The 258,443-nt window shown below is 51.8% G+C and overlaps 1 protein-coding gene and 4 long non-coding RNA genes across 15 annotated transcripts; 3 read left to right on the top strand and 2 right to left on the bottom strand.

Moving 5' to 3' along the window:
* Positions 1-61,040: 61,040 nt before the first annotated feature.
* LOC106978041 (uncharacterized) lies at positions 61,041-157,116 on the bottom strand. Of its 7 annotated transcripts, none has more exons than XR_008290371.1 (6): positions 156,965-157,116; positions 155,602-155,688; positions 74,118-74,224; positions 70,605-70,897; positions 67,235-67,336; positions 61,041-66,034 (listed from the first exon to the last, which is right to left on the bottom strand). It is a non-coding gene; the product is annotated as an uncharacterized LOC106978041 (long non-coding RNA). The 7 variants fall into 7 exon arrangements; XR_003424944.2 differs by having other exon boundaries at positions 61,041-67,134; XR_008290369.1 differs by having other exon boundaries at positions 61,041-65,197; positions 65,792-67,336.
* On the top strand, positions 91,871-99,609 carry LOC106978042 (uncharacterized). 2 transcript variants are annotated; one of them, XR_001430735.3, is made up of 5 exons: positions 91,871-92,011; positions 94,096-94,196; positions 94,435-94,579; positions 96,533-96,687; positions 97,432-99,609. It is a non-coding gene; the product is annotated as an uncharacterized LOC106978042 (long non-coding RNA). The 2 variants fall into 2 exon arrangements; XR_008290372.1 differs by lacking the exon at positions 91,871-92,011 and having other exon boundaries at positions 93,916-94,196.
* LOC113603378 (uncharacterized) lies at positions 107,177-115,001 on the top strand. 3 transcript variants are annotated; one of them, XR_008290374.1, is made up of 3 exons: positions 107,177-110,255; positions 110,750-112,309; positions 113,760-115,001. It is a non-coding gene; the product is annotated as an uncharacterized LOC113603378 (long non-coding RNA). The 3 variants fall into 3 exon arrangements; XR_008290375.1 differs by having other exon boundaries at positions 110,829-112,309; XR_003424951.2 differs by lacking the exon at positions 107,177-110,255 and having other exon boundaries at positions 110,461-110,961; positions 112,187-112,309.
* Positions 157,117-173,919: 16,803 nt separating the features above from the next.
* Positions 173,920-175,570, bottom strand: LOC113603381 (uncharacterized). Of its 2 annotated transcripts, none has more exons than XR_003424954.2 (2): positions 174,869-175,570; positions 173,920-174,345 (listed from the first exon to the last, which is right to left on the bottom strand). It is a non-coding gene; the product is annotated as an uncharacterized LOC113603381 (long non-coding RNA). The 2 variants fall into 2 exon arrangements; XR_008290179.1 differs by having other exon boundaries at positions 173,920-174,485.
* A 38,511-nt stretch (positions 175,571-214,081) lies between these two features.
* SYT13 (synaptotagmin 13) lies at positions 214,082-255,529 on the top strand. Its single transcript, XM_027072830.2, has 6 exons — positions 214,082-214,379; positions 241,110-241,335; positions 243,544-243,678; positions 244,845-245,146; positions 250,075-250,204; positions 251,858-255,529. The coding sequence occupies exons 1-6, from the start codon at positions 214,200-214,202 to the stop codon at positions 252,160-252,162; spliced, it is 1,278 nt and encodes a 425-aa protein (XP_026928631.2). The 5' UTR covers positions 214,082-214,199; the 3' UTR covers positions 252,163-255,529.
* Positions 255,530-258,443: the final 2,914 nt, after the last annotated feature.

Raw genomic sequence — 258,443 nt, forward strand, 5'->3', positions numbered from 1 at the left:
TTTTCTTTCCTTTTTTTCTTTTCTTCTTTTCTCTTCTCTTCTCCTCTCCTCTCCTCTCCTCTCCTCTCCTCTCCTCTCCTCTCCTTCCTTTCCTTTCCTTTCCTTTCCTTTCCTTTCCTTTCCTTTCCTTTCCTTTCCTTGTAGGCTCTATGCCTGTGTGGAGCCCACTACAGGGCTTAAACTCACGACCCTGACATCAAGACCTAAGCTGAGATAAAGAGTCAGATTCTTAACAGACTGAACCTCCCAGGTAGCCCTTAAGGGGGTCCTTTCTGAGCTCGCCAGGGAGCCCCAGGAAGGTGAAAGGCCGTTTCTCGTTCATCTAGTCTTTGTTCTCCCCTGTGTATCAGGCCCTGTCCCAGACGCTGGAGATAGGACAGTAAGCCAACTCAGATGGGGGTCCTTCCCTCACGGAATTTATGGTCTAAGGGAAACAGATTCATTGATCACAAGGATAAATGTAAAATTGTATGGCCAGATGGTTTTCTTTCTGAAGAATTAATCTTGTTTCATAGGGCAGTGGGACTCAGGACATTCACTGCCGCAGGGAAGGAATGACCAGGCGGAAGTCAGGAGTCAGGGTCAAAATTGAAGCTTGGGTGTACGTGGGTGTGGGGGGTGCAGGGAGGACAGAGAGGACCAAAGATTTGGAAAGTGTGGGATGCTCCAAGGCCTCAGCTCAGAGGCTGTGGGCGGCAGAGTGGGGAGGAGGCCTGCTGGGTTTGATGTTGAAGATGGGCCACATGCTTGCTCTGACTCCTTCCTGTGCCCACCCAAACAGGGTTGGAGGGCCTGGGAATGGAGAGGACTTGTGTCGCCATCCCCAGGGTAAAGCTTGGGGAGGTGGAAAGACCTCAGACTGTTCTCTGATCCAGTGTAGCCCAGACTACGTGGTGATTCAGAGCACAGAGTCTCAAGGCAACCTTGACTCTCCTGGGGGCAGGGCCAGCTTTCCCACCCCCCCAGCTGAGGGTCACCCTAAGAGCAGGGGTAGCCAACCCTCCCACCTCCCCCTGCTGCTAGGCCCTTACCTGCTTTACCACATGAGTTGTGCTTCTTTTGTTTTGGGGTGAAAAAAGTTCCTCTGAGTGTGACGATTTTTTTTTTTCAGCACAAGTATATTTGTCACCCTGGCTCCTTGAGCTGGGCAGCACCTGGTATTGTTTGCTGACCTCCCTACCTACCCATGCTCGTTCTCTGAAAGAGGAGCCTCGGTGTGGGACCTGGGGGGGCAGAGGAACCATTGGCTTGATTCTCAGCCACAGCATCGCCCCAAGTCCTGGAGCCACTGCTGGCTGGGCCACCCACTGGGGCCTGCCTTGTGGGTGCAGGGAGAGCCCGGAAGCAGGGCGGGGATAAGACTGGCCACGCCCCTATATGATGGGCACAAGCTGAGCTGTCTTCCCCACGCCTGTTTCCTCATGGGAAAGACTGGAATGCGGGCAGGGTGGCTGGGTGAGGCAAACGCTGGAAGGCCAAGGCTTATCATCACAGTAAGGCAAAGAGATTGCAGAGCGGTTCCTGGGCTCTTAAGCCAGGCACTGTGGTCACAGCCAGCCTGGGTTATTGTATTCATCCCTCCCACGTCCCCTTGAGGTGGACACGGCTGTTATCCCCACCATTTAGATAAGGACACTGAGGCCAGAGAGCTCAAGGAAGCTGCCGAAGGTCACACAGTATTTGGCAAAGCTGGGATGCCCCTGGCCGCTGTCAGATTTCAGAGCGCGAGCTCCACGCCCTTTTCACCCTGTAGGGCATTTACAGAGCTTTGCTGGCAGGTGGGGGCCCAAAGCGCCTGTGAGACTATCTCCTCCACGGACACAAAAGGAGATTTGAAGCTCCGAGAGAGGAAGGGACTTGCTTGAGATCTCATGGCATCCTAGTCACCGCACTGACTTGCGTACAACGTCAAACGCTACGCGTAGCTTTTGGACAAAGGTGTTTGCATCTCCAAAAAGGGCTTTCTGAGGATGTCAGAACTTCTCCAAATGGAATATCCTAGCTCTGAAAAGTGCAGGTCCTGGGGAAGGCCTGTGGTGAGGACAGGGGAACACTTGGGGGCCTGTGAAGTCCCCTCCAAGCCGTCTGGAGCAAATGGAATAAAACAGAACCACCACGTCCTTCGCCTGCCTGGGCTCGACTAGAGAGGGAACAATCAGAGGGGTGGACCTCATATGCTCAGTGCGGCACAGCCTCCAAGAAAGAAACATCTGAAGCTACCTAAATGTCTGACCAAAGGGGGTTGGTGGATGGGGCATCGCAGGAAGGTATTTGGTCTTTGTCCCTGCTTCCTGCCACAGCTCTGAAGTCCCTTGTAATTTTTTGAGTGTAAGATCATAGGGGTGTCTTTTGTTCCACGAAGCAACTCTTGGCAGGTCCCTAGACAGCTTAAGGATGAGGGCTGGTTACCAGAAGGACCAAGCCTTGATTAGAAGCCTGGAACTTTTGGCCCCAACCCCAACGTCTGGGGAGGTTGATTGAGTCAATCACCAATGTCCAATGATTTAATCCATCATGCCTATGTAATGAGCCCTCCATGAAGACCTCTAAGTGATGGAGTCTGGAGAGCTTTCTGGTTGGTGAGCACATCCGGGGACTGGGAGGATGATGCTCCTAGAGGGGGCATAGAAAATCTGCACCCCCCCCCAACTGCCCTGCTCCCCTCAATACCTTGCCCCTGTGCGTTTATTCCATTTGGTTATTCCTGAGGGTGTTTATTACACCCTTTCTAATAAACCGGTAAACATAAGTGTTTTCCTGAGCCCCGTGAGCCACTCTAAAAATTACCAAACTTGAGAAGGGGGTCACGGGATGCCCGATTTATAGCTAGCTGGTCAGAAGTCCCGGTGGCTCAGGACTGGCCCTTGGTGTCTGAGGAGCAGGCAGTCTTGTGGAACTGAGCCCTGGCACTTATGGGATCTGCTGCTAACTCCGCATCGACAGCGTCGGAATCGAATTCCGTCGTCCGACACCCAGCGTGTCAGAGTCGAAGAAGCGGTGTCGGAAAAGGCACCACATATCTTCTCGGTGTCAGGGAGGCAAAAGGCGAACAGTTAAATATACTACTGTGGTTTTGTTTGATTCTGGAATATAAGACAATAAGAACTGTCTAAAATGGCATTCTAGAAAAAAAATGTCTCATGGCATGGGAATCTTTTCCAGTATAGAGTTAAGAATATAGTAGGTTATAGCATAGGATGCACCATCTGGTCTCCATTTGGGGGGGGAATAAAAAAAAAAGAAAGAAAGAAAGACAGAAAAAAAGAAAAGTAATATGTATATGTGGTGATAGCTTATTTTCACTTCTTTATGCTTTCTTGCGGTTCCCAAAATGTTTAAGGACATCTATGGCTCTTGTAAGCAGATCCCCATCACGTTCTACGCATTAATACTATTTCTGTAAAACAAGGAGGGGGCGCCTGCAGGGAGGGGTCTGTCCCTGCAGGGCTCAGAGAACCTGGCTGGCCGCCTGCCAGGGAGGCAGGGAGGCCACACAAGCAGCAGACGGAGGCAGGATGGTGTCCACAGCCCTCCCGGGGACCTCTGAGCCCTTAGCCAGTATCCGAAATGTTTTCCCAGATTGAGGACTGAGACTCCAGACCCCAGGCATCTGCTATGTGCCAGGGTGTAGCACCAGACTTGCTCCCTGGGGAGCTTGTCGGTGCCCGCTGCCACCAAATAAGCCACTGGCTCGTTCATTCACTCATTCATTCATTCAACAATTTACTGAGCACCTACGATGTACCTGGCAAGGCAAGCTCATGGGGCTTTGTGTTTCCTTCAGAAGGCACGCAGGGCCGCTGGCCCCAAGTTTGGGTTTGTTAGCAGCTGTGCACGTTCAGTATCCAGATGCCTTCATCCGTGAGGGGCTGCAGAACGGCGAGTGCTAACCCGATCATCCCTTCCGCCTTTATTAGCTGAGATACTTCTGAAAAGGGGGACGTCCCTCCTCTACAATTTTGGCACCCAGCGGCACGGTTTGTATGGGAAAGGGGATAGACGCGTGGTTCTTTCTTTTTATTTACCAACGAATTACCTTTTGATGGCGTGGCGCTAACGTTAACACTTGGAGAGCACTGACGGATCACCAAATGCTTTTATCAACACTATCTCATTTAATGATCACAAAGACCCTTTGAAGTAGGCACGACAGATGGTGTTATTTTCTTATCTTTTATTTGCTTATTTTTTTGCCGATGAGAGAACTGAGGCCCCGGAGTAGTTAAGTGACTTGCTCTAGCTCAGAGAGCTACTAGAAAAATCGTCGCCAGGGCACCTGGGTGGCTCAGTCCGTTAAGCGACTGACTTCAGGTCAGGTCGTCTCTGGTCCGTGATCGCACGGTTTCTGAGTTCAAGCCCCACCTCAAGCTCTCAGCTGTCAGCAGGATGCGGCTCTGATCCTCTGTCTCCCTCTCTCTGACCCCTCCCCCTCTTGCGCTCTCTCTCAAAGACATAAACATTAAATTTTTCTTTTTTTTTAAACTAGAAAAGTCACCAACAGACAGGGAACCCTAAGTCTGCGTCAGATGTTGTTCTCTAACTGTGAATTTCTGTGTTTGCTCCTATGAGATAGGAAGGGGCGGTGACCGTGCCCATTTTACAGATGGGGAAATCCAAGGCCCAGAGACTTAGCTGACTTGCCGGAGGTCCAATGATCACAACGGTGCTTATTATTTATTGGGTGCTTACTGGGTGCCAGGTGCTGAGCTGAGTGCTTACCAGAGAACACAGCATTCTGCCACCTGTTGGCTAATGACTTCTTGCCACATGTCAGGCATATTGACTTTTCATGGCAACCTTATGCTAAGCCTGAGTTACGATAAGCGGACTGAGGCTCAGCGTGGCTGGCCCTGCGTGATGCTGCCTCAAGCCAGTGCATCGCCAGGACTGGAGCCTAGATCTTTGTACCCGTGTCTGCGCTTCCTCTTCCCCTTTCCAGCCTCCACAGCATGTCTGGCAGGGAAGAGGGAGCTTTTCCCGTGGGCGAGTAGCTGCCTCCTGCCTTCTCCACCCTCCGATCACCCACCAGAAAGAAGCCAGGGACCGGCTGCCGCGCTTGGCGTTAACTGACAAGGAGAGAGCGCGCCCACAAGAAAGGGAGAAAACCTCATTACCTGGCAAAAGAATGAGCGATTTTAGTGCCTACACAATGCCTTCAGATGTAGCTGACTCGGGCCTCTAATTGTTGTTCTTCACTTTTCTTCCAGAACCAGGATATTAAACCCGTTCAGCCACACAGAGATTGAAAGGATGCGGAAGCCCCAGGGCCTGCCCGGAGGAGGAGGCCCCACCTCTGTCACCCGGCCAGCCTGGGTTCCCTTCAGACATCATCACAGGGCCCTAAGTCATGATGGCCCCAATAACAGTTGTGATCCCGGGGCGTGTTGCTGCCGCCGCAGGCTGGCACGAACGGTCGTGAACGTGAATCCTTAAAGCCACGCTCCATCCCTTAATGAGATGCTGCGGCCCGCTTCCCGCACAGAGAGGGGCCCTTTGGCAGGCAGAGGAGTTGGGGGAGAAGACGGGAGGAGGAGGAAAAACAGGAATCCAATTAAACCCTCAATTCGAGCAGAGTAAATGAATTTGACTTTAGGTGATCAAGAGGGAGAAAACTTCTAATTAGACGCACGGCAATCCTGGGGCTGAGCACGCTCATGACCCGCCCTCATGCCCGCCCCAGTCACTTTTTAGATAAATGTTAAGGATTAGAACGAGATGTAATTAAAATCCGTCAATGCCACACACTTGCTGCTGATGGGGTTTGATGACCGCTCACCCACCTGCTGGGCAGGAGCTCCCGCCCCGCGCCGAGTTTCTGTGTTCTGATTGGCTCTTGTGGCCAGCCAATCCCTTTGGAGCAGGAGGAAGGTCAGGGGCGGGACGGGGCGGGGCGGCGGGGGGGGGGGGGCAGGAGGGGCAGCCCCCTCTGGGTCCTGCTCTCGAGAGGGCGGGGCCTCTCTGGACACGGGGCAGATCGGCCAGAGGTTGCACCCCAGACGGTGGCCCGCCTACACATGATCTTCCAGAATATCACATGCATTTCGGACACTGCCAAATCTGAGCATGTCGCATAAATATTTAGGTTTTCCGGTTTCTTTTGAAACATCAAAGATCTGGCAGTACCGGGCCTGTGTTCTCACACTGCGGACAACTGGCTCAGGCTGAACCGCAGCCACCATTTGAACAGGATGTTTGTGCCCCAGTTCATGACATCTCCGGGGTGGTCTGATTCACCCATCAGTGTGGCCGTGGAGCCCCCTGAGGCATTGGAGTGTGCGGGGCTCTGACCTAGGCCTTATCTGTAGGGGTCAACTCTTATCCAAAGGTCAACTCTGAATCCCGCCCCCTCCAACACCCCTTTGCTCATGCTGAGCCCTCTGCCTGGAAAGCCTTTCCTTACATGGAATCCGGAAGCACCATTCAAGGCTCTGTTGAAATGCCACCTCACCCAGGAAGAATCTCCTGTCTCCCCAGTAGGGATTCATCTCTCCTTGTGCTGGCTTTTGGAGCTCTTGGTGCCTGCCCCCAGGAGGCACCTCTCCGGCGTGTCATGGTGAAAGTACTTGGCCCAGTGGGCTGTGACCTTCTGAGCAGAGTCAGGCCTGATTCACCCCGTCTCCCTCTCGGTGTCCAGCACAGGGCCTGGCCCAGGGGAGACCCCCAGTGAGTGTGAATGGAGGGAGCTGAGCCCATCCGGGGGTTAGCACCAGCCAGGGCCAACATGGCGGGACCAAGGCCATCTTGGCTTCTTTTCCAGGCCCTCTCTACACCTTTCTTGTCTCCCTTACCTCTTCCTTTTGCAGGCCCCAGACTCGCTGGCTGGAGACCCTTTACAGGAAGCTGTTGGGAATTAACACTTCGCCACGGCCAGAGAATTCACCTTGCAAATGAGAACGAAGAGAAGCGGCTCCCGACATGACAGAAAGACGGGCTGGTGGTGGAATGATAGGCACGTGACCATAAAGAGGTCCGTGGGAAAGTTCCTTTTGGAAAGCGAGGTCTACCAAGCGACACATACAGCCCATGATTTGTGTTACAGTCAATCTACTTCCCTTACTCCGCTATGACCCGGTGTCACGGGGCAATTCACTTGACCTCTCTGAACTCCAGTGCCCTCGCATGAAAAATGATGATAACAGTACTGCGGTAGAGTGCCCGGCCATTAGTTTTTCCTGATTGCAATGTAAGTGCCTGACATTAAGCTTTTGATTGCAGAGGCAATCATTTCAAAGACATCCATCTAGAATAAACACAACTAGATAAAGAACCAGCCCTGCTCCGCGCACCCCCCGTCCCCGCCTCGACACCATGAAGTCTCCCTTCTGGAAAGCCCTGGGTGACCTACAGAGCTGACTGCTGGAGGGGACTTGTGTTTTCCTCCTGATGCTTTCATTTACGCTTTTAGGTTTTATTTATTCATTAAAAAAGAATTTTTTTTTAACATTTACTTTTTTTTTTTTTTGAGAGACAGAGTGCGAGCAGGGGAGCGGCAGAGAGAGAGAGACACTTAGAATCCAAAGCAGGCTCCAGGCTCTGAGCCGTCAGCACAGAGCCGGATGTGGGGCTTGAACTCACAAGCTGTGAGATCATGACCTGAGCCGAAGTCGGAGGCTTAAGTGACTGAGCCACCCAGGTGCCCCTCTGCTCTTAGGTTTTAAGTTCACCAATAAAGAGTGAACCCACAAAGCCCTAGGCACCCCACCCTCAACCCCAATAAAGGCCAGGTCTACACGCTGGCACTGTCCCTCTTCCTATGACTCTGCTGTGTGGCTCTGGGCACACGATGTGCCCTCCAGGGCTTGTAAGTAATGAACCTTGTTTTCAGGGTTCCCTGGTGGTTGTTGCTGAGGGGAATCTTGCAATCGCAGAAAGAACCCCAAGGGCTGGTGCAGCTGTGACATTGGCTGCCTTCAGGGAAATGGCTCTGGTCACCACAAGTAGCCTGGGGCCCAGGGGTGGCCTCCGGGCATTCTTAGCTGGTCATAGCGCTATGGATAGGCTGACGCCCGCACAAAACATATGCCTTGTGCCCATTTCCTAAAGAGTGAAAGTCTCCCCGCCACCCAGCCATCCCACTTCTACCCATCTATCCGCGAGGCACTGAAAACCTGTGTCACTCAAGGACTCACACAGGAATGTCCACAGCCGGATTATTCGTGCTTCAGAACAGCCCCAAATCACAAACACAAATGTCCACCGTATATGCCCGCAGTGGAATACTGTTCAAGCCTTAAAAAGAAACAAACGACTGTATACACCAGTAGATGGATGAGCCTCAACACGTTATGCCGTGTGGAAGAGGCCAGAAACAAGAGGCCCCAGAGCGTAGGATTCCATTTACACAGACCATCTAGAGAAAGCAAATCCATAGAGGCGGAAGGAAGGTTAGCCCTTGTCGGGGGCAGGCAGCGGGTAGGTCGGGGATGAGCATCAAATGGGCCGGAGGGATCTTTCTGAGGTGATGAAAATGTTCTAAAACTGATGATGGGGGTCACACTCTTCTGGTAAGTTTACGAAAGACCATTGCGTTGTGGGTAGATTTTCTGATATGTAGGCTACTCCTCCATAGCGTCATAAAAACATCACGTTTGCACGGGACGGTGCTGGAACGTGCAGAAGACAGCACACTGGTGGTGCCCGTGACCGTCCCCGGCACACCCCAGGTGTTAACCGTTGTCCTTCTTCAGAGCTGTCTTTGACTCCGGATGGTTTCAATGACTGGGGCCAAACAGCTTGTGAGTTCTGGTTTTCATCTGGGGCGATGCCTTTTTTTTTTTTTTTTAATGTTTATTTATGATTGAGAGCCAGAGAGAGACAGAGCATGCGCAGGGGAGGGGGGAGAGAGAGAGAGAGGGAGACACAGAATCCGAAGCAGGCTCCAGGCTCCGAGCTGTCAGCACAGAGCCTGATGCGGGGCTCGAACCCACAAACCGCGAGATCGTGACCTGAGCCGAGGTCAGTGCTTAACCAGCTGAGCCACCCAGGCGCCCGCCCCAGGGCACTGCCTTCAGAACACTAAATATCTAGACCTCACCGGTGCAGGCTTCCCTGGCATCTGTGTATGGCCTTTGATGGCCTTACACCTGCTTCCTAGGTCACTGGGGTAGCCTCTGGCCAGGCCTCCATCTTGCCAGGGGTTCTGCGTGCTTCTCTTTCCCTGCACTTGCTGCCAGGCTGCTCTTCAAGAGGCCCTGCGCTCCCAAACCTTCACTGGCTCCCAAGTGCCTGAAGGACAAACTGGAAACCGCCAGCCCGCAGGCTCTGCTGTGGCTTTCCTCCCGCTCTGGGATGCCCCTTTCTGCTACTCCACCTTCAGATGACTTTCTCCCTGGCCCTGGGACCTGACTCCCTGGGTTCCAACCCCGCATTGCAGCTCAGGCTGTTCCTCCTGTCTTCCTGCTGTCCCAGTCCTGAGGCCGCACCCTCCTCTGAGCACCGGACGCAAGCCACACTCATTTGGGAGGAGGAAGGAAGTTGGGAACCAGGCAGACCCAGCTGGTTCTAGGCCCGGCTCTGCCACCTAGTGGCCCAAACACCTAAATACCCCAAGCCTCAGTTTCCTCGTATGTAAAATGGGTATGGTATTGATATGCAACATGCGGAGCTGGTTAATGTCTTTGTTATTCGCAAGATCGTGATGTCCAAGGGTGCAGGGATCAGGAACCACACGCCTCCCTGCCCCCTCCAGAGTATAAGCTCCTGGAGACCCTAGGACAGTGCCTGACTGCTACAGGGCTGTCTTCAACGTCTCATCTGTGAATGAGTGAATGGATATTTTGGTTGATTGTTTTCTAGGGCCTGGTATGTGTTCGGTAAACGCCCCTCCCTCCCTCTTCCCTGCCATTCTGCCCACAAGCATTTTTTGGGTGCCCACCATATGCTGGGTGCTGCGTGTGGGGTTCAGGCTGCAGGGTAAGAGCTGGGAGGGCTGTCACTCTCCTCTCCTCTGTCTGTCATTGCCTTGCCCTGACCGCCAAGCCTCCGAGCCTCCCCTCCAAGCTGCTTCTGGCCCTTGGGACTTGGTCTCCTTGGTGTTTGACTCCTTGGCTTTCAAGTGTGGAGGCAGACCGATATAGTCATTCACTCACTCATTCATTCACTCGATTCACAGTTCCTGGAGTCCCGCTTTGTGCCAGCCAGAGCAGGACCAGCATCCCTGCTTTCAAGAGCTATTTTCCAAGGTGGGGAGAAAGAGACACAGTAGTAATAATAACTAAATAGGCTATTTTTTGGAGTATCTGCTGACAATGAATGCTACAGAGAAAATCAAGCAGGGAAGTGGGTGGTGGTGACAATTTTGAAGAGTGTCAGGGCAGACCTCGCAGAGAAGACGACACAAGAGCAGGTGTTTGAAGGAGGAGCCAGGCTAATACGTGGGGGTACAGTGTTCCAGGCACAGGGAAGAGTAAAGGCAAAGGCCCTGAGGTAGGAGACTGCCATGTCAGGAGCAGGTGGAATGGGGGGAGGTGAGGATAGGGAGGTGACGGAGCCCAGATGGAGACCACGGCTGGGACTTGAGCCTTTGCTCTGAGTGGAGAGGAAGCCATTGGATTGTTTTAAACAGTGAGGTGAAGTGATCGGACTTAGTATCTTCAAAGGATTCCCCTGGCTGATGTGTCGACAAGGGCAGCTCATGTGATCGAGTCCTTTCCCCTTTTCAACTCATTTAATCTTCTGAATACCATAAGGTGGGTGTTATTATCCCCATTTTAAAGAGGGGGACAAGTGAGGCTCCAAACGACAATCTACGCAGGTTCACACAGCCCCGAAGTGATAGGGCTGGGTTGGAGTCCAGACGGCAGTCCGGCCCTGGCACTCGTGTGCTTTACCACGGCTCTGCTTTGCCCCTTGTGTGGGTAAGAGTGAAGCTGTGAGTTCAGTGATGGACTTGAATGCAAAGCCTTGTTCTCCTTCCTAGCCGCGTGGCCTGGGGCAAGTGACGTAGGCTCTCTATGTCTTAGTATCTTCGTCTGTGTGCTGGGCATCACAATACCAACCTTAGAGGTTGCCAGGGTAAGACCCGCTCCTGGGGGTGAAGTTCTTTGTGTGGCGGGGTAGGCTTTCCCTATGAGCTGAGAGCTGACGGGCCACTCGGCCCGACCCTCCCATCCCCACCCTTACTGCCCCTCCTGTCGCCAGCAAGGGATGAGCTGACCTTTGAAGATGGTTTCTCACTGTGAGGCCTTGGCCCGCTCTCTCCCTTTCCCGGGGCCTCTGTTAGCCCTTCTGGAGACGCGGCACTGGCCTATATCTCTCTCATCTCTGCAGCTTTAATGATTGCCCTCGGGAGCCTGGGCCTCCCCTATTCCCCCCATCCCCCGCCCCCGCCCTGCCCCTGCCTGCCCCCATCCCTGCAGCTCGGTGCCAGGGCTCCAAGAAAGCACGCAGACATGGAAATAGAGATGTGATCAAGTCCCTAGCCCCTCACCCTGGGCCCTGCTGCTGGGGACACAGCCTTCTCACAAGCTGGAGAACGTTTAAACCCTTTGCACGTAGGAACTTCACCGTGAGAGCTGCTGTGTGGTCGGGTCGGGAGCAGCTGCACTGCCTCGGCCTGCCCGAGACCCCTGGGGGCCTGAAGCAGATGGCTTCTCTCAGAGTCTAATTATCCACCCGCCCAGAGCCCCAGACAGGCCCTCGTGTGACAGTCGTCTGTCTTCCTTGCCCTGGAGAGGGAGCAGAGGAAGGAAGGAGGGCAGTGTGCAAGCTGGCCTGCGGAGGTGGCTCTGAGTGAGAGAGAGAGAGAGAGAGAGAGAGAGAGAGAGACAGGCCTGGGGAGCTGCTGATGGGAAGGATCATCTACCGCTCAAGCTCACCCTTCTATCACAGCACCAGTCATGCCGGCTTATGTCAACATTTCCATGTCTGTCTAGATGCCCGAGAGGCCCGGAGCTGTGTCCAGTTCATCTAGTGTCCCCAGTGCCCTGCACACAGCACAGTACATAGTTGGTACTCCGTAGCTGGTTGCTGAAATGAATATGTGATAGCAACATCTTGCCACTGAGTATTTTCTTTCCTCCCAGGTTGTTGTCAGGGCTTCTGCTTGGCAAAATTGAATGAAGTTCACCTTAGAGCCCTGCCCACTTTACTCTCCGTGTCCTTGTCGCTTTTTATTTGGTAACTTCTGTCTTCTATCATCAGTCAGTTGTCATGGAAAAAAAGGATCAGGGCATCTAATTTATACTAAAGTGAAAATGGCTGATAGGACTCTCCGTCATTCTTTCCATTTCTCTGACGGACAGTCTGTAATGCAAAGGGATGAAACTTAACGGCCAACCGAGGGCAGTTCAGTGCCCGCCTCTAGCCTGATGCCTTAGTACATACTCAGTTTTTAGCTCCTCCCAGTTTCCCCATCTTGTGCGTTTCTGGTTCTCCCATACCAGGTAGCTCAGTGGCTCATTGGAGCTTCAGAGATGATCCCAGCCATGCATAGTAGGATGGGTGGTCCTCTAGCTTCTGCTTGAAATCCCCCAAAACAGGAAGCACGAGTGAGGGGGAGCTCACGACCTTTAAGGCAGCCCATGCCATTATTCTGCCAAAGGCTAAAACTTCCCGCCACTCGTCCATTTTGCCCCTCATCTGGCTTCTGGAGCAAGAGTCAAATGGGGTAACTCTGTCCCCTTTCATATCATAGCCTTTCCCCCAAATAAAAACATCTGGACTTGCTGCTTCCCGAACATACCCTGAACGTACTTTCTTCCCTCTGAGCCTTTGCTGCCTCTCGTTCTGTGCCCTCTGTCTCCCGAGGTCACTTTCTAGTCTGAGGACATACCTCACTCTCAGGTTATTTGCAGAGCAGCTATGATGGACAGCACCCGGAGCCCAATGACCTTGTGATTCTTTCCCAGCTCGAGTTCTCCGAAATCCTTTGAGGAATGGGTTTGGGGAGTTCTGACTGTTGGCGTTGGTGAAAGAACGACACGACCGTTGACTGTTTTCCATATGCCAGACGCCGTTGGAAGGAGCCTGTCCTGTACCGTCTGAGAGAATCCTCTCAGCAATGCCTCGAAATGGGCACGATCACGATCCCAACTTACAGATGGGAAAACTGAGGCACGGGGATGCTTTATGATGTGTCCCAGGTCAAATAGCTAAAGGCAAGGGAGACAGGATTAGGCCTCGGGTGTCCGATTTCATAGACTATACTTTGCCCCCCGCGATCTGCCAAACATGTGATCTTGCCACCACGCGGTCTGCGCGTGTGTGTATGCACGTGACACCACACACACGCACACGCGTCACACGTATACACACGTGTGTGTGTTGGGAGGTCTTTCTCCAGCCCTGCTGCAGTGGCCGAGGCAATAGCAGTTAGGAGACCGGGCTCCAAACTGTCTATTGTACCCGTGGTGCCCATACAACTGGGACTCAGGCTTATCTTTCAGTTCCAAATGTTCTGCTCATTTTATTATTTTCTTTTAAGTTTTGAGTTTCTTTTTATTTATGTTTTTAAATGCTTATTTCTTTTTGAGAGAGAGAGAGAGAGAGAGAGAGAAAGCGCCCATGTGGGGGAGGGGCAGAGAGAGAGGGAGACACAGAATCCGAAGCGGGCTCCAGGCTCCGGGCGGTCAGCGCAGAGCCTCATGCGGGGCTCGAACCCACGAACCGCGAGCTCGTGACCTGAGCCGAAGTCGGACGTTCAACCGGCTGAGCCACCCAGGCGCCCCTTAATTTTTTAAATGGTTTTAAAGTGTTTATTCCCTTTTGAGACAGAGAGAGAGGGAAGGAGAGAAGGCACAGGGAAGGGGCAGGGAGAGAGGGAGAGAGGGAGAGAGGGAGAGAGGGAATCCCAAGCGGGCTCTGTGTTGTCGGTGCGGAGCCTGACGCAGGGCTCGAACTCGCAAACCATGAGATCATGACCTGAGCCAAAATCAAGAGTCCGATGCCCAACCAACTGAGCCACCCAGGCGCCCCTTTTCCCGTTTTTACTTATCTGGCCAATTCCTCCCCAGCCTTCAAGATTCAGCTCAGATGCCACCTCTCCCAGGAAGCCTTCCCAGAACCCCCTCTTCTGGGTGCTGCCCTAGAGTCCTCTGAATACCCATCCTCATGGCACCTCCCGCATGGTCCCCAAATTAGCTTCTCAAGGGCAGGGTGCCTTGTCTGATTCTCTTTCGTTGCCCAAGGCCTAGAACAGGGGCTGACACATCAGAGGTGCCTAATAAATGCTTGGCCAATTCAACTGAAGCCACTAGCCACGGACCGTGGGAAATACCTCCAATCCTCTAAGCCTTTGTTTTCCGGTCTGTACATGGGGAATGATGATAGCTGCCCTATTTTACCCTGTAGGGGTTTTGCGAGGCTCCTACATAAGTCTACATGTGAAGGTCCTCTGTAAACGGCAAAGCCTGAGCCTACGTAACGTGTCAGGGAGTTGACGGCGAGTCTTTACCCCAGGTCCTCTGACCCGGCACAAGCACCTCTAGCTCTCTGAGCCTCGGTTTCCTCATCTGCAGCACGGGCCAGGCTCTGCTAGAGGCACAAGCGTGCCGAGGGTCCGCTGGCACCCGCGTTCTCCTGTTGGGAGCTCCCAGCTGGAAGGCTGGATTGTCTCCCACTAGCGAAGGAGAGGAAGGTAACTTGCGTCAGCGTGGACGGGACAGCCGCCTGAGCAGAGGCATTTTGCTCCTTGTCTTTTGAGACGGAGGGAAACAAAGAAGAAAACAGAGAGCGGGACAGAGAGAGAGAATCTCTCGCTCTGAGGTCGCGGCATTCCCGAGCAGAGGCGCGCGTGCACGTGACAAGGGGCGCTGGGAGGTTCTGGGCGATCCAGGAGCTTGGTGCAGCCAGAGGAACCTCAGCGGGGAACTCACGCCACGCGGGAGGAGCCCTGAGGCCTTTGATGCCAAAGTCGCCTGAAGTCACAGAACCGGAGTCTGAGCTGGAAGGGACACGCTGCCCTCAAGCCCAAAGAGGTCAGGCGAGGTGTCCCCACTGCTACCCGACCCATCACCTCCTCCCTGACCCAGCACCGCCCTCCTCAGAGCCCTTCCTGGCATTTACTGGATATAACAGAATTTTGTTTCACCTAGAACCGAAGACGGAAGGCTCTTTCTTGTCCCAGTGCTTTGTGAATGCCAGCCGGCTCCTTTACTCACAATAATCCAGACAACTGCTGTCATTATCGTCTCCAATTTACAGAGGAGGAGACTGAGGCCCGGGGAGTTTGCACACCTGGGGGGCGACTGAGCTGGGATTTGAACGCAGGTTCCAGAAGGAGGGGTAGCACACTGTTGCGAACACTGGAAGAGTGGAAGGGGGTCAGACTGCCAGCCCCGGCAGCCAGAGCGGGGGAAACCGTGCCTCGGGGGCCGGCACAGGCCTGGGGGCCGTTCAGGGCTCAGGGTGGAGACTGCATAGACCTTGCTTCCAGGCTTAGAAGGGGGGAGCCCCCGAGAAGGCAGCGGGGGCTCAGTCATGTTACGAGCTCGGGCCCAGCCAGAGCGGTGAAGAGGCTGGAAGTCCCCGTGGGAAGCCACTGTTGCCCGGGACAACCGGACACCTGGCCCAGATCAGACGGAGGCTTGGGGCGCTGAGAACTGCGTCCTCTGACTTCCCCAGCTCCCCTCGCTGTGCTGTCCCCTTGTCGCCCACCCCTCCACCCCCCCTTCAGGGCCCTGACGCACCTGGCTTCCCCTGCCAAGATTGTTCGTCCCTCCCCCAGAGCCCGCCCCCCTGTGCCGGTTCCTTCCCAGTGTTTCCCATCCCAGCCTGAACCCCATCTTCCTCCTCCCTGCACCCCCCCCCCCGGGGGGTAGCTCTCAACCCCCAGACTGAGTCAGCTCCTTCTGCCGCACATGCTCAGTGCGTCCTGTAATGCCTCGCTTGGAGCTCTCTAGCCCACCTGCAATTAAATGATTCATCGTGCACTTGCAATCTCTTAAATAGCTTTCTTGGCCTGTGCACGTTTAAAGTGTAAAATTTGATACCTCTTGACGTAAATTTTCACTCGCGAAACCATCGCTGCAATCAAGATGGTAAGCACACCTGTCTTCCCCAAAAGGTTACCTCCTGGTCCCTGTATTCCCTCCCTTCCCTCCCCCCCGACCCTTGCCCCCATCTAGCCAGCCACTGATCTGCTTTCCGGTTCGTATTTTCTAGAATCATTGGGCAGCCCTGTAGTAGAAACGCGTGTTGTCCGGCTCCTTGCCCTCAACACGGTGTCGAGATTCGTCCACGCTCTTGCGGGGATCCGCGGTGCTTTCTTATGGCAGAAGAGTCTTTCCTGGCCTGGATGGCTCACCATTTGTATCCTCAGTCACCTGTTGACGGATACCTGCGTTGTTTCCAGGGTTTGGTTGTTACAAATAAAGCTGCAATTGAGATTCGCGTACAGGTCTTCGTCGGGACGCACCTCTTGGTCTCTCTTGAGTAGATACCTGGGCAATAAGTGTATGTTTCACTTTTGGAGAGATTGCCAAACTGTGCGTTGAAGGGGACGTGCCATTTAACACTTCTGCTGACAACGTAGGTGAGTTCCGGTCTAGCGACTTCCTGCTGACGCTCGGGGCGGGCGACCTTTCTCGTTGGAGCCGTGCAAATAGGTGTAGGGCAGTATCTCGCTGTGCTTTTAATTAATATTTCCCTAATGAGTGCCGATGGGGAGCGTCTTTTCGTTTGCTTGTGTGCCCTCCGTAGATCTGCTCTGGCGAAGGGTCTGTTCAGATGTTCGTTATCGTTATTGGTATTTTAACTTTTAAGATCTTAATTTATTTTTTACTATTTCTAAATTGGGTTGTGACAGTTGCGATCTCAAGCTCCTTCCCCCTTCTGAGGCTGGGGAGGTCTCTGAGGGTAGCACCACTGTCTGCTCTGCTCACAGTTATAGACGAGGATCCAGAGCCCAGCATAGCGACAGATATATAGTCAGCACTCAATAAATTCTGAATACATTTGAATCAATTAGTGAATGTGTGCGTGCGTGCGCGAATGAATAAATGAAGGGTGTTTCTGTCTGTGGCTGGACTTAACCAGAGATGCACGGAGCAAAGGTAGAAAAACCAGCGAAAGCCTTGGAGAGGGCTCAGGAGGGGTCAACAATGGAGGGGAGAAGTGGAAGACGAGAGAACAAGATGGAACCTACAGACGCTCAGCCTGGGTCCCTGCGAGGAGCCCTCCAGACCCCCAGGGTGGCCAGAAGCTTTTATGGTAAGCTAATTCTACCTAAAGTGTCAAGGACTTCTGGGACCCATTGCGGGTCCCAGCCTATATTTCTCTGTTATCAGCCCTCTTCCCTGAAACCGGGGGTCTTGTCCCAGAGGAATGACTGATCTGCTAATGGGGAGTGACAGGCAGAGTGAGAGGCCCGCGGGGAGATGGCAGCTTCACTCACAGCTGTGTGCCTGGCCCAGCTTGAACAGTCACAGACTTCGAACATAAAGTGGTGTCGCCTCGAGGGCTGAATTGACCCCGGAACATGAGACTGAAGCCACTGCGAGCTTCCTGTAAGACGAGGCTGGAGCCCACAGGGGAAACCTTCCCAGAAGTCTGAAAACCGAACTCCTTCTCCCTCCTCCTCCGAGGCAAGTGTCAGGCTCACGAAGGCCATCACGCTCCGCCTTTAGAGTTCGTTTCCAACAAGGTTTTACAGCGGTCACTGGACTGTGGGTAGGTGGCAAAGGCATTAATTGGTTAAAAGCAAACGTTAATTTCTGGTGTATGTTGTGCTTCAACGCGAGGATGCCTGGAAGTTTCGGACACAACCTCCCTGGGGATGAATGTTGGAGAATGAGGGCTTTACCACCTCGCAACCCCTGCCAGAGACCACCCCCCCCCCCGACCCTGCCCCCGCCTCTGCCCAAACCCCGGCAGCCCAGCCCTGCGCAGGACCCAGGAGCTTTATAAGAGCAGTTCAAGGTCCGGGACCCCGTGAGAGCTCCGCCCCCAGCAGCCTGCATGGACTGTGCTGACCCCACCTTCCAGTCAAGTACAGGACAGAAGCGATGAACCCCACCCATGTCGCCGTCCCATTTTGCTCCACGGAGATGGAGGCGAATGATGGCGGTGGTCGCCAGGGCTGGTCGCCAAGTATTTCTGGCTGGCTGCCTTCTGAGCACGTGGTAGGATTACACTTCTTGGACCCCCCCCTTCCGTTGGGTGGGGTCAGGTGGCTATTCTGACCAGTGCATTGGGGGCTGAGGTGACGTGGGTCACTTCTAGGCTCTACTATTTAGTTACGGGTTCGGGTCTTCCAGAACGTTCTCTCCCTCTGCCATTTCAGCCAGCAAGGGGTGAGAGGACGGCTGCTCCGCTAGCCTGGGTTCCTCGGGGAGAACGACACGGCCAGAGCTCTCGACGGACCTGTGTGCGTGTGAGAAATTAGCTCCTGTGGCGGTCAGTTCGTTGCTGCAGCGTCCTGACAGATGTGGAAAAAAGTGACCCCTTTGTGGGGCATCCTCCCTGCTTCCAGCCAATTACATCAACTATCTCATTTAATGCACACATTTCCATAAAGAAGGGGGTGCAGCCGTCCTTGTTGTTGTCACAACTGTCGTGTTCCAGACGAGGAGACTGACGCTGGAGGGGAAATAGGGCCACCTGAAGTCACCCAACTAAGACCGGATTTGAACACCTACCCCTGATTGAAAGGCTCATGCTTTTTCCAACAAACGACACTAAGTTGCCCCCAGACCAGTCCAGTGGCTTCTCCTTCCTGGGAATGCCTAGGCTCTGGCTGTCTGGAGTTAGGCTCTTTGGGCTGGAGCCAGGGAGTGGGGAGACCCTGAGACGCTAGACACAAGTCAGGTTGTCCCTGGGTGCCGTTCTTTCTGCCATCCACCCACGCATTCAGGCAGCAAACATACGCTGAGCATCTTCTTCGTCATGGCAGAAACACCTGACCAAGCCGGGGCAGGGGTGGGGAGAAGAACCACGGACCAGGGGAAGGTAGGACAGAGGCACAGGGGGCGGGGTTGTTAAGGATAACGGATAACGAGGGCACTGCCATGGGAGGGGGCCGATGTGGGGCGGGGTGGGCATGATAAGGCTTGGGGTGAACAATACCAATAGGCACCGTACGTTGAACACCTACCGCGTGCCCCGCAGTGTGCTAAGGATGCTTCCCGTACAACATCACTTCCCTCTCACAGCTGCGCTCTGAGCTGGCCACGCATCGCCCACACGTTCCAAAGACAGAGTTGAAGTCACTTGCCCAGCAAGTAGCAGGGACGGGATTCGAACCCACATCTGTCTGTTCCAAAGCCCGTGACCTTGCCCCACAACGTGCCCTGTTTCTCCTTTTGAACTGATGGGTGTCCGCTCAATGACTGTGCACGTTGGGGAAGCATTGCCCTTCCTCTAGGTGGGGACGAGCGAAAGCGTCCTGGTGTGGACTGGGAAAAGGGGGAAAAGGGACTGCTCAGCCAATATAGGGCAGGCTGACCTTTAAAAAGACACCTCACCTTAGCTGACGCCCTTGTAGAGGGAATCGCCTGCATACCTGTCCCGGGGGCAGGGTCTCCTCGGGTGCTGGGGATAGACTCTGGCTTGAGGTCAGCGGGGAGCCCAAGGCTGAGGCAGGTGGCGGGTGTAGCCAACTCTGGTTTCCGGGAGGATGGCCTCAGTGCAAGGGGAGGCTTGCAGACGTAGGAGGGGTGGAGGGAGCAGGCAGAGAGTCAAGATGATTTAGGAGGTGGAGTGGACGGGATGCGGTGGCTAAGAGGGGAATCGAGTCTATGCTCAGGTTTCTGGCTGGGGCAACTGGGTCGGGTCTGGGGACAGCGTGCGCGTGGAGAAGGGGCTGCACGGAAGGAGGGAGCCACGTCTCGGTGCTGGGTGGGAGATAGGGTCAGTTTTGTAGATGTGGATTTGGAAGTCGCCTTCAAATCTTCGAAAAGAGAAGCCCGCAGATTTGTGTCTGCCCTTCTCTTGGCAAACAGCCTTAGCTGCCTCGACCGCGTCTCATCGTGGGGCAGTTTGTGTGGGCACCCTCTGTCCTGTCTGCATAGGCCACCTGGAGTCCTGCACTCAGGACCGAGCACCCACTGGGACCGACTGCACAGTTTGTGTGACCACGTGGGGGTACGGTTACCGGGACTGGCAGATTTCTTCACTGGTGTTTCCCTACAAAGCATCCTCCTTCCAACCCCTGCCCTGCATCGGTCACCTCTTGGACATGACTTGAGTCCTCCTGACCTCACCTCTTACTCCAGCCACTGCTGCAGTGACCAGTTCCACACGGGCTTTGTGCAGATATGATCAGACAGCCCTGCCTTCAAGCCCTTCAAGAGGCACATGCCTCTCACTTCCTATCCTGTTGCTCCTTTGGGAGACGCCTACGGGAGCCTTCTGACGCCTGATCAACTCCAAATATGGGGGTTCATGCTGACGGGCACCCTGGATCAATGAAGGTTGGGGGCTGATGGGTCATGTTTCCCTGGACAGTTCTGACACGCATTCCTTAAGGCCCCTCGGAGGGTCAATTTCATGACACGCCCTTATCCTGAATTTCCCTCCCTCTCATTTCACTCTCCCTGTCCTGTTCTTTGCATCCCTGGGACCATTTCTCAAATAAACCTCTTGTACTTGCCTTTGTCTTGGGCTCCTCTTTGGAGAAAGCTGGGCTAAGACACAACCAGTCTTGGGGCACCTGGGTGGCTCAGTCGGTCGAGCCTCCGACTTTGGCTCAGGTCATGATCTCACAGTCTGTGAGTTCGAGCCCCGTGTTGGGCTCTGTGCTGACAGCTCAGAGCCTGGAGCCTGCTTCGGATTCTGTGTCTCCCTCTCTCTGCCCCTCCCCCACTCATGCTCTGTCTGTCTCTGTCTGTCAAAAATAAATAAACTTAAAAAAAATTAAAAAAATAAGACACACCAGTCTTTTCTAAACTTGGACAGTTGGCTCTTTGAACGGAAGGATGAGAATTTACATTTATCTAGGTTACATCAAATATAAATCCAGAATAGTCTGGTATCTGAACAAAGGCAGAGAGGTCGGGTCAGGAGGATCGGAGGGCTGACCTTGCCATGTGTTTTTATTTCCCAAATGGGGGAAAGGGGCTCTGTTTCCTTTGGTCGCTCAGAGAGTCTCTTAGAGGGCCTGACCATTTTTGCTTGCTTCTGGAAGCCTTTGGAACTTTCCTGATGCTTCCTTTTTAGGTTTGATCTGAGAATTAAAAAGAAAATATTTATCATTGGGCAACTTATTTCACTGTTCCTTCCTAGGTGTCTGAGCTTGGAGAAGTAACAGCCTAGAGACTTTGTTTTCTGGCAGAATTATAAAAAGGACAGTGGGGTGGCAACCCAGCAGGAGGCCGGGAGGGATTAGGGGAGAAGCTGCTGCCCACTGGGAAGGAAATAAAGAGAGCCAGCCCGTCAGAGTCTGGGGAGGAGCACAGGTCACCGGTGAAGGGGAGGGAGAGACCCTGTCTCTCTTTGCACCTGGGGGACTGTAGCCCAGAAGATGAGGCAGGCACTATGAGGAGCGTGTGGAAAGGCAGGTCTGGTGGCCGGAGGAAGAAAGAGGCTAGCTGGGCATGAAAACAAGTGGGCCAGGTTAGGGGGCCTGCAGGGGTGGGGGTGCTGGGTGGTGTAACCCTCCTCCCCTGAGTCGTGCTCCATGACAGGGGAAAGGGACGGGGCACATGACAGGGGAAAGGGACGGGGCACAGGGGTTTCTCCTGAAAACCCCAGGAGAAAGGTCTTCAGGTCTGACTAAGTACAGTCATAGACAGACATCGCAAATCCTTCTTGTTCCACTAACAGATCAGAACTGGGGAGAGGGGACCATAAAGATGCAGAAACAGCACTAGCCTGAGTCTCCGTTCTGTCTCTTATGAGCGCAGGACCCATCGCTTAACCTCTCTGGGCCTCGGTTCCCTCATCTACAAAATAGGAATGATAATGCACACCTCACAGGTGGCAGGGAGGCATGATGGTTAATTTTATGTATCAATTTGGCTGGGCCACGACTGACATCTGGCCCAGTACCCATCTAGATGTTGCTGTGAAGGTATTTTGTAGATGAGATTAATGTTTCAATCAGTGGACTTTGAACACAGCAGGTGACGCTCCATAATGGGGGTGGGCCTCATCTAATCAGTTGAAGGCCTTAATAGCCAAGGGTTGACCTCCCCCAGTGAGGAGGGAATACTCCCAGCAGACTGCCTTTGGACTTGAGCTACAACATCAACTCTTTCCTGGGTCTCTGGCCTAGGCTGCTAGCCCATCCTTCGGATTTTGATGTGGGGCTTGCCAGCCCCCCACAATCATGTGAGCCAATTCCTTAAAATCTCTTTCTCTGCACACACACACACATACACACACACACCCTGTTGCTTCTGTTTCTCTTGGAGAACCCTAACACAGAGGAATTAAATGATAAGACTATTGTGGCCGATGCCCGACACAAAAAGTACAGACTGTGGGATTCCATTTATAGAAGATTCTAGAAAAAGCAAACCTAATCTATAGTGACCGAAAGTAGATCTGTGGTAGCCCAGGCTGGAGCTGGGAGAAGGAACTGCAAATTTGGGGGATGATGGAATGAGACCGAGGAGAATGCATTTATTAAACTCATTGATTTGTACCCTTGAAAGGGGGTGCGTTTGGTGTCGGGACCCCTGGAATATGCACATACAAAAGAATGAAGTTGGATCTTTTCCTCGTATCGTAGACAAAAATTGACTCAAAATGAATCATAGACCTAAATGTGATAGCTCGAGTTACGAAACTCTTAGGAGAAAATACAGGAGTACTTCTTGGCTATGAACCCCTTATCAGACCTATAACTTGCAAGTATTTTCTCTCATTCTGTAGATTGCCTTTCTGCGGAAGGCTTGCTTTGCTGTGCAGAATTTTAGTTTCATAGAGTCCCACTGGTGTTTTTTGTTTTTGTTTTTTTGCGCTTGCTTTCCATGTCAAACCCAAAAACTCATTGCTGATGATTTCAAGGAGAGTACTCCTTATGTTTGTTTTCTGCAGGCTTCACAGCTTCAGATCTTACGTTTAAGTCTTCAACCTGTTTTGAGTTGATTTTTGTGTGTGGTGTAAGGCAGGGGTCCAGTTTTGTTCCTTTGTGTGTGGAGAGCCAGTCTCCCCCGCACCGTTTATCAAAGAGACAACGGTACCTCCTTTGCTCCTTTGTCTAAATCCATAACCATATACGCACGGGTTTATTTCTGGGCTCTCAGTTATGTCCCATTGACCTGTGTGTCTGTTTTTATGCCAATACCGTACTATTTTGGTTACTATAGCTTTGTAATGTAGTTTGAAATCAGGAAATGTAATGTCTCCGACGTTGTTCTTCTTTCTCAAAACTGCTTTGGTTATCCAGGGTCTTTCATGATCCCAAACAAATTTTAGGATTTTTTTTTTTTATTTCTGTGAAAAATGCCATCTTGCTAGGGATCACACTTCTGCAGATTGCTTCTATCAGTCATCAGGGAAATGCAAGTCAAAGTCACAATGGGATATCATCTCACATCTTTTAGAAAGGTTATCCTCGAAAAGATGAGAAGTAACACGTGTTGGAGAGATGAAGAGAAAAGAACCTTTGGGCACGGCTGGTGAGAGTGGAAATCGGGGCAACTACTTTAGAAAACAGTATGGGGGTTCCTCAAAAAATTTCAACTAGAACTTCCGTACGATGCGGCAATTTCTCTCCCGGATATTTACCCAAAGGAAACGAAAGCAGTCCATCAAAGAGATAGCTATACCCCCACGTTCGTTGCAGTATTATTCACAATAGCCATAATGTAGAAACAACCTAAATGCCCATCGACGGACGAACGGATAAAGAAGGTGTGGTATAGACATGCAATGGAATATTATTCAGCCAGGAGAAAGAAGGAAATCCTGTTTGCGGCAACACAGATGCATCTTGAAGGCATCGTGCTGAGTGAAATAAGCCAGACAGAGAAGGATAAATACCACATAGTATCACTTACGTGGAGAATCTAAAAAAAAAAAAAAAGTGAAACTCACCAAAGCGGCGAGTAGAAAAGTGGTTGCCAGGGCCTGGCATCGGGGTGGGTAACAGAAACAGAGAGAGGTTGATAAAAGGATACAAACTTTTAGCTAGAAAATGAGTAAGGTCTGAGGATCGAATGTAAAACATGGTGATTATTGTTGATTACCCTGTGGCGTATAATTGAAATTTGCTAAGAGAGTAGAAATTAATGTTCTCACACACACACACGCAACCACCCACAAACGTGGGAGGTGATGTGATAATTAACTAGGTGGGGAGAATCCTTTTCACAATGTATACCCAGATCCAATTAACTTTTAATTATCTTAGAATTTTGTCACTTATACCTCAATAAAGCGGAATAAAAGGAAAAAAAATGAGTTTTGTTGTATACAAATTATACTTCACTAAAGTTGAATGAAGATTCTAAAGCGTGTGGGTACGCCTGCTCCCCCATCTCATAGAGGAGGTAACAGGGGTTAGGTGCCTTGCCCAAGGTCAATGGCTATACCGCCAGCCCATCATGACCACTGCAGGGGCTGGGGGCCTAGAGGATCCTGGTACCCAGAGGTCCTCTCATCCCCTTCGGCTTTGATCTGCATCGGGCCCCATGTCTCAGATCCCGCGGGCCCTCTCCCAAGCCCCGGGGCAGTATTTCCACCCCCTCTGGCACATCCGCTTCGGTGAGGCTGTCCTCCCAGAGTCTCTGGGGCCCCAGGAGCTGGGACTCTCTTCTCCTCACAGGTTGGCGGGAGTCTGGGCCCGAGGCGCTGACTGCCCCACAGGCCGTGGGCCCCGGGCTGTGAGTCAGACCTGGGTTTGAGGCCTCGCCCCATTTCTGAGTTGCCGTGTGACTGCTTCTCTCTCGGCCTTGGTTTCCTGTTTATAAAACAAAGGATCAGACGGTGTGATCCAGGGTCCATGCGGCCTCCGAGCTGCGTGGGCCTGAGCAGGCCAGCGCCTGTGGTGTGTCTGAAGGGGAAAATCTGGGCCCGTGACAGCATGCACTGATGAATTCAGCCACAGCTGGCTTTGTCAGCCCACCCCGACCTTGGTGACGTGACGACACAGCGTTTAGCTTTACAAGCTCGAGTTCCCCGGTTGAAAGACCGCCTAGCTGTTTTCAAATAGCTTCTGTCTCCCCGAGGGCCTTCCAGCTTTCTGATGGCGACTGTCCATCCCTCCGCGATCTCCCGCTGTCTCGGCAAGCCGGGTGGGATTTCTGAATATTAAACAGGGAGGTGACCGTGTGACCCTTCAGGAATGCTTTCACCCCGCTGCGTTGGGCTCAGAGACCACGTTGGGATTCGTTCCTAGGTTTAACTCACGTTCCAGGGGTTTCGGCTAATAACAGATTTATCTGCAGAATGAGAGAAGAGACAGAATGAGCCAGAGCCAGAGCTGAGCAAGACATGAGGGGCAGATATGAGAAAGAGAGGCAGGGAGACCGATAGGTGGGAAGTCGTGTGTGGAGTTAGAGCCTGAGGTGATACGTACCTGGGTGTGAATCCCGGCTTCCCCTTTTACTACTTGTCTGAACTTGGATAGAACTAAATCACTGGGTTTGGGGGAGGATTAAAAGTTAAGGTATGTAATTCCTGTAACAGTGCCTGACATCTAATTGGCCCTTAATAGACGTTCCTTCCAGACACCCTCTACCATCGTCTCTCTCGCTCTCTCCAAAGGCTGCTTGCCCTTTGGGAGCAGGGACTGTGTCCTATTCATCTCTGGGTCCTGGCTCCTGGCCCAGGGACTGCCCTACAAATATCGGCGATCGAAGGAGCTCGATGGTGGGTGAAGTGCCCCGAGGGGCGCCAGCCTGTGGAGGCAGTGGGCAGTCGCCCCAGGGTGCAGACCGAGGGGCAGCTGTGGCTTGTGGAGAGACCCTTGTGTACTGATCCCACATCCCTTTTCTCCTGGGGCCCAGGTCTCTGCTAGTCCCCCGGATGTGCACTTCAGAACCTCTGTCCCTCTATCCGGCTCCCTGTGCTGGCCGTCCAGTTGCCGTGGAAACCGGTGGTTTCACACAGGACAAAGCACAGGGAGACTCGGCAAGGAACAGAAACTTGCAAACACATTACGCAGCATAAAAGAAAAAAAAAGAGGGTCTGGGAAACTGAGTGTAATAAAGGTTTTCACGGCCACTTGTGTGTGTGTGCGGGGGGGGGGGGGGGGGTGTAAAACCCAAACCTTCACAAGTCCCAGCTGGAAAAGGGTTTTGTCACTGTACTTATGTATTTTCTCTCTTATTCTTTTTTGTGGTTGTTGATGGCTTCCCCCTCCCCCCCCCCTTGGAGACAGACCCTAGCAACCCACAGCTCAAGAGTGCTGCTGAATCCATTGCCTGCAGTCCCTCCTCAAATGTCTCTTTATTCAAGCCTCTTCTTCTCGCTCAGAGTCCCTAAAACTTCCTGGGCGCCTCCACTGCACGCGTCTAAGCAATACTGCTTTTGCTTCCTAATGTTAGGGCAAAAGGTAGGGCCAGAAAGAAGCGGGAACGGTGTCCTCTCCACCTTTCCAAGAACTATAGCCCTTATGCTTCTGGAAGCCCCTCTCAGGCTAATTTTAAAGCCCTAGCATGGCGGGAGACTTCCATTTCTAGCCAAGAGAGAGCAAGAGAGTCCAGAGTTGCCCTCAGGCTGAAGACATAAAAAAAAAAAAAAAATTGGACAAAATATAGGAAACAACTGTTTTTCGAACTTTGGACAACAGGCAGTGTAGGACTGTGAACCCCGACAGAAAGGAAACAAACGAGGTGAGCCCTGTGATTGCCCCCAGTTAAATGCCTGAAGGCAGTTTCCAGGCTGCAGACAGGGAGAGGAAATCTGGACAGAACTCAGCAGTCTTACTGACTTGCAGAGACCAAGATTGAGGTTTGTAGAGGGTGAGGCAACTAGAGCTTGTTGAACATGATGGGGAGAGAGAGAGAGAGAGAGAGACAGACAGACAGACCTAGCTATATGCAGAGGTATGCTGTCACATATTTGGCTGAACACTCTATGGGCTGGAATAAGTTCACCTGGGAAACCAGTAGGCAGAGAAGTTCCCACAGCTCACAGAAGACTGGGAATAGTTTCTATTCTCAGGGTGGCTGGACCTCAAAATACGTGGGGCATCAGATAGAGTCCTAGAAATCCTTAATAACAGAGCTACATTAGCCTTAGACTAAATGCTACTTTGGATCTGTCCTAACAAATCTTGAAAAGCAAGACTCCGAAGGATCCAAATGATCTCAAATGATTTAATTACATGCCCCGATATCTTTAAAGAAATACAACAAAACCCAGGACCCCCAAACCTAAAGTTAACTTGTGTTCTGGGGCACCTGGGTGGCTCAAGTCAGTTAAGCATCTGCCTTCGGCTCAGGTCATGATCTCATGGTTTGTGAGTTTGAGCCCTGTGTCGGGCCCTGTGCTGACAGCTCAGGGCCTGGAGCCTGCTTTGGATTCTGTGTCTCCCTCTCTCTCTGTCCCTCCCCCACTCACACCTGTCTCCCTCTTCCTCTCAAAGATAAATAAACATTAAAGAAATGAACTTGTGTTCAACATTCGATATGATCCATAGCCCAAAAGAAAAATTAATCAATTGAAACAGATCTTGTTTTCAGATCTTGTTTTCAGATAATGGAATTAGCAGGTGATGGTGTTAAAACAGGTATTACAAATATGCTCCATATGTTCAGGAATGTAGATGAAAAATTGAATACGATAAGGAGAGACATGAAAAATACAAAAAGACCCAAATGAAACCTCCAAAGATAAAAAAAATACAGTGTATGAATTGAAAAATACAACGGATGTGATTAAGAACAGATTGGAAAGTGAAGAAGAAAAGATTGGTGAACTTGAAGACAAAGCAATACAAACTCTCCAAAATATAGCAAAGATTTTACAAGATTTAAGAGAGAGAGAGAGAGAGATCAGTGACCTGTGGGGCAGTATCAAGAGATCTAACGTTTTTTGTGTAGAGTCCCAGAAGAAGAGGGAAGAGGGGTGGAAATGGAAAACAAACACCAGGATGGCAGATTTAAATCCAAACACATTAGTAATTACATTAACTGTAAATGGCCTAATGCCCCAATTAAATGGAGAGATGATCGTGTTGGCTAGACAATCAAGACTCAAGTTATATGCTGCCTACAAGGAGTTCATTTTAAATATAGAGACTTGGATAGATTAAAAGTAAAAGAATGGGAAAAGATCTACTATATGAACACTTACCACGAGAAAGCCGGAACAGATCTATCAATATTAGACAAAGTAGACTTCAGAATGAGGAATGGTAACAGGCCAATTCATCAAGAAGACATGCTAATCCTGTATAGTCATGTAATAAGAAAGCCTCAAAATACCTGAAGCCAAAATTGATGGGATTGAAAGGGGAAACAAAAAAATCTACACTTACAGCTGAAGATTTCTATACTGCTCTCTAAGTAATTGATAGAGCAAGTAAACACGAAATCAGTAAGGATATAGAAGACCTGAACAACACTATTAAAAATGGACTTAGTTGACATTCATAGGATACACCACTCAAGAACAACACGATACAGATTCATTACAAGTGAACATAGAATGTTCACCAAGCTCAACCACATACCAGGCCATAAAACAAGTCCCAATAAAATTAAGAGGATTCATATCATATAAAGTATTCCCCCTGACCACAATTACAACAGATTTAAATTAGAAATCGGGGGGGGGGGCGCCTGGGTGGCTCAGTCGGTTGAGTGTCCGACTTCGGCTCAGGTCATGATCTCACGGTCCGTGAGTTCGAGCCCCGCGTCGGGCTCTGTGCTGACAGCTCAGAGCCTGGAGCCTGCTTCCGATTCTGTGTCTCCCTCTCTCTCTGCCCCTCCCCCATTCATGCTCTGTCTCTGTCTGTCTCAAAAATAAATAAACATTAAAAAAAAAATTAAAAAAAAAATTAGAAATCAGGGCACCTGCGTGGCTCAGTCAGTTAGGTGTCCGACTTCAGTTCAGGTCATATCTCATGGCTCATGGGTTCGAGTCCCATGTTGGGCTCTGTGCTGACAGCTGGGAGCCTGGAGCCTGCTTCAGATTCTGTGTCTCCCTCTCTCTCTGCCCCTCCCCCATTCACATTCTGTCTCTCTGTGTCTGAAAAATAAAGAAATGTTGAAAAAATTGAAAAAAATTAGAAATCAATAACAAATATTTAGAAAAATCTTCAACTATTAAGAAATTACAAAAATTTTCTAAATAATCCACAGATCAAAAAAGAAATCACAAGCAAAATTTAAAAATATTTAAAACTGAATGGAAATGAAAACACATAATGTCAATATTTGTGGAACGTAGCTAAAGCAAAACTTTGAGTGAAATTTAAGCAATAAATGTTTATGTTACAGAATGAGAAAGGTCTCAAATCAGGGATCTAAGCTTCCAGGTTAAGAAACTAGAAAAAAAAAAGAGCAAAAAAAGAACATAAAAGGCAAATGGTAGAAAATAATAAGGATAAGAGAAGAAATCAAAGAAATTGAAGAAGACAGCAGAGCAAATCATTGCAATGAACAAGTTAACAAAGTGACAAACTTTTAGCCAGACAGATAAGACAAAAAGAAAGTAAGAGACTCTTAAAAAATGAGAACAAACTGAGGGCTGATGGGGGGTGGGAGGGAAGGGAGGGTGGGTGATAGCTATTGAAGAGGGCATCTTTTGGGATGAGCACTGGGTGTTGTATGGAAACCAGTTTGACAATAAATTTCATATATTAAAAAAAAAAAAGAAAGCAGACAGGGGGCTCAATTTGCCAATATTAGAAATGAGAAAGGAGACATCATTACAGATCTTATATACATTAAAAGGATAATGAGGGGATTTTATGAACAATATTTGGCAACTTAAATGGACAAATTCTTTGAAAGACATAAATTATTGAAGTTCACTCAAAAATCTATAGCCAAGTAGCCCAAATATCCCTGTAGTGATTAAAAAATTGAATTTAGGGGCGCCTGGGTGGCTCAGTCGGTTAAGCGTCCGACTTCGGCTCAGGTTGTGATCTCGCGGTCCGTGAGTTCGAGCCCCGCGTCAGGCTCTGTGCTGACTGCTCAGAGCCTGGAGCCTGTTTCAGATTCTGTGTCTCCCTCTCTCTCTGACCCTCCCCCATTCATGCTCTGTCTCTCTCTGTCTCAAAAATAAATAAACGTTAAAAAAAATTTTTTTTTAAATTGAATTTACAGTTAGAGACTGACTTTCTTATAAAGAAATCTCCAGGCCTGGAGTTCACTGATGAATGCTACCAAACATTTAAGGAAGAAAGAATACTAACTCTGCACAAACTCTTCCAGAAAATTGAATAGGAGGGAAGACTTTCCATTCTTTTTGTGAAGCCAGCACGACCCTGGTACCAAAGCCAGATGAAGACATCACAAAAAAAATGAAAACGGCCGACTAGTATGTCTCATTAAGTCAGATGCAAAAATAACCCTATCATACGGAATCCAGCAACACATTAAAAAGATGATACATCCGGAAAAGTAGGATTTGTATCCCAGGGAACAACCTAAGTGTCCTTCAACAGGTGGCATCCCCTACATCATGGGATACTTCTCAACCACAAAAAGGAACAAACTATTGGTATGTGCAACAATCTGAGATGAATCTCTAGAGGATTATGCTGAGTGTGTGTGGGGGGGGGGAGGGGCGGGGAACCTAACAAACAATGCATATTCTATGATTCCATTTATATGGTGTTCTTGAAATAAGAAAATTATGGAATTGGGAAACAAGGGCTAAGGAAGGGATGGGTATGGGAGGGACGTAGGTGTGGCTGTAATAGGGCAACAGGAGGGATCCTGGTGTTCCGTATCTTGACTGTATCAATGCTGTTGTCCAGGTTGTGAAATTGCACTGTAGTTGTACAAGATGTTACCACTGGGAGAAACTGAGCAGAGGGTGCACAGGATCTCTGTATTATTTCTTCACACTGCATGTGAATGTACAATTGTCCCCAAATTAAAAGTTTAATTTAAAAAAGGGAAGGTGGGGCGCCTGGGTGGCTCAGTCGGTTGAGCATCCAACTTCGGCTCAGGTCATGATCTCGCAGTCCGTGAGTTCGAGCCCCGCGTCGGGCTCTGTGCTGACAGCTCAGAGCCTGGAGCCTGTTTCAGATTCTGTGTCTCCCTCTCTCTCTGACCCTCCCCTATTCATGCTCTCTCTCTGTCTCAAAAAAATAAATAAATGTTAAAAAAAATTTTTTTAAATAAAAAAAAGGAAGGGACGCCTGGGTAGCCCAGTTCGACGCTTGATCTCAGCTCAGGTCTTGATCTCATGGTTCATGAGTTCAAGCCCCGCACTGGGCTCTGCACTGACAGTGCAGAGCCTGCTTGGGATTCTCCTTCCTTCTCCCTCTCCCTCTCCCTCTCTCTCTCCCTCTCCCTCTCCCCACCCCGTCTCTCCCTCTGCCCCTCTTCATGGCTGGCATGCACTCTCTCTCAAATAAAAAAAATAAAAAAGTATTTAAAAAAAGAAAAGGAACTGATATATACAACAGCATAGATGAATGTTAAAATATGCTAAGAGAAAGGAGTCGGTCACGAAAGGGTATTGACTGTGTGCTTTCATTCATATGATATTCAGAAAAAGGCAAAACTGTAGGAATAGATCAGTGGTCACCATGGTTTGGACTCGGGGAGGAAATGACTGTAAAGGAGCAGGAGAAGACACGTGGAGGTAATGAAAACGATCTTGACTTCAGCAACAGTAGTTATAGGACTATATTTGTTAAATGCATCAAACTGGACGCTGGAAATTGGTGCACGTCATTGTTTGCTCACCATACCTCAACCACACTGATTGAAAAAATTCTATGATGGTGAATCTGGAAGACATCTTGGAGATTAGCTAGTCTAACCACCCCCACTTGAGAGGAAGTGAAAGTGACCAGGAATGTGGATGGGGCGGGGAGCTTCAGGAAAGTCCCAGGCGGGGCATGTAGGGAGGGGGACAAGGCACCTGTCTGGCTAGAGCACAGGGGAATAGGCCATGAGGGAGTGGGGTGGGGACAAGGCTGGTCACATGGGAGAGGAGACACTGCCCAACACTGGACGGTGTTGTTCGCTCGATGGCACCTTTGTGCCAGTTAGAAAAAAAAAAAAAAAAGTCATCCTTCTGAGTGAACCAATTAGAAAAAAGGCACTTCCTCTGGACTGACCCATTAGGAAAAGAGCCTATGGGCGGATTGATCAGTGAAAAGTGCCCGCTGGGGAGCAGATTTAACCCTCGCTCATAACCTCCCAGCCCAATGCCACGCCTTGCACAGCTGAGGCAGGCCTGCCTGGATGCCCAGCGGTATTATCCGGGCAGGTGTCCTTTCGTGGTGACAGCGGTTCTCTTAGAGGTGTGCCATCATCCCATTTGCAGGTACCCAACCGTTGTCCCTCCCCTGGGGTATGGATTACAGCTGAACCCTTGCCCTTGCCCTCTCGCTGTTGGTGTTTTGTGTGTTCCTCCCCAGAGCCGGTAGGTTAGAACGTTTTGGGCAAACGCCCAGCAGCGTGTGGACTCGGCAAGGTCCTCCCCTGCCCGTGTCCCTTACAGAGTCCTCCAGCATGGCCCTGGTCCCTCCGGAAACATCACAGCATTCCTGGTCCTGTACCCCGCCGTGGGCTCTACCCCCCGCCACACCAGAGCACTCCTCTGCCTGTACGCGGTGCAGTCCTCTCCGCCCTCTTCCCCATGCCATTCCTAGGCTGTGGTTTTCCCTACAAACTCCCTTCATGGCAGACATTGTCTTGTGAAAAGCCAGGGCGTAGAATCAATTAGTTTCCCATTTCAATCAGAAGCTATGTATTCCTTTGAAAAAGCAACCGGTGCCTTGGTTTACTTATCCCTGCTAACAAATGTCTGCGGGAGTCTCTTTCTCTCCCTTTCAACTCGTATCTGCCCACAGATGTCAGCCTCTGCTCCCGGAGCTGAGTCTTGGGGCCAAGGGAGGCCACAGGAGCCATCACTCTTGCCCTGGCCCCTGCTCCAGGGTCTCGGAGCTTGAGAGGGACGTGAGCCCGGTCTCCGGAGCCCCCGCCTGCTTAGCTGCAGTAGAGAGAGAAAGTGCAGGGCCGCGAGCCTGTGGGTAGATACCCATCAGAAACCATGTAAGCCAATTTTCCAGAATTTCCCCGGGTGGGCTTTCTAATGACTTGTAACAGGCTGGAAGGCTCTCCCACAGTCCCAGGCATCAAACAGCCCCTTGCCCGTTGGTGTCAGTTTCCTGGGGGAGTGGGAGGCCTTCTCAAGAGGAGCTGGGCTGGACTCTGTGGTCTGAAGGCCAGGTCAAGGGCGAATGGTCCCCAGGAGTTGCCGTATGCCCCGGGCAGTCTATGGGAACTCATTTATTAATGCAACAACTTACTGAGTAGTGGACACACACTGTGGTAGATTTTGCATGTCGACTTGAGTGAGCCATAGAATGCACAGAGAGCTGGTTACACATTATTTCTGGTTGTGTCGACATGTGCCAAGCAGTATTCAAGCTGCAAATATACAGCAGTGAACCGAACACACAACAAATTCCTGCATGCAAGCCACTTCTCCCGTAGCGAGGGAGAGGGGGAAGCATTGAGAAACAAATCAGCATCTGTTAGTTGTCACAAGGTCTATGGAAGAAAATAGACCAGGGTGGGTGGGGGAGGATACTGTGGTTCTTAACGGCGTGGCCGGGGATGGTCTCACTCAGGAGCTGACATCTGAGCGGGGCCTGAATTAATTGAAGAAATGGTCCAAGCCGGGACCTAAGGGAACAGTGTTTCAGGTAGAGGGACTAGCAATGGCAAAGACCCTGGAATCACAGCATGCCTGGAGTGTTTGTGAAGCAGCAAGAAGGTCAGCGTGGCTGGAATGAAGTGAGCGAGGAAGGTGTTGTCTGTCTAATCCATCATCAGCTCCAGCGGGCCGTGCCTATAACACACATCCTAGATCTTTCTGTTTTGCTCTGCCTCTAGCGCCATCACCTGAATTAAAGCCGCCATCCCCTCACCTGGACCAGTCTTTCCTCCACTCTCCCTCCCCTTCCATTCACCCTCCATACAACAGCCGGAGCGATCTTACTGGTCAGTTAGTGATAAATTGGATGATTGCTCCCAGCCTTGCATTTCCTCCCTGTAAGAATTGTACAGCCTTCACAATCGTACACCCTAGTGCCTCCTATCAGAGTAGACACAGTATATTTCCTGGTCCGGCTGCTGATGGGCTCAGCCATGTGCCTTAATTTGCCCAAGGGGATGTTACTGGACAGGATGCAAGCAGTGACTTTAAACGAGCTTGTGTCGTTTGCTTGGACTTTTACGTAGCTATCATCTTCCATGAGAAGAACATACCTCGGTAACCAGAACGAGAACCATAGAAAAGACCTAAAACCACCCATTAGTGGGAACCACCAGACACGCCAGCTGCCTTGCACACCGGTGAGAGAGAAAATAACTTGTCAAGATCCACTGAGATTTTGAGCGTTGCTTGCAATGGAGCCTTATGGCAACACGAGCTGATGAATGCATTTGCCGTTGTATTTGTACTAAGTCCAAACTCTACATGGCCTGGGTCCCTGCTGCCCACCTGCCAGTCCTGCTCCTTGCCACATGGTGTCTTGCCCATGGAACATTCTCTTTAGCTCTTGAGAACATTAATCAATGTTACTCCCACCTCAAGCCTTTGTACAGTCTGTTCTCTCGACCTAGAAATCTCTGTTCTCAGATTGTGCGTGGTTGACTCTTTCTAGTCTGCTCCAATGTCTCTGCCCAGATATCTCCACCTTAGAGTAAGCAATCAGTCACTCCGTTTTCTTCTTACTGCTTACTGCAACTTACCGAAACTTGCTGCTTGCTGAAATTATGTTTTGAAAAATTATGTTGGCTTGTTTATTGATTCGTTTCTCCCTCTCATATCTAAAAACCAAGGAGGCAGTGACACCGTTACGTCCAGCTTTGGTTCCTAGGGCCTACAACAATGACCGACGAAAGCTAGTTCTTTGAAAAGGTTATTAAAATCGATGGCCCCCTAACAACACTGAATAAGAGAGCACATATCACTACCATCTGAAATGAAAAAAGGACACCACTGATCACCTTACAGACTAACAATAAGAGGATATTATGGCCATGTAATTAATGCCAAAGAATGAAAACATTTTAAGCAGATGGACAATTCCATGAAAAGCACAACTTACCAAAAAGACCCCCCAAAATCTGAATGGTACCATATCTATTGAAGGTTGAATCCATAATTTAGAATGTTTTCATCAGGAAAACTAGAGGCTCCCATGGCTCCACCAGCAAATTCTTCCAAACCTTTAAGGACGAAATGACGAATTCTTCCAGGGAACAGAAGAAAGAGAGCGTTTTTCAGCTTGTTTTATGATGCCAACATAACTTGGATACCCAAATCCGATAAGGACGTTGCAAATCGAATCTAGTGATTCATAAAATGAATAATATAGCACCACCAAGTTAGGTTTATTCGAAGAATGCATCAACTGAGGTGATCGAGGAGTTTTCTTCTTTGTTCTGTTAATGCTGTCAATTGTAAAGGCTGAATATTAAACCAACCTTGCATTCCTGGAATAAACCCAAGCTCAGAGAAAAATCAATTCTACATGGCCCCAGGGGTTTTCTATTACCTCTTGGACCCAACCTCCTATTGTTCTCCCTCAGTTTGCTCTACTCCAGTCACGTGGCCTCCTGCTGTTCCACAAACACCCAGGCATGTTCCTGCCTCAGAGCCATCGTACATGCTGTTCCTTTGCCTGAACGACTTTTCTTCTGGGCAACCACATGTCTAGCTCCCTCATTTCCTTTTCTCAAAAGCTGCCTTCTCCATGAGGCTTTCCTGACTTCCCTATCTAAAACCTCTCTCTCTCTCTCTCTCTCTCCCACCCCTGATGATTTCTAGCCCCTTTTCCTACTTCACTGTTTATCTCCAGCATTTACTACCATCCAACATGCTGTACGTTTTATTTATTTTGTGCGATGGTGGATTTTACACGTCAACTTGACTGGGCCACGGAATGCACAGAGAGCCGTTAAACTTTATTTCTGGGAGTGTCTGTGAGGGTGTTTCCAGAAGACATTAGCATTTGAGTCAGTGGGTTGGGAAAAGCAGAGGCCCCCGGTGTGGGGGGGCACCATCCCAATCTTTGAGGGCTTGGATCGAGCAAAAAGGCAAAGGAAAGTTAAATTCTCTCTGTTTCTGACTGATGAGCTGGGACGTGGATCTTCTCCTGCCTTGGAGCTCCTGGCTCTCAGGCCTTCAGACCCAGACTGGCTTCTACACCATCAGCTCTCTGCCTCTCTGGCCCTTGAATTACACCACCAGGCTTCTGGGGGGTCCAGTTTGCAGACTGTAAATCGTGGGACTTCTCAATCTCTCTAACTGCATGAAGCCAACACTTTATATGTACATTCTTTTGGTTCTGTTTCTCTGGGGAACCCTGACATGCACTTCATTTGTTATGTGTCTTCCCTAAGTAGAGCAAAAGCTCCATGAAGGTAGGGACTTTTGTCTGTTTTTGTACTGCTGTATCTCCAACATCTAGAACAGTGCTTGGAACACAATTAGGCGCTCTTAATAAATATTAGAGGGTATGAATGAATGTCCTCGATGTCCTTCATAGCAGGACGTACACGGAGAAAACACCCACGGAGGACCTACTATACCTCTAGGGGTGCTGGGGATATAGAGTTGAGTCAGGTCCCATCTCTGCCATCCAGCATGTGATAGGTTGGGGGCGGAGCACGGGGAGACTCGGATACAGAAGCAGTTCAACTCAGTGGGTCAGATGCAGCTGATTTTCATTATTTAAAGGAGCTATTCTCTATAAAGCCATTGTGACACCGAATTAGGGAATACTGAACTGTTGCTCCTAGTGAAAATACAGTGTTAGTTTCCTGCAGGCTTCCAGTCACAATACTTTTGTCAACCAATCAGTACATGACCTTGTTTTATGCATGTTTCTGTTTAAAGACGCCTTCACAGGGATTGTTGGTTCACTACAATGGAACTCACGGCCAACAACGCTAGTATTCGTGTCTTAATGGAACTTCTCTCACACAGATATTTTCATAAGGTTCACCACTCCGTGCGTGTCTGTGAATGAGACGGTATTGATTTTGGGGGTGAGGTTCTAGCAAGTAGGCGAATTCACAAATATGGAACCTGCTAATAACGGTGACCGACGGCACTTCGCGGCTCAAGTGCAACCCGCTGGCACCGTCCCAGACCAGGACGGGGCTGAGAGAGAAGCAGGGGCCAAGGCGGGACGGGGCGGCTGTTGGAAACCCCTGTCTCCAAAGGAGAGGGAGCACCTTCCCAGAGCTCCTCCCTGAGACCGTTTCCCCCACGCCCTCCCTGCCACCCTCTTTTGACAAACACATTTTCAATCTGCTAACCATGGCTGGTTTGAATGACTTGAGTTGTCAGGTCTGATTTTGTTCTCGGAAAGTCAATTTTTATTCTTAATTCTCCCAATCTCTCCGCAGAGCTGACAGCTCCCCGCAGTGTGTGGGCCACAGCCAGGGGAGATCTGGAGGAAAAAGAAGACCCTCTTCAGGAACGAAGCTGCTTATGTGGATTTGCTGACAGCTTGGATGGCTTGTCTTTTCTTCTGCTCTCTGCACTGCGAGCATTTGCGGGGGGAACAGCCCAGGGGTTTGAGGTCTGCAAGTCCATGGCCAGGGCTGAGCGCTCACGTGAAGTCCTCATCCCCCATCAGTGATGCCACATGGGTTTCCAGAGCAACCACGGAGGGCGGCAGAGCATGGGGGGAGGGCTTCAGGTGGGAGGAACACAGCAGAAGCCCTCCTCAGCGTGGGCCCTTTCTCCAGCTACTCCCACAGCAGGAAGCAGGTGCGAGGGAGACAGGATATAACCCCACTTGCTCTCCCGTTTTCAGCGGTGGGATTGGGTGATTTGGCGATGTGGTCTGCCGGATGGCCAAGTGTTCATAATGCTCAGAGAAGATGGGTGTGGTTTCTGCATGATTTATCTTTTTCTTCGTTCTTCCCAAGATCTCATACTATTAAAGCATTTAAGCATCCCGGCCATCAGTGAGCGAACATTTACTGAACATCTCCTAGGTGCCTAGCCCTGTGCTGGGTATTGGGGACACAGAAGTGAACAGGTCAGGTGTGGCTCCTGCTCTCCTTAAGCTGACGGTCTAGAAGTGGAAATTAACACATGCTGTTTTCACTGCAAACGGGACAAGAGTTACAAGGAGAAATTTAGGGGGCAGGGGGAGGAGCTATTATAAGAGAAACTAGTTTAATTTGGGGATTCTGAGAAGGCTTTCTGGTGGAAATGGTATTTACACTGAGACTGGAAGTAGGAACAGGAAGTAGCCAGATACGAAGCTTCCTGGCTGAGGGGGGATAGCATGTGCAAAGGCCCTGTGGTAAGAAGGCAAACTCGTAGAAATGTTAAAGATCATCTTGACCTACTCCCTTCTCTATTTTATAGATGAAACATCCGAAGGGCAGTGACTTGCTCAAGGTCACACAGTGCATTGGAAGCAGGACTGGGACTGGGTCCCGAGAGCCTATTCTCAGTGCACAGCTCTTTCACTGGTTCCCATCAGGCCTGGAGGCCTCAAGCTTCTCCCAATTTCCCTCTTTCGACTCACAGGTCATCTACCTGACTTCTCTTCCTTCGTCCTCAGCCCTAGATGCAGTGACTTGAGGTGGGTCACTGAAGACTTGTGAAGTAAGAAGAAATCCATATATTGGTCTCTGGCCCTAGTTCCTGATGAAAGGGCTCCTGAAACCCTTGTAAATAGGGATGCTAAGATAATCTTTTGCTCTGATATTTAGTCTTTGGCCTCAGTTACTGGCACAGAGCTCCTAAAGCTTTTGTAATTTTCTAAGTGATAAAAATGGTAGGAACACTACTGTTCTGTTGTGACTCTGGTTCCTGACACAGGGCTCCTAAGTCCCTTGGAATTTCCTGGGTGACAGGAGTGTCTTTTCTTCGAAAGAGGTGACCCTGGCTGGCTCCTGAGTGGGGGCTGGTCCCCGGAAAGACCAAACCGTAATTAGAAATTTCAGATTTTCAGCGCTGCCCCCCCCACCCCCGCCCTGTTCTCCAGAGAGGGGAGAGGGCTGGAAATGAAGTTAAAAATTAATTATGCCTGTGTAATTAAGCCTCTCTAAAAATCCCATTGGTACGGGCTCAGAGAGCTCCCACATTGGGGAGCACATCTATGTACCAGGAGGGTGATGTGCCCCAACCCCCAGGGGACAGAAGCTTCTGCACTTGGGTCCCTTTCGGACCTTGCCCTCTGTAGGTCTTCGTCTGGCAATTCATTCGTACCCTTTACCATGTCCTTTATCACATAATCAACTGGTAAACACAAGTAAGTGTTTCCGTGAGTTCTCTGAGCAGTTCTAGCAAATAACCAAATCCAAGGAGGTCAGGGGAACGACAAGAAGTTGTGGGTAACTTGGGGACCTAGCACAGATCGGCATCTGAATTGGGGGTGGACAGCCTTGTGAGACTGAGCCCTTAACCTGTGGGATGTGAGCTTATCTCCGGGTAGAGAGTGTCAGAATTGAGTTAAATTGTAGGATACCCAGCGGGTGCCACAGAATCGCCTGGTGTGGTGACCGCCCCTCCCCGCCAACACCAAGCGATGCTGGAAGCGTTATATGATAGTAGTGTGAGAGTAAGGAGAAGCACCCAGGAAGAGTGGGGTTTTCCTTACGCAGAATATTCGTCAGGGGGTAGGCGAGAGAGGAGAACCCTTTGTCCTTGAACACGTGCTGCTGTGGCCGTGCACGTTCCCCAGGCTGACGATGGCGTGGGAAATGGGCCCAGGGGCGTGTGTGAGACCGCCTCCTCACCAACATCAGAGCCAGTGTCTCCCTGCCCATGGCCCTGCATGTGGCCCTGGGGTGGGCCGGGGGTCCCAGCATCGATGTCCTTCAGAGAGGAGTGTGGACCCTTTTGGTTGGAAGCCTCGCCGGAGCAGCCCCTGCAGGACTTGGGAATCCCAGGAGTTGAAGGGACTCCAGCAAAGGACAGACTCAGATCGGAGCCATGAACCCTCTCAGGACGTTCCAGTAGGTTTTAGACAGCCCCCAGTGCTTCCTTGTTGTTCTACTGAGGAGGTCCACAGAGGGGAAGGGATATATCCACGTCCACGCAGCGACTCAGAGGCAGGGCAGGGGTCCTGAGACTTGCTCCGGGGGTCTCAACACGTTTGAAGCAGAGGATTATGGGAACCTTGAAGACTCCATTGACCACGGAGCTGACAATGGCCTACCACCTTCCCTCAATATTTGCAGTAGCGGAAGACAGGCGATTCAACAGTTCGGTCAGATTCTGACGGCATTGGAAGAGCGGAAGAGGCATCCGTGGATGCAAATATTGCCCAGGGACAAGGAGGGGTGGCGTCACCGGCTGTGTGTCCCTGGGTAGGTCAGGTATCATAGCCTCAATCTCCTCATCTCTCAAATGCGAGTAGGGATCCTGATCCCGCAGTGTGGCTGTGAGGGTAAAATGAGATAGAAGTTTCCTTTCCTCTCCTGCCACCATTTGGTCTATAGCTCACGGTGTCTGTCTCCCTCCCCCCCTCTCCCTCTGTGATGGTTAATTTTGTGTCAGTTTGGGCCATGGGCTACCCAGACATTTGGCCAAACATATTGGCTCTGTGAGGATGTTTCTTGATGAGACTAACGTTTGAATGGGTAGACTGGGTAAAGCAGATTACCCTCCCTAATGTGCGTGGGCCCTAGCTAATCGGTTGAAGGCCTGAATAGAACAAAAAGGTTGAGGAAGAGGGAAACCGTCCTGCCTGACTGCCTTGAGCCGGGACGCTGGTCTTTTCTGGCCTTCAGACTCGAACTGGAACGTTGCCTCTTCTTGGGTCTCAAGCCTGCTGGTTTTCAGAGTAGAATTTACATCACTGGCTCTCCTGGGTTTCCATTCTGCTACCTGCAGACTTAGGACCCTGCAGCCTCCGTAACCTCATAAGCCAATTCCGTACAATGAATCTCTTTCTGCAGTCAGCCCCCCACACAGTTGAAGATCCACCTATAACTTTGGATTCTCCCCAACCTTAACTGCTGATAGGCTACTATTGACCAGAAGGCTTACTGATAACAAAAAGTCAATCACCTCGCATTTTGTATGTTGTATGTATTACATACTGTGTTCTTACCACAAAGTAAACTTGAGAAAAGAAAGAAAATCATGGGAAAAGTAAAATACATACAGTACTGTAAAAAATTTGCATATAAGTGGACCCACGCAGTTAAGACCCATATTATTCAAGGGGCAGCTGGGCATGTATATATCCATCCCACTGCTTCTGTTTCTCTGGAGAATCCTGACTAACACACCCTCCCTCTGCCCCCTCGGGTTCAGTGACTCAGAGGCCCCTGGGCCTCCAGGTCTGACACCTGCAAAGAGTCTGTCCCCAGGTGTCCTTCCAGAGTCCCCGGCCTGACCCGATCCCTTACCTGTCTCCATCTCTGCCGTGGCGCATATCCTTGCCCCTCACCCACAAGGGACAAAAGACACTGATGAGGCAGAACCAGTCCAGAACCCTGGGTCCAAGTCCCGACTCAGCCAGCAACTTGTCGAATTGAGAATGAGGACCGAGGCTTGCCGTCTGACGGGGCTGACGGTCCCTCACTGCCCACCCCACAGGATTATCCACGGGGATGAAAAGAGGATTGTGAGTTTTCTCCCTCCCCACCCCTTTCTTGAGGCTACAAGGTGTGTGTCTACAGGCTTCGTACCTTGTTATTCCTGCGCTAAGCCGCGGGCTTAGGATCTCACTCCTGTAATGTTCCCCACGAATGTTCGATGACCGGCTGAAGGAGCATATGAGGAGTCTCTGTGTAATTACAGGAGACACCTGTCAGAGGCTCCAAGACCCAGAGATGTCCAAAGACGTTCTATTAAATGAGATGGAAATTAAATGGCAAGCCAGGCCGGTGTGCTGGAGGCAGAGGAGGACAGCTCTCCGGGATCCAGGGGGCGTCAGCAAGCTCTATTCCAAATATGTTTCTGAGCAAACGGCGGAGCCCGGTGAACCTTGGACATGAAGCTCTTTCCAAATGAGTCTTTAATAAAATTTAGCCTAATACAAATTGAGCCTAATTAAATTGTACCCGTTGAAAATGCACTGCTGTACGTCTGAATGATGAAATCGGGATCAAAAAGCAATAGAGGAAAGATGCGAAGGTAATTTTCCACTTGTACTGAGCAAGCTGCGATCTCCGAATTGCGGTTGCGTTGAGCGCCCACCCGGGATCATTAAAGGGCCAGTCCTCCAGGTTTATGGGCTCTCAAGGTCAGCACCGCCTCTCCCCTCCCTCCCTTCGGCTGCCTGCCCCTTGTCCTCCAGAGAAGGCAGAGGAGGGCAGGAAGGGCTGGCAGACTTTTCTCTGTCCCTGAAAGCACGGCGCGTACTCCCTCCTGGAGGCCTCTGCTTCCGCCGTCCCCCGCTGCCTGGACCGGCTGCCCTGTAGGTCTTTACGTGGCTGACTCCTTCTCGCCATCCACGTGAGGGCTTATGGCCGAGCTCCCCCTGGCAGCTCCCCAGGCCCACCCGCATCACCCTCTCACCTGCTTTGTTTGCTTCAAAACACACCCGTCTCTAGGAAACATCCCTTGTCTTGGGTCCCTATCTTTCCACTTCTCCCCCCACCCCCCAGCCCCATCCCGGTGTCCAGATGTAAGCTCTCAGAGCTCAGGACTTCATCTGTCTGTCCTGTTCCCTGCTCTCTGACCAACGCCTTGACCCTGAACAGGTGCTGAGTACTCATCGAATAAATAGGCATCAGAGCTGGAGGGTCCCAGAGGTCAAGTAGCCAACCCCATTTGGAAGCCCAGAGAGGGGAAGGGGCTTTCCAAGACCACCCAGTGGCTGTTGGTCGAAACATCCTTCTCATTTCTGTCCCATCAGCCAGATAGCGTAGGAGGTCGTCTGGGTCATCCAGAGGGTGTGGGCCTGGAGCGGGGCCACCTGGATTCAAGGCCCCCCTCTGACTTCACTGGATGTGTCGACCCCCCCCCCCCCCCAGTTTCAGAACCCGAGTTCGCTCTCGTATGAAATTGAGATGCCAGTGGTGACCAACCCCACGGAGCCCTGCACCCAGCCCCGGCAAGGTGATGTTAGTATCCCTGCCGTCAGTGGAAGAAGCAAAGCCTCAGGGGGTTCGGTGACTTGCTCAAAGTGACACGGCCAGCTTCCCAGCTTCCGGACTCAGGTCTCTGCCCTTGCCGCCGCCCCAGGAGGGCCAATCCCGCCTCCCCCCACCCCCACCCTGGAGTCCTCCCGGCCCCTCCTCCCCCCAGTGCCTGATGATGGATAGGGGCTGCTGGCTTCCGCTCACCCGCCTCTCTCCTGACAAGGCTGCCTCCCGTCAGGTCTGAAAGGCAAGTTTACAAGATAGATTTAAAAGCCTCCCGGACAGGGGAGCTGGTTTACATGCCTCGGGGGCCAGTTCAGCTCTCCGCCTCTAATGAAAACAGACTCCGGTTCCCAGGGAGCTCTGAAGAGGCGCGGGGCTGAGAGCAGCGGGAGGGGACGCTTCCCTGCAAGGAGGCGCCGGGCTGTCCTCAATCTTGGGGGGCCCCCAAGAGCCTTTCAGTCAGTTCCCCCTCTTTATCTACTCTGTCTCCCCTTTCCAGAAACACTGCAACAAGGGTCTCAAATGCGGGGGGGGGGGGGGGACGTGGGTGGGTTCTGGCCTATAGACGAGATGGGATGACCCAAATAGTGATTTTTTTTTTTTTTAAAGAATTGAGCCAACATTTAAAAGTCAGATGATCTCTTATTTAAAAAAATGGATTTGTACCTTCCCTTTAAAAATATCAAAAGGCTCTCCAGCAACCCCACTATCGGCACACACGGCCCCCTTGCAACGGGGCGGGTCGGGGGGGGGGGGACGCTGGGGCAGAGAAGCAGCCCCCTCTCTGAACAGGGCGGGTGTTTTCTGCTTTCCTGCGGGTCCCACCTCTCCCATGCTCCTCTGCTCCTTCTCTCATTTGCATTTCCTGCTTGTTCCCTGTACAGCCCCCGTCGTGGCCTGGTAGGGACTCAAGCCAGTGCACCCGTTTTACACATGAGGACGCCGAGGCCCAGAGAGAGGAAGTGACTTGCCCAAGGTCACCCAGAAAACTGATGACGCAGCCGGGCCCGGGGCCCAGGGCGTCCTCTCCTGGGGAAGCGTTTGCCGTCCCGAGCAAGGCCTGCGCACCGGGTTTCTGGCAATTTCCTCCTTTGGCGTCTGGAGGCAGCCACAGCCTCCTTCACGTGGCTCCCGTCCCACAAAGTAGCTGCCAGGAGAGCTTTGAAAACTCAGATCTGATCTCATTATGTCACTCACTTCCCAGCTTTGGGAAGAAAGAACACTCTTCCTACTCTAAGGATACAGTCAGCCTCCTTGGGATGACATTCAGGGCTGAACTCTGCGGCCCGGCCTACTTTCCGCCTCACCCTGTCACCCTGCCCAGCCCTCCCCGGCAGCCACGACCCTGTTGGACCCTTCACTCCTCCCCCAAAACATCTCACTCTGCCCCTTCCTCAGGCCGCAGGCCGCTCCCCTTCTGCAGACGAGATTCTGCTCAGCCTTCAAGGACTCACCACGTCACTTCCTCCAGGAAGCCTTTCTTGACCCCCCGATCCCAATCCAGGGCCCCCAAGTCAGAGTTAACGACGTCCCCCCTCTCCTTCGCCACTCAGTTCGTTCCCTCATTACATAGCCCAGATGGCTCTGTGGTCCTGCCCTGAGGAGCCATATTTGCCTTATCCACCTGCTGGCCTATTGCTAATAACATTTGCTGAGTGCTTGGTGTGTGCCAGACGGAGCCTTTTACGTAGATGAGCTCATAAATCCAAGTCTTTTGAAGTAGCTTGATCTCCCTATTTGTTCAGTGGAGGAGGTAAAGAACAACAAGTTTCGGTAGCGTGACTAAGGTGGCTCAGCCAGGGAGTGGCCCTGGCAGGACCCAGCTTGGATCTGGAGTCCCAGGTCCCACCCTCCACGCTGTAGGTGAGGGGCTCAGAGCCGGAGTGCGTGTGCCTTTCGGATCCAGGGCCCTGCTCCCTTGCCAGATGAGCCCAGAGGGAATCCTCAGGGTCAGGGCCAGGGAGGCAGCTTCTGGAACAATTTCCCCAGCTCTCAGGAGCTCAGGCCTATTGCCCGATGCCCACCTCCTGCCCCTGCCCCAGCATTTTCCCCGTCTCCCTCTCCCTCTCCATCTGTACCCCTCATTGTCCTCAAAGCCCAGAAAGCAGCTTCCCTTGTGGGGCCACCATGGGCCAGAATGAACTGCTGGAATTTCCCCAATACGGCCCCCAGCCTCCAGGCTTTTACGCCTGCTGTTCCCTCTGCCTGTGCTTAAGACCTCCCATACACTTGTCCTTGTCCTTTCAGAGGCCAACACCACACTCCTCGCCTGGCCCCAGCCTGCCGACCTCACCGCCTGGGCAGCACAAGCCTCCCTCTGTTCCTCACACGGACCAAGTACTCTCCTGCCCCAGGTTCGTGCACTGGCTCCCTGTCTGCCTGGAATGCCTTTTCCCTGCTTTCCCATCTTCTGGTCATTTAAGTCATAGCTCAAATGTCACCACCTCAGGGTAACGTGTGCCCGGTTGGCACCTTCACAGCAACAAGGGCTGATTCACATGGCTGTCTTCTGTCCCCGCTGCGTTGGAGCCTTGGGAGGGCAGAGGTCACAACTGCCTTGCTCACGGAATCCCCAGCACCTGGCCCAAAGCCCAGCACACGGTATGTGCTCAATAAATGTTTGAGTGAACGCTAGGAAAAGAAAGGGGAAAAGAGAAAGCGAGAGGGAGGGAGGAAGGAAGGGAGAGGGGCAGGAAAGAAGGATACAAGGGAGGGAGGATGGAAGAAAGGGAAAATAAGAAAAAGAGTGCCCAGGTCCCGAAACTCTTGCCAAGTTGCCAGGTCGCGCTTTGAAACCAGCAAAGCATCTTGTCCCTGGCCCAGGGAAGGGGGGCAGTGGGAACAAGAACAGGTAGGGAACAGACATCTCTCTTTACCCTCCAAAGGCAGCATCTGGGTGCGGCCCATCATTGGCAATTGCTCTCCAGCTGAGACTCTCTCCCCTCCCCGACCCTGAGAACAAGGGTGACAAATGAGGACAGACGCCCTTGCACGTCATGTGCACTGGGGAGGGCCAGATAATGGTCAGGCTGGGCCTGACCAAAGGCCAAATTGAGGACAAGAAAGATTAGAGTCTGAAGAAGACAGACGTCCGGTGAGCGGGGGAAAGAGCGGCCCCCGGCAGGAAGGCGCCTGACGCAGAAGAGGACAGCTGCGGCCACCGAGGGCCTGTGTGAGCGGCCTCACTGCTGCCTGGTAACACACGACTGTGACCCGGATCACAAATCAGAGTCGGGGTCCCAGATTAGCCCTGGAATGAAGTCCCGTGAGAATTCAAGGGGAGAAAAATTCACACAAAATTTAATTTAAGGATTAAGCGGTCATGCTTTCCGGCGAAGTCATTCTTAAATCGCCCTGCATTTGGGCAAGCTCTCGTCTGCGGGTCCCCAAGCTGGCAGCGGGTGGGTGACACACGGTGCCGCCTGTCTCCGGGCCCCTTTTCTCAGGTTCCCCGGGGAAGAGCTGGCTCTGCCTGCTTGACCCCTGCCCATCAGTCAAGCCTCTGATCATCTTCTGCTATTGGGTCACGGAGGGAGGTGAGAGCAAGGAGGCGTGGAGGGTGCCCGGCAAGCCCATTCCCCTGCGGGATTCTAGAACCAAGGTTCTGCCCTGTGGCGCATCTGCCCGCTGCAGACACTATCATGCCACCAAGCAGCGCTCCGAGCAGGCGGGCCATATGCAGGATTGAAAGGGAAGACCTCCAAGAGGCCTTAGAGATTCTCAAGTCGGCTTCTTCCCAGAGGAGGAGAGAAAGACCCAGAGAGTAGAAGGGATCACCCTTCTACTTAGTTAAATATCGGGGCTGGAATTGGGCCCCAGGGCCTCTTGACATCTGGGCTTTATTCCTCAATGACAGCGCAGGACGTTCACGTAGGTAGTTAGAGCCAAGTAGCATCTGCCCCAGGACGCGGACTGGAATTAGGAGAAACAAGATACGTTTTGTTCCCCCTGAGGCTGCCCAGCTGGCAAGACGTAATGCGAGACCGGCTGGAGCTCACCTTTGTCATCAGCTGGGCAGAGTGACCTGAGAGTGAAGCCAGAGGAACCAGAGCAAATACATGGACAGAGACGACTCCGGAGGATATCATTTGAGCACCTGGATCCAGCCATGCCTGAATGCGGTGAACACCGGTGGCCTTGGTTGCATGAGTCAAAACTTTTCAAGTCCAAGACCATTTAAAGATTTTTTTTTTAATGCTTATTTATTTTTAAGAGAGAGAGGGAGGGCACGAGCAGGGGAGGGGCAGAGAGAGACGTGACAGAGGATCTTTGGCTAACAGTGGAGAGCCTGATGGGAAGCTCAAGCTCACAAACCGTGACATCATGACTTGGGTTTGTGACTTGAGCCGAAGCTGGATGCTTAACCGACTGAGCCACCCAGGCGCTCCGGTCTAAGGCCATTTAAATTGTGTTTCTATCCTTGGCGACTATACAACGAATACAATTTCTGTCTTCTGGGGGAGGGAAGCCAGGCTTCTAGGAATGGCCTGCAAAGCTCCGCATGACTCGGAAGAGTAGCTCCACATCACTCTTCTCCACCCCTACAGTCTAGGCTTCTTGCTTTAGCCACACCAAATGGCACGCTCATGCCACCCAATCCTTGTGCCTCCGTGGACGCCTCTATCTCCCCCAAAGTGGCCAGAGAAGGTGTTCGGAAAGATGAGCCTTTTGATAGATTTCCTGCAATCCCTGACTTGCCTTAAGAGCCTTGGTTCTAGAATCCCGTCACTCGGGTTCAAAGCCTGGCTCTGTCCCTCCCTCCTCATTGTGTCCGTAGGAAGGCTCCTTACCCTCTCTGGGCCCCAGGCTTCTTTTCGGTGTTTGGGTTGGATTTAGTGACGTGGCATCCGTAGAGAGCTTGGAACGGCGTCTTGGCACTTTGTAAGCACCCAATAAATGTTAGGTGTTATTATTCACCGCAGAGAAAACGAGGCGAAAATTAACAAGAACTCTGACGAGGACCTCTCGTACCTTTCACTACGACTCTGTTTCATATTAAACGGTGTTTTATATGAGTGCTTACGATGTCGCCCTGTTTAATTGATTTAGAAGCACTTCTGAAAGCTTGCCGTTGCCCAGAGCACAGGTACGCTGTTTAAACGTGATTAACAAAGATGTTTGTGGTCATTTTATAAAATGTTAAGCATCAGGTCTTTAGTGAGGAACATCATTACATCGTTTCCACGGGAGAATTGGATTAGATTTAGATCATTTCGACTAATAAATGCATTTTACAAGCCCGGGCTCTCCCAAGCTGGGTGCACAAAGTCGTTCAGAAATGGAGGCGCTCCCTAGGGACCTGAGCTCCCAGCCCTGCTCAGTTCCTGGCATTGGCCCCCAGAACCAGGCGGAGAAGTTTCACATCCCACCCTCGTGCAGCCAAGTAACATCCTCAGCTCCCAGGAGGACAGTGTGGTCCTGTAGGACTCTTTCTACTGATTTAAGGCTTACCTACAAAGGCTCCGGGCTCCCCCTCTCCCCAAGTGCTCAGGAGGGCTGGAGGGAGGCCCGGTGAAGCTCAGTCCCTGCAGGCCGCCTGGGTATCGAGCACCGTGCTTTAATGTATTACTTCCTTCAGCCTCATGGCATCCTGTGAGAAAGGCACTATGATCAGAGCCATTTTACAGATGAGAAAACAAAGCCCAGAGAGGTGAGCTGACTTGTCCGCAGTCACACAGCACTGGACCATGGAGTAGAGGCCAGATCAATCTCAGCCCAAGGCCTGTGCTCCTCCCAGCTGGATGCTGAGCCAGTCTCTGCTTCGGTCCCCACCCTGTGCCCTGCTGCTTCCAACTGCCAACCCTGGTGGAAAATTCCACCACAGGGTTATCTCTTGGGGAATACACAGAGGACCACTTCTTGCCGTTTTTAAGCTACCGAAATCAACTTTCAGCAGGATCTCTGCCATGAATACAAGTGGGGAAGAACAAACCACGATCCATATCCTACTGTGACTTACTCGCAGGCTACATGGATGGCAGGTGAGCTACAGGACCCTGGAAATGCTCCTCCGAGGGTGTTATTGGATGAACTTGGATTGTGGGTTCAGAGAGCTCAAGTGGGGCCTTGGCCTTCTCGGGAGTGGCTGCCTGTTTGGGGTTGTCTCACTTTATGCGGAACATCAGGATGTCAGCAGAGCCTCTGGGGACTCCCAAAGAGTGAGGTTGTAGGCTGGCTCTGGCCCCTTCTCCACCAGCCATCAGCAAGAAAGGAGGGCAGCCCTCTGGCCCGAATCCTTTAGCCTGGCATGCAGACCGCCTCATAAAAGAGGTGACTGCTGGGTTGGCCTCTAATGACAACATCAGTGTTCTTTCCTTCCCCGACTCCCCTCTGGAGGGCGAGGACTCCAAGTACCTCGAGGGGAGCAGAGCTACAATGTGGAGAGACCCTGGGTCCCTGAGTCTCGCATGGAACAGCACTTGCTCTCTTCTGCTGATCTGTTTTGGACTGAGGACATGACTGAATCCTCAGGAATTCAGTGACTGAGATTCGGAGATGTTTGTTACGGCAGCTACCCTACACTGACTGATACACTTTCCCTTCACAGACTCGCTCCTGAGTCTCTTTCTCAACCTCCTCCTCTCACCGAGCCTCAGGTTTTGCCATGTTTTTCCGGTTTCCAAGCCCACCTCATCCCGGGGATAAGTGTCCTGCTACCCTGACGACAATGCTAGTGGTCGGTGCTCCTCTCTGGTTCTTCCAGGCCTCCTGGGAAGTGACCGCTTAACCTCCAAGGATCACGAAAAAGCAGACTAAGATCTTCGGGCTGAGAGCTGAGTCTTGGGTGCCAATCTGGGATCGACTACCTACCTGCCGCATGACTGTGGCTAAGCCATTTCCCCTCTCTGGCTTTCGGTCGCTCCTTCTATAAAATATACAAGATAGACTTTTAACCTTTAATAGTGGCAGATAAGGGGCGCCTGGGGGGGCCCATTTGGTTGAGCGTCCGACTTCAGCTCAGGTCACGATCTCACGGTTCGTGGGTTTGAGCCCCATGCAGGGCTTTGCGCTGAAGGCACAGAGCCTGCTCAGGATTCCCTGTCTCCCTCTCTCTCTGCCCCTCCCCTGCTCGGTGCTCGCTCTCTCTCTCTCTCTCTCTCTCAAAAATAAACTTAAAAAAAATTAAAAACTAGAAAGATTTTAAATAGTGGGAGTTAAGTCGGATTCAATTGCTAAAGAAAACTCACAGGACCGCAAATGACACTGCTCCCAAGTCCACAGTTTGTTACAGAGAAAGGATATACGCAGTGACCGCACGGAGGCCAGGGTGAACTTCACAACGGGGGCTCTGGAGAAGACAGGTGCGGGCTCCTACCGTCCTCCTTCTCTAAGGGCATCCCGTGGAACACCTCCCCACTGGGGAGGAGTCTCAGTTTAGGTATTTTCCTATTTTTCTGGTCATGCAGGCATTTCCCTGCTACATAACCCGCCTGCACAGTGGCGCCCTGCAGGGGGGCTCCCCAAGACCAAGTGCCAATCGTCAGTTCTCACTGGGGCCCACAAACAATGCTGCCAGGCTGGATGGAGCTGCCCTGAACCCCCTCTGTCCCCTGGCTACCAAGGGCTGTGTGATGTGACAGATACTGGTTTCCAGGGAGAGGGATCCCCCAAGGGGACCCGCCTATCCCTCGGGATGCGGGTAGGAGAAGTCCTTTGATTCCCGTCCTGGGTTCTACAGTTCTTGGATACTTGGACCTGAAGAGCGGAAAAGATTCCGGGTTGGGGAGGTGCCCGGCGAGTCAAATCAGTAGATGGGGCACGCTGCTATTCAGACCTCAGAAGAGCAATTATTCCCTCCTCTTTTTGTGCAAGAAGCCTTGGATCATAAACACATTGATTTCCTATCAGGCAGACAAGCTGGGCTGTGGCATGAACAAGCCTCTCAGCATAAAGGGGAGGCCTGGCTAAGCCCCCTGGTTTTGCTGAATCATCTCGGAAAATGCTAATGCTGGCCCGGGGAAAGGCCTCATTTGGCCCAGAGCCTGGAACGCCCCCCCCCCGTTGCCTCCCTGCCGTGGGCTCTGCCACAATCCCCCCAGCTCCTCCTCGAGTGGGTAACAGGACACCTGGTACTCTTGTCCTTGGCGCTTTGTTGGCTTACATCCTGCCCTGAGCAGCGTTTTCGGAACACCTGCCGCGTGTCTAGACTTCCACCTGCACTACCTCACTCAATTCTCACATCTCACGGAGGTTCATCCTCCTTGAAAGATGCGTCTGGGACCCTGGGGCGAATAAGGGACTTACCCAAGGTACTGACCTTGCGGGAGCTGCGGCTGGGAGGCCAGCTCAGGTCTCGGACTCTACCTTAACCTCCCCATTCTTCCCGGCTTCCCCGGGGCGGACGGTCTGTGAGGCTCACGCCTGCCCCTGCACCAGTGCAACCTGAGTCGGACGGAACATACAGGGCCCGGGAGACCTCAGAGCTGGTGGAGACCACGAGTTCCTGGTGGAATTGCCGGGCCATTCTGACCCCTGATGTCTCTTTCGGATGCCCAACCTCGTTTGGCAACAGCCTTTCCCGAACAGTAACGTTCTGAGGCGGGATGGATGACCGTTTTCCGGATGAACAGACGGAGGCTGCAGGAGGGGACGACTTCACCATGAACTGAGATCAGGTTCAGGGCTCTTCCGGGTGACTTCCTCGATGCCTGACATAACACCTTCCCCAGTAGCGGGCCTCCGTTCTTGTTGTCAAAAGACTTTTTGAACCAAGTGTGGATTTCTCATTTCTTTACTCAAGTTTTGGGACTTTAACAATGGTGGCTCCAAAGACCGGAGCCCATTGGAACAAGATGAGGCTGTACAGACCATCCAAACCCCTTATCATACAGACGAAGAGACCAAGGCTTAGAGAGGGCCAGCGACTTGCTCACCATCACCCAGTCAGAGGCAAAACAGGCATGAGATTCCTTGCTCGGTGCTCAACGACCTGATTGATCTCAAAGGTTTCCCATATAGGGAATGGTAATGAGCCAGGAGGAACACGCTTTGCCAAGCGCCCCTTGGGGTGGTGACAGGCAGAGAGGGGACGCCTTCCTTCTCAGAGCTGCCTCTACTGAAAGGAGGGGCAGGAGCAGGGCCTGGGAACCAGCAAGCTTTTCTGCGGCTCAAGGGGAGCGAGAAGGCTTCGGGAAGGCCTCTCAGGGCCTTCATGGAGCTCCTCGAAGGGTCTCAGAACCAGCAAGAGCCTAGAGGCAGAAATCAGTCCGCCAAGTTCATGTCAGCCGGCACCAAAGGGGAAAAACCTAGGCTCTCGTCCTCATGCAGCTTCGGGTCTGCCCCCCAAATCCCCGCTCCCCATACACATAAAACTGTAGGATTGCAAGCCCCACCAAGGAAGGGTGCAGGCTTCTCCAGCTCCCAGCTCGTCTGTTTTCTGGTGTTTTCTCCCCGCCCCTCCTGTTCTGCCTGCCCCAGTCTGCTTAGCTTCCCTTTATCTCCTACCGTCTGCTCCCTGGCCCCCCCACGTCTCTCTATCCCGGACTCCAGCAGCTCTCTCCATTCTCCATCCCTCTCTCTGTCCGCCCCCCTCCCTTGTCTCCCCCTGACGGCCTGCCTCTGCTGGCTCTCTCCCCGCCCCCCCAAGTCTGTCCTGTGCCCAGCTCCTCCTCTGGAGGGTCCCTCCCCATGGCCAGCCAGCGGGCTGTGAAAACACCCGGGCCTCATAACCCGAAGGGCAGGATTGATGAGAAAATAAATTCCTGATTAGTGTTTTAATTTTAAGGATCTTTAGAGGGGACTAAACAGCAAGGGAGGCTGGTGGAGAAAGTCTGCATTATTAAAACCATAAATCCTCTGCGGGAGGGGTGGGGGGCGGGGGAAGGGGCCTGAAGGAAAGTGGAGGGGAACAGAGAGGGCTTCCCGGGGGACGGGGAGGGGGGGGGTTGAGGGGTTTTAGGGGGCGGAGGCCAAGGATGTGGGGTGTGCCCTCCCTCCACCCAAAGAGGCTTCCCTGGGGTGGGGGTGGGGGGCGACAGGTCCTTCTGGCTGCCAGCTCCCGCGTGGGGTGGGGGTGGGGAGATGCGAGCCCTGTTAGTTCAACGCTCTCTCCAACTGGCCTGTGCAGCCTGTGCCCCCTCAGCCATGACTAGCAGGAGAGGTGGGAGAGCACGGAGGGAAAGCACGTGGATGGGATTAGACTCCCCACCTTCAATCCTGGCTCTGCTCCGGGCCTCAGTTTCCCCATCTTTTAGGAGGAGAAAACCACGGCCCCGCCCGTAGATATGGGCGACAATGAAATGAAATAATGCACACAGACTGTGGCTCCCAGTGAACGTTAGCTTTGGTTCTTAACCTCTAGCAGAGACCGCTTTCCCCTCCATAAATATCAATTCGATTCTCACCCCCTTCTATAGATGGGACAAACTGAGGTCCAGGGGGCCAAGCCCCTCGTTCCGGGTCACAAGGACTTGAGCCCAGCTCTGAAGCCAAGCCCTCTTCGGGTGTCGCTGGGACTGCCTCCACAAGGGCTCACAAGTGACACAGGGACCTGGTCCAGACAGCAGCCCTGCCCAGGCCAGGGGTGGGGGTGGGGGTGGGGGTGGGGTGGGGGGCGGAAAGCATTACCAGGAAGTGAGACCTCTTGTTTTCAGGGACCACGCGGGCCATGTGGCATGCAGGAGGCAGGGGAGGCGGTCAACCCTCTGCCCTGCCCTTGCCCGAGAGAGTGAGGCCTTCAGCCCTGGGCCAGAAGCCAAGGGCTGAGGGCTGCGTAAGCGTGGCGAGCGGTGCCTGAACACCTGCCTGCCCCTGGGTGCCCTCTCCTCCTTTCAACCCCTCAGACTCTCCATCCTCTTTCAGATGATCTCTAACTCCCAGGGCAGTCGCCGGCCAAAGGATCATCGCCCAACAGCTCCCGGGGCAGTGTCCCCATGGAGCAGAAGGTAGTGCGGGGAGGGCTGGGTGCCCCTACCTAGTCGTGAGGAGGTGGCCCCTCCGTGGGATTTTCTCACCGAGGGTCTTCAGGCCCCACTTTAGAGAGAGGAAGGCTGTTCCTCCTGAGAAGGGAGCCTGGAGCGGGGCCCTCAGGAAGAGCCCTGGCGGCCATCTTGGGAGGAGGCATGGAAGTCTCTAGGGGTGAAGGCAGGGTGAACAGAGCTGGTGAGCCCAGCCATGGGGCGAGAGGGAGGCTTAGCCTGTCGTGCCAGGAAGAGGAAGGGAAAGAATCCAGCCAGCCAAGGAAGCGTCTGGGGTCTGGGGTGGCCTCTCTTCTCCCCTTTCGCAGTAGGACAGCTCTCACTGGCCAGAAAAGGTCACAGTGTCCAGGCTCACGGACCCAGGCAGGGCTCTGGGACCCCCCGCAGCACATTCTTGGCTGTTGCTGCCAACTTGGCCCCTTTACAGGCTGCCCAGGAACCACGGCTCCACGGTCTATTTTAATAAGGGAGCTTGAGCATGGGGGTGATTGGGGCCCAGTGCCAGTCTGCCCCCACAAGTTCCAGGGCCCAGGGCCCCTCCTGCTCTCATTTAATTGTTTCCTCTCTTTAGTTTTTAATTGTCAGAAATTGTCTTTGGAGCCTGTCCTCTTTCTGCTCGCCCCGGGATGGGTCGGAGGGAGGAAGAATTTGGCTGCCTGGGATGGAAGAGGCTGGCTGGCCCTCGGCCTGGTTTTCCCGCTCCCCTTGGGAATGTGTCTATATTCTGGCTCATTCGAGGTTCAGGAGAAGAGCAAACGATGGCACGGCATTCCTGCAGCTCAGACCCACAGTGGGTTGGCGCGGCGAGTGTTTGAGGAACGGACCGCTCGTGTTCTAATTCTGGATTTGCTGCTCTCCTGCTGGGCAATCTTGGGAAAGTTGCTTCCCCTTTCTGTGCCTTGCTGCCCACATCGGTAAAGGCGGGAGACAAATGCTCGGAGGCCCGTTGCCAGTCTTTCCCCCAAACCTCAGCCTGGTGATCGGGCCTGGCGTGGTGCCCGCTGCCCACCTGCCGGGTGCCCCAGGCTGGGCCCCATCCGCCCAGTGGCATGCGTGGCCACTTCCTCTGGGGCATCAACTGCTGCTCCCCGGGCAGAACGCCCTGCTATTCGGTCTCACTCAGACATGGTCTGGCCACCACTGGGAGTCCTCTCTCGGGAATCCAAGCCGTACGACCCATCCCGCCCTGGGCCTCGTGAGTAGCCACCCCCACCCCCCACCACCAATACCGCTCAGTGCAGCACTCGACTGCTTTACGTGCGATCCTCCAATATCCACCCCCCCAAAAGCTGTTATTATCACCCCATTTGTAAAGAAGGAACCGGAGGCTCAGGAAGCATCAGTGGCTTACTCAACATCACACAGCTCATACGAGGTGCGGAGGGATTTGAACTTCCTCTACCTGCACATAGGCAGGGTTCTGACAGGTGAGGATGAGGCAAGGAAGCATCTGGAGGGGTGGATGAGGAAGGACCAGTGTGACCCTAGTGTAAGAAGAACAGGGGAGGGGAGGGGGAGGCAGGGAGGAGACAGGGGCCAGGGAGGGCACCTTTCTCTCTGTTATCACTGGCAGCTTGACATGGTTGTGAACCCTTCTGGAAAAAAGATCGGGTCAGGGCTGGAGCACCAGAGAAGCAGCCCAGATTGATAAGCAGACCGTCCTACCCCCCCGTCCGACTTCGGCTCAGGTCACAATCTCACAGCTTGTGAGTTCGAGCCCCTCGTCGGGCTCCGTGCTGACGGCTCAGAGCCTGGAGCCTGCTTCGGATTCTGTGTCTGCCTCTCTCTCTGCCCCTAACCCACTCGCATTCTGTCTCTGTCTCTCTCAAAAATAAATATTAAAATTAAAAAAAAAAAATCCCTAGACCATCGCTTTCTGTGTGGTCTTAGGTAAACAGCTTAACCTCTCTGTGCCTCAGTTCCCTCTGGAAATGGCAACAATAGCACCCACCTTGCCGAGCGGGACTGAGCACTGGATGAAAAGATAAGCAACGAGTGCAGCTCTTTGCACGTCCTGAGACTCGAGCGGTGGCTGTTTTCAAGGTTGCGCTGACCCTGTTTTAAGCTCGGGTGTATTTGGACGGAGTCCTGCCCGCGTCTGCATTTCTCTCTCCTGCTCTGTGACAAGGGGGAGGTGGACCGGCTGATCCCAGCAGCCCTTCCGGCCCCGGAGAGATGACTTGGGCTGGGCCAGCCTCCCACTGGAGCCACAGGCCTAGACGGGGAGCCCCTTGGGGGCAAAAGGGTTTCGCGCAGCGGCATGTTCCTCGCTGCAGGCAGAGTGAAGGAGCGATTTGTCCTGGGCCCGAGGAGTCGCCAACCGGAGCAACAGGAACGCGAAGGAACTGGCTGAGGAGAGGTCACGTTCACCACCAAGCCAGGAGGAAGGCGGAGGCAGGAAGGCCTGGCCGCGCCGTGTGTGGACCGGGTCCTGGGAAGACTGGGCAGTGGGCCCGGGCAGGGAATCGTGTCGGCCTGTCTGGAACCCCAGGCCTGCGTTTCGCAAACAGCCAGGGACCTCTGAACTCAGGCCATGAAGTCAGGATGTAACCCATGTTTCCTTGGTTTTAAATCCAGGGAGCTGGAGACAAATCCCTAGAAGCAAAGCCATAGGCCAAGGGCTCTGTCACCCTGCTGGGCTGACAGCTGTCTTCTACCACTCAGGTGCCATGGGAGCTGACTCAGTTTCCCTGACCTGTCTGAGCCTCAGTTTCCGTCTCTGTAAAATGCGGATAACGACAGGGCCCACTACAGAGGAGAGTGTGACAGGCGTGCATGAGTGGCTAGCACGTGGCAAGGACCTCCTGAACCTGAGCTAAGTGGTCTCATCCCCCCCCCTCACCAAAGTGTGGTGGCTGCCCCCGGCACAGATGTGAAAACCGCGCCTGGAGACAGCAGGGATTGCCCAAGGACGCAGAGCTTGTAAGTGGGACCCGGGGCCAGCTGACTCCCAGGAGACCTGCCCCGTGACGAGTCCCCAGAGCTCTGAGCGGGGGTGGGAAGGGGGAAGGTGTTTTCCCCCCAAATTCTCACCGTGGAGCTGAGGGAGGCTGTCAGGGTCCTGGCTGCCCCGGAGCTGTTCTGGCGTTAGGACGTCTGCCCGGTCCCTTTTCCGGTTTTTATTTTATTGTTTACAGCTACAAATTTTTTAGATGTTGCTTTATTTTTGAGAGGGGAGTGGAGGGGCAGCGAGAGAGGGGGACGGAGGATCCGAGGCCGGCTCAGTGCTGACGGCAGCGAGCCCGATGTGGGGCTCCAACGTGGGGCTCGAACTCACGAACCCCTAAGACCCTGACCGGAGCCGAAGTCGGACGCTTAACAGACGAAGTCACCCAGGCGCCCCGCCTTTTCCCATTTTTAAATAACTTTCCCTACTTCCTGAGCCCTGTCATAGGTCAGCAGTCATGCTAGGCAGGCCACCCGCGTGATCTCGTTTAATCTTGACGACAACCCCGTGGGGTAGGTGGTCCTTGCCCCCAACCACAGAGCTGGTCAGAGCCACCAGACCTGGGGCCGGTGATCTCTGCACCTCTGCCTTCCACCCAGCTGGAGCTCCAGAGTGTGACCATTAGGAACCTGTTCTGTGCCTCAGTTTCTCCATCTGCGAAACGGGAGGGATAAGGATAGCGCCCACATCTCTTCCAAGACTTCGGTGAGGACTAACTTGGTTGATGCGCACGAAAAACATTTGGGACAGTGTCTGATTCAGAGTGAGTTCTCCCCAAGTCAAAATTAGCTGTGTTCAGCCGCGTCTTAGCAGGTTGAGGTGGGTGGAGCTACTTAGCGTCTATTTAACAAACATTCGTGGCGCATTTATTAGGTGAAGGGATTATACACTTAGTCCATTTAATGCAGGGACTGTAGTTCATTTAATCCTCACAAGCACCCTCTGAGCTAAGTAGGAACTGTTCTAGTCTTCCCCTGTTTACAGATGGGCAAACTGAGGCACAGAGAGGTTAAGAAAGTTGCCCAAGGGCAAGCAGGCTTTGAACCCAGCCTTATCTTCTCAGCAGCAGAAGCTTCTGGAGCAGTGGGAGACACTCCCGAAGCCTTGACGGCACGGCCCCCAGGGCAGGGGGGGCGGAGCTCTGCCTTCCCTCTTTCGCCTGTGGCTGGCCAGGCCAGTGGTTCTGGTCCTCATGGGGCTCACTGCTCAACTGGCTCAGGGTTGGGCTGACTGGTAGATTGGAAACTGGAGCCGGGAGACCTGGTTCTGGCCTCAGCTCTGCCATTTTCTAGCTCCGGGGCCTTGGGGAGATCTCCCTAGGAGCCTCAGTTTCCTCACAGAGATGTAGTAAGTACCAGCAGAGGCGCTGGGCCCTCCCTGCATGGGTATGCAACTCCTCGTTGAGTTGACCAGAGCATCCTCTCTATCCACCGCTCTCTCAGGGCTGTGGCAGGGGAGGGACGTGGAGAGCCCGGATCTTCCACGTCCCAGCCGTTGGCCTCTTCTCTGGCTCCAGCTTTGGGCCTGTGTATCGGTCAGCGATTACCGTAATAATGCTACGAAACAAACCATCCCCTGAATCAGTGAGTGACAGCAGTGAGCAGTAATTCTCACACGCGTGGGCCTGCAGGTTGACCACGGTTCTCCCGATCTAGGCTGGGCTCAGCCGGGCGCTCTCTTTCAGACTGCAAGGTGGGCTCGGGTCCCTCCACACACGTTCATTCTACGACTCCAGCTGACGGGCGACAGCTGCCCAGGGGAACCTCTTTGTACAGACAGCACCGGCACGCAAGGGAGCAGCTCAGTCCACATGAGCGCATGTCAACATGTCAAGCCTCTGCTCTGCCACATCTTCTGATACTTCTCGTCAAAGCCAGTGACACGGACAAGCCCAACTTCAGCGTGCAGGGGGGTATACACTGTGCTCGGCGGCCGAGGAGGGTGATAAGCACTTGCTGAGTCATAATCCAATCTGTCGTGGCTGGAAGACCCCCAACTAGAATGTTCAAGTAGGGAGAGGCCCATCTTGGCCACTGCTGGCTCGGGTCCTTTTGCCCTCCAGGGCTCGAGTGTGGAGTCAAGGGGTAAGCCCGGGCTGGGAAAGGAGGCTGTAGAGGAGGTGAGGTCTAAGTATGGGGTGTTGTTTTCGCTGCCTGCCCCTGGGCGAGCCCTCTGTTCTTAAAACCTCCATTCTCCACCCGCACATTGTCCCTGACCCCTTCCTACAGCCCTGCCCAGTGGCGGCCCGTCCTCCCTGTCCCTCCCTCCATGTGGCTGGCTTCTGCGGAGCACAGAACGAGGAGGCCCCGCCACACCCAACTGGCTGGCATTTCAGCTGCCAACCCTTCTCCCCAAGAAGCAGATCTAATTTCCACCCTGTGAAAACACGGTCGTCTCGCACCCAGGCAGCCCCCGCCGTGGGGGCAGCCAGCTGCTTCCACCGTGGAGGAGGGGCACAAAGGTGGGGTGGAAATCTGGATCAGGACCCTTTGCAGGCGCATGGATGCCGACGCATGGAAAAGTATTCTTGGTCCTGGGGTGTGGAGTCTGACAGGTGAGAGCCGCAGGGACGTGGGTGGTGGCTACGAGTGCCAGGCTGAGCCAGGCCAGTCTTCAAGGCTTTGAGCAGCGTCCCCTCTCTAGACCCCAGTGTCCTCGTCTGTGCAGCAAGGTGGGGTTCTGGAAGACCCTTCCTAGCTCTCACGCCTTGTGGCTCTAAATGGACCTACCTTTGTTCACAGGTGGATTTTTGTAACTATCTTTCTTCCCCCTCTGGCCTTAGACATATGTGATTGGTTCCATCCCTCCTCTTCCCCTGCCACTAGGCATGTTCCCCTCCCCACCCCCCCCACCCCCAGCTAGCTGGCTGCTGGGGACAGCAGTGCCTTTCTGGAGCTTGACACAGGCCAGAGGGCAGGCGGGTCGGTGGAGGGAGGGTGGGGGAAAGGGGACAGATGGGATCCTGATTCTTGGAAAGGCCCCCCTCACCGGGGCTGGCTCCAGAAGGCTCAGCCAACCAGGGCCCTGGGGATGAACAGGCTTTTCAAAAAAAGGTCACCCCGTTCCCAGACAGAGACTCCCCCGGTAACCCTGAAGGTAGCCCCACGTGCCCTCATAAGCCCTCTGAGAACCGCGAGCCAGCCGCCAAAAGCTGGGCTGAAAAGTCCCAGGGGGCAGGGGGCGGGGGGCAGGGCAGAACTGGTGGGCTTCCCCTCCAGAGGGGCCAAGGGCGGTCTCCCAGATGACAGACCTCCTGGCACAGCCCCTCTCCCTCTGCCAAAGGGAGTGGGGATCGCAGTAACAATTACCAGCAAGGGAGGCTCCAGCCCCACCCAGCCCCAGCTGTCTGATTGGCTCCCACCCTCTGGGGACTAAATGTCAGCGTCCCCCCCTCCTTCCCAGCTTGGTCCCTGAGCGTCATCCCCTGCACACTCCCTGGCAAGCTCAGCCACCCCCATGACGTCAGGGACCAGCATTAGAAGCTGCTGTCTGCTGCCCTCTCTCCTGAGGGCCAACGTCACAGACAGACCCATATGAAAAGCAGGAGTGACTGTCCCCACCCCCAGGCTTGAAAGGGCAGGAGAGAGAGGAGCTGCCCGATGGGGCAGCGCGCTGTGTGGAGAGGGCCACCTGGAGGAGCTGGGGCGTCAGTGGGGGGACAGAGCCCATCGGAGGGGGAAGCAGCAAGCCCACTCACTCTCCTCCTCCTTCCCTCGGCTCTCCTGCCCCGTTGATGGAACCCAGCCAGAAGCTAATGGGTGAGGACCAGGGAGCCTGTGGACGCCTCCCATGCCACCAGCCTCCCAGGACACGGAGTAGGGGGAGAAAGAGGGGCGTGGGTTGAGGGTCTGGAGGAGCCAGTGGAAGATGCCCAGCTCAGGGAGGCTGAGGAAGGAAGAAGCTGTCGGGATCTGCTAAGTTTCCACTGCGTGCATCTCTTCACCTTTGGGCCTTCTCTCCCCGTGGGCATCTGGGTCTGGGAAGTATCAGGGCTTTGGATTCAGATGGACCAGAATCAGAATCCCAGGGCTCCACGTCGCTGGCTGCGTGACCCTGAGCAAGTTACTTAACCTCCTTGTACCTCAGTGTTCTCATCTGTAAAATGGGAACGAGAGCACCCACCTCAAAGCACTGTTGAGAGGCGAGTGAACAAATGTACGGGGCGTGTCCGGAACATGGTAAGTGCTCGATAGATCGGTCTCCTTTTCATCCAGATCTGTCTGTTCTCCATCTCGCGGCTGGATTTGAAGGACCTCAGAGCTGCTCTCTGCCCCCGGTCTCAGCCCTGCTAAGTCATTCTCCACAAGGTCCCAGAAAATCTCTCCCTAAGACCCCGCCAGGGTATGTTATGGCCTTCCCCAGAGGGAAGCTCAAGTTCTGCCCAGAGGATGAAGTTCAAGTTCGTTACTGTCACAGTCAAAGCCGTTCAGCTTAATCCGACAACCACACCTTGCCAATCCCTCCCTTGGTCCCCTTGCCCAAGCGACATTGATCTACTCTGTCCCCACTGTCCCCGAACAGCCTTTAGGTCTCTCTCCAAGCCTTGCTGAGGCTATCCCCTCCACCTGGATGTACCCTCTCCTCTCCCTCTCATGAGACTCAGGTGCCATATGTTCCTTGAAAACTCCCCCTCACTGCACCCAAACGTAACCACCCGTAACACGTCCCTCACGCTTTTATGTGGCACCCACTCCAACCTTGCCTACTGGCATGAGCCGCTGTGACATGTCTGTCCCTCATTAGTCTCTGAGCATTAAAACATTTTTTTTTCATGTTTATTTCTTTACTTTGAGAGACAGAGGGCGTGTAAGCACGTGCGTGCATGGTGAGCACCCAAGAGGGGGAGGGGCAGAGAGAGAGGGCGACAGGAGAATCCTGAGCAGGCTGCACCGTCAGCCCGGAGCCCCACGCGGGGCTCGATCTCACGAACAGCGAGATGATGACCGGAGCCGAAATCAAGAGTTGGACGCCTCACTGACTGAGCCACGCAGGCGCCCCAGTCTTTGAGCATTTTGAAGGCCAGGCTTGTGGCGTCCTGTCCGGCTGTCCGCAATCCCTAAGCCAGTGCCGGACGTGAGTGAGGACCACCTGTGGGCCGGGATGACCCATAGGCATTCCTGCTGATGCTTCGGGGAGCCTCATCAGGCGCCGGTGCCATTATCCTTTGGTTTACTAATGAGGAAACTGAGGCAGACAAGTTTGCCTTAGGCCCCCTTCCTAGGCAGTGGAAGAAAAGGCTCTGGACCGGGGGTGTCTGGGCTCTGAAATCCGTGTTTTGCCCACCCCCTAGGGGATCCAAGAAATATTTGAAACCTGGACCAATGGATGAATGAATGAAACAGAGATGGCCAGACCTTGGGGAAGTCACTCCCTTTCCCCCGAGCAGAAAGTAGGCGCTCAGGGAAGGTTGCTTTCCTGCCTTTCCCGACCTCCTCTCACGCCCGATCTTTGGACACGATCCGCTTTCCTGGGCCGGTGGTGAATCCCCTCTGGAACCCAGCCTGGTGGCAGGGGCCTCCCCAGGGGGGAGCAGGGACCCACGTGGCTGGGACAGATGCGGTGTGGGGGGCCCCCAGCCTGCAGGGGGGTGCACACGGCTGCCGTGACAGCCTTGCGAGCCAGCGAGACGAGCGTCTCAAGGTGTCTGCTCCAGCCCCCAGAGCAGGAGAGACGCCCGTTACAACTGCTTACAGCCTGTCTGCCTGGAAGCAGGGGGTCAGAGAACGTGGATGGTTAAGAGGGTGTCTTGCCCCGAGGCCCCAAAGCGCCTGCTCACAGGGCCCAGGTCACCCTGTGGAATGTCTCCCTTCGTGACGGAGACCGTGATGGAAGCGATGTGAATATGTGAGATTCTGACCCGGATGTCATTCAGGCCTCAAAATACCCTGCCGCCAGCTGTAAGGAGGTGGGCAATCCAGACCGAGAAACGGATTTGGTCTTTCATTTATTCGTTCCTTCGCGTCTTCCCCCCGCTAAAATATTCTGCCCCCAAATCTTTGTGTGGCTCCTTGTCAAGATTCAGGTCTCAGCCCAACAGTCACCTCCTCCGAGAGGCTACGCTGACCGCCCTTCCCGATGGAGCCCCTCTCCTTCCATCCTCCATCCTGCCTGGAGGCCGTAACATCTTGGCGTTTTATTTCGCCATCACACTTCCCAGTAACCGAGGCCCCTCGTTTATCTGTTTGTTTACTGGTTCGGGGTCCACCATGCCTCCAGGGCATAAAATCCTTGAGAGGAGCGATCTTGCCTTCTTGTTCACTGTTCTGTCCCCCAGTGCCCGGCACCGTGTCTGGTCCATGGTGGTCCCTCATCCACCCACCTTTTGCCAAGAGCCCTCCCCCCCTCCCCCCAGTCGTCAGACTGGCGCTGGGGCTCAACCGTGGCCTGAGTGCCGCTCCCAGGGGAGTCTGGCGAACGGGGTAGGGGGTGTGTATTACCCATGCGTTTCTGATGCTCTGACATCTGGGGCCTTTGTGACCCTGGAGGGACGACCCCGCCCCGGGCTGGCCAGTTCCTTGAGAGCGCAAACCACTGGCCTGTGAGTGTGCCTGTTAGGGGCAACCCAAACAGAGACATATTACAACCACCTCATTTAACCCTCATATCTGGGCGGCTACCCACCTGCCCTAATCACCCCGGGGCCAGATACCAGACAACGAGCGACAGTTCCTGGGCCCCAGAGCCCAATGAAATTACTCAAACTCGCCTGCTTACCTGCCCACCCACTCTTCCCTGCGGAAACCACAATACAGGGTCTTGCCCCTACGCTTCCCTCCCACTCGCGCTGCGTCCTGACCCGCCTGCTCCTTCCCTGCGTGGCTCCCCATGATGTGACGGTCCCCTCCTCTTGGGATCTGCGGGCGGCAGACTATGCCCCGATCTGCTGGCCTCACCAATTCCGGATAACAGTGAAACCTACATGCGGCAACAGGCCACGGGGGTGAAGGCAGGCCCACGGGGCCAAGGTGATGCGGGGGCAGGACCCAAAAGTAGTGGCTACGGGCCTGCGTGCAGGGTGACCCGTGTCCCCCCCCCCCTTCCCTGACTCCTCTCACTCAGCTCCAGTCCCGGCCCGCCCCAGCCGTCAGCACCCCCACCCGCTCTTTGCTGAATCACAGAAACAGCTGCTGTTTGGGCTGCGGCCCCTCGACTGAGTCGCACCGGCCCATATTGCCCCCTGTCCCACTCTCCCCACCTCCTGCACCCGCGGGTGGGGCTCCATGGGCCTGATTTCGAGGCTGGCGGGATCATCGCTACATGTGGCGCCCACGAGTCCAAACCCCTGGGGATTCGGACTCCCCCGCCAGCTTCCTAACGGAGACTGAAGTGGTGATGGAGTGAGGAGCAGGGCCGTGCAGTAGGGGTGACAGGTGCAGACGTGGGCCCTTCTGGGTCCCCAGAGGCCTCATAGGCTTATCTGTCTTCCCCTCCTGTTGTCTCCTCATGGACCTGACCTGAGAGCTAGGAAGAAAGACAGGGTCCCCCTTGCGCCGGCCTGGAGGGAACACGGGTGCATGGAAGGAGGCCCTCCCATGCCCAGGGCCGAGTGCCTTCGGGTCAAGGTCAGGATGGCTAAGGAAATGGACCAGACCCTTGACCTTCTGCAGCCGTGGCCTGAAAGAAAATAACACAGGCTGTCTGGGGAGATGGCCCGTGGCCACGGACATCCACAGCGCATTTGTTCCATTTCTTCATCCACCCGTTCAACCAACATGTTTCCAGGACCTACTGGGAGTCCGGTCACGTTCTGGGCGCCAGACCTGCAGCCGCGCACAGAGCGCCCCGAATCTCCGTCATCGGGGTGTCCAACTTCTGTCAGGGGAGACGGCCGTAAGGGAACAAGGAAATAAACATAATGTCTGTCAGCGATGCATATTAGGGAGCAAAGTGAGCAGGTCTGAAAGCAGGAAGCACCGGGCAAACAGAAGGGAAGGCGAGGAGGGTGCATCAGATGTGACAGGGCATAGAAGGGACACAGCGGGTCCCACCTCGAGACAAGGGGGCCGGGGTCGCTCTACAACAGCCCGCCCTGTCGCACCGAGCCAAGCCCGCCATGGCCCAGCCGAGGGCAGCGGCCGTGTGGTCATCACTCAGATGGCTCGAGGAGGCGGGGGGCCCTGTGCGCCAAGATGGCCGGTAACTCGCGTTCCATAAGCCCCGTCTACGTGTGCCGGGCGCGGTGCTAAGGGCTTTGCTTGCACCGTCCGGTGTTCCACGAGAAAGATGCTCGATTACCCCCTTTCACAGGGGAAGACACTGAGGCTTCCTTGCTCCAGATGAAGCAGCTAATAGGAGAGACTGGAATTAGAGCTGCACCTGTCTGATGTCAGAGCCCGTCTTAACCTCGTCTTGCTGCTGGGTAGGGTCGTGGGTGACAAGGCTGCAGAGACCGAGGAGAGGTCCTGGGCTGGGCCAAAGCCCACATTTGGCGGAGGAGGCCACTCTGAGCTCGAAGGACCCCTGCCTTGGGTGTCTGGAGCGCCGGATCCTGGGCCCCGCTCTGCCTCAAACTCACTCCCCAGCCCAGGCCCAGCCCTGGGGCGGTAGGGTCCTTGTCTGCGGCCTTCGTTTCACGCGGTCATGAGGACCAGATGAGATCAGGTGGGAGAGGACCCTTGCACAGCTCGCGCGGCGGCTCAAATGTCCCTTCCTCAGAGAAGCCCTCCCTGACCACCCACCTACCTACAGCATCCCCAGCTCTGTCCCCACCTCTGCTTGACTTTTGCCTTTGCTCCTATTACCGTGTGGCATGTTACGGATACTTTTTGCTCGCTTGCTTGTTTCCTTTTTCTCTCTCTCCACTCCGTCACCTGCCACTTGCCCTGGCCTCACGGCATACCTCCAACAATCGGAAATGTCTGTATTGCTCCTAAACTCACCGCTCCCTTACGCCTCTGTGCGTTCGCTGCTGCCGTTCCCTCGCTACAGAGCAACCTTTCCATCCTTCTGAACCTTCTCCTGGCTTATCGGGTGTCCCTTCCTGTGGGTTCCCCGTCATCCCTTGGTGCACCTGGGGTACCCTGGACTGCCCCAGAAAGCGCACCCTACAGGCAGCATGAAAACCGGACATTTGCTGGTGATGGCCCACGGGCTTGTGCATTTCTTCATCGCTGAGCCGATGCCTGCACCAGAAGGTGAGCGGTCAGCGAGGGGCACAGAACGGCTCACGGCAGGATAAGCCGTCATATAAAACAACACGGGCCCCCAACCTGGGCCGTCTCAGTGGTAATGGATGGCCGCGGGGACTCCGGGCCCTCGATTCCAGCCATTGGGGAGAGATCTGGACCACAGGATGAGTGCATTCTTTCCCGATGTGGATCGCATCCCAAACAAAGCTGCTTCTCTTGGCCGTGGCTCCGTGTGGATCAGCCACTTGCTAAGATTCTGTCTGAGAAGGGTCTGGGGTCTTGTAAATCACCTGGTAGTCCGTGGGCGGTGGATGAAGAATGAGACGGTGAGAGATCGCCGGTCAAGAGAACGAGGTCCAAGAAGACAGTGAATAAATGGGCAAAGTCTCGGAAACCCTGGCTCAGGAGAGAGAGAGAGAGAGCAAAGGCCCGGGCAGGAGAGCCTGTTGCCCATCTTCCCCTAGTCACCAACCGGCCGTGTGACCTTGGAAGAGCGACTTCATTTCTCTGGGATTCAGAGTTGACTTTTAAAGCTTCAAAGAAAGCATCTGTAAACTAGACTTTGTCTCACAAAAAAACTGGATACCTGGAATGCTGGGTTGGGAAGGATTCTGAGGTAGACACTGAGCTTCATGGGACATTACCATGATGCATTGGTAACGTCTGTCTTGCGCATCATCAGGAAGGTGTGTGTCGTTTCGGGCCCAGAGCCTCTTTCATAGTCTGACATTTCATAATTCTATGACTCCAAAGAGCTAAAGGTTGAGAGTGTGTGTGTGTCGAGGAAGGAAGGTGTGTGTAGGAAAGATAAGAAAAGTAGGTTCCGAAGCTTGGGTCAGACCCATGGAGAGCTTCAAAATAAATGGAGAGGCTTAGCAGCTTCGGTGCCCACAGAAAGCACACCCCAGGATACTGGTTTGTTTCCTCAGACGGGGTCTAAGACCCACTCCCCCCAAAGTATGGCACCTTGGCATACTGAGTATTTTACACTGAAGGAGTTTGAGAGGACGGCAGGTCAGAAGGCTAAGTCGGAGCACCGGCCCCTCCACCCTTCTCTCGTGAAGCAGATCATGTGCGTGGCGCCCTCTTTAGACCTGGAGGAGAGGAACGTCCTTCTCTCTGAAGACCAGGGAATCACCCAGAAGAACGCTAACAAACAGCCTTCTCTGGATGCCCGCAGTTTACAACACGTACCTCACGGTATCACGTTCCTCCACAGCTGTCCGCTCCTCATCAAACGTCATGCAAACATACACGGGTCCGTTCCTCTGGGACTTCACTTCCTTGTGGAGGCTCCTGTGTCACAGAAAACTTACATTAAATAAGTTTGCATGGTCTTCTCCTGTTCATCTATCTTTGTCAATTTAATTTTCAGATCCAGGCAGGGACCCTAAGAGGGTCAAAGAGAACTGTTTCCTCCCCTACAAATGTAGATGGTAAGGTTAAATGCCGTTCCGTGAACTTTTGTTTCAGTTACATATGTATATGTGAAGAAGGTCATAATTGATTTAAAAAAAATTTTTTTTAATGTTTATTTATTTCTGAGACAGAGAGAGACAGAGCATGAGTGAGGGAGGGGCAGAGAGAGAGGGAGATGCAGAATCCGAAGCAGGCTCCAGGCTCCGAGCGGTCAGCACAGAGCCCGACGCGGGGCTCGAACTCATCAACTGTGAGATCACGACCTGAGCCAAAGCCGGACGTTCAACCGACTGAGTCACCCAGGCACCCCAGGTCATAATTGATTCTTAACTGTAGCTCATGGTCCAAAGATTTGAGAGACTGTGAAGGAGTCGGGTGACCAAATATGCTTTGTGCAGGACAGTCCTGGTTCAAACCCATCATTCTGGCATAATTATAAAACACCTCCCTTCACCCATGTGGTGATTTAAAAATATGTCAGCACGCCTTTTTTGGATACTCTTTCCTTCAAAATGCGAGGCCTAATTCTCCTCTCTTTGAGTGTGGGTAAGACTTAGCGACTGGTTTCTAATGAATAAAATATGGCGGAAGTGGCAAGATGTCACTTTTAGGACTATGTCATAAAGATATTGTGGCCTCTTCCTTGCACTTTCTTGGATCACTCATACTGGCGAAAGTCTGCTGCCACATCGTAAGGAGAGTCAAACACTCCTACAGAGGCCCACGTGGTAAGAAACTGAGGCTTCCTACCAACAGCCACGTCAGCCATCTTGGAAATGCATCCTCCAGCCCAGCCAAGCCTTCAGATGACAGCAGCCTGGCCAACATCTTGGATGCAACTTCCGGAGAGACCCTAACCCAGACCCTCCCGGCTAAGCCACTCCCCAACGTCTCACCTGCAGAAACTGTGAGATGCCAATTACCTGTGGTCTTACGTTTTAGGGTAATTTGTTACCCAGCGCTTGATAACTGATACACTCTCAAAGTTATCTCCTTTGGCTGAAAATCATGTGGTCACTCCATATAGCAAAGACTTCCAAGATCCTGTGGAGGGTCCAAGGATCAGGCAGAAGAGAAAAATCGCAAGGAGACTGCAGAGGGGACAAGCTCCTTGGTTTACCAAAAAGCAGGGAAGGTAGAAGGGTGGATTCTGATCACCACAAAAAAGGTTTAGACTGGTTGACTAGACAGAAAGTCCAGAGCATCTGGAAAAGAACATGGCGTGATCCAAGGGCCAGACGGGCCTCATCAAAGTCAGGTGTCCCCTAGTTAAACATTGCCCCCCTTTCACAGGATGACCGGATGGCAGACCGTAGGACACAGAGCACATTGCCCAGCTCAAACCTGTCTAGTAATTTTGCCAAAGACTTGGATGAAGACACAAAAGATGTGTTCATCCAAACCTCGAAAGCACAAGTTATTCTGATACAGCTGATTTATGATCCAAAGCTCTCTTCCCAGGCGGGATGCTGGGCCAAAATCAACAAGAAGAAATTTAACAGTAATCAATGTAAAATCTGGTACTTTCAGAGGAAAAAAAAAAAATCAATGGTCCCAAGGAACAAGCCCAGGGTGGGTGGATGGGGCCGGCTTGGCAAAATTCCAGTGGAAATGATCCGGCCATTTGTATCTGACCCCTCAAGTCAGTGTGAGCACAGACAATGTGATGTGGCTGCTAAAACCGTGGACCGTTCCTAGCTTAATGGGGGCCCTGGGAGTGGGGCAAGTTCCCTTCTGTGGCACTGTGGGTTCAAATCTGGACCCCGCACTTTATAGAAACAGTGTCCAGAGGGGAGGTCCAGGAGGGGGCAGCAGGACCTAATGTCCTTGTGTGGGGACTACAGGGGAACTATCGGGGAAGCAGCGTGGGACAGGACAGGAAGCCGGGCAGGGACAACGGGGCTGTCGTGGGCCATCTGGGGCCAGACCTGGGAGGAGGGAGGAGCCAAGTCCAGTGGGGAGAAGGGATGGGGTGGCGGGTTTGGGGTTGCTGAGGGGAGGGGAGTTCCTCTGTGGCTGCTTGGGCGGTGGCCACAGCTTAAGCTTCCATCACGGGGGAGCGAGTAGAAGCCAGGTGGCCTCAGTGTTGTCCAAGTGGGAGACTGGACCACAGGAGCCCAGAGTCCCTCCCCTCCTCTGTCCAGACTCAGCCTTGGTTTCCACGGGGGCCTTCCCCATGGTAAGAGATGCTCTTTGGTCAGGCAGTGGGGAGGACAGGCAGAAGGGACAAGGGCAGAGAGACAGGCAGAATCTGCCCGGGCCATGCTATGGGGCTTCGTGGACACCACACTCACAGAGCGGACGTCAACTCCTGCAGGCGTGCATCACACGGGCCAGCGAGTGAGAGGGAGGGAGAAGCTGGGGAACCAGGCGGGCCCACGTGTCATCCCCGCGCCCCCCCCCCCCCCCCCGGGCTCTGCAGGGCTGCAGGGAACACGACCTCCGCACGTGTGCGCACATAGGCGTGCACGCACACGCGATCCCGCTCACACGCGTTCACACGTCTGCCTTCACACGAAGGCTCACATACACAGTCACGTGTGTTCCCACTTCACTCATCTGCCTGCGCTCGGGTTCAACCCCCCGCAAGTGGGTGAGCGAAGCAGGACCAAGCAGAAGGAGGAATTGGGCCGGGGGGCGTCACGACCGCAGCCGTGCCATCCCCGGGGAGCTCTGGAGCTGGGGCGGCCCTTCAGAGAAGTCCAGAATTGAGGTGAAGGGGCTGGGCCTTCCTATCCCCGCGTGGACCGGTCTCTGGGCACCTGTGTGCCAGAGGTGGCCGTCTCCAGCCCAGGGTGGTCCCTAGAGATGGACTGGCTGGTCGCTGGATGAGTGGTGATCCCAGATTTGGGCAGCATCACGGCATCTACTCCCCTCCGGCGAACACGCACCTGCACCCACAAGCCTGGCTGGGTTTCTCAGCCTCTCCCGGGGCCTAGCCCTCCCAGGAGGGGAGGAGGCAGAGGGGCCCTGCCAGGAAGGCTGCCTCCCTGCCCAGGGATGGCACGAGTGGGCGCAGCTCTGGGCGGGACTAAGGAGAGGTCTGGAGCCCCCGGGATGAGTGCGAAAGGCCTGCTTCACCAGTTTCATACCCTCCCCGAAGAAATCTCCACGAACTGATCTCCCTCCGCCCCATTTTTTATACCTTTGATCTGGCCGTGGAGCCGGGGAATCGCGGAACCAGCTCTCGAAATTGTCTTTGGTAAACTCTTCCCATGACAACTGGCCTCCTTCTCTCTGCTAATATCTACAGTCTCGGTGTCTCCCAGGCCAACGCTCAGCCAAAAATCTCTATTTTCGTATCTGGTTGTCCAGGCGCGGCCTGAAGCACAGGGCCTAAATTTGACCACCCAGGATCCAACGCTCGCTCCGCCCTCACTGGAGGACCTTGGTCCGATTGGACGATCCGTTGTGCGTCACTTGCGTCACTTGCCCCACCTGCAAAAGGGAGTAACACGCACTGGAGTGCCCTGGTAAGACGCCGCGTAGACCCCCCTGGCAGGGTCAGGGCTTCCCAAGCTTCCTGCTGTAGGACTCCTCCAGCCCTTCCGTAACCACACAGCTCAGAGCTCACGCCCTCCCCTCCTCACTCCCAGGCTCTGCTCCGCTCCTGGAATAGATCTCGGCCGACGCTGGCCTTAATTGTGTGTGTTTGATAAATGGCTCTGCTAGATCTCCTCCGGGCGGCAGCTGCAGACCTGAGTCAGGATGGAAAAGCCCACGAGGAAGGTTAGGAGCACAGAGTCCAGGCTGGGCTAAGGATGCAGGGCCCCTGCCCCCTCCAACCCAGGGCGCTGGGGACGGGGCAGCCCGCTCATCACCCCTCTGCAGCCGCTCTTGGGGAGTTAGTAGGAGTGGCAATCTGAGAGAGCCTACAAGGATCCTTGGAGAGCTGCCCCCCCACCCCCGACTCTTATTTTCACAAATGAGGACGGTGAGGCCCAGAATGGTTAAGTGACTTGTCCGGGGACACACAGCTGATAAAAGGCAGGCTTGAAACTCAAATTTAGACCTTCTGCCTCCCTGCCGGCCCACTCTGCCTCATTCCGCAGCCCCCCAGCCAAGGTGCTTCCTCCTCTGTGCGAACTGGACTTGCCGACAAGGTTGAATTGCCCTCTGCCAAACTTCTCCCTTCTGAAACGCTTCTGGGAAGCATTTCCCGTGACGCCCAGTCACGGGAGCTCACCCCCTGGAGCTTTTATTTATTTTCCATGTGATTTGGGGTGATTTGCAACTTCTTCGAGCCTCGGCTTCCCCATCTATGAAATGGGGACGCTGCAAATTGTAACTGACCTCGCGAGATAGATGTGGGACATACGACAGCGCAGTGTATTGAGCAGAGAGGGGGCACAGGGTAAACTCAATGCCGGCCGTTACTGTTCCTGCTCTCAATGGACAAAACATCCAATGCTTGAATGTGAAGATCTAATTGGCTTTATTAGGCGATTCATGAATCAGGCAGCGTCCCACCTAGCAAGTAGAGGGGAGCTCCAAGGAGTTGTATAAAATGGATGCTTTTTAGAGGAAGGTCAGCGGGGCAAGAAGTTACTAGCAAAAGGAAAGAAGCCATTGTTTCAGGCAAGGTCGCTTTCTGTTAGGGGGAAAAGCAGAGAGGATCTTATCATGCAGATTACCTCATCTGGGCCGAAGGAGGTGGGGGAGATAGCGAGGGCCCTGTGACAGATTCCCTCATTGGCAATGCCCAGAAATTTCCCGACTGACTGGTTAAGAACTACATTTCGGGGGGAGGTTGAAACTACAGTTAGGTTAGGTATTAAGCCTGGGTTTGATGACCGGGCCTCCCATAAGTGACTCTATCTTATGCTGGTGGTTTTCTTTTTAACGCTAGTCAGGGTTTTTGGGGCTTCCTTATATGGCTGGGCGGTTTGCACACTGCACAAAGGTACTCAGCAGGAATAAGTGGGCCTGAAATGCAGCCTGTATTCACCCCCCGCCAAGCTGTGGACCCTTGGAACTCTTGTCTGTCCCCAGGAGTTGCCATTCTAATTCACCTACCCAGCAGCCCGGTATGCCCTGGCCGTAACTGGAAACGTACAGGGCAGGACTCCAAACTACTTTCATCTGGAGGCCGCAGTGCCTGAATTCCACCATTTAAGCTTCCCCTTGGGCCCCATGGTCATTCTTGATGCTCCAAAAATCCCACTTAAAGTGAAACATCCTCCGGAACACTAACACCCTAAAAATAATGATGCCTTATCATCATTTTCATTATCCTGGTCACCATTATTTCAAACCTTGAGTGGAGGGGCCTCCCTGCAGCCGGGGGCAGGAAAAGCCCTCCGGATGGGGCAGCGGAAGGAGCCAGAAGGAGCGGGGAGTGGGGAGCAGGGAGCCGAGGTGTGAGGCAGGCCACGGCAGAGGCCCAGACTTCTGCCTTCACCATTTTGTTTAAGCCCGACTCCAGCAGGAGGAACAGGCCGACCGGGGCCCCACCAACAGCCACGGCAGCAAAGGCTCTGATTTACAGGGAGCCCCACTCCAAGGAGCAGTATTAACGCCAGTGATGAAGCTGTAGTCCCAGAAGCAGCTCCACTTTAAGGGGAGTGAGGGACACATTCCACGGGACTGAATCTGCAATGGTGAGATTTCAGACAAGGGAGAGAGGCCTTGGGGAGGAGATTATGGGGCCCCGGGTCCTTCAAATCACACCCCAGAGGTGGCTGTCAGCATCATGGGTACAGAAGGTCTGTCTTGCAGGTGGGCTTCAAATGACACTGCAGAGGTGGGGCGTCTTAGGCCAGAGCCCCCAGGCGCCGACCTGACCCGAGGTTTCCCATGGGAGTGATTTATCAAGCAAGTGCTCCCCCGAGGAAGCCGCCGGGCAGTTGGGACAACAGGAAGGAAAGCTGAAGAAGGCCGGCAAGGATGTGACCTCAGGTCCCATCACAGTGGGGGCAGGGGCAGCTTCAGCTGGCAGGGACATCTGGGGGTGTAAGTGATGCCCCGAGGTAAGGCGGCTGGAACTTTCAGATGCCGAACCCATTAGTCACTAGCGAAGTGCAGCCCAGGGAGGGGCTGCAGGATGTAAATCCCAGGGATTTCAGGTTTCTGGCCTTGAAGCAAAGGGGCAGAGCTGGAGGGCAGGACAGTCCTCAAGAAAAGAGACACGGGCACTGGCTGCTGGAAGGGAGAGCACACACTGAAGCCCAGCACCCACTTCCGGGTCCCCTTGCCCCCATAAACGGGGTAAAAGGTAACAGGATCAGCGCTGGGTGCCTACAGTATCTGGTGTCTGATGGATGGGGCAAGGGGGGGGGGTGGAATCTTAAATGCCCCCCACCCCAGCCCCCGTGGAGGAGGAGTGTTCGCTCCAGGAATGAAAAGTTTTCTAATATTCCAGGTCCAATTTTCCACTCTCCCCGTGCTCTAGGAAACATGCTCTGTGTCCCACTCTCTCCTTGTTGAAATCCCAAGATCACGGGCAGATGGACAGGTGGGTTCACCCTGAGGGCCTCGATGCTGGGTGGCTCTACCTTAAGCATCCAGGTCCTAGGCTACTATGGCTCTCTAGCTGCTGCTGCTGCTGCTCTCTCTCTCTCTCTCTCTCTCTCTCTGTTTGGAATGACTATTGTTTGCAAATGTTATCGAGTAGAGTTGGATTACTAATGTAATTCAAAAAAAAAAAAATCTCACACACCTCAGAAAAGGGGAGCATCACAGACACGCGTGCTGCAACCGATTTTCCGGCTCCCTGGGCCCCCCTGCAGCGAGGGCTGCGGTCTTCACACCAGTTCCCAGGCCAGCCTGGAAACGAGCAGGATAAATGGAGCTGCTGAAGTTGGTTAAATAACAAAAACTCAACCGAGTACGTTTTAAAGATCTAATTGGCTTCATTAATCGATTCACGAATCCGGCAGCGGCCCATCTAGCAAGTAGAGGGAACAGAAGATGAAAGGTTTTCGGAGGTAGAGAAGGAGCGGAGGAAAGAAAATTGTTAGCAAAGAATCCATGGTTTGAGGCCAGGCAGGTTGCCCTCCTAGAGGGCACAGAACGGGTCTAAAATAAATTTCCTGGTGCTGGCCAGGAAATTCCCACGTTGACTGGTTAAAGGTTACATTCCTGGGGGGTTGAAACTGCAGTTAGTTTAGGTATGAAGTCTCGGTTTACCGACTTGGGGTCTTAACCTATGTGACGCCACTTTGGGCCTTCAGTTTTCTTTTTAACAGGGTGAAGGATTGCTCTCCGTTTGCCCTGGGACTAAACTGCCCCCAAACTCCCAACACAGGTGTATTGGGTTGAACGGATCCCCTCCCCTCCGAACCGATGTCAACCCAGCACCTCAGAACGTGACCTTTTTTGAAAACAGGCTCTTTGCCAACGCAGGTGGTTAGGAGGACGTCGTACTGGTGTAAGGTGGGCTCTACATCCAGTATCACTGGTGTCCTCGTAAAAAACGACAGAGGCACACGCAGGGAGAAGCCAAGCGAGGGCACAGGCAGACTGGGGTGATGTGTCTACAAGCCAGGGTGCGTCGTGGATCGCCAGCGCACCCCAGAAGCTGGGAGAGGGCGGTGGTGGGACACATTCTGCCCCAGGCTCCAGAAGGAACCCATCCCGACAGCACCTGCATTTTGGACTTCTAACCTCCAGGACCGTGAAAGAAAAAGTTCCTGTTGTTTGAGGCCATCCAGTCGATGTTATTTGTCTAGGCAGCTGGAGGAAAGGAAGGTAAGAGGAATAGGAGGGGCGGGGAGGGGTGTCATCACTCAGCCCCCCAGGAGACTCACGCCTCCAGGCTCCAGGAGGCCCGAGGAAAAGCTCACCCGGGCCCCTCTCCCTGACTGCGGTACCCCTTTGCCCGAGGCCGGAGAGAACTTTATACCCTTTAGATTCTGCCCCCCACCCCGCCCCAGACCCTGAGACACAGGGACCCGTTTGGATCTGCCAGTGCATGGAAGAGTCTAGTTTCTTTTTCTTTTCTTTTTTACATTTATTGATTTTTGAGAGACAGAGAGAGACAGCGTGAGCGGGGGAAGGGCAGAGAGAGAGGGAGACACAGAGTCCGAAGCAGGCTCCAGGCTCCGAGCTGCCAGCACAGAGCCCGATGCGGGGCTCGAACCCACAGATCGTGAGATCATGACCTGAGCCGAAGTCAGACGCTTAAACCGACTGAGCCACCCAGGCTCCCCGGAAGACTCTAGTTTCTAACTGGATCTCCTGAGACCCTGGGGGTAGGCTGGGCGTGTGAGTCAGGGTTTTCCAAGGAAGCAGAACCAGTAGAATGTGCTTGTATATACATATATATGTACATATGTATACCTATACTATATAGATATAGGGAGAGAGAGAGGAGATTTATTTTAAGGAATTGGCTCATTTGATTAGGGAGGCTGACAAGTTCAAAAGCTGCAGGATGGGCTGACAGACAGGAGACCCAGGAAAGAGCTGATATTGTGATTCAAGTCTGAAGATCACCCGCTAGGATTCCCTCTTGCTCAGGGGAGGTCAGTCCTCTGTTCTATTCAGACCTTCAACTGATTGGATGAGGCCCACCCATCTTATGGGGAGCATTCTGCTTTCATCGAAGTCCACCGATTTAAATGTTCATCTCACCCAAAAACACCCTCACAGAAACATCCAGAATGTTGTTTTACCGAATAGCTGGGCACTGTGGCCCAGCCAAGTGGGCACATAAAATTAGCCATCACAGTGGGCAAGTGTTATGATCTGCCTTCTAGAGAAAGGAAAACTAAGACCCAGAGAGGGCGAGTGATTTACCCAAGGTCACAAAGCAATTTAGCTGTGATTAGGAGTTATAAACAGGAGGTTGGGCTGACAGTGAAAAAAAATGGATTCAATTCACATCCCCTCTGGGCCACAGCTTTAAATCTTTGTGGCGTTCCTGCACAGATGCAATGAACAAGGATAAACATATCCCCTCGGGATCCGCATTCGTGTGGTACATTTTGCTTTTATGAAACCCCGCAAGGCAGGAAAAACAGAGGCCACCGTGGAATGAACACTGTTTTGTGCCAGCAACCATAGTGGTGACAGTAAATCATCTCAGTGACGCTCTGAAGTGACTATCATTGCCCCCATTCTCTCGACAAGGAGACTGAGGCTCCGAGCACTGAGGAAGCTGGCTGAAGCCTCATAGCTAATAGGTTGTCTGCCTGACTCCAGAGTCTGCCCCCTTATCTGTGACCCACTCTCATCCTCAACACGTCCTAAGCCTGTGCTTTGGGCAGTGAACCGTGTCTCCCAGAGCACGGCTGGGCATGTGGCTTCGTCTGGTTCTCAGAGCAGCCCTGTGGGGGAACAGGAACGGGTTCCATCTTTCAGAGCAGGACCCCAGGCGTGGGGAGGTTAACTGACTTGTCCGGCCTCCCATAGCTCACCAGTGTCTTGCCCAGAGCGGAACTTGGCAGCAGACCTGATGTTGGGGGTAAGAAATCACAGCTCCACCATGAGCTGGGTGTCTACTGTGTTTGAAATATACATGTCATCTTATTTTCTTAAATTTATTTTAAATATTTCTTTTTGAGACCGAGAGAGAGAGAGAGAGAGAGAGAGAGAGAGAGAGAGAGAGAGAGAGGTGGTGGGGGCGGGGGGGGGGGGGGAGCGACAGAGGATCCAAAGTGGGCTGACTGCAGAGAGCCTGATGTGGGGCTTGAACTCATGAACCTTGAGATGGCGACCTGGGCCAAAGTTGGTTGTTTAAGTGACTGAGATGTTCGGGCGCCCTGTGGCGTATGCAGCATCTTAGTTAACCCTTTCCATGACGTAAATGTAAGAGTTGACACGGATTCAGCATTTTTCTTTTCTAAAATAAAAAATTTTTTTCATGGTTATATATTTTTGAGAGAGAGACAGCATTGAGTGGGGGAGGGCCAGACGGACCGAGACGCAGAATCCGAAGCAGGCTCCAGGCTCTGAGCTGTCAGCACAGAGCCCGATGCGGGGCTCGAACCCACGAACCGTGGGATCAGGACCCGAGCCGAAGTCGGATACTTCACCGACTGAGCCACCCAGGCGCCCCGAGGATTCAAGGATTCAGCATTTTGCAGTGTCATTTCACTTAATCCTCCCTACAAGGCCATGAGGTAGGCAAGGGTATGACTCCCATTTTACAGACGAAGAAACTGAGGCCCTCAGAGGTCAAGTAACTTGCCCAAGGTCACACAGCTACCAAGTAAACGGCTGGGGTTTTAATGCAGGAAGCCTGACGCCAAAGCCCAGAGCCTCACCCAGTGTCCTGGGACGCGTTCATTCACTCATTCCTTCAATAATCTACGCGGTCTTGCTGCTGAGGTGATACGCTTTCTCCTTCTGTTTTCCTTTTCTTTCCCCACCATATGGAAGTAGATAAGGGGTAGACCTATACACTCAGCCTTGAACTCTCTCGATTTGAACCTGTTGGTCTCCCAGTGGGGGATGACGACCACCAGCGAGCAGACAAAAGCCTTCAGAGAGCGGAAGGGTGAGAACAAAGCAATTGAGGGAGGCCTGAGGACAAGGGAAAGTCCTGTTTGGGGTGGAACCTTTCTGGGCGAAGCTCTCTGAGTGACAAGGAAGACCCAAGAACAGGGGTAGCTGGGAAAAAGACTATTCCAGGTAAGAGCAAAAGCAAGGGCAAGGGCCCCGGGGTAGGAACGAGGTGTTGTGTTTGATGGGCAGAGTCGTGGCCTGGGTGGAGGAGCCTGGTGAGAAATGAGAAGGCTCCGAGACGGGGCGAGTGAGAAGTCCGGGAGGCCTGGTCGCACAGGGCTGTTGCTTCAGATGTTCTTGGTGCTGGCGGTCATTTCTCCCGCCCACCCCCCTTTATGTGACGGAAGCCTGTCCTCGTTTGGATGCTCCTCTGTCTTCATCCCCAACTCGGGCTGTTTAGTCTAAGACAGAGGTTGGCCAACTTTGAAGGGCCCAGATAGTAAAGATTTGGGGGGTGGAGAGCCATATGGTCCCCGGTGGCCACGCCTCCTCTAAGCTTGTGCCCACACTCTGGAGGCAGAATCCCGCCTTAAGAGAAAGACTCCCCTACAGGGCTCTCTGTCTGCTCTCCAAAGTACACAAGAACTTAAGAGGTAGGCGCCCAAACCCTGCGGACTGGCGTGAGGGTGGCCGTTAGGCAGCGCACCAACAAGTGGGCAAGCTGGGTTCTCAGCAAACTTTATTCACACGAGGCGAGACAAGGGTTGCTGGGGCTGATGGGCAAGGGGGTACCTGTAGGAGCAAACCCTTGAGAAGGTGACCACCTGTCCCTTCAGCCCATGCTGTCTCCTTCTGCGCTCCCCCTCTGGGCCAAGCTCTCTCCCGTCTAAGCATCCCCACCAGACACGAGGAACCACAGTGCCCTCCACTTTGGGACACAGGTGACTTCATGCCACACACACTCAACCCCTCTGGAAGCGGAGCTGCTGAGTGGGCCATGCCCACAGGAGCAGGAGGCAAGGGCCTGGGGTCGGCAGGGATTTCCTTCCTTCTTTTTTTTTTGTTTTTTATGTTTATATTTATTTCAGAGACAGAGCATGAGCGGGGGAGGGGCAGAAAGAGAGGGAGACACAGAATCCGAAGCGGGCTCCAGGCTCCAAGCTGTCAGCACAGAGCCCGATGCGGGGCTCGAACTCGTCAACCACGAGATCATGACCTGAGCTGTCAGATGCTCAACCGCCTGAGCCACCCAGGCACCCCTTGGAGTGGGGCCAGGGCATCCTCAAGACACGCCCCCCGCCTCTTCCTGCCCCACCCACTTTTGGCCTTTTTCCTCTCTGACAAAAGAGAGGCAATGGAGCACAGGCAGAGGGAAGGAAGGAGGAAGGGAGCCCCTCTCCCCGCTCTGGCAGCTCCCACAGCGAACCTTCCACACATGACAGATGCTTACGGCTTTAGACAATGAAACGGATCATCGCCTTCTATCTTAAGCTGGGGTCATTACCCCTCAATTCTGCAGAGGCGCATCTGAGGCGTAATTTTTTGCTGTTTGCATATGAGATCATTTCAATTAAAGAGAACTGGAAACATTTCCCTCCATTTCTTTAGCAAACAGAGCCTTATTGCCTTCCCACCCAAAAAAGCAAAGAAGCCAATATTATGATCTAAAAACAAAAACAAAAATAAAATAACGCTTAAGCAGAGATGGGCGGGCTGTGGGGGGAAAGGACATTTGTACGTATAGGGATTTTATCAGGAAAAACACATCTGTCACCTTCTGCTATAAGTCACTGAGCAGTGGAACTAATCGAAACCATCTAACACAGTGGGATCACCCTTCTTTGCTCCTTGGTGCTCCTCAGATCGTCTGCCAGTCTGATTTGGTGCCAGGAAGACTATTCCATTTGGTGGAAAGGAAGTGACTCAGGAACTGGCACCACCCCCCCCCCCGCCCCCCTGCAGTCGCCGGGTCACAAGAACCACTGGGGTTGATTGCTAAAATACGGAGTGTTACGCTCTGCCCTTGAGAATAGAATCTCCAGGGAAGGGCGCTGGAGAATCAGTATCTTTAACATTTACTCCCAGCAGGTGCGGGGGGGGGGGGGGTTCAGTGTATGATATAAATGATGCGTAGGCAAAGCGGGGAGGTTGCCTGGGTTCTGAGAGGTCAGGAGGAGCCAAAGTCATAAGGCAACAGAGCCCAGAAATCAGCAGATACCTCGAGGTAGGAAAAAGAGTTGAAGGTGAAGACGCCAGGTCATGAAGGGAGAAACAGACCCATAGAGAGAGTAGCTGACTCAGTCAAGTGGAGAGAAGCCTTGGAAGGAAAGCACGCGACGCTAGCCCATGCAAGAGGGAGCAAAAGCAAGTGTGCCAACCAGAAAGAAGGTGGCGTAATGGTTATCAGCAGGCAAAGTAAAATGCAAGATTAAAAGCACACATCCGTGCAAAGAGGCACGTCAGGCGACGCAGGGCATAGTTTGCAGAGAAGACGTTATGGTCACAGACAACACAGCAGCGAATACAAGGGCCACACGCACTTGAGACGGACGGAGAATTGCCCCTAAGATACAATTGAAGTGGGAGATCTTGAGCCCGCCCTTTTCAGCACTGGACAGATCCAGTCCATCAAAAGCAGTCGGTTTTGGTAGCCACTCACCGTTTGTGGCTTTTGAGCACTTGAAATGAGGCGAGTTGAGATGTGCCGAAAGAAGGAGATATAAATACCAGATCCCAAAGACTGGTTAAAACGAACGAAAGAAAGAAAGAAAGAAAGAAAGAAAGAAAGAAAGAGAGAGAGAAAGAGAGAGAGAGAGAGAGAGAGAGAGAGAGAGAGAGAGAAAGAAAGGGAAGGAAGGAAGGAAGGAAGGAAGGAAGGAAGGAAGGAAGGAAAGAAAGAAAGAAAGAAAGAAAGAAAGAAAGAAAGAAAGAAAGAAAGAAAGAGAAATATCTCATGAGCGCTTTTCATGTGGACCGTTTGCGGAAATGATCGCATTTTGGGTGTATCGGGTTAAATAAAATATCAGCAAATCGAGGTCATATGTGTCAGTTTGAACTTTTTTGGTATGGCCGATAGAAAATGCCAAATTACATATGGGGCCTGCACTGTTTTCCTCCCAGATGGCGCTGATGCAGAGGAACCAAATATCCGCTGCAAGTGGGTCTTCGATTTGTTATTTATAAGATTAAAAAAACCCAACAAATCCTACCGGCAGGGTTGTCGTGAGGACTAAGTGGGATAGCCTAGTGACCCGTTTTCTGAAAAGATAAAATTAAAACCCAAACAGAGGTGAAGGGGGCCCACTCATTTTGCCTCCTGTCCCTGCGCCCCGTGCACACGGAGTGATCAGTGAAAACTCTTGAGGCAGAGCTCCCCGGGGAGACAGAGTCCGGCTGGAGGGGGGTGTGCCGGAAGTGAAGATTTCCATCCCTGGGGATTCTGCTCTGTGGCTTTCAGCTGGACGCTACTCCAGAGGCCTCACACCGCCTCGACTTGGGACGGCTTCTCCTCTCTAGATGCCTTAGAAACAAGACGTTGAACTTCAGCCGCTCTCAGGGAAAATTGCAGACGATTGCCATGGCACAGTCCCAGCAAGTTCGAGCCAGAGGGCCCCTGGGTAGTCATCTTGTACAGTTGAGATAACCGAGTTGTCCCAGTGGATCTGGAGTATTCCTGGTTGTAGCACCGAGCGTCCCACGTTCCAGGAAACCTCTCAGTCCCGAGCCACCTAGGACGATCGGTACTCCAGGGGTGAAGGTCCTCACGTCCAGGTTTCACAGACCTTCCCTTGTGAGAAGAATCGCCACGGGACATTTGTTAAGATACAGATCCCTGGACCCGCCTCCTCCTTCAGAATCACTAGGGCCACAGCCCCAAATTGGGACACGCCCCCCAACTCCACAGGCGGCTCGACACCCAGTCAGTTTTGGGAACACAAATGGGAACAATTGTTGTGTTATGCGGATGGGGAAACTGAGGTCCAGAGAGGGGCACTTGGGTGAAATCGATACCTTTAAAGGGCCTCCTTCCTCATAATGATTCCAAATGACAGTACAAAATGGGCTGTAAAGCAGGTATAAGAAAGTTAAACAACATTCCGATGTTCCCTCGTGGAGTCTATTTTATTGACCTTTTTTTAATATGAAAAGCATTTTGTAGGTGTCCTCCTCCTTTGCTGGTGCTCATGGCCCAGACTTGGTCTCTCTCCTGGATGGTTCATTCTCAGGCAGTGCCCAGGTGGACGGCCTGGACCCCAGGACCTTGCCATGACAGGTGGTACCTGAAACCACAGCTGTTTAGAGAGCTCTGGGTTCCTCTCCCCAACCTGGGAAGCGGGGTTTCTGCACGGGCCTGCCCAGGGCATGGGATGTCCCTCTGGCACACTCCTTCTAGGTCCTTCCTGACACAGGGAGTGCCCAAGGATAATGCAGGGTGAGGAGCTCCTCCTGGAACACTTGTGTGGAAATAGGGGCTGGTAGGGAGAAAGTGGAGGGACCCGGACCCCATGAATCCTCTGTCACTGCAGGACACCATAGGGTAAACGTTGGGACCCTTTGGTTACCAGTTGAGTGAAACGAGAGTCATCTTTTTAAAAAAGTTTTTTTATTAATTTATTTCTTAATGTTTATTTATTTTTGAGAGGGAGAGAGACAGAGTGTGAGTCAGGGGAGGGGCAGCGAGAGAGGGAGACACAGAATCCGAAGCAGGCTCCAGGCTCCGAGCTGTCAGCACAGAGCCCGATGCGGGGCTCGAACTCGCAAACTGCGAGATCACGAAGCCGACTGAGCCGAAGTCAGACGCTTAACTGACTGAGCCACCCAGGTGCCCCGAAAAGAGAGTCATCTTTTGCAATACACAGACTGCTTACTCTGTGTCCTTTTCCTGCTCAGTCATGCTCAGTCAAGCCTGATATTCCCGTCGCTTGGTCTCTCGGTTGCCAGATTTTTCCTTTCTTGGAAAGGAAACGGCGTGTGGCATGGAATAGCTCTTGCTCTGGGGCTGGACGATGTGGGTCCAAAGTCCAGCTTTGCCACCTACCGGCAAATCACTTAGGCCCCCCTGGATTTCACAGCTCCCGAGTGAAACGAGGCAACAGCACCAGTCCTTCAGCATCACTACGAGGATTAAAGGTACAGTAGGTAAACGTCTCAGGCGCACGGTCGGAATCCATAAATAATAGTAGCTGCATCATCATCATGGTGTCCATCAAAGTGCCTGGTGTATATTAAGGGCTCGGCGCCTGTCTCTGAGACAGACTCCACTCCCCAGTGACCCCGAGTCCCCAAGGGGAGAGTCTACACGAATAAAAAGAAAGGTATGCAAACAGACAAGCAAAGACATCCAGGCAGTTGGTGTTTTCTGGCTGTGAGGCCTGCCCTAGTTTATTTTGGCAGCTGCCTCCGCCATCAGTATGGAGGCAGAAATGGCAGTAAAACAAACGATCAACCAAGGAGGGGAGGCCGTTTGGTTCCAGCTTCCAAAGGAGAACCCAGCTGTCCCTGCGGTTGAGATGTGATGGGTCCCTAGGTTCAGATCCGGCCTTCGCATGCTTGCCCTCCATGTAGCGGGATGTTTCCAAGATCGCTGGGCTGGGAGGAGTTCAGGTCGTTGTGCTGAATTCAGGGGTAGCCAGCCATATATTTGCTCGTGATCCTGCAGTCTGGGCTGGGCGCAGTGGCTCTACCAAAGGTCATCTGGAGTCATTCTTGCGTGGCTGCATTCATACGATGGTTTGGGACCAAGATCCAGGATGGGCTCTTGGACGTGTCCGGTGACTCAAGGTGCTTCGGTTGAGATGGCTGAGGTGGCAGGGGGAGGGCGTCTCTCTCCACGTGGCCTCTAGTCCTCAAGGAGCCCAACCCCGGCTTCCTCGAGCGGAGTCTGTGGGCAGCAGAGGCCGTAATGGGAAGCCGCGTACCTCTTGAAGGCTCTGGGACTCCCACAGATCACTGCCGCCATATTCTATTAGCCAAAGCAGTCACCGGTCAACCCGCATTCAAGGGGTGGGGAAATAGACTTCATCTCTTCGAAGAATCCACATCAAGGATATGGGTACGGGGAGAAGGGATTCATCAGCGACCATTCGTTACGACTGACCCCAGCAACACAGGACATTCTCTAGGATTCGACACTCAAGGCCCTGTCCTCTGGTTCCAATACCCTTTCACCATCCTGGTGAGCTTCTACGCTCTGGCTTCCTTCTCTGAGTGTCTCAGACCCTTTCCCTCCTTTGGGCCTTTGCCCGTGGGTCACCTTTGGCAGGGCTCAGTATGAACGACACAAGCCCTGGAGTCAGCCTGGAGTGGGGCACCCCGGCTCCACCCCTCACTCCCAGCGCCATGACCTTGGGCAAGTACCTCCACATCTCCGAGCCTCATTCCCTCCACGGTTGATGAGGACGCTGAGGCCTGCCCCCATCAGATGGCTGTGGCGATGAGGTGAGAGACAGCAGGTCAGGTGCCTGATGGAGAGCCCGCCCAGCACTGGGAAGTGACCGCTAAGTGGCGGTCCTGGTCCACTCCATCCTCGGCCGCCTCCACGTCTCTGCCTGGTGCACACCTACGTGGCTTTCTATGGCATATCCTTTGAAGGTTTTCCCTGGTTCCGTCCAAGCCTCACTCCAGGGAGAAGTAGCCACTCCCTTCTTTCGGCTCCCGTGGCCCTCTGCAACACCCCCACTTATGTTCCAGGGCCACGGTGACGCGTACACGTGTGTCTCCCCGAGTGGCAGCTCTTGTATCCAGGAACTGCTTATCATCCCTTTATCTGCAGGGCCCAGAACACGGCAGGTGCTCTGCACGTGCATTCAGGGAATGAACAGGTGGATGTCTGGGTTCCAGAACTCAGGGACGCTCTTGTGCGCCTAGCACCCATTTCTCTCACGCCCGACTGCCACGGAAGAGGAGTGGAAGAGAAACAGGCATCGGGTCTTTGTTCCAGCCATGGGGCCTGTGGACACGTGATCCAGGGTCACGATGGCTGCTCTGGGTACAATGCCTGGCAGCTGCTGAAGCTCCGTCCGCCATCCCTAACTCCTGAGGGCTGCACAGCTCGAGAAGAAGGGGAGCCGCGCTCTTCCCGCAGGGCCGTGATGCATTACAAATTCAGGCATCAAGCAGGAAGGCTACAGCTCAGTGCCCATGAGATAAACGCACACAGCTCGTTTGCACAGAGCAAACATGCTGGCTGCTGTCAGCTTTGTTGGACCCACAGGGACCACAGCGTGGGGATCAAGGAGGCTGGCTTCGGGCGGACGGGCCTCACCCTTCCGGCTCAGCAGGAAATAGTCCTTGCCGCTGAGACTTCCGGGGGGGTAGGACGGGACTGGGTTCCAATTCTAGCTCTGTCACTCAGCGATTCAAACCTGGGCTCATCTCCTCTCCTCTCTGAACCTCCAATTTGTTCATCGGTAACATGGGGATTATGGGAACTCTTCGGAGAGGCCCCGGTGAGGATCGAATATGGGAACGTAAGTGGTATATGATGGGCATAGTATACGTGGGTTTTTCACTGCTCCAAAAACCTTCTCAGGTTCTCTGATCTGTGACCGTGGCTCTGGCCGATAAATTATTCCATAGAAAAAGTAACTGAGCTTGTTAAGTGCCTTCCTAGACTTTTAACAAAGTTTATCGGATTTTAGGAAATAGCAAAGTATAGGTGCTAGGGGCTGCTAGGTTCACTCACTGGGCAATAAGTATCAATGCTAATAATGGGGCTAACAGATGAGCATCTAACATGAGCCTGCGATCATTCTAAGCATTTTATTTTTTATTTTTATTTTTTAAGTAAAAAAGCCCATTCTTTAATGCTTATTTATCTTGAGGGAGAAAGAGAGAGACAGAGCACGAGCAGGGGAGGGGCAGAGAGAGAAGGAGACACAGCATCCGAAGCAGGCTCCAGGCTCCGAGCTGTCAGCACAGAGCCCGACGCGGGGCTCGAACCCGCAAACCGCGAGATCATGACCTGAGCCGCAGTCGGACGCTTAACCCACGGAGCCAGCCAGGCGCCCCTCTAAGCCTTTTACATACATCATTCAGTCTTGGCACTGTGAAGTTGATGATATTATTTTTCTGGTTCTACGGAGGACAGACACTGAGGCCCAGAGAGGCTGAACACCGTTCACAGTTACACAGCCAGTTAGAGGCAGAGCCTGGTTTCAAGCAGGTGGTCTTGAGCCCCAGCCTGTGTCTGAACCTCGGGGCTATACCGTCTACGAGGGGCTCATTCTGGGTTCCCAACCTGATGGCATTTTACAGTGCTAACTGTGCTGTCGCAAATGACAAGGACAAGAGTACCTGATGCTCGCAGAGCACTTACCCCGTGAGTGCACCTGGCTGAGGCTTGGGTGCTCGAACCCACAAACCGTGAGATCGTGGCCTGAGCCGAAATCAGGAGTCGGAAGCTCAGCAGGCTGAGCCACGCAGGCGCCCCTGGCAGAGCCCGCCTTTAACCAGCACGTAGTTCTTACAAGCGGAGGATGACGCAGGTGCATGAGTTTCTGGAAACGCCCAAGCTTAGTCTTGGCACGTCATTACTCAACCGGCGCAACTCAATTCCAAGACACCGCATGGGGCAACCGCTTTGACCTCAGGGCTCCCCACCTACACAGCAGCTTCGCGAGGGCAGGTCTCCTTCCTGAGCCCACCGCGGCTGCTCCTGCCCAGCCCGTCAGCCTCATGCCCCGTCCTTCCCTTCACCAGAGGGTCTCCCTAGGGGCAGGACTTAGCCACCCGGGTCCACGGGCCTCCAGAGGATCATCTGGATAGAATTCAGGGGGTCAGAGAACTTGGAAGGGAATAAGAAAAAAATCACAGCTCTGCGTTCACTGATGTCGACTGAGTTGAGTATTTCCTTTAGTTGTGCGTCACCTCTAGAAATCACATATAAATTCCTCTCACGTTGTATAGGTGCAGGTGCCTTGAGATACCACTTACGCCTATCACTGCCTCGAAATTATGGTGCTTATTAGACCTGCCTCTGGATCTTATTATTGAATGCTTTAATAAAGAAGCACATATCGTGCTAAATTATAAATTTGTGGTTTTAATATTTTGATACTATTTTTAATGTAATTAGTACACCTTCTAATCCAATATATTTTTATTGGATGCATTGAAAAACAATATTCCCAGGAGTCTCTAGTCTTTATCAGACTTCCAAAGAGTCCCTGGCTCATGAAATATTTATAGCAATCCTTTGAGGTAGGACTCTGTTATCGCCTCTCATAATTCCCATTTTACAGAAGATAAAGCTCGGGCACAGGGAGGCCAAGGATACGGCCCAAGGGTACACAGTTAGTAAGTGAAGAACAAGGATGTGGATTCATGGCAATCTAGAGCAGAGCCTGCGTTCTTGGCCAGCACACTTGGTCTAGGCCCCCTCGGTGCCCTTGTAGGCTTCCAGATCATTCCTCCCTGGAATGTAATCACTGCTTTATCTCTTGGCAAACTCCAAGGACCCTTAAGATGCCCAACCCTCAAGATGCTTGGGCATCTTGGTTGGGCATCTACCCAACCCTCAAGGTGCTTGGGACTGGTTTTATTGGTCTCTGAAACCCTGGTGCCTGAGCCAATGTTGAACCCAGAAAGGGTTCTAAATAAAAGTTTTTGAATGAATAAACCCATAATGCCTCATACACTGTTGAGCAAAGACCCCTTTTTCCTGCCAGAATCTTTAGTGCATTAACAAAAAGGCCCCAAACCAAATAATTTGTCCACATTTTATAATGGCATCAGTATCGAGTTGTGCATTTTTACAGCACTTTTGACGTGGCCAAGAATTTTTATATCCCTTCGACTTGAACCTCGAGTGTAAATTGGGCTGGACGGGAATGAGGCACTTGCTTTCACAGAGTAGTAAATGGAGGCTCCAGGCGATTGGTTCCAGGCAGTAAAGCACAGGGATGAAGGGCAGAGGCTGGGATCCCAGCAGTGGCCCGGATTCAAGCGCAGCTCAGCCACGCCCTGGCTGACCACGCACGAGAGCTTCACCTCCCAGAGCCCAGTGACCTCACCCACAGGACGGGGACAGCTATAGCTGCCATGTGGAATTGCCGTCAGCCTTACAAGGGAGGGTGCGTGCTGTCCAGAACAAGTTTCTGGCATGCCGTCAGGATGCAGTAAATAGTATCGGCCCCCCAAGATCAGGGGAAGGATGTTACGGTGTTGGTGTTACTGCAGGGCAAATGCAATCGAGAGCGTGTGCCGCAGCCGGGTTAGAATTCAATTCTCATGCCAACTCAGCCACACGGCTGGAGTAAAAGCCCGTCCTTCCCTGGACCTTGGTTTCCTGATCCGCAAAACACGGTGGGTAAGACAGGTTCAGGATGCCTGGGCTCCAAGTGCCTTCTTCACATGAAAGTTCTGTGCAGAGTCAACCTGGAAAACAAAACCGGGGGCTGCCCAGTGTAGAGACAGGGTGGGACCCCCCCACCCCACCCCCAGGAGCTCTTGGGGGCACTGCTTGAAGTCAGCTGGAACAGCTGGTTTAGCTGGAGGTCAGCACGAGAGAGTAAGGGCCGGTGTAGCCCTGCAGACCCGTCTCCTTTGGTGTGAGGAGTTACAACGGAAGGTGTGTGTGTGTGGCTGGGGGGCTGTTGGTGGATTTCGGCGTCTCTAGACGGGCTACCTCGTAAGGTAAGGTAGCCCGTTCTCATCCATGTTCCAACTTTTCCAGCCCAACTCTTAGAGTGTGTACATCTTTAAGGAGAGTCGGGATCTCCCCACCCCAACCTGTTCCCTTCTTTCCTCTGATTCTCACTGTCATGATTGGGAGCCTTGAGGCTTCCTGGGAACATAACATTGATGCAAAAGGCTGACTACACAGGGCCTCTGCCAGGGGACGCTCTCGGGAGCTGAGCAGTGAGCTGAGCCGGTGGAACCCCCTCCTACGAGATGGGTCCATGGGCCCGCGGTGTAAACGGCCTTTGTTACTTCATATTGTTAAACCGCGGCGCAGGGAGACCGGAACCGTGTGGAAGAACGCAGCGGGGTCAGGCCAGGCTGTGGCGAGGCTCGGGGAAAGCCTATCGAGCGGATCTTCTTTCCCAAATGACTTTCCTCATGTAAAATTGTCTTCTATTATTGCTGGAAAAGGGGTTTTTAAAAGAGGTTAACACGCGACTTAATGAATATGGAGTAATAATGTTCCTTGTATCAAATTAAAATTCTAAGAGTGCCACACGAAACAAGTACATTAGGAGTATCCGACATTATGTATGATTATTACCGGACTGCTTGATTGCCCTACATACTTGGGAGTAAAAGAAACAGTTCCAAGTCTTGCATTTGAATTGGCGAGCGGCACCCTCACGGTGAGAATCTGGGCAGGCCAGAAGCATGCCCACCCTGCTCAGGAACGTCCTGCGATATTAAGATACATCCTCATGATAAACCAGAGGGATAACGGAACCGATAGACAAGAGCATTGTCTCCGTGGAAGCAGGGGGTAGAGAGGGGTACGGACGAGTTGGGATTCCAGGGGCTCTATCCTTATGCTGCGTGACCTTAGGCAACTCACTACACCTTTCTGAGCCTCCCGTTCCCGACACTGTTATGTAGTCTGGATAAAGGACCGCCATGAGGGTACACCGAGGTTCCAGATGTGACAGCACTTTGGAAAGGCTAGTGGGTGACTGAGTTCTGGGGATTGAGGATGATGGAAAGGTCTTTATGACAATTGCTTCCCTGTTCTCGCTGCTTTCCCACTCCTGAAGTCCGGCTGCCATCTATAACACTTAATAACAGTAACCCACACTTATTAAGTGCTCACTAAGGGCCAGGTATTATTTCACTCGGTTCTACTGTAACTTTATGTGCTAAGTATTGTTATTAACTCCATTTTATAGAGTAGGAAAGAGAGGTTCAGAGTGGCTGATAAGCCGCCCAAGGCCACGGGACCAGTAAGCAGCAGGGATTTAAACCCAAGTCAGAAGACGCTAAAACCTCTCAGTTCTTATGCTGTATTCGCCTCTAAAATACGCCTGACAAGCTGCTTCCAAACTGTGCTTGAACACCTCCAGGGACGAAGGGCTCATTACCACCCTCATCCGTATCCTCACAATGAGTGCTCTCCCCTGACACATAAAGCATTATTATGGTGAGATTATTATCTGTAAAATAGAGTGATTGGAGTAGATGCTCTCTTAAGGTCTATTCCAGAAACATCACTTGGAGAGCACAAGCATTTACCGACAAGTCCAGCCTGGCTGTGGAAGAAAGGATTAAACATCTCCGTATGAAAATGGAACGCAGCGAGTAAGAGGTGTGTGTGTGAATGGGGGCAATTAATCCTCTTTTGCCGATCACTATAAAAAAACATTTGCTGGAGAGGAGGCATTTATGCCCTGCAGACACACGGTGCGATTTTAAAATATCTCCACAGAAGGAAAGATGACGGAGGAAATACAAATCTATTAAATGTGCAGGGCAGAAGAAAAAGGGGCTTCCATAAAAGGATTTCTAAAGCATATCAAAGGCTTCTGGGGTCAGCGAGGGCTGTCGGAACACTACCAATTAGAGCTACATGGGAAACCGGCTTAAATCTCAAAATTAAAGATTAAGAGCGCCAATTAACTTGTCTTCTAACAGAAAACATAGCCCTTAATGCTCAGTGTAATTTAATATTTCAAAATTATGACCACAAGCATCTAAGGCTGCCGTTCGACAATATAAAATGGACAATAAAAATCTCCGCGGGGCCTTGGCTATCCCGGCCGAACGGGCGTTGAACTACGCGGGTACAGGGTGGCTCTGAAGTCACAATGGCTGGACTGGCCCCGGGCACAGTTAGGACTGGCCCCAGGACACCTCAGCTCCGTTTTCCAAAGACCCATTCTCTGGCCAGCAGGAACCTTTTGATTTGTGTTTCGCAGGCTTTAATAAGGTGGATTATGCTGATGTGAGCGGAGGAAGCCCCCAGCCGCGCTGAGAGGGGCCGCAGACTTTTCCAGCAGATTTCTCCAAAGCAGGGCTTTTCAACCTTGCGGAGCTTTGAAAATGCCTTCATATAGACCGCAAGCCCAGGGCATTGGAATTTTTTAAAGCTCTCGGTTAATCCTCACCGGCACCTGGGGTTGAAAACTGCTCCTCTGAAATATTGTGGACCCGCCGAAGGAGAGAGAGCAGACATCTGGAACACAGGGAAGCCTTGATTTATGCTGGAGTCACCAGGGTGATATCCGCCATGCTGACAGCGAGCTGTGCAGATGAGAACACGGAAAAATTTCCTCCTAGCAGGTAGGAACTGGGAGCTGAGTAGAACACAGAATTCAGCCTCTGACAAAGTCTTGGAGCATAAAACCAGAAATATAAAGAGCCCACGGCTGAGAATCTAGGTGTCTGGGGACACCCCTACACGTGTGAGGCCCCTGTGGGTGACCGGCCTTCCTAAGGAGGGTGAAGCTGAAACCCCCCTGTGGAGCTGTCCAGGACCTCCTCCTGGCCTTGAACCAGCTTCTCCCATTGCCTGGGTAACAGCGTGGGGCACTGGGCAAGTTCCCAACTGTGCAGACAGATGGATGTACTCAGGGTGCAGAGACACCATTTAACGAGTGATCTTGGGCAAAGAGCTCCCCACCTCGAGCTTCCTCAGTTTCCTCATCTATAAAACACAGATAATAACAGGACTCACGGGGTTAGTGTAAGGACCGCCTGAGATCAGCCCTGCGGGCCCTCGGCGAGGCGTCTGGCTTCACGGATGTCCCTTCACAGACCCGCTCTCGACATCCACGGTGTATCACCTCGTGCCTCCCTGCCGCCGTGCTTTCGCCCAGCCAGGACCCTCCACCTGGAGTGCCTTCCCTCATCGTCCATCGCTCCCTGTCCGATCCCACGTTATTTGCCCTGATGCCGGGTAAGATGCTACACTTACCCCTCACTTTTTTCTCTTTGCTGCTTCTTTGCTGCTTCTCCATTCCAGAATTTAGGTTTTAAACACTCCAACAGGACTGCTCTCTCCTCTTGACCGTTCACCTCACCTGCGTCCTGGACCCCTACTTTGCAGTGACCATCGTCTGCCTGAATCACACTGTCACTCCCCCCCCCCCCCCCCCTGCTTAGGATTCCCTGAGGATAACCGGTATGGCATTTCATCTCCTGGAGGCCAGTGTGGAGTCTCAGAAAAAGCATGTGCTTTGGCACGAATCCTCCCAGCGAGCCAAAGAGGTAAGCCCTATTCTTATCCCCACTTTACAGATGAGGAAATCGAGGCGGAGGTTAAGTCACTTGCCTCAAGGCAAACAGCCCTAGTTCAGAGCCGAGGCTCGAGCCCAGTAGGCTGGGCTCCAGAGTCCTGGCTCTTTACCGCTTTGGGATGCCTCCTTGCAGAGTGAGGTGAGAAGAGACAGGAAGGAGAAAGGAACGACCAAGGAGGCTGGGTTATGGAGACACCCTGAGCCCCAGCGGGAGCACGGAGGCTGTCATCAGCATCAGGGGGCCTCGGGGAGGTCACATGAGCCCCGAGTTTCCTTTCCCATCACTGTCTGTGTGAACCACCGAGGACGGGCTCAGAGGTCACTGACCAAGCATCTGGTCCGGAGTGATGCCCTTGTGCCCAGACACTGCCCAGCCCTTCTCCCACCTACCTGGATGGGTGGATAACTCCGAGTCCCAACCTTCCCCCAACCAGAAGGTGGGGGGCCCTAGGCGTCTAGAGTGATGGCGGCGGCATGAAGGAAAAGACCACACCGTGGCCGAGAGCAGACTGAAAGAAGAAAGAACCAGCTGGAAACCTCCCATCTAGCAGGGCCCGTGTGAAACGCAAGCAGTAACATACCATGTGGCCCATGATCCCGTGGGCTGGAGCTCTCACTCCTTCTCCCCTTCTTTCTCATGGCCGGGCTCCAGCGCCCTCCTCTGATCCCGCTGGTGACCGTCCTCCGGCCCACAGCCCTGCCCACGCACCCCTCTATAATGACAGTGGTCACTCTGCCTTACGCTTAAGCCCATGGCCTGCTTGGTCGTGCAGACCGTGCTGGGCTTGAAGATCAGGTCCAGTCTTACTCATCTCGGTCTTCGCCAAGCCATCCCCCCAGCATGTGCCCGGTAAGCCAGGGTCGGCTGGCTGGATGGTGCCCCCCGCTAGACAGATCAGCCAACTGGCGCACATCACCTTGACCCGGCGGGCCACATGAATTCTGAGGCCTGCACAGCTCCTGGGAAGTCTCCTTCCCTCTGCCCTCTCCCCACCAGCTCACTCTATGCTGCTGACCATCCTGCCTCCACCACGGTCGTTAACTGGGTGGGGGAAGGTCTTAGGTGGCTCACTTAACTCCTCTGAGCCTCAGCTGCCCCATCTGGAGAAGGGGGCCGTAGTGCCTGCCTTACAGAGTCATTCGAGGATACAGTGAGCTGCCATTGAAGGAGCCTCGCACAGGCCCTGGCAACAGGAGACTCCTACAGTCACTGGTTTCCTGTTGGGATCCTCCCTTCCAAATCGCAAAAACAAAGTGCTTCCGTCTGGCCCCGCTGGCGTCCTTCTGCTGGTTCCCAGGCAGTGCAGGGGCTCCAGGGTTACCCCGCAGGGCCCTTCTCCCAGCCTCCTTCACGGTGATGGCATGAGAACAAAGCCAGGCCTCATACGGGTCTCCCAGGACCCTTGCCAGGGGGACGTCAATCCCTCCCCCTCAGCACAATGAGGGCCCTTTGCCTCCCCACTGTCACCTCCCCTGGGAAGGCTGGTGTCACGGAAGGGCCTCCAGGGGAGGATGCCCTCGGGCAATACCGAAACCTGGTGCTGGTGGTAGTCATGTGCCCTCCCCCCATCCCGTCCCGACCCCCACCAAAGCTTCTGAGGGGCTTCAGCGCTGCAGACCCAGGGGCTGAAACCGCTCTTCTGCAGAATCAGCCTTCACAGACCAAACCAGAACAGGAACAGTTTGAAAACTCAGTGATTTTAGGCCCAGAGAACTAAATGTTCAGAGGAGAGTACAGAGCAAGGTCTGCTCCATGGAGGGGGGGCTGGGGGTGGGGGCGGACGCGGACACTAGTGCTTACCCCCCCCCCCCCGCTGCCAAGTAAAACGTAAGTCGTTTGGATTTTCCGGCTTGCCTTCCTTAACAGTTCATGGAGGGGCTGCTTCTGCTATTTGTAACCTTTAAAAAAAAAAAAAAAAGACACAAAACTCCTCGAGGTGTTTTTCCAATTCTTGGGACAGCCTTTCGGGGTTTGTTTTTATGTTCACAAATTCATCCTGTTCTCCTGGCAAAGCCGAGAGGCGGGCGGCTATGGTTCTCTTCCTTGTTTTCTAGATGACTAAGTGGAGGAGGCTCAGAGAGGTGAAGACAGTTGTCCCTGGTCACCCAGCTAGCGAGTGCTGGGCTGGGGTCTGAACCCCTCTCACCACCAACTGGTAAATTTCCCTTTGTGCCCTGGGGCTTCCGGAATTGGGGGGGGGGGGCGGGAAGGGAGGAGAGCGACCAGGTTTCGGGCTTTTTCTGCTTTTCTGTCTCTCTCTCTCACCAGCTACAGGGATGGCCGGCCCAGAGCAGAGCACCTGAAGGGCTGTCTAGAAGGCAAGGAGCGTGGGAGGGGAAGAGATCGGGGACATTCACTCGTGGGCTAACTTCTGTTTCTGTTCCCTGTTGCAGGTACTTGTTCCTCTGCCATATCACTTGGGCTTCCGCATAGTTTTCCTTTGAAGAAAGGGATAAACAGCTTAAAAATAAATGGAAACCAGCGCACCAGACCAAGCGAAGTCCGGGGCTCGTGCCTGGCGGATCGGCGTGTGATAAGGTGGGTTTCCGTGCAGGCCGTGGGGAAACACGAAACTCACAAACCTAGAAGAGACTGGAGAGCCTCGGAGCCGCCAGCGCGAGTGGTGGGGGGCGATGCCTCTTCGCTGAATTTGAATTTAAAATCCTTAGCCCTTAAAAAAAAACAAAAAAACAAAAAAACAAAAAAACAAAAAAAACGGGCAAGACCCACCGTGCTACCTCCCAGCGGCAAAACCCCGGGCAAGGTTTTGCAAGGGGAAGGTTTTGTAAGATGTGGGCCTGGCCTGGCCTGAGGGGCGTGGCCCGCTAGGAAGGTCAGCTCCTGATGCCCTGCCAGCGACTCTGACCTCCAGGCCGGTCTGGGAGGTTTTCCCTCATCCAAGCAAAACACGTCAGACCTGGGCACCTCGGGTCAGCCTCGGGCAGGGGCTGGCAGGGCCACTTAAGAGAGGCAGGAGTTTAAGGAAGTCTCTGAAGTCGCTCAGACATCTGCAGAGGCTAAAACAGCAATTTCCTCTTGGTGGCGGGACATGGTGTTCCCAGAGGAACACGTGGCCCCCAGGTGCTGATCGGCCGCGGCTGTTGTGTCCCTGACCCGCTTCCTGCGCCTCGGCCTGCTCAGAGCCAGAGTGAACCTGTTTGACAGTCCACACAGGAGCAAGGGCCAGGGCTGGGGTCACTGTGACCAGTAAGACATGGCCCATGCCCCTGACGAGCAAAGGACACGCCGGGAACTTCTGTCCCCCTAGCCAGTGGGGTTCTGGAAGTAATGGCTACAACAGACGCTACAATTTGTTGAGAACTTCCTATGTGCTAAGTGCTTCACGTGCATTAATTACCTCATTGATGTCGGAGAAGTCCTATTGCTCCATTTAACAGATAGAAAGACTGAGATTCAGAGAAGTTAAGTCAAACGGTAAGTGGCAGAGCAGAGATTTGAACCCAAGTTTAGTGCCTAAGACTTCACCCTTGATCACGGTTCATTATCCAGACCCAAAGTATCTGGAGTAGTGGGACCCCACCCCTACCAAGGGCTCCTGCCTTAGTTTCTCTGTACCATACATTTTCAGGGAGACAATGTCCCCCCCACTCAGGGCGCAACAATTGCTTCCGGGGGGGGGGTTACAAAAAAATCTTACTTTTTAATGTATAAAGCACTCATACAATATATAAACAGATGTATAGCATATCTGTAGTATTAAAAGTTGATGCGGGGTGGGGGGGCTCCGATTAGAAAAAAAGTGCCTGGAACATAGTAGTTGCTCAGCAAACAGTCGTTCCTTCCTTCACTGCCCACTGGAGCCAGATGTGAATCGGTCGTCCCATTGGGAGCTTTGCATATTAGTCCCAGGCTCGGCCCAGTCTCACCCAGGTCCACCCTCGCTCCGTGAGCCCTTGCTGTCCAGGCCCCAGCAGGCTCGACGTCAGAGTCTGCTCCCATTAGGACCTAGGTTCACCCCCGCCCAACATCCTTGTTTCCTCCTGGGAGGCCCCAGCTCCCCAGAGTTGGCTGTTGGGACTCGTTACAGGTTAAACAGGTACAGGCTCAGCTCAGCTCCAACGAAACTGAACACTTCAGGTCCCTGTGGTCAATTCTCCCAACACAGGGAAAAAGGTAATTGTCAATTAACGAGCCCATCAACTGAAGCGGGAGGAAAATCAATAGCACGGACCAATACGAGTGTTCTAATGCCAGTCAGGATTCCGGGAGCGGGAGCCTTTCAAATAGGTACACGGAGTAATTGGCTGCTCCCTTGTGACCCGTCCCGCGGACTCTACAACTCTCCAATTAACATGTACCGTTGACGGGCACACAATTATTTGGGTTCACTGTGCCCCAGCTAGTGTTTGTTCAATCAGAACTTGCAAATACACAGAAAGTGCGCAGAATAGCAAACGCGGGATGGCTCTGGGGGAAGCCAGACAGCAAGTGGGTCTTAAAGGAACCCTGGACTTGGGATTTCTCTTCCAGAGAGCTGCCCCGAGTCTCAGCTCGGATGTTGGCCCACAGCCCTACTGTGGCCGGCCCCTGACTAGACCTGTCCTCATCCCACTGACGAACTCAGAGGGGGCTGCCCAGGGCTGGGCAAGCACTGTCTCCTGCGATCTACTGGAACCATCTACCAGGTGACTATCGTCCTTTGCAAAGAAGGAGCCTTCTGCCTGGAAGGCCATTTCTCATCTCTCCCACCTGGATCATTGTGACCCATCCAAATCAGTCTCCAGATCCTCGGGGATTCTTCCTGGATTTTTCCAGGCAGGGCCCTTTTCCCTGTGCACCTTAGCTTCCTGGGCTTCCTTCTCCCTTAGCACGTATCCCATTGGGTCACCCCACTGTCTTATCTCAGTGTGCCTCCCCAAAGAGTAACTGAGCCCTTTGATGTCGGAGACTAAGCATCTCTAGACATCATCACTAGCAGAGAAGGGACTTAGTAAAGGGCTGTTGGGTGGACGGGCGGGTAGGTAGTGCAAAAAAAAAAAAAAAAAAAGACTTGGCGAGTGGACGGGTGGATTTGTGGGTATACGGCAGAGCAGATGAGGAAATGGAGAGACTGGTTGGGAATGAAGGTGGGTAAGAGCGGAGAGGATAGGTGGGGGCACATAAAGAGGTTGGGGCTGGGAGGTCAATGGGTGGAAGGATGGCTAAAAAGACAGATGGGAGGCTGGCTGGATGGTGTTGGGTGGTATCTGGAAGGCCATTTAGCACTGTGGTTAGCAGCGAGGGCTCTGGAGCCAGATGTCTTGGGTTCCACCTAAGCTCTAGTATCCCCTTGTCTTCTGGCTGTGTGACGGTGGGCAAACGAATCATTCTCTTCGGGCCTTAGTTTTATTACCTTTAAAATGGAAATAATACTAGAACTTCCCTTTTAGCTTGTTGCCAGGGCTAAGGTATACCTGGGAAACACTTAAAACCGTGGCTGACACGAAGGAGGCCTGAAGAAACATTAGCCACTGTAATTTGTATTATTAGCACCGTACCTATTGAGAGACAAGTCAACAGATGTGTGGAAGGATGGCTGGACGTGCAGACGGATGGATGGGCAGACGGATGGTGGCGTGACGAGGGAATGAGTGGGGGGACAACCTAATGCACACACAGATGAGTGGAGGGTGGGGGGAGGAGAGGAAGGGAGAGGACGGGGGGTTGGACACCAGAATGGATGCTCCGTGGGAAGGGCAGCAGGTGGAGCGATCGCAGGGAACCCTGCTCTGAACTCACCCCCAAGGCGTCAGAGTCTGCTACCTGCCGCACTCCCGATGGGAAATCCTATCGGAGTCGTCCCTCCCCAACACCTAGGTCTGCTCCTGCTCTGGCTCCTGACAGTTTACAAGCCAAGCTGTTCTCTGAGGCTCTCGTGGCACTCAGCAGCTGGTCACGCAGTCCCTGTCCTCCCTGTCACAGAGCCATGCCCAGGGCCAGGCGGGCTCTCCTCCCAGATGGCCCTGGTCTGAATCTGCTGGGACTTCAAGTCCGCACTGGGGAGCTCAGTGCTCCACCTGAGGCAGCAGGACACAGCTCTGCCCCTGTGACTCCTTTTACGCTGTGTAATTGCCCTCAGCCTCCCAGGAAACTGAGGGAATGGAGTTGAGCAGCGACTGCGTACCAGACCGACCCTCGGTGCTTTTTGTCATATTTAATCAGTATTACAATCCTAGAAGGTGGAGTGTAATCATCCGTGTCTCACACATGAGGTCGAGAACTCAGAGTCACGGAGAGCAAGTGGAATCAGGACTTGATCCCAGTCTCCCACTCCAGACACCAAGGCTCTTTCTACAACCTCAACATTCTTGGGGGCCTCAGAAGAGGATCCCATCCCATTTCCAGGGGGTACACAAACTGTTGCTTGGGGACAAAGCTGGGACTATGCCAGGATTCTGGACTCCCCCAAAACGCCTTCTAGGGATAAAATATTTCTTATTGATCTTATGTTAGAACAACTTGGCTAGAAGAAGACCTGTTGGTTCAAAGAGTTCAACCATTGCCCCCCCCCCCCGCCCCCAACCTTACTCCATATGCCGGTGAAGAACATAGACATGTACTCCTTTGGTCGCCAAGGATACCACAATCTAATGTGATATCTCCCCAGCAGGAATGGTCCCGGTACTGGTCAGACAGGTGGAACAGCCCTTCTCTGCCCGTCTCATGGGTTGGCAGCTAATCCTGAAATCAGCTTGTGATCCACTCTCAGGGCTCCTTGTGTCTTAAATGGGACTCTTGAGAACCAAGAGCCTTCAAAATCATGGATGAATCCTGAATCTCGCCCCCCAGGAGCCTCTCTTACTCTCCTGTGTGGGCAGGCCGACCCACTTGCACAGGTGTATCTCCTCCCTGAGCCAGACGGGAGGCCTTCTGTGCGGATTGTTAAATATCTAAAATTTTCCAGTGCTACCTGATGTTCAAAGTACCTTGTCATAGGATCCCCAAAATAGCCCCAGTACAAGAAAAAGAAATTATAGACCAATCTCACTTATGAAATGGGACAGGAAATTCTGAATAAAATATTAGCTAATGGAATTCAGCAATTCATATTTTAAAGTACATCATGATCAAGTAAAGTTTAACCCAGGAATGTAGGGTTAGCTCGATATTGGAAAATTTATTCTACGACACGGCACACGAACAGACGAACGGAGAAAGATCAGAGCGTCATCTCAAAACATGCAGAAAAGAGACTTAATATCATGGAACACATATTCGTGATTAAAACAGAAACTCTTGGTGAAATAAGGGGAAAGGGAACATCCCTAATCTGATGAAGTGTATCTATGAAGAAATTTAAGCAAATATTTCACTCAAGGATGAGGCGTTAGGCCTAGTTCCTTTAAGTCAGGAGTGAGGTCGGATACCCTCTATTATTGACACTGCTCCACATTGAACTGAAGACCTAATCAACACAATGAGGAAAGAAGAAATGAGTAAATCGTGTAAGAATTCAAAAGAAGTAAAACTGACTTCATTTGCATTGCTATATAGAAATTGCCCAAGAATCTACAGTCTTCTAGAATGAGTAAGAGCGTTCGCTGTAATACAAGCTCAGTATCTAGGTCTCAGTTGTGTTGCTATTCATTCTTAGTAATCAGTTCAAAACTCCTCTTAATGGGGTGGGGGACTTGGAGGCTGGAGGGCAGAGCCCCAGATAGAAAAGATGAGAAGACGGTTCGGCCAAAGACCAAGTCCAGCGTCGATGATGCAGTCGCCATTATTATTTTCCCCTGGTACCCTTCCTGGGGAATAGCTGCTCAGCTGTTGTGGAATGCTGAACCTCCCCTTGGGTGTTGGCCAGGAATCTCCATTCCCAGTGGAGGGCTCTACCCCCGCAGAAGGTGTGAGGGCACCTGAAGTCGGTCAGTCAGAGAAAAAGACGTGGTATATCTTTTTTTTTGGAAGTATATTTAACATCGTGTTGCATTAGTTTCAGATGCACAGTAGGAGTCAACAATTGTATACACTTCTCAGGGCTCATCAAGGTCATCTATTTCACCCATGTCCCCATCCACCTCTCCTTTGGCAACTACCAGTTTGTTCTCTGTTAAGAGTCTGTTGTTTTGTTTCTTTTTTTTTCTTTGTGTGTTCGTTTTGTTCCTTAAATTCCACATACGAGTGAAATCATATGGTATTTGTCTTTGTCTGTCTGACTTATTTCACTTGAGACTATGCCTTCTAGGGGCGTCTGGGTGGCTCAGTCGGTTGAGCGTCCGACTTCGGCTCAGGTCATGATCTCACAGTTCGTGAGTTCGAGCCCCACGTCGGGCTCTGTGCTGACAGCTCGGAGCTTGGAGCCTGCTTCGCATTCTGTGTCTCCCTCTCTCTCTGCCCCTCCCCCACTTACACGTTGTCTCTCTCTCCTTGAAAAATAAATAAACATTAAAAAAAAATTTTAAAAAATTATACCTTCTAGGTCTGTCCGTGTTGTTGCCAATGGCCAGAACTCATTCTTTTTTATGGCTGAGGAATATTCCATTATATAGATAGATGGATAGACAGACAGACAGGTTCCACGTGTTCTTTATCATGGCTTAGCTTTTTAACATAACTGCCAGCTGGCGACTTGGAAACCCTCTGTCAGTTTTTGCTTACATGTGGGAGCCTGCCTTGCGGAAAGCAACTTGCTTCTGACCCTTTCTCGCCCTCTCTTCATGGAACCAAAGGGTGTTAGCATTGTAAGGGCACCCAGAAGCCACGCCCTTTGTCACTGGAGAAGCTAAAGCACAAAACAGTGAAGTGATGAACCCAGATCCCTACAAGCAGGAGCAGCCGAGCCTGGATTACACACACACCTACCTACACCCCTGGGTGTGTGCCTGAGACTCATTCCACACCCTCCTGCACACCCACTGGGTGCCAGGCTCTACACTAAATCCTGGCATTGTACTTGGGATTGAGACAGACCCTGGGGTGCCTGGGTGGCTTAGTCGGTTAAGCATCTGACTTGTGATTTCGGCTCAGGTCATGATCTCACAGTTCATGAGATCGAGCCCCATGTTGAGCTCTGTGCTGACAGCACAGTGCAAAGCCTGCTTGGGATTCTCTCTCTCCCTTTGTCTCTCTGTCCCTCCCCCACTCATGTGGCTCTCTCTCTCTCTCAAAATAAATAAATAAACTTAAAAAAAAAAAAAAAAGACAGACCCTATCCCTCCTCTCTTAAACCTCACAGTCCTGGAGAGAAGACAGCCATGAATGGATAATTTGCATTAGCGAAACGCACACAAATAAAGAAATTAAGCAAAGAAAAATAAAAACCTGGGAGAGGCGTAAAGGGGAAGCTCAGGGTGCTGGGAAGGGGAGTCAGGGACTGCTCCAAGGAGGCGCCAACATAGAAGGTGTGTCCGGAACGAGGCGCCACTCAAACAAATAAAAACTGTACAGGAGAAAAAAGACTCCTTTCAAAACCTCAAGACAACCCTGAAAGGTACCTCATAATAAACCGAGCAAAAGAGGTGCTTGACTTTTATGGAGAAACTCACAAAGCATTACAAAAGGAAATACAAGAAAACTCCGGAAACTGAGGGCAGGATGGGAGATGAGAAGGAGGGGGTGAAGGCAGGCAAGAGGGGCCTCCCCGCTGCCCACGCTGGATGGGCTCTGAGCAACACCCAATGGGAACGCAAAGAACGATTTGGATTCTGGGCTCTGGGCACTTGAGTTAGAGTTTCCCTCTGGTCACGGGCGGTGCTTTCATGCCCACTTTTTGCAAGCAGAGCTAATGCACATGCAATTTTGTAACCAGCCTTTTCCCACTTAACGATACAGCACGGATACTTCCCATATCGTTAAGGGCTGTTGAATAAAAAACCATGAAGAGTGGCTCTCCGAGGCAGACAAGCATGGGGGCTTCCCGGAGTTCGGAGAGGAGGACAGTGTGCGGTGGGGGGGGCACGGACTCAGCGTACCATCTGATCCCCTCGACCAGGACCTCCACAGGATGCAGAACTTTTCCTTTCATTTTGCAAATGAGGGAGTGGGGCCGGGGGGTACACGTGCCAGCTGCTCAGGGTCCCCAGGGCTCTTGGCTCTGTGCTGCTCCCAGAGCTGAGGGTGGGGGCAGACCATGCCTGTCCCCCTTTGTTCCCTGACAGCACGGGCACCGTGTTGTGGGGAAGGATACTCGTCCGGTCGCGTGCTGCGTGACCACACTGCCTGGCGGCATGCTGGAGGTTGGGCTACAGGGGAAAACAGAACCAAGATCCTCCTGCCTTGGTTTCCTAGGACTGAGGCAACACCACCACCTTGGCAGCTTAGAGCAAGAGAAAGGCGTTATCTCCCAGATCGGAGGCCAGCAGTCCAAATTCAAGGTGTGGATAGGGCTTCGCTACCTCGGGAGGCTCTGGCGGAGACTCTTGCTTGCTCCTGGCAGCTCCTGGCGATCCTTGGTTCGTGTCCGCATCATCCGCTGTCTGTCCCCATCTTCACGTGCCATCTTCCCCGTGTCTCTGTGTCTCAAGCCTCTCCCTGTCTTCTCTTATAAGGCAACAGCCATTGGATTTGGGGGGTCCACCCTAAATCCAGGATGCTCTTATCTCCAGATCCCTGACTTAATTTTATCTGCAAAGACTAAGTCCAGGTAAGGCGAAAACACAGCCACCGCGGCTCAGGACTCAGACGTGTCTTTTTGGGGGGAAGCAATTCAACCCACTCCCCTGACCCACATTCTAGTGAAGGCAAATGAAGACGTTAGACGGTGACGAGTGCTGTGCCGAAGGCAGAAGAAGGGAGGGAAGAGGACAGAGCCTGCGGAGCGGGCAGGGAGGTTCTGAGCGGGATGCTCAGGGGAGGCGTCACTGGGAAGGTAACATCTGAGCACAGATGTGAAGGCGGTGACGGAAAAAGCCATGTAGGTATCAGCGCGAAAAGTGTCCCAGGGAGAAAGACCAGCAAGTTAAAGAGGCCGAAGAAGAAGCATGCCTGGAAAGAATCAAGCATGGGGAAGAGAGGGAGGAGGGGAGTCCGGGCAGGGGTGGGGCCCCCGTCCGCAAGGTTCCTGCAGGCTCTTGCTCTGAGCAAGATGGGAGCCATGGGAAGGTTTCCAGCAGAGGTGAATACAACAGGGGCACGTCACCTGCTGGGCGCAGACCAGCAAGGAGGAAGCTACCAGATCCAGATGGGGGATGCTGGCTTGGACCGCCATGGCGCCAGTGGAAATGGAGCATTGGTGGGAATTCTGGGTGCGCTTTGAAGGCAGGGTCAGCAAGATTTCTGATGGGTGTGAAATGTGAGCAAAAGGGAGGAACCCCGTACAACAGCTGGGTGTTTTGGCCTGAGGAACCCAAAGCGCGCACTTGCTTCTGACCACGTTGATGGAGGCTGCATGACGGACAGAATTATGGGAAACCTTAGGAATCACATTTTGGACAAGTTGGGCATGAGACGTCAATTAAGAAGAAATGCTGACTCGGGGCAGGGGGTGCCTGACTGGCTCAGTCGGTAGAGCCTGCAGCTCTTGGTCTCCAAGTTGTGAGTTCAGAGCCCCAGGCCGGGTATAGAGATTACCTAAAAATAAAATCTTAAGAGAAGAAGGAGGAGGAGGAGGAGGGGGGAGGAGGGGGAAGACGAGGAGGAAATGCTGGCTGGGCAGTTGGATATTTGAGTCCGGGGTTTGGGGCAAGGTCTGAGCTAGAGATACAAAGGTGGGGGTTGTGAGCCTAGAGACACCGTTTAAAATCCAAAGGGCAGGGGCGCCTGGGTGGCTCAGTCGGTTGAGCGTCCGACTTCAGCCAGGTCACGATCTTGCGGTCCGTGAGTCCGAGCCCCGCATCAGGCTCTGGGCTGATGGCTCGGAGCCTGGAGCCTGTTTCCGATTCTGTGTCTCCCTCTCTCTCTGCCCCTCCCCCGTTCATGCTCTGTCTCTCTCTGTCCCAAAAATAAATAAAAAACGTTGAAAAAAAAAATTAAAATCCAAAGGGCAGATGAGGTCCTGATGGGAGTAACTGCAAAGAAGAGGCCCCGAGAATGACTTTACCAAGGATACCCCAACATTACAAGATCGAAGAGGGAACCCACAGAGGAGGGGGACAGGAGTGACCGGTGAGGTGGCAAGAAAGCCAGCAGAAAGTGGCACCTGCAGAAACCAAAGAGTGATTTAAAAGGGAGGCGGTGGCCAGTTACGGGCCATGCCACAGCTGGGTCAGGTGGGATGCACGCAGAGCGACCCGTGGGGTCTTGGAGGTCTCGGCGTCTTAGATGAGGGAGGTTCAGTGGAGGCACGGGATGGAAGTGGCTGGCTTGCGATTAAACAAAGTGGGGGCAGGGAACCTGGGGACACCCGCAGAGACAACTTTTCCGGGTGTTTGGCGGTAAAGAGGAACGAATGAATGAGTTTGAGCTCCCTGGTGCTGGGGGACCTTTTCTTCTGGTCAGCCTTATGCTACGTGTCTATCCCCTGGCATGGAGCCTGGCACTTAGTACCCATTCTTTAATGTTTATTTATTGGTTTGTTTTTGAGAGAGAGAGAGAGAGAGAGAGAGAGTGCACGGGGAGGGGCAGAGAGAGGGAGAGAGAGAATCCCAAGCAGGCTCTGTGCTGTCAGCACAGAGCCCGACACGGGGGCTCGAACTCACGAACCGTGAGATCATGACCTGAGCCGAAGTCGGACTCTGAACCCACCGAGCCACCCAGGCGCCCCAGAAGTGGGTTTTTTTTACCGGGCTACAGACACGGTTGTGCGGAGGTCCGATAGATGGTACAGTCCACCCCCCCCCCCACCGGAAGGTTTGGGAAGGCTGGGGAAGGAGGGGAGGGGGTGCTTGCGCTGGGGGTTTGGATCCACTGAAGGCCTCGGAGGAGGAGGGATGTGGTCGGAGCAGGGGAGGGAGAAGGGGCGTCAGGGAGACCAGGCGGGAGGCTGCTGTAATAGCCCGTGCAGGGGTGGGGGGTGCGGGGGGGGGTGGGGAGAAACAGGCAGGAGCCGAGCTGCAGACCCGCTTGCGGGCATGCAGGGCAGGCCCCGGTGCCCAGCTGCTGACTGCTGGAGAGCCAAGCCCTTTTCACGAGGCAGTTAGAAGCGCTCTTGGGCAATCTCATCTCTAAAAGACTGAATTTCATTATAATTTAAGTCTTTCTTGGGCTTCATCAAAGGCTCTGAGTGTCTTGAAAAAGAGAAGCATCTCTTTCCTCGGGTGAGGGGAAACCACGCCAGAGCTTTCTCTTCTAATATAAACTAGACAAGGAGATGCGGCTGAACTGGGCAGAGCCTGCCGGAGAACGCTAATAGACTGGACGAGAAGAGAATTCTAGAAAGAGACAGCTCCAGAGGGTGGTGGGGCAGAGCAGAAAGAGGGTCCGGGCTGCCCGCCCCAGGTGGGCTCCCCGGGGACCCGGGATCAGCGTCTGCAGCCGGAGGGCCGCAGGGCCTGGAGGGGCTCCGCTTCTCATCTGGCGAGAAGCTTCTCCGCCCGGAGACCAAGGAGACAAAGACCCCCTCGCCCCCAGCATCCTTCCTGGTGCATTTCCAGTGATCCCATTAATTGTGGAGGTTCCGGGGCTGGAATGGAATTCATGGCGTTTCCTGCATAGGAGCGCGCAGTGGGGGTGGATGGAAGTGACCTAAAAACATTTAGCCAGAAAAAAATAATAATAATAAAACCCACGCAGGTTTGACGCTCCCACCAGAGGCCGGGAAGGGGTTGGGGGCTATTGTGCACGCATGCATGGTTTAAAATATCACAGGCGGTTAGATGTCTCACGGCCGCCTTGGCTTATAAGGAGGTGCTTTGCTTTTGTAAAATCAGATTATTTTCTTTCTGCCTTTAATAAAAACCAGCGCTGGTCTCTGACTCACAGGCTCCAAACAGCCTTCGCTGGTTACAGAGGCTGGGATTTCAGCAGGGGCACGGGCTGGAACTGTTCTCAAATAGGAAATCGAAGACCCAGAGACAAAGGAGGGGAGCGGGAAGGGGGGAAGGGGGGAAGGGGGGAAGGGAGAGGCAGAGCAGGAAATAAATGCAGAGTTAATGCTCAGCGAGGGCCTCAGCGGCCGGCTCCCTGGGCGCCTCTGCAAGGCCGCTCAGACCCAGGAGTTCGGGAGGCGGGGGGGGGTTCTGGGCTCCCCACCGGCAGCCGATTTGTCCCCTGCCAGCAGGCCCTCTGCACCCCGGGGGGCTCCTCATCCCATCTCCTGTCAGAGGCTCTTGAGTCTTAAGCAGATGCCCTGTCACGCAGAGCGAGAGGCTGTCACCTCCACGGGAGGGCGTGATCACTCAGAGTTGATATGGTGGCTTTGAGGCTGGGGCTGGGGCCGGGGAGGCAGGGTTGAGCAGGGGCGAGAACCCCAGGGGAGGCGAGAGGGGGGGTTCCAAGAGAAGGTCTTGCCTGTCTGTCTCTCCCTCTCTGCTCCGGCTTTGGCTTTGTCTTCCTCTACCTTCCTTTGAGTCTGGCTCATTGTATCTCATTGTCTCGCTCATTCTTTGTCTCCTTCCCTCTTTCTCTGTCTGAATCTCTTTTATTCTCTTAAGAAAGATGGCCGAACTTGTTAAGCCAGAGATCAAACACCCCAACGGGCTGAATGTGTAAGAAGGGAACACGACTTGAACATCTGGTACGTGCGTGCTCTCTCTCTCTCTCTCTCTCTCTCTCTCTCTCTCGCTCTCTCTGTGACACAGTGGGTTCCCCGTGGAGAGAAAGGGCAGGGAGGGCGTAGGGTGTGGGTGAGAAAATCAATGAAATCCTGTCCCTCCTGGGCCTGGTAACAGTGGCTAGAGCTGCGGGAAGGGCGAGACTATTCCCTAAGGGCCGGACAGTCTGCTACCAGGGCTGGACCACCAGTGAGGCCACCATCCCCGCAGGAGGAAGCAGGTCTGATGTCCCGGTGAGGTCTGGAGGCTCTGAAGTGGCTTTGCACGGAGAGGAAACATGTATGGGGGTGAAGAACAAGCATTTCGCTTCAACCTGTACCAGCCCTGCGAGGGGTATGATTCTCAGCTTAAAGATGAATGAGGTTCAGACAGGCCACGGAACGGGTCCGGCACACCCCGCTGGCAGAAGCGGGGCCGATTCGTCTGGGAGTATTTATTGTCGCAGGTGGAAGCTTGAACCTTGGTAGGTTCGGGGTAAAGGCGACCAGGTGAGGACACAGCTAGTCTGAGCCTAAAGGTGGGGAAGACGGAGGGATGGGGTGGGGGGGGGGGGGGAGGAGGCGGCTGATGGCACGCGAGAGCGGTGGCCTGCCGGAGACCCGTCCACCCGAGTGTGCCCTGTAGGCGCAGGTCAGCAACGGGGGCTCCTTGTGCCCTTGTCCCTTCTGAGAAACGGGAACATTCCATTGCCCTGGGGAGCAATGAGAGGGGGGAGGGAAAGACGGGGGGGTGACAGGGAGGAGACCCGGCTTCTCCACACTCCCCCCCACTCTCCCCTCCCTGGAGTGCTGACCTGTGGACCACTCCCTGCAAGGGCATCGGACCAGGAAGGGCAGGAGGGGGCACTCACGGGGCCTGCCCTACGCCCGCCTTGCTGCGCCCACAGATGTGAGTTCCTCTCCCCCTCCCAGGCCCCCCCCCTCATTTTGCAGAGAAGGCAACTGAGGCACAGAGATGTTGTACGCTTGGCTCGTGCTCACACAGCTAGTAAGTGGCCGGGCCGGGGCCCCTCTATTTTCCATGACCCCGGGCGCTGTCTCTGTGTCTGTCTGTCTCTCTCCCCTCTCTCTCCCTCTCTCTCTCCGAGCATGGAGGCGGGGGCAGGGTGGTCAGGGGGAGGGGACACGTCACCCAGTCCACTCAGTTCCAAGGTCGGTTGGGAGCCGTGCCTGCCACCAGGAGAGGAGGACACAAATGACAGAGGGGGACCACACAGCAGCCACGTCGCCTCCCTCCCGCACCCCACACCACCTGGTGAAGGGTCATGCGCGTAATAGCAGCAGGCCTCTCTCGGCCCCGCCTCTGCCCGCTGGAGAAGAAGACTGTGACAGGTGTCTTCTCCAGGGAGTGGGGCTGAGTGTGGGAGGGGGTCTTGGTGGGCAGGGACTCGGGCAGTGGGTGCCACGGCCCCTGACTTAGAGCCGCACACCTCTACGCCTGGGCTAGGACATACGTGCGTCCCCAACCCATTGGCTGCGGGCGGAAAGGCTTCCGTGGGGCCACCGGGCTCTGAGAGAAAGAACGCGACCCTTCCCTGCCAGGCAGGTGCAGCGTGCCAGGGGAGGGGCTGGAGCCGGGCAGGTCAGCAGGGCGGGCTGCTGACACCAACATGTGAGTGGACACAGGACCGAGATATTTGTGTCACATCACAGCACCCGCCGCGTGGCTCTCTGCTCAGAGCCCCTCGGGTAGAATATGTGGCTACTGGGCACGTCTGACATCCACTTCCAACGTGAGCCCCAACTCTGACGTGCTCGTTAGAACAAAACCCAGGTACGTGCTGCTGACATTCGGCACCGTTTGCTGAACCCAGGACTGATACGCGGCTTTCACCTATGTTAGCGTTTCTGAGCCAGTGTTTTAACTGTTTTAAATGTGTATTTATTTGTGAGCGGCGGGGGAGGGGCAGAGAGAGCGGGAGACACAGAACGGGAAGCGGGCTCCAGGCTCCGAGCCGTCAGCACAGAGCCCGACGCGGGGCTCAAACCCACAGACCACGAGATCATGACCTGAGCGGAAGTCGGACACTCTTACATAGTATATAATTATACTATGTTTATGTTTTTAAAAACATTTTTAATGTTTATTTATTTTTGAGAGAGAGAGAGAGAGAGAGAGAGTCAGAGCATGAGCAGGGGAGGGACAGAGAGAGGGGGAGACACAGAATCCGAAGCAGGCTCCAGGCTCTGAGCTGTCAGCACAGAGCCCGACGTGAAGCTTGAACTCACGAACCGCAAAATCATGACCTGAGCCAATGTTGGACGTCTAACCAACTGAGCCACCCAGGTGCCCCAAAGCAGTTTTTTTTTTTTAAATCAGGAGATCCACATACAAATCAGAAGGTCTGGCTTTCCCGGGTGCCTATTCTCTGTTGGTTCCACAGGCTGGCACTGAGCAGGGCGCCCCCTCCAGGCAGGGCCGGGCTCTCCCAGAGGAGCTCGAACTGCCCTGCCTACTTCTGTCATTCCCACTGCCCGCCTGGCCACGCGAGCCCCAGGGCTTGGGACCTGGTTCTGGCACATCCCCGTGGCCCCCAGAATATGTTCCTTTGGGTCCTGGCCCAAATCTGTGCAATTTCTGGACTCAGGAAAGGATGGATACAACCTGCTATAAGTGAGGCAGTCTTACCCTGGGTCCTTCCGTTGCTGCCAATCTGCAGATGACAGATGACACGTTTCTCCAAGGACACCCAGACTGGACACGTAGAGCCTGTCATGACGGCACTGGAGTCCTCGTCACCTGCTCCTGAGCTGCCAGGGAAGCCTCTCGGTCTGTCCGCCATGCCCAGAGTCAGGCCAGGTGACCCCGGGGCCTCAGAGCCTCCCTGGTGTCCCTCCCTGGTGGTTGCCGTGGGAACCAGAGCTGGGGCTGGGCAGGGTCTTTGCTCTTCACACCTTGCGTCTCCTTTCTCAGTTCTTGCTCAAGGAATGTTTGCAGAGCACCTGTAACGTGCCAGGCCCCATATGAGATACGAAAGGACGCTAAGCATCAGTCCCTTGCCTTAAAAAACTCATAGTTCAGGGAGGAGTCAAAGTCAGACCACAGGTGACCCTACATCCTGGCTGGCTTTACAATTCAAGGTCAGGGAGAGGCCCAGGCTAACGCTACAGGTTGAGGAACGCAAGTGGAGTGAAATCAGGAAGGTTCGTGGGGAATACGGCTTTTGAGTTGGACCTTGAAACGTTTCCCTGGGGGGAGGGGGGTCAGAGAGGGTGTTCTGGGCAGGGGTGTGGTGGGCGAAGGGAGCAGGGGCAAAGGTGTGGAGGCGGGCAAGTACAGGGCACGGAAGGGAGCCCATCCAGACGCAGGAGCAGACTCAAAGGAGCTGATGTGCAGGACATTCCTTCGGCCACGATCAAAGAAATCTGGGGAAGACCGGGCTGATTTCCAAGAATGCATAGAGAACACGGAATTTTCCAAGTTGATTTGTTCGCAGGCCCTTGCTCCACCCGCCCCCTTTTTATTTGCAGCCGGCGGAGCAGCCGTGGGTCTGGGGAGGGGGGTGACAGCGGAGGAGATGGGAACAGCCTGGAACGGAGGCAAAGCCAGGTCATGCAGAGTCTCCGGTGCCCAGCAGCGGCTTTACTGCGAGGGTACTGGGCACGTGAGAAGGTTCTAGGCAGAAGGTGACGTTACCTGGTTTGCTAACATTTCAGAAAGATGGGGGGCTGTTTGAAGAGGCTGGAGTGGGAGGGGCAAGGGGAGGGGTGGGAGGGAGAGGATGAGGAGGAAATCTTCAGCCCTTGGATCCACAAGAGGAGGCGGGAAGGACAAGGCAGGTGGTTGTGGACGTGGAGAGGAGCCGGAGGGGAGATTTGCTGGCCATCTCAGGGGGAGAGGAGCCAAGGTTTCCCTTCCCAGCAATGTGGAGCATCCCAAGGGTTGCCCATGTAGGAGGGTCACCCCCCTCCCAGCCCCCCACCAAGGGCACACATAACGTCTGTTCTCTGCAGGGGAGGGAGGCCAACAAGAGAACTCCCTAGCTGCGTGTACTTGACCTCCCGTATCTCCATCTCTTCAGCTGAAATGGGGAGAGAGACAGACCAGGGGCGCCACCAGGTTCAAGAAGCTGGGTAGCACCTTGTAGGTCTTCAGGGAAAGTTACTTCCGTGATCCTTAGGCTAGCAGCTTCTTAGGAGCCAAGGTTCTGGAGGTGAGCTGCAATCAAACCTTAGCTTTGCTCTGTGCCGATTACGCAGCCTTGGTCAGGTGACCACTCGAACTCCCCGCACCTTTGTCTGAAAACGGGGCTAATGACAGTGCTCCATTCAGGCGTGGTAATGAGTAAATGAGAGACGACGCTATACAAGGTGCTACAGAGCGCCAGATGCGGTAAGTGCTCAATAAATATTAGCTATTGCTAATTTTAATATCAATGAGGTTTTATACTATTGGCGATCAAAGTCCATTTGGACTTATATTACAGAACTTTCGAACGCAAGTTTATCACTTTGGGGTGCGTACAGTGACCCCTATTTGGCTACTACAATATTAGCAAGAAAGTCTTTGGGGGACTGGTCTTAGCCCACTCGGGCTGTTGTGACAGTATCCCGTAGCCTGAATGGCTTATAAATAACAGAAATATATTTCTCTCAGTTCTGGAGGTCCAAGCTCGAGGCACCAGCAGATTCAGTGTCTGGTGAGGGCCTGCCTGCCTCTGGTTCATGGACCGGTGCTTTCTAGCTTCAACCACCAGTGGGGGAAGGGCCAGGGATCTTTCCTGCCTCCTTTATAACAAGGGCACTAATCTCATTCACAAGGGCTCCCCTAACGACCGAATCATCTCCCAAAGGCCCCACCTCCTAATCCCACCATCGCGGGCCTTAAGATGCAGTTTATAAATTTGGTCGGGGGGACGCAAACATTCCAGTCCATAGCTGGGGCCCATGTTAATCACCGGATAATAATGATTTGTAATTAATGGCTTGTATTTCAGAATTTGCTTCTAAGTGTTTAAAAGTGTTTCTCCTGTCACATAGTCCCAACGAACCATTAGACTATGGACCCTGATGCTTAACTTGCCGAGCACGTCTCTTTACTGAGTAGCAAGGCCAAGGTCTAGGTCTGGCTCAGAGCCATTGCCAGCCAAGAATGAAAGATAGCAGAGGGGCTGAGGCCGGGTCAGACCACTGAGAGTACCGTGCAGAGAAATGGGCAGACACAGCCAGGGGAACCCCAAGGTCCTCTCCCCGGCAGGAGGCAGGGGCAAAGCTCATGGCTCTATGCCCTGAGTGACGAGAGCACAGGGACCTGGCGTCACCCACCAGCCAAGCCTCCAGCCACCTGCTCCTGGTGACCTGGGGTCTGCTATGGCAGGTTCCTCGGCTAATCGTCCACCAGACACATTGTCGTCTTCCTCCCGAGTAGTGGGATTGTAGGTGGGCACCCAGCCGCCCAGCTAGACTACACTTCCTGGCCTTTTTTGCAGTTGGCAGAGTTCTTGCCTTGCACTTTATGTCAGCAAAAGTGGTGCGTGCTCCATCTGAGACGGAGCCTCTGAGACAGCGGGCACGTTTCCTCCTCGATCTCTTGTCACCTCCCTTCCGTCTACAAACAGGACATGGCTGAGACCCAGCTTCACCCCGTAGACGTTTACAACACCCGAGGGAATGGTGGAGAAACGAGATGGGAAGAACCTGAGTCACCAAACGACTGAGTGACAGGATCCACTCACCCAAAGGTAAGGTCTTTGTTCTTTACGTTACCAGATTTGGGCGGTGGGGTGGGGGCGGGGGGAGGGGATGAAAGTCTCTTTGTTACGGCAACGTGGGTTCCCCTCACGAATACAAGGAGCTTCCAATAAATACGACCGAGGAGAGTAAGCAGGTGCAAGGCGAGTCGCTTTGGAATCTGGGACCATTGGTCTCCCCTTTTGTAAAACAGAGGTAACACCGTGGGTGACCAGTTTACATCCGGGATTTTTCGTTACACGCCCACCGTATTGTCCAGCACAAGAGAAGGGCTAGGGATGCAAAGAAATAAAACACAACAAAAATATTCAAACTCCTTGACCCACCACGGCAGGACCTCAGGGAAATTTCCTAGCTTGCCTTGTCCCCTCTCACCACATACCTGTGTCCCTGCTGGGAGACACCCTCTCCCCGGACGGGCTGTGAGCGTTAATGTCTCTGCACCTTTGCTCAGGCTATACCCTCTGCCTGAAAGCCCTTTCCCTTCTCCGTCACCCGTGGAATGGTCCTCATCCCTCCAGGCTTCCTCTGTGGCAGAGTTAGCCCTTCCTCATCGGGTCATATTACCAGGAAGGTGCACACCCCTCTGGTTTAGGAAACTTGGGGGGTCCAATGCTGAGTGCAGGGCTGGCAAAGACGGAGGGCTCAGAACCATGCATTCATTTGACGAACACTGCTGAGGTCCCACACTAAGGACAAGAGACAAAGTTGTGAACAAGACACACATCCCTGCCCGCAGACAGATCACATGATAGCGGGGGGACCAGACCCTAACCAAACGCACACACCGCAAATGTATCATTACGTACAGGGACGGATGAGGTGAGGAAATGAACAGGGTGCCGTGCGGCCACCTTGCGTGGACGACTGCTTGTCGGTGGGACCTCAGAGCAGGCCTCTCTGGGGAAGAGCGCCCTAGAAGCTGAGGTTTCAAGGGAGTGGGTGTCGGGAAGGTGAAGGAAAGTACTGACGTGGGTATGGTGTCATAGGCAGAAGGCACAGTACGTGCATATAATCGGAGACCGGAAAGAGCTCGGAGTGTGGTTGTGGGATAACGCATGGGAGACGACGGCAGGAGGTGGGGGGGGGGGGGGGCTGGGGGTTTATCTCCTGGGCATCCGCCCATGGAAGGGGGGGGAGAGTGACCTGATGCGGTTTCCATCAGCGGGAGGGAGACGTACTGCAACGGTCCAAGCCCAACACAGTGAAGCCTGGGTCTCGGGAGGTGGCGGTGGGGAGGGAAAGAGGGGTGTCTGAGAGGTGAGGGTAGAACATGGAGGTTCAGCGTGGACTCCTGGAGGTTGCTGGGAGAGGGAAAGGAAGGGTACAGAGGAGGGCCCGTGTCTCCAGGGAGCGCGCCTGGAAATCGGCTGGAGCTGTAACAGGCAGCGTGTAAGGAAGGCTCGACGAAGGGAACGGCGCCATTTGCCCCTTAAACAGGTGTCAGCGGTGAGCTGAGGGGGGAACAGAATTTGTTCAAGACACACAGCTCTAAAGAATGGAAACAGCCTGCCATCCATCATAACCAGGGAGACCGGTTAAATAAAGGTAGGGCTCTTTAAACAGACCACCGTGCAGCCATATAAAAGAACAAAGAAACTCAGCTTGAGTGAATGAACTGTCTCCAAGATACATCACAAAAAAGCAAGGTGCAGACCGTGGACATTGTATCTGACCATTTGTATTAAACTGGGTGAAATATAGGAGTATAAATACATATTTTTTTTTTCTCGAATACAAATAAACTCTCTTGGAAGCACACAAGAGCCCGGAGAACACGGGCTGCCTCCAGGAAGGAGGGCAGGAGGGAGACTTTTCTCCCTCTATCCTTTTGTGGTTTTGGGGTTTCAATCATGAGAATGAATTAGCTATGAAACAATTCATAATTATCATTGAATAAAGAATACATTCCGGCTTAAAGATTAACCAGCGGTAACACAAAATGTTACGTCTGGAGAGCCACTATCAAGGAGGCTTTGGTCCAGTCTGATGGGTCCCCTCCCCCGACCCCTCCCCCTCGCGCCCCCACCCCTGCCCCAGCAGGGCGCTGGGGGCCCTCTGGCTTTCTGCCTTCCTGCCCTGGAAACCCAGATGTAAAGCAGCACCATGATGGCAGTTGTGGGTTTCTACAGTTTTGATCGCTGCTATTAAAATTGATTTTTTTTCCTTGAAATCACCTAATACACAGAAAATTTATGGTCAGTTCCACGGCGGCAGATAGCCTAAATCAACCCACTCCGAGGTCAGAATCCCAAGCTGAAAAGTTTCCACTGAAAACAGCTCACATGTCACCTGGCGGGGGACAGTGGCCCTTGTGCCCGTGGAGGCCCAGAGCCTGGTGAATCAGCCACTGCTGGGGAGTGACAGCCAGCAGGAGCCTCCAGAATTCTGTGCATGGTGGCCCCTGTCGGACCAGCCACGGGCCTTGCTGCCCAGTCCAGCCAAGGTGAGGCACAAGACAGGAGAGAGAAACGCAAGCCATGATTTGCAGGACCTGGTGCTAAAGGCTTAAAAGTTATTGGGCATTTCAGGAGGGCAATAGTGGAGAATAGCCAAGCAGGAGGCCCTTCTGAGCACGAGGCCTGTGAGACACACGGATCTCATGCCCCCGAAGCGGGTCCTGCAACCGCTCTCCCGGGGGGCAACCCAGACCAGGCTTGGCGAGATTACAAGAGACACCTAGAGTCACAGGGCAAGCTAGTGGAAGGACCCAGGGAAAGCCTATGCTTCTTGCACAAGCCTGACTCCGACGAGAGTGACAGCCAAGACAGAATGCCCGCCCTGCACAGGGCTCTGTCCTGAGATAAGGACGTCCTAAGATAAGGACATAAACACAGAGAAGTTCCGTAACTTTCCCCAGGACACACAGCCAGTGAGGGGCAGAACTAGGGTTCAAGCCCAGGCGGCCGGACCCCTAAGGCCCACTCTTCATTCCCACACTGTTCTGGGGAGGCGGGGAAGGCTTCTGTAGAAGGTGCAACTCAAGAGGGAGGCGCAGGGGGCTGAAATCAACGCAGCCAACCTCAGTGGGCCGGTCAGACTTCAGAGCAAATGGGGAAAGGCCAGAAAGGGCTTTGCTACGACCAGTTTCTAGATCTGTCCAGGACGACACAGCAAGTTCCACGTCGTGCCGCAGGCCTGTAGCTCAGGTCCTATATGCTCCGACTGGTCGTGGGAACGCGGCCATCCACGTCTTCGCTGATGGCCTGGGGTTGATGGGATAGCCACTCAGAGAGAGAAGGGAAACGGTAACGGAAAATGCCAAGAGAAATTGGAATGTTTCTGCCCCGCCCGGTTTTTCCCCAGTGAAGATGGGCAGGGACTAACCCCAGGAGAAAAATCCACCCCCTGCTCCCCCAAAGAACCTCCCCCAGCCCACAGCCCCACAGAATGGACACAGGGCCCGCCCAGCCACAGCTGTCTGTGTGTCCTAGACAGGACAGTAGGACTCTGAAGAAGGGTGGGGAGGAGGGGTCGGCAGTTCAGGGCAGGAAACGGGCATTTTGTGACTGTGGCGAACGGGAGAGCGGGGGCTTTCGCAGAAGGTACGGTGAAAGGCAGGGATGCGAGAACTAGACTTTGCACCCCAGCTCCTTCTCATCCCTGTTCTGTGGGAGTCCCGTGCCAAATGTTCCACGACACCGTTCACCGGCTTCTCACACAAACCTTGAGCCGTAAGTGTGTTATTATTCCCATTTGATCGGCGGGGAAGTCGAGGCTCCGGAACAGTAATTTGTCCGGGAACACCCAGACAACGGGGCCAGGGCTGGGACCCAGACAGGTCGAACTCCCAACGCCTGAGTGGGGAACCCCTACGGTATTCTGTGATGCTAGGTCACCTGACGGTTTCCATCTCTGCATCTGAAAATGAGGACTGGGCTGCTACACCACGTGGAATTGTGTCGATGCGACGATAAGGCTGCACATAAAGCTCCCAGCACAGCAGCTGGTACAGAGTAAGTGTGCAAGAAATGAGCCGTGCTCAAGAGCCCCTTGGCTGCAGGCCTGTCGAACCTCCCAGATTGGGTGTAAAGCCAGCTGGAGCAGGTTGTATAACTTCATTCTATCTCAGACACCCAGAGTCTGGGCCTTCGAGGCTCAGCACGCTAATGGATATAAATGCGATATGAATCGAGGTGTCCCCAGATAAACAGGAAACCAGGTATCTCTGCCACAGCCCTCTCTTCTCCTTCTTCTGGGGATCAAGGCGATGGGCTCGGTCTGATTGGTCACCACCAGTCCTCCCAAACAGACGATGGCACCTGATTCTGGGGCCCTTCTTCCCTCTCCGCGCTCCTTAAGGAGCCAGGTCCTTATGGAAAGGCCTTGATCAAACCAGCTCCGTAGATGAGGTCTTGTCTAGGACTCAGGACGGAGATCAGTTCTAAGTCGTGGTCCTACCAGACGCATCCACGTGACAGCAGAAATGACAGCCACGGGAGTAGATGGAGTAGTGTCAGGTGATGGGTGCAGAGGGACAGCGAGCCGACCACATGAGAAGGCCCACAAATGACATACGCAACTGGAAAAGGCCAGTGGAAGGGAATCTCCAAGCCGCCCGAGGGTGATAAGTGGCAGTGGACCCTCGGCGTCTGGGAAGCCATAGGGACTCGGGTGACAGGGACAGCACCGGCCCTGTGTCCACTCGCGGCCCCCACCATGCAGGAGCCACAGGCCCGGCTAGTCTGGTATTTCAAAAGAAGCTAGAATCTTGACTTTTAAGGTGACACTTTTTTTCTTTTTTTTTTTTTTTAATTTTTTTTTTAACATTTATTTATTTTTGAGACAGAGAGAGACAGAGCATGAATGGGGGAGGGGCAGAGAGAGAGGGAGACACAGAATCGGAAGCAGGCTCCAGGCTCTGAGCCATACAGCCCAGAGCCCGACGCGGGGCTCGAACTCCCGGACCGCGAGATCGTGACCTAGCTGAAGTCGGACGCTTAACCGACTGAGCCACCCAGGCGCTCCCGTGACACTTTTTTTTAACGTTTATTTATTTTTGAGAGAGAGGGACAGAACGTGAGTAGGGGAGGGGCAGAGAGAGAGGGAGACACAGAATCCGAAGCAGGCTCCAGGCTCTGAGCTGTCAGCACAGAGCCCGACGCGGGGCTTCAACCCACGAACCGCGAGATCGTGACCTGAGCCGAAGCGGGACACCCAACCGACTGAGCCTCCCAGGTGCCCCTAAGGCAACATTTTTGATTTCCAGTTCAATTCACTGTAATGCCACTCGGCTTAACAAAAGTATGAGGTTTTCTAGCTCACAGGCCTCCTGTTTACAGAACCTTAATGTAAGTGGTTATCAATCTTTTCTGGGGTCATAGACCCTTTGGAAACACGGTAACGCAAATCAAAAGAAAAACCATGGTGTGAGAAGGTATTTGCAATTCATATAACGGCAAAGGATTGATGTCTAGAATGTAAAAGCGAAACAAACAAAAAACCTTGTACGGATCAATCAATAACCAAACCTACAACTCAGTAGAAAAGTGGGTGATAGATCGGAGCTGTCCTCTACAGGGAGGAAACCCAGTGGCCAAGGGATGTGTAAAAAGTGCTCAGTCTTATGAAACGCTAAAGAAATGCAAATTAAATAACATTACCAACCCCTCCCCCACCCCAAACACTCGCCAGATTGACAAAACCAAAAATGCCTGACAACATCAGCACCTGCGGGGTGCAGGGAGACTGGAACTCTCCTTCCTTCACGGCCGATGGGCATGTAAATTGGTGGGAACACTCTTGAGATGGTTTGGCTAAAGCTGATATGCACATACCCGTGACCCAGCCGACCGGCCCAACCCAACCCCGTTGGTTGTTTTCCCCAGAGAGACCCTTACACACGTATAAGAGAATGTCTATAGAACGCCGTCCGTGAGTCTCAGATCCTGGAAACACCCCGAATGTCCAGGGCCTGCCGCGCTGTGGTTGAGCTACTTAAAGGCAGACTATGGAGCAGAGAAAAGGAACGGACCTCAGGTTCACACATCGACAGGGATGGGTCTCAGAAACAACGGAATGTGGCGCTCGAAAAGCAAGTCTGCGTATTTCTAGTATAAATCCTTGTATAGTATAAACTTTTGCAGTTTAAAAGTTCAAAAATCGGGGCGCCTGCGTGGCGCAGTCGGTTAAGCGTCCGACTTCAGCCAGGTCACGATCTCACGGTCCGTGAGTTCGAGCCCCGCGTCAGGCTCTGGGCTGATGGCTCGGAGCCTGGAGCCTGTTTCCGATTCTGTGTCTCCCTCTCTCTCTGCCCCTCCCCCGTTCATGCTCTGTCTCTCTCTGTCCCAAAAATAAATAAACGTTGAAAAAAAAAATAAAAAAATAAAAGTTCAAAAATGGGCATAGCCCAAACAATACGTCGTTTAGGAATGAGTTCATAGGTGGGAAAACTATAAAGAAAGCGAGGAGATGATAAATTTTTAAGAACTCAGGAGAGTAGTCGTCGTGAGGGGAAGGAGGGAGATGCGATCTGGGGGGAGATGCGATCTGGGAGGGGCCCCCGGGTGTGTCTGAGACGGTGACAATGTGTCCTGTTTCGCGAGCTGGATGATTGGTCCGTGTTTGTTTCATCATCCTTTACGTTACGCAATACACTTCACAACTCTTCTTTATGTACATTTCATAACAAAATAAGCATACAAATAAATCCACCTTCTTTTTGCCATTTAAAAATAAATCTAGAGGTGCCTGGGTGACTCAGTCGGTTAAGCGTCCAACTTCGGCTCAGGTCATGATCTTGCGGTCCGTGGGTTCGAGCCCCGCGTCGGGCTCTAGAGCTGACGGCTGGGAGCCTGGAGCCTGTTTCGGATTCTGTGTCTCCCTCTCTCTCTCTGCCCCTCCCCCCCCCCCGTGCGCTCCCTCGAAAATAAATTTAAAAAACATGTAAATAAATACATTGACATAAATAAATAATCCAATGAACTCTATGGATCCTACTTCCAGAACAATTAAAAAACATCCAAACATTCCATTGCATTGCCGAGGCTCCTGGACCCCTTAGAGATCTTCTCTGGGAAGAATTTACATGCGCTACAGTTGATTCGAGCACCCATTGTCCCTGGGGGGCAGGGGGCGGGCGTGGAATCTTTATTCCACCAGTGCAGGGATGTGCCTCAGGGAGCAGCGAGGAAAGGAATGTTCCAGTGCTGTCAGCACCAAACCAACACCCCCAGAGAGAACTCTCAATGCCTGCCCGACCCCCTGTAGACAACCTCAGCACCCTTCCCCTCCCTTCCTGGAGCATTTCTGGCTCCCCATCACCTGCTCCGGGGTGGCGGCTTTGGCCAGCACCCCTGATGGCTGGGTCCTCTGCAACTTCCAACCTGAGCCCTTTCGAGAAGAAGGGAGTGAGGAAACCCCAGAAGGTAGCTGATGGCTTGTGTCACAGAGAGGAATCTTCTTTTTCAACCTTAGGTTTTTGGTATATTAAAGCTTAATTGTTTGAGGAGGGGAATAAAAATCAACTTCGACACAGGGGAGACTGGAAGCAGGACACACGTCCTGGAGAAATACTGCAGTGAGGTAGAAGGTGAAGACCCCCCTTGCGCTTGGGGAAGCCACCTCCTCCCTCCGGGACTCAGTGGCCCATCTGTTCAACGGAGCGTTTGGGCTTCTAGAAGATGCCTGACATCCAGCCCTGACATCCCAGGTTTTTGACCACCAGCCACATCCACTCCCTTCTGGAATCGTACGAGACGACAACAGTCCTCCTGAGAACAGCCCCGTGCCTGGCGCGTGGTAGGCACCCAACCCATAGGGTTACTGGCCTGCACTCTACTTGCTTCCTGCTCCTCACAGGACCCTCCACAGACACGAGCTCTCAGCTGGCCTCCCTGTATCGCTTTCCTGATCTATAATGGTGAGTGCTGTGGCTGGCCAACGTGAGAATTCATGCAGGTGAAAGCCCTTTGCCCAGTGCCTAGCACACGCCAATCCCATCTCGTTGGTTCCTGTCTTTCCTGGTCCCTCACCGGTCACCCGAAACAGTGCCGATGCTCTGGCCGACCCCCTGTCCCTCAGCGCACACCCAGAGCAGCCGGTCACCCTCAGGACTGACCACCACCTCCCTGGACGGTCCCGGCTGCCGGGCAGGTGGGCCAATTGCTCCGGATGGCCAGGAACCCCAGGCATTCACGGAATGCGAAGCCTGTCCACCCGCGGGAGCCCCTGAGAGCCCCTGTTCATTAGACTCAGTTCCCAGGGTGGCTGGGGCCCCAACTAACTAAACAACTAACTCCACACCTCCCTCCCCTCCCTCCTTCTCTGGAAACGTTAAGTCAAAAGAGAGGGCATTCTGACTGGGGAGTAGTTCTTTGAAAGTGTTAGGTGTTGAGGGAGGTTGAAAGTGGGGGTCTGGGCCAGGACAGAGAGAGGAGAGAGGAGGAAGGAGGAGGAAGAGGAGAAAGGTGGGGGGAGAGGGAAAGAGGTGGCGGAAAGAAAATGAGAGGTGCCGAGGGATGGGGCGCAGAAAGGGAAAAAGATCATCTGAGGTCCTGCTGGTGAACTTGGGATAAATTTGATTTTGTATCAGCAGCTTGCCTTGGCCTCTCCATCCGGGACGGCTGGGGTCAGGGGTGTGAATCCATGCTGACCTTTGCATAGGCTGACTGTCACACACTCCGTCCCCAGGGCACACACTGCCCAAGGCCCCAGGCCCAGGGCTCAGGATGGCAATGAAGGGGCGGCCGGCATTCACGGCTCCTGCCAGGCAGCCTTCCCCACACCGGCCTGGGGGTGGTAGCGGGGACCACTGTCACCTGGGGCACAGCACTGTCCCTTGAGAGTTCCCTACATCCCACCCAGATCTCTGTAGACGGTCCCTTTATCAAACTCTCTTTTAAGTCATCCAGTGTGACCGATCAGTCTGTTTCCTGCTGGGACCCACCTGAAACACACAGCCCTGCCTCTGGTTATCCCATTTCCAGATAAGGAAACTGGAGCCTAGAAGCCCAGAGAGGGGAAGGGCCTTTTCTGAGGCGGCAAGGCTGATAGAGGAGGGATTGGGATCAGAAGCTACATCTGCTGGGTTTCCTAACGAGAGAGTGGACCAGGCCGGAAGTCAGGACGCTCAAAAACTGACGCTGTGGCCGCTCAGCTGGGTTCTCTCTAAGCTGGAACCTCAGAAGCAGTCGGGAACCCTGCCTTCCTCACCCCCCAAAAGCCCGGTCAATCCCTTCCATCCTCAAAACGTCTATATCAAACCTTCCCTCCCTCCGACCTCTGTTCCAGAAGTGCCAAACACTTCCTCATTTCCAGCCCCCTGGCCGGCCTCCCGCCTTCATCAGCGTCACCACAGTGGGAGGGATCTTTCCAGAACGCCCACCTCACTTTGACACTTCTCCCTCCTTGGATCCGTCTGTGCCTCCTCACTGCCTGTGGGATGAAGTCCAGACTCTGTGGCATCAAAGCCCTTTCCAGCCTAGACCCTGCTGACTTCCCCCAGCTGGCCTCCTCACTCCTCTGCACTTGAGCATTCACAGTCAGGCATGTACCCTGCTTTTTCCTACCTCTGGGCCTTTGCATAGACTTGTCCCTCTACCTGGGGCACCCTTCTGAGTCCTCTGTTCCAGGTAAACTCCCGTGTTTCAAGATCAGGCTGAAGCACGATTAAAGAGAGGGTTTCCTTCATCCCCCCTCTACTACCCCTCCCCCTGCCCCCCAGCACACACAGAGACCATCTCTCCCACTACTGCCCCCAGAGTCTTTGTTCCTGCTTCTGATATATAGCACTTCTGGCTGTTGCCTCAAATCTCTCGGGGGAGTGAACCATGGCAATAAATCTGAAATTAACCATGGATCTCTTTACCGGGCATCATAATCGTTACTGTGCCTTTCTCCCTTGCTGTCTCATGAACTTCTGAGGGCTTCATTCTCTATATCCCCCCCCCCCTCCCCCTGCCATCAGGGCCTGGTCCCTAGCAGTGCTCAATGCTTCCCGTTGGCTGAGCCATTAGGACAAATGATCCCAAGCCTGAATGAGGAGCCTTTGGACCTGGGGTTGCTGTGTGGCCTAGGGCAAATCTCTGAACCTCTCTGTGCTCCTTTCCTCTTCCTGACATCTGAGTAGTAAGAACCGCCACATAAACATTTGCTCATAAACCTTTAACTATCCTGTTCGCCCCTCCCTCAGAGCCAAGCCTCTCCCAAGTGCAAGCACGCTTTATATTTTATGTTTATCCAGAGCCTTCTTTTAAACTCCCCTCTTTGAGTTTCTCCAAGTCCTCCTGCAGTTGGTTTGTTTATGCTCAGAGGAAAGCTGGTTGGATCACAGAGGTGCTGGGAGCAACCCCCGCACCTGCCCACGTGAGTTCTCTCATCCATAAAGGATTCTGACTCCTAAGCAAGAGTGATAGGCCAGGGAACACACGCCTTCTTGGTACCAACAGGCCCTTGGTGGCATCCCGGAAAAGGACTCTGAACCTTCTGGAAACCCGGGCAGGGTGGGAAAGGTAGGGGTGTCCTGGATGGTACTTCGCCTCTTCCAGAATCATCAACCAGGGTTTGGGGCCACCTATGTCATTCTCTGCTGGAGATTCCCTTTTCCCTATTGGCTCCCTCCCCCGCCCGCCCCCAGCCTCCTGATAAATGTGCTGCCCGTCCCTGAGGTTGAAGTGATCGGGAAGCCAGGCTGTGTGAAATATCAGGCTGGTAGAGGACATCCCCTGGGAAGACCTGGCCTCCCTTGCTGCCTCATTATAGCGAGCTTTCCCGAGCTTTCCCACACACTCCCTCTGATCCATAGATCCCACAAAGCCCTCCGCTTACAGTAACGTGACTTAGGATTTATGGTTAGGCTTATGATTCATTTTTTTCTCTTCTTATTTTTTTTTCCCCCCAAAACATCTGAGTTAACAGGGAAAATGCTATCCAGAGGAGCTGGGGGCTGTAAAAATCCAATAGCAGGAAAAAAGTGATGCTAATGGCCTCTGCAGAGCCTCCGAGATCAGCTCCCAGGGTTGTAAGTGAGGCCGTCCAGCAGCTGGCCTGGGATGTTCCCACCAGGGCCTGGAAGACACCCAGGCTCAGCCTCAGCCTAGAGAGGTGGCTCCGGAAGGCTGGGTCTCCCTTTAAGTCCCCGTCTTTGCCTCCTGGTAGAGTCTGCATAGTTCGAGGGCAGTGTCCCCATCCCCATGTTTTCTATCACCTCCAGGCCCCACCTGGCCCCCACTATCAGTGATGGGAGGGGCCAGGGACCCCAACAGCCCCTTGTCAGGCTCTGGGCCGAAGGAGGCAGCCAGCAGTCATGGCCGGGTTTCCAAACCTACCTCTTTCTTCCAATTACAAGATTAACAACCATGACGCAGAGGTGACCTACTTTAACTCCTATGAGCAGCTAGGGGTAATGGGAGCCTTGCTGGGTGGCACCCTAGATGCCTGGGCTGGGGGTTCTTGCTGCGTGACCCTCGGCGAGTCCCTTCGCCCTCTGGATGTGCTTCTCTGCAAAATGAGGCAGTTGGACAAGATCTCAGGGGGCTTCTAGGTAAGAAAGGCAGGCAGTGTTATGCCTGTTTTTTTTCTGCATTGAAATAAATTTCCAGGCGGACAGGATTCTCTCACCTGCCGCGTGCCCAACACCTAAGGTACACCTGTCACCTGGAGTCACTTAAAAAATATTTGTTGTGTGAATTCTGCAGAGCAGCGAACGATGCCGTGAAGGTTCAGCGGGGGAGAGGTTCGAGAAGAACACAGCAACTCAGAGCTCCTAGCTCAGTAGTTTTCCAGGACACTTTTATTCCCCCTGACCCCCCTGACCCCCTGCCCCAACAGCAAACTCTGTCTTCCTGCTGGAAGGAAAGTCACATCCCTAGGGCTGATGCTGCCAACCCCAGGTCAGCCAGAAGGGTTAAGAGTCCTCAAGATTCCTGCCTTGAACATCCTATCAAGAGAAACAGGCCTGGCCCGTGGGCCTGGTGCTCAGGCCCCAAGAGCTGCTGCCTCCTTCTGACATGCTCAGTCCTGATTAGGGGGTTGATTGCTTGAGCCCACATCTGGACGGGCCTCTTAAAGCTTTGCTGCCTCAGCAAGCAGAAAAGCGAATGAGCAGTTTCCGAAACCCAAATCGTCTGCCTTTGATGAGCTGAAGGTCAGGATGGGTAACCAGGCTAAGGAGATCTCTGGCCAAAGGAGGCTGTGAGGCAAGAGGCCTTGACTGCACAGTCACTGAGGGTTGTGCTGTCCCATCTGCACCAGCCCTAGGAGCTGCAGTGACCTGGCGGCTACAGGAGAGAACAGAGGACCCCCCCCCCCCCAGTGTTCTCTGGACCCAGCCTGTCTCCTCCCCAACCCCCAGCCTCTCCACCTCCAGGCACCACCTGGCAGAGGAGGCTCTGGAAATTGGATCCCCACCTGTCTCTTCTGCTCTTCTCTGCAGAAATCAAATTCAACATCTCCACCCAAACCTGGTCCTCCATGAGCCAAGACTGAGCTTTAGGGACCCTTAGAGGCTCCTCTCTCATCCCCATTTCCCGTCTCCAATCTGAGAGTTCTGGACTCTGTTCCTTTACCGCTCTCAGTCTGCGTTCCATCACCCTGCCATCACCCTCTCCTGGCCCGGTCACCTGGTCCCATCACCCTCTCCCGCCTTCATCACCCTCTCCTGGAGAACTTCCCATCAAGGGCTCCTAAGTGGCCTCCCTGCCTCTAGTCTGGCTGTCAGCAACGAAGGGCTGACTGAGGGCAGACCTGCGGCTGTGAGCTTGTTTTGGGTGGGGAATCTACTGAGGCTGGGAGGCTGGTAGCCAGAAGGCACGAGGCAGGAAGCTGGGCTCGTTCTTCAGAGCCACGGTGGGGCTGGTTTGGAGAAAGGCAGAAAGAAATGCAGGGTGAGGGAAGAAACCTCGGAGGCCCACCCTGACCGCCCCCCTGTGGTGGGCCCACCTCGGACAAGTGACTCAGGCCAAGCTACTCCCGCCAGAGTCCGGGCAGCCCCTTGGCTAAGCACTTACTTGCTCGCAGCACGCGGGGAGAGATGAATGGCTGGAATTTATTAAGCGTTTGCAGGGTCCTGGTTCCGTGAGGACGTGGAAACTCAGAGAGGCTGCAAAACCTCCCAAGGTCAGACAGCAGGTGGTCGAGGCCGGGGTCCGAATCCGGTTTCTTTATATTGTATCCGAAGCAGCTACTTAACACGGGCCTCAGTTTCTTGGACTTCAAAAGCAGGGATGACGAGGCTGATTCCGCCGGCTCGAGGCACGTCGCGGAGATCAAATGGGATGACGTTACGCGTTAAGTCAAGGTCAAGAGCACGGAAGCAAGCTGGTCAGTGAGGGGCCTGGGATCCTGACTCGCGTGCGAGGGTCGCCAAGCGCTTCACCTGACACTGTTTCCTGCTGCAAAGATCACGCACCGCCGTCTCCACCTTTCATGCGAACCACAGCACAAGAGGAAGAAGGCAGGGTCCTGGGAACCGCCTCCCGCCTCCGGGCCCTTAGGTTCTAGGAGAGGGATGGCCCCGGGATCAGCAGCAGAGACGGCAGCAACCCCAACATTAGCCGGAGGAAGACCTGGGCATAGGCCCTTTGCTTGGATCGGGGGCAGGGCACACCCGGCACCCAAATCACCTGGCCCAGCCCATTTCGAGCCGATCTGTACCTTCCTCTGTCCTCAGAAGCTCGAGGGACCATCTGGAGCCTGAGAGCCCGTGTGCCATTTTTACAAGCCACAGAATGAGAAAGGATGCTGCCTCATCACTGCATTCCAAGAAACAATCTGGTCTTTGTAACAATCGCTTTTTCGGGACGGTCTCAAATTCTACTGGTGGATGCAGCATTGTTTAGTGCACGGCAACAAGGAAAATGCTTAGGGTCGGATAATGAGGGAACAAAGCAGACAGCAAAATGGTGCACTCATTCTGGCTACGCCTCTTTAATAGTCTACCCACCCCCACCCCCACCCGTGGAAGGGAACCGACCCACATGAAGGCTGCTTTATGGGTGGATCTTTCCCACAGTGTTCTTTAATATTATTGCTGCAGTGTTCTTGCTGTTGGTTTTAAATTGTGTGTTGGACCTTCCTCAAGCTGTAACACGTTTCCAGCCTCCTTTGCAAACTCTGAAAGTAACTTTCTGGAAAGAAGAGGGGGCAAGGGGGCAGAGCTGGCTTCCAGTAGCGAAGCACTGGGCAAACGAGTGACTAAATACATAAGTTGGCGAGAACTCCACCTCCCGAATGCACCCGGTGAGCCTGGGGTGAGGGCAAGATTCTCGAAGGGGAGGTCCAGAGAGACGGAATGCAATCATAGTCACACAGAGGTACCTCGGGGATTCTGGAAGGGAAGGGTGTAGCCCCTCACCCAGGGATCCAGAGGTCTGTCTGGCATCTGCGAGGCTGAGGCCAGGAGCCACAGTTACAGGTGACGAGCCTGACGCTGACATGAACAGCTAGTCACAAAGATAGAAAGTGCTCAGGTCCGCGCATACATTCATTCCACAAACACTTCACGCGTGCTCACTTTGTACCAGGCATGGTGCCAGATGCTGGGGCTGTCGGGCTGATCCACACCCCACGTCTGGTAGCCAGAGAGCCTAAGTTATCTGTTTCTGCAGCCAGACCCCCTTGCAAAACCCCCAACCCTCTCCACAGGCAGCAACCCTTTCCAAAGCCTCTCCCACTCACGCTGCCATTTAATCCCCACCATGGCCACGGGAAGTGGGCAGGGAGAGGGCATTTCCTTCCATTTACAAATTACGACACTGAGGCCCAGAGAGGCCAGCCACCTCGCTTGCCCGAAGTCACACAGCCAGGGCACAGCACGAACCGGGCTTAAACCTGGGACTTCTGAAACCCACACGGGCTCTTTCCAGAACACCAGATTCTTAATTAGTCTAATTTCATAGATTCTTTAAAAAAAAAAAAAAAGAAAGAAAGAAAAACGCGGACCTGCTCCCCCTGACCCACTCCTGAGCTTGCCCAGCCCTCCAGCCCCCTCCTCTGCAGGATTCTGCATGCCTCTCTGCCTTCACTCTTTGCTAGCTCCCACACCACCAGCGAGGACCCTGCCAGGAAGGGGAAGCATAGCCACAGAAGGGGTTAAAATTCCCAGAGTCTCTTATAAATATTTCATGCAAAAATATCTGCCGAGATAACCCCAGACTGTTGATGTCGACACTATTGCACCTGCACATTTTAATTGGTCCAAGAGAGCTGGCCCGTAATTGGTGCCTGGAAATCAGCACAAACCTGACTTGGTTGTAAAAGGGAAGAGTGGCTTCTCCAGAGAACTTGGCATTTTAACTCTTCAGTGGCCGAGGGATCTGGGGGAGGGGCGAGTCAGATAAGGAGGGGGGCACATCCCCCCGCGATGTGCCGAGCCCCCAGGCTAGTCCAGGCTGGCTACTGGGCTTTGCTTGGGAGAGGGAAGGGTGGCACGTTAGGGCTGAGTACCTGAGAGAAAGGCGAGTCGGGGTTCGGGCACAGCCTGGGGAGCACGGGGCCTTCATCGTTCCTGTACCATGACCTCAGTGACTGATAAACACCGTGCAGTCTTTCCAGAACAATGTTTTTAACTGCATAAAATATGTCTGGTTGCAAAACAAGCCAATTATATTTGAGAAAAAAGTTATCAAAAATTTTTAAATTGGGCTATTGCAACGGATGCTTCTTTACTAGTGCGTTACATTACAACCCCTAACATCCAGCCTGGTGACTCCTGTAATGTCAAAGTAGGGATGAACACAGACGATGTTTCAAGATATCTGCCACCATGGCGGCATGGCATGGAAAGATCTGTGATTTGGCTTGGTGACAGAGTCACAGGCGTGCTAGGATAACCATGGGGTGGGGCGTACGTTCACGCGGGAGGGACGTGTTACATTTCCTTGAGAGGTGAGGCGACATCAAGGTGTATTTCTTTCCCACCCAAGTTCACAGACTCTCAGTCAAGGAGCCCGGCCTCAGAGCCTGACAGCTCTGATATTTACTAGCTGGGTGGCTTTGGCCTCTCCTGACCTTGGTTTCTTCGTCTGCAAAATGGGCTTTGGAGGCGGGCGGAGCCGGCTTCAAAACCTGCTCTGGTGCTTGCGTGTGCCTCTGGAAAGTGACCTGGCCTCAGTTTACTGGCTGGAGACTAGAGTACCTTCCTCACAGGCTGTTCTGGGGCTCGGATGAGATCAGGCAGGCAAAGTGCCTAACAGCGCGCCCGGAGCTCAATACACGGTAACCTGTAGAAACCTCAGGAATGAACCTGATGCTTTGACACCCAGCCCAGGCCACACAGCGTGACAGGCAGACGCGAAGCCCACGTCCCCCACCAGACCTCGAATGCTCAGTACACTCAATCTTCCGTCCTATACGCGTCTTCTGTCTGTCCCATGCTCATTGTCTGTCTCATGTGTATCTATTGTCCTGGCCTCTGTTGCTTCCTGCCATCGCCCAGACTAAGGAGGCCCTGGAACTCTGGAGCACATCGTGTCCACACTGGGGCTGCTCCAGGACCCTTCCAGGTCAGTGCCTGCCAAGCCGCTGCGATGGGGAAGCCGGAACAGGTCTGTCTGGCAGCTGGCACGTCCCTGCCTTGGGGGAAGTGCCACCTTTAAGACGACAAATACGTTCCCGGCTCTCACACGGTACGTGCAATGACTTCCCCTCCTCTCCCTCTCCCCGTGTCTACTGAGGAGCCTCACGGGCGGGCATCAGACCTCACCCCAACTCTGTGCTAGTGATGTGGGGCTGGGACGGTCCTCAAAAGGGTCAGCCCCGTTGGGGAGGGCTGGCCCTCTCTGGCCCTCATCTAGACACAGAAGGTGGAGGGGCATCACCCAGTCTGGAGTGCCAGGCAAGGTTGCCATGGCCACCTCCCTGTCCTGCTTCCCACCAGGTCCAAACCCGCCCTGTTCTTGACCGGCAGCTGCAGAACTGGCATCAGTCCCTCCCTGTCCTCCTCTGCTTGTTGACACAAAGCCATCCACAGGCCCCTGGGAGGCAGCACGCCCACCCCTGACCCTGGGGGAAGCCCTCCATTTCCCAGGAGACCCCTTCTTCCTCCAGCATTTGCTGGAGGCCCCAGGGGGAGCCATCATCTCATCTTGGAGGCTGTGGGACCCCACTAGTGCCAAAGTGAGCAGAGAGAGAGGGCCTCGGGGGAGCCGAGGAGCCAAGGACAGGGTGGACTTGGGGAGGTGGGAACGTCCTCGAGGACCACATCTTACAAGCCCAGGCTGGGTAATTGGAGGAGGAGGGGACGCATGGCCAGGGGAAGAGGGTCCAGGGGCTCTTCTGCCTGACAGAGTGCCCCTGCCCCTGCCGCAGGCCTCTGCCCCCTCGTAGGCTCCTGTTCCTCAGCCCCCAACAGCTCCTCTGGGAGGAGGGAAAAGAGGAACCGGTCAGCCGTGGCTGCCTACGACATGCCAGGCACTGTGCCTTCCTTGATGGACACAACCTCATGCCACCTCTGAGCCAGGGGGAGTGCTGTATGAGTCCCGTTTTACAAGAGACAACTGAGGCTCGGGGAGGTTGAGTGATTTGCTTAAGGTCACGGAGCTAGGAAGGGTCAGTGTCAGAATTCGAATCCTGCCTGCCTGACACTCGAGGCCTCCATGGACCTTGGAATTCCCACCCCAAACCTGACCCCGAGAAGCCTCCCTCCTGGTGTTTGAGATGTGTCTTTGGGCTGGGCACTGTTCTGGGCTCCTCGAGCCTCACGTCTCCTGGGATCCCCAGGGACGCTCCACTTTCCAGAAGGGGAGAATGAGGCTCAGTGAGGGTTATGTCACAGCTCAACTTCACACAGCCAGTAAGGAGTGGGAATTTAACCTGATTTGTCTGGCTCCAAAAACAATGACCTTAGTTCAGTGCAATTCAGCAAATACTAACTGAGCACCTACTATGTGCCCAGCCTCGACCTAGTGGGTCTATAGTAGCAAAGAAAACCCCAATCCACCCCATGGCATCAGAGCTTACATTCCCTTTGGGGCAACAGACAAAAACAGTGGACAAAAGGTAAGTCACCTAGAATACTAGATGGTGACAAGTGGTAGGGAAAACGTTGAGCAGAGTCAGGGAAGGTGGGCAAGCCAGGCGTGGGCTAGGAACGGGACAGGAATCACACAGGGCAGGCCTCCGTGAGAAGGGGACATTCTAGCAAAGACCCGAAGTGAGCCCGTCGGCTAGCATACCTGGCACGTCATAGATGCTCAATAAACATTTGCTGAAAGGACGAACTAATTCTAGGACTCACCTGGCAGGTGGTAATTGCACGCAGTTCCTAAGTGATGACGGTTACCACGTGTCCCCACTAACACGTTCACAGCCGTTTGCTCCTTCTTCCCGGGGTGTGTGGACAAGGCCTCCCGCACCACTAACTGGAGGGCAGGTGTGGGGGGCTGCCGGGAGCCGGCTGAGCTCCTCCCCCACGATGGCTCAGTTCTGCCCTCTCCGGGACTTCTGGCGTTTCTGTAAGGGAGACAACTGCCAACCACAGAAATGCACGCTGGGCAAAGGCCTGCGGGCAGGCCAGACAGTCTAGGAGGAGGTGGGGGCTGCGGCGTCGCGGTTGGGAGGTAATCAAGGGCCCAGGAAAACCCAGGGAGCCAGGTTCCTCTCAAGCCCGCTGGGGCATTTCAGCACAGCCTGGCTCGCGGCTGAGAGCCCAGCAGACACCGTAGTTTTGAGGCTAATGCCCAGTGAGACTTGGGGGTGGGGTGGGAGGTGGGGACAGGATCTGCAGGCCCGGCTAGCAAGGGAAATCCTGGCCCTGCTGCAAAAGTCAGCTTGCTTTCCTATAATTAGATACATATTTACTTTAAAGGGTTATAATTTCCCACTGGCGTGCTGCTTGATAAATAGAGTTTATTATTATTATTATTTGTCTTAACTGCAGCTCAGGAAAAACAAATCCAGGTCTGGACATGAGTAGGGGTGTCCTGACGATCCTGGGGAGCAGCGTTCTTCCAGAGCCCGCCAGGCCCAACAGCAAGATGGGATGGGCTGCACAAGATGCGGAGGAGGGCAGGCAGAAGGGTGCGAGAGGGAAAACTTTCCGAGTACTGCTTATAACCGGTGTGAGACAGTTCCCGCCCGGCTGTTCCCTCCTCCCTGCTTTCACTCACGTAGCCCCCTCCGCCCAGGATGCCTTTCCTTCTCATAGCTGCGTGTCCAAATCCTGTCAATGGATGGCCAAGGGGCCACTTCCTCCAGCAAGCCTCCCTGGATTCCCCTGCTTGGCAAGAGCTCTCGTTAGTCTGAATTCCCACATCCCGTCCTCGGTTCCTCTAAGGCAGTTGCCACCGTGTGTTGTGGTTACTTGACCTTGTGGGTCGCATTGTATCCCTTCTCAAAAGGGTATGGTGAAGTCCCACCCCCAGTTCCTGGGAACGTGGTCTTACTTGCAAATTGGGTCTGTGTAGATGTAACTCGTTAAGAGGTGGTCATTCCCGGGGGGCGGGGGGGTGGCTCATGCAACGAGGCTGGTGACTTTGTGAGAACAGAAGAGACATAGAGGTGGACGCACCGGGAGAACACCGCGTGACGAGAGAGGCAGAGAGAGCAGGGACGTGGCTGCGAGCCAAGGAATGCTGCGGAACACGGGCCACCGGCAGAGGCCAGGAGGGGCGAGGGAGGATCCCACCCAGAGCCTCAGAGGGAGTGCGGCCCTCCTGACACCTGGAGGTGTCCAGACTCCAGCTTCCAGAACAGTGAGAGAGTAAGTTTCTGTTGTTTTAGTCCACTCGCTTCATGGTTCTTTCTTACAGCAGGTCCTAGGAAACTCACACAAAGCGTTCAGACCTCTTTTCTCTCCCGGAGAAAGTTCCCTGCTTAACACAGTATCTGGCACAGTACGGACGCTCAGTAAATATTTACTGGTGAGCGAATGGCGGGTCTGTCCCCGAAGAGGAGGATCCGTGTCTGGCCGGTCTTTGCGGCCCCACCTCGCCTCGTGTGGACTGAGGCATTGTCCTAGCTCATGTCCCCGTGGCCTCTAGTCCGCATCACCGCGGCGGACTCCCAGCTGGCCTCTCTGCCTCCACTCCGGTCTCCCAGCCACTGCTTCACACTCTGCTGAACTCTTAGGTCATTTCAAACTGATTGGACCTTCCAACCTCTTTGCCTGTGCTGTGCCCTTGGCCTGGAGCGCACCCCCCTGCCTCGTCCACCAGGCAGACTCCCAGTTGCTTTTGGAGCCTGCACTCGGATGCCTGTTTCTCACCAGCCTTCCAGAACCGCCACGCATCCTTTTCCTGGAGGCATGGTGTGTTTCTTACGCTGTGCTCCCCCACACTTTGCCAGTATTCCGTCTCAGGGACAGCTCCTAGCAGCCTGGCTTACATGTCTGTCCTCCCTGCTGGCCTGTCGGCATCTTGAGACGCCTTATTTTTCATCTCCACATCCCCAGTGCCTTCCAGCAGAGGAAGGGCCGGTGGGTGTGTGAGGGACACTTGAGGGATGAGCCCAGGCTGAGTGGCTCACCCTTGCCTTACAGAGCTTATCAGAGCTTTTCACATCTGCCTGCCTCCCTTCCAGGACCCAGTGGCCCAGAGGACTCACAAGTTTTCGGGGAGGCCTGATGGGCAGGGCTACAAGGGGTTTTCGAGTGGCTTCCTGCTCTGCCCTTCTCAGGTGTGAGATGAGGGACCCAAGACCAGAGGCGACATGAGTCCCTCGCGGGCACGTTCCTCCCCAGGCCCCGAGAGGAGACGAGAGCCTCTGGGATGTTTACCTAATAAGCCTCTTCAGCATCGGGAGCTGGAATTGGGGGGTTTGGTGGGGAGAGAAGGAGGGAGAAGGCAGCTAAGATCCTCAAGACGAGAAAGAATTTAGACTTGCGGTGTGTACCTACTACGTGCCAAGCGTACCTACTATGTGCCAGGCCCCGGGCCAGCTGCTTTGCTGCTTCCAAGCACAGCCCTAGGAGGGAGGCACTACTTACAGGTGCGGGAGCTGAGGCTCAGTTGCCCCCGGCCCCATAACTGGTAGAGCTGGCATTTGAACCCAAGCCCCTGCCAGGCCCAAAGGTGATGATGAGCTTTCCTCCGCACCGTGGTGACTCCTCCAGGACAGGCACCGGGGTCTGCGGCAGGTGGTGGCCACAGAGGTGGCCGGTCCGAAAGGGCAGCAAACCCTATGTTTGCTCAGGTGCCTACAGAAACATCCTGGAGCCTGTGTTTCTCAAACTGGTGGAGAAAGCTCTGGGCGGTGGGGGGAGGGTGGGGGGAGGGGGAATGTCCCCAGGTCCTGGAAGGAGCACCTCTTCCCCCCCGTGGAACAGTTAAGTCAAGAGGGAAGAGAATAAGGATCCGGGCTACGGGGTCAGACCTGGGAGGTTCCATCCACAGGGCGATGGGGCTAACCCACGAGGCCAAAGGCCACATCAATGGGGCTGGCCCGTCCAGGGGGAGGGAGGTGCTTACTCAGCTAGGCCTTGCATGGGCCAAACAACAGTCTGAGCGGGGGCCACTCCTGGGACCTCCCACTGAGAGAGACACTGAGAGAGACGTTTCCTGGTGAGGGGGGCTGGGGATTCTGAGCCCAGAGAAGATGCAGCAGCAAATGAAAACTGTCATCAAGACCTCCAGGGCTCTCCAGTGGATGAGCGATTAGATTCCTTCTGGTTCTAAGAGCCAGAGCAAGGACCAGCAGCTGGAAAGTGTGGGAAGACAGACTTCACATCTCTCTTCTTAGGACATAAGGGGCTCCCTCAAAGGGAGTAAGGCCTCCATCAAGGAGTCAGTGGGGGGAGATGGTACAAGGGAGATTCAGCAGGAAGCGCCGGGCGGGGCCAGGTGCCTCGCATGTAAAACTGACAAGAGCAAGAACTTCCGGCCCCAGAGACACTCCCAGCTTCCCTGTTGTCCTGAAACCCCCTGTGGCAGCGTGTCAGTTATGTGCTGAGAGCTCAGACGCCCCGTCTTCTGAATGGGGCATTTCCGCCCCACGACAGTGGGGTCTGGGAATCTGCATTAAAGATGATTCCGATACACAACCAGGTTTGAAACTCACCGTCTGTGAGGTCATGGGGGCGGTGACATCCCTGAACCAGGCCTCCCACCCCCCGCTGCCGAGATGCTGGGTGCCTCCTACTCAGCCCCTCATGTCCAGGGGCAGGCCCAGGCCTCAACTGCTGCAGACCCGGACGCCTGGATTGGCTAAGACTTTCCTATGGCAATACACCAATGACACGGAAATGCTTTGTGGCTGGTCCCTTTCCAGCATGCTCCTCTGGGGAAGCGGGAACCAAGTCTTGATATTATCTGGCCTGGATGACAGGGTCGGGGAGAGGCATCCCTAAGGCCTGGCTAATAACAGGGAGTCACAGTTAATTTATGTGTCAACTTGGCTGGGCCGTAGTGCCCAGATATGTGGTCAGACATCATTCTGGATGCTTCCGTGCAGGTATTTTGGATGATATTAACACTTAAATCTGTAGACTTTGGATAAAGCAGAATGCCCTCCATAACGTGGGTGGGTTTAGTCCAAATGGTTGATGGTCTAAATAGAACACACTACTAACCTTCCCGGGGCAAGAGGCCATTCTGCAGCAGAAGCCTTTGGACTTTAGCTATAGCTGGCCGACCCTCTAGAACCTGGGCTTACCAGCCCCTATAACTGTGTGACTCAAGTCCTTAAAATAAACCTCTTTATGCACACACGACACACCTACGCACATACCCTTTCGGTCCTGTTTGTCTGGAGAACCAGAATTAATACACAGGGAAATGGACCAAGGCGATCAATAGAGGAATTGCATGAAGCCCAGCTCTGTGGGCACCAGGAAGTGCCAGGCATAATAAAGGAGGCACAGACAATATGAAAGCTCATTCTGCCAAAGCCGTTTCCCTCTGCTCTGAAGTCGGCTTCAGAAACGCAGAGCGCGGGCAGGAGGGGAGATGTACACGGAGTTCCTCAGAACACTGTCGGGAAATGCAGAGACAGGCCAAGCCAGAAACTCAGTAATTGGAGAGCCAGCGGGTGGGCCATGACGGCTGATTGAGAGCGCACACCATGGCCTGTGGACACAGAGGGGATGCGAAAAGTTAGGGGTGGAGGGAGGGAGCCTCCAGAGAACTCGGAAAAACTAAATAGAGGCAGAGACCCACGGAGGGACAGCTCCCAAATCACCAGGTGAACCAAAGTGAGGAAAGTTCACGGGGAACGTTCCCAAGCCTTTGAGATCCCAGACTCCTGAGTCAAAGACACCTAAGGGTCATCCAGTCCAGTCCTCTGCCTCCAGACTGAAGAGGCTACAAGCCCAGGCAAAAGTGGTCCTCATATTGGGAGTATTTGCAAAGACTATCAGGGAGGGGAAGAGGGAGCGGGGAGGGGAGAGTCCTGATGACCATAATGCCCTTGACCTGAGCAGGTTCAGAGCACCTACTGGGTGCCAGGCACCGAGCTAGGAGTTTGCTGGGCATCATCCCACCGAATATGGACGATGACAATGTCCACTGGGTACAACTACTAGGCCCAGTTTACCCAGGAGGAAGCTAAGGTACTTGATGGAGTACTTTGTGCAGGTAGAAAGTAGCAAAACTGAACATCATACCCAGATCAGCCTGATTCCAAAGTCCTTGATCTTAACCGCCAAGGAAAGAAGAAGAAAAGTGGGCGGAGGGGAAAGGAAAGAATATAATCCTCCCATTTCATGGCTAAGGAAGCAGGCCCGGGAAGGACAAAGAACTTCCCAGGGTCTGGCGGCTGGCCGTTTGGACTCAATGTGGAAGTGTTTGTTGGGGGGACGGGTGGGGATTGTGTGCAGGGTCCGCCACTGAGGGCCGCAGAGCTGGCCCAGGGGGCAAACAGGAGAGGACAGCAGAGGAGAAGCCCCAGCTGGCTGGCCCACCAACCCCAGCCAGTGTGTTCTTGGGGCCTGGAGACAGATTCTTGCCAACTCTCTCTGACAACCCTGGACACCACCTTTTGTGTCCTTCTCCCGGCTTTCTCTTGGAAGCACGAACTCCCCAGGGAGACAGAGCACCCTGGGATCCAGTTCAGACGCCTTTAGTAGGGGTGCATCTACCTGGTGACTTTTTTTCAGATGTCTCCGGCGTGTGGGAGTGAAAAAAAAAAAAATGGCCTAACTTCAGGCTAGGTTTAGGCTGTGGGTCTGAGGAAGGTCCACAGGGAGGGCAGGCCTGGGGTGCAGGGAAAAGTGGGGGGGGGGGGAAGAGCTGCCAGATGTCCCTGGAAAAGCAGCCAGACTCCTCAGGTCAGCAAACCTTGCCTCCGCAGACCTGACCCTCCACCTTGGCCGTTGGCGTTGCAGTTCTGGAAGTCACCTCCGAACTCCCCCCGCCACCTTTCTCGTCAACAACTCTGTGCTCCCAATTCCAGCTGCTGGAAGGACCCCAGATCCCTCCACTTCTCATCCCTCTGCTGCCACCGCCGGGTCCAGACCATCACCTCTCGCCTGGACTAATGGTCTCCCTGCTTCACCTCTTGCCTCCCAACCATCCATTTCTCACTCAGCTGCCCGTGTCAGCTTTTTAAAATACAGATCTGGTCACGGCCCTTGCTTCCTGAAAACCTTTCCGTGGCTCTCCATTTGCCTGTAGGAGAAAGCCCAGATTGCTAGCCAGTGCTTATTAGGCCCTCTGTGACCTGCCAGTTCCCCGCTTGCTAGATTCCATCTCCTGCCACTGTCCTCCTGGACGTTCTCGCCTCCAGCCATCCCAGCTCCCCGGGGCTCCTTCCCCGAAGCCTCCTCTTCCACCCCCAGCTGGAGGTGCACGTGCTGCCCCCTCTCCCCGTCCGCTTGCACGTCTGGGGGGTTCACCCTTTAAGATAGAAGCCAGCCTTAGTGCCTCTGACAAGTCTTCCCGGATCCCCCCGTCCCCAGCATCCGAGGCGGCCTGCCCATTTCTCCACGCTGTGTTTTAATCATGCGTCGACTCGTCTGTCTCTGCTGGGACGGTGAGCGTGCGAGCTCTTTATGTGAGAACACGGATCGTGTCTTTCTCCTTGCTGGTGACTAGCCGTGGGCCTGCTACATAATTAGAGCTCGATGTGTGTCTCTGGAATGAAGGCGGGTGTGTGAGCAGCCATCATGCCAGGTAGAAGGGGGTAAGAAATGAGACTGTGATGGGAGGCACCAGGCGGAGAGAGGGAGCTGGCTCTAAGTCTCTCTGGAAGTGGTGGCCTTGGAGAGGGGTCCTAAAGCATGAGTAGGGTGTCAACGGGCTGAGATGGGGAGGCCAAGAGGCAGCTTGGGGGCTCTGTCTGTGCGAATGCGAAGCAGACACCGGCATTGAAGACTCCGAAGCAGGCCTGAGACCCGGCCGTAGCATCCGGTCCCTTCCAACCGTGACACCAGACGATCCAGATCCCAAAGGCAGACGGCCTTTCCTTTAGGCCACTGGAAACAGAAATGTTTGGATCCACTGGCCAGATTCTCCATTGTTCTGATGCACCTTCGTTTGTTGTGCGGCTTGGTCCTCTGTGGGCCCAAGGCCTCCACGTGGCTGGAAGGGAACCAGAGCCTCGGTGGGGGGTGGGGGGGGGCAGTCGGGGCTCAGGGAGACCCAGCGGTTGAGCCTTTCCTGCTGCTTCCTGAGCCCCTCTGTTCTTGGGGACCACGTGAAAGCCGGTGGAAGACCAGTTTCTGTACTAAGAAGCGTATTTGGACGTGTTGACAAGGTCTCTATAGTAACCAGGAACTTGGAGGAGTGTTGCCAGAAACCCACAAACAAGAAGGCGTATTTTCTCCCAAACTGGTCAGTCGTATTCAGGAAGCTGGCCCGTGGGCTGGGGCTTTCACATGCCCACGGGCAATGAGAAGCCAGGCAATTGTGCCCCTTCGTCGACTGGCATCGGGAGCTTAGCCGTGTGTGGAGGCTCGCCTGTGCCCATGAGCACGGGAGCAAGAGAATTGCCATGCTGGCAATTCAGTCGTGCTTTTGATTAAGGAACAAAGAGTAAAAAAAACGAAGCCAACAACAAAACAGAGAAGAAAAATAATTCAAGGTGAATCGGTCAAGTTGCACGGACTTCCGGCATCTGAGAAACTACATACAGCACACGGTTTGTGGAATCCACGCTTTAGGACAAAAGGACGTAGGCGAGGAAGGTACGGGAAAGCGAGCGAAGGGGAGGGATGGACATTTTGGGAGCACCTGGGTTTAGCTTAAACTAGAACAGAGTGGGTAAGCACAGGACGCCAAAGCCGGTCTACTGGGTTCAAAGCCTGGCGTTGTCCTCTCTAATTTTGGGTCCTTGGGCTCTGCTTAACCATCCCGAGCCTCTGTTTCTTCAGCAACAAAATACAAGTTGTATGAAGATTAGTGAGTAAATGGATATAAAGAGTTGAGAACCCAACCTGGCATGCGGTATATGTTCGTTAATGTTGGTCATGATTATTATTTTCTTGACTTATTTCATCTTTGCGGTAACCTACGAGGTACACTTTTATTCTTCTTGGTCCTCAGATAAGGAAACAGGTTCAGGGACAGCAATCGCCTGCTCGGGTCACACAGCTGGTAAGAAGCAGGGATCAACGCCAGGTTGGACTATCTCCTTACGCTTTGACGCCCGCGGTAGGAGCCAGCTCCACCTCTGGTCCTGGCTCCTGAGATCTCGGTCCTGAAAGGGAGCCCCATCCACCCCCAACACGTGACCCTCCCAGGATGGGCTCCATGTAGCAGAGTGGGCCTCCCTTGGCAAGACCCTCTCTCTATCCTCCCCTCTCAGACGTGGGAATCAAGGGCCAGGTTGGATCAAGGAAGTATCCTTGTGGCCTTCCCTTCTGTGGCTCCTTCTCACCGGGCATGACAAAAGCAGTGGGCTGGGAGGCGGCCTGGGTCCTCGCCCCGGCTCTGCCACCAGCCCAGTGGGTGACCTTGGGCAAGTCACTGCTCCCATCTCTAAAATGGGAGAGTTGGATTTAACCATCCTGAGTTCTCTGAGGCTCTCAGTTTACAATTCCGAGGATCAGAGTGTCACATCTCACATATTAAGATGAAAAAGTGAGTGTTTCAGCCAGTTGACTGCAATGAGAAGTGATAACCCATCCGTTAAGTGCCCCTTGGAAGCACATCCATTTAGCACATACCATAAATTCAAAGAGAGCAGGGAGAGCATCACTGTTTACTTTGCACGCTCCAGGCTTGGTGCTCCTACGCACAAGAGCTCGTTTAATCCTTACAGCAGCCCGGTGACACGGGGCCTGCTTGCGATGCCATTTCACAAAGGAGGCAACTGAGACTCGAAGAAGGCAGGTTGAGCCGGTAGACAAGACCTTTGGAGCCAGGTATTTCTGACTCCCAATCGATGCTTGTTACAAGATCCTGAGCAAGCAAACAATTCCAGGCAAACAAACGGCTTCGCCTTTCTCTTCTTTTTAAAGCATCCCGCCTGCCTTTCAGGAGCTGCTCTTCACACAGTTTTTCCTCCACCTGCAAAGCAGGAACCAAGAGCCGGTTCATATATTACAGTCCCGGACCCTGGCTGTTCTGGAACAAAAAGAAGTCTAATCGGGGCCTGGAAAGCTCGCCGAATCTCCAGCACATGGCTGGCCGGTGTCTTCTGAAGTCGGCCAGGCTGGAGCCTGCCTGGGGGCTGAGTGATCATTGCCCTGATGGCACAGGATCCACTCCCCATGTGTTTCCCATCTTCCATGCTTCTCCTGTCCTATCTGGGCTGCCTCCCTGCAGGCAGTTTACCAGACGTCCAAGTACCAACCGTGCTCACGTGTAACCGGCCTGGTCCTCGAGGAGGCACGGCCTCTTCCTGCCCCTCCTTAGGAAGCAGAGAACCCACTGCCTCCCAGAGTTGGGGGCTTTGGAGTGGGACAAGCCTGGGTCTGCTGCCTGGTTCTCTGCCCTGTGTTAATCACGTGATCGTGGCAAGTCGCCTCACCTCACTGGGCTTCAGTTTTTACATGTGGAAAGTGGAAATAACATTTCCTCGAACAGGTATATGCAGATTAACGAACATAGTGCTTCAGATCCAGGTTTTGTGATAGCGTCAAAGGGGCTGCTGGAAAGGGGGCAGCGGGAAGGGCCAGGGGCCCAGGACCCACCCCGAGCCCCCAGGGCAGCTGCCCTGATGTTTGGTTTACGTGGCTGGGTTCACCGGTGATTCTGGGGGAAGGAAAGGGATATGCAGCTGAAAGAAAGTATAAAAATAGCTATTCTAGCTCTTGTGGAAGTGCTTGGTATGCAGTGGGCACTTAATAAATGTCAGTACTTTCCTCTCTCCTTCTTCTTGGCCCCCCCTCCTTCTCTCCCCCGGGTTCTTTATTAGGTGGCTCAACTAAGAACGGAACCCAAATGAATGGAGAGAAGGCAGCAGGAAGGGCAGGGAGTATTCTGAAAACATCAAGCGAGTCACCAAGTACGGGGTCCACAGTGGGGGGGTCAAGCAGTCCTGTGACCCAAACACGTCATCATGTCGCATCACGGCACGGGCTCGACGGCAGCTCCGTGCCAAGGGCCCCCTGCCTGCGACGAGCGCCAGAAAACGCGGCTCCCCGGAACCCCAGGTGCGGATCCCTGCTCCACCTACGTGCCATTGGCAACGGGCTTTCTTCCTCCTCCTCTCCGGAAGGGAAGGCCCAAAGGGAACCCGAGAGCTCTGAAGATGTGTGAAGGGGCCCAGGAGGTGGGGAGGCCCGAGTGGGTTGGCCTGGCTGCTTCTTGCAAATAAGCAGGGCTTGCTGAACTGTGAGGGCTCCACGATGGAACAAAACCTGCCATCAGCCCTGCCCAGTTTCCACAGATACTCTGAAAACACCGTCCTGCTCCAGAGAGCAGCTCCACAACTGGAGCCACAGCGCCACCTTCAGGCTCACGCCCACCGTTCATTTTCCCTACAAAAGTGTCTCTTCGGGCTACAGGTGATGTTGCTGGGGGTTCAAAGCAAACCCATCAAACCCGTGAGGTGTTGTATTGCTGACGTGCTCCAGCAGATGAGCTTCGGGGGGAGAAAAAGGTCGTTGATAACAAGCATACTGCAGCCAGGGTGGGAGGGCGGTGTCCCAGGCGGGAAACTGGCAGAGCAGGAAGCCAATCGGCAGTCTTGGGGATGGGAAAACTAAGGGCCAGAGACCACAGGGCCAGTAACTCCAGTTACATAGTGAGGTGCAGGCAGAGCTAGTACCTGAACCCGAGCTCCCGAAGCATCGGATGAGATTGGGATAGCTCTTGATTTGGATGGCTGTTCACCTGTCAACGCCATAATAAGTTTACGGTGCAAGAGACAACCACCATGAACCTGCAACACACATAGTAAGGAGTGGTTCCTTCTCACTCAGAAACGCCAGGATATGGGGCTAAGTTTAGAGGTTACAGTTGCAGACGTGCAGCACAACTTGGGCTCCATGGGACCTGAGGAGAGGCTTCTCACAATGGATGTGATGGGACTTCATTTACAGGATCACCGACCTCCCTGCACATCCTCACACTCACCCTCTCCATCAGACGAAACATCCCCCTTCATGACCCACTCACGAACTGCTGTCTTGTGAGGACTTCTTTGACCTTTTCTCCATGCCAGTGGAGCCCATGGTACCTTGTGCCATCAACGTATCTACTTGAGACATCATTGGATGGATCCCCCTCTGTTATGATGACTTATATGTCTACTTGTCCAGATGGGTAATTCCGGCCAGGAAAACTAGACCTTATTCTTCCCTGTGTCTCCAAAGACTAGCCACAGCAGGCACAGAGCAGTAGGTATGTCGAAAATGAGGACCGATGGATGGATGCATGGACAGATGGATGGGATGGATGGATGGATGGATGGATGGATGGATGGATGGATGGACGGACGGACGGACAGATGGATGGGTAGGTGGATGGATGATGGGTGGATAGATGGCAAATGAGGTAAATCTAGGGGATAGGGTACCCACTCTTCATGTCATTGAACAGGGATGGCATCTGTTCTAAGGAGACATACATCTAAGAGCATCTGTTTCCAAGCCAAAGTCAAAAAGCATAAATGCAGATGTGCATGTGAAGGGAAGGAACAGGCTGGCATCATCATCCACCCCCTCCTTTTGCCTACCTCCTTCTCCTGGTTTCCCAGGAAACCTGTTGGAAATGAGACAGTGGTTCTCAAGATGTAGTTCCTGGGATACCGGTACCAAAATCCTCTGGGGAGTTTGTTAAAATGCAGATTCCTAGGCCCTGCCTCAGAGATTCTGACTCAGTGAGTTTGGGGTAGGGCCTGGGAATCTTAAATTTTTAACTAGCCCCACCCAAGTGACCCTGATGCCTGGGTACCTTTGGCAAGAATTCACTAAAGAGGAATGGCATACGGGGGCATGCCAGGAACTGCCTTCACTGACCGGCCCATCCAGAGAGCTTGAAAAATTGACCAAAGTCCCACAGGTACTACATGGCAGAAAGTGCCTGTAGAGTCTTCAAACACCTAAAGGGCCAGAGGGAAGGGAGGGAGGGTCCCTAACTCCCCCCATCCCTCAACCCCCAACCCCATCCCCAGCCTGAGGAGGCTGGCACATTCCCCAAACAGCCTTCCTTACCCCACAAGCCGCAGTGAGGAGCACCCGCCTTGTGTTCCCTGCTCCCTTGCAAAGCCCACAGGGGCAGGGCTTGCTCTGTGTTTACCAAGCCAGAGAAGCCAGCAGCTGTTTTCAGCGTCTGTTTCTACCTAAATACAGCTCTGGCTCCCAAACACGGGCTCTGCCAGCAAATGTTACCAGACCTGGAACACTAGCACCGGTTGTGTTCGGGCTGGAAAGGGCTCAAGGATTATGACAACACCGGAGGATCGTTCTGGACCGGGGAATGGCCAGCATCCTGGCAACCGCGAGACCACGAGTGGGCAGGCGGCCCTCCCAGGCCAGCTGGTGAGGTCCTGGAAGACGGAGAAAGAGCCCACGGGAAGGCGAAAGAAAGCACAGAGCCTCACCCCAAACCTCTGCTTGCCCCTGTGGTCCAACAGTACCTAAGCTCCAGCCATGCTGGACCTTTTGCTGAGCGCCTACGATGCGCCAGGCCCTACAGTTGGTGCCTTACCGTTTTGGTTTAGCCTTACAACAACCCTAGGAAACAAGTGATATGGTTGTCCCCATTTCACTTAAAAGAAGACCAAGATCCAGGAAGATAAAGCGAGTTGCCCGAATCCTGAGTTGGTCAGACTGGACGCAGAAAGTCAGGACTTGAATCCACATTTCTCTGCTTGCTCCATGTGCCTTCGCTGCTAGCTGTGCTGTTCTCCACGTGCACCCCAGGCTGTCTGGCCCCCCTGCTCCTGTCCGTGCTGTGCCCCCGATCGAGAGTGCCTTGCCCCTGGGTGCCATCTTGTGGTTCTTCAGGCCCGGGTCGCTGGCCACTTCTTCCCTAGAGCCCTCCCGGATCCCGTCTCCTGTCAGTTAGTCGCTGGGACTGGTACTCAGCCCCGTTTTCCACCTGCCTTCCAGGTGCTGAGTTCCATGATGATCCCCCTACATCTCAATCTCCAAAACCCAGCCCCTGCCCACCACACCCCTGCTCCCAGTGTCCAACAGTCTTTTTCCCTGAACAGGCTTTCAGGCTGTCCCTTTGGTCAATGACACAAGTTCAAGGCCCACGTGTAGACTGAGTACTTAATACACAGCTGCCTGTGCCCTGCCCCCAGCCAGGGCCGCTAGGCATCAGAGAGGGTGGTATGGTCTCTGGGTCAGACAGAAAAGGACTGATCCTAAACTGGAAGACTTAGGTGTGAGACTTGGTTCTGAAATTTCTCTGGGCTGCAGGTTCCATCTGAAGAATGGGTGCGCAGAGGGAATAGACGATCTCTGTGTCCCGTGGCTCAGTCAAGCATTTCCTGTAGAAGATCTCAACGTCCCGTGGCTCAGTCAAGCATTTCCTGTGCATTGAATGGGGCAGCCTATGTCAGGCACTTGTGTCTTTATGAAGGATTGAATCCACTGAGCCCTCAAGTGGGTGGGGGACACTGAGGCAGGCTCAGCTGAAGCAGGGGGTTAGAAGAAGACAAGTTTGGGTGACTCAGCTGAAGAAACGCCAGGGAAGGAACACGGGACTGATCTGACACAGAGGGGAAGGGTCATGCTCCCCGATGGGGAAGGAGAGGCAGAAGGGCACCGGGCCGGTGCACCTGGCACTGGTGTGGGGTGACGGAAAGAGAACCTGGCCCTGCATGTCAGGAGATGAGGGTCTGGGCCAGCATGAGTGGCAGCGGGATTGAGAAGGGAGAGATTCTAGAAACATCTGGGAAGAATCTCTGGGACTCAGTGCTGCCAGCAAGTGGCAGAGAGGAAAAGGGGAAGCAGAGATGGCCGGGAGGTTTGACCCCGGGGAGGTGAGGGACCCACGTAGAGAAGCAGGATGAGCAGAGGGGAGCCCGGCTCTGAGAGGCAAGGGACAGGGACGGGGACAGAGGAACGAAGACCTGGCTTCTGGTCGCCACCGCTGCCCCTTACTACCCTGAGCCTCTTTTGTTACCCACGAAATGGGGGCTTTCGTGCACGGTACGCGTGCATGGTAAGCCTCACAGACCTGACTTTTATCGTGGCGATGAGTTTACAATCAATTCTAATTCCACAGGGTAATGATAATAGCTATCATTTATCGATCACCTGCCATGTGCCGGCCACTGTCATAAGTAATTTGTTTACACTCACGATCTAATTTCCTCCTCGTGAGAATTCTACAAGACCCCCCTTCCGTCCCTCCCCCCCCCCCCCCACATTGTGTGGACGGTAACACTGAAGATCAGAGAAATTAGACAACTTTCCCAAGATCTCACAGCTGGTAAGGGGCTGTCGCTGCCAACAAGCATTTCACAAGCGCCTGACAGGTACCAAGCACTGGCTAGAACACAAAGGGGGTGGAAAACCTGGCTTGGGCTTTCAAGGCACCTCCTGGCAGCTACCGGCCCACGGAGGAACAGGTCTGTGTGAGCTGTTTCTTCTGGAATTCTATTGTCTCTGCTGTGAATGTTGACAGACTGGGACAAATGACTCCTGGCTCGACTCTCCGCGCGCCGGGCGCTGGGAAGGGATGTCAAGCCCCGAGACCGTGGTTCATAATCAGTCACTGCACCCGCCCGCCTGCCTTTCATCCAACTTTGCTGGGTGCTATTATTCAGCTCTGAGCCATCGCCAGGAGCTGCAAAGCAGTTAATTACAGAAGTATAATCCCCTTCTTCACAAGAAGCTGATCTTCTAGGGTTGTGAGAAGATAAGATTTATGCCTCTTTCAATTCCTTTATTCTCCCATCAACATAGATTCATATTTCAGTTTCCCGCATCGGAAACAAAAAGGAAACTCGCTCAGCCCACTGCTGCCTGAGAGAGATAAATTAGGCTACACAAAGAACCAGTCCTATAAACTCAATCTCTTTCCCTTCCTTTCATGTTTGTGATTATAAACAGAGTCAAGGGCAGTTGAAATATATCCCTCTGCCTGCCTGCCTGCCTGGTCCCGCTCAAAGAGAGAGACGACACGGGGATAACCATCCGTGTGGTACCGGGGAAAGACGAAAACAGGCCCCCCACAATCCGACGACGGCCCGGCGAGCGGAGCCGATAGAAAGACCTTTGTCTCCTGCCATTCTCTGGTCACAGAATCGTTTCAAAAGGCCACGGAGGGAAGCCGGATGCCAGGCCACTGTGAATGCTTTCATTTTTTGATGGCCACGTGTGCAACGATATTTGCTCAAAAGAAAGGGCCTTGCGACTTGGCGGGCTGTGCAGCGGGACTGTGCCAGGGCCCCTGGCCAGTTTCAGAAGTGCGTGGACATAGGTCACCAGCAGATCAGACCGCCGAACGAGGCTAGTCTTAGCGGCCCCGAGGAGCAGATTCCAAGCTCTTGGGAGGAGAAAAGCCGCGCTTCCTGGGGAAAGCGGTCCCCCGGGAAACGACATTATCCTTCTCCAGAGGGATTGGGGTGGGTTACGCTGATTATTTTCGCTGCCGTTCAGCTGCTTTTGTTGCTTTTCGTGGGCGTCACTGGAGCTATTAAGTGTCAAGCGTTCCACTGGCGGAGGAGAAACAAGGGGGCCCCAGGAAATGAACTGGTTTGCCTGAGGAAACAGAGCAGGTCCTTGGCAGAACAGGGAGTGACGGAAGCTCTGGCGAGAGCCGCTGGGACCCTCTGAAGGGGGCGCCTGGGCGGCTCAGGTCGTGGTCTCACGGTTCGAGAGTTCAAGTCCCGAAACGGGTTCTGCCCTGACAGCTTGGGATTCTCTCTCTCCCTTTCTGCCCCCTTCCGCTCTCTCCCTCCCTCTCTCTCTCTCTCTCAAAATAAATAAACTTAAAAAAAATAAAGTTTCAAAAAAAATACAGTTGGCGGGCACTCACCTCAAATGCCAGGCACTATGCGAAGGGGCCCCTTGCGTCCTAACAACTAAGAAGTAAACACCGTCACACGTGACAGATGAGGAAACTGAGGCTTGGCTTCGCGGTGAGAGGCCAGCGCAATGCCACCTCCCCCCGGGGACTCCTCTCAGACATCCTGACTCTCCGTGGAGGCGGGTTTTTTTTTTTGCGACTTCTGATGGGGCAAGGGAAAATCTAATTTTTGAAAGATAATGAAGAAAGGGAGGAAGGGAAGAGAGGAAACTGAATACAAGAGCCAAGCGGGCCCCTGTAATAAAATGTCATCCCACAAGATGTAAGACAACGGCCTTTAATAGACTCTGAGATTCAATTATCCCTTTATATTTCCAGCAGACCTGTCACCGTCTAAATCATCCCTTCACTGTAAACACACCCTAATTCACAAATAGGATATAAAACAAATCACATTTGAAAGCCAGGGAGCTTCTGCGCCATCTCTCTGCAATGACACACACACCTCAGCCCTCGCTCCCCGGGGAAGAAGGGCAACGGGCCCGGGGCCGGCCTCGCAGATGGCCAGGAAGTGCCAATCCAGCTTGTCCATTCTGGGGCTTTTAAAGGAGGTTCTTCTCTCCCCTCTTGATCGGCCTCTCTCAAGCCCTCAGAGGAAGGATAGCAACTCCTGACTCCATTGGGAGCGTTCTAATTGTTTGTTTGTTTTTTTTTCCAGAAGCCTTTCCTAGTGTGTGATACCGCAGGGGAGCCAACACATGAGGTTTTCCTAACAGCTGCCAGGGGAGGGACGTGCCCGCCCGGCCCTACTCTTCTAGAAAGTTGGGCTTTCCTAAGGAGCAGGCACCAACCTTGCCCAGAAAGAGACCCCAGCCCTGCACAGGGTCCCTCCCCTCCCCCCCATAGACTAGTTCCTCCGCCTCATTCCTCATTCTAGTCCCATCTCCAGTACTCTCATTTATTGGCTTTCCTCCCTTTTTTAAAGTTATAAAAGTAACACATGCTCATTGTAACATGTTGCCCGACAGAGTTGTAAAAGGGAAGTTTTCTTCATTCTTCCCCAAATCAGTTCCGTGTTCCCGACTGAGCCAGAGTTGTCGACGGTCAAGTGTGTGTCCTTACACGTATGTTTTCTGGTTCGTGTAGATATTAAAGACAATTTTTGCCTTTTTCACAAATGTGGCATCAAACCATACGTGTTTCTGTACAGCTTGCTATTTAGAATTAACAAAATAGCATGGACAACTCTTCATGACGACAGGGAGATGTCGGGCTCATTCTTTTTAATAATGTTGCATACATGACATTATGCAGGATGAGTGCACCGTAACTTTCCCAACGGTCCAACAACCTTGACTCTCCCGGATATCATGATATTATATCGTGCCCGACTGCTCGTACCTATGAATGCCATGGTCTCCCTCCATTTATAAATTGTCCAAATTTGGCAAGGCCCTTTCCAGGCTGGCCCAGCCTCAGAAACAGAACTCCTTAGCCATACAATGTTTCTAAGAGCAGTGCCTGCGGACATCCAGTTCTGGGCATTCGGGCAGGTCTTGGATGTGTAAACGCAGGTTTCACTGCCATGAAATCTGGACTTCCTTTTGGCAACGAAGAAAACAGAAAGCATAACTAAAGCCTTAAGATGTCGTAAATAGGCATGCAAAGCAAAAATACTACACATAATTGTAGGCATAAACCCGACACCTGCCAGAAAGATTTAATCCTCAAGAACACAAAAAGATGTTGTTTACCAAAGAAGGATTTTTATAATGCCATTGCTGCATTTTATGAGGGAGGAGAGAGGCCTGAAGTGGAGACAGGCTACAGCAGATTTCTGTGCTCATTTAAACTGAATGCTAAAACACTCTGGGTCTGAAACGTTTCGAGACTGGAAGTAAATTCTTCGAGGCAATCTGCTTTCCTAGAGCTCTTTTATGGAAGTCACATCTGAACAGTTTTAGAAATCAAAATGAAATCTCACAAAGTGTATCTTTTAGAACTAGTTATTCCATTTCCGGGACTCTACTCTAAAGAAATACCCAGCAGTGCCCGTAAAGATACAGGCAAAAGGATGTTTATCCTGGCATCATGTGAAATTTTGGAAAAAGGAAAACAAGTGAAGAGATCTACAACAGGGAGATGTAGGTACTACGACACAACTATTAAAAAAGACACAGAGTGTTGGATATTAAGAATACTAACTTTATATTAGGAATATTTACTTACGATGCTAAGTAAAAAGAGATTTAAAAATGTATATTAAAATTATGTAAAAATGTACCCAGAAAACACTGGAAATAAATACACCAATATATCAACAGCATTCTCTCCAGGTGGTGGAGCCATGTGGCTTTCTTCTTCTTCTCTTTTACTTTTCTGTAGTTTATACATTTGCTAAAATCAGCCCGCGTTACTTTCGTAGTGGAATAAATTAAATAGTCTTAAACCACACAGAAGACAGAGCTGACGCGCCTGGCTATTTTTAGGATCATGCGATGGCATGTATGAGAAGGGACGGGAGTGCATAAGGCTAAGGGTCGTCTGGGTTGGGAAGGGAGAGTAATGGAGAAAACCCCCTCATTGCCTGTTGTCTTTCGCCCACCCCCGTGTGGGCCACGGGGTGCAACGCCTTTAGCAGAACAACTGACACACAAAGAAAACTCAGTAACGTCCAAAAGATGACACTGTCGGTTCGCTCAGCATGCAGTATGCACCTACTGTGTGCCTGGCAGTAGGGGAAGTGACCAACCTCACATTCCAGCTTATTAAAAAATAAGATGACGCTTGGTCCCCCTCATTACACGTGACTTGGAGCACATCGATTACCTGGATTTCCCCCCTATTCTCAGAAAGGCAAACAAAAAGAAAAATGAATAAGTTGAAATTTGCAACGGATGTCAAGAAAGGACATACGGGAAGTAGCCCAGGACCCCCAACAGATTCTGCTAAGAGCATGTGTTCCTCCTGAGAGGCAGCTCTGGGGAAAGATGCAGCCAGGCAGGTATCGAGCTGAAGTTTGCAATTTCTGCCGTCTGTCCTGAAAGTTCTTGACTGATGGCTGCTCGCAGCAGGACTGTTAAACAGTTATTAATCCATTCATTCAACAGATAGTTATTGGATACCGACTATGTGTCAGTGCTATTCTAGAAGCTAGGGGTAACACAGTGAATCAAAGTCCTCCCCCCGAGGGCACGTACATTCTAGTGCAACAAATAAAAACATAAACTACAATCAATCACTGCTGTGGAAAAAATAAGTAGAACAGACTCAGGGAAGAGGGTGACAAAGGCTCTTTTCTAGGCTGAGGATTCCAAGAAGTCCTCCCTAAAGAAGTGATATTTGAGCAAAACCCTGAATACACGATCGAGTGCCATGAATATCTACAGTAGCGTTCTATGTTGAAAGAACAAGTGCAAAGGCCCTGAGGCAGGAGTGCAGCAAGAGCACCAATCCAGCGGGAGCACCGTGAACAAGGAAGAGAGTGGGTAGAAACTGAAGTCAGGGATGTAACCGGGAGCCAGATCGCCCAGGGCCTTTTAGGACATGGTGAGGACTTCAGGGTTTATTCTAGGAATAAGAGATCACTGGATGTCTTGAAATGGGGAGTAACATGATGTGATTTAGGTCTAAAAAGAGTATTCTGGCTACCACGTGGGGGGTAAGAACATAAACAAGAATTTGGGCCAGGACGTTACTGCAGGAATCCATTGAGGGGATGGTGAAGATGAGAAGTAGTAAGATTCAAGACATATTTTGAAAAAGGGGTTTGGAAGATTTGGAGATAGACTGAATGTGAAGTGAGGGAGAGAGAGAGAGAGAGAGAGAAATGGAGAAAGGAAGGAAGGGAGAAAAGAGAGAGAGAGAAAGAAAGAGAGAGAGGGAGGGAGGGAGAAAGGAGAGAGGAAGGAAGGAAGGAAGGAAGGAAGGGGAAGGAGGGAGGGCGGAAGAGAGGGGAAGGGAAGGGAAGGGAAGGGAAGAAAGGAAGAGAAAGAAAGAAAGAAAGAAAGAAAGAAAGAAAGAAAGAAAGAAAGAAAGAAAGAAAGAAAGAAAGAAAGGGTGAGTCAAGGAAAAATCCAAGGTCTTGGGCATGGGAAACTGGGTAAATGGTGGTGCTACTTAATGATATGGGGGACACTCGGGGAGCAGTGGGTATTTTGTTCTGTTTTGTTTTAGGGGGATGTTAGAGATACCATTGACCCAGCCTTCCCACTCCGGTCTTACCACATCAGGGCACACGGGCTGACCTCCAGTGGTCATCGTCTGCAGCTCTCTTTGCCTGAGAGCTTCCTCCCAAGCTGCAGAAACCACTTGGTGTGCCCAGCACAGCTCATGGGAGCCGCCCTCGATCCCTGACAAAGCGAAGTTGGTGAATAAACGCCCCAGCTCCCTCCTCTGAGTGGAGCGGGGGAACACTGGATAATTCTGACGTGTGCTTTTACACCACGGTTTGCTAGGCTTCACCAGTGGGATTTTTAAGCTCCAGTCTCCCATAGTACCCACCAGCTTGATAACACCCTTTGTTGGCCTTTTCCCCATCCCAGCTCATTCTCCCTAATTCCCTACTGCTGGTTCCAGTACCTCCCAAGAGCATTACTTACACTCGAAACCTTGCCTCAGGTTTCTGGGGCCGTCCAAACTAAGATGGGATAAACGAGAACATCTTCCAATTCCTTCTACCCACTCTTCTTCACAGCCACTGCTAGTCTCCTTTTCTGGTCCTTCTCACTACCTCTAAAACAACAGTAGCAGAGTCAAGATGATCAATGAGCCTCAGTCACATAGAGCGGGGACAAAATGGAGTAATTGTAATAAACCAGAGTGCCAGCTGGTCCCCCATCCTACTCCCCGGGCCTGCTAATAATCAGTCTTCCTTTTCTTTTTAGGCACTGAGGGCAGCTTTGCTTTGCTTTTATATTTTCAAAACCAACAAGGAACAGAAAGAACAATGGTCCAGAGCCAGGGAGGTGGCAAAATGGAAGAGGCCGGAGAATGACAGACCTTTTCCGTCGCCTCCTTCACCGGGCAGTTCGGCAAATGCCCTATGACATGAAGGCCACGGACTATTAGCAGCAGCATCAAATGCTATTTATTAAGCATTGACTCCAGAAGGAACCGAACTCTCTCATCAAAAGCCAGGGAACAGGAGACTTGACTTGCCATATGCCGTATCTCTTAGAGAAGCACGCTTGTTTCTACGGTAGCGTTTTTAGATGTCGCAAATGATTCAGAATCATCACTTTCCAATTTCCTTCTGTTGACATGGATTGACGGTGGGAGGAGGCGGTTAAAAAAAGCAAAAGCTGTGCAAAGATCTTTTGGTTTGAGGCAAAACAAAACAACAACAACAACAAAAAAAAAAACCCCAAAACCAAAAAAAACCAAAAAACAAAAAAAAACCTAAAAAACAAAACCCTGACACTTGCTACAAATGAACTGCTGTGAGCATCCATCAGGCATGACATAAACATGATCATCCTTTCTACAGATGAGAAGACAGCAGGCGCAAAGTGCCATCATCGGTGAGGATGCCAGAATCTGCACTCCCTGGAACATCAAAGGGTACTGGAGACCAAGCATATGCTTTAGAATCAGTCGGATCCGGGATCGAACTCCAGGCTAGCTACTTACTCGCTGGAGACACTGGCATCCTGTGTAGCCCCTTTGAGCCTTGGTTTTCTCATGAGATCAGTGGAGATAATAGCCACTTCCCAGGGTGGCTGAGGTGACACAATGGCCGGCAACACGCAGAGCAAGCCGGCCACCAGCCTCAGTTCCCTTCTCTGGTTAACTACTTGTAGCTGAAGGTCTCAGTAAAGACCCGGCGAAAAGGCTCGGCGACTCTCAAGGCAGAGGCGCTGCCGCTCAGCACGAACGGACGACTTCCGTGAGCAAAGGTTCGTCCCCAGGCCTTCGCGCCTCTCCCAAAGGCCCCCCCCCATGCGACAGGAGGAGCTCTTCTCAAACTTGTATCTGACACTCTGTACCCTCGGCACCGATCGCGGTGCCCAGCACATTGTAGGGAGGGCAAGTTTGGTGCTATGGAAATGGCACACGCTTCTGAGTTAGACAGGCCTGGGCTCAAGTCCCAGTTCTGCCACTTGCCTTTGAGCAAGTCATTTCCTTAAGCCTCTGTCTCCTTTCCTGTAAGCTCGGTAATAACATCTATTAAAACGTTGTGAGTATGGACCGAGGGAACAGATGCTCAGCCTAGTACAGCGCCTGGAGAACGGGAGACACTTGACAAACGTGAGCCTTTATTAATGCACATTTGCTGAATGAACTCGGGGGCAAAAAGGACTGCATTTAATCAACACCACACGCACATCCCCATACACAACAGAAATACGCCGTATCACATCTTCCTTCGTGTATATCAGGATGTAGCCACACCGCTTTCTTATAGGGGCAACGATTTCTTCGGCTCCGATTTCGTGCCGCATAATCGTGGCAAGCTCCGATCTGTTCTTGGGACATACACCGAACAAACACACTGCCTGGCCCCACCTCCGTGCCGACATACACACAGAAGGAAAATCTGGTTACGAACAACGCCAAGGGAATCTTACAGCATCTCCCCATCTCCCCCCCCCCCCCCGCCAAAGTATATGAACTACAACTGGAATTCTCCAGAGTGAGAAGCCTGAGAGACACCACCACTAAGCAAGTGATCAAGATTAACCTCACCAGAAATAAAACGCATCCACATTACACACGGCACCTGACATGGTACCCTGAGGAGGACATATCACCTCGGTGGTTTTCTTGCAGAAACTTCAAAACCTTAGGCTAATCGTGAGGAAACATCAGACAAATCCAAATCAAAGGACAGTCTACAAAACTGGCGGGAACTCTTCAGAAGTGTCAAGGTCGTGCAAGACGAGGAAATAACGAGGAGCGGTCACAGACTAGAGGAGGCTAAGGAGACACGAAATCTACATGCAGCGCGGGACCCTGGATGCATCTCATTAAGCTTGCGTTTCAGCCAAAAAAAAAAAAAAAAGTCAAAGGGGAAAAGGATTCACAAAAGGTCTGACCCCTCGAGGGGTGCATGAAGAGAGAAGGCCAGTCCCAAGAATTCTACCGACCACCTGGGGGTGAGAAAGATTTATGGAAGGATTCAAGTCTGGGCCCCATTTCTGCCCATCTTTTTTAAACCTGAGCACCCAGGGTACAGCCACTTTCTCTCCTGCCCCCTCCATCCCCTCAAATTCAACCTACAGTAAGGGAATAGGGTCTGAGCCACCTCGGCTCAGTCTCACAGCAGCGGAATTTGCTCCTGGCAGTTTCGCTGGTTAGCAAGATAAACATTCGGCGGCATAATATGGCAAAGTGCTTTTTCAGACAAAATATGGCATGTCAGTAGAGCTGTCATACCGGGATGTAGGCCTCAGGTGCAAGGTTTCAAGGTACAAAAGGGGCCCCTCTCTCCTCAGGGAGGAGGGGACCCCACGTGCCCGACTTCAGGTAAGTGGGCCTTTCCAAGTTATACTGGAGTCCGAGGAAGGCTTCCACCTTATAGTGGTAGAATGCCGGGGCTCAGGCTCAGCCCATGGAGTGAGGTTCACAGAACCGCCACAGGAGGCCACGCTGCCTCCTCCAAGCTGCTAGCATTTACCGCACCCTTACTGTCCTGACCAAGACTGAGACCGGCTTATGAGGATTACGCAGCAGCAGACACGGGGGCTCCACCGAGAGTTCCGAATCACACGCTGCTGACGCTGAAGCCTGAGCACCTCTACCCCGAAGAGTGTTCTGGGAGAGTCAGGTACACAGCAAACATTGAGAGCCACTATTCTTTCAGGCCGGACTGTGTGTGTGAGTGTGTGTGCGCGCTTGTGCAAGTGTTGGGATTTCTAGAATGTGTCTGTAGACATCGTTTCCGGTCCCCTTGCTTCCCACCCCACCCATTTTCTCCGGCCTCTCTCCGTCCTGTGTCCCTGCCCGTGTCTCATGTCTTAGGGTCTCTTCTATGTGCTGTTTAGTCCCCTGACCCTTCCCAGTCTGCCTGCCTCCGTGCACCTGAGATGAGAGGGTAATGGACAGAATCCATTCATTCACGCATTCATTCAGGCATTGGAGACGAACGCGGCTCTGGGGATACAATTACACACAACAAAGACAAGAGCTTTGCTTTCACGGAATTCACATATTAGTAGAGGGAGACAATCAGCAAACAAAGATACAAGAAAACAGCAATAATGAGGAGTGTTGTGATGAAAGCAAATCAGGATGGTGTGAACGGGAGTGATGGGAGGTTACCGTTGTCCGGGTGGTGAAGGCAGGACCTTCCTGAGGAGGTAACTTTTAAGCTTGGATGTAGACAAGGGCGATCCGGCCCTGCAAACACCTGAGGGTTCCAGGCGAAGGGAATGACTAGTGCAAAGGCCCGAAGGCCGGCCCAAACTTGGCAGAAGTTTGAGATATTTATTAATGAGCTGACTGAAGCCCTCATCCCATTCCCTCTCTCTCTCTCTCTCTCTCTCTCTCTCTCTGTCTCTGTCTCTGTCTCTGTCTCTCTCTCTATATCACCGGACAAAGGACCGTGAGATCCCACACATGGCCTTCCTTTTCAATTCCTTGCTAAGCAGGAATAAACAGGAAGATAACTGAACAAAATATTCAGTCTTTTGTAAAACACTCTTACGTTCAGAAGGTTGGGTGTAGGGCCACATCCTTCCTGGGTGGGCACACGTCGCCAGTCAGCCACTGTGTCTCCCCGAACAACTGTTCGGGGGGCCAACTAATTAAAAATTTAATCCCATAATTTTCATCTTAATCTCTTTCTCCCATTAGCTCTGATCAATGCCCACAAATACAATTTAGCAGAACATCCATTTAGATAAATGACTCAGGGGGGTACCTAAGCAGCCTGTTGGTTATAAACCAACGGATCACTAAAATTCTATGCTAATTACTAAAAACCACGCCCTAATTTTAAAAGCATTTTATTAGCATAAAAGCTACATTCCTGTTGTCAGATGAAACGTCCTCCCTATGCTGCACACAACAACTGGGCAAACCTGCCTCTCTTGACCTTCAGGAGTCAAGTTGCAGGTAAGCAGTGCGCTCGAGACATGTCTTCTCGCCTTTACCTCACACTGTAACACAAGCAACAGTGAAAGCTGTACCGGTAAGAAGATTCCACGAACCACTCAGCTCCCTGGGGGATTCCACTGCACCTGCCAAAAACAAAACCCAAAACCGATCAGGCCAGAAACCGCCTAAGCAACGAAGCAAAACTGAATGTGGAGAGGTGAGGACTGGGTTGAAGAGTGGCAAACTGCAGCCTGTTCCAATGCCAAGGCGGCTGCTGAAGAAGATCCTGGCTGTGCTCACTCGGTCTGCAAGTCAGGGAATACTTATTTGGTGACCATCTTTCTTCCAGTCCCTGGCAAGAATTCTACTGTTTTCCAGCTCACAGCACATCCTAGGACGCCAAGATCCTTCAGTTTCTTCAAGTAAAAGAGATCTTCATTTTATTTTATTTTTTTTTTCAACGTTTATTTATTTTTGAGAGACAGAGTGTGAGCGGACAAGGGGCAGAAAGAGAGGGAGGCACAGAATCCAAAGCAGGCCCCAGACTCTGAGCTGTCAGCACAGAGTCCAACCCTGGGCTGGAACTCAGGAACCGTGAGATCACGACCTGAGCCGAAGTCGGGGGCTTAACCGACTGAGCCACCCAGGCGCCCCAAAGAGATCTTCATTTTAAAAACAAAAGTCAGGGGCGCCTGGGTGGCTCAGTCGGTTGAGCGTCCGACTTTGGCTCAGGTCATGATCTCCCCGTTTGTGAGTTCGAGCTCCGCATCGAACTCTGGGCTCTGTGCTGACAGCTCGGAGCCTGGAGCCTGCTTCAAATTCTGTCTCCCTCTCTCTCTGCTCCTCCCCCGCTCATGCTCTGTCTCTCTGTCTCAAAAATAAATAAATGTTAAAAAAAATTAAAAAAATAATAATAAAAGTCAATAGCTCTGGTCTCCTGTAACCTTTTCGGTCCCTTAACAGTGCTTTCCGCAGGTGGGTTTTCACTGCCATTTCAATAAAGGGTGAGAAGTGTGAAGAATGGTGCCTGCCACCGATGAAGACCAATTAAGTATCCTTCCCATGCTGGACATGACCTCGGAAACAGGAGGACAGGTTACCAGACAGCAGGTGTAGCTGGTGGCTGGGCCCATTTAATAAATAAGCCTTAAAGGAGAAGAAAACGGTTTCCAGGCCGTTGAGGCCCTCCCCCCCCCCCCCCCACACACACACATTTTACCGCGATGAAGTCCTAGCTGCTAAGCATCGTCTCTGCCCCTGTATTGCATTTGCCACTTCCAATAATAAAGGGTTCGGGGATGGGTTTGCCACATACACTTTCTTGACCTGCCTCCCAGCCACCTCCCCGGCTCCGTCCCTCCTCGCCCCCCAGACAACCCTCCCGCACCCACAAGGCCGTCCCTGCGGTCCCCCTCTCACCAACAAGCCGCCGGCGGAAGACCCTCGAAGCTGCTCGGTCAGACTGCGCCGCAGCTGAAGCAAAAATCCGGAAGGGGAAAGGAGCAGAGACTCCTCGCATTCTTAGCTTCCACAGGGCTCCAGGGCAACCGGGGAGGAAGTGGCGTGTCTCGGCAGCGGAAGCGGAAGTGGGACGCAGGTGTATGTCGCCGCCATGTTGTGTGTGGCGGATGGGGCTCACACCTCTCAGGCTACGCGCTCCGCGGCCCCGCAGAGTGGGTGAACCCTCTCTCTGGTTGTCTTTCTCTTGTTCTAACGCGTATTTACCGACCTCACTGGTGCCAGGCACTGTGGATGCGCCAGGAGCCAGTGAACAGGACCGACCTGGCGCTTTTCCATCCAAAGCTAGTGATGGACACCGAAGCGGAGGCCTCTGGAGTACGAAGCACTTAGTACCTGGGCGCAGCTGGTCTTCGGCATCTTCGGAGGCTTGTTCGACGTTGGTTACTTGGGTTAGGGCCTGGGCATGGTGCCCAGAGGAGGGAGGGATAGAGAGACACTTGGAAGGTGGTGGGTTGGGTGTGTGGAATATGCGGAGTTGGGTGATTCCCAGGCTTCTGGGCTGACAGCTAGGTGAATGGTAGGGAACCACATAATGGAAGAGAACACGGGAGAAGCAGATTTGGGGAAATAGTGTGGTTTTAGACCTGTTGAGCCTGTGGGACAGTCTCGTGGAGAAGCTCAGCAGATCGTGGGAGGTGCCTGTTTGGATCTCCAAATGAAAGCCTCAGCTGAAAGTCTGTGTCCTAGGTTCGTGCATGGGGGGGGGGGGGGGGGGTGAGAATGGAGCATGGAGGGGGTTGCCTGGTGGAGAGAATACCATTTGGGAAAGACTCAGGACAGCCCCCCAAAGCTCCTCTACTTGCAGAGGCAGAAGAGGAGCAGGTAGCCTTAGGAGAAAACCCAGGAGACTGTGGCCTTGCGGAAGGCAAGGGAAGAGCACTCGTGGGGAGGGTTGTAAACTGGGTCAGTTTTCTTGAGAAATTAGTGAGGCAAAGACTAAGGAATGCCATCCCTAAACAGGTATCGCTGTTAGCAAAAGCAGGTTTCTTAAATGGTAGGAGTGAGTTGAGCAGGTGAGGGTGATAATGAGGAAATGGAGACAAATAAGCATAGACCAGTCTTCCAAGAAGTTGCCCTCCAGGAAATGAGAAGGATGCTGGAAAGAGGATGCTAATTTTATTTTAAAAGATTGGAGAAACCTGTTTGTTCAAACATTGATGAAGAGGAGCCAGAGATTTTTAACGTTGGTCAGCCCATGACCAAATGGACACACCCAAGAATAGTTTATGAGGGCAAAGACGACAGGATGGGAGGAGAGGGGTGTGCAGAACACAGGTGGAGGGACCGATCTTGGGTAGTAACCCTGGGAAAGAAGGTGGGGGGTGAGGGTGGGGAGGGGGTGGGCACAGGTAGAGTCACTGGATCTGTGCTGTTGAGCAGGTTGTTCATGTCACAAATCCACGGGGCAGTATTGACTGTAGTGTCATCCTAACCAGGACTGTTTTGGGGCAGTTGACAGTGAAGAGCTCCGAGGAAAGGGTGATTCTTTTTAATTCACCAAGTGGCCACAACAACCATTGGTAGTGGAAATTTGGTTCTGGGAGTTGAGGTACTTCCTTCCACTGGGTGTATTCTGCCTGGGAAGAGGAGGTGAAATCATTGAAGGAAGGGAATCAAGTCTCCGCAAGGTTTGTGAGCAGTGGAGACCTGCATGGTTGTTGGAGTTGGGGGGAAGGCAGAGAAGAACAAGCAGATTTTAGACATTTAGATCCCAAATATGTCTGTAGCACCAGTGTTCTTTTCTAGCTATCTTGCACTTCTAGCAAACAGAGGTAGCTTTTGGCCCCTGTATAACGTCTCAGCAGGCAGATTTGGGATAGTCTAAACCTTGCTGATCCTCCTGTCTCCTACTGCAAACGTGTTTTCCATTTCTTTTGACGGACCCTGGGATGCTGCCCTTGTTCCATAGGGAAATGTGTTGTTGTTTTGTTTTGTTTTTGTTTGTTTTATTATGTTTTGGGTTTTTGTTTTTGTTTTTGATTTTTTGGTGTGTGTGTGTGTGTGTGTGTGTGTGTGTGTGTGAAAGTGGAACCAGAGGCCAGCTTTTAAAAATGCATCAGGACTTCCAAGAAGATGGAGTAGATATACTTTCCCCTCATTCTCCCTCAAAGTACAACTAAAAACCCTGAACATCATATATAAAACAAGCATAAGACTGTGACATTATAGACTATGTTACAGTGCTGTGCTAAACAAGACAGTGTGGTGTTTTCATAAATATATGCAAATATATGAGTGGGAAGAATAGTGTACCTAGAAATAGACTCACATAGACTTAGTAAATTGATGAATATGACAACGCATTTCAAAGGGAGAGGGTAAATGTTTAACAGAAGATGTTGGGACAATTAGACAGCCATATGCAAAAAGAAGAAGAAAGAGAGAAAAGAACATTGGCCCTTATCTCAACCATAAAACAAAATTAATCATAGATCAAAATATAGGGGCTAAGGCGCCTGGGGGGCTCAGTCAGTGAGATGTCCCGACTTCGGCTCAGGTCATGATCTCGCGGTTCGTGGGTTCGAGCCCCGGATCACGCTCTGTGCCGACAGCTCAGAGCCTGGAGCCTGCTTCGGATTCTGTGTCTCCCTCTCTCTCTGCCCCTCCCCCGCTCACACTCTCTCTCAAAAATGAATAAACTTAAAAAAATTTTTAAATATAAGGGCTAAAGCTATAAAACTTACAGAAGAAAACCACAGGAGACATTTTTAGCATGTTTGAGTTTGGTAAATATTTCCTGAGTGCAACACAAAAACTATGAAACACTGGGAAAAAAATCAATAAATTGGGATTCATTTGTGTCTTTTGCTCTTCAGAAAGCACCACACAGAAAATGAAAAGGCAAGCCACAGACTGGGAGCCAATGGTTGCAGAACATGTGTCTGACAAAAGACTTCTACCTAAAATATATTTTTAAAAGTTTACAACTCGGGGCGCCTGGGTGGCTCAGTCGGTTGAGCGTCCAACTCTTGACTTCAGCTCAGGTCACGAGCTCATGGCTTGTGGGATGGAGTCCCCATCAGACTCCGCTCTGACAGCTCAGAACCTGCTTGAGATTGTCTCTCCCTCTCTGCCCATCTCTCGCTCGTGCGCACACATGCACACCCTCTCTCTCTCTCTCTCTCTCTCTCTCTCTCTCTCTCAAAATAAACTAAAACAAAAAACAACCATAACAAAAACAACAACAAAACCCCTTACAACTCAACAAGACAAGTAACTGAATTAAAAATGGGCAAACTTCACCAAAGAAGACACATGGACGACAGACCAGTGCGTGAACAGACGCATCATATCTTTATTCATTAGGGAAATGCAAATTAGGACCCACAATGAGCTAGGACCACACACATCCTGGACTGACTAAAATTACAGAGGCCGATCATACCAAGTTCTGGAAAGCACGTGGAATAATTAGAACTCTCGTTTCTGGTGGGAATGGTAAATGGTACATTTCCAGTGGCGCAAAACGGAAAACATTTTGGCAGTTTCTGGAAAAGCCAAACACACAGCTACCACGTAACCTAGCCATTCCATTCCTAGAGCTTTACCCAAGAAAAATAAAAGACTTGCACACAAATGTTCGCAGCCCGTTTAAGAGCCCCAAGCAAATGACCGTAAATTGGGGGAAGGGATCTACCAATTACAGACTATCCATATAATGGGCTACTATTCAGTAATAAAAAGGAATCCAGTATGGACACAACCGCAACATAAGTGGGTCTCAAAATAATTATTCTGAGAGAAAGAATCCAAATGAGGGGGAAAAAGGTACATACTGGTTGATTCCAATGATATAACAAGTCTAGAAGACTCCAGCTAATCAGTAGAGATGGAAACCAGATCATCGATCACCTGGGAGTGGAAAATGGGGAAGAGGCAGGATGGAGAGATTCCACAGGGGCACGAGGAAACTTTCAAGATGGCGGATACGTTCATGATCTTGATGGTGGTGATGATGGTTTCATTAGGGAACGTGCACATCAAAACCAAGTTGGACATTTTTGTACTTTCAGGTTATTATAGATCACTTAAAGCTCTAAAAAGAACCCACTGCTGAACTTCAGCAAGTCTTAACCAGTGCCATATGGATTCGTTTCTGATTATTCCCCCCTCACCTGTATGCCTCCCAAACCTATTTCCCTCCACTCCCCAAACTAAGCACTAGCAACTTAAATTTGAGATGCAGCATTCTCCTGCATGGTTTTCTGTTTTACTACCTAAAGTCTTTACCTGTAAACATAATATAACATTGTTTGGCATCACTTAACATTTTTCATAAATGAAACACCCGTCATTCCGTAACTTTATGTTTACAAATAAATTATTTAACAGAATGTTTGGGCAAGTATTATTATTACTATTTTACAGTTGGAGACCCTGAGGTTCATGATAGATTAGGCAAGTTGCCCAGAGTGAGTGATGGAGGCAGGATTAAGCCGGGTCTGACCAAAATCAAAGTCGGATCTTCAAAAAATGACCACAGGTTCCCTAAAGGGCAGGGCGCTTTCCCTCTGGGGCTCCTTTGACTGCCTTGTGCTACTGCAGGAAGGGGCGCCCCCCTGGGCTATTCTGGACTCTCTTGTTTGCCTGGCACTCAGGTTGGGTTGAGCCTCTCCTTGCCATATCTAACCATACCTGTGCCAGAATCAAAGCCCAGCCCCTTTGCCCTGTGTAGCTCCTTTGACATGGTTGTCCCTGCCCTAAGCAATCCCACCTCTTCTGGTCCTGGTAGGGGTTCCGAACCCTGGTAGGGGTTTGCTGTCACACTGCAAATCCCTTTGGCAGTCTAGTGAAGCCTGCGGGCATCTCCAAATAATACTTAGAAATGCTGGTGATACATAAGATTACAGTTATATTGAGATACCATTATCAAAATATTTTAGAAATTGTGATAGAGTAATATGTATGCTTCTTGGCTAATGCCTTACAAAGCAAATTCTAGCAGCAGGTTTAATAGCTGATTTTGAGTGAGCGAGAGTACAGACTTTATTTCAAAATAAATGCAGGAACTGTGATATGAAAATACCTGATTTCTATGGATGACAATAGGGACTGGTAATATCACCGTAATTTGTTGCTGCTTTTCAAACTGAAGTGCTAAAATTTTGGTTGGAGGTCAGTGACCATAAATATGTTTTTTGGGTTTTTTTCCCCCATCTGAGTTCAAAGAACCCCCTGAACTCCCTCCACAAACATGTTAAGGGTCTGTGGAACCCAGGATAAAACTGCCTAGGCTCCCACATCACCAGAGAGCAGAACCACAGACTGGAGGAGCTTGGAAGCGGCAGGCTTTGAAGGCAGACAGAGAGCTGAGCCCGGTGCCCCGAGTTTTATGTTAACGACAATCATTTCTCCTTTTCCCCCGATCAAGAGCTACAGAGGGGCCTCATGCCCTGCTTAACATGCCAAGGAACTTCAAACACAGATGCCCGGCAAGAATACTCTTAACTCTTAGATTTAAGGTACAGCATGATATCAAAGGCCTGAGCAAAGCTTTGCAAATGTCAGCTTTCAGTGATCTCAATTTGTGGGGCATTTGTTACAGACACGTTTTTCTCCAAAGAGAATCACTTGATGACTTCATGCGAAAGTAGCCCCCCAGGAAACCCCTGCTTTCACCAAAGCCCCTGGCAGGGCCCCTCCGGTTCCTGGCCTCAAAGAACGCCCTGCAGTTTGCAGGGAGCCCACGGGGTCTGCTTTAAACAGATCAGGCACTGCGTTTTGTCATTTGTGAAGCTCGCCGTGTTTGCAATCCCGCTCTCAAAAGTCTCCCTGCGGCTCAATTAACTGCTGACAATTCCTTCCAGCGTGGCAGGGCCCAGGGCCCTCTTCTCTCTGCCTCATTATTTTATATATTTTGAAATGCTGACTTTTTAAGTTAAAGATCAATTTTACTGCCTTTTTTTTTTTTTTTGGTGGCAGAGAGGGACGCATGCTTGCTCTCAGTGGGAAAATTAGAAAACAGAGATAAGAAAAAAAAATCCTCCAACACGGTTGTACTAATTTATATCCCAGCAGCGGCATGTGAGGGTTTCAGTGCCGCGTCTTTCTTGCCATTTGGTGTTTCCTGTCACTTTTATTTTAGCCATTATGTTCGCATTTGCATTCCATGTGTTAATTGGTCATCTGGACATCCTCTTTTTAAAATGCCTGTTCAATCTTCCACACGCTTTTCTCTTGGGTTGCATGCCTTTTCCTTATTGACTTGCAGGAATTCGTTATATAAATTTATATACATATAAACCGTTATATATAACAATATGATAACCTTCTTTTGTCAGGTGTATGAGTTGCAAATCTCTTTTCCAAATCTGTGGTTCGCCTTTTTACTCTGTTAACTGTGTCTCTTAATGAGCAAAAGGTCTTAACTGAAATAAAGTCCAGTTTTGTTTTGTTTTGTTTTGTTTTGTTTTGTTTTTCCTTCGTGGTTAGTGCTACCGTTAAGATTTTTTAAGAAAGAATTTGGACAGCCTCACTGAAATTAAGATGCATCGGCGTGGTGTTAGTTCTGCTCGGCCTGTCCCGGGTAGGGTCTAGGAAGGCACATGTCCATTAAAAATATAATGCAAGCCACTTGTGTCATTTAAATTTTTCTAGAAGCCACATTAAAGAAAAAAAGTAACCGGTGAAGTTAACTTCGGTGGCATGTTGTGTTTCACTCGCTGTATCCTGGAATCTGGATCGTTCCAATATTTAAACATTTTCCCTGCCTTGGTTTTTAAATTTGAATTTTAGTCACACTCGCTGCATTACAAGCGCTTAGTAGCCACATCTGTCTGGTAGCTATCATATTGGACAAAAAACAGGTGGAGACGTTGACAATGAGCTCTGGAGGCAGGTGACCGCGGTTCCAATATGACTCTGGTGCTTAAGGACACTAGTGAATATCCATGGACTCTGCTTCCATGCCAGGCTCTGTCCACGAGGACATGTCCAAGTTCGATGCCTGCACCGTCTCATTCAGTCCTCCCAAAGCCTTATGAAGAAGGTAATATTCTCACTGTGGTTTTTCATTTTATAGATGAAGTTGGCTTGGCTGTCGTGCCCAGGTGCTTGGTTAAACACCAGTCTAGATGTTGCCGTGAAGGCTTTTTTTTTTTTTTTTTTTTTTTTTAGATATGATAACCATTGAATAGACCGAGTAAGCTGGTCACCCTCCAAAAGGTGGGTCTTCTTACCTGATCAAATGAAGGCCTTAGGAGAAAAGACTGAGGTCCTCCAGAGAGGAAGGAATTCTGTCTCCAGATTGCCTTTGGACTCAATGCGGAAGCACTGACTACTTCTAGCATTTTCAGCTTGCCAGCCAGTCCTGCAAATTTTGCATTTTCCAGCCCCCCACAATCACATGAGCCACGTCTTTAAAATAAAACCAATCTCTGTCTCACACACACACACACACACCCCATATATACACATATAGGCTACAGCCTACCACCTATCCTAATTTCCCTCAATGGGGAAGCTGAGGCAACCTGGTTCCAGATCCCATAATCTTAACCCTTCTGCCACTTTCGGTAATTTGGAAAATTGCTTAACTTCTCTAGGTTTCCATTTTTTTTTTGTCACTGTCAAACTCATAATGAATAATAGTGCTTCCTCCGTAGGATTGTTGTGGAGACTGCTTAAGATAATATAGTGCACCTTGCACATAGTAAATGCTCAATAAAAACTATTATTTGTTGATGCCTCCCATCTTAGAACACATTGAACAGAATTTATTACTGGTTGCATTGTAGACATGAAAAGATTAAAAGGAAAGACAAAGTCTAGAAAAGTATATTATATTAGGCTTGTTGATGATCTTTATTACGGGCACTTCATGAGTAAAGTTTTCCCATGCTTGTGTCAATAAAAATCACTCTTTTTTGGGCGGGGGGCGGGGGGGAATCCCTACCGCGTGCTCAGCACTCAAATTTCATCATGTACTGAAATCCTCACATTAATCCCATGGGGGAGGGTGTCATGGTCATTTGTCAGTTTTCAGATGAGAAACTGAGGCTCTGAGTGACTGGGAACTGACCCCGCTTCTAAGCGACAATCTTCCGGGGAAATAATTTCCCACAGCCTTCATATCATCAAACCATCAGGTTATTTGTTGTCTTTAATAATCCTCTACAAAGCAGCACATAAGTGAGTTGAAATTAACATCAAGTCCTTGTGGGGAAATTGAAAACTTAATCATTCCCTTCTCCCTCATTTTTATCTGCTCTTGGGTGCACACATTTGTAATTCGGCTTTGAAACTGTCATAGGATCTTTCTTATGGTTTTTTTCTGTGCAATTTTGTGCAGGTAATCCTAAAGAGGATTCTTCATATTATTGTGTACGATCAAAATTGAACGTAGCTTGTAAAAAATGAATTGTTAATAACTGACAAAGCCTTGTGTTCTTTGAAAATACTTGTTGTCAAATGAAAAGAGACTTTAGAATGTCAATACGTTTCATTTTGTTTGTCCCCCACCCCCTTCGTCCGTGTATTCTTCCCGTGCATTTCAGATTGCTTTAATCCACAGATTAATTTTAAGGTATTTTTTGGAGTTATGTTCATAATGTCATGCTGTATAGAAAGATTATTTTTGCATGCTTTAATACATTTTTCTCTTTCATTCTCCTTTCTTTGATGTCAGGGCTGTATAAATCCAGTTTAATATGACTCTCATTTGTGAGGCTTAACACAGACACCATTATAAGGCTGAACCAAACCTCCTTCTGTTTTTCAATGATTATCTTTTTCTGTCAAAATGAACCAAGCCCTCTAGTCTCAGGATTTGTAAAAAAAAATAAATAAGTAAGGGGGAAAAAAAAAGAAGAAGAAATCAAAGCTTAGAGGGTGAGCTCAGATCGTATCTTTGCACCCACACTTTTTGTGAAGTGCTTTCCACAGGCTGGTTACATTGGATCTTGAAGATGGAGTATGTATTCCTCAGTGCTAATTCCATCAGGTTTCTTCTGAGGTTGGATATTGCAACAATTCCTTACCGCATGGTCTTTACCCTCTGAGCCCTGGTACTTCTATGTCCATGAGTTTTGCCCGGCATAGTGACATTGGGCCATTTTAAATAATTTAGACTCTGATTTATATTGGAATAAATAGATTCGCAACTGGACCATTAACACTTCTGTTTCCGTGAAAGTGCTCTGTAAAGACCGAGGATGTTATTAACTAGCGACTCCCCTGACGCGTGGTCCCTCTTCCTCCTCGTGATCTCTGACCTTTCTCTCATTTTTTACGAGTAAACGTTTGCTTTGTGTCTGAGAGCTCACAAGGTAGCAGCAGAAGTGCTGATCGTGTGCTTGGGAGGGTCCGGATTTATTGTGCTCAAATGACAATCCATGCATATTAATTAAGCTCCTGCTACGTGCAAAGCTTTGTTCTAGACTCTGTGTATAAAGATAACTGCGGTACCCTTAAATATCTATCCCTGAGGTATAATTTACTACTACTTTTCTTGGGGTTAGTTAAGCATTGTACATCAAAGCCTTAAAAAAGGGGCATATCCTTTAATTAGGTAACCCTATCTTTAAAACTATAATGTAGGTAAGTGACCGAAGACGTGGGTAAATGTTTAGTCAAAAATCAGAGTTGTTTAGAATAATGAAAGTTGGGAAACAGCCTAAAGGTTCAATAGTAAAGGATTGCGAAATTAAGGCTCCTGTATGGTCACGCAATGGAATATTATACAGCCATTTAGAGTGAGATTGTAGGCATGCCTGGGTGGCTCAGTTGGTTAAGCGTCCAACTCTTGGTTTCAGCTCAGGTTGTGATCTGGCGGTTCGTGGGTTCAGGCCCCGCGTCAGGCTCTGCACTAGGCTGTGCACTAGCCTTGGGATTCTCTCTCTCTCCCTCTCTCTCTGTCCCTCCCCTGCTCACACACACACTCTCTCTCAAAATAAATAAATAAACTTAAAAAAAAAAAAAGAAGGAGATTGTAGATTAGTGACAGGGAAGGAATCAATTATATGTTGCCACAGAAGGAAAGAAAAGGCTATAGTCAGGATGCAGTGGATGATTCCATTTTTGTAAATGGGAACGTGATGGAGTCCCACTCTTTGGGAAAAGGACAGAGGGAAATTGAGCAAGTATAAAGAGTCTTTGAGCAGTAGGATCATAAGTGGATTTTTATTCTCTTCTCTCTGCTTTGCTTACTCGCATTTTCTAACTTTCCTCCAGAGACTAGGTGTTGCTTTCGAAATCTGAACATTCTACGTAAGTTATTTTAGATGAGCAATAAATTAGAAAGTCTGTCCGTGAGCCGTGCAGGACAGCAGGCTGCCCAGAGGGACACATTGTGGTGGACATTCAGTGTGCAAGGAGCCACTCCAGGTGCCCTGTCTGTGCTTTGCTGTGACCCTCTTGTCCACCCTCATCTGACCCTTTCTGCCCCGCCCGTGGCTTTCTGTCCTGGCTTCAGAGAGCCGTGTCCTCCTTCTTCCTCGGTGCAGAACAGCCAGCTGGACGCTGGCTTGGCCAAATCTGAGTCTGTTTTCCCTTCCGCAACAAGAAGTCTAGCACCTTGGTGTGTGACTCTGGCCTCCCGGACCCGGTCTGCTAGGCAGGGTCCAAGATAAAAGACAGTCCCTGAACCTTAGGAACGCTGAGCCCACAGGGGACAGAGACAATATCGGCTCTGGCATACAAGATCCTGGCTCTGTAGTACCTACCGGGGACAATGAATATGGGCCTGGCCTCACGACTCACTGCGGTCAACGGACAGGACATGACGGTAATTCGTGGACATGACACGATCACACCCTTGAACTGTGCCCAGGCATTGGGCCCGTCTTCTTATGCTATGAGAAGTCATGCCCCAAGTAGACGCCACTCTTCAACTTGGGCTCTGGCGGGGGAGACACTTAGAGTCGACTGCCCGCATCAAGTAGCCACTGGCCCAAGGAACATGAAGGGCATATCAAGGGGATCGGAATCCAACCTGCAGCCTGGACAAGGTGGTGCCTGGAGCCCGGGGTTCAGCCCAACCCAGCTAGGCTGCAACTGACCCACTGACCTTGAGCATGAGAATAAAGGATTATGATTTTAAGCCACGGAGTTTTGTTACGCCGCATTGTAGAAATAGCTGACTTACACGGTCTCTTCTCCTCTTCCTTTCTCCTTCCCTTCCAAAACCATCTGGGCAGCGACCATGTGCCAGGAACCGTGCCTGGGACTGGAGATCTTATACAGTCCACATGTGATCTTCACACATGCGCCGTGTGAGACATTCACCGCTGTCCTGTCCGTTCTCCAGATGTGCACATCCACTCATCAGCGGGAGGTCACAGAGCCAGCCAATGGCAGAGCTGGAGGTGAAACCCAGGCACGCTCGTTCCGGAATCCCTGCTCACACCTGTTCTACCTCTGGCCTCCAGGGTCACACTGAGTCTGCAACCCCCTCACGTGGGGGACCGACTCCCAGCCTGTGGGTTGGCTGTGACGGTGGAGGGGGGACATGCGTAAAATGGGCTGTCAAGGAGCGGCTCCCTCCCCTGCCCTCCAACTCTCCCCAAGTTCTCAGAGGCGTTTTATCTGCACCAATATGACCACGGAGGGCAGAGGTTGGCAAAATACCTTCCGTGGGCCAAATCCCCTGCCCCCTATCCTCATGTGGTCCACAAGCTATAAGCGAGTCTTAACATTTTCAAGTGGTTGGGACGCAATCCAAAGAAGAATGTGTTTTGACATGTGAAAATGACAGGAAACCCAACTTTTCTTTGTTTCTAAATAGCCTGTGTTCTTCGGATCCGCGTTAAGTTTGAAGAAAAACTGCCCAGGAAGCACAGAATTACCACCACTCCAGGTTCTCCCATGACTATCACCTTGCGCTAGTGGGGTACATTTGTTACAACAGATGAGCCAATATAGACACATTATCATTAACTAAAGTTAATCACGAGGGTTCACTCGATGATGTAGGTTCCAGGGGGTTGGGCAAATTAACGGCATGTATCCACCGTTACAGTATCACAGAGTAGTTTCACTGCCTTACAAATCCTTTGCATGTGGACATAGCCTTCACTTATTCGTCCCTCTCTCCTTCCCCCCAAATCCCTGGCATCCGCAGACCTTTTTACTGTCTCCATAGTCTTGCCTTTCCTAGAACGTCATGTAGCTGGAATTGTGTAGCATGTAACCCTTTCAGAACGCCTTCTTTCACTTAGTAACAGACATGTAACTTTCCTCCACTCTTTTCATGGCTTGTGAGCTCGCTTCTCTTTAGAGCTGAATGAGATTCTATTGTCTGGATGTCCCACGGCTGATTTATCTGTTCACCTACTGAAGGACATCGTGGTTGTTTCCAAATTTTGGCGATTATGAAAAAAGCTGCTATCAACATCCGCGCGCAGGTTTTATGTGGACATAAATTTTCAACTCATGGGGCAAACACCAAGGAACACAACTGCTGGATTGGATGATAAAAGTATGATTAGTTTTGTTGGAGACCGCCAAAACGTCTTCCAAAGTGGCTGTACCATTTTGCAACCCCACGAGCCAAGAATGGGAATCCCTGTGGCTCCCTGTCCTCACCAGCATTCGGTGTTGTCAGCGGTTTGGATGTTAGCCATTCTAACAGGTGTGCAGTAGTATCTTCTTGTTGTTTTAATTTGCAATTCCCCAACGGCTTAGGATGTTGACTATTTTTCTGTATGCTTGCCCGCTCTCTGTACATCTTCTTTGGTGAGGTGTTTGCACGGATCTTATGCTCATTTTTTAACAGGGCTGTCTGTTTTTCTTACTGTTGAGTTTTGAGAGTTCTTTATATATTTTTTGGGTACCAGTTCCTTCATCGGACGTATTTTGCAAATATTTTCTCCCAGTCTGTGGCTCTTCTTTCCATTCTTTTACCAATGAAATTCACATTTGAACGTCCATAAATAAAATTTTAGTGAAACACAGGCATGCCCATTGGCTCACCCATTGTCTGTGGCTAATTTCACACTATATCAACACTGTTGCGACAGAGCCCAAGAGCCTGCAAAGCCGAAAATATTTACCAATTGTCCCTTTCCAAAGAAGTTTACCGACCTCTGATTTAGGGCATCATCGCCATTCCCTCCTTACTGGGCCTGTCATTTTCCCCGAAAAGCAATTTTCATGGGCAACGATCACGATCAAATAGTCCCTTCTGGGGTGGCTGGGTTGAAGTGTGTCAAATTCTGGCCCAAGTGGCCACTTGGCTTTTGGTGCGTCACTCTTTCACGGCCTGGTTTTGACTCCAGCCGGCCTCGCTCAAGGTCCCCCTGACCCGAGAGAGTGCTGCTGCGGCAGCCTGAACTCTCCTGCCTTTGGGGTTGCGGATCTGTTCTGCCTCCTCCCTGTGAGGCCAGCCTAGCGTCACCCCATCTCCCACATCGCCCAGCAGCCCGGGCTTCCCCGTGTGGGGAGTCGATCGCCCCCTGAAGGTGAATCTGTGTTACTGCAGGGACATCACCCCTGCAGGCAGGAATGCTTCCTTGCCAGCCTGTCTTCTCCAGGGGGTTCCCACGTTGTCCGCCTCCCCGCCCACCTCACGGGCTCACTCTGTGTTGAATTCCCGCCCCCCCCAAACTTTTGAGGATGACACTCTGAAGATTTCTTTCATCCCAGTTTCTCCTCCCAACAGCAGTAATCAATTCCAGCACAGGGGTGTCAGATAATTAAAACCAGCTCCTTGCTTTTGCATTTCCCAGTTTTCACATAGCTGCCAGCCTGATTCCCGCCCCCCCTCCTCTATATGTCTTGCCTTTGATTTTTTCTCGTGTCTTTAACATTTGGTCTTTTTTTTTTTTTTTTTCCTTTTCCAATAAGTGAAAAAAATGTAAATCTAGAAAAATGTAGGCAGATGTATGCTCTTTTTCGTGCTAAGTTTTCTCTCTTTAACGATAATAGTGTGACAAGTAAAGAGAAACAGAGAGACTTACACATTCTGTCTGGTCTTTCCTCTGCTGCCAGTTATTTCTGACTGCTTGGCATCTGACGTAAATCAATTTTCCTCCCGAACATGCATCTTCTGCCTCCCGCAGAGCCTTTGCTGGGGGCTCAGGCAGGCCATAGCCTAGCTGGTTCCTGGCTGCTCATAAAAATAATTTACCATAATTTATTGAGCACTTACTATGCGCCAGCACTTTGCTAAGGGCCCTTATGTTTCGAGGCACTGAAAAGAACACAAGCTAGGTGACTCTCTGCCCGTGCTTTCTCTTACCGTAGGTAGAACAGGTGGGTAATAAGCCTAGACTCTGACATCAGATGGCCTGAGTTCGAGTCCTGGCTTTGCCACCCATCAGCTGTGTGATCTTGGGCTTTATTTATTTATTTATTTATTTATTTATGAGAGACAGGGAGTGCGAGCATGTGCGTGAGTGGGGCCGAGGGGCAGAGGGAGTGGGAGAGAGAATCTTAAGCAGGCCTGACGCCCAGCACAGAGCCCGACGTGGCCCTTGTTCTTGCAACCCTGAGATCATGACCTGAGTTGAAATTGAGGGCCGATGCTTAACCAACTGACCCACCCGGGCGCCCCCTCCCCCACCTCAGCTTTTTGAACCTCGGTTTCCCCCTGTATAAAATGAGGATTCTTTTTTTTTTAATGTTTATTTATTTTTGAGGGGGGGGGGCGGTCCAGGAGCAGAGAGAGAGGGAGACACAGAATGGGAAGCAGGCTCCAGGCTCTGAGCTGTCAGCACAGAGCCCGACCCGGGGCTCGAACCCGCGAACTGTGAGATCGTGACCTGAGCGGAAGTCAGACGCTCAACCGACTGAGCCACCCGGCGCTCCTAAAATGAGGATTCTTAACAGTGTTTATCTCATAGGGTTGTTTTGAGAATTACTCTGTTTTAAGATTGGTGCAGCTTTGAACTGATGTGTGGTGAGCGCGTGGTGAGGGCAGGAAGTGGCTGCAGTGGCCAAGCCCGGGGAATCCGGCTGGTGTTGAGTGCTACCCTCTGCTCCCTGCTCAACCCGCTGGGCAATGGGGCGAGCTAGTGAGACAGAGGAGGTCTGCCTTGTACAGCCAACACACACACACACACACACACACACACACACACACACACACACAGCTCTTCTGTAAGAAGTACATTGGGTTAGTTCCTAAGTGTTGCCTTTTCTGCAAAACTTCCAGTCATCCCAGGGGCTCTCCAGGGTTTAGGTCTCGTATGCGGGCCTCATCCTCGGTCCCCCTGCCTCTGCATCCCAGCCCCATGCAATCAGCCCCACAGCCTCCCTCCGGAATTCCTCCAGAATCCGCCCACATCTTGCCAATCTTCATCTGAGTCCAGGCCAGGACTCGGGTTCTTGCAGCCACTTTCTCCCTGCTCCCCCGACCTCCCTCAGCCTCTTGCAACTGACTATTTTCCTATAGCAATTAGAACGGTCTTCTTAACATGCAAATCACTTTTCTACTTAGACCCTCCAAGGTTTAAGGGAAAACAGCACAGCTTCCACAAGGCCCAAGGATCTGGCCCAGCGGCCCGTTCAGTCTTCCCACCATTCCAGAGACCCGCTGGCCTTCTTTCTTATCCTTAACCACGGCCAAGTTCATCCCTTGGCCTCAGGGCTTTTGCACATGCTGTCCCTCCATTCAGGGGCCTTGACTTGACCCTCTCTCCTGGAGGGATTCCTCTTGGCTTTCAGGTCCCAGTGCAAGTGCCTGCTTGGTACCACTCTGTCCCCACTGCCCAGCCACCCTGTCTCATCACCGCTTTTTGCTTTCTGCAGAGCATGGTCACTGCTGGGAATAAACGCGCAATTGACCTATGCATGTGTCTGCTGCTCATCTCCCTCAGCTAGAACGCAAGCTGTCTGTCTGTCCACTCTGCCTTCCCATCCCCACCCCGCCCCACCCCCCAAAGTCCTGACCCCAGTGAGTGTTCCGCAAATATTTGGTGAAGAAACTCTTGAATACGTTTAGGAAAAAAAAACAGAACTTTTTCACGGAAAGAAAACATTGTTCTCAAAGATCCATCAAGTTAAGAGTCTGGAGAACTCAGAACAGAGGTTTTATATGATACACTGTAGGGTGGGAAAAAATGTTCCATGGTCAAAGAGCTATGCTCTTGCTCAAAAGAAGATAAAAGTTCAAGCTGAGGAGGTGGGAGGGAGAGTTGTGGATGACACCAGAGGACCCGCAGCGAGGCCTGGTGGCGGAGGGCTGGAGACCCTAGAGCACAGAGAACGTGCAACCCCTTCCTGGGGTCTCTGCGCCCGGCAAAGTGCCTCAATGGCAAAGATGCCTCCCTTCCCGAACGCCTGCTCTGGAGTGGCAAGAAAGAGCTTTCTGGGATCCCAGTGGGGGGGGGGACACAAATCAGGCAGGTTGGGGAACCCGGAGAGGCCTGGCAATAGAAGGAGGGGATACAGAGTGATGTCTGGGGACCTAAGGAAGCAGAGTGGGGCAGGTGTCACAGCAGTGAGTGCAGAATTACGTGGCAGGGGTTAGCACACAGACCAGGCACCTTACACCAGCCTTGCACGCCCCATCGGATGGAACCGGAGGAGGAGGAGAAATGGGTGCCCCCAGGCCATGGATGACGGGAGAGCATGTCAGAGGGGAGAGGAGAAGAAGCCTTAGCTGACTGAGCTTGAGAAAACATGACCTTGACGGTTCATCTCAGACTGGCAAGATTCAGTTTCACTCCCAGGACAGAGGGGTTTGGAGAGTTCAGTTCCGTTGGAGAGAAGTCGTTGGCCTCTCACACATGTGCTGCTGAGCCAGAGCAGATAGGTCATTCTCTCCACATGACATTCAAGTAACACAGAATGTTCGCTAACATGTGGTGAGAATTTGCCAGGGGCCCGGCACCGATCTAACATTTTGCTTGGGATTTAGGTCCAGGTCCTTCGTTGCAGGCAACAGAATCCACATTAGCAAACTCACACCGAAAGGCATCTCTTCAAGTTTATTTATTGGGTTCCTTACGGACTTTTGGACATGACCAAAGAACCAAGCTTGAATGCTACTCAGACCCAGGAGAGTACTGGACAACCCTCGGGTCAACAGAACCCCCAAATGCTCCAGCCCACTGTGTTTACAGAAAGCCCTCTGTTGCTCACAGCTGCAAATTGCCACCCATGGGGTTTGAGACTGAATGTGCAAAAATCCTGTATTTCCCCCGGAAGACCCAAGACCAGATACATTGTCTCTGTGCTTTTCAAAAAGGCCACTCTCCCAGCCTGCGGCCACCTTCTTCCACAGCGCATGTCCACCTCTGAGTCCCGAGTGAACACAATGGATTCGTGGGTCCCCGATGCAGAGGAGTCCAGGGAACTGGGTTTCCAGCTTTCCAGATGCCACAGTACAGGCAGGAAGCCTGGAAAGGAATCGGGATAGGTGCTGAGTCAGCTGTGCGTGCGATAACATTTGCATTTTCCAGATGAAGAAGCTGAGTCTTCTGATTGAGTCTTTTGATTCTCCTTGAGTCTTGATGGTCAGGAAGGAGCCCCACTCCTCCTGGTTTAGAAGAACTTGAATTGTTTCACTGTTTTCCCTTAGCACATAAAAGCCCCCAGGTGCGGCATGTTCAAAAGCATCCTCCCTCAGAAAACCCACCCCCAAATCAAGAAGAGGTCATAGCTCAAGGACATTGCTCCTTCTCGGGACCACGGTAATATCCCATCTCTCCTGAGTTTTCTCTCTAAGCCACCACCTGCCTTCTCCTGCCGGCTCCTCTCTTGGGACCTCTGGCCCAATTTTTATTTGCTGCCCGAGTTCTTTCAGTTTCCCTTCCATTTCTTTGACGTTTCCCTTTGTGTCTGTAACTGCAACTCCTTATCTAACAACAAGGAGGCTATGATTTCAGATTGAAGTCCTTATGAAATTGCCTCTCGACTCACCTTCAAAATTGTTCCCTTTGGATACTTGAAGCTCTGCTTCCTCTCCCCCCGGCTCTGTAGAACAGTAGCCGCATTGCAGGATGCATTTCTGCAAAACAGTTCAGGCGTTCGCCCCTTCTCTCCGAGGCTGGGCAGGACTTCAGTCTAACCGTCCTGGGGAGCGCTCCCTCTGTTTGGGTTCAGCTGTGAGCTGGCTGGACAGTGACGGTGCCCTGGGAAATTCTCCTGCCGCCAGCCTACTCCTCGACCTTCTCCTACCTGGAGGCACAGGTGGGGCCTCAGGGAAGGACTTCCATCGGGGAACATCATTCATAGCAATGCCCCAAACCAACCAAGCAAAACTTAAAGGAGGAAGGGAAGGTCAAACAATCAATCCTAAATGTAGGAAGTCACTCACAAACACACCCTGCGTTCCCGGAGTGGATTCAAGTCAACAAAGAGCGCTCAGATTTGAGTTCTAGAAAGGATCCTGCGTCTACCCAGAGGTGCAAGGCGTCTTTGTGACTCGGGCTGACACCGTGCCCTTTGCCCTCTTTCTTCTGTGCGACCAGGACGCTGGCTTCGTGTAAATGGCCCTTGTCCCCACTTCTCGAGAAAAGTGAGCCCTTTGCAGCGCCATTGGGCTACCGCAGTTTGGCCCCTCCCAGTGAGGGACCCAGGGTTTGTCATGTGACCTAGCTCTGGCCAATGGGAAAAGGGAAGGGGCCATGGGGGGGGGGGGTTGTTTTTTTCCTGGCCAAAAAAGCTGTAGCAAGTCTTTTCTCCATGTTCTTTACTGTATTCGATGTAGATGGTAACTCATTGAACTGAAGCTGCCATCTGGTGACCAGGAGGAAAAGGCCAAGAGAACTTCAGGGATGGAGACCGAGAGTCGTGTCCTTTTGAGTTTCTTCTTATGTGAGATCATTAAATATCTTTACTGGTTATGACGGGAGTGGGAAATTTTTTTTCTGTAAATGGCCAGCCAGTAAATACTTTCAGCTTTTCAAGTCAACGACTCAACCTTGCCGTTGTAGTGGGAAAGCACATATGAGCAATATGTAAACGAGGGAGTGTGACTGGCTTTCAACAGAACTTGATGAAACTGGACTTTGAATTTCATATAGTTTTCAAATGTCCTGAAATATTTCCTTTTTGGGTTTTTTAAAACTGTTTAAACTGTAAAGATATTCTCAGGTCATGGGCTGCACCAAAGCAGGTGGCAAGCCGGATTTAATCCCTGGGTTGAGGCATTAATCAGTGGGTTTTCAGTTACTGGAAGCTGAATGCCTTCTAGAGGATTCTAGCATCCGACTTTCCATTTCACAGGTAACAAAGCTGAGGTCGAGAGTGGGGATGCCCAGCTAGTCTGTGTCAAGGCTAATAAATCTAGATCCTAAAATTCTTGGCAAGTCCAGGATGGTCCCCAAGATACAACACTGCTTCCTGTGCATTTAGACACCGTTTATGGCTGGCTTTTTTCTGGGCTGTGACATTTTCCTTTATGTATGTAATTGCATTTCATTCACACAAAATAAATCAAGGGCCAAGCGAGCACTTCTGAGGACCTACCACATGCCAGGCACTTTACGTTATTTAATCGTACAAGTGTGGGGTAGAGACAATTAAGCCTAAGAGAGCCAACCACGCCCTGGTTCACCCAAGAGCAGATGGGGGCTCCAGTGCGACGCCGCCCTCCCTGCCATATCTCGCTTCCTCTCAGGCTCCGGGGCTGAGCACTGCGTGTACCCTAATGAAGAAACGGTGGCCCCTTCTCTTTGCCCAAGAGAGCCCTAGCGGAGCATTCAAAGATTCTTTTCCCCCTCTTTGTGAAATTTCATTCTGAGAGTGGGATGCTTTTCCCAGTTCTGGGTGGAACTAGAAAACCAACGGGGGAGGGGCCGGGGGGGGCGGGGGGAGGGAAGGAGGAAATGATGCGGTTACACTCATCATCTTGGCCACTAGAGGGCAGCAACAGGCTATGTTTCTGAAACAGCTCCTTGCCTTTTCTCCCTGGTTCCACGGAGTTCATTCCCAAGTTTATGGGAAACTTGGGGAAGAATATGTTTCAGTCTTTTATTCCAACATCCTCATTTTTCTGATGGAAAAATCAACCTCAGAGGGGCCTGCTTCTTTTACGAGCATCAGACATCGGTAACGTTAAACCAGCAAATAATTGAATATTCATTGCCACAACTGTTATAACGCCACAATTCCTGCGTGGGCGGCGGAGGTGCAACAGGGGTGGAAAAGCGGGGTGCCTGCCTGCCCGGAGGAGCACATGGACAGTAAGAGGTGACTGAACCAACTACATTGTCAGCGACTGTGGGGGAGGGGCGTAGAGAGGAAGGGTCAGGAACCAGCGCTGTGTAGAAGTGACATTTCCCCCAATCTGCGGATGAAAAGCAGCCAGGCTTTGAAGGAACCAAGGGACAAGAATTCTGGGAATAAGGACCCACAAGAGAAGAGGGTTGCACTTGTGCTAGCCGGGCGGTGTGGCTGAGTGGAGCTGGAGAAGGAAGGAGAGGTAAGGGTTCAGTGCTATGGTAATGACCGTGTACTGAACATTCACTAGGTGCCAGGCACTGTGTTGGGTCCATTGTCTCACTGCATAACCACCACAAGTCCATGGCTTACATACTATTATTATTCCTATTTTTATAGCCTCAGAGAGGGGCGCCTGGGTGGGTCAGTTGGCTAAGCAGCCGACTTCGGCTCAGGTCGTGATCTCATGGTCCGTGAGTTCGAGCCCCGCGTCGGGCTCTGTGCTGACCGCTCAGAGCCTGGAGCCTGCTTCAGATTCTGTGTCTCCCTCTCTCTCTGCCCCTCCCCTGTTCATGCTTTGTCTCTCTCTGTCTCAAAAAATAAATAAACGTTAAAAATATATATATATAGCCTCAGAGAGGTTAAGCCACTTGGCCAAGGCCACACAGACCAGCAGGAGCCTTGCTGGGATCTGCACCAAGGTCTGTTCGACTCCAGCACCAACGTTCATCCTCACTATCCCAAACAAAGACAGAACAAAGACTAGAACCCCGAGATCTCGTCCCCCGGCCGGGACCATCCCCACAGTGTTCCCACAGTGTTTCCCCCTTGCATCTCAGGAAAGCCTCCCCTTACTGTCAACCCTGGGCAGGGAGGCAGGGGTGAAGGCAGACCTTAAACAATAGAAAGGAAAAGCTTTTCTAGAAAGAGATTATTAAAGGTCCAGAAGAGAATTCTCAAAACTCACACCAGCAATCGTTCCCTTTCAAAAACAGTGCTTACAAGAACACACAGCTCTCAGAACGCAGAAACAGACTCCTGAGAACCAACAGAAGGATGCCTCGTGTCCATGAACACTGCCTCGAAGCCTAGAAAGTCAGATAGCCAGACTTTGACCCTGAGCCCACAAATGTATAAAATTGTGGGCGCTGGCGTGACCCACCCCAATTACAGATCTGCCTTGCAGAGTTCCCGTCTGACTTTTGATGAATGAAGAAAGCCCTGGAACTGCCCGGCGTGTCTTTGATGGCTCAGGTCTGCGGTGTTGTCAATGGGGGGACGCTGCAGAACAGAGCTGGGTCTCCTTCCCCAGCCTGGCTCCCGGCCTCCTTCCTGTCCCCCGGCCCTTGCTACACCACACGGGGAGCCAGTCTGTCTCTTCTGCCCCAGCTCCACCTGTTGAAACTCTTCCAGCCTTCAAAGCACAGCCCCATTGTCCCAAAGCTTCCGCCAACACTTTCTCCAGGGCTCGCGGTGTCTCCTGCCCTCTGCCCATCCTCTTTTATGATCTGCACAACAGAGCTTAATTCTTGTTCTGCGGGACAGAAACACAGCCCTTGGAGTTAGAAAACCCAGGCCTGGGGTGCCTGGGTGGCTCAGCTGGGTAAGCGTCTGGCTCTTGATTTCGACTCAGGTCACGACCTCATGAACCCTGAGATCCATCCCTGCACCCGGCTCTGCACTGGCCGCACGGAGCCTGTTTGGGATTCTCTCCCTCCCTGTCTCTGCCCCTCCCCGCGCTCACATGCGGGTGCGTGCGTGCCCTCTCAAAATAAATAAGTAAATATTAAAGAAAAGAAAACCAAGGCTTGAGTCCCAGCCTCACTTGGGCAGGCCGCGTGGCCTTGGCCATGTCACCACACCCCCAGAGCTGCTCTCAGCCAGGCTGGGGGCTAGCTCAGAGGAGCAATGTCTCCCCCCCGTATCAATGCCCCTGTATCAATGCCTGCGTCGAGACAATGGGCATCACCCAGCCATTGCTCCAGCCGGCTGCGAACAGGAAGCAGAGTAACGCATACAGGAGCTGCTTGTAAATTTGAATGTGCCGTACGCGCTTTGTTCCCCCAATAATTCCCCCATGGTTGTCTCATTTCTCCCTTCTGCAAATTGCAGGTAGAATGCCGATTTATTTCAGGTACATTCCAGCAGAACAGGTGCGGACAGCTGCTAGCAGCTTGGTCTCTGCGTGCGGTCGTTCTGCCCGGTTTTTCATCTTGCCACTGCCTTTCTCTTGCCTTTGGGACCCTGGACGAGTTGCCTGAGCTCTGTGCCTCAGTTTCCTCATCTATGAAATGGGAGATGGTGACAGTCCCTATTTCCTAGGGCCATTGCAGAACTCATTGGGTACCTGGGGCTGCTGCAACGATTTGCCTTAAACTGGGTGGCTTACAACAAGAAGTTTTTTCACCATTCTGGAGGCCAGAAATCCAAGACCAAAATCGGCAGGGCCGTGCTCCTTTCGAAGGCTCTAGAAGAGAAGCCCTCTTTGCCTCTTCCAGCCCCTGGTGGCTGCAGGCGTGCCCTGGCTCGTGGTTGCATCAGTCCCAAGGACTCTCGGCATTGCACGTAGGGCCCACCTGGATAATCCAGCAAGATCTTGAGATCCTTAATTGCATCTGCAAAGTCGTGTTTTCCAAACTCGGTCGTATTCACGGGTTCCAGGGACTGGGGTGTGGACACGTCTTTTGGGGGCCACGGCTTACCCCGCTACAGCCCAGAACGGATGTGTGTAAAGTGCCCAGCACGGCACCAGGAGCCCCGTAAGCGCTCAGTTGGCAGGGACGATTACTGTTATGCACCCAGAGGTTGTGTCTGGGGTTGAACTGTGCAGACTTGTCCAACACAAGAAAGCAAGCCAGATGTAGAAAGATGGGTCGCCCTTTCCCTGCAGGCCTCTAGGGCTGGCGGCCCGACTTGCCACGCTGCATTTTCTAACCTGACCAAACTCGTCTGGGCCTTGGATTCCCCGGATTCTCTCTGTTCTAAACAAGCTTTTTGCAGAAACCACCAACTGTTGCCAAGTCTGTAGTTTTATTCACTAAAATCAGTCTTGAAGTGACCGTGGGCCGGAGGAGAGCAAGTTACGAAAGAGACCACCGGGCAGGAGAAATGGCCAGCAAAGAAGCGACCCACTTGATGGGTCACCATCTTGTTTGGTCTCAGGCCAGAGCCAGCTTGGCCTCATCAGGTAATAATGGACATCGGGTTTAAAGGTCAAGGTAGTTTTTCACTGGAAAAAAAAAAAAAAAGGAGACTGGTTTCACCTGAGCAGTCAGTTCCGTGGCTGACCCGGGTGGGGTGTGTATGAGCATCAGGGGTACATCTGGTCGCAGGAAGAACAGGAAAAAAAGAATGGCCTGGGCCTGATGAGGGAGGCCAAGAAAGGCCCGTGGAGGTGAGTCTGGGGTCCTGACTCTACTGTGGTAAAGTACAAAGAGAAAGGACGGCTACGCTGCTTCCAAACCTGAAGGGCCACGTGACTGGTCAGAGCCTCAGTGTTCCCAGCTGTCCAATGGGTATCATAGCAGGGAATACCCCATAGGGACACCTCTGTGGATACACAGGTGTTGCTAACTGGTTCCTGTCGTTACACCCACTACGACCAGGACAAAAAATAGTGGATGGTGGAGGCGCTGTGGGGGTGACTGGTTCATTCTAGGACAGTAGAAAGACCTGAGCTCCGAGCTACGCCTGCCTGTGGTCTTGGATGGAAAAGGAGCAGAAAGGCTGCTTCCATAGCACAGAAAGCATAAGGGGAGGCCTCTGTGCTAGCTGGGAGGGCCAGTCCTTGAGCCCGTAAAGCACCTTCTTTCCCAGAGCCAGTTTGAGGACTGGAGGTAACACCAAAAGAGTCGTATTTCATGACTGTTGTGTGACCCAATCTTTTCCCCTAGAGAGCCCCCCCCCCCCGCCCCCCAGAGTAACTAGCGGCCAAGGTCGTTGCCAGAGCAGCCATGCGCACAGCGATGTCAATATGGTGTCATCGTCCCCGGGCCGATGGAGCCAGGCAGTCACCCAATGTTGGAGCACATTTACTCACTATTCCTTAGCCCTTCACAGAACTGAACTACAGAGAGGAACGTTCACACCCCCTTCTCCTTACCACACCAGCTTCTGGGACCCTCTTCCTCCTGAGGCCTACCTTGACAGATGTGGGCTTTATTGTAGAGAAAGCTGCTCACATGGCTGACGGGAGAATCTTGAGAAGGAAGTACGATTTTGGCAAGCCTTTCTTTGGTGCCGTGGGTTCAGAATGACTATGGTAGTTCCCTTTCCTGGAAAACAGCGCATTGGCCCCAATGTCATTATTGTCTCTTAAAGTTGAGAAATACAGGTGACCCTCCCAGCCACCCTTTAGATCCGTGGTAGTGAAACTGCAGAACACCAAACACAAAGATAATATCTTGAAGCAATAGGGGAGACAAGACTGTTACACAAGAAAGACAATTAAATTGACATCCAACTTCTCTACAACCTTAATGGAAGTCAGAAGATGATAAGGCAGGGTCATAAAAGTGCTGAGAGAGACTGTCAACCTAGAGTTTCACAAGCAGTGAAATGATTTGTCAAGTTCAAAAGCAGAAAATCACAAGACAACCCTGGATATTAACAGACCCCCCCTGTCAAAAGAATACAGATACTTTCACTTCTTCCTTGCTGATTTGGATGCCTTTATTATGTTTTCTTGCCTAATTGCTCTAGCTAGTATTTTTAGTACATTATTGAATAGCAGTGGTGAGAGCAGGCATCCTTGTCTTATACCTGATTGTCAGGGAAAAACTCCCAGTTTTTCACCATTGAGTATGATGTTAGTTGTGGGCTTTCCATTAGTGCCCTTCTCAGGTTGAGCAATTCCATTCCTAGTTGTTGAGTGTTTTTATGATGAAAGTTGTGTTAGATTTTATTAAACACTTTTGGCATTAATCCAGGTATTTTTTTTCCTTCAGTCTGTTAATGGGGTGTATTACATTGCTTTGTGTATGTTGAACCATCCTTGAATTGCTAGGATAAATCTCATTCGGTCACGGGTGTATATTCCTTTTTTTATGTTTATTTATTTTTGAGAGAGAAAGAGACACAGAGTGCGAGTGGGAGAGAGGCAGAGAGAGGGGGAGACACAGAATCCAAAGCAGGCTCCAGGCTCTGAGCTGTCAACACAGAGCCCGATGCAGGGCCTGAGCTCGCAAACTGAGAGATCATGACCTGAGCCGAAATCAGATGCTTAATCGACTGAGCCACCCCGGTGCCCCGGCTGTATATTCCTTTTAATATGCTATTGGATTTGGCTTGCTATTTCTGCATCTATACTCATAAGGGATATTGATCTGTAGTTCCTTGTCTTTTGATGTCTCTGTCTGGCTTTGATGTCAGGATAATATTGGTCTCATGTCCCAAGTTAAAAAGATTTCCTTATCTTCTGTTTTTCACACTGAAGAAAAAATTGCTGAACTATATTAAAGGAGATTTAAATACATGGGAAGAAAATAGATCGGAAGACTTGGTATTACACGATGGCAATGATCCCAAGGGACCTACAGATCCTATAGGATCTCTATCAACATCCCAGCTGCCTTTCTGGCAGAAATGCAAGAACTTATCTGGAAATTCGTACGGAATTGCAAGGACCCCCAAATAGTCAATTTTGGAAAAGCACAGAGTCAGAGGACGCTTACTTCTTGATTGCAAAACTTGCTACAAAGCTACAATAACACAAGCGGTGTGATACTGCCATTAGGATGGGCATAGAGATCAATGGAATAGAAGTGAGAACTAGAAACAAACTAACCCCATAAGGTAAACTGACTTATGCAAGGAAAATGCCGAGATGATTCAACGGGGGGAAAGAATAATCTCTTCAACAAATGGTGTTAGGACAACTGATACCCATGTGTGAGACAGTGGAGCTGCACTCTCATTGCCCACCACATACAGAAATGGGCTCAAAATAGATCAAACCCAACAGCGACAGCTGACACTGTAAAAACTCTTGGAAGAAAACACAGGAGTACGTCTTTATGACTTTTGACTTTGCAATGGTTTCTTAGACATGATAGCAAGAGCATAAGCAAAAAAGAGCCCAAGAAAGAGATTAACTGGACCTTGTCAAAATTGAAACCTTTTGTGCATCAAAGGACGCTGTCAAGAGAGTGCAACTTGTTACAGAATGGGAAACTTGTGACAAATCCCGACAAGAGGGTCTAGCACCCAAAATATGTTAAGAACACTTACAACTCAAAAAAAAAAAAAAAAAAAAAGACAACCCAATTTAAAAATGAGCAAAGGACTTGAATAGGCATTTCACCAAAGAAGATCTGCAAAAGGCCAACGGGCACATGAAAAGATGCAGTCCTTAGTCATTCGGGAAATGCAAATCAAAACTGCCGTGAGATATCACTTTGTACCCACTGGGATGGCTAAAATCAACAAAACAGAAAGTAACAAGCAACGGAGAAGATATGGGGAGGTTGGAGCCCTCACACCTGGCTGGCTAGACTGTAAAATGGTGTGACCTGTGGGAAAGTTTAGCGGCTCCACAAAAAGTTGAACGCAGAATTACCATATGGTTCGGTGATCCCGCTCCTAGGAATAGACCCAGAAGAGTGGATAGCAGGTGTTCAAACAAAACCTGTGCACAAACTTCATAGCAGGACTTTTGACGATAGCAAAAAGGTAGAAGCAACCCAAATATCCATCAACGGATGAGTGACTAAAAATGGAGGGCATCCAAACAATGGAAAATCACTCATCCATAAAAAGGAATGACGTACTGATACATGCTACAACACGAGCCCTGAAGCCGTTATGCTAAATGAAAGAAGCCAAACGCAAAAGGCCATATATTTGATAATTCCATTCATGTGAAATAGCCAGAGTAGAAAACTCGATAGAGACAGAAAGCAGATGAGTGGATATCAGGCGCTGGGTCAGGAGGGTGGGAGGCATTAGAAGAGACTGTTTCATGGGCATGGAATTTTGTTTTAGGGAAAAGAAGACGTTCTGGAACTAGGTAGTTGTGAAGGCTGCGCAACATTGTGAATATGCTTAATGCCACCCAACTGTACCCTTTTAAAATGGTTAAAATGATGGGGGCGCCTGGGTGGCTCAGTCGGTTAAGCGTCCGACTTCAGCTCAGGTCATCATCTCGCAGTTCGTGAGTTCGAGCCCCGCGTCAGGCTCTGTGCCGACCGCTCAGAGCCGGGAGCCTGCTTCCGATTCTGTGTCTCCCTCTCTTTCTGCCCCCTGCCCTGTTCACACTCTGTCGCTGTCTCTCAAAAAGTGAATAAAAGTTAACAACAACAAAAAAAAAAAGGTTTAAAATGATACATTTTGGTATATTTATTTTACCACCAAAAATGTTTTCCAATAAAGGAATTTTGCTGTATTATATGCATCTATGTTGACATTACTGGCTAGTGTCTTTTAGAGGAAAGATACGACTCTGAAACAAAAGCATACCAGTTTCAAAACTATGGCCAAGTGAATTAAATTTGCAAACTAGATATTATTAACAGCGAATTCCAAGAAGTATTGCATACCCTAAGTTTATGACCATCAACCAAGTGTTCCTCCTATTTTTCTTACGCAAACCTACCCACCCTTACAGCTCTCCAGTTTGCGAAGGGATCCCTGGGTAAGACAGTCTTGGGGTTGGGTCCACTGGGCTCTCTCACTTTGACAAGCGGGCGCGTGTACATTATTTTTCTCTTTTGTCTCTTTTTCAATGCCTATATTGTGTAAAATTTGAGTCTTTTTAAAACAGGACATTTAAAAATAGCCATTTAAATAGAACGCAAAGATAGAGCAGGTGCAAATGAAGAAACCCAGTGCAGACTCCCTCGTGACCTTGGCCGGTTTTTCGAAACCAAAGCAGACACCGAACAAGAGCCAAAGCTAGGCTCTAAATTTCTCTAAGCCCAAGCTTCTGGGATACTACAAACCTATTTCCCACCCAGGCACATTTAGAAGACACCATTCTCCTGTGAGAAGAAAATAACCACGTAAGAGAAAGAGAAAGAAAGGGCCCCCCCCCCCTTTCCCCTTTCAGAGATGTAGGAGACCAATAGATTTTCCTCTAAGTAGATGGACACCTTTTCTTGGAAACTTTTGCCCTGGGAAGGAATGGAGGAGAACTTTCTGGTGGAGCAGAAGAAACAACCCTCTAAAGGCAGAGGCCAGGCTGCTCTGGGGAAGGTTGGGAGTAGAGCACAGTGGCCTTGCTGAACCCTTGAGGCCACAGAGGGCGAAACCCCCAAACCTGCCAGCCATTACAGGCACCGAATTTCGGTCCCAGTGACAGACACTAATTCCTTCTGGACCCGCAAGGAAGGCCATTCCACTGGCCCTGATCTGGGGTGAAGGAGAGAATGGCAGGAGTGAGAGGGGACTGAAGGTGGCCCTGGACTGGACATGGGCCTGGAACAGGGCTGTGATTGGCACAAGGCTCTGGGCAAGGGCTGGGAATGGGCCCTGGGGTGGTGCAGAGGCTGGGGCCAAGGATTCATTAGCCTGAAATTGGACTGGGAAGAATCCACGAATAGTCTGGTGGGGAATTGCTACCAGAAACCATGACAGCAGCCACCGGGGGCCTGCTGCACAGAGAGGAATCCCCAGAGGAATAAGTCCGCATCTGTGGCAAATGGCTCCCTGAGGTCTTGGGACTTGGGGCAGCTTCTTGGGTTTGCTCCAGAAGCACTGAGGGATTCCGTTGTCGTACTCATCAGCAAGTGACTCTAAGGTAGTCCCAGGGTCCTGTCTGTACTCTGGTTTCAGTTTCTGGTTTTTGGAAGTGGTCCTGCTCTTTTTTCTTTCTTTTCCCCGAATGTGAAAACCCGCTCTCTTTGTGACTCGTATTTCCAGGAGCTCCTGGACACCAGGGCTGAGCTGCCTGGCCACACCCTGTCCCCAGAGAGAGGCCTCTCATGGACAGAGAGAAAGCAAAACACAGGAAGGTCACAAGGGATGTGTCCTTGGCCGATGCCCACACCAGGAGAAGGCCAACAAGGATAGACCTTTTAAAATGTACCTGGGCGGAGGGTGGAGGGCGGGGGGCAGGGGGGTGGCGCCTGGATGGCTCTGTCAGTTAAGTGGCTGACCTCGGCTCAGATCATGATCCTGAGGTCCGTGAGTTCGAGCCCCACATCGGGCCCAGTGCTGACAGCTCAGAGCATGGAGCCTGTTTCAGATTCTGTGTCTCCCTCTCTCTCTGCCCCTCCCCCGTTCATGCTCTGTCTCTCTCTGTCTCAAAAATAAATAAACGTTTAAAAAAAAAAAGAACCTGGGGATGGGGATGGGGGTGGGGGTACTTGGGTGGCCGTCAGTTAAGTGACTGACTCTTGATTTCAGCTCAGGTTACGATCTCACAGTTTGTGAGTTCAAGCCCCAGGTCGGGGGGTGTACTGACCGTGTGGAATGTGCTTGGGATTCTCTCTTTCTGCTCCTCCCCTGCTCTCTCTCTCCAAATAAATAAAAACTTAAAAAAAAGTAAAACAAAGGGGCACTTGGGTGGCTCAGTCGGTCAAACGACCGACTTCAGCTCAAGTCATGATCTCACGGTTTGTGGGTTCCAGCCCCGTGTCGGGCTCCGTGCTGACAGCTCAGAACCTGGAGCCTGCTTCCGATTCTATGTCTCCCTCCCTCTTCTGCCCCTTTCCTGCTTGCGCTCTGTCTCTATCTCTCCCTCAAAAATACACATTAAAAAAAAAAAATCTTTTTTTAAGTAAAATAAAATAAATAAATAAGTAAAACATACTTGGGATTTGTTTTATTCGGGTACGTTAAGACACACAGGCACAGAAATGACTGTCACAGGCCCCTGGAAACAGGGGCCGTGGCATACCACGTGGATTGCATGGGGAGGAACCAGGGCTGGTCAGGAGACAGAAGGTGGGAGGGGGAATTTGGGCAAGAGCCTTCGCCGTGGTTTTTGCTGGAAGAGGGGGCCGAAGCCAGGTAGCCAAGCTCAACAGGTTTAGGACCGAGTAGTTTGAGTAATTCCAGTGCGCTCCGCGGTGTAGGGGCTGTCCTGAGTGGTCGGTCTGGTACCCGGCCCTGGAGTGAGTAGGACAGGAGAACATCGGTGGTTCCCCCTGTGACAGCTCCGTGAGGGAGGTATTGGCGGGTAAGGGCTCTTTGTTAGTTCCTTGGTTAGTGTGCAGATGAAAGGCGCCCTCCTAGGCAACAGATTCGCCACCTCAAAGACCTGGCTAGCCTGAGAGGGGCCTCTCTCCCCGTCAGTGAGGCCCCAGATGCCAGAGCATCAAGGATACAGAGAGTAAGAGAATAGAATTAATGACAGCAGATGTGAGTGGTCTCTGCCTGGGATTTTCCAGCCAGGGAGGCCCGCCTGCAGGAGCTGTCTGGGGCTGTGCTCTTGTGGGCCAGTGTGCGGGCCGGAGCGGGGGCAGGGGGGCAGCCTCGGTGAGTGGGGTCTGGCGGTGGGGAGTAGAGAGGGTTGGTGGGGGGCAGTGATCGGCAAATGAGGTGATGGTGGGTTCAGGTTGGGACACAGGCTCTAGGATCTGAGTGTAGCGTTGGGGGCTGGGGGGAGTCAGGGCTTGGGGGGTGAGGGGTACGGGGCCTGAGCCGGAAGGGCTTCGGAGGAGGAGGCCTTCCACGTGGTAGATGAGCAAGAAAAGTGGCAAAGGGAAGCTGGAAGCGGGGGGGAAGGGGGAGGCCAGAAGTGAGGAGGCTGGGGCTGAGGAGCTGCGGGTGCACGCCCCCCCCCCCCCCCCCCCCCCGGGTCACCGCAGGGGCAGCCTCATTACAGGCTCCCAAACAGCAGATGGCTCACTGTTGCATGCCTGGCAGCCAAGATCTCCGGCAACCTCGGGGCAGCTGCTGCAGAGAGCTGCGCTCAGCCTGGGCTTGACCTGGTGGCTGCAGGAGACAGCGGCTGTGGCCGGGATCAGAACGGGACAGGAGGGCCTGGCAGGGGTCACATCGCCCTCCGCCCGGAGCTCTCAGTACACTTTTCACACCTCAGCCTAGAGTTTTCTGTGTCGCCCCCTTCCCTGTGGCTTCCCTCCAGAGACACCCCCTCCCCCAACCCCCTTCACTTGGGCACTGGGATTCTGTAGGTCAAGCTAGGAAAAGGATCAGGAGAAAGGGAGGGGAGGGGACCCATCTCTCCCTAACAGAAAGCAGGCCGAGTGCCACCCCAGCTTCTTCTGGACAAGCTCTGCAGGCGCGAGTCCATGTGACCCCATGAAGGCAGGAGCAAAGGGGTCTTACAGGAGGCCCGGGAAGACTCGTCCTTTTGCGTGGGACCGAGAGCCCCAGGAATTAGCATGCCGGGTAAAAAGGTCATTGCGGGTAAGAGTGAGACTGTCGTATACAGTGCTGTGCCATTTCCTAAGTGCTTGCACGGGCTGTATCCCCCAGGGGGCCTCACAAGCGCCCGGTGCCGCTGTGTCCGCCTTCCTCTATGGCTCACAGCGCCGCCCAGCGGCGAGACCCACTCCCAGCGCCACGGTTCTGTCCGCGGCGAGCCACGGAGGAAAGGGTCGATTTAATTGGAAGAACTTCAGAATCAGGGTCAGGATTCCAGAGTTGGCTACCAGTTAACAGGGAATGTTGAGCAAGCCGTCTCCTGCTCGAAGGCTCAGATCTTTCCGCTGTAAAATGGGAGGATTGGATTAGATCAGAGTTTGCTGCACTGGGCTCTGTGGGACGCTGTGTCCCAACAAGATGGGGCAATTTAGAGGAAAAGGTCCAGGGTCAGTTGTGGAAATTCTGACAGTGGCCTGTCTTTGCAATTCAAGTGCACATTAGGGTATTAGGAACTCTAAAAAGCCCACAGTAAAGAAACCTCTTTAGTTTCTTTCATCTGTTATCTCCAAGCTATTTTGACCTCAGAACAGTACCCTCCCTATTTTGTGGGAAATCAATTAAGATCTTGAGGAATATAATCTTTGACAGATTACTCTGGGAAGTTATGAATGAGGTGATCGCTAAATGCCTATTAAGCTTTAAACATCATAGTTTTGGAAATCGAGAGTCCAACATGAGGGGATAACATCTCGGTTCAAAAGAACTTGTTTTAAGATCAATGGCCAGTTGAAACCAGGATAAACGTCAGTGCAGAGCCCGCCAGCAGGTGGAAGGAGACGCCCAGCCCAGCTCGGGCAGAGCAAAGCCCAGCCCACACGTCCCAGGTCCTCTCCGGGCTCCCTGCCACACCATGTCCCCTTCTCAGTCAGGAGTCTGGACAAGAGAAGGAGAGAAAGAGCCACCTTTGTTTCTGCCTAGTGTCCCAGAAGGTCACCTGCTTTCATTTTCATAAGAACATTGTTGTAAAAGGCCCTTCCTTATTTAAATGATGATTTTACAGAACTGATCTCAGTTGGGCGTGTTCCTATTTGGGTTTCTTTTTCCAACTGAGAGAATTGTTTTACGCTGACGTGTGAACTAGACCGCTTTCATCGTTCTTGTTCCTTAGCCTGCTGTGTGGCTGATTTCGCTCATTCGTTCATTCGCAGTTAATATCTGGTTAGATGTGAAATACACAGAGAATCATGATGGCTTTGCAGAATACGATGAAATCTATGTCCCAAGAGGTGTGGCCAAGCAGATCTTTTATTGTATACAAAGTGGATTTTTGACTCTTACTCGTTTAAAAACACAAGCATTGGAACAAGAAGATGTGAGCCTGAGAATAAATTCGGAACCATCGGGAATGAATTCTCAGATGCCCACATCACCTTGGGAGCACGTTACACAGAATCCCAGGGCTGAATACCCTGCGCCTTCTTAACTAGTGATCTTGGGCACATCGCTTCATTTGTCTGTCCTTCTCTTTCTTAACCTAAAATGGGGATACCGATACTCCCTTCCCAAGGATTGTAGTGAGATTACATAAGACTGTGTACAGAAGAATCACATTATTACATGTACAGAGCATATTAATTCTGCAACTGAACTATATGAGCAGGTCAAAAACGTCTAAAGGAGGGCATGGAAGGAAAAATCCCTCCCAATTTAGGATAAAATATAATTCAAAAATATAACAATATAATACAATCATTCTTTGGAACAGGAGAAGTAATTTAAAAACTCAGATGGAAGAATAAATATTCAAGAATGCCAAGAAAAATTTTGAAAGGTAATAGTAAGGAGGACCTCACCCTAGGAAATAATAAAACTTAGGCCTTAAGGTATCACGAAAAAGTAAGTCTGATTTGGGCACCAAAACACACAAATATATCATTGGCTCAAAATCTAGAGTCCACAAATAGACCCAAGGGTACGTGAGCACATAATGCATAATAAAGGTGACATTTCAGCTCACTGGGCCGAGTAGTTTATTTACCAAGTGGTGCCAGCATAAATGGTTCTACACCTGGATTGAATAAAGTTAGATCCTTCCTGTCTACTGTCTGCAATAATAAATTCCACGCGGGTTAAAAACTTAATGTGACCACCTAAAACTTTTAAAAATTAAATTAAAAGCAGGTGAATAATACCTAATTAGGTAAGGTATGATCAGCCGCAAAGATAAGGCAGACCGATATAGTTTTGGAAGTACTCAATTTTTCGCTGTAAATAATAACAGCACAGAGTTGAAAGACAAAGACGGTGCTTGGGAGGGTAAGTCGATAATATGTATGCTAGTTAAAAGAGTGACTTGTAGAGATTTCCTACAAAATGATAGGAAAATGACAAATAGCCCAGTTGGGGACAAGAGGAAGAAGAAACTTCCATTTTCATAAATGTTCTGGAACAAGTATCAAAACAAAAACAAAAACAAAAACAAAAACAAAAACAACACCACTTCTCGGGACACAAAGACCTAAAAGTGCTTGAGACAGTGTAAGTCAAATATTTTTGAAAGCATGATTTAGCTGGCAGGAAAAGTCAGGGAAACCACCAGAGGGCAGGAACGACAAGAAAATGCTAACCAGAGGGTAAACAAGTGCTGGAGTCCTCAAAAAATGTTCCTCGAAAACTGGAAACTAGAACTTCCATTCGATTCAGCAATCCTACTCTGGATATATGCCCCCAAGGACCGACATCAGGGTCTCCAAGAGATCTCGGCACCCCGTGTTCTCTGCAGCATTATTCCCAACAACCCGAGGCGTGGAATTGACCTAGGTGTCAGTAGACAGATGACTAAGTAAAGGAACTATGGTATCTACATGCAGTGGAATATTATTCAGCCCGCAAAAAGAGGGAAGTTCTGCCATTTATGACAACATGGATGAGTCTAGAGGACATTATGCTGAGTGAAAAAAGGCACGTTAGGACAAAAGCTACACAATACCATTCATGTGAGGAGTCTTAAATCGTCAAACTCCAAGAAGCAGGCAGTAGAAGCAGGCAGGTTGCCAGGCCCTGGGGAAGGGGAAATGGGGTGGTGTTAGTCAAAGGGTACAAAGTTTCAGTTATACGAGATGAGTAAGTTCTAGAGATCTCCTGCACAGCGGAGTTTCTATAGTTTAACAATGTTTTTTTTGTTTGTTTAGAAATCTGCTAAGAGGGGCGCCTGGGTGGCTCAGCCGGTTGAGCACCCAACTCTGGGTTTTGGCTCAGGTCATGATCCCAGGGTCGTGGGATCCAGCCCCGCGTCGGGTTCCACACTAGGCATGGAGCGTCCTTAGCATTCTCTCTCTCCCTCTCCCTCTGGTCCTCCCCTGCTTGTGTGCAAGCACTCTCTCTCTCTCTCTTTCAAAATAAATAAATAAATAAAAATAAAATAAAATAAAATAAAATAAAATAAAATAATAAACTAAGTTAGCTAAGAGAGTAGACCTTTTGTCATGTTCTTATCACAAAAAATAGTAATTAATAATAATAAATAAAGAGGGTGGGAGGAAACTTTTGCAGGTGTTGGAGTATTTATGGCATAGATGGTGGTGATGTTTTCATGGGTATATATTTATGTCCAAACTCATCGAGTTGTATAGATTAGTTACGTACAACTTTTGTGTGTCAATTACACCTCAATAACATGGCTTTAAAAATCAAATTAAAGGGGTGCCTGGGTGGCTCAGTCGGTTAAGTGTCTGACTTCGGCTCAGGTCATGATCTCTCAGTTTGTGAGTTCGAGCCCCACATCGGGCTCTGTGCTGACAGCTCAGAGCCTGGACCTGCTTCAGATTCTGTGTCTCCCTCCCTCTCTGCCCCTCCACCACTTGTGCTCTGTCTCTCTCTGTCTCTCAAAAATAAATAAAAATGTAAAAAACATTTTTTATACCAAATTAAAAATTTTTTTAAGCCTTATTTATTTGAAAGAGACAGACGCAGCGCGAGCAGGGGAGGGGCAGAGAGAGAGAGAGGGAGAGAAAATTCCAAGCAGGCTCCACACGGTCAACACAGGGCCCGATGCAGGGCTTCAACCTGTGGAACTGTGAGATCATGACCTGAGCCGAAACCAAGAGTCAGACGCTCAACCAACTAAGCCACCCAGGTGCCCCACATTAAAAACCTTTTTGAAAAGATATCTTTTCATCCTTGGTGGCTAAAGACTGGGTTTTAAGAGACCAGGAAATAACAAAAACAATACACAGGACCTGGAACCCAAGCAGGAGAGATGTCATGTTAGAGACCCCACATGAAGCCAAAATTCCAGAAAGGAAGGTATGGGCTAGAGCATACCTTCAATATAGAAGTCAGAACGTTTAGGTCGTGATCTTGCGGTTCGTGAGTTTGAGCCCCGCATCCTCCGGGGATGCTTTGGTCCTCCCCTCTCTCTCCCTCTCTGTCTGTCTGTCTGTCTGTCTGTCTCTCTCCATCAAAAAAAAAAAAAAAAACTATTAAAAAATATCTAGATTATAAATAAGAAATTCCCTTCCTAGGTATATGTATCTGTCCACCAAGAGACATGTACCGGGATATTATTAGCAATACTGTTAATAATAGCAAAATACTGGAAATCACCCAAGGGCCCACCATTAAAATGGGTGAAAAGATTGTGAAAGATCCATGTGCTATAGAACACGACAAGGCAATAAGGGTAAACGAACTCTTGCTACATGAAATGGGATAGTTGAAGTTCACAACACGCTGATCAATGAGAGAAGCCAAGTCAAGAACCGAGGAAGATAAGGAAAACTATTGTAGACTAGGGGAGGCAAAAGAGACATAATAGCCTAATCCAGTGGGTGGAATCTGATTGAATTCCAGATTTAAAAAAATTATTATATATGTATATATAATATGTACATATATTATGTAAAATTATATATATTATATAAAATTATATATATATAATATATATAGTATGTTTTGAGGATATTGGAGACTTTGGAGTAGGGACTGTATGTTGGATGAAGTTACTGAATTAATATCAATGTTCTTTTTAAAATTTTTTCTTTACATTTATTTATTTTTGATAGAGACAGACAGAGCATGAGTAGGGGAGGGGCAGAGAGAGAGACACAGAAGACACAGAATCCGAAGCAGGCTCCAGGCTCCGAGCTGGCAGCACAGAGCCCGACGGGGGGCTCGAACTCACAAACCCATGCCCAACCGACTGAGCCACTCAGGCGCCCCAATATCAATGTTTTTAGATGAGGTTGTATTGAAAAACTCTTATTCTTGGGATATGCACACTGCAGTTTGAGAGGTGAATACCTCGATGTTTGCGGCTTACTTTTGAATAGTTTGGTAAAAGGAAAGTGTGTGTGTGTGTGTGTGTGTGTGTGTGTGTATTTGTATACATACAGGTGGAACCAGTGTGGCAACATGTTAATAGTTGAAGCTAGGTAAAAGGTGCGTGGGTACTGATTGTACTGTTCTTTTAACTTTTCTAGAAGCTTGCATTTTGTCTAAAGAAAATAAAAGGAAAAGTGAATGCAACACATGCCAGTTACAGAAAATGTGTAATATAAAACATAAAGAAAGAAAAAGGAAATAGAGAATCCAAATAGACTTTTTATGGTTATAACCTAAAAAGAAATTGCATCCGTAGAGAAGAGTGTCTTTATTCAATACTCAGTTGGAGGTTCTAGTCATGCAGTAATAAAAGAAAGAGAAACGAAATAAAGATTGAACAGGAAGAAACAAAATCATTTACATAGAAAACCCCAAGAGAATCCATAGACAAATTATTAGAACTAAGCGTTTGGCAAAGATTGTTGCGTATAAGATCAATAAGCAAAAATAAAATTCATTTCTATGTCCTAGCACCACTGAGCTAGAAAAAGTAATTTTAAGATTCCATTTATAATAGCTACAAAAATAAGTAAACACAAAATAAATCTAACAAAAGCTTTACGAGATCTTTATGTAGCAACCGGTAAGACTTGATTAGAAAGCATTGGAGAGGGCCACAGTAATGGAGAGGTAAGCTGTGTTCATGGATGGTAAGATTCAACAGTATAAAGATGTCAGTTTTCTCCAATTAATTTCTAAATTCAATTCCAACCAGAATCTCCAAAAGATCTTTCATTGTACTTGACAAATAGATTCTAAATATATATATATATATATATATATATATATATATATATATATATATATATGGAGGAGGAAGCCAAGATAATTTCAAAGTTAGTGGAGTTTGTCCTGGCAGGTATTAAGATTTAATGTAGGGGCGCCTGGGTGGCTCAGTTGGTTGACTGAGCTCAGGTCAACTTGGGCTCAAGTCATGATCTCCCAGTTTGTGGGTTTGAGACCCACATTGGGCTCTGTGCTGACAGCTTGGAGCCTGGAGCCTGCTTCGGATTCTGTATCTCCCTCTCTCCCTGCCCCTCCCTTACTCATGCTCTGTCTTACTCATGCTCTGTCTCTCTCTCCCTCTCTCTCTCATAAATAAATAAAGACTCCGCTAACACCAAGTGATGGCGAGCATTTAGAGCTGCAGAAGCCCATTCACTGCTGGTGGGGACAAGCCCGTCAGACCGCATTGCACAACAACATGAGGTGTGCGTGTCTTACAGCAGAGTGGCATCCACTCTTGGGCGCGTTCTAGAGAAACTCATGTGCAGAAGGAAAACACACAAGAACGCTCAATTCAACATCATTTATTATAGCAAACATTGGAGACAACGTCATTCACCGTTCACTTTGTGACCAAGGAGGCGGGGAAACAAATAGCAAGTGAAAGGAGCACAGTTTTTGCCCTCAAGGTGACAGGCTGGAGGGGAGGAGATGAGCCTTCGGCTAGTGAGCAGGGAAGTTAAGTATGTGTTTCCAAATTGTGACAAGTGCCATGAAGGAAAACCATGGAGTGCTCGGAGAAAGCCTGAGAAGGGATGCAGATCCGGGTTGGGAGTCAGGAAAATTTGCTGAGGGAGGGACATTAGAGCTGAGATGTGAGACTTGAGAAGGAGTTAGCCCAGTAAAGAGCAGCGTCGAGGATCCTAGGCAGAAGGCTCCAGGCAGGAGGAAGCACCTGGAGATGGTGGGGGAAGGGAGAGGCGGAGGTTTTGCCCAGAAGAGGGCAGGGGCGAGAGGAAGAGAAGGGCCAGAGCAAGACCATGCGAGGTCTCCTGGGATATGTAAAGATCTTTAGCCTAAAAGCAATAATAATAATAAAAAAAATTAAATCATGCTGAAATCACCAGATTGGCACCTTTACAGGTTCATGCTGGCCAGGATCCAGGGCACCTAGAACCCTCCTGCATCGGTGTTGGGAAGGCTAAATGGCACAGCCACTCTGGAAGACAGCTTGGCGGGGTCCTGTCAAGTTCAGTATACACTTGCCATGTATCACTCAAGAGAAATGAAAGCTTATGCTCACACAAAATCCCGTACACGAACGTGTTAGTCGTAATGGCTAACAACTCAAATGTCCCTCAGAGGATGACTGGACAAACAATCTGTGGGACATACGTAGAACACAATAAGCAAAATTAAAGGAATAGACTACTGGTCTATGTGACTATACAGATACATCGCAATCGTACTTTGTTGAGTGAAAGAAGCCAGATGCAAAGGACTTCATTCTGTACGATTCCACTCATTTAACATCCCAGGGAAGGCAAAACTATAGGGACGGAAAGTAGACTGGGGATCTCCAGGGGTTGGCGTGATGGGGATGTTCTTTATCTCGATTGTGAGAGTGGCTATACAAATGCATGCCTCTATCAAAACCCATAGGTAGAACTGGATGCTAAAAGCGGGGGGGGGGGGGGGGGTTGTAAATAAATAAGAATGTAAGAAGGAAGGAAGGAAGGGGAGGGAGGAAGGAAAGAAGGGAGGGAAGGGGAAAGAAAGAGAGAAAGAAAGAAAGAAAGAAAGAAAGAAAGAAAGAAAGAAAGAAAGAAAGAAAGAGAAAGAAAGAAAAAGAAAAAGAAAGAAAGAAAGAGAAAGAAAGAAAAAGAAAGAGAAAGAAAGAAAAGAAAGAAAGAAAGAAAGAAAGAGAGAGAGAAAGAAAGAAAGAAAGAAAGAAGGAAAGGAAGGAAGAAAGAAAGAAAGAAAGAGAAAGAAAAAAGAAAGAAAGAAAGAAAGAAAGAGAAAGAAAAAGAAAGAGAAAGAAAGAGAAAGAAAGAAAGGGAGAGAGAGAGAAAGAAAGAAGGAAGGAAGGAAGGAAGGAAGGAAGGAAGAAAGAAAGAGAAAGAAAAAGAAAGAAAGAAAGAAAGAAAGAAAGAAAGAAAGAAAGAAAGAAAGAAAGAAAGAAAAATTAAGAGAAAGAAAGAAAGGGAGAGAGAAAGAAAGAAGGAAGGAAAGGAAGGAAGAAAGGATGGAAGGAAAAGAGAGAGAGGAAGGAAGGAAGGAAGGAAGGAAGGAAGGAAGGAAGGAAGGAAGGAAGAGAAAGGAAGGAAGGAAGAAAGAAATCCAAGCCAAGCCAAGCCAAGAAAGAAAAACCCCCACTCTGGCCTGCCCATGGGGAAGTGATTAGAGAGACTTCTGGTCAGCATGGCGGCCTGCATCCAGTTGGAGCTCCCCTCCTACTCCACAACCTGGGAGCAAGTCAGAGGAGCCGTGAGGGAGGATGGAGGGGAGGGAAATGCCCTCCTGGAGGCCCTGGCTTTATGCTCATTAACCAGCCCACAGGCATGGGGGGGAGGGTGTCTGGTGACCAAGGGTTGTTTACAGGTTGCGGTAAAAGTCATTTTATGGCTGGGGGTGCAGGCAGGAAATTGGGGTTTTATGGTTCACTAAACATCAATAGCGATTAATCTCAGAAACTCCATGGCCCTTCACGGGTCTGAAGCACTAGACAAATGCTAAGCAAGAAAGTCATGTGTTCTACCTCCCACCTAGAAAAAACACCTCTGCCAAGTTCTCTGAAGCTAAGCCTTCCCGTGGGAGCCGGAAGGCTCGAGTCGGTTTAGTTAGGTTCGGTTCGTTTTTGTTTCCCAAAGAAACAAAGATTACGCGATGCTTTTGCTTCGAAAAGAAAAAGAAACCCCTACCCCACCACAAGGTTCAAATAAAAGGATGAATCATTACGATTGCTTACATTTTATAGGATTTTACAGTGTTTCATGGGGTCATCACCCTCAGCCCCTCATCGGTACCCTTGAGGAACTCATCACCCTCATTTTACAGATGGGGAGACTGGGTTGTAAAAGGTGGAGGGATTTGCCGAAGGTCCTCGATCTATGACAGTGAGACCAGGTTCACCCATCAATAAGTTATGTATATAGCTCCTCAAGAGTTGCTTCATCCTAAAAAACGAGTAAGCCCTGGGGTACCTGGGTGGTTCAGTCGGTTAAGCGTCCGACTTTGGCTCGGGTCATAATCTTGAGGTTCGTGGGTTCGAGCCCCGCACTGGGCTCTGTGCTGACAGCTCGGAGCCTGGAGCCCACTTCGGAGTCTGTGTCTCCCTCTCTCTCTGCCCCTGCCCTGCTCACCCTCTCTCTTCCTCTCCCTCTCTCTCAAAACTAAGTAAACATTAAAAAAAATTTTTTTTAATTAAAAAAAAAATGAGTAAGCCCTCAGGGAGAAAAGAGAGAAAATTTTGTACATTGGATCAAGAAAATCTCCCAGAAGATAGCACCAAAAAACAGAGATGGAAAATACAAGAAAAATAACAGACATGAAAGACTGATGGAAGAAGTATAACATCTGACCGATAAGAGTTCCAGAAGGAGAACTGGACAAGTGAAGAGAATAAAAGCGTTCCCCAGGGCTAAGGACACAAGTATGTACTTTTTTTTTGAATGTTTATTTACTTTTGAGAGAGAGAGCGTGAGCAGGGGAGGGGCAGAGAGAGAGGGAGACACAGAATCTGAAGCAGGCTCTAGGCTCTGAGCTGTCAGCACAGAGCCCGATGTGGGGCTCGAACCCATGAACCATGAGATCATGACCTGAGCCAAAGTAGGAAGCTCAAATGACTGAGCCACCCAGGCGCCCCTAAGGACACAAGTATTTAGATTGTAAGTGCCCCTAGAATGGCCAGCAGAGTGAGTGGAAAGAGACCCACACATGTTGTGGTGAAATTTCCAAACACCAGGTAAAAAGAGTACACCCTGGAAAACTTCTAGAGAGAAACAAACAAAAAGGAATGAAACTCAGACTAGCATCAAAAACCTGAACGCTACGAATAAAATGGGAGAGAAAATGGGAGAGAAAATGACTTTCGATCTGGAATTCCAAGTCCAAGTTATCAGCAGAGTGTAATAGAGTCGGAAGTTAAAAAAAACAAAATAAAAAAAGACATTTTCAGATTTACCAGGACTCCGACCTTGAGGCTCCCACACACATTTTTCTGAGGAAGTTACTTAGAGGATGTGCTCCAGCAAATTGTGTCCTCTTTCTCGGACTAAACAAAGAAAGGAGAAAATGTGGTGCATGAACTACAAGAGGGATGAGAGGAAGTTCAGGTACCTGGAAAAGCAGGGATTGGAGAGATTGTATATATCCCAAGAATTTGGTGCCACATCAAAGAGAATATGACAAGTAATCAGTATACAGTAAGAAGTAAGGCAATGAACTTTAGGAATAGGGGCACCTGGGTGGCTGAGTCGGTTAAGCGTCCGACTCTTTATTTGGCTCAGGTCATGAACTCAGGGTTGATGAGATCAAGCCCCAAGTCTGGCTCTGCACTGACGGTGTAGAGCCTGCTTCAGATTCTTTCTCCCTCTTTCTCTGCCTCTCTCTCTCTCTCTCTCTCTCTCAAAATAAATAAATAAACATGAAAAAAATTAAAAACTTTAGGAATATAAAACCCTGAGATGTTTAATATAGACCAGAGGCAAACGAGCTCAGAGCCAGACCGTCTGAACTTGTAAAATCCAGTTTGGAACTTCTCAGTTGTGTGATCTTACATAACCTCTCTGTGCCTCAGCTTACTCATCTGTATAATGGGGATGACATTAATGCATTTTGGATTGTTGCAAAAATTACATGGATTAATACACGCAGAGCAATTGGCGACGTGTCTGTCACATAGCAAGAGCTCAGTAGATCTTAGCCGTTATTATTGTGGGCTTTTCTGAAACAGTCTACTTGTGGATAAAACTAACCGTTAAAAAAAAAAAAACCCACAGAAGTGGAAACACTGTAGTGATTATGGCGTCCATTTAATTGTAGGGGAAAAAACAGATACTGACTGAGGTCATGCTAACTACCTTAACAAGCACACCCCAAATATATAAGGGCTCAAACGTGATGCAACATTATTTCTGGGTCATTTAACGCCAACATAGTTGTTTTCTGATTGGCAGGCAGCTCTCCTCTCAGCGGGGAGTCAGGGGTCTGTCATCCTGTGGCCGGTCAGTACTCACGTGTACCGGGTTCCCACGCATCCAGCCAGCGGGACGGGAAGGAGCACACAGGATGGCCCACGGAGGTTTTCACCGGCCACCCCAGCCAGCGGCACTCCGCTCTGCGCCTCCCGGACTATCCTCTAGAGCGCAGGCGCGTCTGGTCGCAGAGGAGGCTGGGGACTGTAGTCCGTCCGTGTGCGGGAACAAAGGCAGAGCAACGGTTTGTGTTACAAAAGGTTTTGCGGTGCCAGAACACAACGTCAGTGCTATAAACTTGGACAAAGTAAATAATAACAGTATTCAGCGATGAGGAAGGAAGGTGGGAACATTATCAAGGGTTATTAATTTCTTCCTCTTTCTTAGCAGGGCACCAGTCTGCTGCTCCAAATAAAAACATGGTGTTAAAAAACAACTATAGGGGCGCCTGGGTGGCTCAGTCGGTTGAGCGTCCGACTTTGGCTCAGGTCATGATCTCACGGTTCGTGAGTTCGAGCCCCGCGTCGGGCTCTGTGCTGACAGCTTAGAGCCTGGAGCCTGCTTCAGATTCAGTGTCTCCCTCTCTTCTCTCTCTGCCCCTCCCTGGCTCACACTCTGCCTCTCTCTTTATCAAAAATAAATAAACATTAAAACAAAAATTTATGTTAAACCCACACAACTATAATGACTCTAATCTCCTAAATTTTCCACACTCTATTTTTTCACCATAAAAGAATAGTTTAAATTAGTATCTTCTAGAGAAGAGCATGTATCTGAAGTTCAGAATATCTGAACTTCAGATACATTTCCTTTTCTTTTGTTAAATTCGAGTAAAATGAAATGTAGCACTTGACAGTTCTTTAAATGAGTGCATAGCTTGATGGCAAAGCTTACTTTGCCTTTCCCAGAACCTGGAAGTAAGGACCAGCGCAGACCTGCACCCTGGGAAAGCCCGAGTGGGACCCCATTAGCAACATGGAAATCTGTCAGCCATGGCTTGGCTGGACCATGCTCTGGGTTCCACTTCCAAGGCCTCTCCATCAGTCGCTGCACTGTGGGCTCACGAGGAGGTTCATGGAGGTGCTTTCCAAGGACAGCACCCCGGGCCTCTGCCCTGCACCCTCCCCGCGTTCTGGGTTTCACTGCCCTGTGAGAAGGAATAGTCAGCATCAAAGGGAGAAGTTGAGAGAGGGAGCACCCCAGGCTCTCTACCGGCTTGGATCCACGAAAGGGATGCTAGGCCAGAGTTAGGGGATTGCTGGAATTTGCTGATGTGGATTCTTTTCTTCTTTTAAAATTGCAGAAATACTAGGGAGGTAGCACTTTCCAGGGCAGGAAGTAATCACTACATTAAAAAAAAAAAAAAAAGAAGAAGAAAAGAAAAAGAAGAACCAGGGAACCGCTGGAATCAGCAGACTCCAGAGGATTTACCCTAAGTGCTTTGCAAAGCTGCCCTCGCACCATCTCCAGCCCCCACTAGGACAACCCAAAACTGCTGAGGGCTCCTAGGGGTCTGCAGCCCAGAAGGCTTCCATGAGCCCTGAGGGAAATCGCTGTTCAGGATGGCCACTGTGTGTGTGTCTTCTGACTGCTTTTCTGGAATGGGATGCCTGAGGTGGACTAAAGAACCTTCCATCTACTGGCCCCTCCACCCTGCCCTCCACCCCCCGCCCAGCCTTGGGATCCTTTTCGGGAGTTTGGAGACTCCTCAGGCGGGGAAACAGGTCTGCACCCAAACATGAGTCCATCCAACTCCACAGACACTCCGCCCCCTGAGAAACTTGACTGTCACGCATTCATTCAACGAGTATTTATTGAGGACCAAGTTGTCTGCTGTGGTGTGGGGATACAGCAGTTGAGCACAAGCAGCAGTCTGTGCCCACATGGAGCTTAGATTCTAACTGGGACGGGGTTCCTCAACTTAGGCACTTTCGACATTTTGGGCACAGGAAGTTTGTTAGAGAGTGGGGGCTGTCCTGTGCATTGTAGGCTGTTCAGCCCCGTTGCCACCAATTAGATGACAGTAGCCACTCTCCCTGCCCCTCCCAACTGCAACCACCAAAAATGTCCCCAGACTCTGCCAAATGTCCCCTGGAGGGCAAAATCGTTCCAGTTGAGAACCACTGAGTTGGAAATACACACACACACACACACACACACACACACACACACACCTAACAATACATCTAGCATGAGGCTCACCATACAGAGGATTACCTAATCTGTTCCTTACGACATGACAACCCCCATATTAACCATCCTTCCCCCATACTACACATGAGGAAACTGAGGCTTAAAGGTAGGTAAGCACCTAGTCATGGCTCTTAAGCGGAGCCGCTGAGATTTGACCCTGGCAGTCTGACTCCACACTGACCTCGTTAAGCTCCAGACACTCTGTAAATAGCGGCGTGTTCGCCTGAGCGGCGGCCCCAGGACACCAAGAAGCTGCAAGGACATCACGGGTAAGAAAGCATAGGGAAAATGTTAGGGAGCGAGGTGCAAGGCAAAGCTGAGCTTTTCAAATTAGGGGGCCGGGCTAGCCATGACAGAAGGAACCTGGGGCCAACTTTTGTTTCTCCTTCTGGTGCAATGCAAAACACTTTATTTCAGAGCCAATAAAAATCTACGGTGGACAAGAATGCAAAAGCACATAACTTTTTTATGGTAAAACTATAAAGGCTTCCAAGAAAATGCATGTTTGCTGCTATTCCGTCCTTCAGGCCGATACTAGGTATGGGGGGAAAGCTGGAGAACGCTGATTCATAATCTTAATCATAACAACAATAGTCGTAACAGCTAGTATTCATAAGCCCCTTCGTAGCAGCGACTGCCCTTTACTTGTGTTAATTCATTTAATCCTTAACAGAGCCCATTAAATTCGTGCAAGTTTTTTTGTATATCAATTATACCTCAATTATGCTGTAAAAAAGAAATGAGGGTTAAGCAGTTGTGCAGTGTCCAACAGATACACATGTCTCATGACTGTGTGATTGTAGTTATTTAACTATGAATAAAATACTATGTTTCTTTTTAAAAAGTGCTGTGGGGTTGACTAAGGAAAGGGCTTGGAGAGGAGAAATGACTTTGCCTGAGGTCCCACAGTGAGACTGACCCACAGAGACAGGGCTAGTTCAGGCTCTGAGTTCAGCAGGTGGCTACGGATAGACAGCGTGGTAAGATGCCCGGAATTGAGCCAAGGGCAGTGGTAGCAGCAGGCAGTTGGGGGGGTGGGGAGAGGTGAATCTGGTCCTTGATTCTCTCCTGAACCCAGGTGAGTTTCCTTAGGGGCGGGTTGTAAAAGGCTGGAGAAAGATGCAGGCAGCTCCCCAGCATGGTGTGCGAAGATGTAACTAGAAAGTTGGTGGCATGTAGGGAGACAACAAAAAAGAACCCAAGGCCCTGCTCTGCCCCTGAGGCACAGCCAAGGTCATGATGTCTCCCAAATTATTGTCCGCGCACCACCCACCCCAGTGCCATATATGAGGACTTGAGAGATATGTACAGTACTTCCCATGTGAATTTAAATGACAAAGGACTATTCACTTATTAAAATAAGAAATCTAATGGAATCATGGGCTTTTATTTTGTCCCCATTGTATATGTGGGAGAAGAAGAACGCCCAATAGCAAGAGCATCTGACAAATATTTATGCTCTTTGCAAATACAGAGACGCCCATCACAGCCTTACCACCAGAGAAACGGCTGGTCCAAATGGCAGGTTTCTCTCTTAAAGGTTATTTCCGCAGGACGCGGCAGCAATTGCGTTGAAGTCTGGTGGCCCATGTCCATGGTCCTCCCAGAATTTGGAAGCCCATCACCTGTGAGTGTTCCAAGAGGCCCAGGCAGAAGCTGGGAGGTTTAGCGCTGGGCGTCACTTCTGTGCATTCTGTTGTGCAGCAAATGACCAAGACCAGCCTGCTTCTACGGTGTGGGAAATGCACGCATTTGCACATTTATGGGGAGGAAAGGAATCGATGGGCATCTTTGGAGATTATCAACCACATCCCACCAAGACTGATATTCTCACGAATGATCTCAATTTCACAGAGCATCAAATCAGATTATTTGGAATAAAAAAAAAAAAAAAAGACCTTGCCCTAATAATAGGTATAGAAGAGGGGTCATCACTTTCATTGGTTTCTGAGATACTTTTGTTAATTATGAACCCTTCCCATTTTGAGAATGAGACCTGGGATGTAATTAGTGTTCTAAGAAATCAACGAGTAACTCTGAGCCCTAAGAAATGGGGCAAAGGAAGGAAGGGATTTTACTTAGGAGCAGGGATGTGGGGCACAGATCTCATTGCTCTCCAACACGGCGCCTACCAGTGACCCCGAATCAGCCTCTCTCCAGGTGGGGCCCAGAAATTGGCATTTTGTAACTTTCATCCAGGCGTTAATTCTTCTCCTGCTAATTAGAATCACTTGCAGGCCTGTTGATTAACGTGAAGGGTAATGATGATATTGATGACAATAAACATCTTGTCATTTACTTAGCACTTAGCAATCTACAAAGTACTTGTCGCTGATGCTTCGATTCTGTTTTCATAATCATCCCCCAGCCTCCTCTGGTGTCTTTGCTCCCTGACACCAGATTGACCCTGGCTTCGCCTGCAGAGCCTCTCAAATCCACCAACTTGCTTTTGCTTCTGAGACTTCCTCTCTCGCACGCCATCAAATCTTCTTCAAAAACCTCCCTAATTCCTCCCGCTCCACTGGAAGCTGTGATGTAAATGAGGGGAAGGGAGATCACCCCTCCTGAGATCCCCTGGGGAGCTTTACTGACCAGCCTAGAAAAACTGTTGGGAGGTTTAGGGGATCGCAGAGAGCCCGGAGTGAACCCTGGTCGTGGAGTCAGAAAGTCTGGGAGCTCGGCCCAGCTTAGCTAAAACAGGTGTGGCCTGGGCAAGGCCTCCTTCTCTCTGGACCTCGTGTCCCTGGCTGTAAAAGGAGGGTGTCGACTACCGTCAGAGACTTCACAGGAGTGGCTTTGAAACGCCTTGTGGGTGTGTCAGGTGGGGAGAGGGAGGCCTGGTGATGAGGGGTCGCAGGTGATTCTCCTCATCCCTCCACCAGAACGGCTTGTCTTCTGTTTACAAGTTGAATGTCCACAAAAAACTATAGGGAAGGGGGGAGGGGGTGTCTTCAATAACGGCAATAAACAATGTTTCTCCTGGACCGTATGACCTCTAGTTTTTCTGTCCGTCCTCACATTTTGATGTAATGCTAATCATTTCCCACAGCCCAGCATTACCCACGTGTCAGGCGTTGGGCCAAGCCGTTCACACCCATTAGTATTACTTTATTCTCTCCATTTATAGAAGTCACGGTCAGGGAACCTCACTAAGATGAAGTGCTTTGCCGGAGGCCACCCGTTCGGTTCCCCGGCTAGAACCTGGATTCACTCAGGGCAGACTGGTGCCACAGCCCTCTGGCTGGACCACCACATAGTACAACTGTCCAGCTCATCTGGCCACTCACTGGCCCAGGCTATGACCGGGCGTCCCGGTCACAGCTGCTCTCATTCTCCCCAGCTCTGGTGTTTCCAGGCTCCCCTGTTGGGTGGGACTAGGGGTGGGTGGTGGGCAGGGACAGGGCTCCTCTCTGTCCACTCAACACACTTACTGAGGTGCTATTATGTATCAGGCACTATTCTAGGGCTGGGGTCACACAGATCCATATCCCTGCCTTCCTGGAGCCTATATTCTAAAAGGGAGACTCAGGCCATCAGCAAGGCAAACATGACAGGCAAGGAAGATTAGATTATATGGACTCTTAAATAATGTTAAAAGTAAGGCAGAAAGGGGGAACGGGGAGTGATGAGGTGAAGGACAGAATGCTGGTCATTTCACATAAGGTGGGCAGAGAAGGCCTCTTAGGGAAGGTGATGCTGGGAAGGAAGCAGGAAGTAAAAACCTGGAGGGGAGGGTCCACTTCCCCATACATCCTCTAGGGGGCAGCATCCCCCCATCCATGCGGCAGCATAGACGGAGCCTTCCCAGCCCCGGGGAGTATCCCCTCGGAAACCTGCTTGAGTCTGATGCTGTGGGAGCCAGGGCTGCTGGGCCCGCCATCTACAAATTCTGGTTAAAATGATGAATCCTGGAAAACAATGCATGAACAATCCCTGGGATGTGAGTATGTTCTGTTCCTTGATCTGGGTGCTGGATAGACAGATGTGTTCACGTTGCAAAATCCACTAGGTTGTGATCTGTGCACTAACTGCCTAGGGTTACACTTCAACAAAGTTAAACATGACACACACACAGCTCAAGCATTTGCTTCTCAACCAAATCATAGTTTTAATTATTTTGTGCATCCCTTGCTGATTAGAGCTCTATGCCATCATTTTTAAAGTTTATTATTTATTTCTTCATTTTTATTCTTTTATTTTAGAGAGAGAGGGAGAGCACAAGCAGGGGGAAGAGGGAGAGGGAGAGAGAAGAGAGAATCCCAGGCAGGCCCCACGCTCAGTGCAGAGCCTGACAGGGAGCTCGATCCCACGACCTTAGGATCATGACCTGAGCCAAAACCAAGAGTCGGATGCTCAACCGACTGAGCCACCCAAGCGCCCCCAACAGTTTAGCAAATACATTAGAACAGATAAGATGTTCAGACCCATGCCTGACATGCAGGAAGCTTTTCGTATTTGTTAACACCATTTCCTTTCGTACACGCCGCAATGCTTCCTCTGTGAGTCCACTCTTGCTCTCTTTGCGGTGGAGGAAGAACTTAGAAAAACTTGCCTAGAAGTCTAATGGCAGAATCCCAGAATTTTATGATGTTTCCCCACCTTTCCCAGGTAACTCGCCCGTACCTATTTCAAGAGAACTTCTAAACGGCACTTAGCTTCATGGGTCTTTCCAAAGGACTCACCTTGGTTTTCGTGGAAGTAACTCTCCTTCATACTTCTATTTCAGTAGTTGACATATTAATTAAAGTATATAATTCAAAAATGAGGTCAGCTGGCATTAAAGGATTTGGAGACAAGCACAACTAACCCCGAGTGAGTATACAACCCAGTTGGAAGGGGAGAGAAGGCTGAGGTCAAGTAGAGAGGGGACTGCCGGCCGTGAGACTTGTATCAGTGGGCATCAGACAGCAAGAGCTCCAGAAGGAGTGGAGGGCCTGGGCCAATCTGGAAAGTTGGTCCAGGGGAGGTTGAGTCGGAGGGCTACTGTTGCCCCCTTCTTAAGTGTCGGGGTCCCCGAGATCGATTCTTACACAATGACTATTAGCCTGGTGCACCCACTGAGCGTTACTGGAAGTATTCGGTCAGGCTGCCTTGGGGAAGCTGGAGTAATAATCACAGCCATGCACTGTGTAGCAGGCCCTGTGCTTCGTGCCTTACCTACCCTGACAATAATCTTATGAGGGTTAGATATCATTTAACACTTGAATCTGTTTACCTATTTATTTATTTATTTATTTACTTATTTATTTATTTTTCTTGAGAGAGAGAGAAAGTGCAGGCAGGGAGGAGCAGAGGGAGAGGGAGAGAGAGAATTTCAAGCAGGCTCCATGCCCAGGGCAGCGCCCAACGCGGGGCTCGATCCCACCACTGGGAGATCATGACCTGAGCCGAAATCAAGAGTCAAACGCTTTATCGACTGAGCAACCCAGGCTGGATCTGTCGATCTTGATGTGTCAGAAACACTGAAAAACTTAGTAGCAGCTTAACATAACCCAATCTGAATTTAGTTTGTAATTCTGTGACTGGCACTTTGTGGGGGCTCGGCTGGGTCGCTTTTCGAATTTCAGCCGGTCTCAGTCACGTGTTTGTGTGGAGCTCTGCTCCTGGGAACCGGCTAGCTGCAGGCTGGGGTGACAGAGACCCCTGGGCCACTTGATGTCTCACCCTCCAGCAGACTAGCCCGGGCTTCTCCACCTAGGGACTGGGCAGGGGCCCACGACAGAGAGAGGAAGCTTCCGAGGTCTCTTGAAGCCGAGGCTTAGAACTGGCACGATGTCATTTCCAGCATAATCTATCAGCCAGGTCAACTCACGAAGCTAGCCCAGATTAAGGAGCGAAGCGATAGACGGCCACCTTTTTGCAAAGTTGTATTGCAAAAGGGTAAGGGCATGGGCGGGGGAATAATTGTAGCCATCTTTGTAAACAATATACCTGAGGCTTTATACACGAAGACACTAAGGTTCAAGCGGGTTAGGCTGACTAATCTACCCAGGGTCTCTCAGCTAATAAGCAACAGAGCTAGAATAACACACACCCGTGGGACTTCAATATGCACTCTTTCCCTGGGCTAAGTGGCTTAATTAAGAAATTAAAGGGTCTGGCGCAAATGATCATTTTAATTCTCAGATTACAATGAGTCGAGCATCCTCTCTTATTTATACAGCACTAGGCTTCGGGTCATCCTCACAGCACCTCCGCAAAGTAGAGATGATCATCCCCATTTTACAGATAAGGAAATTAAGGCTCAAGAAAGGTTACTCGCCGGTGCATCACGCAACCCTAGTGCACCTAAAGACAGGGATTCGAGGGGCGCCTGGGTGGCGCAGTCGGTTAAGCGTCCGACTTCAGCCAGGTCACGATCTCGCGGTCCGTGAGTTCGAGCCCCGCGTCAGGCTCTGGGCTGATGGCTCGGAGCCTGGAGCCTGTTTCCGATTCTGTGTCTCCCTCTCTCTCTGCCCCTCCCCCGTTCATGCTCTGTCTCTCTCTGTCCCAAACATAAATAAAAAAAGTTGAAAAAAAAATTAAAAAAAAAAAAAGACAGGGATTCGAACCTATTTCTTCTGACTCCAGGCCCACTCTTCTTTCCATCACATAAAAGACTACCGATCTGGGGCCCACGAACTTCTAGAAGGTGTCACATGGCCCTTGAACCATCTAGGCTTATATACAAAATTCCAAAAATATTGCACTCAAGCATTTTTCTGGAAAAAAAAAAAAAGGAAACAGCTGTCATTAGCTTCTCAGAGGGCTCTGTGTTCCCCGCGAAGTTAAGCACCGCATCTCTGCATGGGTGCTATACCTCCTCCCAACGAGGCAGGCGAAACCCTTCAGACAAAGTCCCATAATCTTTGCATATTCTAGAAACAGAGAGAGAAAGGGAGCCTTTAGGCGAGGCCCAAGAAAAATCAGATGGAATTGAGGAGCTCTGAGAATCAGAATGTGTCGTCTCCACTGGTGTTGAGATGGCATCAGCCGTGTGAACGCACGCTGGGTTGTTGGAGATGATCTGCCTGGCTGGCGGTCACTAGCCGTGGTCACTAGCGTGCTGCAATTTGCTCCAACTCTAGAATATTCTTCTACCTTTTACGGACTTGGATTTCTGTATCAGGGGATCCCAGGCCCAACCCCTTTTTTCCCTTCTGCCTTAAGATGTGGCCCCAGAATTGCTCGGGGCCGGAGCAGGAGTCCTGGGAGTGGACCCACTCCTGATCCTCGACGGAGCGCCTTACCTTCTCGCCCGGCTGCCGGTCAGCTCTGCAGATTTTGCATTACCCCGCGGTGGGGCCCAGGATCTCCACGCCCTTGTCCCAGGCAGTTTCCTCCTGCACATCCCACCTTCATCAGGGCCCAGGGCCGGGGAGCCTCGAAGTAGCTGCCGTCCAGCATGGAGAACCACAGTCATCAGAGAAGAGAGTAAAGTGGGACCAGTAGAAAAGGGACTTGCCCACCATACTGCCCTCTCCTCACACCATCAACAACCTCAGCCCACCAAATGACTACACATGTCCTAGGGAAGCTTAGCATCCCTCTCCTGGATGCCCGCTATGGCAACATGTCTGCCCACCAGCATTCACTTTGTCCCTCTCTGCTCTGTTCTCAATACTGCAGCCAGAAGGATCTTTTCAAAACACGGATCTGCTCATATCACACTCCTCTGCCTAAAAATACCCAATGGCCTTCCAGGGTGGCCTACCAGCCCTGATGTCTGGCCCCTGCCTCTCCTTTCAGGATTTCTTTTTTTTTTTTTTTAATGTTTATTTTATTTTTGAGAGAAAGAGACAGAGCATGAATAGGGGAGGGGCAGAGAGAGAGAGAGAGAGAGGGAGACACAGAATCCGAAACAGGTTCCAGGCTCCAAGCTGCCAGCACAGGGCCGGACACAGGGCTCGAACCCACAAACCGTGAGATCACGACCTGAGCCACCCAGGCGCCCCATCTCCTTTCAGGATTTTCCCTGGGTCTGCCCTGGAGCTGGCTGCCACCATTCACAGAGCCAGCTGGGAAATATTCAGGACTTCGTTGGTAGCCGGAACCTCACGATAGTGGGTTTCTTTTACACCAGAGAAATCAACAAACGCTGAGCATCGATTTTGCCCCGGAGCCCTGGCTGACGGGCACACTGCCCATGCCCACTGTGCGGTTCCACCACGGGGTCCTTGCCCCGTTTGCGTCTCTGCCCGGAACACCCCCTCTTCCTTCTTTGCTGAGTTAACTTTACTCTTCCAGGCCTCGGTCCAACTGTCACTTCCTCTGGGAAGGCTTCCACAAGTGTCTCAGAACAAGTCAAGTCCCAACCTCGAACCTGTCCTTCTGAGCTCGTAGTATAGTTGTAATTTCACAGGTATTCGTGCGATGAATCATAATGTTCATCTTCTCCACATGAATGTAAACGCCACGGTGAGAAGGACCATGCCTGATTTTCCTTACTGTCGCTGCCCCGTCTGTATTTCCCAGTCTCTTCTGTTGTTGTTAGCTTTGTCGCGTTACCAGATCCTGGCCAATGCAATGCGGTGAGAGCTATGGACTCCGTTTCCAGCCATGGCCTCTGCAAATGGCACACGCGGTCCCCAGTGGTCTCTTTCCTCCATCTGCATGGTGGGAAGCAAGAGCCCAGACTCCCGAGTCACTGCCTGGAGATGTACTTCCTGCTTGAGGCGCCTGACCCACCTTGAACTATGATAGGAGCAAGAGGTAACTTTGTTGTGTTAATCCCTGAGGTTTTGAGGTCATTTGTTGCTACAGCAGGACCTAACCTACCCTGACCTAAAAGACCTCAGCTCTGTCAGTAACTCCCCTATGGCAAGCCACAATCTCTCTGGGCCTCGGTTTCCTTACTGGTCCAATGGAAGGATTCCACAAGGGGATCCCTGCTATCCTTCCAATGTTAAAATTCGGTTGTTCTGCCTGTTTATTTTCCTCCCTCCTGCTCAGCACTATATGCAGACAAAACAAATGCTTGCAAGGAAGAGAACCTTCTATATTTGAAAGCCTTTCTTCCCAGATAAAAGCATTTTAATACCTTAGAGATTCAGAGTGGATGCTCAGAATATTTAATCATCCAATGAGTAAAATATCGATCAAAATAACAATGGTGACATTTCATCAAGAGGCTAGGGAACCTCCTGAGATCTACGCCTCGGCCTTCCAGAAGCTCCCTCCAACCCCTGAGCATCTTGCCCTGTTCTTGGCAGTCTGGCGGCCCCAGAACCTCCAATTATTTGTGGATCTCCTCTTTAGACCATCTCAACTGCCCCACCTGGCTGACCATCTCAACCGCCTTTCTCAACAGACATGGCCCCATTTTTCAAAGGAATCCACTAATGCCTTTCCTTAGAAAGTTGTCGCTGGGGCGCCTGGGTGGCTCAGTCGGTTAAGCGTCTGACTTCAGCTCAGGTCACGATCTCGCGGTCCGCGAGTTCGAGCCCCGCGTCGGGCTCTGGGCTGACGGCTCAGCGCCTGGAGCCTGCTTCCGATTCTGTGTCTCCCTCTCTCTCTGCCCCTCCCCCGTTCATGCTCTGTCTCTCTCTGTCTCAGAAATAAATAAACGTTAAAAAAAAAAAAAAGAAAAAGAAAGTTGTTGCTAAAGGCTACTGCCTGGGTATCAGGAACCGAGAAGCCAAAATCGCATCCTGGGCGGGATGTAGCAAAGGTGACACGGAGTTCTGATCACTGGGTTTCAAATTCCCTGAGGTCTACCCTAGCCCTGCCACGGGTTCCCTGTGTGCGAAAGAAGCCAAAGACAAGCAGTTCTCAGGCTGGGGTCCCTCTTCCCATTGAAAATGAAGGTCACTGCAGCTGCTGGCATCCCGGTAACCATAGTAACAATGAACCACATGACAGGTGTATGATCTCCATCAGACAATGTCTAAAATTAAGTGCTCATCCTTCCCCTCTCCCCCCACCCCAGATCCTGCTAGATGGTGTTAAGGGTCTCCCAGGGGAGCGGCTCAGGCATGGGAGATCTGGGCTGACATCATTAATTAAACCTTTGATTTCCCCAGAACATTTTGCGTTGCCAGGTCCAGGAGCCAAGAAAACCTCCCAGGGAAGCTCTTATGAGAGAGAATACCGAGTCTCCTGGAGGGACTTGAGCTCCGCGATTGGCAGCGAATGGAGCTCAGTAGGAAAATGTGCCTGGCATACAGCAGGCACAAAATAAATATTTGTGGAAGAGTCAGTTTAATCACATGGAGCTCATTTAGCAAATGGGATTCCCTCCCAGCCACTGGAAGTCCTCCATGAGATGATCAGGTGAACCGTTCCCTCTTTCAACAGTTACTGAGCACCTGCTGTTTGCACCCATGGGTGATGGTATGAAGGCTCCAAAGAGATTAGCTTGCCGAATGAATCCCAAGTTCCTGAGAGTATCGGACGCTCAAAGGCATGTTGGGAAGTGTACAGAGGTGAGTCTGAAGGGATTGGCAGGAACCACATCACAAAGGGCTTTGGATTTTTTTTTCTTTTTTTTTTTTTTTTAAAGAGAGAGAGAGCAAGCGGGGGACGGGCAGAGACAGGATGGGCAGAGCAGACTCGGGGCTAGAATTTGCCAACCTCGAGATCATGTCCTGAGCTGAAAACAAGAGTCAGGCACTTAACCAACTGAGCCACCCAGGCGCCACTAGGACTTTGGATCTAACTGGAGTCTCTGGGTTCATCACTGGAGAAACTCTGAAGGCTTTTCTGCATGTGAGTGACACGATCAGCGCTGCATTTCAGAAACATCCTTTCTAATGCCTTGTAGGGAAAGAACTACAGGGAGACTATTGCTTGACCAAAGAAGCAACGTTCTAGAACTTCTGAAGCCAGGCCTAAAGAGAAGTGGCCGCTCCCGCTTCCTTCCTCTTGGAACCTGGCTGCCGTGCAGCTCCAGCCACGTGGGGGACAACCAAAGGGCACCCCCCGGGGGACAGCCAGCTGTGCCCCCCGCGGCAGTGCCATGTGGTATGCCATCTTGCACGGCCCGGCCCAGCCGAGTGCAGTCGCAGGAGACATCCTTTGGAGCAGGAAGTACACCCAGCTGAGCCCAGTCAACCTGCAAGATCATGAGAAGCAACCACTGAGTCATGGGCGGTTTGTTACACGGGGGAGATAAGCCACACCCCAGGCGGTGGTCACTTCTGCAGGTCAGCACAGAAGGCCTGGCCAGAGCCATCATAGATTTAGGAGTCATCGGCGCCACGGGAATTTGAGAGCCCGGTTGTGGACGAAATCGTCCTCACTCCTTGTCACACGTGCCCGGCACGCATAGAAAACTGCAGACACGGCAAACGCTTTTGCTGAATTCACCAAAACACTCCACACAATGCAACGCACTGAAAACCGTTGTTTTCTGCTCTAAGACGGCCTTCCTCACGCCTGGAATTCTAATTTCCCTTCACTCCAAGCACAGTGCTTTTATTCCCCCCCTCTCCGGACCAGCTGTGGGCTCCTGGCTACTGCAGGTGACAGTCTTTGTTCATCCAAGATAAGTTCTTTCTCTGAGTGTGACACATGGACTTGGAATCTGCCAGTCTGAGTCTGGGCTCGGGATGACCGGATTTTTCTAGCTGCCCCCCATCCCCTGCCAGCCACAGCTTCCTCATCTGCAAGCGTAGAGCCGCAGATCAGATGAGGTCATAGGGAACCCTAAAGGAGATGCGGAAAGGAGCAGAATTGTGGCGGTCCCCTTCGCCAGGACACGGGCGCAGTCTCCACGCCAGACAGAGACCAATTCCCTTCTCCCCATCGCCTGCCCCTCACCCTCACCGCATAGCCAACACCTGGCAAATTCGGCAGACCGGAAATCTCCAGCTTTTGTGTGTTTGAAAACCTCCTGGAGGACCCAAGTTCACAGCCTGCTGGGCCAGCGAAGGTGGGGAAGGAAGGGCTGGTAGTCTGGCAAAATCTGTACCCAGATGGAGCCCTGGTTCGCCAGCTCACACGGTGTGGCCTCCGCCAGCTCCCGCCCTTATCGGGGCAAGTGCCCGCCAACAGAAAGCGTGAAGACTGGCCTGGCACAACCCTAAGCTCGCATCCCTCTGGACGCTGGGCTGCGGTTGGGGTGGGGGTCCGGTCACGTGCCGGCGGGAGGGGGTGCGGGTTGACGTGGAGCTGAGTGCGGGCGCACCAGCCTGCTCCGGGCCGGCCTCCTCCTCTGACGTCCTCGCAGCCGTCCCCCCTCCCCGCCCCCCCCCCCCCCCCCGCCGCCACCACCTCCGGCGGCGGGAGAGCAGCTGGCGCGCCCCGATCTCAGGAGCTGCCGGGGCGGCGGCGGGCGGCGGGCCCGGCCGGGGTAGGTGCGCGGCGGCCGCGGCGGCCGCGGCGGCGGCGGGGACGCGGGCACCATGGTGCTGTCGGTGCCCGTGATCGCGCTGGGCGCCACGCTGGGCACGGCCACCAGCATCCTCGCGCTGTGCGGGGTCACCTGCCTGTGCCGGCACATGCATCCCAAGAAGGGGGTGCAGCGGGAGCGGGACCCGGATCCGGAGAAGGCGAGACCCGGCGTGCTCCGGTCCGCACAACAGGTGAGCGGGGGCGGCGCCTCGGCCTGTCCCGGGCGCGGCGGGGTCTCGGCGGCCGCAGCCGCGGGGGAACGGGTTGGGGAGGAGGGGGGGAGCGGTCGCCTTCTTTGCGCCACCGAGCGTGGCGGGGAGGAGGGCGGAGGACGTGCTGGAGCACCCGGCTAGGGGTCCGGAAGGCTTGGGCGCGGGGGGAAGGGTCGGGGAGAATAGTTAGGGGAGGCAGGCTGGGTGGGGGCGCGAGAGGAATGGGGAGCCTAGCGCTAAAGGGGAGGGGTGGGGACGGAATGGGAAGGGGACTTGGGTTGGAACAGGGGCCGGGAGGAGAGTGGAGCGGCTGGGAGGAAACCGCGGGAGGGGGCTGGAGGGTTAGAAGCGTGCAGAACTGGGGGGGGGGAGAAATGGGGACCGGAGAGAGAAGTGTGTGTGTGTGGGGGGGGTGTCTGGAAAAGCACCGGTTTAACTGAGAAGGGGGAAAGCCACGGGAAAACGAGAGGGGAGGTGGTTGCTGGACCCGTGGGAGTCGGCGGGGGTGCCTGGGGTCTGGGGAGAGGCTGGTGAATCTGGAGGGGCCCCCTCGCAGCAGCCCTCAGCTCCAGCCAGCCAGCCAGGTGGTCTTTGCTGTGCCCTCCCCTAGGATAGCTCCGAAGATGGCCCTGGACCCAGGAGGGCTTTATCCCATGCATTGGCTTGTACCCAGAGCCCTTTGGGCAGGAAATGGGTGGTGTCCCCATTGTACAGTGTGACCCAGGGGGTCTAGGGAAGAGGTTTGGAAGGAGCCCCAGACGGGCTGTGCACTCCAGGAAGCATTCGCCGTGGTGGGGAGTGCAAAATGCCCTCTGGAGAGAACCAGAGAAAGTCCTGCTGGGTGTTTGAGGGAGGCTGGCCCTGGGTCAGGGGCTTGTCTCGATGACTTCCCAAGGCCCTCTAGATTCTTCATAGAGCTTGTAGGTCTGGGAGAGGCACAAGAATGCTATGATTCCACCTTCCTTTTTCCAATCAATTATTCAAAAGCTCTGAGACTCAGCGCTTGCTCCGGGGCCTTGTGTCAGTCACCGGCTAGTGAGAATGGAAGGAAATGGCTGCTGTCCTTGAGGCACTTACAATCCAAGAAAAGTGACATTGACACTGGCAGGAATGGGAGCCAGCTGGGCATCGAGACATGAGACCCAGAACCATCTGAGGTGGGAGTAGTGGGCTCTCCACCCACCGGGAGTTGAGGGGGTGGGGGAACCCTTCAGAAGTTGTAGCCGGCTGCCTCTCAACCTTCTCTCCCACCCAGCGTTAGGGGAAGACCATTCTGCCTGTCACAGAGGTGGCTCTTCAGGCGCTGTCCCCTCACCTCCCCAGAGAAAAGCACTGGAGAAGGACTGGGTGTAAATGACCTTTGGGATCCCTTCCAACTCTGTTTTAGTCATGACCAGTAGCCCATACAATGGCCAAGAACCTGTTAAAGACAACCGTCTCCTTGGTTCAAACACCCTCACAACTTCTCAACGAGCATGGAACAAGTCATAGCAAACCATTACCTGACATGTGCTCTGTGTCAGGCACCGTGCTAAGTGCTCTATTCTTAATGCATTGAACAACTCAATGAAGGACGTATTTGATGATCCCTACTTAAAGATGAGGAAGCTAAGGCTCAGAGAGGCTAAGTGACTTGCCCGTGGCCGCACAGCTAGAGAAGTTGTAGAGCTGGATGGATTCTAGCCAAGCTGGTCTGCTTCTGGAATCCGTGCTTTTAGCCGCTCAACTCCCTCACGTGCTTGACCTGGCAGATGTCTCCCTCTCCAAGCCAAGGTTCGTGCCCTTCTCCCAATCATCTGAAATCTGACCCTCCCTGGATTTCCGATCCTTCTTAAAGACCCCCCCCTCCCCCCCCCCCCCCCCCCCCCCGCCCCAGCCCCCATGGCCATTTTCCTCTGGCTTTTCACACAGAGCTCCTCCCCATCCCTCAGGCTTCTTTTTGTTTAAAAAAATTTTTTAAAAAAATTTTTTTTCAACGTTTATTTATTTTTGGGACAGAGAGAGACAGAGCATGAACGGGGGAGGGGCAGAGAGAGAGGGAGACACAGAATCGGAAGCAGGCTCCAGGCTCTGAGCTGTCAGCACAGAGCCCAATGCAGGGCTCGAACTCACAGCCCGTGAGATCATGACCTGAGCCGAAATCAGACACTCAACCGACTGAGCCACCCAGGCACCCCCAGGCTTCTTTCCGTTTAAATTTCACCTTCTCGGGAGGATTTTATCTCCTGCCACATGTAACGGAGTACCTCCCCCCCATTACCCTCTTCCCTATTGTTCCTTCCAATTCTTTCATAGCTCTTGTTATAACTGGGTGTGATCTTTCATACCCACTTACTATTTTTTTTAATTTTTTTTAACGTTTATTTATTGTTGAGACAGAGAGACACAGAGCATGAACAGGGGAGGGGCTGAGAGAGAGGGAGACACAGAATCTGAAACAGGCTCCAGGCTCTGAGCGGTCAGCACAGAGCCCGACGCGGGGCTCGAACTCACGGACCGCGAGATCATGACCTGAGCCGAAGTCGGCCGGTTAGCCGACCAAGCCACCCAGGCGCCCCAATACCCACTTACTTGTAGGTTATTTATTCCCAGCACCTGCTCAGTGGCTAGAACCGACTAGGTGTCCAGTAAGAAACGGTGGACAAACAAAGGTATCGCCGCGTCCAGCGACTTGGGACTCTCGCTTGAGTCATTTCTGCACATGTGAGTGCATATGCACCGTGCCTTTGTAACCCTGTGCTCGCTCTGTAGGGGCACAGGAAACATTTACTGACACACAAGACCCCTTCCTCCACATTCCCTCATCTGGTTCTCTCGGTGACAAGGATTTGGGCAAGCCGGATGTGGCGCAGGAGGCATCTCACGACGTTGGTTTGGCTGCCGTTGTGCTCAGATTCAGCACTGACCCAGATAGTCAACAGAGAAAACACGGCACAATTGACATTTCCAAATAAGTGAAGGAGGTGGTGTGAGGGGTGACAGATGACAGCGGGGTGATCAAAGTGGCACACGTTGACAAGGAGGGGCGGAGTTGGGGAAGGCTCTCAGAAGGCGTTCTCTGAAAGGAGGGCGCAGGGCTGGGGAACTGGGCTCCGGACGCCCATACACTGAACCGGATGTCTGTAGGATGCGGAGGGACTGCCCGTGACTCTGTAAGTCACTGGTTGTGGTTGCCGGAAAAGTCTCTTGGACAGTCGGGCCCCGAATGGTTGGATGAGGTTGAAGTTTGTAGTGATTTTGAGAAGAACTTGGATGTTTCCCCTGGGGGTTCTTAACCTGAGGCTCCCCAGACCTCCCCACGGGGTCTGTGGAGAGACTTTCAGTGGTTCATGGTCTCGGACAGGAAAAAAAGTACATCTTTCTTTTCTAACTAACCTCGGTGATGGACATGTAGCATCTCCCCTTAGTAGGAATATTGGCAACACTCTACAGGAGTGTTAACGATATCTGTGACTTCGTCCCCGAGGGAAATCACAGGTAGTTTCAAGGCAACTACAGCTGTAGCATCATGTACGTTTATCGCCAGGTCTAAATCATGGTGCTTATTAAACCCCCTGCCAGATCCCGTTAGGGAACGAGTGGACGAAGAGGCACCCGTACAGCCGTTTCACGAGCCGATGTGATTAGACGTTCCTCTGTGGTCCGATGTCTTTTATTTGCACACATTCTGAGGAAGTGTCCACGGGGCCTCTCTGGAGAGCTGAAGGAATCCATGGAACAAAAAAGGCCCCGAATCTCTGCTAAGTGGGAGGAGAGGGAAGGCAGAAACCCTCAGTCATCACCTTTCATGCCTCCAGCTGGCTTCAATTCATGGTTTTTCTTCGCTTTTCCAAAATACACACTCTGGACCCTTTGTCCTGCCTCCTGAGACAATCCCTCCCCTTCCCCCCCGGGTGGAGTCCTTTGGGGGACGCGGGAGGTTCAGTCTTACTACATTGTCCGCTCGTGGTCTGGCAGGGTCACCCGGGGACCTCCCTCACTGTTGTCAGCCCAGCTTCCGAAGGTTGGTGATTATGCAGTGACCCGGCAGCTTGCGTGAGGAGACAGAGTGGCGAGCAGTGCGTGTGTGTGCGTGTGCACGCGCGTGTGTGTGTGTGCGTGTGTGCGCGTGTGCGTATCTTCCCTTCACCACTGCTTCAGAATCTACTCAGTGAAAGGTGGCCAGACCCCTTGGTTCCCTCCCCCTGAGTTTCCTCCTCACGCTGGTCTGCACAGGCTTTCACTCCCCCTTACTTCTGGGTCCCTTCAGAAGAAACCCTGTTTTTGGTTAACCTAAGTAATAAAGAGTGAGCAGGGGGAAGCGCCTTCTACCACAGCTCAGAACCCCGGACACCTGTCACTTAGCAGGAGTTGGGGTCCTGTTTTTAGAAAACTTTGGTTTTAGTGTCTGATTTTGCTCCCCACATGGTGCTTGCCTTGTTGCATTCTTTAAAACAATTTTTTAAATGTTTATTTATTTTTGAGAGAGAGAGAGAGAGAGAGAGAGAGAGAGAGAGAGAGAGAGAACATGTGTGGGGGAGGGGCAGAGAGAGAGAGGGAGACACAGAGTCCGAAGCAGGCTCCAGGCTCTGAGCTGTCAACACAGAGCCCGACGCGGGGATCGAACTCGTGAACGCAAGGTCATGACGTGAGCTGAAGTAGGATGCTTAACTGACTGAGCCACCCAGGCGCCCCACTCCTTTTCTGATTTATGCACTTTTCTTTGTATGGTTACACTCTGGTAAAGTTGTCGTTAAAAGTTTTCATGTTGTCATACACAGTTTGTAAACATCAATTTAGTATCAAGTCACAATTTTCATCACCAGGAGGACTTCCAGGCTGTGAACAAGAGGCAGGGCCCTCCTTTTCTTGTGATCCATCAGATACTACCTCCCTGGCCCCATCTGTTTTCTGCTGTTACTCCTGTGGCCGCCTCCTCCTTGGGACTGGGGCCTCGAGACCATCGGTGTGGCCATGTCAACCCTCCTGTCTTGCCCTCCTCTTCCTTAGACCACCGGAGCAAGTCCTCTCAGATCCCGAATCTAAGTTAATACTTATTGAGAGCGAGGATGAACCAGAACCCATATGCTGCATTCATTAGCTAATAAGTTCATTCATTAAAAGTTAATGAGCACACGCTAGGCCCTGGGATACAGCAAGGAGGAGACGGGTGTGTGCTCTTCCTGATAAGTGAGGAGACAGACAACGAAGCCAGCCAGCAAATCGCCATGAATCCTGTTATGCTTCTGTCGGGATAGGCAGGTGCAGGGGCTTGGGAAGCCCTGGGAGAGGGGCATCCCCACCTTCAGCCCAAAGAGCTTTCTCCTGTTCCGGCTCACTGCCTTGGCAAGGTCTCCCCTGTGCCTCAGTGGTCAGAAGAGGCCCCATGAACTGGTGTGATTCCGGGCCGCTCCACGGTCTGCCCCCCATGCATTCTCACCTTTTTAAAGGATTTATTTCTCAGCTGATCTCCTGTCTGGCAGACTCGCCAATTCGTGTCAATACACAGACAAAAAACTTAGAAGCATCTCCCTAGAGGAGTAAGCACTAACGATGGCATAACCAACGTTTTGCGGGCTCTTTGGGTGCATGCCGGGCCCTCTTGAGTCATGTTAATTTTGTCCTCACCGTAGCCCTGTGAAATATGCATCATTATTATTTCCATTTTACAGATGGGAAAAACAGAACACAGCACTCTGAAGTCACACTTGGTGGCAGAGTTGGGAATCAAATTTAGGAAGCCTGGCTCCTGAGCCCACACTTTTGAGCAGGGGGCTGGAGATTAGCAGAAAAGGGCTAGTCACAGTTATACTTGGGCCACTGTGTTTCCCCAGATATGGCATAAAAGTATCAAAACTACGCATTTTTGCAGGTCAGCTTGAGAAACCTTTCCCCGAGCCTTGGGCGGCTTTGTCTCCTCTTACGTCCATCCCGCTTCAGGCACTGGGTGCAGCCCAGGGCCCTCAGAGAGATTTACACAGTAAACATGTTTGGGCTGGTTGCTTAGCAACGTGGAAGACAGGATGAATCTTTCATCAAGAAATTAGCATAGATTATTTGAGAGAGATGAGCACACAGCCACCGGAGACACCAGGCCCTTCCTGATACGATGTGGACCCTAGGTCTCTGTCCCCAATCCCTTCCCTGGGGTCAGGTCCCAGACCATCCCATCCCCCTCCCTTCCTCATTTCTCCTCTGCCCGAGCGTATAAATAATTCAGGTGCCCGGCTCTTCTCTTTGCGTTAACTCCAGGAGTGAAGATTGCTGTATCTTTAGACATTTTCAGGTTTTCAGACACTGGCCCCGGTTACCATCGAGTACCTGGGTCGTAAGAAGGGGAATAGACAGGCCATCAGAACCCCATGGAAGAAACAGCCAAATGAAAAATCGGAGGGGTGTAAGGCAAAGTCAGAAGGAAGGGGAGGGACCGGTCAGATGGGAAAGCAGCAGAGCCAGAAGACAAAGAGGAGGCAAGATCAAGGGTGACTGGCCGTCCCAGAGTCGGAGACCGGCAGGAGAAATCCGAATCCCATAGACGATCCACGCTATTTGACCTTCCAATCTCCCAGTGACCGCTAACAGTTTGTCTCTCACTTCTTCCCCAGTGTTACTGCATTCACTATGTCCACAGCTGATTTCTTGCTAACAAACACTGGGAAACGTTGCTTTGAGGTGGAGGAGAATGGCTTCACAGGGATAGGTTTTAAGAACTAAGGGATTCTATAGGGACACGTCAGAATCAACATACACTTGCGTACAAAGGGCTCTTTGTAGCCAATCTGTTAAGAAATCAAGTCTTAGTAAATTTCTTTTCTTTTTAAGTTTCTGCCTTTATTTTGAGAGAGGGAAAAAGAGAGGGAGAGGGAGAGAGAGAATCCAAAGCAGGAAATGTGGTGTCAGCACAGACACGGATGCGGGGCTCGATCTCACAAACCGTGAGATCGTGACCTGAGATGAAATCAAGAGTCAGACGCTCAACTGACTGAGCCACCCAGGCTGTCCGGTGTTTGTAGGTTTCTAAAGGAAAACAGATGAAAAGGGTGGATATATTCCTCCCTCTTGCCTCCATCCTTCTCTCCCTCCCTTGACTATGTTTACTGAACACATGCTATGTGCCAGGTACCGTGCTTGGAGATGGGGATACAGTGGTAGCTGCTCCCTCCTCAACAACACAGTGACCCATTCTTATCCTTCATGAAATTTATGTTGTGGTAAAGGAGACCAGAGTTAGAAGAAGAGCCCAGATAAATGAAGATGTGGTTGTGGCAAGTGACCTGAAGAGAAACTTCTAGTGCTAGGAGAGGGTAAGGTGGAACTGACCCAGTCAGGAAGGTCAGGGAAGGCTTTTCTGGAGAGAGTAATGGCCAAGCTGAGAGCTGGACTAGAAAGGAAGTTAATCAGGGCAATGGGGAGGGAGGTGAGGGGCTCCGGAAGAATGCAGCCGTGCAAAGGTCCTGTGACAGAAACCTTACTTAGTGCTTAGGAGGACCTAGCAAAAGGTCAGGGTGCCCAAAAAGCGAGAGCAAGGTGGGGCCTGATGTACAATGAGGCTGGAGAGTGGCCTGAGGCAAGCAGGGCACTAAAGACCAGGGTTCACTCTTTCATTTATTCATTCGTATATCAAACAGTGATCAATGCCCATGTGAGGGGCGCTGGTGATAGGAACGTTACAGTCGTTTTCAAAGCTTTTTTTTTAAAAATAGAGGTGAAATTCACGAACTAGTTTAAAGAGTACAAATCACACTATCAACGTTGTTCTCACCTTCATCCAGCTCTAAAGCATCTTCCTCGCCCCTGAAGAAAACTCTGCACCCATTAAGCAGACACTCTCTCTATTTCTCTCTCTTCTCCAGTCCCTGGCAACCACCAATCTGCTTTCTGTCTTCAGGCATTCGCCTATTTGGGACGTCTGACATATTTAGAATTGTTCAAACATGCGACCCTTTGTGTCTGGCTTTTTTCACTTCGGATAATGTGCTCAAGGTTCATCCATGTTGTGACCTGTATCAGAACCTTATTTTTTGTGGCTGAATAATGTCCCGTGATATGGATATCCCCAGCTGGTGGACGCCTGGCCCTCTCTGTGGGGAATGGCCATTACAGTGAACCTACAAGGGCACACCTATAAAAACATTTCGTTGCTCATGAGTCTTCTGCGAGGAGTGCTGGGTGTGGCAGCCCTTGGCTCCCTTCTTGTACTAGCCTGTTTGCACCTGCTGCCCACCCTTTAAATACATTGCGTGTGATCACTGTCGTGCTCCCCACCCTCTCCCCCCTGGAACTTTAGCCCTTCATGGGTCCCAGTCGGCTTCACTCACGTACCTGGGGGGTCCTACAAACCCAGGTCCAATCGAGGTGCTATTTACTATCTTTCCATATCATCTCCTTATGTATTCACGTTATCAAGGCCAGTGCGATTCCAGGAGGAGGGGCCTTGGTCCCCTACGGTATTAATTGGCTACACACACGTGCAAACCTTCCCACCGAGGAGTTTCCTGAGTGCTAATTAAGTGAAGGGTGTTTTGATTGATTAATAGTATAGAAAATTCCTGAAAGATTTTTTTTTTTTACATGATGTTTAAGGGTGTTACAGTGGTATTTTGGGACGTGGATTGAGGTTTTCGGGTGGATTTGGAATGCATTAAAACTTGTCTCATTTAACAGAGTACGAGTGACTGCTCTCTGAAAATGGCTGGCCAGCGTGTTTTCATGAACAGATTAGAGTCAAATAGCTAGTCGTTGCATACATGAATACGAATATGAATAGATACAAAGGGGAGGAGCAGCCTATGGGAATTTTGCGAAGTTGAATCTCCCTCCGACTGGCGTAGACGTCAGGGTACTTTGATGTATTTCATGGGCGCCCCGCTCCCTGCCCCCCATTCATTAAGTCCAAGATGGACTGTTTCTTTGTAGAGAAAACTGAGCAGGACTGGCAGATGGCCAGAGATGTGAGGAGAAATGTTGAATGGCTGCCTGAGTCAGAGGATGGATGGATGGATGGATGGTCTCCATTCTCTTGGCTAATATCGGAGACAGTTTAAAAACCTTCAGCTGCGAAGCCAATGGGCTAATGCCCACGAAGACAGCGTTTTACCTGAAAAAGCATCATATACCACAGTTTTGGACGTGCTGCTAAAAAAATTATGAAGAGAAACGAGCACGGCTCTTACCTTGCAAGTGGACGGACCCTTTAAGTAGCACCGTGACTTGAGCTGCCCTTTGTTCGACAGCCTCATCGCCAAACACGCGGAAACAGAGAACAGAAAGGAATGAACATCCGCAGAACCGCTCCACGGTAGACTTGCATTTGATTCTGGATGGCCACCGGAATTAGCGGGCTTCGTAACGATCCAGGGTTTTGAGATCACTTGAAAGAGGAAATTGCCTCTTCGGATCAAAATGTTCACTTTATGAGCAAGCTGCTGAGATACAATAGGCAGCCGATTAGGCAGAGACCCCAAACCTGAATTTGAATTCCTCCTCCACCATTTTTTGGGCTCAATGGCCTCGACCGTCCTGATTCCCACTTTTCTCCTCAACAAGCAGGGATGGTGATAAGGTTCTCTCAGGTCATATTCAAGACTAAATGAGATGACTTTTGAAAGCACCCGACAGCCTGAGCACCTGGAGCTACTCAGGGTATATTTTAAGTATCTCCAAGTCGTTTTCTTATTTATCTTTTGCGAAAGCAGTGACTGGAGTGTAGGCTTACCATGTAGGAAAGACAGAGTCCGTTAAAAACATTCCAGATGTGAGACATGAAAAGGCTTCTGTGAGGATGGGAAGGAGAGCACGAACACTCCACTTCTAGGATACTCATTCATTCTAAACATACCTCTGGATCACTCACTATATACATAAGGCACTGAGCCCTGGGGACGACACTGCAGGAACCAGACAGACAACGTCCTTGACCTGTAGCTCGGATTCTAGCAGTAGAGATGTTCATCACACCAGTTGTCTACAGCTGTGTTAGGTGTGTCAGGGGTGGCAGGAATCTTCCCAAGAAGTGAGAGCTGATTACTGCTCTGATCGTCAAGATTTTTGGACTCCTTTCAGTAAAAAAAAAAATTTTGAGCGTGTACATTATACGTGCATATCTAATTCTTTATAAGCATATATATACTTAAACATATGTTACTCTAACAACATATCATGTGCCTAATAAAACATGCACAAGATGGACCTTTCAAAACAATGAAATAAAAAGAAATTATGAAATGAAATTCTGTTATTTTCTTCGCACACCCCCAATGAACGGTCTTGCACATCCCTGTGACAGGTAGTGGTATTTTTACTAGGTGAAGGTGTTGGGGATGACATTTGAAGTCTTCTAGGCATGGGGCATGTGCAAAGGCTCTGTGGAAAGAAGAAATACCACTCAGGAGGGACTGGATGAAGGTCGAAGTGGGTAGAGTGTAAAGGTCACGGGAGGGAGTAGAGTGAAGGAGGCAGTCAGACTAAGGCAGGGCTACCCAGGGTTTTCTGGGCCACCAGGACTGTTTGGATGTTTATAGCAAGAGCAGTGGAAGCTATGGAAAGATCTTCAGTAAGGTGAATATGGCCTAATGGCCATATTAGGGCTGTGAAACCATCCTTCCAGATGGGGAAGAGTGGAAACAGAGACCAGGGGAAGCCGTGGAGAAAAACTACGTTGGTTTGGGCCGCTATGATGGTGGCAGATGTTTAGGAAATAGATCGACAGGCTTTGCCTATCGGTTGGGTGTGGGTTTCAGGAAGAGGGAGGAGTTCGTGGTGACACCTGAGGTTTTCACTTACCCCACTGGGTGGTGGTAGCAATTAGCGAAACAGGGAACCCTCAACAAAGATGAGGTCATGGGCTTGAAGTCACGAGCTCACTTGTGTGCAGGGAGAGCACGAGGAGTCTTTGTGCTTTCTGCACGGAGATGTCCATGGTGCCAGTGGCTGGGCACGTCCGGAGCTCACAGTACGGCTGTGGCGTATACCGGGGAGCCGAAGATGTGTGCTGGGGAGTCGTCTGTCGTAAGCAGCAATCACAGCCAGGAGCATGGTTGAGACCACCCAGGAAGAGAGCAGAATGAGGGGGAAAAGCACCTGGGAAGTCCTGACGGACATCAGCATTTCATTTGCCAGAGGAGTGGCCAGAGAGGAAGGAGGAGAGCCTGGAGAATGGAATGTCAGAAGAAGAAGAAGAAGAAGAGAAAAAGCTTTTTAAGAGGAAGGGAATCATCCACTGAGAACCTGCCACCGGAAAGTCAAGTCAGATAAGACTGAAAAAATCCATAGGAATCAGAGGGTGAAGGTCATCAGTGACCTCGGAGACTAACAGTGACCTTCAGTGGCTGATGGGACCCTTTGGGAGTGGCTTGCTGCACGGATGGAGAGTGAGGAAATGAGGAGGGTACCAAGCACAAGCGATTCTTTTGAGACGCCTGGCCGGGCAGAGAGGGTGAGGACAGTGGCTGATCAGGGGACAAGAAGTCAGTGCAGTGTTGAGCACATTTAAAAACAGGCGGGGAGGGGCGCCTGGGTGGCTCAGTCGGTTAAGCGTCCAACTTCGGATCAGGTCATGATCTCATGGTCTGTGAGTTCGAGCCCCGCGTCGGGCTCTGTGCTGACCGCTCAGAGCCTGGAGCCTGTTTCCGATTCTGTGTCTCCCTCTCTCTCTGACCCTCCCCCGTTCATGCTCTGTCTCTCTCTGTCTCAAAAATAAATAAACATTAAAAAAAAAAAAACCAGGCGGGGAGGGGCAGGCTGAAAGAGAAAGGTGAGCATTCAAGAGAGAGGAGGAGAGAGAGACGGAAAATAGCTGAGGCCGGGCTCCCACAAATAGCACGGGGACGGGGGCAAGGCTCGGAAGGAAGGACTGGTCTTGGAGGGGGAGAGCGAGGGGTGCACCTCCCAAGGCGTAGCCCGACAGGGAAGCCACAGCATGTGTCCAGCCAGGGTTTATGTAAATGGATCTCCATTCTCTTGGCTTCCTTTTTGTCCGTAGAAGAAGCCCGAGGCAACAGAGAGATTCCAAAATGTGGGCTCGGGGCAGGAGTTAGGGAAACAGTAGGATTGCCAGGCGGGGCCGGGAGCCATTTTGAGGTTGTTGACCATTGTTCATGGAACCACCCCAGGTGCAGGACGGTTGGGGGCAGGCATTGTGCTGTAGCGAGTTCATCAATGGTGGGGTTTTACCACAAGGCATCAGGGAAGGACGGGAAGACGCGGGGGCGGGGGGTCTTTAGACTCCAAAAGGTGTTGTTGAAATGATGGACCACAGAATCAGATTGGGAAGGTTGGAGAGTGAGGGCCATGTGCCCAACAGGGTCAAAGGTGCCAGAGGGATCCTTAGTGCCCTCACGAGGCCAGCAGGGGGCCGATGAGGGCCAAGTGGTAGAGTGAGTCATTGATGGCCTTCAATTGGTAAGAAGACCGGACGAGTCGGCAGCTGGGGAAGTCAGCAGTTGCCTGACCTGTGGTGTTTCCGGAGTTCTTCACTTCGGGAAAACGTGAGACTCTAAGAAAGGCGCGCCTCGAATCCATTACCTCGAAGGGCCACCAGAGGGACCGGGCAGGGCACTTGCCGCGGTGAGCTGAACCTGTGGCTTGGTGTCCGGAAGGCAGGGTTGAGGCCGCTGCTGTGTTTGTAGTTCCCTGGGCCACTGCGTGAGCTCCGGGCAATGAACACAGCTGCACAGGTTGTCCCCGGCGGAGTCACATCGGGGCCCCCCGCCTCCTCGGGAACAGAGGAGGATGGTGACTCTGACTGTGGCCACCACTGGAAACCAAGCTCCTATAACTCCCCCAGGCGGCCTTTGGGGGGGCTGCACGAGTTGCAACAGTGCACGAAATGACTCTTGGATGAACAAGGGGTATTAATAATTCAGTTGTCATTGAAATGACTCTAGTAAAATATTTGATGTCACTTGCTAGATGAGTGAGGACAGGAAGTGCTGGGCTTCCAGATCCAGTCCGCCCCTGGCCTGCTGTGGGATGGCACGCTCCTGACCTCGCCTGTCGGTGCCTCAGTGTGGCCATCTGTTAACTGTGTCATTGTCACTGAATTGTGGGGACTAAATCACATAATCCAGGTAAGGCAGTGCCCGGAACTGAAGTGCCGGCCTGGAAATCGTCCCTTTGCATCCAGACCACTCTCCGCACCCTCCTCCCCTACCTGCCACTCCCGCCCAAACCCGTCCCCATTTCCCAACCTCCCCTCCCCATGCCCGGCTACTCCTGGCTCCAGCATATTCTCCATCCCAAGGTGTTTTCCTTAACCTCCCACACTCTCCTCGATGACCTAGTGCGTGACTTCTGTTCCCGCCCAAACCCTTACTGATAAGGTACTCAGTCAATGTTCCCTATTATTACCGAACCTAGTAATTAATAAGAAGAGAGGTAGAGTCTGCATCAGAGGGAGGGTGTACAAATGGGCGAAGGTCAGGGGCAATGATGATAAAGCCCGGTTTGCACAAGGCTTGATGTTTAGAAACTGCTTTCATTAGCCTCTAGCAGGGTTTCCCTTTGGTCCACCCTCCAGCAGGGTGCTCTGCACATCTTGAGGCGTCTGAGACGTGCTTGGTCAAACAGACACATCCGTGGGTAGGAAAGTTCAGCTGTTTTTCTCATTTCCAAAAGCTTGCAATGAGCTGAGCAAAACTGTTTGACGTGTGTAGTAACTTAGAGCCAAATATCTGATATTACTGACCTTCCACGGTCCAATCATATTTTCGTGACCGTTGGTAGACCACTGGAATGTGGGCCCATGTGACACCGGAGGGAGGGCCAGTAGGTTAGCGTCCCGTTTGAAAGTTAACGGCTGCGGCTGATACTCCCCGGCTTGGAGTCTGCCCGGATGACCATGGGGAGAGCAATGTCAGAAGCAGCCCTCTCGCCCTGTCCCTCGCCATCTCTCACAGAAGTCGCACAGGAGAGTCAACCTGTTGCCTAAACACTTCCACGGCTGTGGATATTCAGTGACGCTCAGGAACGATGCCCTTTTAAGAAAGGAGACCCGAGAGGCAGTGATGGAGGTACCTTCCCCTTGCCGCAGCTCTCTTAGAGTCCTCGTCCCTACACGTGGCTCCACCAGGGAGGGCTGTGGAATCTTCCTTGGGGACTTGTCCCGCATGCTGCTTTCATTTTTCCCTTGAGACAGGTATACCCTGGCCCGGCCCCTCGCTTCCTCTCACGTGGCTCCGAGCTGGCCTTCTCGCCTCCGCTCCCTCCCGCATGCCCCTGCTCCTCTGATTTACTGAAAATAATGCTCCTGTCCTTGTCCTGTTCACAAGCTGCCCGAGTCTCTCCACTGTTTATAAACTAGGATTCGGAATCTTTTGCCGGGTATTCGAGACCCTTCATGACCTGGCCTCACCATTCTTTTGCAAATCCATTTCTCCAATCCCAGTGTTTCTCTTTGGCTGGTTTGCTAGATACCCCATGCCTCGAGTGTGCACCCCTCTGTGCCCGCTGCTCTGCTCTGTCTGTTTGAACTCCCCTTGCCTCTCCTATCCATGACTGTCCCTCCTTCAGGAAGCCTTCTCTGGCCTCACTAATGATAAGGACCTCTTCCATAGTCTTTTATATAGCACATAGTCTAGACATATGGCCCTTTACGATTACCTTTTATACTTAGTTTTCTTTGTATAACTATGCGTCAGGGAAAGCATATAGCTTTCCCCTCGTATACCAATTTCTACTAATTTGTAGTCGCTTCCTAGAGCCCTGAGCAGAGCAGGAAATAATGCTTTAACTGATTAGTCATGTCTGCCGTGGGGACAGGAGAGTTCTTCTAGGATAAGCAATTAATATTCCTGTTTATGGAATATCTCGTCTCCACCATGGCATGGTAAACTTCCTGAGGGCAGGAACTTATTTGTGGATCTTCCATGGTTTTAAGGGTGGGTAAATACATAGTGGGTGACAGGTGTGTGCTGATTTTTGCTTTATTGGGTAGAAATTGGAGGGTTTGGGCTTAAAACCAAAATATAAGGATAATCTAGTAAAATGGTCCCTGTCCTGTTTTGAAGGCACACTTTAAAACTCGGCTGTCGTTTAAACTACCAGGTTGGACAATGATGTGCTTTCCAAGTGTCTGCACAGAAGTGGGTGGATGTCTTCAGTTAGTGGCTCTCTCTACTTCTATTCCACGCTGTATCACTTTTGATGGATGATATTCACATGCTCAGGGGTTCTACCGAATTTACCTCCTTTCTCTCCCACTAAGAAAAGCTTATCAGAATGCAGATGCGTGAAGGAGGTATCATTATAAGAATAACCTTGAATGTGCTCTGATTTTTTAAATGGGTAAAAGAAAAAAAAAACAAGCATCAAATTTTAGTACCTTAGCTTTTGTTTGTAATATATTGGCTTAACGACAAGGTTAAAAATTGTTGCCTTTGTCCATAGTTTCATCAATTGTCAAGCATTATAGAATCAAAACATCCTATTGCTGTTCACAAAGAAGATTTTGAATTCAATGTCAAGAAATTGCATATAACCAGATTTCTCAGACTTAAAAAAATTTTTTTAATGTTTATTTTTGAGAGAGAGAGAGAGAGAGAGCATGAGCATGGGAGGGGCAGAGAGAGAGGGAGACAGAATCTGAAGCAGGCTCCAGGCTCTGAGCTGTCAGCACAGAGCCCGAGGTGGGGCCCAAACTCACGAACCATGAGATCATGACCTGAGCCAAAGTTGGCCGCTGAAGCCCCTGGGAAACCAATACAGTGGTGGGGGAGCAGGTGGAAATTCTGAAAGATAAAGGCCGGCTGAGATGGTGCTCTGAGTCAAACCCATTGCCAACAGCCCTGCTATGGCGGCTGCAAAATAGAGGATAGGATGGAGTGGATGGGGTGCAAGACTGAGTTTGAGCCCCAGACTAGAGGGCTTTTCTCTGACCTTTAAAACATCCTGGCTTTGAAATAACACTCATGACCGATGTCGATTACGTGAGGTTACAACATACATCTTGGCGTTGTCTTGGCTCATGGCACAAATGAAACACATTTTCCGTGCAAAGAATGTCAAGCCCAGACTCAAAACTGAGAGCAGTAACAAAGCGGATGGATGCCCAAACGTCCAGACGGTTCATTAAAAAAATCCGTGTGGGTCGGGGGAGTGGGGTTATTATCAGTCTAACGATAGGGAATGTGCCGGCAAATCAAAAGCAACTAGCTGGGCATTTTCACTTCCACCTGTTGATGGGTGGCATCCAGAGACCCAGGGAACCATGTCATGTAGTGTCGTGATAGCAGCACTGGCTTTGGGTGCACTTGGCTTCCAAGTCCAGGGCGGTCGTATACTGGCTGTAGGATCCTGGACAAGTTTCGAATTCTCTGAGCCCCAGTTTCCTCCTTTGTAAAGAACTGGGCTGTTTTTATTTATTAAAATTCGGGTGTAGAATAGAGAAAATATTGGGCACTTCCCTATAGGGTTGTGTGAGGCTCAACTACAGTGAGGTCTGTAGTGCTTCGAGAAGCATCTGGTACATAGGCAATGGTCAAGAGGCGGCAGCCATATTGCCCTTTCGGGCATCGTGATGTGACTAATGAAGTCAGTGCAGGGACCACCCGTGAGAAGTACATCTCTAGGCAGGATCTTGCCATGTGGCGGCTTCCAGTCCCACCGATTGGTTTTGTTTTGTGAATTCTGTTTACTCTGGAAATGTTCTGGCAGAAGTCATTGTCCCTCCTCTTCTCGCGGGGTTTTAAGCCGTAGCTGTATCCACTGGTCTCTGACCACACTCAGACTTTCAAGCCACAGCCTTGGTCCGGAATGCCCTTCGCCCATCTCTCCTCCATCAAACTGCTGTCCCTACTTCAGGGAGCGCCCAACTCAAAGTCAGAGCCTCTGCATCTTCCTGAAAATCTCCCTTCAATGCACACAACCCACCCCGAGATAGCGATTGGTCGAATGAATGAATGGATAGCTGGCGTCAGAGGGCAGAGGTGGGCATGCGCTTGGGTTTGAATCCCAGCTCTGTATCCAGTTAACTGTGTGACTTCAGCCGTAAGTCCTCTGTGCCTCAGTGTCCTCCTCTGTAAAGTGGGTATAATAACAGCCCCTCCTTCATGAGGTTGTGGGGTTTACATGGAGGCAAAATGCTTACACCTCTATCCAGCACATGACTAACGTTCGATACGATTTTTGCCCCCAAATTTTAGCTCAGAAAACCTTTCCTGACCCTCACATTTTTAGTGGACACCACTTCCCCTCCCACCCCCCCCCCCCCCACCATCTGTCCCTGAGATTGCTTTTTTCCGCATCTAATGGTTTCTTGCTTTCTGCCCCGCTGGCGACGCTCACTCCACAAGGGAAATGACTGGATGGTGTTGTTCCTGCAGTTGACCGGCATCTAGAGATTTAACAAATGACTGAATGAGTGACCACCAGCAGAGAAAGGGTTTGCCCAGGGCTGGCTGCTATTTTCAGTTATGTTTCATTCTTCCCCGGTTGAGAGGCACATTTACCCAACTGACGGCAAGGCTGGTTCCGGGACAAACCTCCTGGTCTGTTGCCTTAGATACCAGGGAGGAGACAGGGAGTGTCCCCGTTAACCACAAACTAAGCTTTCTTGATTTTAAAATAACAAAGGAGGGGAAAGAAAGGTAGCGGGCGAGTCCCAAGGGAAGGGGATTTGAAAAGGGATTAGGGCACCGAAGAGGATGTATTGGAAGGGAAAATGAGAGACCAGCAGTGGCTGGGTCACCATGGAAACGCTGTGTGGCGCCTGGACCGGAAGACAAGCTGCTGCTTCAAAGTGAATTTCAACTTTGCAGCTTGGAAATACACGCTCCCCCGGGGCCCGACCCTGTGGACTTGCCCGTAAGCCTCTAAGACGTAGAGATTTGGTATCAGCGGTTTTCGTGGAGTGGGAGATCTACCACAAGTAACTGTGGGCGCCGAGGGACCTCGCTGAGAAACAGGGAGTTTGTGCCCAGGGAGCAGCTCACCGCACAGGAGGACATTACTATACCTATCCTACCTGGATCTCTGGGGCGTTTCCAAAACCGGGGTGTCCCCCCAGGGGCCACAGGGACCCCCCCCCCCCCACATCGCAGTTAGGCTGGGAAGCTTGTTAGACATGCATGTTCCCCAGGCTCTACCTAAGACCTCTCAGCCAAACCTCTGGGCCTTGGGGTTTCAGAAAAATCTGAATTTTTCACTTCCGCAGGTGGGAATTAGACGCACCCAAGTGTGGGAAGCAGTCGTAACAACCCCGTTCCTCTGACTGAAGGGTACGCAGGGGCAGGGGCGGGGGAAGGGGCTGGGTAGTGGGGCCATCCAGTGGCCTGGGCATGAGTCTATGTGGCAGGAAGACACCAGTGAGCAGTAAAGTATGGCTGGAGATGCGAGGAGATGGAGAAAGGGGCTGGAAGCAGGGCAGAGTGGCTCAGCGCCGGGCTCTGGAGTGAGTCACCCTGGGTTTGACTCGAGCCCCCAGGGCTCACTAGTTGGCAGTGCAACCTCATCTGGAAAATGGGATTGATCCTAGTAGCACTTCCTAATAAGGTTATATGGGGACTCAGTGAGCTCATATCTGAACAGTGCCCGGCGCAGGTGGGCACAACCACAAGGTGGAAGAGGCTGGGACTCCAGGTTTGGAGAAGAGCTAGTAGACCCTTTAAGACTGTAAGAAATCAGCTTTTGTTATGTTCAGCCATTTATGTGTGGGGCCTGTTTGTTACACGGCAGTCGGCCTTGCCTGACTAATACAGGGCTGGTAACAAGTAGCCCGTCAGCCGTGAAGCTTCAACCAGTTGTGGGTGTGTGCAAGGATGCCCTCTGCAGGGAATGGGCCGTGGGGATCAAGCCTTTGGGTTGGTGAAGAGCCTCTGTGGCTGCACCCCAAATTCTCTCTGGGAGAGTTCTCTATATGATTGGAAGGAAAGCCCAGACAGAGGGCCATTCCCACTCACCGACTCAGCCTCTAGGAGTAGTCCTTTCCTGGAGACAAAAAGACTATTGCTGCCCATTAACTTCTAGCTTGACCTAATGGACTTACTGCCCGTTGTCCAGACATTAGGGACTCTAATGTCTACTAGGGGAGAGCGTGTGTGTGTGTGCGTGTGTGTGTGTGTGTGTATCTATATCCATCTCGGTCTTTCTATCTAAATTATTAGTGGGGTACAGTTTGCATGCAGTGAAATGCACATATTCTAAGTGTATAGCTTAATTAATTTTGGCAAATATTTACACCATAGGCTGTAACCGCACCCTCTGACATGCCTCTGACCATGCCGTTCCCCCAGAGGCAACCACTGTTTTGATTTCCATCCCCATCGATGCATTTTCCGTGTTCTAAAACCACATGCAAATCGATGTTTCTCAACCTCTGCACCGCTGCCATTCTGGGTTGGATAATTCTTTGTTCCAGGGAGCTGGCCTGTGCACTGGAGGATGGTTAGCGGCATCCCCGGCCTCTACCCAGGAACAGCCTCTGCCCGCCAGCAAAATGTCTCCCGACCTTGCAAATGTCCCCTGAGTTAAGATATCCGTTGAATGCTGCAGGACGTGTTCTTCTGCATCGTGCCTTCTCTTGCTCAGCAAGTTTTTGTGATTTTTTTCTGTGCTGTCGGTGTACCCGTCATTCATTTCTTTTCACTCTTGAGGACTATTCCATCATGAAAAGAAGCCACCATTTACTTATTCACTTTCCTGTTGATGGACACCTGGGTGGCTCCCAGTGGGGAGCTACTATGAGCAAAGTCACTCTCAGTATTCATGGGTGAGTCTTTGTGTAAACGTGTATTTTCATTTTCCTTGGCTGGATGCCCAGGAGTCCAACTTCTGGGCCATAGGGTAGACAGAAGTTTAACTTGTAAGAAACTACCAGTTGACCAAAGTGGTTTACTATTTTCCCTTCCAAGCAACGTATGAACCTTCCCATTGTTTCCCATCCTTGCCGACACTTACGGTTGTCGTTCTTTATTTTAAAAATGTTTGTTTTTTAAAGGGAGGGTGTGTGTGAGCGAGTCGGGGAGGGGCAGAGAGAGAGAGAGAGAGAGAGGGAGAGAGAGAGAATTCCAAGCAGGCTTCACGCTATCAGCGCAGAGCCCGACTCGGGGCTCGATCTCGCAAACCACGACTTCATGACCTGAGCCAACATCAAGAGGCAGACGCTTACCCGTCTGAGCCACCCAGCTGCCCCAATGTTGTCATTCTTTTTAATTCTAGCCATTCCGGTGCATGCGTGGTAGTTTCTATGCTTTTCATACTTTAATTCTCCTGAACAGATGTATTAGTTATATAGTGCCGCGTAACAAATTCTCCCCAAAATTGGTGGCTTAAAATAACACGAGCTCACTGTTTCTGGGGGTCAGGAATCTGGTCCTAGCATAGCTGGGTCCTCCGGCTCAGGGTCGTGCTGTCCAGGGCTGTGGTCATCTTGAGGCGTGACTGGGGAAGGATTTACTGCCAAGTTATGGGCAGGATTCGGTTCCCCATGGGCTGCCCTCCCTCCTTTGTCACACGGGTCCCCCCGTAGGGCACCCTCAACATCACAGGCTGCTTGCCAGAGGGAGCGGACAAGATGAAATCTAATTCTTTTGTAATCTAATCGCACAAGTGACAGCTCATCGCGTATTCTTTTCATCGGGAGCAAGTCACGAGGTCCAGCCCACACTCGGGAAGAGAATTACACAAAGAGGTGCACGCCAGGAGGTGAGGGGCCCTGGGAGCCATTGAAGAACCACCTGCCCCAGCAGCTCTTGTGGGAGAAGTGTGGTCTACACCAGAGCTTCTCACACCATCCGTGGGAGAAAAAAACCTGTTCGGTTTGGCTTTAGCATCTACGTACCTTCTCACACGCAAATTCGCGGACAGGAACTCAATGCACGAACCCCACTTTGCACAGCACTGCTCTAGACCTCAGGTTCAAACAGGTATTTCCAACATTTGTTGAGGGTTTGTCATGCTAGCCTTGGTACCAAGGGCTTGACGCTGGTTTGCTTAGCTCATCCTCAATCCAAGCCCAGGAAAGAGGTGTTGTTAGCATTTGCAAATGGAGAAACTGGGGGGCACAGAGAGGTTAATGAACCGGTCCCAAGATCACACAGCACGTAATTGGCGGAACCTGGACTCCAACCACGCTGTCTTGTTCCGGACTTTGAACGCCTGACCACCGGGCTACATTTCAAACTCTTGTACGCGAGTTGGTGTGCGTGGTTACGGGTACTGGAGTCCAGAGTGACAGAAGCTGGCAGGTCCCTTGCTCCAGCCCAGCTCCCCGCCGAGGGGGGTGCTTCGCTGAGCTTAGCTGCAGTGGCCTATGCTCGACATCATCCAAACACTCTGTGTTTGAATCTCTCTCCTCTGCCCTCTGCTTTCTAAAGGTCAAGTATAAGGGATAAAGCCATCTGTCCCCCCTTCCAGCCGAGTCTGCTTGGCTCCTCCGCAGCTCCCAGGGTGACGTGATGCTTTAATATGGATGCCCTAGCACGAGAGCCCAATTTAATAAACAGTCTTTAGGTGAAAAACTTAATCACGTTTGTGACGTTAGGGGTCGCCTGACGCCTCTGGTAAGGTTAAGCGTTTGTTTACAGATCATTAGCTGCATAATTAATTTCTCTTTTTCCGACACCAGCCCCCTAAGGGAAGGGCAGCATCTGTCTTGTTCACTTCTGTGTTCCTAACACTTAGCGTAGGACCTGGCCTCTAGTAGGGCTCAATAAATATTTGTTCGTTAGCTGAAGGGTTGTCCCTCCCCCCATGCCATCTGTCTCAGCCTGGGTTGGGGAAGGCTGAGCCCACCCTGAGGCCACTGAGCTGCTCTTAGGCAGGAAGTGCCATCTTGGGATGGGATGCAGCGGGGAAGGTGGGGGGAGGGGACACACAGAGGTGTTACTGAGCCGGCCACCACCTGGCACCAAGGACAGTTGCTGGAGGTGTCATCTTCCAAGGGGTGACTGAAGATACTTTGGGGACGGGTGGGAAGGAGGAAAGGAGAAGAATTCAGGTCTGGCTTCCAGCTGTCAGTGGTCAAGTCCCTCCCCCCCCCCCATCCCGTGGAGTGTTAAGTCTTGGCACATCTGGGTTGCCCTTGGGCCGACCCACAGTGTCCCTGGATGTCCCACGCACCTCAGCAGCCACTGAGAAGCCCCCGGGCAGGTGGCAGGAGGGGAGGGGCGTGACCCAAGGCGCCGTGGGGCTGTGCCACATGAAGCTGCTCGGGGTCCACACTCTCGGCAGGAGCCAGGGGCCCAAGGGGACAGGTGAGAGGCAGGGACAATCTGCAGAGACTCAACAGAGGGGTCTCCCCTCTCTGTACCTGCCATGCCAGCACAATTGGGGGTGCCTTAATCGTTGAATGTCCGCCCCACCGGGAACCTTCCCTGACTCCTTCTGCATCGACATTGCCAGGCCCTTCCCCTGGGTTCAAGGGACATTTGGAGAGACAGTCCCCACTTCCAAATCCCGCCCCTCGCACACTGTGGTGCTAGGCTGGAGCTCAGGTCCTTCTCCAGGGGTCCGCTCCCCTGGTGCCTCTCTCCTCCCAGGCGCTCTTGCTTGTGCCCCACTCATAATTCTTTCCCAGCGCCCCCCCCCCCCCCACTCCCAAACCTCTTTTCTGCTCCTGGAGCACTGAAGTGCCAGCCGTTTAAGGGGAAACATAGATGCGTTTGAAAAATGCAGCGGTGGGGCGCCTGGGTGGCTCAGTCGGTTAAGCGGCCGACTTCGGCTCAGGTCACGATCTCGCGGTCCGTGAGTTCGAGCCCCGCGTCGGGCTCTGTGCTGACCGCTCAGAGCCTGGAGCCTGTTTCCGATTCTGTGTCTCCCTCTCTCTCTGACCCTCCCCCATTCGTGCTCTGTCTCTCTCTGTCTCAAAAATAAATAAACGTTAAAAAAAAAAAAAAAGAAAGATGCGGTGGAACCAGGGTTTTGAAATGCAATAAATACGGTTGTACAAGAGAACGAGACAGGGAACCAGCAGCTGCTTTTGCAAGGGAGTAGTGTAGCAGGCATCAGACCCTGCCCCCAATGAAGGGCGACAAATCGCTCTCCACCTCAGGGAACCATTGCCACACAGGACCTTACCAGGGCAGGGCAAGGATAGACCGCAAATGAGGATGCCTTCGGCTGGATGCAGAGACGTTCAGGAGGTGGGAGAGGCATCTCACCCCAGGCAGTTTCTCTCCACCAGTCATGGCATCCTGTGTGCTCATGACAAAGGCAGTGTCTCAGTTCAGGACGCTCCCGCTGCCAACCACAAAGACCCCAACCCAAACCGGCTCGCACAGGAAGGACCACATGGCTCGTGCGACTCAGAAGTGCCGAGCGGGGATACCGGGCTTGGTTGATTCGGAGGCTCCATAATACTGTGACCAGAGAACACAGCTTCCTTTGTTGTCCCCACCCTCCTGTCCACCATGTCAACTTTGTCCCAAGACTGGCTCATCTTGCAGTCACCAGATGGGGCCACAGGCTACCTGTCCAGCAGGGGAGAGGATCTCTTCTACTTCCGTGCCATGCCTGTCTGGGTTCGCTTTCCGGGACAGGTGCCCACCCCTGTGCTAAAAACAGTACCCAGGAGCCCATGGGATCACGTTAAGCAGGTCCCCCTGCCCCAACCCAGAGCTGGGGCCGGGAAGGGATTCCGAAAGCCAGGGGATCTGGAGGAAAGGCAGAATAGAGAGGGAACGGATGTTGGAGGACAGCCAGGAACACCCCAACTTTGTGCTCTGGCGATGCATTTTAAGCTCTTGTCACAGGCTCTTGAGCTTATCAAGGGGCTCACAAATTCAGAGCCAGCGAGCAGGAGGGAGCACCCACCCAGGCTCTGCGGAGGCTTGAAGCAACACGGAGTGAACCTTACTCAGAACTGAGCCCCGTCGTTCTCTCTTTGCGTCCAGCATCCCAGACAAACAGGGACTGTGTTTTTGAGAAGCAGGTGCAGGGCAATGGAAATGACACAAATTTGGAGTCCAAACGTCTGAAGGCTCAGTTATATATCACTTGTCAGTTGTATGACCTTCAACTTGCTCAAGCTTCTGATTCCTCGTGTGATAATATAATAAACGTAATGTTTTTTTTTTTTAATTTATTTATTTTGACAGAGAGAGAAGGTGTGTGTGTGCGTGCGTGCGAGCAGGGGAGGGGCAGAGATGGAGGGAGAGAGAGAACCCCAAGCGGGCTCCACGCTGTCAGTGCAGAGCCTGACGTGGGGCTCGATCTCATGAACCATGAGATCAAGACCTGAGCCGAAATCCAGGGTCAGACACTTAACGCCCTGAGCCACCCAGGCGCCCCGATAGTGTAATAATTGTAACTCGGGCTTGGGTGAAATATCGGAGGTGGGCACCACTTTGTGGAGGATAAAAAGACGTGGAGACCTGTCATTCCTGTCTATGTGTGTGTCCGTTGGGGGCCCCGGGCTCCAGTCAGGGGCACAGCCTTCCTCCCCCAGCTCGCTGCCCCGCTTTCTCATCCACCCCTCCTTCAAGGTCTGGCTCATGCCCTGGCCCCTCCCCGAGGCCCTCCCAGACTCCTGCTTGCCCCCTGCACACACCATCCGCTCTCCCCCCAGGGCTGTTCATACAGACTGCCCGATGCCTGCTTCTGTACTGCGGCCCCAAACTGCCAAGTATGCCTGCTGTTTACTCTCCGGCGTGTGATTGACTCCCCAGCTCCCCTGTACCTGCAGATAAAGAGCTGTGTCTCTCACCTCTCTGTAGCTCAGAATGCAGGAGTGGAGCAAGCCTTGAAAATCACGTGTCACTTGAGGTGACACACTCAGAGAGGTGCGATGACCTCTGCCAAAAGTTGCTCAGCTTCGGTGGCACGGTCAGTATTAGAGGCCAGGTCCCTCGATGCCCGGGGACACCGTCGATGGAGTGAGTTTGCAAATCGCACAGGTCCCTCTGTGGGTGGTTGCTGTGCGTAGCGGTGACAAACGTTTCTGATGAGTAGGTGTTGTGCCAGGCAAAGGCTTGAAGGCGGGAAAGGGGTCGGGAGCCACGGTGGCAGCGGGCTTTGGGGTCAGGCCGATCTAGATGTAAATGTGCGGCCACCCCGCTGTCTGCTCCTGGGCGGCTGTGCTTTTCCAGCCTGTACGAGCCGGGCACACTCAGCAGAGACCGGGACAGTCTCGGTTGCGCTGCAGTCTGCTGGGCGGTGTTTCCGAGAGAGGAAGGAAGTGTTTTATCCCCTCTAAGCCCTTTAGGGACTTGAGAAGAAGAGGAGGTAAAGCAGCAGCAGGCCACCTGCACGGCGGCCGCCTGTGGCCCCTTTGAGCCCCAGTGCATTCCTGGATAATTAAGGTCACCGAGGTCCAGCCTCCCTCGGGGACGGTCGGAGACAGAGGGTCAAGGAGAGCAGAATGTCCGGGATTTATCCCGGGAGAGTGAAACGTAGACTGTGCAAACACTCTAAACACGCACTTGGAAACCACGTGAACTTCTGAGTGCTGTCCCCCCTCCAGGACTGCATCACCCCCACTGCCACCCCTGCCCGACACTCCCCAGTCCCTGGGTCACAGAGCAGCCTTGACCCCTGGCCAGCCCCTCCAGCAGCCACAGAGAAGGGAGAGACAGCAGGGCCAGCGAGGAGGGCAGGAGGCTGCTTGGGGGACTCTATTGTGGGTCTGCACCTGCCCCAATTTGAGGGTTATTTTATGGGCTACCCACCCAGCATTTTGAGTTCTAGGTCTGGCCATCAGTCCCTGACTTCCCGGGGACTAGGCAGACCCCTGATATTGCTGCCTGGTATATGAGTTGGAATCCCTTAGGTAGAAGAGATCTCAGTCCCTAGTGGAGGGAAAGACAGAAGATTCCACTGGTCTGTGTGACGCAGCCCTGCATACTTAAAGCTTCACAAGCAAGCAGGCCTTTGTGTAGAGAAAAAGATGCCCTTTCCTCCAGGTGGACTAAGACCCTACCTCAGGGCACACAGCTGGGCATGTGGTGCACACACTGCATTTCAACCCTCACTTGCCCCTCATCGGGGCTCCTTTGTGCAGTGCACAAACCATACAACTGAACATGGCAGCCCTAGCCACGGGTTTATATTGCATCCTCCCTGTGAGCAGACGCTGTGCAGGCACCATGGATACAGAAGGAGCAAGATAAGACATAATCCCTGTGCTTATGGAGCTCACACAAGACTGGACACAAACAGGCCAACCTATGAAAAAAAAATAACAATATAGGGGCGAGCTCAAAGCTATAAAGCAAAGAGCAGGATGTGGTGAAAGGGAGGGACAGGCTTGGGGGAGGGACTTAATTTACAGCAGGTGAAGGTGGGGGGGTGGTTTGGGGGGAGGGGTTGGGGTCCAGAAATCAGACTCAGAAAGAGTTCAGCCCTGTTTGAGAAGCAGGGAGCCCAGTGACGGGAGCTGTGCAAAGGGAAGATTCTGGGACAATGTCAGAAAGGTGAGTAGGGCCGGGTTGGGCCAGTGCTTGTAGGTCTCTTGAAGGCGGGGGGGGGGGGGGGGGGTGGGGTGCGGTGAGAGAACAAGAAGCAGGTGGCACAGGTGATGGGCCTGGATAACCCCAGGGGACACAGCAGAAGACCACTGGACAGGGGGAGGAAGGGGGAGGATGAACAGGGCCCAGGTGTCATCGCAACCGCAGTGTTGTGGATTCTGCTGTGTTTGAAAGTGACATTCTGGCTGCTTGGGTGGTGCCTCTCGGAGCATAAAGGGACCCCAGCCCTCCCTCTGCCTCCCGTGAAAGGGCGGGTCATGGCTTCTCCTTTCTGTGGGTAGAAAACAGGCGGGAGGTCTTCTCGTGGACTAATCAGAGTGACGTGTGTTTGCAGTTCAATGTTAAAAAGTCCACGGAGCCCGTCCAGCCCCGAGCCCTCCTCAAGTTGCCAGACATCTACGGACCCAGGCCGGCTGTGACAGCCCCGGAGGTCATCAACTATGCGGACTATACCCTGAGGACCACGGAGGAACCTGTTGCACCTGCCAGCCCCCAGGCCCCGAATGACAGCCGCCTCAAGAGGCAGGTCACAGAGGAACTGTTCATCCTTCCTCAGAATGGTAGGGGTCTCCTGCCCCTCGTTCTTCCACGGGCAGTACTCAGGGGGGCTCACGGCGTCTCATGGCCAGTCCCAGCATTTGACGCTGGGCAAGCACGGGGGCACAGGGCCTGGGAATTACAGTCCTTTATTCCTGTGGACCTATTGCTACCCGGCTTCTCTCTGAGGCCTCCAGCTTCCGACTGGGGAGTGGAGAGTCCTTTTCAACTCACGTGGAGGGGCCATGATTGAAGCGTGGGCTTCCAGAGTCCCGGGGCCAATTCTCTGCCCTTTGACGTACTCCTCGTGGGGCCTTGGTCATGTGGCTAACCTCTCCGGACCTCAGTTTCCTCGTACCTGAAATGGGATTCTGCTGTTGTCTTCCCGGGAGGGCTGTTGCAAAGTGTAAATAAAACAATGCATATAAAGTGCTTAGCCCAGGGCGTGGCAGCAAAGGTGTAACCAAAGCGTGTTGTTATCATTATTGTTTCTATCCTGCTTCTCATCAGCGTCCACTTCGAGATGCAGCAACCTTTCGGGGTACAGGGCTGTGCTGGGCGCTGGGGCAGATACGCGAAGCAGGCACAGCCCCTACCCCAAAGAGCATGCAGGCTGTCCTAAGGAGGCAAGAAACACATCCAGGAGAACGGATTCTTGTGTGGTCTGGGGTTTTATTTGTGTGGTCGGAGAGGCAGACGGGACAAGGGGAGGCAGCGTAACTGGCTCCGACATTGACCCCAATTTTTACGCATCTCCTGGCCTGGGTCCAACTGGAGCGCATGCTGGCCAGTGAGCCGGTGCCCCCGCCCCCCACCCAGAACCACAGCGATTAGCCTGGCGTTTCTTCAAGAACAATTTGCAAGGTGCCTGTGGCAGGAACGCATCTGCCCAGCTCTTAGCCCCGCATTTTAAAAAGATGTCAAATAGACCCGCTGAGGACCCGACAGCTTAAGATCCGAGGGTGAGGAAGAGCTTGCACGTGGAGCGTTAGGGGTAGTAATCATAATCACAAGAGGGCTCCCCTTTCTCGGGAACCCCAGGTTTCCCAAAGCTCGGGGGGAGCCAGGATTGGATGCTGCCCACCAGGAAGAACAGGGCAGCGTGTCAGAGCCTGGAACTTTAAAGAATTCGGAACACATTAGTTTGTCTTCTCTTTGCCATCGTTCGTCATTGTTCCCCACCCCAGAACGCTGGTTCCATAGACATCTATCAGGAGTTGATTCTTCAGCAAATATTGACCAGAGGCAAGGGAGTGCAGGCGACGAGGATGCCAAATTCATCGGACACTGTTCCCGTGATGGCCAACGTGTCCTGCTCCCACCAGTGATGATCCTCAGCCCCCCGGGGAGCTCAGAATTCTGTTTCTGGAAGCAGAATCTATTCTTGCATTGCCAAGCCGTGCCAGCTTTGGTCTGGCTTTGATTTGGTTTTGAATTTGAAGGCTGAGGTAGCCTGAGAGGGGAGAGCTGTGGGTGCCAGGCAGGACCCTTCTGGCACTGACCCTGCTGTGATCATCTCTGTGGTGCCCCTGGGAGCCACCTGAGTCCTGTGTTCGGGACGGTCTCGCTTTACGCATTGCTCACATCGTGGTCAGTCTGTTCCTTACTTAACACGCACCAGAGGAATTTTTCCCCACGCGCAGGAACCCCACAACAAGCCATTTTGGAAATTAAATAGGCCTTTAAATTTCTACCCTCTAAAGTTGTTCTGAGAATCAAAACTTTTTCAGTTCCAATTTGCTCGAAGTGGAGTCGGCTACAGCTGCTGGATCCTTTAATTCTCGTATTATGTTTGACTAACGAGAATCTTCCAGATGTTTGACTCCTGTTCCAGTGAGGGGCAGAGTGAGTGATATTTGTGGTTTGGGGGGAACTTCTGAATCATTTAATGCAAGTAACTCTAGGAAGGAGACACTGTTATCATTCCCATTACAAAGATGAGGAAACTGAGGTTCGAAGAAGTCAAGTAGCTTGTCCAAGGTCACATAACTCTTAAGTGGCAGCTCCTGTGTGACACCAAAGGCCATGTCTTGAGCACTGGGCTGTGACGGTCCCTTAACATGTAATCCCAGGACCGCAGGTGTCACCCTGGGGTGGCCACCATGACTTGGCCCCCGGCTAGAGCGCTTTTGGTTTCCATTCGTGGCATGGGTAGCACATGGGAAAGAGAGGATCTAGAAAAACAAGGACCATAGTGCGGGTGGCAGTGACGGCCTTACCTCTCTGGACAGGTGTGGTAGAGGATGTGTGTGTCATAGAGGCCTGGAACCCAGAGAAGGCCGCCAGTTGGAACCAAGCCCCCAAACTCCACTACCGCTTGGACTATGACCAGCAGAAGGCGGAACTGTTTGTGACTCGCCTGGAAGGTATTACTTGTATTTGACTTTCATGGGCTTCCGTGGGTGCGTCTCCCCTGGAGGAGCTGTATAGGAGGAATGGGAGCACCTGAGGCTGGAGGGAGCACTCAGTGCTAGATTAGCACTCGGTAAAGAACGGACCCTGAAGTGTGTGTGTGGTGGGGGGTGGGGGGCGGAATCCACTCCCCTCTCATATAACATTCAAAGTGGAGAATCCTGGTTGGCCTCTTTCTCTTCCAAATGGTGATTCAAACCTCTTTCCTCCAAATGGTGATTCAGGGACCAGGTTCCTTCCATCAGGGTCCCTGTTATCCTCTCAGGCCCCCTTGTCATCTGTATCTAGCAGGTGGAGAGAGAGGGAGAAGAGGGAGGGAGCACAACCACCCCTTAAAAGCCATGACCACACAGAACATGCATCACTCCTGCTCAGACCCCATTGGCTGTAACCCAGTCACATGGCCACTGAATGCAAAGGAGCATGGGAAATGTGGCTTAGCAGGTGCTCAGCAAAAAGAGGAAACGGGTTTTTGGTGAACAGCTAGCTGTCTCTGCCACAGGTGCCTTTGACATTGAATGGGGCTTTGTGGGGGATAAAGAGGGTGTTCTGAATGGTCAGCAAAATTTCTATAATCCAAGAACTGGTCCAAGGGGTCAGGATGCCCCTGGTTTCTCTGCCCCAACAATTTTGCCATCAGCAAACAGAGCTAAGACTTTGCAAAGGAGTTGGGGCTGACAATGGGCCATTCTGTGGCTCCCTCTCTCTCTGCCCCTCCCCCACTTGCACTCTGCCTCAAAAATAAGATAAACATTAAAAAAAAATTTAAAAATTACAGTATCAGAGCATAAAAGCCCTCAGCAGTTTGCGGGCCCGGGCATCTTGGGGAAGCCTTAGAGTCATGAGGTGGGAAGGGCTCTGGGAAGCAGCCAGTCACGTCCCTGTTCTCCAGGGGAAGACCAGCGTGTGCTGACATTGGCCACCTGGGAGGGTCTCCCATTGCTGAGTGTCTTACTGAAAGGCGATTCCGCAAAGCCAAGGTGGTCAGCCCTGGGGCTTTCGTACCCCTGAGGTCATGGCCATTCAGCTGGTTGCGGCAGCTCAAAGCAGGCCTGTGTTTCTCCTCTACCCTTGTCCTTGAGAAAGTCCCACGTCCGTGTTGCTATCTCCTTGGCTGCAGCTGTGACCAGTGGCCACGATGGAGGCTGTGACTGCTATGTCCAAGGCAGCGTGGCCAACAGGACGGGCACCGCAGAGGCCCAGACGGCCCTGAAGAAGCGGCAGCTGCACACCATGTGGGAGGAAGGTCTGGCGCTCCCCCTGGCGGAGGAGGAGCTCCCCACAGCCACCCTGCTGCTGACCCTGCGGACCTGCGACCGCTTCTCCCGCCACAGCGTGGTCGGGGAGCTCCGCCTGGGCCTGGACGGGGTGTCTGTGCCTCTGGGGGCCGCCCAGTGGGGTGAGCTGAAGACTTCAGTTAAGGTAGGGTGACCTCGCACCAGGAAAGTTGAAGCCTGTTAGGGGAGCATGCGGCGGCAGGACTGGGCCAGGGCTCTCGAAACAAGCATCACGGACCTTCCCCAGGTGTGCGTGTGCGTGTGCGTGTGCGAGAGGACGCTCGGTGTCGTGAACAGGGTGGAGGGCTGGAGCGGACTCAGCCCAGCCTATGGAATTTCTGGAGTCTGGTTTTGCTTCTAGCTTGCCATGTAAGATCCCCCTGCCATCATGGAAAACACATTATGTGTGATTTGGCTCTGATGCTCGGGGGGAGGGGGGAGAGTAAGTGGGGGAGGAGCAGAGGGGGGAGAGAGAGAGAATCCTAAGCAGGCTCCACACCCAGCATGGAGCCCGACATGGGACTCGATCTCATGACCGTGAGATCGTGACCTGAGCTGAAATCAGGAGGCAGATGCTCAACCAGCTGAGCCCTCCAGGCGCCCCAGTAATGGCCCCATTTATATTCACGTACATTCCCTGTGTCCCTGCTGTGTGCCAGGCACTGCTGGGGAGATGAGCACCGTGTGGAATCCTTCTACCCAGAACTTACAGGCCAGAGGCATAAATTGGAGCAGACGAGTGACATTGACAAGGACAACGATGATATTGGACATGCATTGAATCCTAAGACATGGAAGAAAGGCCTAACCTAACTCTGATGGAGAGTTCTAGAAGGCCTGGTGCGAAATGGCATTTGTACTGGGATTTGGAGGATGGACTGGGCTAGGGACAGCCCCAGAGCCCGGTGCTCTCTGTTGTCACCAGCCCTGGCATGGTTCTCCCCAGCCCTCTGCTGTCAGGGGAGCCGAGGGTGTGAGAGGAAGGTCTGCTGAAAGGCTGCACTGCTCAGAGAGGGGTCTCTTGGAGAGCAAACCATCGATCCTCCCAGGTCAGGGCAGCGAGGGGTCGGAGACATCAGGGCTGTAGGATGGTGTGTGATTATTTAGGCTCTGGGGTCAAGGCCTTATCCAAGGGCTGCCACAGTGGAGCCTAGAGAGAACCTTCTAGAAGACCAGTCTCAACCTGCTGGCCGGTGCCTTCTCGGGGAGACTGGGTGGCCTACAGAGTCCTAAGTATTTACTACCTGACTTTACAGAAGAAGTTTGCTGACTCCCATGCTAGAGTGATAAAATACTAACAAAGCGCATTCATTTGGGGGTACTTATCTATCAGCTGCTGTGCTTGGAACTCTACCCCAGTTCTTTCCCGGAGCAGCCTGGTAAAGGTGACACTGTGACTCATTTACAGACGTGGAGCCTGGGGCTTAGATTAGCTGGGTGACCCTTGCAGGGTCACCCAGCTGGGACATTGCAAGCGGTACCTCGGGACCGGGTTGGTCTGGCTGTGAGTCCTGTGCTGTCCCCTCACCACCGTGCCATGTAAATGCCGTCTGAGTGCCCGATGGTGTATGAGGCTCCATCAGCTAGAGCCTTCCCTGACGGACGCCTTCGGTCCCCACCTGCCTCCCTTTTTGCTATAATCTCTTCCTTGCCTTATTTTTCTTTCTTTCCCAGCCTCAGAAAATGGACAAAAATTTGCAGCCACTCTCAGCTGGAACCAGGCTGTTCTGAAGCACAGTCCCTAATTAGCGCGTGGTTTGGGATTTGTGCGGAATCACAGCCCGGGGGGCCTGGGAAGAAGATCGCACGCTTTGGTTTATTCGGCTGGTAGAGCAGCTTTCTCTGCAGGTGGAGGGGCTCCCCTAGGGCTTTGGAGACTTTGGTGCCGCCAGGGCCGAGGGAGCCTATCTCTCTGGAAGTCTCAGACCTTCTAGCCTTCCCCCTAGCAGAGCAAGACACGTTCGTTCATCCCACAAACACCCTGCCCGGCTTCCAGCCTGTGCCAGGCACAGCGCCAGGAGCTGGGGACACAGCAGAAATCAACACCGGGCCCTGCCCTCACAGTGCACGCATTCTAATCCTCATCATGCTCAGAGGGGCCACTGTGCCTCAAGGACACTCTCACGTCCTCGTGGCCCCCTGGCCTGCTTCCACACACGTGAGCAATGACTGCAGCATGCCGTCCGACCTAGGAGCTGGCGCCCCGCGGCAGGTGGGGGTGGCCCTGGCCCCAGCTCGAGGGTGAGGACTGACGTGAACAAGGCGGGCAGAGCCTTCAGTGGCTGCTTCGCTCCTCTGTGGGCTAGAACGGGTTAACGGAGGGGCCAGCCAGGTCTTGCCGGAAGACATTCAGCCCGAATGTGGCGTGTGCGTCATCAGGGATCATAGAGCAACCCACTCGGAGGGCATCTCGAATGATTCGCTGAGAGCCCAAGAGAAAGATGGGGGGCAGGGTGTGGGTGAAGAAGGTTATTTTTGTCAGCAGGTACTTGGAGCAGCAGGGTTGAGCTGGCAGGTGCTGCTAAAATTGTCTGGCTGGGGTGCAGCCGGCCGGGCTCATCCAGGGCCTTGGCACCCTATACAAAGGTGACAAGCTGATGGGACCAAGCTCCTCTTGCCTGGTCCAAGGGGAGCAGGATGTTTAAGCCGGATCATCCTGTGGCTACAGCACAGGTCACCCATGGGCCTCCAAGAAGCAGCCTTGAATCGGGAGGCTGTGGTCCACCCTAGTCTGTTGCTGGCCCGGACAAGTCCCTGGGCCCGGCTCCTTCGCTGTGGAACGAGAGGTCTGAAGAGCCCTGGCTTAGGACCTGGTCTTCGGTATCAGACCAGACCTCACTTTTGCTACTTCTCTTGCTTTGGCTACATGACCTCAGGTGGGGACGTGCTCTCTGAAGCATCAAGATCTTATGCTTATAATGGGGACAAGATTTGCCCGGGTGGCTCCGTCGGTGGAGCGTCCGACTTCAGCTCAGGTCACGATCTCGCAGTTTGTGGGTTCGAGCCCCGCGTCGGGCTCTGCGCCGACAGCTCGGAGCCTGGAGCCCGCTTCGGATTCTGTGTCTCCCTGTCTCTCTGCCCCTCCCCCGCTCATGCTCTGTCTCTCTCTGTCTCTCCAAAATGAATAAATGTTAAAAAAAAATTTTTTTTTTAAATGGAGACAAGATTGGTATCTCTAGGACTGTTGTCAAGATTCAGTAAGACGTCTCACCCTTCTATCTCACTGTGAGAAATAAGTCCACCGGCCCCATCAGAGGAGGGACACCGAAACTCAGAGTACAGTGGAGTGAGGCTTTAATCAGCGTTCTTGCAAGAGCGGGTGTCTGAGGCACAGGCACACCCGGGGCAGTTACAGCAGACGATTTATCTCTTAGCGTGAAGTCCCGCCCCTGGTTCCTCATTGGCTGAGGACTACAGAGGTTACAGCCTCACTCAGACGACGTCTATGCCCATGTAAGGCAAAAATCAGTCTCATTGGAGCAGATGTACAATCCCTGAGGTGACGCAGAGACTCTAGTCCCTCCTCCCTTTGTTCTTTGGCACAGGCTCATCGCAAAGCCCGCGAAAATAAGCCCGAGACACGGAGAGGGGAAGAAGAACCAGGAAGTGAAGTGTCTAAGCGTTTGGGGCTCCACTGTGGGGGGCTGCGGTTCATACATATTTCCAATAGGTTGTAGACCTACTGTTAACGAGACGGCACAGCTTTCATCTGGCATTTCTGAAAATGAACCCTCTCTCTTACTTCTTGCACTCACAAATAGTTGACAGTGTGTCAACCGTAAGCCGGGTCCTGGGAGCCGCTTTACGGACCTTGCATCCTAGTGGGATAGATAACGTAATCGCGCCTCGCCCATAATAAGTGTTTAATTAGTCTTCGCTGCGGTTACTCATGTCATTGCCAACGTTCCTGGCAGCTCCCAAATCATTCTGTCGTGTAACTGGTTACTTAGGGCTGGTGGAATCGATGCAGTCACGTCAAAGACATTTTTCCCGGAGGAAAGGGGTGACGGGGGCAGAGGGCCCAGCCAGCCTCCTCCAGCCTCACTCCCAAAGCCCAAACTGTCTCTTCTTCGTCCAGAAACAATATGCCTGCTTCACAATCTCAAAAAGTGGTGGCTGTCCTTCCTGGATGTCCGGTGGCGATAACCCCAGCCAACGGTTCCCATTCCACAGATGAGGAAACGGAGGTGTGGGGAGTGAAATGATGGACCGGAGGGCACCCAGCTGGTAAATGGTGTTCAGCCCCGGATGGTCTGGTGCTGAAATCTGTCACGCCACCTTTCGACCGTGGCACGCATCTGTCTGCCTCCTGTGGGGGCCTTTTTTGGGTCATTTTTGTCCCTCAGTCGATTTGTTGAAATTCCAAACAGATTCTTGTAGGAATTTCAGCGGAGACACTCTGTAGAGCCACAGACGGAGGAAAGGCGTGCTGGCTGTTTGACGGGGGGGGGGGGGGGGCGTCAGCACCTCCTGCAAAGCGAGGTTATTGCCGGAGGTCTCTGGTGCCCCTCCTCACGTCACATGCCCGGCTTTTTTGTTGACACAGTTGGCCGTTCTGTTGACCAGGCAAGGCCCTGCTCCGCATTCGTACATCATATTATTGACTCTCAGCCCTCCAGGGGCTGGAAGGAATTATCTTTTCAAACAGAGTAAGGAATCGCAACTCCCCACTGCCGCAGGAACCTGACGGGTCGATGCAGTGGTTCTCAAACTGTGTCCCCGAGAACCCTAGTGTTCTATAAAGATACCCCAAGAGCTTGTGGGGGATGGCGAAGGCTGAGAAGGGGTCCTGACCCTCTGCTCCTGCCACATCCTAAGTGGCATCTCTTTGATGTGTTTTAGAAGTTGGGTTTGAACATATGATAGTTTGGAAAATCACAATTTGCGGCAACTGAAAAATTCTTATGGAGGCACACGCGACTTAGAATTCCTCGGTGCCCTCCTCCCTCTGTAAGAAAGCAGCCTCGATGGGTACATGGTTTCTAGGATGCCTATTGGATACAGGTCCAGTGTGACCCCAGGCTGAGCATTTAGTTGATGGGTTCCCCTCCTGTATCCTCTCTTCTGTTTCAGGAACCATCTGCAGGAACTGGAGAGGTCCTTCTATCCATCAGCTATCTCCCAGCTGCCAACCGCCTCCTGGTCGTGCTCATTAAGGCCAAGAACCTCCACTCCAACCAGCCCAAGGCGCTCCTGGGGAAGGGTGAGTGAGAACACACTCCCTTCTCTAAACTCATATCCGTTTAGTCCTGGGCCGATCCCTCCATCGGGCCCAGGTGTGAGCTGCCTGGAGCTTCCTACCTTCCAGATCCATCCATGAGAGGAACCCGTCTTACCCACGGGTCAGAGGAAGCCAAGGATAGGACCGGAGCCACGGACTGGAGCATCGGGGCTAAGAAGATGCTTAGCTTAGCCCATCACCCACACCCAGCTGGACTCATCTCACCAACTGCTGTCTGGAAGGCTAGGTCCTCCTGTCTCAGCTGGCCGTCACCGTGTGCCCCACGCCCACCCCCCCCCCCCAGCCTCTTCTCTCTTCTCAGTCTTTGTCAACCTGCCACCCCCACACCAGCGGAGTGCGGATGCTGGCAGAAGGTGTGTGGGTGCCTGGGCTGAGGCGGCCTGAAGCTTCGGGCATCTGTGCCCCATATACCCAAATAAGCATCTCTTCAACGTTCTGGAAGCCTCAGGTTTTGCTTCTGGATACCCCAGCACAGACCCCGAGTCTGGGGACCGAAACGGGCTCTCTTGTCAGGGCCGGAAACGTAGCAGTATGCGGCTTGGACCCAGAGCCAAGTGCTCATAGCAGGGGATAAATAAATAGATATTTATAGCAGGACACAAACTGAGAATTGTCACCGCATTCATTACCTTTGAGCAAACGATTTGGGGCAAAAGAAATCAGAACTGGTTTCGCTGACAGATTCCTGAGCCAAAGGCCAGAGTTCAGTGCTTCCTCTCCTCCCCTCCAGACAATTCTTTGCCCCCTACTCTTTTTTTAATTTGTATTTATTTATTTATTTATTTTTACAGCTCCTGTCAGGACAATCACAGCACAACACTTTGTCTCTCAAATCTATCGGCTGAAATAACAAACTAGCCACCCGGGGATGATAATTATAGCAATGAACACCGAGTAACAATTATTCTCACATTAGCTTCGGGAACCTTGACAAATGAAAACATCGTCCGGGTCCTGAGCCTTGTGATGTTCCGTGAGAGCTTGTCCAGTGACCTGTGCCGCTGTCTTGGGGGACAGTTCCATCGGTGCAGTGCCCCTGGGGGGCCAAGGCAGTGTGCCCTCGTCCTCCACGTGATGCCGGGGCCCTCAAGTGAATTTTATAAAACAACGGAGGAGAAGACCTTCTATCTTCATAATCAGCCAGAACGCTCGCGTGGACAGACCAATGGGGTGAAGCCATGGGGGTGGCTTAGTTTTTCTGGTCCGAGTTTAAAAATCAGGCTGAGCCATTATCCTGGGCCCGGTTTGACGTGGGACCTGAAGACGCGTGGAAGGGCTCAGGGCAGGTGGTGGTTCTAGCTTGACCCAAGCCTGGGCCACCAGACGACCACCCTGGATGTACTATGCTATTGGGTGCTTTCCACACCACAGCCTAAGTTCTGTGGAGGCAGGAACTTCTGTCGTATCCCCCGGTCTAGTGCCACACGGGGGCCATTTAACAACTGAATGAGCACAGGGCCCGGTGAGAGCGGGGCGTGCCCAGAGGGAGCCTCGATGCACATCTTGAGCCGGAGACCCCGTCTCTCCAGCTCCGAGGGGGAGCCTTATCCTGGGCCTGCTACCCGCCCCCCCCCCCCCCACCAGCTTACCCTTCTGTCTCTCTCTTTCCCCCAGATGTCTCTGTCAAGGTCACCTTAAAGCACCAGGCTCAGAAGCTGAAGAAGAAGCAGACCAAACGGGCCAAGCACAAGATCAACCCCGTGTGGAACGAGATGATCATGTTCGAGCTGCCGGATGGCCTGTTGCAGGCCTCCAGCGTGGAGCTGGAGGTGCTGGGCCAGGACGAGGAGGGGCAGAGCTGTGCGCTTGGCCGCTGCAGCCTGGGCCTGCACGCCTCGGGCTCCGAGCGCAGCCACTGGGAGGAAATGCTCAAAAACCCCCGGAGGCAGATCGCCATGTGGCACCAGCTGCGTCTGTAGCCAGCTGCCTGGGCTCCTCCCTTGTCGGGCACAGCCCCGCCCCTCCAGCCCCACTGTGCTCCGCGACGTCTTCTTTGTGCCCCATCCTCATCCCGACACCCGGGGGACAGATGTGTTTGCAAAGGCCAGGACCCCGCCCCTCTCTTCTTACACTCTCATTTCTAAAACATGAGCGAGGCAGGGCCGGGGGTGGACACGGGACATTTGGGTCCCACTGAGGAATGCGTTTGGCTCCTCTGTGCTGTTGAAGAGACGCCTGTCAAATAACAGCCCACGGGCAGGTTTGGCCGGTGGGGTCCGGCCGGATGCAGAGAGAGCTTAAGGTGGGGAATAATGTGCGTGCAGAAGGTGGCTCTTTAAAAAGAGGCGTTTCAAAAATGATGGAGGAAATAAAGTATCCTGGATCAACTCGGAGAATCAGGGATTGTCGGGGTGGGATGAAATCGGCATTAAATCACGCCCCCGACCCGGTCGTGGCAGGAACCGAGCAGTTCTCAAACCTTAGTGTGTAAAGAATCACCAGCACATTCCCCGGGCCCACCCGTCGACATTCCAAGTCGATCTTCCTGGCCGAAACCCAGGCACCTGCATTTTTAACCAGCGCCGAGGGGTTTTGATGCCGAGGTTGCAGCACCGCATTGGGAGAAATCCCTTCTACGGCATTCCGGACAGGTTTTTCGCAGTCCTTGTCGGGGCTGCAGTCCCCAGGGGCAGCCAGTTCCAGTGCAGGACATCTCAGCGGGCAGTGTGAAATGTGGGAGGCCTGTCCGTTTCTTTCATTTGACTATTTTAATGCTTAATATTTTCATCTGTGCCCTTCAGCTCCTGTTCTGGGGCTGAATTCTGTGCTTTTTGTTCAATAACTCCCCATCGTTTTATCTCAAACTCGGTTCACGTTATACTTGGGGAGATCTTCCGTGACGAGCCTGTTCGTCACGAGGCACTAGTTGTCACATCCACCGACATCACCCAAGTGACCCTCTGAGACAGATGCATCTCTCAGCATGCCAGCCCTTCCAGGAGGAATTCGGGGGGGGGGGGAAGGGTGGGGGCACATATTAACTTAGTCTATTATGTTTAGCTCCGTAGATGTGGAGAAGGAAGGTAACTTGAAAGAGGAGAGAGAGTCTTTTGAGAGTGTGCCTCCCTTCCTGAATTTTCAGGGCCTGTCGCTTGAATCAGTAAGTAACCAGCAGCCTGGGTTTCAAATCCCTACCTTCTTATTCCAAATAGCTGTCCACATCGTCAGTTAAAGGATGCGTCTTGCCGAGGGGGTGGGATATTTGCCCGTGAACCAGGATCCCTGGGTTCCGTGGTTGGCCATCTGTAAAACAGGACCAGCAACATGGCAGTTCTGTATCTGTGAATGAGGTGGTAGATGAAATCGTGCTCCGAAGCCGTCGGCATTCTCTGGCCAAAAAAACAAACGCCCAAGCCACCCACAGATCATCTTGACGCTTCAAGATGGTAGCTGACCATGACTGGAAAGCGCCAGAACCATCCCAGGCACTTCCAGAACCATGGATTCTGCATCTGAACTCTGCTATGGGACATCCAAACTCTGGGCTTTCAAATGTCACCCGGTCCTATGACCCACAAGGGACCCCGAGGCGAGATGGGTAAGGGCCGTGCTTCTTTCCCGCAACAAGTCAGGCCATGCTTGGCCTCTCCCTGAGAATCTGAGCCGGGGCCTTATCACCTTCTGTCACGATCTGCCCATCCCATGCAGAAGTAGAAAAGCATCCGAAGAAACAGAAAAAAATATCGAATCCCTGTTTAATTGGAAAGGCTTTCAGAATTGGAGGCCTTGCTCATTAAGGTGGACCACCCCCCTTCCAAGTGGTTTTTAGGCAAAGCATTTGCTAGCGATTTCCTATAACATGTTGTTGAGGCTCCCCTCACGCCCTGGTCTGCCTGTTGGGGTTGGCATAGCCACAAGGAAACAAAACATTTCCTACGCAAGCTGACCAGTATTCTCTTCTTGGCAACATCCACTACTCCAACGGACAACACTCTGGATTCTAGACTTAAAATCAGGAAACACGGGTTCTACTTCCTTATAAATCTATGCACCTGCCTCACAGTCGCACTGAAGGATGTTTGAGGTGGGCCGGAGAGGGCCTTGGACGCCAGAAAGATCAACTCTGCCTCTGGTCATTCCATCACGAGGCATCCGTTCTTTGTACCTCAAGCGTTGCGCTTTCCAGAATCCAATCCAAAGGCTGCCCCAGTAAGAGTCAAACGCCACCGTAGCACATCGTAGTGTCACCCACCACCTCACGGAGCAGGCCTGCGCAGAACGAGATAGGTTTTTGCAGGAGGTTTTTCACCTGTGTGTTCCGAGGACCCAGAATGAAGCTAGCTCACGGGACCCCGATGAGTATCTGTTGCGTGAATTAATGAATGAAGGATGGATAGGGGGTTGGCAGGAAGAGACACCGCGAGTGGCACAAAAGTCCTTCTGTCCTGAGTTCTCAATGGCAAAAGCAGCAGACACCTCAGCCGTCAGCCTGAACATTCACATGTAAGTGCTACCATCACCTAATGACAAATCCCAGCCACCTGTACATGTACCTAGTGACAGAAGAGACTGTAACGGCCGTGCTTTTCCAACAAAATTCCGTCTTGGTGCATTTTCAATCACCCAGAGGTCCCAGACCGCCACATCGACAGACTTCGGTGATCTTCGCCTCCGCGTACCTTGTAGCAGACACACGTGCAACTCACCCCCCCCCCCCCCATTAGAGTAATTGGGCCCGTGTGACTTCAGCCGATCATTTCTGAAAGGAACACCTTGTGCTTGGCCAGGGAGCATTTTCGAAGAAGGGCATGGAGCGAGATGGAAGTAAGGCGAGAACCCATCTCAGACCGGCCTGTGGCCCCCAAGGTGACCTGGATGGCGATGGGAGTCCGCCTGCGTTCATCTGTGACTCTGCCTCTTACATCAAATCAGTGTGTATTTGCTGAGTGTCTATTGCTCGAGTCCTTGTGCGTGTCCGTCCATTTCAATTTGAGATATGACTCTGGGTGTGGGTTAAGTGACATAGCGCTCCAAATGACGCTGGATAGAGAGGGTAGGGTTGGAAGAGAGGCTCCCCGGGGGCAGTTCCTTTGGGGTGTAAAGGAGTCCTGGAGGGAGGTAGTCCCAGCCCGAGCCAGATCGAGGCGAGGACCCCCCCAAAGACAGACCTAGTCTTCGTGATTTGTTTCTGCCGCCTGTGTTTGCTGTTGTCAGTGCTAAGCGTGTGTCTGTTTCGCAGTCATGAACTGAAGTACAAAAAGACGCATGAGACGTTGTAGTCATACGTCTGGTGTCACATTGGGGAACACCGACCTTTCAATGGTAAATAAATAATTTCCAACCAGGTCAGGTGCCTGGTGTCTTGTTTCTTTCTTTTCACTTAACATTTTAGACCTATATGCACAAAAAACAATCTGGTAAACACTCATAAGCCGCTGCCGAGTTTTATAAAACTCGACCAAGGTAGTCAAAGTCCTCTCAAGTCCTTCACTCAGGAGACCGCCATGTTTCTCCCCCCAAGCATTTCTTCATCCTTTCGCTACGCGTGTATGTAAACCCTGAGCAGCGTCAGAGTGTGTTTGCATGTTTTAAACTTTGTTTAAATCGCATCCCGCTATTGCCCCCCATCCAAATCGTTTTAAGTTTTGTTTTGGTTTTTATTTACTTATTTTGAAAGAGAGAAAGAGAGTGAGCAAGGGAGGAACAGAGAGAGAGAGAGAGGGAGAGAGAGACTCCCAGGCGGGCTTCGCACTGTTAATGCAGAGCCCGACGTGGGGTTTCATCTCATGAGCCGCAAGATCATAACCTGGGCCAAAATCAGGAGTCGGATGCTTAACCGACTGAGCCACCCAGGCACTGCCCCCCGCCCACGTTAAAATTTTGAGCTTGATCCATGCAGACCCATGTGGCTGTAGTTCATTCATTCACTTGTTCACTTGCTCATTCATTCATGCATTTGCTGCTGTATAACATTCCATCGTATGGAGATGCCAGAATCCCATCCTCTTACTGACGTACGTTGAGATGTTTCCTTTTTTTTCCTATTACAAGATTGCTGTGGACATGCCTGTGCATATCCCCTTGTTCACATGCACACGTTTCTCTAAGATATGTACCTAGGAGTGAGTAGAATGCTGAATCATAAAGTGCTCTCTCTGTGTGTGTGTGTGTGTGTGTGTGTGTGTATGTGTGTGCCTTGATGGCTTTGCTTGAGCATTAAATCAAAGGGGCTACACGCAAGCAGGGGTACTGGCCTCTCGGGGCTCTGACTTCATTCTTGAGAAGAAAAAAAATGAGGTAGGAACTAAAGAATTCTTTCCCTAACATCCCCAAAAGAAACACTCCCATCATTGGAAGATCAGTGCAGCAGCCAATAGTTCTCTTGTGCTCCAGAAGGTGGGCAGGGACAAGAGGACTCCCGGAGGCCCGTCACCATAGGGCCTCCTGGTGGCCACTGCGGCCCTGGCCTCTGGCGGAAGAGCCCCTGGCATCACGCAAAGGCTGGGGCCTGAATTTCACAGTCAGTAGGGAATCAGCCAGGGCTGATTAAAGCAAAGCTCTTATACAGGATAAATGATCCATGAAGAAAACCATGAGATGTCTTTGCTTTCTAAGGCTGCGCATATAATTCCTTATTTTATATTATACACATATTTATTATATTTTAATGACAACCTGGATGTTTATTTTCGTAATAGAGTAGGAGAAGTAGGTCCTACCCCACAGAGCCAAAGATAGACTGTTTCCCAGGTAACTATGAATATGGCCCACTAGAGCCCCAAACGAATATTTGAGAGTCTGGGAGAGGGAAGAAGAGTTATACAGGGCTTATAGAGTTCTATAGAGTTAAACAAGCCTCATACGGGGCTTTCCACTGAACCGCCTTAAGTATAAGCTCTGTCCCTGCAGAGGGACTCAAGTCTAGAGCCCTGCATTTAGGAGCTAAGAACCAGCAACCCAGCATGGCTATGTCACTTTGCGGCCTTGGGTAAGTCACTTGCCTTCGTGCCTCAGTGTCCCCATCTGTAAAATGAATTCGGACCAAACGATCACTAACTTTAAGGTTTTATGATCCTGTGATCGAAACTGGCCACAACGTACCTTTCACACACATCTTTGGTCTTCCATATCATACATAAAACAGGCTAAACCCATGTACCTGTGTACCTGCCCTCTCTGCCCCATGCCTAGCATCGTCTAACGGTCCCTCCTGACATCCACCCACTCCTCGAGACGATATACGATGTCACCTGAGGCTCCTGAGTCAGCCTCTTCTCATGTGCTGGTGGTAATTTTCCACCCAAGACTTTCTATTTTTTTTGGAGCCAGTCGGAAGCACCACTATTCCAGAAGCTCAGAACCCTAGCATCTGTTCTGTCTCCCTTCCAGGGCAGACACCTGGCAAGGCTAGAGCCACAGGATGTGCTATGGATAGATTTAAGGGGTTGGGCATTTTCTTGTTGCCAGTGTTGAAGAACTGCCCCCATCCTCCCCTCCTTTCCCTCCTGCAGGTGAGCCAGCACCTGAGTTCCTTGGCAGGAACCTCAGAAGCATCCCCAAGCTAGAAATGGAGGCAGACACCTGCCTGGGAGGAGGTGGGAGGAAGGCAGTCTTGGGGCCGGAAGCCAGGCGTTGCCATGGAAACCGGGCCAGTGGTGGCCACCATGTGCTCAGGGCCCTGAGATGGTTCTTCTTCGGTCGGGTGTGGTCTCCCCTCAAGCAGCCCAGACCAGAGCTCCTTCTTGGTGTTTCAGGACAGCTCAGTGGCAACCGGGGGATGGCAGAAATCCTGCTTCAGAAACCCAGGCGCCCAAGCCAGGGACAAGCAAAGAGAAACTCATTTTTCCAGCCCCAAACAAACAAAATCTCTCTGCAGCCTTTTTTCCCTTGAAAGCCAGGTAGGGTGAGCTCTTGAAACAGGAGAATCTTCCCTGAGGCTCTCTAGACTGAGAAGGAAGAGGTGACCCCCATTCAGGCAGAGGAGTCCCTGCCACACACCCTTCTAGCACCTATGTCATCCTGATCTGACGATAATGACGATAAACAGCATGCCGTGGACCACTGCTCTGTGCTAAGTGCTGAAGGCACAGACTCAGATAAGTGACCCACCTAAAGTCTCACAGCTTATAAGAGGCGGGGGGGAGGGGGGTGGTGCGGGGATCCAATGTGGTATCCTCTAACCCTAAAGTCCAGGCTCTGACATACAGCCAGTGGCCAAGCGTCCTTATTGGAAAGGTAACTTAGATACGCACACAGTGGC

This window comes from Acinonyx jubatus, chromosome D1, assembly GCF_027475565.1.
Source record: "Acinonyx jubatus isolate Ajub_Pintada_27869175 chromosome D1, VMU_Ajub_asm_v1.0, whole genome shotgun sequence".
Lineage (NCBI taxonomy): Eukaryota > Metazoa > Chordata > Mammalia > Carnivora > Felidae > Acinonyx > Acinonyx jubatus.

Excerpts from the sequence above, each read along its gene's own strand:
- SYT13 (XM_027072830.2), top strand. The coding sequence starts at position 214,200 with ATGGTGCTGTCGGTGCCCGTGATCGCGCTGGGCGCCACGCTGGGCACG. Across the intron at positions 214,380-241,109 it reads TGCTCCGGTCCGCACAACAG|TTCAATGTTAAAAAGTCCAC; the intron begins GTGAGCGGGGGC and ends GTGTGTTTGCAG. Across the intron at positions 243,679-244,844 it reads GTTTGTGACTCGCCTGGAAG|CTGTGACCAGTGGCCACGAT; the intron begins GTATTACTTGTA and ends CCTTGGCTGCAG.